Source organism: Vipera ursinii (assembly GCF_947247035.1).
Source record: "Vipera ursinii genome assembly, chromosome: 2".
Lineage (NCBI taxonomy): Eukaryota > Metazoa > Chordata > Lepidosauria > Squamata > Viperidae > Vipera > Vipera ursinii.
In genome coordinates this window covers 241,762,755-242,030,526 of record NC_139513.1, presented here as the reverse complement: position 1 = coordinate 242,030,526, position 267,772 = coordinate 241,762,755, and the positions used below count along the sequence as shown (strand labels likewise).

Sequence of the window (267,772 nt, the reverse complement as noted above, 5' to 3'; positions counted from 1 at the left end):
TTCTGGCACATTTGCAAAGTTACACAAGCCCATTCTGGCAGACGGATTCTCTTATTTGTTCACGTAATGCCATTGGAAACGTGCAAGCCCGATCGTTCCTCTCCCTCCCTCTCTGGTTTCCCATCTTTTTTTTTCTTTCCAGCCTCATTTCCCGTGGTCGGGAGAACCCCAAGAAGGCAAACAGCAATCGAGTATTTAGGAGTCTTATTTCTGCAATCGGCATGCTTCTCGCCGTCTAGGGTTAACAATATACAGGCATTTCACTTTCCTCAGACAATTTGGTCTGCCAGGAGGTGGGGCGCTGCCAAAATATGCAGAAAGAAAAATGCTATTAGATCACCACCACAACTTGAGAGACAAGAAAGCAAAGTCGGAGTGAAGAAACATGTTTTGTGGGAAATATTTTCACCATAGACATCTCCCGCAGTTCGACCTATGGTGAGGAAACTTGGTGATGGCAGGATGAAAAAAACGACTGCACATTCTCCTGCAATGCCCTTTCATTATGGCCCAAATCCTCCTCAAATAAACTTGTGCATACCAACTTTTGTTTTTCCCTGGGTGAGTCACAGAAGACGTTCGTGACCAACGTGAAGACATGAGCTTTGCAAAGAGGTGTACATCAAAGTGTGTTTCCCATGGAATTTATGATACATCACATCAGAAATGGGATGGGCAGGAGAAATAATCTCAAAACAATTTCCACTTCTTTAGACCTCCTCCAAACAGAATCATGAACCTGTTTTTCCCAGAATAATTTATAGATGCTCTTTCAATCAATTAACATATAACATCTATTATTAACAGTTTTTGTACCAAAAGTTATTCCATCTTGCTGGAATTCAGTCTGAGTTTGTTTAGACTGTCCAGACTCTATGCAGGTACTAGATCAAGATTTCCATCACATCACCTAGTCAGCCTGAGATGGATTTATATATTATTGGCTTTAATCAATATAGATAATAACTTGCCCTAAACTGATTGATGATCTCTTCATGTGAACTTATAGAGATACAGAAAAGGCCAATGAAGGGCTCAGCTTCCCTTTTTACACCAATGCAGAATAGAATCACTCCAGAAGCAGCAAAACTGCTGTAGAAGAGTGACTATGATGCCCAATCCTTCCAAATGGTCCAAAAGGATACCATGGTCAAGGATATTAAATACTGCTAAGAAATCTCCAGTTTTTTAGGTGTGGGTTCACCACATGAGTCCTGACATAGATCATCCATAAAAATGATCAAGAAACTTTTCAGACCATTCCCAAGCCTGAACCCTGATTAGATCCAGGGATTCAGATAATTTGCTTCACCCAGAATGCTTTTTAATTGCTGGGGTAACCTTATCTACAATCTTGTCTATAAAGAAAGGTTGGAGATAGAACAATGGTTATGCAGAACAGCCAGGTCAAGTAAATGCTTTTTGAGGATGAGACATATTAACAACTATTTCAAGACTGCAGCAGCAGCACCCTTCTCAAAGAAGCTTTCACCATTTTATTTATCCAACTTTGTGTTACCAATTGTATTAAAACATCTGAAGATCGATCTTGGTAAAAATTAGATGTATTTCACATAGAGTAATTTGCAGCTAGATAAAGTATCATTCTGGATTTTCCCCTTTTTCTTTTTTTCCCTTCTATGTCTTGCTGTATAGTTCAGGGGTAGGCAACCTCGGCTCTTTTATGACTCATGGACTTCAACTCCCAGAATTCCTGAATCAGCTGAGTCAGGAATTCTGGGAGTTGAAGTCCATGAGTCATAAAAGAGCCGAGGTTGCCTACCCCTGGTATAGTTTATATAGGGTGAAAAAGTGAGATTGGCCAAAAGCAAAATTTTATGAAGAATAGATTTAGACCTACATCTTCAGTCCCAGTGTAATAAAAAAAACTTTATCTCATATTGATATGTGCCCCTTTTAAAAATTATACTCATAGAAATCTATTCCTTGGATAAAAATGACATTACTCTGAATTACTCTGAAAGTTCATTTCAATTCAATTATATGTTTATGGGCTCCCTATAATGCAAACAAAGATCTGTTCATGCTCGACAAATGAGAAAGTTTTTAAGCATCCTTGTTAAAAGAAGTAATATTGAAGTACTGGGGGGGAAAGTATCTACATTAATACAAATAGCACACCTTTGTCTTTTTCACTAACACTAATCATCATACATACAAAGCATTCCCAGCTTTTCCATGCTACAGTTTCTGAGAAATACTGTAGTAACAGTAGGAATACTCATGCCATATCTATTCCATATGCTTTTGTCATTGCGTAGCATACACTCAGTCCATTTAACTTTGCTGTCTTTTATTACATGAAGGAGAACCAAGTATGCTGACAAGAATTTCCTCCATCAACATAGCCGGTCTTTACTTTGCCTCATTAATAAGACTGGTATGTAGCATGGTCCTAGCAAGTTAGGGTAGATTTACTTTGGAACAAGTAATTGGATTTTCCTGCCAGAGAGAAAAGCATCCACCAATCCCCCTCCTTAACATAGGGTGGCTGGAAGAGGATATGAGTTTTACCAAAGATGAGAGCAGGGATGCTGGAGGGTCAAATCCTTTCTGCTTCTACTTTGCTACGAAGGCCTTATCCACCCCAGAGAACAACTACAGCACTGATCCATGGCAGTAACATAATGGAGGGTGCAGCTCTTGTCAAACAGTTCCTGTGAGAGACTGTGGAAAAGTGAAGAACCAGGTGTTTTAATATTTATCTCAGAAGAGGCAACTTCTGAAAAAAAAGTTTCAAAGAGACTGCCTTAGTTAACTCACTGTAATTATGACAATAAATTCTCCTTACAGTTTTCAAGGTACAAGCACTATTAAAGTTGCTTTCTTAAAATGCATGTCATTCTTACTTTCTTAGTCTTACAGCTATGTGGGGCTTCACTCTTTCATGGATCAAGCACTTGGAGGAGGCCCAGTAAAGCAGGAAATACTCTCTCTTCCTCTATATTGGAAAACCCCTATCCACCTACAATACTGTCATTTTCCTCCCTCAAGATTCCCAGTGCAGTATACTGCTAGATCGTACACAAAGTAGTAGCACTGGACGAAGTAGAAAGATTCAATCTATGCCAACACTGTTGACCTGCTGATACAGACATCATACATAGGATCTCCCCTGGATGACATGTCAGTAGCTGTGTGGGAAAACCATAGGGAAGCAGCAGTAGTTGAGTACTTTCCTGATTTTATCAGCCTGGCATTCAATAGGACCTGCCAATATGCTGCATTTCAATCAACCTCTTTTCTCCCTGATCCCCTGTGTAACCTGCCAACCTGCTCCAGGAGTGGTACACTGATGGGAGCAGAATTACTTTGCTTCTGCCTAAGCCACCCCCTTTGTGGTATGTTGAGACCCATATCAGCAGTTTACACATGGGTTGGAAGCACTTCTGCCAGTGCCACTATCATGTCCACAATATCTGCTATACCTGTTGGCACACCCTGAGGAAGATTTGGAAAAGAATATGACTTTGAAAAGTCATAGTCTCCTGACATCATCTAATCCATATATTACATCCCATTTTCAGTAGGTGATCAAGTGGGAAAATACCTACAGCAGCGCAAAGCAGCCAATAGTAGCTGGGTATATCCCATCCCTACCAATGTCAGAAGCTGTGATGGAATGTTTAAGAGTCTGAGAAAGTGGAAGAGTAAAAAGGGTGCAGCAGTTTCCTCATTAAGTATCCACTAAAATTGCATCCCTATATAGACAGTGAACCACTATTACTCATGCCTATTGTTTCTGATGGTCTCATCTAACAATTTCTACATGAAGTGGCCAAAGTTCATGAGAACTTAGTACTGTGAATACACAGATTGAAGAGTTTACATCACAGGCTGTGAAAAGGCAAATCACTGAACTCTTTTTAACCCACACTAACTCATTTCATACTATGTATGCTGCCTTGAGCTCCTTAGAGAAAGATAGGATATAAATCTTTGGGGGGAGAGAGAGATAATTGGATGAAGAATCTTGTCAGTTCTAATATGAATTTTATTCATCAGATTTTATTTTTTAAAAAATGCTTCTCCCTGGAATACCTGTTAATTATATCTGCCTACTATATACGCGGTGGCTCAGTGGGTTAGGACGCTGAACTTGTCGATCGGAAGGTCGGCAGTTTGGCGGGTCGAATCCCGAGTGCCGTGTAGCAGAGTGAGCGCCTGTTACTCGTCCCAGCTTCTGCCCACCTAGCAGTTCGAAAGCACGTAAAAATGCAAGTAGAAAAATAGGGACCACTACGGTGGGAAGGTAACAGCGTTCCGTGCGCCTTTGGCGTCTAGTCATGCTGGCCACATGACCACGGAGACGTCCTCGGACAAGCGCTGGCTCTTCGGCTTTGAAATGGAGATGAGCACTGGCCCCTAGAGTCGGAAACGACTAGCACGCATGTGCGGGGGAACCTTTACCTTTACCTTTTACTATATTGAACTAACAAATTAAGAGACAATTTCAAATAAATTGTTTAATATAACTGAATAGACTGTGTTTTAATATTTCCATAAAACACCATGAGATTGGATGTAGTATAGAATTATTATATTCAACTTAATATATGTGTGTATTGAATTTACAATTACTTTAGTTTAGCAAATATAAATAGTATGATCCCAATGTCAAGTAATGCTTGCTACTGGCATAGTTTGATTTCAGTATTTGTACTGTATTTTTGTAAGTTGGTATCTTTGAGTGAAAAGTTCAGCTTGGCAACATCCCAGTTTTTCTTCATATTCATTCATTCCATGCTCATCTACTCAAGCCTTTAAAGTAACTACTTACCCATTCAAAGGCTTAGGCATCCATGGGAGGAGGGGTCAAGCAATGACATGTGTATCACAATGCAAACTATTGTTTATGTATTTGTATGTGACATCATAATGCAAGAATAAAAGAGTAGAGCTCTTCTTTTCATGCCGATGTCATTGTTTCTGTGTCACCATATTTGGGAATGGATACCTTTGCTTCCAGATGTCTCCAGAATGCCCCAAACAACTTTCCTATATGTCTTTCCTCCCTAAAACATATTGGGATAAACCACAATTAGTTCTTCATCTATTCAGTAAAAAGGTCAGGCATGTAATAGCTTCAGAAGAGGAACATAAATAGGTTCTGGTGTGGTGGGTAGGTGGAATTTGGAAGAAATTTTCACAATGGAAATAAGACAGATAAAATAACTAAAGTAAACAACTAAGTATGAAGGACAAGTGAATATCTTTATCATTTTCTTAAATCCCAATCAGTGCTTTGCCAAAGGACAATGGAGTAAATCCAAAAAAATTAACTTTAGTTCTGGAAATTCAGGGATAAAGAGTTTTGGCAGTCAAGCAAGAGAAATCTTCATAGGCTAAATTGCAGGGCTCAAACCCCCCCTTCCCCATTCCCACTGCTTATCTTTTTTTTCCTGCTCCAAACAAATCAAAGACATACAACCAGAATTTTAAAATGGTAAAAACTAAAAACACAATGAGTAGAACTTTGGAAAAAGATTTATAAGCCTGTAAGGACCCAAGTTCTAAGTTTCAAATTCATCTAATTTAATCAGAGGTTTGGCACATCTGTAAAGCTCTCCAACTCTACCATATCATTCTTCTATAAGCATTTTATATGACTGCCCAACTTGAACAACACAACTCTGCATTGCTTGCAACAACAACAAAAAATCCCTCAAAATCAACAATCTGGCCTATATTTATACTCCCACCAAATGCCTAGAATAAATAGCTAGGTTTTTTTTATTGAAAAGTTTTACAATACATTTTATCTTTAGCAAAACAAAACCCCTCCCAACCCCCTCCCTTCCCACCCTCTTCCCACTCCCCAGCCCTCCCCAACCCGTCCCTCCCTTTCCCCTCCCCCCCCCGACTTCCCAGAGCTGAGTACAGGGTATAAAAATACAAACAATCATAATCTAACTTATGCAAACAATCCTAAACTATTTAAACTATCGCACTTTAACTCATATAAATAAACTCCAAACGTATATATATCATATCAGTAATTATTCAAATGCAAAATAATACTTTTTAGTCCCATATTTGCTCCGTGGTATCTCTCTGTTACAAATAGTCTTTCAGGTGCACTAAGATCTTTACCATATCCTCGAAATTAAAAACTTTACAGTCCATTCTTCTGTAATCAGTAATTCTACCTTTTTACTAGAAATCTTACTGCCATAGTTAAATTCAACATCCATTTAATATCCACCACAATAATATCAATAATACCCAATAAGAACAATCACAAACAAAACAATTTTATATCAATTATTAAAAACTATTCTTCTTTCCAACTGGGCTATAAATTTCCATACTAAAACCAAGTTTATACAACCTTTCCTTCTCCTAATATATTATACAGCTTAAAGTACCATACATTACTTTCCAAACTTAATTTTTTTTATATAGTCACATCATTCTTATATTTTCTATTACATGTTTCATTATTACCCATAAAGATATTACAAGTTAACTTTCATCTATAATTTTTCCCAAAGTTGCACCAGAGCATATCACAAAGTGTATACCTGGAACAGAATATCCACCTTCTTATCACACCATAAATATACATACCAACCAAATAGCAAATCATAACCTACAAAATTTCAATAAGCACTACCACAAATCTTCCTAATTAAATTTTTCATATTTATCTTAAAATTAAAGCAACATAAAATATTACAACACATAGTTATTTTATAAGGGTGAAAAGTATATCCCCAAATATTTAGCCCTTCTAACAATTTCAATTCCCATAATCCTTATTACATTATTATCTCCTTCAGTTATGCAACTAAATCTTCAGGCTTGGTTCATTCGTCTAGAAGCAGCACGCCTCTTCCAGTTTCTGGCCTCCTCCAGTGATACTGAAATTTGATCCATTCCTGTAACTTTCTCATCTGTCTGTATTATTCCTTCAGTATCTTGTAGATTCTCTCTGCATCGTTGAGACTCTCTCTCACCTTTCTTCTTTGTAGATTCCAAAAATGGTATGGGGGCTGCTTTTAAAACATTACTGTAGAAATCACGTGCCTGAATCAACGTAGTAAGACGATGCCTCGTACCTTCATAGGTCACCACCATACCCACTGGTATCGGCCATCTAAACTTGATATCACGTCGTCTCAATTCTTGTGTCAAATTCCTTCCTTTTTCTTAAAATTCTTGGAGGGATCTCTTTTAAAATCAAAACTTTTTGCTCAGCAATTACAAAATCAATGTTGTAGGAGGCCTGAATAACTTCATTTCTAATCATTCTCTTTGTAAAATAAACCACCACATCTCTGGGTAATTTCCTTTGTCTTGCAATCCAAGAATTAGCATGAAAAATTTTATCTATATCTTCCATTATTTCATCTGCTGGTCGTCCCATCACCCCTTCCAGAACCTCAGAAACCATTTTCTTCAAATTTTCTTTAGGATTTTCTTTTAAGCCTCTAATCCTTAAAGCAAACTCCATCTGATAATACTGTGTCGAGGTCAAATCACAATCAATTTTCTCTACCACATTTTCAGTTTCTGTCATTTTTGCTTCCAATCTAATATCATTTTGACCGAGATCTTCCACTCTTTCATCCAAATTCTCAATACATATAGCCATGCCTTGCAATGCAGATAAAATGTCTGCTCTCATTTCTGTTTATTTCTCTGTAATCTTTTCATCCATAACCTTAGCTAATTTTTCTGTTAACTTCTCCTCCAACTTTTTGTCCATTATCTCAGAAAATTGTTGCATTTGCTTTTCCATAGTCTCTTGCAGCACATTCTGCAAATCTTTTACTGTAAGGGCTGATGCAGATACGGGTGCAGGGGACAATAAAGTTTTCAACGAAGACTGCTGCACCAGAGCAGGAACTTTAGAAGATATAGCCGCCATTTTCACCCACTATTGTTAGCTACGCACGTCCACTTACGAGCTCAGCAAAGTCCATTGAGTTAAAGATCAAAAGACCATCTTCACCAAAATCTCCTGCATCGCTCTGCCTGCGTCCTCATTCTCCAAAGTTCTTTCTTGCTAGCAGGGATGGTTGCGAATGCCCTGTTCTGCTCCAAAAAACCCAGAGCAGAGGCGCCTCTCAGTCCGGAGCATGCCCAGGCTTCAGGGGGGCTCAATCCTTCAGCCGCCAAAACTTTACATTCTGGCGGCCCCGGAGAGCTCTACCCCTACCTGGGCGCTCACCCCCTCCTCTTCTCCCGAGGAGGGGGCTTCCGAGCTGCTGAAACAGCTGATTAGCGCTGTTTTCGGCGGCTCTACAGAGCCGCGGGGCTGACAGCCAAAAAATGGCTGCCTCCGGCGATGCCTTGCCACCGGAAGTCCTAAGTTTTTAACACCTTTTTGAAGGCCAGATATGAAAAGGTTGGAGGGAGATTATTTCAAAGGCCAGTGGCCACTAAAGAAAAGGCAGGCTTCCCAGGTCCCATCAACTGGCACTCTTTCTAGGAAACAATTTTCTTATGTCAAATCGTGCCCATGTACCTGTAGTTTTCCATATCATAACATTTGAAAAAATTAAGTCAGGGAACCAAAATAATTGTCCCTTATATCATGGTATTAAATATAAAAAGATTTGAGAAGGAAAGCTTTTTCTAGCCGCTCTGAACCCTACCATCTGGAAATATCCTTGCTAAGCTTCTGCTATTGCTTTTCTGGAATTCAAGTAAAATATGTTTTTCATTTTCTAAGCAGCACTTTTTTTATTTGAAACATAGTAGGTGATTAAATCAGTCATTTTATTTAAAAAGTATTAAGGAAGAAAAAGGAATTTTGATCGAAGTGATAGATTTGTTAAAATTTGCATTTCATATTGCATATGAATAGTCATTTCGATAGCTGATTCAGACTACAATTAAGTATTTATGCAGATTCAACCCACTGAACACTATCCAGTATTTTAACTTCTCCATTTCTATGCTGGAAAGACTGAGCTTCTAGCCATTTGTATGTAGGTTAGCAGTGACAATTATCATTCTCAGGAAGAAAATAGATGTGGTTGAATATTTTCTTTGAATATTTTTAATTACATGAACATAATTTATTTTGATGATTGAACATGATCAAGAGGCTAATAGTGTTATTTTTTTTTACTCTTTAATTAAAATGGTACTATAAAAAGGCAGGTAAAAGAAACCATCGCTTAGCAGTAGCACAAATGCTTTCCAAGGTTTAGTACATGAGCCAGGCTTTTCTAATGAAGATTTATAATTATTTTACTTTAAATATTTTTACCCTACTTCTTTTTAATTGAAGATCAGTGTCATCTTCTAGAATCACCTTGAACTGTGGGATGGGTGCAGTGATGGGATTCAAATATGTGAACAACGGGGTCTCTGTGTGGATGCCGCTTCCAGTTGTCCATTCTGGGCCTGGGCAACAAAAAATTAGTTACCGGTTCTGCTGAACTGGTGTGAACTGTATGAATCCCAACACTGGATGGGTGGCATATTCAATCAATCCATAGGATTTCTGGTGAGGAAAATGGTGGTTTAGATGTCACTGCCATTCTTGGAGATAATGACTAATCTTTTTTTGTTACATAGACAATAGTTCCATTCTTTCTTCCTCTGGATTGACAGAGGAAAACAGAAATCAAGTGTCCTGGATTGTCACTCCTTGCCAGTAAATAACTGAAATGGAGGTTTTCTTGACTGGCTTGTGGATTGTCACCCCACAACTTGATTGAACTTCAGATAAAGAAATTAAATGTAACCAAGGCAAATTACCAAAGTCTTTTTTTAAAAAAATATGATGGGCAATCTGTTCTTGGTGAAGTATGGTCCGTCTAGGGAATATACTTACTTTTCAGAAAGACCAAAGACTTATTCTGGCCACAACCCCTGTCAGCTTGGTATTTAAGAGAAAATCCACAACTTTTAGATTGAGACTAAATGAAGTGTTATTACAGAAATATTTGGTGGTGGGTGGCTGCAGGAATTCTGTAAGTTGAAGTCCACAAGTCTTAAAGTTGCCAAGTTTGAAGACCCCTGTCAAAGAGCCTAGATTCTACCCAGAATGAAAGAAAACACATTTTCCCCCAAGAAACACTATGCATTATTGTAATTTGTATTTGATATTATATTTATTGGTTACAGTAAACTTATAAAATTTGCAATAATACTTTTGACAATAATTTTTATTTCACTAATATTAAAATACAAAGGGATAATTTTATGAAAAATGCCACAATTACTCTTATTTCTCAGTGAGAAGCCTATTGTTTCATTTCCTGATTAGAATCTCAGGAACAAATGAACTAAATTCTCCATTTTGTCATAACCAGAATGACTATGCCTACCTGCCTCAGCGTATACATCTGCAGATATCTTTATTCTTCTTCTTTGTTGTTCCCTTAGCCTGAACAGACTTGAGGAGCTAGGTCTCACAAAGACTCCTTCGTCATTTCACCCATGGTACACTTGTCACTAGATGCAAATAGTTGACATAGACCAACCCCTTGTAAAAAAAGAAAAAAGGATTTACAGTACAGAATGCAATAGCAGCAATCTTGTAAATTCCCATGCAGCAGCACATCCTGAACACCTTTTGAAATTTCTCTCAATATTTAAGCTCCATCTAATTCTCTGGACTCTTCATTCTCTTCTATAGAAAATAAACTGTTCAATGGCATTCGTGGAAGGAAGCAGGAGGGATGAAAGCAGTATTATATTGCATTATACTGCCCCTTTCCTACCGATACCCCGGAAGAAGCAGATGCTGCAGGTGTCACAGAACCAGCTTCATCCCTGCATCCATCATGTCTTTTCTTAATCTTTTCCCTTCACTCCTTAGAGATTCCTAAAACCTGCACAATTTCTGGTTGTCCTCTTTTGTTCCAGTGTCTCTATGTACTTTTCTGGTTAAATAGGGGTCTTAAAACCGGATAAGAGGTCCAGTTATAGCTTAACCAGTGCAGAATAAATTATACTGGACACTCATAGACATATCTATGAGATATGCATAGACATATCTCTGTTTCTATTAGATTTCTTCCATGCATTTGCACAAAAAATGTTGTTGAAAGAAGCTAACTATAAAACACAGATAAAAAGATTTTTTAAAATATATATATATAACATTAAATAACAAAGTTGAAATAAAGTAGGGTGTATGATTATTTTTATTTTATTTTATTTAAAAAGCAACATCCAGATGATTAAAACCTGTTACAGCCAAAACTTGTCTGAATAAAAATGTCATTGTCTGCCAATAAAAGATCAAGAGGGATAAATATTCTGGCTTTCTTTGGCAAAGAGTTTCATAGCCGAGTCACAGAAGATCTTTTTCTCATATTTCCACCGAATATGCCTCTAAGAAAGATGGGACTATGAAAAGCTTCTTCTAAGGAACATCCATATGGGAAAGCTCAAATTGGAAAATGTGTTGTTTCAAATAATCTGCTTTTAAATTTTACACCATTTATAAATTAAAACCAGCGCTATAAACTTAGCTCTGAAACAAGTATCTAGAGAAGCTGTTGCAATAATGGAATGGAATATGGAGTGGAATGGAATGTTCTACTACTATCTGATGTCGATTGGCCACTTTAAGTATACCTTGTCATTCTTTTTTTTTAATATACATAATTAGACTAATCCAAACTCGAAAGAGCTACAAAACTACTGGCCTCTGGACAGGAACTTTTTAGTATCTCCCTATAATGGCTGGGGAGACGTTTTATTTTTTATTTTATTTTATTTTATTTTAAAAAGCTGTAAGTGTGAAACCTACAACTCTATATGTGAGTGTTTTCTATTGTCTCTATCCTGTATTTTTCCTGTTGCTATTATTGCTACATTATTATTATTACTATAACCATTACTCTATTATACTACATTCTATAGTATTACTAGCACTGTTTTCTTCTTACAAATCCTGTTCCGTCTGAGTTCTTCTCTCTGGGATTTTTTGTTTTTTCTTCTCTGTTAATGGTGTGGAATCAAACACAGAATCCAAAAGCCAATAATCAAGGGTCAATTCAGTATTTATTTAACAATATGGATTGGAAGAACTTCTTCCAAAAAACAATGGGAGGGGACCTCTACAGACAAAAGGATGCCTTCATTTTTTTTACATTTCAGGAAAAGAGGAGAAAAAGATTCAGTCATAAATATGCATAGGTAATAAATGATGTAAGTCATAATTAGTAAACCTGAAGTTATTTTTCCACTCTTTTACTGTTACCTTCTTCAAGAAAGAGTAATTGTCTTAACAGAAACATAGTAGATATGTTGCCATAAAAAACTGATAAAGCTTATTGACATTTAAGCATTTCAATATTGCCTCAAGTGGTGCACATTCCTTCTATGTTTGTATTTTGCTAACATGCTTCTACTCCTCTAAGAATTTGTTTGCCTCACAATGGCCACCATGCATCTTTCCATGTTGTATTGTGCTTTGCTTTGCCTCTTATTGAAAGAAAAGTCTTCATTAGGATTCAGTCCAAGCCAGGAACAAACAAAATGAAGACTGCTTTAGGAAAGAAGGTTCTTGTTTATTGAGTTGCCAGAAACTTCAGTGATAGCAGCAGGTTTCTGCGGTGGCTGACCACATGGTGCTGGGAGTGGTGGGGTTTTATACCTTCCTGGGCTTTTGTATTTGGAGTTGTTCCTGTTCCTGTGGCATGAACTTTGACCTGAGCTTTTGAGTGTTTCTTTTTGGTATTCTGATGCTGGTGGGTTAATCCTATTATGTCCTAAAGGTCATATCCTGCTTCCCTGGGGCTGGGGCTGATGGCTATGTCCTATGTTGGATTTTTGGGGGTGAGGGGTTGCTGGTTCTAATTCTATCACTCTATTATTGTTAGCTATCAAATTTTGCTCCAAGGGATTTCAAAAGATCCTGTCTTGAATGGGTTTCTGCAGGTAGCATTTGCTCATGAATGGGGCCTCAGTCTTTCTGAATGGGATTATCAAATCTGCATTTCTACAGAGCTGGCTTCTGCCTGGGGCTATTAAGAAAAACTGGGCCTGCTTTTCTTTCTGCCTTTAAGATCCTTTGGGGAAATATAACATTCTGCCTTTTTAATATCCCTGAAAATATTTCCTTCTCTGGGGGGGGGTGCTGTCTTCCCACACTCTATACTTCTTTTCCTCTGGACCATTCACTCCCTTTGAATGAAAAATAATTTTATTCTCATTCTTTACTATGTTTGTTGGTGGCTGCAGAGCTTACACATCATGTGCCTTTTTCTATACCTGTTTCAAAGTTACAGTTTTATTGATATCTTCCACACTGAGGCTGAGGAGAAGGCTCAAATAGGAGGGGAAGAAGGCAGCCCAGATACCCACAATTTTTCTAAGCAGCTTACTCTTCCACATGTCCCACCTGCAAATATCATACAGATTCATATGAAATATAATCAGATTGTGTGTCATGATGACCAGCTGTGACATCTCCTGGAATGGGCAGTTGGTGAATTAGCCTTATCTCTGCAAACACATCCCCAACAATCTACAATTTGGACATCCATATTCATGCTGGATCTATGAGTTAACTCAAGTGACAAATCTAAATCTCCAAGGAAAATTGAATCTCATCTACAACAAACTGAATCCTCGTTCCCTGATTGCTTTTCAATTAAAACAGGAGTATGTCTGGCTTAACCTTAGTTTGTATGCTAGTTTGTGTGAAATAACAATATTATACATAATTCTTGAATGTAAAGAGTTTTCTTGGATTTATGAGAAAAAAGAGAACACAATGAATCTCCAGATTTGGATAACCTCTTTTGAGGAGTACCCTAAACCAACCTCTGTAACATTAAGCAGACGTCTATGGAGATTCTCGGTCATCCAGTCATTCAGTTCAAGAAGCTTCTTGGATGAGAAGTGAAACATCTTCAAAGAAAAACAAGGAAGTCCAGTTGCCTCATGAAAAAGCAGCTTTGGGGTTAAGCTGAAGTCTTTCACAATCTCCTATGGAGATTGCCATTCTCAGGAATAATGAAACAACCATATTTTCAAGTCCCATTGGAGCTGTGGTCATGGAGATTACCATAGCTGATGATTTCAAAATCCATGGAAAGGTGCAGATGAGCAATATTATTTATTTATTTATTTATTTTATTTAGATTTATATACCGCCCTTTCCCGAAGGACTCAGGGTGGTTTACAGGGTATTTAAAAAAAAAGATCAATACAAAAGTTAAAACAAAATTAAAAAAGATTAAATGAAACCCTGAGAAAAAATAAAAACCCAGTTAAAATTAAAAATTAAAAAATTCTCAGCCTGGGCCAGAGAGCTCAAAGAGCCAGGTCTTCAGGTCCCGGCGGAATGAACGGATTTCGGGGGCAGTCCTAATTTCCGTGGGCAGCTGGTTCCAAAGGGCAGGCGCGCCCACTGAGAAGGCCCTACCCCTGGGTGTTACCCGCCGGCAATCTTTAACCGCCGGCACCCTGAGAAGACCCTCCCTGTGGGAGCGCACTGGACGAAGGGAGCTTGATGCTGGCAGCAGGTGTTCCCTCAAATATCCCGGACCCAAGCCATTAAGGGCTTTATAGGTCATCACCAGCACCTTGAATCTCAATATGGAGCCAGACTTCCTTTTTATGTTCCAGCATGAACATCCACAAAGTAGGTACTGTTTTATAACCTGGCCTGAAAATGTAGCAGTCAATACTGATAGTTGTCTAATTCAGAAAACTGGAACTGAAGGTTAAAAAAAAAAGGTAAAGTAGTCCCTGCAGATTTTACTCTGCTACTTGTTTCCAACTACAGGGGGCAGTGCTCATCTCCATTTCAAGGCCATTGAGCCAGCACTATCTGAAGGCATTGCGTGGTCATGTGGCCAGCATAACATCATGGACTGCTGTTACCTTCCCCCAAAAGTGGCACCTATTTATCTACTTGCATTTGTATGCTTTCAAGCTGCTAGTTTGGCAGGAGCTGGGGTGAGGACAGGAGCTCACCCCGTCACGTGGAGCTCGGTCTCAAACCTGGGCTGCCAGCTTTCTAGCTTTCCAGCTGACAAGCCCAGAGTCTTAAACACTGAGCCACCATGCCAACCCTGCTGGAACTGAAATCCCACCATAAAAGTCCAGCATTTTCCAAATAACTGAATATTGGAGATTGGCTGGAAATAATCATCTACAGCAGACATGTCAAACTTGTGACGTCGCGAGACGTATCGGGACTATTTTGCCATTACCGGTAATGGGGTGGGCATGGCTTGTGGATGACGTGTCTGTCCCATGGGCCAGCAGTTTGACATCCCTGATCTACAGAGAGATTTAGGAAGAATAATTACATTCTTTTCCAGTATTATGATTGTAAAGGAGCATTCACTATTGCCTTTACAACTTTACCAAAGTTCTCCCTTTTTCTTTTGGCTATTTCTATAATTGAGGAACTACAAGAATCAAGCATATGTTTAACAAGTTTCATCTCTCATTGGATGCTGTTTATAGGCAATTCAGGTGACAAGGTATTCATCGTAACTGGAAAATAGTCTAAAATTAAAACAACTGGACCTATGTCAATTATCATTAGCACTGAAAAAAGCCAATTAAATGTAGCCTAAACTGATCGTAATACACAAAGGTCAATGTTTTCCCATGGATAAGCATATAATGCAGGATTTAATCAGAGAACTCCCATTGTGAACACTGAGGGTTCTGTAATGCACAAATACTGTTAAGGTGATAAGAGAATAAGAGTAAGTTTGCAGTCCGAAAGCAAGAAAGGAAAAGTGATCATGATCATGGTAGTGATGATATTAATCTGTGCCTTTTGTTTCTGACATTTTTTAAAAATCTGTAAATTTTTGCCTATCATACTGTTTCTCAGTATGATACTGAGTATCGTACTCTTTCTCAGCCCAACCCACCTCATAGGGTTGTTGTGGGAAAAATAGGAGGAGGATGGAAGGTTAAATATGTTCACTGCCTTATTTATAAAAAAAAGATGGAATATAAATTAAATAAATATTCCACAACAATTTTTGACAATTATAATATTCCATCTGATTTTCACTTAACTCCACATCACAGCATTTCAATTCAGTGACTGAAATAAAGCTACAGAAATGTGTCAAAATTATTTCCAAACTCCAATTTTAACATATTTTCCATTGGCCTGTATTCACATAAAGAACGTAAAATTCAGTCCAAGAATATATCACAAGAGCCGAGGAAGAGGGCAAAGAATTTCAGGAAGTCTTCTTGAGAGGTAATTAATTACTGGCCCTAGAATTTTAGTAATATACTTGATGAAACAGCAAGAGAATCTCAAGAGCAATTATCAGCACTTATCAGCACATGGGCTTGACAATAGGTAGGCACAGAACCAGTTTATAGTATTTATGGGGGGGAAACGCTTTATAAATGTTGACAGGACATGATTAGCAATTTTTAAAGAAAAAAATTACAGAATTAGTTAAGGTCAAAGAATTCTTTTGTTCCCTTTACAACCACCTTGCCTACTGTAGCAGCATTATTAGAAACAGAAATATAGCTGGAATATCTTTCAAGCCCAACTGGAGCCTTGATAAATAATAACATATGATGACCTCAATAAAGACGTCCATAAAAATAAAGATTTGATACATTGTTTGTAACATAAGGAAAGTCATCCGGCAGCCAAAGCTTTATTCCTATAAGCCCTGCATACTCAAGCAGGATGTCAAGTAACTTAACAGCTGTGAAAGGCAGTGATACGAAAATCAAACCAAAAGCCACTTCACAATGCACATACATAACACACACACAGAGAGACAGACAGGCTCTAACAAATTGCAATAGTTCTAACTGCGTTCGCTCATTTGGGTTATTTAATCCCACAAAACAGAATTAAAGACTCAGGTGGCTGATTACTATATAAGCTATATAGTAACACCTAATAGATTTTGACTTGTCTTGAAAAACTAACTAAGGTCAACACTGGTTAGTACAGGTAGTCCTTGACTTAGAAAAATTAATTTAGTGACCATTCAAAGTTACATCATTGAAAAAAGTGACTTATGACCATTTTTCACACTTATGACTGTTGCAGTGTCCTCATGGTCATGTGATCCAAATTCGGATGCTTGGCATCTGATTCATATTTATGACGGTTACAGTGTCCGAGGATCATGTGATCACTCTTTGTGACCTTCTGACAAGCAAAATCAATGAGGAAGCCAGATTCACTTTACAACCCTGATACTAACTTAACAATTGCAGTGATTCACTTAACAACTGTGGCAAGAAAGGTTGTAAAATGGGGCAAAATTCATTTAACAACGGTCTCACTTAGCAACAAAAATTTTGGGCTCAATTGTGGTTACCTGTACTCAGGTGGGAATCCCCCATAAAGTTGCAGAGTTGTAGGCTAGAAGTCAAAAGCCTCCCCAGAATTAGGCAAACTTACTTTACATGGGCAAATTACAGAATCCAACTTGATTTGAAACAAAACAAAACTATTTTACCAGCTGTGGACTGGGCTTTCCTGCCTGACCCATCATTTTATCTGTGAGTGCATATGTGGCAGTAAGGTTTACATCCTGGAGAAATCTCCACATCAGCCTGTAGGCATTGTCATTAACACTGTGTCTGTTCATTTGTCATGATTTTTCAGGGAATATTATGACTATATGTATCATTCATAAAATCTTTCCATCAACTCCATTTTGGTTTTTCCCCTCTCCCATCTTGAGCTGAGTCTGTATGGGATACATTTCACCAATATCAAATAACATTTATCTCCTTCTCCACAATAAGCAGAGGGTTATTCTGCTTAAATGTAACACACCTGTTTTCACTTCCCAAAACTTCTGGAGTATGACTGTAAAACTGCAAAATGAAGACAAACATTCAGCAGGGATTAGAACAGGTTTATTTTCACACTGACCAAAGCCATTTTCTCCCATAAAAGAAAAAGAAGGAAAATAACTGACTCGGCCTGTGAAATTATAAGTTACATTATCTGTTGAAAGGGTGTGTCCCTCAGAAGAAAAACAAAGAAAATTATAAGCCTTGACCAGCACTCCAATTTATAGAAGTTTAAGTCTAGACTGTTTCTAGATGTGAGTGTCCAGCTTCTTTATTACAGTATTGGAGAAACATTAATAAATGTGATTTTTTTTCCTTTTTGGATTTCATCAAATGGCCAGTCATTTTAAATAATGACTTCGAAATTCATATATCAAAGAGCGAGAGTTAGAAGAAGAAAGAAGTGGTTATATTTTGGAACAGAGGGTTCCTAAAAATGCATGGAATATTTTTACTAAGTACAAGTTCTTCCATGGAATTTAATCTGGGACACTGTCCAGTTAAACACTTTATTCCCCATCTGCTCCACATAAAGCTCCCCAAACCAGCCACCGGATTGCTTAAACGTGATTTTCCTTTCATCTCAAAGACTGTCTTCACGTACATGCCTTCCCAATAAAGTTATGATGACAAGTGTTATTAAGTTCACAGCCAGAAGCAAAACTTTGTATGAATGATCTACTGGGACAAGGGCAAATATATATTGCCATGGTAATGATACCCCCACCCCCTCCTCAAAAAAAAAAAGAAGCAAAAAGGACCTAATTCTTAGTTTATTCAGCAGTTTCTACTTTGCAAAAATCGTTTTATTTATTAGGCTTCACCGCCCTCTCCTGGTCTTAGATTGTATTTTTATATTTTAACAACAATAAAATTTGTATACCAAAAGAGAATGGATTCAGATTCAAAATTATTTCACAAAATGTTCCGTGAAATATGAATTAGTTTTTCCTAAGAGTTCTGCTATGAAACTGAACTACATTCACAAAAAAGCAAAAGTTTCTGCGTTGGCCATATGAAAAATATTTATCGCAACAATACAGTGCCTTTATAAAGTACTGTAGGATTCCAGATTGGAAGGAGATCTGACTCACATTCAGATTAATATTCCTAGAACTCCCCTTTAGACTTTGCAGTTCAACTAAGATAAACTGTGGCTTTGTGAGAGTGAAAAATAGGAAAGGCATGATGGTTATAAGCACCCTGTTTCTGATCCTAGCCTCACTTTGAACATTCATGAATTCAGGTAATTAATTACCTGTACAGGACTTACAACAGAATAGAGAAAGGCTATCCTTGAAAGTATTCAAATTCTGATGTGTGTACCGGATGCCTAGGTATCTTATTATCTGGGACAGTGAATGTTTTGGCAAGGAGGTGGAGATATGGGGTAATTCTGTTCTTCCATAAATTTCTCCTATTGAAATTCATCTTTGGACAGCTTTGTCCAGGCTTGTGCAAGACCTGTGACTTCATAATACTGCTATGTACCAATTGTCCTTCTTTTGAATTTGGCCTTCTGTTCCTAACCTCCTGGAGATGCCTTTCTCCAGAGTCAGTTCATATCATACAAAACGAATAGAACAGGCATGTCAAACTGCCGGCCTGCGGGCCGGATGCATCTCAATGAAACCGCACCCTCCCGATTGCCGGCAATGGGGGGAAAGTCTCGATACGTCGCGATACGTCACGTGACGTCGCGAGTTTGACATGCGTGGAATAGAACTTTGATAACAGAATGTTTAAAAAGTTTTCCTTGGAAACTCTGATGAACCTACTGGAAAAATCATCCATATTCTGTTACCCACAAATATTGGTGATTAGTTCACTCATTGGGGACTTTCTTTCTTTCTTTCTTTTCTTTCTTTCTTTCTTTCTTTCTTTCTTTCTTTCTTTCTTTCTTTCTTTCTTTCTTTCTTTCTTTCTTTCTTTCTTCCTTCCTTCCTTCCTTCCTTCCTTCCTTCCTTCCTTCCTTCCTTCCTTCCTTCCTTCCTTTCTTTCTTTCTTTCTTTCTTTCTTTCTTTCTTTCTTTCTTTCTTTCTTTCTTTCCTGCCACACAACTGCAACTGACTTTATAAATGCCCAGTTTTGTTCTGCTTCCAAAATGGTACCACTTGATATAACTTAAAATGTTCATCTACTTGTTTTAAGCATATTTTTTTTTGAAAGCACAAATGTGCTGCAAATAAAGCAGTTCAATGGGAACTGGATTTCCAGTTGGTTACACTTTAGGAAATGTTGCTGATCATCTGAATCAGACTAGATTCCTGTTTCCATTTACATGTTCAGATCCTTCCAGTTTCTTAACAGCAGAACTGACTGCTTCTTCCTCAACATCACAGTAATGTGTATTATTCATCTTCTGGTGTTTTTTTTTTAAAAGGCAGCCTATTAAACACCAAGTGGCAATTAATGAGTTACAACTCCCAAGAGTTCCGTTTTTGCTTAAAGCACATATTTTTCTCCAGAATTCCATGTAAATATTTATTTTAAATGTAATCTCAACCAGATGGGAATTTTACTGCAATGTATTTGAAATCACAGTCTGAACGATTTGCCTTTTGCAACAACACCCTTGCATAAGCTTGTTTTCAACTAGGAGTTGCATATTACATGCTTCATTTTTCACTGTATCACATTAAGCATTTGTGCTGTTAAATGTAAACTTTGACATGGTGCAGTGAAAGACATCTGGACTGGTGCCTAGTTTTATTCCCAACCTGAATCCCAGGGGGAACCTTCAGGAAACAATCAATTCATCAACCTAATCTCTAAAATAGGAGTAGTTTTTGTGCAGAGGAAGGAAAATATTAGACCCCTTCAGACATGTTGCCTCTCATCATATATTAGTTTTTGTAGATTATCTACTGAGTTGGAAAGAAACACAGATTCCGGTCACCAATTGGCTTTAACCCAGTTTTGACCTAAACTTATCCTACCTCGACTCAAGATTCATACATTCAAACATTTTAAGCTTTGCCCATTTTTTAATGTGTGTTGCCCATGTGATACACAAAATTTTAGCATTCAGTCATTTGTAGCTGCCATCCGTACTTGACAGTCATACCCTGCAAACATGCAAGCCACAGGCATATTATTGATGAAACTGGGAGAAACCTCCTTTGTAAGTTACCACCCATTCTCTGGGAAAAGTTAGACTGTGCATGCAACAATGAAATAAATAAGTAAACAAATAAAAGAATGCCAGGGTCAACTGTAATGCTATCATAAATACACACACACACACACACACACACACACACACACACACCAAAAAACCCACAAATTTTCAAAATTCATGTACAGGAAGTTTGTTTTTATGAATCTTGCCCAATGCCTTTGCTCACTCTATTTTTATTTGTTGACACAGCATCTTTAAGAGCAAATTCTAGCAGTCCAGAAGCCCCACTCATTCTTCCATAAGAGCTTAAAGAAACTATATTCCTGTTCAGACATTTTAAACTTATAGCCATTCAGCAAAAATGGGGATCTTCTGTCCAGCACCATCTGCTGCACTTCCAAATAAAACCATGCTGGGGTGGTAATGCAGTTATAATGCTTTACAGAACTGTCAGGTCTCTCTTGTTCAATAGGATGGGCTGGGGCTGGGGAGAACTGCTTCAAGCCTCAATTCAAGGATGAAGCTCACTGGGTTTATCGGGGGAAATTACAGGTAGTCTTCAACTTACAGCCACAGTTGAGTCCAAAATTTATGTTGGTTAAGTGAGAAATTTATTTAATGAGTTTCTTGCCACCGTTGTTAAATGAATCATTGCAGTTGTCAAGTTAGTAACAAGGTTGTTAAGTGAATCTAGCTTCCTCATTGACTTTGCTGGTCAGAAGTTCGCAAAAGCCTGACCCTCAGACACTGTTCACAAAAGCCTGACCCTCAGACACTGCAGCCACCATAAATATGAACCAGCGGCCAAATATCCAAATTTTGATCATGGGGGTATTGCAATAGTCGTAAGTGTGAAAAATGGTCATAGCTCACTTTTTTAGTGCTGTTGTAACTTTGAACCGTCACTAAATGAACTGTTGTAAGTTGAGGACTACCTGTATTTTCAGGTTATCTAATATAGGTTGTAGAAGGGACGCGGTGGCTCAGTGGGTTAGGACGCTGAACTTGTTGATCGGAAGGTCGGCAGTTTGGCGGGTCGAATCCCGAGTGCCGCGTAGCAGAGTGAGCGCCTGTTACTCGTCCCAGCTTCTGCCAACCTAGCAGTTCGAAAGCACGTAAAAATGCAAGTAGAAAAATAGGGACCACTACGGTGGGAAGGTAACAGCGTTCCATGCGCCTTTGGCGTCTAGTCATGCCGGCCACATGACCACAGAGACGTCCTCGGACAAGCGCTGGCTCTTCGGCTTTGAAACGGAGATGAGCACCGGCCCCTAGAGTCGGAAATGACTAGCACGCATGTGCAGGGGAATCTTTACCTTTATAATATAGGTTGTTAGGATAAAATTATAGGGAACTCCTTAGACATAAATGACATAAAGCATAACGTAGCGTAACATAGCATAGCGTAGCGTAGCATAGCATAATATAACTTGCTTACTCCCAAAGGAGCTACTTCTGTCTCTCTTTTCAGATGACCAGCCCTCCTGGCCCAAATGCACTAATACACCTTGTGGGGATTTGTGAGGCTTTAATTATGATAATAGTCCTCTCTAGTCAGAGAGAATAAATCTGGAAACTGCAGCTGAAAGTGGAACACAGCCACTTCCAAGCTCCACCCCGGCTACGATTGTCACGGCTTGCCTTCAGAAGCTGTGAGTGCTCCATTACTGGAGGTTTTCAAGTCGAGATTGGACAACCACTTGTTGTATAGGGTCTCCTGCTTGATCAGGGGATTGGACTAGAGCAGGGGTCAGCAACCTGAAACAGTGAAAGAGCCACTCGGAACCGGTTCCCTCACAAAAGGAAAAACTAGGAGCCGCAAAAAATGTGTTCACATGCACGTACATGCGCACATGCGCAGAACAGGGTTTGAAGAGTGAAGCCAAGGCGAGATATGCAGCTACCATGCATATTTGAATTGATTGGTTGAACTTTTTTAGTCCTACTTTTTTTTTTGGACTGCACATGGCAGAGGACTGGGAGCCGCAGGAGATGGCTGAAAGAGCCGCATGCAGCTCTGGAGCCGCGGGTTGTAGACCTGTGGACTAGAGGACTCCAAGGTCTCCTCCAACTGTTATTCTGTTATATCTCTTATGGCAGCAGGAATTCAGCCCACAGCCCAGAATGCCTGCAATTCTTCCCTGAGTACACCGCTGTGTCTACCCCACCCAGTCCTTTCCCCCCCACACACACACACACCTTTTTCCAGTCCTTCCTTCAGGGATTGACTGTTCCTTTTCCCCCTTTGAGTGGCTGGGATCTGTAGTTCTGCTTCCTTGCAGTAATTCAAATTTCCCCCCCACTTGAGACCACAGTACCTCTCTCTCCAAGTCCCCTCAGTCTTCCCCTGTCCAGAGTTCATGGGATGATATTTCAGCCATTAGCCAATCAGGGAACACCAGATAACTGGCCTATCAAAGATTGGCTGTTTGCAGTCGATCACAGAAATTCGTATCATGATGGGCCTGAACAGCTCAGAGAGAACAGACCAACAGCAGCTGTAAATAATTTGCAAGATGAAAACACTACTGATAAAGCAGGGCTAACACAAAACACAACATAACATAACATGACATTACATAGAAGATCATTATGTGAAGACCAGAAATAATAGACTAAGTTCTGCATAATTGTATGGAAAAATATGGTAAGATGACAATGCCACTAAGTGCTCTGTAATGTGTCTATCTTTGTGAAAAGTTGTTTTTCTCTACTTCAGACAAACTAGACAGAGCAATACATTTATATGGCACCATCGTAAATCAATATTATATCTTCATAATAAAGCATTTTAGTGAAAAATAATATGATTTGCAATAAAAAAACAGATCAAATAAATCTAACAAAATACATCCAACCCATAAAAGGTCTTGTTTACTCAGCTGCATTAAGGTCTTCAGATTATTGATTTGAAGTAAATACTAAGGCTGATACAATTTTAGAGATGTATTAAATTACTTCTATTTTAAGTCAATAGTAGGAAAAAAGAAATAATGAGTTTCACCAATTACTTGTCAGATTTGTGTAATTTATCTGAGAGGTAATCTTCACAAAGAAGAAAAGTTGATTGATATTTTGAACAATGTGCCAAAATATTGTAATAAAAACAACTATCTGTGAAATGGCAATTATTAAATAATAGAAAATAGTTGTTTAACTAGAAGCAATGAAATGAAATGAAATATCCTGTGATCAAACTCATTGCCTCATGATTTCATGAGTATGTCCATCACGTTATCTTGGTAACAGATTGGAAGTGGTTTGCTACTACCTCATTCTGGTTTCTTTTTTTTCCTTTTTGTCTATTTATTTGTTTATTTAGCATATGGTATACAATGTCAGGGAAATCTACAAATGCTAGACACAATGCAGTCCTGACAGCCTAAATTGCTAGTTCATTCTGTTCAGCACTTGTGTGCTCCTCCTTGGGCAAACTAGTTTATAAACAGATGATTAGTGGCACTCTGGTTGCTGGCTATTCTGGGCTCCTCTGCCAGTCTTGCCTTGCCTTGCCTCATCTTGTGTTGCATTGCTTCGTGTCCAGCAAGGTCCAGTGCCATCTTCTACTCTCTGCACACACAAAAAGCTACGTTTCCCCCCCACCAAAGTGGTACCAATTTATCTACTTGCAATATTGTATGCTTTCAAACTACTGGGTGGGCAGGAGCTGGAGAGCAAGTGGCGGGAGCTCAACCCATCTTGTGGAGCTGACTTCAAACCATTTCTGGCTGGCAGTTCCAGTGTCATTAAGTTTCTGTGCCATCTCGTTAAGTATTAACCAGACTTAACCTTGTTTAGCTGTTTGAGAAAAGCCAAACAGGTTTATCCGTAGCTAAATAGAGCATTGCTTTGTGCAGTTTTGAATATGTTTAGTCCATTGAAAATTTAACACATCGACTGAACAATCAGAGAAAATATAGAAGAAAAAAGACTCAATAATGGAGGAATTTATTGATTATGAGCATGAGGACATAGATTTCTCCAAGATGATCTGTCTTTAATCTAGTTCTTCAGATAGTCCAATGGTATATCTATTGCTATTATGCGAAGGTAATTCAGAAATAAACCTCCATTTGATTATCAATGACAGACACTCGCAGATACAGAACTTTTATTATACACATTAGAAAACTACAACATTACATTACTTTTTGACATAATCACTATTCAAATTGAGGCACTTGTCATAACATCTTACAAGGTCTGAAATTCTTTTTTTCAAAAAAAATGTTTTATTGATTTTTAACATATATCTTAATATTTGGTCTGGATTAGTGTTTAAAAAACAATCAATAACAATTATTTTCTATAAATTGTTTGGCGGGTTGAATCCCGAGTGCCACGTAACAGAGTGAGCACCTGTTACTTGTCCCAGCTTCTGCCAACCTAGCAGTTTGAAAGCACGTAAAAATGCAAGTGGAAAAATAGGGACCACTATGGTGGGAAGGTAAGAGCATTCCATGCGCCTTTGGCGTCTAGTCATGCCGGCCACATGACCACGGAGACGTCCTCGGACAAGCGCTGGCTCTTCGGCTTTGATACAGAGATGAGCACCGGCCCCTAGAGTTGGAAACAACTAGCACGCATGTGCAGGGGAAGCTTTACCTTTACCTTATAGTCCATATAATAGCTTTACTTGATTTCCTCTTCTTCCAATAATATTCTCTTTTGCCCTTAAATTAATACAGTTCTTAAATAAATAACAATTAAATATAAACAGTTTTCTCATGTTTCTGCAAGTATTAACATCAATATAAAGCTTCTTTTCATTGATCATCTTGATTGCCTCGTCATAAATCCTGTTTACATTCTTATTTAAATTTGTTTTCCCCACAATATTCAAAACATTCTTACTGGTTAAGATTTTCTCAAAATTAGTTACACTTAAGTATTTAAGTCTTTTTTCTCATACAAGCCATCACATTTTTACATTTCTCATATCTTAAAGAAAAATAAGAGAGAGAGAGAAAAAGACAAAACAAAGAAAACATTTCTTTTATATAAACCATCCCAACATTTTTATATTTCTCATGTCAAAAAACCAAACATGAAAGAAAAAAGAAAGAAGGCTTAATATATTACTTGAGGGGTTCATCCCTCTTAAACTAATCTTCATTTATATTCAAACAAGTGTTTAATTCCTTCTGCAAAAAAATCTCCTGCCTGGGAATGAAGCCACCCTTTAACAATATTGTGAAGCGCATTGTCATTGTCAAAGCAGTGTGACACAAGCCATTGTTTCATGTGCCTGAAGAAGTGGTAGTCGTTCAGCACCAAATCTGGGCTATGGTGGGGTGATCAAAAATATCATAACGGAAGTGCTTCAAAAGTTCTTGGGTGCGTCTAAAGGTGTGTGGGTAAGCATTATTGTGAACACCAGAAGTCAGCATGCCCTGACACTTGTTATGGATGGCTCATATGAGTTTTCATAACATTTCACAGCAGACTTCTGAATTGATGGTCGAACCTCACTCCATGAACTTCACTAGCAATACTCCTTTTGGCAACCCAGAATACTGTTGCCATAACCTTTCTGGCAGACATTGTTTGCCAAGCTTTTTTGGGTTTCTTTGGTGAGTGCGTATGGCACCACACCATTGATTGCCATTTTATACCTTATTGAAGAAAATATTTCCTGCTTTCCAACTGAACTTCTCTTTGGCCCAGGACTCAGGACATAACTTTTTCCATTGGTTTCTTCAGTTATAAATTCTAAATAAAATAAAGTATTGCTTCTGTTTCTAGTAGAGTTTGGACTTTTTAAAAATATGTTAGTGTCTCACTTTACCTCAAGATTTAACTGTTTGAACTTTGTCCTATATTATCCTCCAAAGACAGAAAAGACTGGAAAAAGAAGTTTGAAAAATAAATTACCGGTATTTAGAACATGCATAGCCAGCACATGGCAAAAGGTCAAAGGCAGTAAAACAAACAAACAAACAGTGTGTCTTGGACAGAGGACGACAACTGCAGTGTGTACATTCAGAGAGAGCATACACACAAACAAATGCACGCAAGCAACTGAATGTGCTGAGTACATAGGAATGTATTTTCCACCTTTCTTATTTTTAATCATATGGGTAATCAGAGAAAAATAAGGCAAGAATATACTTGAAGCCATGTAAGCCATTTCTGAGTGTGTTGCTGAAGATATATGGCCACTGTCGCTTGGCAGCAGCCAGTCCCCCAGGGTGCAGAATCATCAAGGCAGGGAAAGAGAAGCCCAGCTCTTTCCCCTCAGCCTCTACTGAGAAAGCAGCTGCCCTGGAAAGAAGCAGAGCTGTTCCATCATCACTGCTTGTGCAGCAGCCATTTTTGACCTCCCTCAGCTGACCTCAAATGGCAGCAATTCCAACACCCTGCAGAGCTAAGTGAGAGAAAAAAAAACAGTCCTGCTGACCCCTGATGAGAACTCTCCTGACCTAGACTTTCCCCCAGCTGTCATTTTATTCCCTTTTCTGATTATTCTAAGTGTTTGCCTCCCCCATTTCTTCTTTTTTATATAGCAGGCTCATGTGTTTTATATTGAAAGTATGAGGACTGGGACTAACATGACTGATCAGGGTTTACAAAGTGCAGGGATAGAATTAGGTAGACATAAAACAAGGGCTTCATTTGAATTCTACATTTCTCCATGCTGACTGAAAAACATACTCCTTTGAACTAGGTAACCTTTTTCTGAATAGATTTCCATAAGATGGGAAGCTTCTTTGTTTGAGGATTATTATCACTGTAATACTCCATTCCCCTTCATGGATTACTGCCTTGTCGTGGTGAAGGGGCTTGCGTAATTCAATGAAGCTATGAGCTATGCCGTGCAGGGCCACCCAAGATGGACTGGTCATAGCAGAGAGTTCTGACAAAATGTGATCCACTGGAGAAGGAAATGGCAACCCACTCCAGTATCTTTACCATGAAAACCCTATGGACAGTACCAAAAGGCAAAACGATATGACGCTGGAAGATGAGCCCCTCAGGTTGGAAGGCATCCAATATGCTACTGGGGAAGAGCAGAGGGCTAGTACTACTAGCACCAGAAAGAATGAAGCGACTGGGCCAAAGGCAAAAGGACGCTCAGCTATGGATGTATCTGGTGGTGAAATGAAAGTCCGATGCTGTAAAGATTTTTTCTCCATAGGAACCTGGAATGTAAGATCCATGAATCAAGGAAAGCTGGACGTGGTCAAACAAGAGATGACAAGACTGAACATCGACATCTTAGGAATCAGCAAACTAAAATGGACAGGAATGGGTGAATTTAATTCAGATGACCATCAGGTATACTACTGTGGGCAAGAATCCCTTAGAAGAAATGGAGTAGCCTTCATAGTCAATAAAAGAGAAGGAAAAGCAATACTGGGATACAATCCCCAAAATGACAGAATGATCTCAGTTCGAATCCAAGGCAAACCATTCAATATCACACAAGTCCAAGTCTATGCCCCAACCACTGGTGCTGAAGAGGATGAAATTGACCGGTTCTATGAAGCCCTACAGCACCCTATAGAACTAACACCAAAAAATGATGTCCTTATCATCATGGGGGATTGGAATGCTAAAGTAGGAAGCCAAAAGATAACCAGAATAACAGGCAAGTTTGGCCTTGGAGTACAAAATGAAGCAGGGCACAGGCTGACAGAATTTTGTCAAGAGAATACAATGGTCATAGCAAACACTCTTTTTCAACAACCAAAGAGACGGCTCTACACATGGACATCACCAGACGGTCAACACAGAAATCAGATTGACTATGCTCTGCAGCCAAAGATGGAGAAGCTCTATACAGTCAGTAAAAACAAGACCAGGAGCTGACTGTGGCTCAGACCATGAGCTTCTCGTTGCAAAATTTAGGCTTAAACTGAAGAAAGTAGGGGAAAGCACTAGACCACTCAGGTATGAACTAAATCGTATCCCTGATGAATACACAGTAGAGGTGACAAATAGATTTAAGGTATTAGATCTGATAGACAGAGTGCTGAAGAACTATGGATGGAGGTTTGTAACATTGTACAAGAAGTATCAACTAAAACCATCCCAAAGAAAAAGAAATGCAAGAAAGCAAAATGACTGTCTGAGGAAGCTTTGCAAATAGCTGAGGAAAGGAGGGAAGTGAAAGGCAAGGGAGAAAAAGAAAGAAACACCCAATTGAACGCAGAATTCCAGAGAATAGCTAGAAGAGATAAGAATGCCTTCTTAAATGAACAGTGCAAAGTAATAGAAGAAAACAATAGAATAGGGAGGACCAGAGATCTTTTCAAGAAAATTGGAGAAATGAAGGGAACGTTTAATGCAAAAATGGGCATGATAAAGGACCAAAATGGCAGGGACCTAACAGAGGCAGAAGAGATTAAGAAGAGGTGGCAAAATTACACAGAAGTACTATACAAGAATAAGATTAACGTCCCAGATAATCACAATGAGGTGGTCACTGACCTCGAGCCAGACATCCTAGAATGTAAGTGAAGTGGGCCTTAGAAAAGCTGAGCAACAACAAAGCTAGTGGAGGTGACAGTATTCCAGCTGAGCTATGCAAAATCTTAAAAGACAATGCAGTAAAAGTGCTACACTCAATTTGCCAGCAAATTTGGAAAACTCAACAGTGGCCACAGGATTGGAAAAGATCAATTTCCATTCCAATTCCAAAGAAAGGCAGTGCCAAAGAATGTTCAAACTATCGCAGCATTGCACTCATTTCACATGCTAGTAAAGTTATGCTTAAAATCCTACACGCTAGACTCCAGCAGCATGTGGATCAAGAATTATCAGAAGTACAGGCAGGATTTCGAAGAGGCAGAGGAACTAGAGATCAAATTGCCAACATACTCTGGATCATGGGGAAAGCTAGGGAGTTCCAGAAAAACATCTACCTCTGCTTCATTGACTATGCCAAAGGCTTTGATTGTGTAGATCACAACAAATTGTGGCAAGTTCTTAAAGAGATGGGAGTACCAGACCATCTTATTTGTCTCTTGAGAAACCTATATGCGGGTCAAGGAGCAACAGTGAAAACTGGACACGGAACCACTGATTGGTTCAAAATTGGGAAAAGAGTCTGGCAAGGCTGTATATTATCACCCTGCTTATTTAACTTATATGCAGAGCACATCATGATAAAGGCAGGGCTAGATGAATCAAAAGTTGGAATTAAGATTGCCAGGTGAAATATCAACAACCTAAGATATGCAGATGAAACCACTCTAATGACAGAAAGTGAAGAAGAACTAAAGAGCCTCTTTTTGCCGGTAGAGAAGGAGAGTGCAAAAGTTGGCTTAAAACTTAACATTAAGAAAACCAAGATCATGGCATCCGGCCCTCTCAATTCCTGGCAAATAGATGGGGAAGAAATGGAGGTAGTGACAGATTTTATTTTCCTGGGCTCCAAGATCACCGCAGATGGGGACTGCAGCCAAGAAATTAAAAGACGCTTTGCTCCTCGGGAGGAAAACCATGGCAAATCTAGACAGCACACTAAAAAGCAGAGTCACTGAAGCAGTAGGTGTGAGCTTAAATTGACTCCAGAAGATGGTAGAGGCCATGGGAAGGCCTGGAGGAATGTTGCCCATAGGGTTGCAATGGGTTGGACACAACTTTGCAACTAACAACAACAATAATACTCCAGGTGGCTGAGTATTGATAGTTGCTCTCAGACCCAAGTTGATCTAGAATCCTAACTGTGTACATACAGGAACCAGTCCCTTTAAAAAGGGGTGTGGTTCCTTCAGCCAGTGGTTCAAAATTCTTCCAGGATGGTGGCACTAGAAGGAAGAGGTAAAGAAAAAGAGTTTAATGAATGAATGAACCTTTATTGTCAGAGGAAGTCAGAAGAAAGAACCAAAAGAAGAAAGCCTGAAGAAAAAGGAAAATGCTAAAGATTAAGAAAAACAGACAAGAGCAGCAAAATAGTTGAAGGATTAAAGATAGAAGGTGTGTGTGTGTGTGTGTGTGAAGAAATCCTGCACCTAGTAGTGCACTAAGAAATAAATGAGAAGTAAAGAGCTTGGTTGGCCAAGCTATCTGAGGAGCTTTGAGTGCTGGTGAACCAGACCAATCAAGAAGCTCATGAAAGAACAGTGGCCCAGGACATTGCAAGTGGCCCAACTTAGTACAGAAGGTCATGAATTACCATCAATAGCATAATTAGGAGAGGTCCTAACTCCTCGGACACTGGTATGTGGGGAGGCCCAGGGTAGTCACAGATTTAAGAAGCTGGGGAGCTACAAACAGCCAAATTCCAACTCCAAAGATGGCCTCAGAAAACAAGAATTACTTGGCTATCCAGAAAGATCATTACTAACAGTAACAATTTTGAAAGCCTGTCAAAGTCACTTCCCATTGAGCTTATGGCTGAAGTAATTAATTCAGTGTAAGTAATTCAACTGAGTCCCTTTCTCACACAACAGCAGTCCCAGCACAATGATGATCAAGCCAGTTGACAAAAGGTAGTAGCAAAGAACCAGAGGAAAGAGGTTGGCAAAGTCATGGATTAGAACAAAGACAGGTAATGATAAGAAAGACTTGACAAATTTGAGTAGAATTTTGTACAGATAATTTAGGTTGAACGAAAGTAAAGTCTAAGGGAAGAATGCTAGAGTACTACAGAAAAAAAAATCATACACCCCCCCAACATATAAAAATGAGTAGGTAAAATTTAGAGATAAAGATACAGGGTAGGAAAAATATGCATTAGGTAGAAAAATAATAAAGCAACCCAAAAAAAAATAGAAGCTGGGATAAAGCTAAGTAAAGATTCTGAAATAGAACCTAAAAATTATGAGAGTCCATGGAAATAAAATCACTGTATACTCATTGCAAATAAGGTGGTAGGTAGCCTTTGTTTTATAACAAAAGTGATTCATTATAATTATTTTGTAATCAAAATATTTTTTCCAAACAGAACTAAAGTGTGGATGTCTGTCCTGCCTGGGTTTGTACCTTCATCGAACAAATGAAAGCTGGAACCTATTATATAAGGCCTAAGAAGATGCAAAAGGAAAGCAGTAAGGACTAGAATCAAAAGATAAATTTAGGGCCAGCCATTATATTCTATTCTAAACCATCTTAAGTATTCTACTTCATATGCTATTGACTGTCAAACTCCCTAAAGGGATTTTTGGCCAAAATAAAATCAAATTTTAAGTATTTCAACCTTAAATGTTTTTAAGATAAAATGCTGTTTATGTTTTAGTCATTACTGCTGCATGTTTATCTAACAAGAATGTTCAATAGAAATATCACATTGCATTAGAGAAATAAGATGCCTAACATATGGAGATTAGTGATATGTAATGAGAAACATCTTACAACTTAGGTTTCCAAAGATATAATAATAATTCATTGCAGAGTATGGCATCTTTGTCCAGAGCTGTTTGGTGGTTGTTGTTTTTTAGAAAGAATTATTTGATTATTCATTCCATTTTTTTAAAAGTAGCAACCTGGATGCAAATGCAGTATATTGATTTTTATTCCATTTAAATTAGAAAGGCAGTCTGCATTCATAAAATTTTCTTTGAAGCATGAGTTTAGACAATTAAAATTATTGAAGTTTTCTGAGTTCTAGTATTTGTCCTATCCTCTAATGATGTAAAATCTTTTTTGATTGAAATTAATTTTGTTTTAGAAATCACAGGTCAAGCACCTAATTTTTTATGAATGAATTTCAAAACAGGGAGATTTTCTTTCCCTTCCTCCAAGCTTTTAAGGAAGCTAACCCCTTTGGGGAAAGCATGGCTTTGATTAAATCATGGAGCACTGCCTGTTGTCTGTTTATTGTTTTCCTCTGAGTGATGCATTGATTCCTTGAAAACCTGCTGAAATACTGTAAGTTTGAATAAAATATTCTTATCTGCATTTATTTCGACACATATTACTTATTCATTTTACCTTAACCTTTTCATTAGTGGTAATTACTAGTTCCTTCCCTCTACTGGTAAAAGACACACATCCATAACAGATACATTTCCTGAACCACCCAATCATTATCCTCCTTATCTTTGACATTATCATGGTTGAAGTGATTGGTATTGGTGAGCCTTGGTGGAGCAGTGGGCTGATGCCTCCTTAAGTAACACCAGCTGCCTGCAATTAGTGCAGGTTCGCATCCCACCAGGCTCAAGGTTGACTCAGCCTTCCATCCTTCCGAGGTAGGTAAAATGAGGACCCAGATTGTTGGGGGCAATAAGCTGACTTTGTAATAATGCCGCTTGGGGTGTGTGTGAAAGCCCTAACAAGCAGGCATATACACAGAATGAAGGCTACTGCTAAGCTTGTAAGCTGCCCTGAGTCTTCGGAGAAGGGCGGGATATAAATGTAATACAAATAAAAAATAAAAAAATTAAATAAAAAATCATATAGCTAGATAAAACACCTATTAACCAGACCAGAGACCAGTTAAAGCATTGGTGCTTATTAATTATAATCATTCCTGTTGCTGCTTCTCTCATGTCTTTTACAAGTTTTGTCATTGTTAGTTTTCATCAGCTATTTCATTTTTGCTTTTAACAGCAATTTGAATTATATACTTTAACGGCTGATTATACCTATTTCTACATCACTAGGATCTTGCTCTGCCAAATTTCTGTATGCTAAATTAATAATTCTGTTCAGGCAAAGCTCAATAAAATCAACAGTCAGGTGTCCCTCTCCATTGAAAGATAGAAATTTAAGAAGAGGAAAAATATCAAAAGTATTAGAATACTTTAGCATCTGAAATTCAGGGCCAGTCTAACATCACCAGGCAAAACAAATCAGACAGAAAATGATGGAAAGTGACAACATAATGGAATATAGAGAGATATGTGCTGAGTGTTGAATCTTCTTGACCAAAGTATGCATTGTGGTCTATGTGATACCTTCTTTATACTGCTGATGTTGTAGGCAAGCAAGTAAGGGGATGGAGCTTGCACTATGATGTCACAATCAACCTTTTGTCATTTGGCTTAAAACTCTGGTTGCTATGGATGTTCATGATTTATCCTCAACTTATATTTATTTATTATTTATTTATTTATTTATTTATTTATTTATTTATTTATTTATTTATTCGGTTTATATACCGCCCTACTCCCAAAGGACTCAGGGCGGTTTACAAGGCAAAATTTGAAAACAATACAATATAAAATTAAAATAAAATTAAATTAAGTCTAGCCACAAAAAAATTAAATCACAATTTAAAAACATTAAACCCCTCAGTCCAGACCAGATAGCTCAAAGAGCCAGGTTTTTAGGTCCTGGTGAAATGAACGAAGGTGGGGGGCAGTCCGGAGTTCCGTTGGCAGTTGATTCCATAGGGCAGGCGCGCCCACAGAGAACGCCCTCCACCTGGGGATCACCCGTAGGCAATCCTTGACCGGCGGTACCCTGAGGAGGCCCTCCCTGTGGGAGCGCACAGGACGATGGGAAATTGATGCTGGCAGCAGGTGCTCTCTCAGATAATTATATGCATTGAAATTTTGATTTAGCAGACTTCAGTGAAACAGACATTTCATGGAATATACTTAATTTTCACTGAAATTTATATAATTTGTATAACAACAACAACAACTTTATTGTCACTTTGAATGTACACCAATCGGCATACATCAAAATGAAATTTCATTTCATACAGCTCTCAAAGGGCCACCACCCCCGATATACACTCCTTGTTCGTGGCCAGCTGAAGTTTCAGATCATCCATTTTAGTCTCTAGGGAGCAAACGATGGCAAACAGGACTGATGGAAATGGGGCTCCATGTGGATTAGCCCTCAAATTAGCTTGTATTCCTGCACGACAACCTCGCCTCCTTTCCTTTTTCTGATCCTGACTCTTCCATCTTTTCCTTAAAGAGGCCTTGCTTCTTTTTGCCCCTGGAGCACGCTGCCGCCACCACCAACTCCTCCAAAAGCCTCTCTCTCTTCCTCTGAGCCCACCGACAGCCTTACAGAAAGCTATCCTTACAGAAATAACACAATTTTCATTCTTTGTGTGTGTTACCTATTTTGCATACTGGCATCTTTGCATGATGGATGTCATTTATATGATGATGGCACCATGCAACTAATGTAAAATATCACAAATGTTGTCATTTTTGCCATTTGTAATATATCATTATGTAAACAGTGACAATCACTGAAATTATGGATTCTCCCATTTGTTGTAAGTTGAAAAATTACAGAATCCTTCCTCCCAGTTCCTTTATTAAAACAAGCTTTTATTCTGGATTGCATTATAATAACTCTGTTATGGCCTACAGAAGTGTTTACTGTATATACAATATACGGGTGCAATATAAATCTTATCCTCCACTTTATGCCTAACTGCTCTTAAAGATCAATTAAACATTCCTTCAACCTTGCCTCCACTGTGGAACACTCTCATACCAGTGCAAAGAAAGCTCTTACAAAGTAAGAGGAATAGCAGGAATAACAAGGCTTAAGTAGATATGTTTGCCTTGTCCATTTGAGAAGTAATTATATTGCAGGAAATATTGAAGAACAGAACACTGCACATTGGATGCACACTTACAAAAACATAGAGGAAGTTTTATGATCAAAATCACCTGATGTCAGTGGTCATATATGAGTACTTGAAAAAGTCTATAAAAAGAATTACTTCAAATATAATAGTCTATTTAATATATTTCTTTATCTCCTGCATTTCCTGTAAGTAGGTATGGATGTTATACTGCATATGGTTCCCCTTCCCACACAGTCATTCAGTTTATTTTCTGAAATTCTCTATGAAATTCACTTTGAATTTTCCTGTTTTATGAAATTCTATATATTCATAATTTGGAGTCAGTTTGGTCCAGTGGTTAAGAAACCAGACTAGAAAGCAAAATTACTATGACTTCAAATCCCTTCTTGGTCATGAAAGCCAGCTGAGTGACCTTGGGCCAGACACTCTCTCCCAGCCCAACTCACCTCACAGGGTTGTTATTGTGGGGAAAATGTGTGGTGTAAGGAGGATTAGATGTGTTCATTGCCTTATTTGTAAACATGATAAAGATGATAGATAGAGATAGAGATAGAGATAGAGATAGAGATAGAGAATCTGGGACTTAATAGGCTGAACTTAGAAATTTGTACATGTTCTAATGATGCAGAATTGGAAAAAGGGCCCAGATGGGCACCTTTAAAAGGTTTTGCTATTGGCGTTCCTTCAAATAGTTTGAGTGCTGCAGGTTTATAATAGCCATTTCTTACTTAAAGAGTTTTAAGTGACAAATGAATTTCTCTGCATTTTCAGCAATGTACTCCCCTTGGCTTTCCTACTGCTGGCAGAATGGGCTACCCCCACGTATTTGAAACAGGAAACTTACTCAGTCTTGTGATTATCTATGTTCTTAGGCCTTTACCATAATTTTAGTAGACCTGCATTGCAATATAAGTGATGATTCTTGAACCAAGCAGAGAAGTGAAATGGATTGGCAGAAGATGCAAATAGGAAAGGTGCATGAACCAACAGGGAGTTTCTGAAATGGAAGGAAAAGGTTTAGTAATGGAAAATGCAGGGGTGACAAGGAGGCTCAGCACAAGGGGTGAGAGTTCGAGGTCTCAAGTTCCATTCCTTTCTTCTGGGTCCCGACATGCTAATTTCATCTCCTGCCTTATTGCTGTGACTTGATAGTTCCAACTATTATCACCTATCTCTTAGGGGAAATGCCTTTACCCAGCACACTCCTCTAACTCTAAGCAGGCATGTCAAATTCACAATGTCACGTGACATCTCACGACCTATCGCAACTTTTTCCCCATTGCCAGCAATTGAGTAGTCCAGGCCCCTGCTCAGGAAGGAGACCCTATATCATTTCAGACAAGTTTATCTAGACCCGTACCAATCGGGCTTCAGGCCGGGCTACAGCACGGAGACGGCATTGGTCGCTCTGATAAATGATCTCTGGAGAGCCCGGGACAGGGGCCATTCCTCTGTCCTAGTCTTATTAGACCTCTCGGCGGCTTTCGATACCATCGACCATGGTATCTTGCTGCGACGCCTCAGGGGACTGGGAGTGGGAGGCACGGTTCTGCGTTGGTTCTCCTCCTTTCTCCAGGGTCGCTCGCAGTCGGTGCTGGCAGGGGGACAGAGGTCCACCCCGAGGCCTCTCGCTTGCGGAGTCCCTCAGGGGTCGGTCCTCTTGCCTCTCCTGTTCAACATCTACATGAAACCGCTGGGCGAGATCATTCGCAGCTTTGGAGTAGGGTACCATCAGTATGCTGATGACACCCAGCTTTTCATCTCAACTCCAAACAACATCAGTGATGCCCTCGACGTGATGTCCCGCTGCCTGAAAGCGGTCCGGGAATGGATGGGGAGGAACAGGCTTCAACTGAACCCGGACAAGACTGAATGGCTGTACGTACCGGCAAGCCAGGATACTCAGAACATCCCATCCCTTAACATTGGGGACAAGTTACTACCCCCTGTTGATAGGGCCCGCAACCTGGGTGTCCTCCTAGACTCGCAGCTCTCCCTGGAAGATCACATAGGAGCTGTGACCAAGGGGGCCTTCTCCCAGGTTCGACTAGTTCACCAATTACGGCCTTATCTGGACCTGGATGCCTTACGTACAGTCACCCATGCCCTTGTGACCTCTCGCCTAGACTACTGTAACGCTCTCTACATGGGGCTGCCCTTGAGATCCACTCGGAAGCTTCAACTGGTGCAAAGTGCAGCGGCACGGACACTCTTGGGAGCCTCCCGATACTCCCATATCACACCTCTCCTCCGTGCGCTGCACTGGCTTCCAGTTGCCTTCCGTGTGAAGTTCAAGGTGCTAACAATGACATACAAAGCCCTACATGGCATGGGTCCGGACTACCTACGGGAGCACCTTCTGCCAATGTCAGCACCCCACCGTCCTGTGCGCTCCCACAGAGAGGGCCTCCTCAGGGAGCCACCGCTCAAGGAATGTCGGCTGGTGGCCCCCAGGGGGAGGGCATTCTCAGTGGGTGCGCCAGCCCTCTGGAACAGCTTGCCAACCGAAATCCGGATGGCCCCCGACCTCCGCACCTTCCGGCGCGACTTAAAAACTCACCTGTTCCAGCAGTCCGGCCTGGCCTGATAGCTCTAATTGGGGTCCCAGTTTGTTTTTACTATTGTTTTTTCACTATTGTTCAATCTGTATACCTACCTTATTCTGTACACCGCCCCGAGTCCCTCGGGAGAAGGGCGGTTTATAAAAACAAACAAACAAACAAATAAATAAATAAATAAATAAATACATAAATAAATAAATAAATAAATAAATAAGTGACTGCCCAGTCTCCTCTTAAAAACCTTGAGTGATGAAGCACCCACAACGTCTGAAGGCAAGCTGTCCCGCTGGTCAATTGTCCTCGCTGTTAGGAAGTTTCTCCTTAATTCCAGGTTGCTTCTCTCCTTGATTAGTTTCCATCCATTGTTTCTTGTCTTGCCTTCTGGTGCTTTGGGAAATAAATTGACCCCCTCCACCTTGTGGCAGCCTCTCAAACACTGGAATACTGCTATTATGTCCCCCCTAGTCCTTCTTTTCTCTAGACTGGCCATTCCCAAAACCTGCAACCATTCTTCATATGTTTTAGCCTCCAGGCCTCTAATTATCGAAGTTGCTCTTCTTTGCACTTTTTCCAAAGTCTCAACATCTGTGGTGATCAAAACTGGATGCAGTATTCCAGATGGTATATTGGTACATCCCCTGTCATTTGTCAGCTTGTCAAGGGAGTGCTTTGTAGAGCATTTTAGTGGGGTACACTATACATATCACATACTTTGTTTGCTTGGTAGAGAAGTGGTATGTTTCCCTGAACCACTCTACAACAACTCCTGGATCTTGTCCATCATTACAGTGATTTTTTTAAAAAAAATTTCTGGGTTGCTGTTATTATTTTGTTCCTCTTTCTAAAATACAATTTCCCCCTCCTCATTAGAAACATGGCCTCTCTTGGGTACATTTTCCTGTCTGACATTGTATACAAATCTTGCACTATTCTTTTTAGTCTAATCAGAGCATTGGAATCAAAATATTTTCTGTAAAATAACGATGAAAGCAGTCCAAATTGCCACAGACATACTTGCAAGCAGAAACAAATTGTAATCTGCGATTTGATAGCTACTTTGATTGATTTTGGCAAACAGTACAGATTTTGACATGTGCAAAAGTTCTTGTTGCTTCAGCTGGAACAACGGTCAGATTCACAGAATAACTTCAAACTTCAAAGGCAAACATAGTTTATGAACATTTGAATGTGTTTTGGTAGCAATGTGAATGTTTGTGTCAACTGAGAACTTTCATATCTTCAGGACAGAATCCCTGGTGTCTAGAAATGATATTTTTGCATTTGATGGCAACACCTACACATTTGTGGTAAGCAACATGAAATGTAGGCATATTAGAACTATAAGGGCCACAGAAACTGTAGTGGCAGATAATACAAATAAAAAGAAATAATTTCAACTAAGGAGAATAACATCTTTGTACAACATCTCCAATATGGGAACTCTCAATGTCTGATAATTCTGGGATTTTATCTAATATGCCTGGAAGACATCAAGTGAGGAAAGCTGATGTCCATGTCTTAGTAGTCAAGCAGTGATTCACATTTTGTCTTAAAAGATGACAGTGGGCAACTATAGCTACTGTATTCATCAGAAGTTTTTTTTAAAAGTAATTTTGAAAAAAGAGGAAAGTGGCACAAACCAGATGTCTCTGACATGCTAAAAACTTCTAGATCATGGGCATCAAACTCGCTACATCATGTGATGTGTCGCGACATATTTTCACTCTTTTTGCATTGCTGGCAATGGGGTGGGCATGGCTTCAGTATGATGAAACCAGCCCTGTATAGATCATCTTAAAAACAAGGTGATGGCTGTTCCCATCTTCTTGAATATTCTTTGTAATACTAAATGGATGTGACAGAAGCTGCAGTTTAGCTAAGCATTTAATTCAAGAATGGGCAACCATGTTAACATGAGGTTTCACTTCTTCCTTTCACCTTACAAGATTGCCTAAGATGGCAGAATTGGTATTGTTATTAAGTCAACAAAGCTGATATTTCTCAATTTTTCCTACCTGCATTTTCAGTCTTAAATATGACAATTTGGAACCTTTTAAGAACAGTCAGTTCTTTGGAGAGATAGCAAAATTTCAGTGACCAGCCAAAAGCATCAAAACAGGGGATACCTCTGTGTAGTCGCTGGCAAAAATGAAGGGGAAAAAACTATTAACAATCAAAAAGATAAATCAAGTAAGTAAGAGACCAAAGTACCTTCTGGTAGAAAAGGAGGGTGCCATTATCCTAAATAAATAACCAAATAAATGAAATGTCTTTTTCCTCTTAGATTGTTCTTCAGCAGAAAGAAGTATTTGACCCCAAACTATTGAATTCACAGTATAAAGAGGTAGTGTAATCATAGTATTATTCTAAAACATTACTTCAACTCCACTAGAACATTGCTTTATGATTTCAGTGTTTGCATTAAAGGAGAGGCAGCCATTGTTAAAAGCTTGATTTTCCTTTCTTTTTTCTTGCTTTATTGCAACAGCTCTGCTATAGGTTGATATTTACAAAAGACTCTTGTTGCTGAGTAGCACAAAACAAAACACTGTTTCTGCCAATGCACTTAGCAGGAATTAGAGACAGTTCAATGGAAAGAAAGAGAGAAAGAATAAAATCTAAACAATATTTTTGCTTTTGGAAAAAAAAAACAAATACATTGTCACTGCTTAAGTTCTATAACCAAATGGAAACATTTTCTGCATTTATTTAACTGCAGAAAGGGAAAAAAAAGGCTGTGATGTGTTAGCAGATTTGCTGCCCTTTAAATTGTATCATCCCAAATTTGGTTCAAAGTTTGCATGATTTTAATATTGTGTCAAGCTAATAGGTCAAAAACATTGCTTACACTACTTTCCCAAGCATTCTCCTTCTTCGGCAGAAGTAATCCTAGAAGGATGCAGCTTGGAAAATAGTCCCAGTTTAAAGAAAAGTGGGAGGTATTTTGTAAACTCTTAGGAGCAACAGAGATGGCTTTTCAAACTACCGGTAGCACCATGAAGACTACCCCCCTCCCAGGCTCTTTCTATTGCATTGCTGATTGCAACATCTTGATAGTACAATGCCAGATGGATGTCTGTATAATAAGGTAATGTTGACAGACACTTCTTCATTCGTTTTATTCAAAGCAATAGGCGTGTATTTCTCAATCACTCGTGGGCTCTTCCTTGGAACCTCTGGACTTGCCCAAATTTTTCCAGCACTATCAACCCTGGCAATTCTTTGTTCAAACTAGGAGAAAAACCATAAATCCAACCTTCCCCAATCTATCTTCTCTCACTTTTTACTAATCTCTTCCCAACTCTCTTTCATCAGACTTGATCAACATTTTAGACAGACATTTTGCAACCAGATGTTTTTCCCACGGTGCAGAAATGTGCTATAACTACAGAAAGATAACTTTACCCAGCTCTCTTCTCCTCTTTTCCTTTACTTTCATAACTGAAATCTTTCAGGAGAACCGCTGAAAGTTTGGAGCTTTTTCCCTTACAGGTAGTTTTTTGTTAAAGATAGTAATTGGGACCAGGAACTCCACTGCTAAGTGATGCAGCTGTAAAGCACTATGTCACATGACTGTGCCAACTTACTGTATGACAGCAGTTCCAGTTGCAATCAATAGGTGAATCTCGTATAGCTGTGAGATGCAACTTCATGTGGTTGCAATTTACACCCTCCAGCTGGTTTCCCCATTAGCTTTGCTTGTCAGAAGTCAGTAGTGAAGGTTGCAAATGGTCTTCATGTGACCATGGGATGCTGAGATCACTGTAATTGCAAGCCAGTTGCCAAGAGCCCAAATCATGTTCCCTTGACCATGTGGACTCTGTGACAGCTTTGAGGATCATCCATAAATTTCCTCCTTCAGCAGCATTGTACCTTCAAGTAATGGCTGAATGAATGACTTCCTGTATTTGTTTCACTTTGCCTATCCCAAAGAGAAATCTCTTGAGTCATTTAAAACCAAACTCACCTCACAGACTGGACAGAGAGTGCAATCATCATGTGAGTAAGAGGCCTGTCCCTGTCCTCCCCCATGTTGTGGTTAAGCCCCATGGAAGTTGCTAGATTTCAGAAGAGCTGAACCAAACTTCTCTAATTCATTGCCTTCTCAGATTTTGGGAGCAAAGCCATCCTTGAACATTGTAGCAGCCTGATCCGGTTATATTTCATACTGGAAGTTCCGGCCAGGTACACATGATCAGTTCATCCAAAATCAGGCACAGGAGCAGTATACAAAGATCCACCTTTCAAGCCTCTGAGCATCTTGACTCTAGGAGAATTATGGCTTTAAGAAGCTAAGAAGCATGCTGAACTGTCCTAGCCAAACAGTACTAGCAAAGCAGTTATGGATATGAGTTCATCTTGGGTCCCCTCCAAATATTGGAGAATCGATCAACATTGATTTTCAAAGACCAGAAATCTACACAGAGGCTGCAAAAGTAATATACTCTTCCACCTGTCCTCAATCCAGAAATGCCGTCTATATTTCTTTATCTGCCCAAATGAAGTTATCCCTATGCAAAATTTGCTATTTATTTTTTTACCAACGTGGATATGAATGCTCTATATTGTAATTTTTTCTCACTTTTTGCTATGTCACGAAGCCTCTAAAAATCCTAACCTTCTGTATAGTAGCATGAGTCTCTGGTTTCTTTTTGTGGCTTCTCCTTCTATAGCTTAAGGTGAATTCCTTCTTCAATCCTCCTCTTTTCCAACTGCCACTTTTTGAACCTTCTCCCATTGAATTGAATGTGCTCCTCCAGATATCCCTGGCTTTTCTTTCACTGAACAGAATGTGCCAAATTCTCAAGTTAACACTGCCTCTTATTTGACTATTTTGCTTAGTAGCTTCATTTTTCTTGGTGTAAAGGCCTTCCTCAGGCCTTAGATCCTAACCTTAAGCCATTCAGCTATTGCTGAAAATTGGTCCTGCTCACACTTTTTCCCCCTTTCCCAAATAATTCTGTAGAGCCATCAGCTTCAAAGAAATTCACTTTTGTGCATTCACTTTTGTTGATAGGTGCAGCTAGGCAACATGTTAGAGACAAAGAAAGGGATGTCCATTACCGTAGCAACATCAGATGCTAACATACTAAATAAGTAAGAAAAGCCCTATTAAGACCTAGTGCTTTGCTTCTGTTAATTCTTCAGCGTACTCAGAGGAATCATTAAGTAGAGGTTTAAAGACTGAGCGATTTCGAGGTAAGCCCAAGCAACAGCAAACATGGAGTGGAGAAATGCAAATGTTAGTAGAAGGTGAGTTCAGCTACTGAATTCCTATTTTTTTATTATAAGATTGGACTATTCGAATTACTATTAGTTATTAAACAAAAACATTTTTATGAAGGATAAAAATAATGCAGATATATAGTTAGCTGTCATGTTATGTTGGTTTAATGCCAGATTTCAGGGTCATGAAATTCAGGTTCCTGCTTGTTTTTTGGTATTTTTAATTTCATTTATATATATCAGCGTTTCCCAACCTTAGGAACTTGAAGATGCGTGGACTTCAACTCCCAGAATTCCCCAGCCAGCTTCAATTCTGGGAGTTGAAGTCCACGCATCTTCAAGTTCCTAAGGTTGGGAAACGCTGATATATATATTCAAATTGGAACATAATTAAATATAATTCTATTTGGTGAAGCTGTTGCAAATTACAGGAGATATTTTTGAAAAATCACAAGCTGTCAAAAACACAGATGCTTTGCTAATTAACAAGAAAATTATCATAAATGTGTCTAATTTTATGAATGTATAAACTTAGAAATGGATACTTTCTTATGCTCCCAGTATTTCTAATTGGCCAAAAGTTTGGTATAACACCTCTCAGAGAATGAGCTGCAATGACTCTGACTACTGATAGTAACTATGAATGCTAATTAGCTTATATAAAAGCTGTTTTGCTTTACTGATTCTTAGTTATTATACATAATCATATTGGATGGAATGGTTCCTATTACTGCTCTATTTATTTGACCCTTAAAACTTTAGCAAAGGCTAGTGGAAAACTCATGGAACAGAAATTTCACAGTTACAAAAATGAAGATTAAGAAATAGCATGATGAAGGCACCGTACTATGAAATCATCACTGCTCAATTGGGGCAAATATAAGCATGATTCAGTAGCTACGTTCTCTGGCACAATCCTCTGCTATCATATAAGAATTAAAGAATAAGAACTCTTATATTCTATCATTCTATCAAAACAGGGAAACAAATGTTTAAAGCAGGGGATCTTAACAAGTTAATATAAATTGTTAAATTGTTAAAGGGCAAATGGAAAAATATGAAATCGCTCCAACTACATATACTTTGTCAGAAAAGCCTTGTGGTGCAGCTTTTAAAATAGTAATGGGGATGGTTGGCCTCAGGGGATTCTGAAGGCAAATGTTATGACTATCAAAATAAATGGCTGGAAGTATTTAGAGGGAGCAGAAGACAGGAGAAAGCTGATAATGAGGGATCTGAATAAGTGAAAACTGCTGGAATGAACATTAAGACATAAATGAATGGACATATATATCACCCTAATGCTGAATCTTTGAAGGAATAGTGGAACTATAATTTGGCTTGGCACATGGACAGATGATCCCTAGAATCGTTCTCATCTAATTTGGGAGGGGCTGAAGACATATGTAGGGTATAAAATGAGTTCACCGTATTGTGAAATGCTGATAATTTTGTTTTCATATTACTTTGGGTCTTTAGCATACCTGCAAATTGGACAACAATAAGTTATCTTCTTCATTGTTCTGCTGGTATTGCTATGTCCTGCTTACAGTAGTTAAAAATATGTTGCAACTGAATGAGTAATAAGTCAGCCCTTAAACACAGCTAGCACTGTGGGGGTAGGAAAGTTCTGAACTATTTCTAAATTCATATAGAAATCCCATAAGAAGCAAGAGGCTAATGCTGGCAGTTGGGTGTGCAGAGTGTCCTAGCTGGAGGAAACAGCAAGTAGATATGATTGAAGAAGAAAAGGCAGTCAATTCCACACAAATATTGTCAGTTCCAAGTAATTTTGTATCTCTGTGATGTGAACACATTTCTTCTGTTTGAGAACTGTATCAGTTTAGTTCCAACTCTGTTGCAGTGTGCTTAAAGACATAGTAAAACTTACTCCTATAATACTGCAGGCTTGTGGATCTTCTGAGAAACTAATTTCCTCATTTGCAGGAATTCCTGGTTTGACTCACTTCCCAGTTCCTTATCTTGCTCTCTGTCCTTTTCAAGGGCTGCAACAGCTTGATATAGTTTCAATTATCCCTCTTAGGAACCAGTAGGTCATTTTTTAGAGAAGAAAATAAAATACGGATGTGGATGGAAGATGTTGTTTGAAGATGGGTAGATTATCTTCAAACAAGTTATGAAGGAATAAAGAAGTTCCCTAACCTATTCATCAGTACTTTAATGTTGATGTAGTTATTTACTTCTAAATGACCCAATAACCATAATATCCAGGGCACTGAGTTTGCTTATGCAATATAAAATAAATAAGTAAATATTGGAAAGATATTCCAATTTCATTAATTGGCTGAGTTCTCATTATATTTTCAGCCTAACCAAGAGATCCCATGGACTACAGAAAAGATATAGCTAATTAATCCCCAAGATGGAGTCTTTAACCAGCTATTACCTTTATACTCACTAGTGATAATCATATGACATTTTCCACAAATCACTGAAAAAATGTTGCATCAGAATTCCCAGATCATTGTTGACAACATAGAATCATGATTTCTAACTATCAATTACTGTTAATAGTCAAGCCTGAGAATAACAGAAGTCCTGCTTAGGAAAGAAAAAGCTTTTCCCAGGGTCAAACTCTGCCAAACTGGAACACCTAGATCATACCTGCACACAGACACAAGAATGAGTCACTGGATTTTTCAATGTTGACTAGTTGTTTTTATTTAGAAAAGCAGGCAGAGGGTACTCAAAATTCTATTAGGGCAGTTGCTGTGAGGAAGAGATATTTATTTCTTCTTATGGCTTCTCCAGTCTAAACTGCTCACTATAAATCTGTCCAATTAGTGCTTAAACCATTTATTTACTTAACATACTGCTTAAATGAGCAAAGCTAAAAAAACAGGAATACACAGGATACTTCCATCTTCCTGCAATAATCCTTGGGGTATGAATAAAACAAGTAGAACTCTTTCTGTTGATGCCTAAGGGACTCATTATTTAGTCCGGAAAAGCTAAGTTTTAATGATGATTATTAAGCACAAGAATATTTTCCAGAGGAGTAAGGCATATATTCACCGTTTGTTTGATGATTCACTATAGTGAAAAATCTTGGAACTCTGAAACTTCCAGAAAAAAATAAAATCAGAAAGAAAGAAAGAAAAATGTTACAATGAAATGTTAGAAATTCTGCATGTTTTGTTCTGGCTACAATGTTACTAGGTACTTGATATAATAAAACATTGTAATTATTTTCCATCTTGCTTTTAAGTAAAATGCATGACAGTTTTGGCTGTCAAAACCCTTTTTTAACCACTTCCTATAAAAACCAAACCAGTGGGGTTTTTTTTCCTTTTTTTTTGGGGGGGGGGGGGCTGGACCAGACAGGATTTTCTTAAAGTGGCTTAGAGTCAAACCAACAGGAGCAGAGGACAGAAGCAATTTAAATATTCAATGAAGGTATGCCCTGATGGAGGAAACAAATATTCTCATATAAATATGCACGAGGTTACCTCCAAAACCAAATCATGAAACCAATAAAATAGACTTTTTGGAAAGCTGTTGACTTACTGGATGTATAGAAAATACACGGACGTGGTGGCTCAGTGGGTTAGGATGCTGAGCCTGCCGATTAGTAGGTCGGCAGTTTGGCGGATCGAATCCCGAGTGCCACGTAACAGAGTGAGTGCCTGTTACTCGTCCCAGCTTCTGCCAACCTAGCAGTCCAAAAGCACATAAAAATGCAAGTAGAAAAATAGGGACCACTATGGTGGGAAGGTAACAGCGTTCCATGCCCCTTTGGCATCTAGTCATGCCAGCTACATGACCACGGAGACATCCTCTTCAGCTTTGAAAGGGAGATGAGCACCGGCCCTAGAGTTGGAAATGACTAGCACACATGTGCGGGGGAACCTTTACCTTTTTATTGAAAATACACAGGAACAAAACAATAAAGATAATGTTTAAAAGGCCATGGCTTGTTTTTCTAGGTTCAAGTGGAGAAAATTAGGTCTCTTTTTATCAAAAGAAGTAAAAAAAAATAGTTTTAAGCCTAAGATATCATTTTATTATGAGATGCAATAAATATAAAGCATCCCCTTCTGACAGCATTTGGATCACCTCCTCTATTCCTATAAACTCTTATTTGGAGCCAGTAAGTCTATTATTTTAAATTTATTTCCATTGCAAATGTATATTTTTTGAATCAAAGCCACCAGTTAGGATTTCTAAATGTATTAAGTATTGTATGAAGGAAAAATGATGACCTTATATAGCTATTTAGTTTTCTCCTAACATTAAAAGAAACAATACTTCACCTTGCCTTTATAAAGAAAAGTCTGAATTACTTTTAAAGACATATATGTTACGCAACTGATTGAGAACATAATAGTCAGTTTTCAAATTTATGAATATGAACTTACAAGTCACTTCCAACTTGGCAGAAAGAAAAAAAAGACCACATGGTGTAATCTCACAATAAAACATAAATCTATTCTGTATCCCATTGAGAACTTTGAAGTCCAATAATAGACATTACCATCAAGTTGTTTACTTTTTCTCTTCTAAAATGATCTTCAGCAAAATGATATAATTAATTCAGCATTCTTTTTTTCCAGAACCTACAGTATTGTTTAAAACTACCTTAAATGGTAAACAGCTTGGTCGATCTTGATATGCATCGATTCATGCAAATTGGAGTGATGGACCAAATCTTAGCAGGCTGAAAACAAGGTATATTTTCCATTGTTTCTTCCTAGTGTTCTCTAATAAATCTCACATTTTCCTTCTCCATGACCTAAACATCTTAGCATTTTGTAACCCTGTGAAGCCCTTAGATTCACGGCATGTTTCACTATATCCATTTCATTGTTACCATCCCTAGTAAAGTTTCATGGTGAGAGAAAAAAAGGGTACTGTGATATATAAATATTTCAAATGAGTTATTTCTTCTAGTGAATATTCAAGGAACAACCTACTAGAATGGTGTTACCTGCCTTATTAAAATCCATCTACTACAGATGACAGATTGTTTCATATTTTATGTTGTGCGGCAGATGAAATCTGCAGGTCAAGGTGTTGGAGATCTTCAAATTCATTATGAATGTGCTAAAATCTACTTAACACAAATGCTGTAATGTTGACAATCATTTTTTGTTATGAATGCAAAATTATACTGCCTAGTATGAAGGCAATGACATGACTTAAAAATTATTCATTAGTGGCCTTTGTAATACAGCATTCAAATACATTCAGGAATATACTGTATATATAGTCAAAATAAATTCCACTGTGGTCAGCTGGCCTGCTTCCAGGCATGACAGGAGTGCAATAATGATATGTTTTAAAACCATTTTTTTTACTTAATTTGGTTTATTTTACCTTTTTCAAAAATGTATTTTCAAAAAACATTAAAGCATGTTTATATATTTCTTTTCAGAATTAAAAAGGATACTTCCCCAAAAAACAGAAAATCAACCCCACACACACACACATAGAAACTAACATTAAAACACCACAGCACTGCAAATGTAGTCAGATTTCTCTCAGTTACCCTTTAAGATTAGATTTTCTGATATTTTTTTATCCCAAAGAACTCCATAGTATTTAAAAATCAACTGAAAGACAACCACAGAGAAGATTAAGTCCAAACAAGCACTACTACTTATGTCCAGAGAGACTGTAATGGAATATTATAACTTTCATGGAAACAGCTTTAATGAAAAAGACTTTGAGCAAACATCATAAAACTCTGCCAAATTCTGGAAAACCCATTACTAATGTCCCTAGCAGATTGTCTTCAAAACAGACCTCAACCTCCATCGGGTCAGAGCTTCCTGCACTTTCACCAGATATAGTGAGTTTAAATTCTGTTGTTAAAACAAATCCTGGAAAGAAGAGGCCCAAAACTGTGACAGTATCAAAAAAATCAAATGTTGGAAGCATGTCTCAGGATCAATGGGATCGACCAGTTATTCCACCAAGAAGACCAGGCTTAAGGGTGTGCTATATCTGTGGCAAAGAGTTTGGTTCAAAATCTCTTCCTATTCATGAGCCAAAATGCCTGGAGAAGTGGCATATTGAAAATGACAAACTACCAAAACATCTCAGGAGAGCACCACCAGTAAAACCTCAGGCTCTTCCTGGAAAATCTTCTGGTATAGTGGCTGAAAATGAAGCAGCAGCTCAAAGTTTTCAAGCTCAGCTCCAGCCCTGTCAAAACTGTGGTCGCACTTTCCTCCCAGATCGCCTCCTTGTACATCAAAAGAGTTGCAAACTGAAGTCTAATCCAGGTTCTTCAAACTCCAAATTGCTTACGTCTACAGGTTATGGGGCATCATCATCAGACAAGGTAAATGAGAAGGCATCATACCTATGAAAGAGGCCCCATTGTTCTCATGTGCAGACTTCAAGATGATATTCTACTGGAATTGAAGTTAATGGTAAAAGCTTCACTCTTGATTTCAGTCATGCTAGGGTCTTATTTCAGAAAATATAAATACATATTTTACATTATAAGCAAATGGCAGCAACAACACAATCTTAGAAGTACAGATCAAGACCTGTTTCTATAGGACAAGGGTGGGCAATTAATTTTCCCAAAGGACCAAATACAAAACTGGGACTCTGGTGGAGGGCTAAATCAATAGGGCCACCCTTCAGCCACTGCCACCACAGCCCCCAACACTGTGGGACAGACTGGGACAAGCAAAGGGCCAGATGTGGCCCGCAGGGCATAGAATGTCCAGGTCTGGTCTAGGACAAAATAAGAAGAGAGGTACAATCATACTATTTCATTTTGACAGAATACTCAGCATAACAGCTTGTTCTTTTGTAGCAATGTATGTGAATATAAAAGTTAACAGGAACCACATAGAACATTTTGCAATTTGAAATTGCTGTAGCAATGCTAGGATAAAGACCAAAATTTTTCAAAAGGTAGATTGTTCTGAAACAAATTAATGTAATGTAATGTAACTTCTTCTTATGATGGAAATAATTTAGATCTTTTCATGTGTCCTAGGTGCTAGATTAGTATATGTGTGGCAGGGCAGTGCAGAGGTATGTAAGTTGCTTCTTGCAGAGTATGCAAGTAATCCTTCATGAGCTTGTCCTTTAACTGTGATTTACAAAAATTTAGATAAGAAAATATATTCCTTAAACGTCCTCTAGGGATACAGCAACAGCTATGAGCATCAGCTAAATATTGAATTTATTAAGGTTTCATCTCTATGTTTCCTCAGGCTGAATGTGCACAGGGAAAAAAATAAATTTAAAGATTTAGCTACTATTTTAGGACTTTTTTTTCCTTTCAGAAAAAAAATCAAAAATATTTATTTTGCTTCTCCAAAGAAATAATAACTTTTCTTTGTAATGGAGTAAGGTAGAATGGACAGACATGTCAAACTAGTGACATCACATGATGTCGCACAACGTATTGGAGCTTTTTCTCCGTTGCCGGCAATGGGGTGGGCGCAGTTTTGGGATGACGCGTCCGGCCCACTTGCCGGCAGTTTGACACCCCTGGGCTATAATATGATTATGTCATCTACTTAAAATATTACTACTAATAACATTATGATCATCAGATATATAGAGTTCTTTTTTAAGAAAAGTGTTTACATGCTGAAACAGACCTAGGGAATGGATAGTAAAAAAAGTATACAGAAGAAAATAAAACATGGGAAGGTTAAAGATTAACAGTTCACAAAAACATTTTTGGTTCATGTATATGACACAGACATTTATTCTCTATACAACTGAGTTAATTATTTCTCTGTTTAATCTTTAGCTAATAGCTAAAGTTTAATAGCTAATAGGTATCATCACTGGATGAAATTCTGCAAATCAATTTTTTTCCCTTCATTGTTTGCAAAGTTATAATTGGCCAGTTTGTATAATGTTTTAAGACACCAAGCTAGCAGGTCAGGAGACTGTGAGTTCTAGTCCCACTGAGGCTTAAAGCCAGCTGGGTAATCTTGAGCCAGTCCCTTTCTCTCAGCCCTAGGAAAAAAGCAATGGCCAACCAATTTTAAAATTGTAAATGAACATGTTGACGCAGCACCCAAAATATTACCTGAGGCCATTCAATTAGGCTAAATAGTGAGAGATTCAGCAGAACATTGTTAAAGTATGGAATTCACTCCCACAAAAATATCCATGGACAGGAAAATGAAGAGGGAGAAGGGATGCAATGATCTGTGATCATAAGTTCCCTATAGTTGGCCCACAGGGAGTAGATTCCTGGTCCTGGAAAGACGACCTATCAGAATCAAGCAGGTCTCCACTGATATTTCTAAAGCACAGCATCCAGTTTTTGCCAATTATTCACCTAGTTTAAGCTTGTAAACTTCTTTAAGGCTAGAGTGATTCTCGGGACTCTATGGAATATAATGCTACGGAATGTGGCAAAAAGATCCCTTGCTAGAGGATTAGTTTTCCCACTAGGGCAAATCCACAGTTGCATATATTGAATGCTAAATAAAAAGATTTGAAATATTCCATTATCTTTTTTGTCAGGCTTTAATACCTTATAAACTTTTAAGAGTTTGGGGTGCTTTTCACAATCAAATCCTTATATGGAGTAGGCTCAATTCAAAGTCAAAACCGCAAATGCAAGTAGAAAAATAGGGACCACTACGGTGGGAAGGTAACAGCGTTCCATGCGCCTTTGGCGTCTAGTCATGCCGGCCACATGACCACGGAGACGTCCTCGGACAAGCGCTGGCTCTTCGGCTTTGAAACGGAGATGAGCACCGGCCCCTAGAGTTGGAAATGACTAGCACGCATGTGCGGGGGAACCTTTACCTTTACCTTCACAGTCAAATCCTTACATGGAGTAGGCTCAATTTAAAGTCAAAACCGCAAAGGTTTCAGACAGAAATTTCAAAGAAATCAAAGAAATAGTAGCATCATATTTAGAAACAAACAGAGTGTAAACAACAGAATCTAGAATTCAGTAACTCAGGTTAGTACTAAGCCAAAATCAAGCACTTGTAGATGCACTTGTAGATCTAGCAATGACTGGTCCTTAACTGAGAGCTTTGCTCCCAGAACTAATGAATCTGCACAAAATTCAGTCAGAAGCAATTAGTGTTTTCTTTTACTACCATACCTTGGGGATCCTTACTCTCCAGACTGAGCTAGATTCTTAGATGTACATTCCTTTACTAAATTGTTTGAAACTGCACCCATGGCATCTATACTAACTTAAAATAAGAGGTAATTTGGCTTGATTCACTGATTTGCATGGGAAATTTTCAGGAATAAATGAATTGGAGACCCACCCATAGGGTCCTTCTATAGCAGTCTTTTTCAAACATGGCAATTTTAAGATGTGTGGACTTCAGCTCCCAGAATTCCTCAGCAAGCTAGCTGAGGCATTCTGGAAGTTAAAGTCCACGCATCTTAAAATTGCTAAGTTTGAAAAACACAGTTCTAAGGACTGCCCTGATAATGTCTCTCACTGAACAATAGAGGAACAACATTAATTACAGGATAGAACAGAAAATATGCAGTCCTAGCTGTGGGAATGAGTCAGCATTTTAATCAGAAAGGGAAAACAATATGGAAGGTATTTAAACTCAGTTTTTGAGAGTTTCACGAGGAGCATCTTAACAAAAAATGTAGGGGAAATAATTTCATATTCTTGGATTAAGGAAATAAAAATCTTTCTGCTTCAGCAATTTCCTGTAAGGCATACTTTTCTTCACTGCTTTTGTTCTGTCTTTCTTTAACCTTCTCAACCCTTTAAAATCATAGGATATATTAAACTGCTATCAATCATAACTCTATTCTTAAAGTTAATGCTGGTCCCCATATAAGACCAATAAAATTTAAAAAAAATGCTCCACTGAATTTTTATTCAAGGCCTGATGTATTCCCAAGTAAGTCTTTTCTGATATGTAGAGAAAGCCAGTTTCTCTGTTATGAGCTTGTTAATTCGATATAATTGTTTTGTTATGCATTGCTAAGAATATAAGGGCTCATTTGAATTAACCAAGCTTGATTGCACCTCAAAAAACAGTCTAAAGCAGTGTTTCTCATCCTAAACAACGTTAAGATTAAAACTGCTGAAATTAAAAAAACAAAGCTTGCTTGCCTAAGCTGTGCAGGTCTGTTTGGATATCCTGCTTCTTGAATTCTGCTTTGGACAGCTTTTTGGTATGGGAAACATAAGCATTCCAGAGATTAATATTCTTTCAGTGAGGAAAAACGCTGTGATCTTCCATGGAAACTTTTTCCTACTTCCTGCCTTGATTGCTACTAAATACTTCTAATGTCTTGTTTTGATGCTCTTCTTGTCAATATATGGCAACCACTTAATTCCCTTGGCTCTGTTTCCTGACTATCAGATACTGCCATCTGCTGCTTTTCTCTGTTGTATGTCTTCTTACAAAATAAAAATACACTTTGTTTCTGGTATTTCCTGTCACTATTCATCGAAAATTGAAGTATTTCTATGTCCTCACTGCAATTGAGGGGCTAATATATCCTGTGTTTGCCCTCCGTGTTAGTGCACATAAGAAACACAACCAGGAGTACTAGCTTTGTCTTAACTGTAACAGAATAATAACAGAACATAAAATACAGTGGTACCTTAGTACTCAATCACTTTGAAATTCATCAGATTTGGTAAATGCATTTCGATGCAAATGTTTTACTCATTATTTGTTTGGTACTCAACACAAAAGCTAGAACTTGTTGGTATAAGCTGCCTTGTGACTTATTACATTATTCCTTATGGGAAAAATTGTTTGGTACTCATCATTTCTGGTATTCATCGCACCTCTTAGAACCAATTAATGATAAGTACCAAGGTACCACTGTAAAAGAAGAGGTACATTAACAGAATCTTGCAAGACCAAAAGTATTTCTCCCCTCCTTTCCTTTTAGTCTCTGAAAATCTAGGAAGAGTCCCTTCTGATACATTTCTCACGCCCTCCCTCATTCTGTGGGCTGACATATCTTTTACACGCAGGTTGGGTAGTATGCAGCTCTCCCTCCTATCACCCAAGGTCAATCTCACATACCATTACACCCTGAAAGACATATTTGAATTCCAGTACAACTACATCATTTTAAAAAATGAAGCCACAAAGGCTTCATTTTCCCCCCAGTTTCCAGTGGGATAGTTCTGTTACTCTGATGCATTAAAACTGCCAAAGAATTTGGCAACATCTAAAAATATTTATTAAGGCATAGGGTATTCTGGACATTATGATCATCAGATGTATGGCGTTCTCTTCTAAGAAAAGAGTGTACACACTCAAACACACCTAGGGAATGGATTAAAAAAAGAAGTGGAGAGAGAGAAATAAAATACAGGAAGGTCAAAGACTGACAATTCATAAAACCATTTTCGGTTCACGTATACTGTATGACACAAACATTCATTCTCTATAGGGCTGAGTGAATTATTTCTCTGTTTAGCTAATAGCTAGATTTATCATCACTGGATACCATTCTTCAAATCAAATTCTTTTCACTGTATTGTTTGCAAAGTTACTATTCTGAACAAATGTTGGGGTAACATTAGGGTGGGGAACATAAATACCTGGTCAATTTAGTGAGTGCTAACAAAGGGAAGAACCCTTTTCTCTAACTGTGCTGGGCAATCAGTTTTTGAAACTGAATAAAATTGAATAAAGATGGAATCTTAACCCTTGGCTACGTACCAATTTCAGCAATGTTTTCCACCTAAATCATTATTTTTTATTAAATCCTTAAGAAAAAAAATGATACAGGACCAGAAAACTGTGAGCTTTGAAAGAAAGCAGATTTCCAAGGATTTGAATACCTTAAGTATATCATTGTATATTAAGTCTGAGAATAATTCCCCACAGCATTTTAAACAATTGACCAGATAACTGCAAGGTTCTGCAATTTGTGGCAGTCCCATTTTGACATCATGACACAACTGACATTCCGTACACAATTCCCATCATCTGTGGGTTGATATTGTAATGCATATGATTTTTTTAAATTCATCCCCACCTCCCAAATTTGCCATGCAAGGGCTAAAACTCCAGAAAATCAATATATACATTTAACAATAAAAATAATTTTGACTCTGAAGCAGGACCTTAAGGCTTTGAGTAGCCTGGAGGCAGAAAGTTCATCTATGAATTCTTCCCACAATTTTCTCATTTTTTCCCCCCTGCTGAAGTCAATAATCCAATAATCAGGAAAGGGGGGAGCTGGAATCCCAAAACAAATTAACTCTTAGCATTATATTTTAACCAATTGATTTGCTGCCTTGAATGAATAATATTGAACCATTGGATTCTTTCAAATATTGAACTATTGAACTTCATGATGTGGAAGGCAGGATGCTTATTTCTACTTTGAAAAGTTCCCATTATCAACCTATTAGCAAGTACATTGGTTAAAATGTGTTTTCGTTTTTGCCACTCAAAGGTAGTTTTGAATCTTTTCTATTTTTAATATCTGGGGACTATTTCACATCTTGGGGGGGGGAGGCCATATAATCTAACAAAAGAACTCCTTGCATTTATAAAATCTTCTCTTATCTCTCCAGGTTAAAGACTCCAGTTAGGATAGGGAGATCTGCTCCAGCAGATGTTAAGAAGGTTTGCTATAGTTCATTTGAATCAGTTAATACAATGCAAGGGGCTAGCAACTTTTTCAAATATCATGTTGAGGGAGGGCTGTTCAATTTTGACATAGTTGGTCTCTTTGACCCCTCTTTCAAACCAGCAGTCCTCTCTGTCTAAAATGTGAACTTTGCTGTCTTCAAAAGAATGGCCTTGATCTTTTAAATGCAGATGGACTGCTGAATCTTGTCCTGATGGGTTTGTTCTCCTATGTTGTGCCATGTGCTATTGAATATACATCCTTCCATTTCCCAATATCCAGTCAGAGTTGAAGAAGCTTCTTGGATGAGAAGCGGAAAGTTTTCAAAGAAAAACAAGTCCAGTTGCCTCTTGAAAAAGCACCTTTGGGGCAACTATGGCCTGGAAGATTGAGAATCTCCATAGCATTGGCATATGTGCCCCAGCACATTTTAAATGACTAAAATCTGACCATATCAACTTTCATAATTTTGGGTGATTGTACCCAGGCCCCAAACCAAAACAATGCATGGCAATTCTTCCAATCTGAGTTCTTTATTGTCTCACACCTTTAGACAAAATCTTGCCAGACCAAGGACCCTACTATTTGCATTTACAATATATTTTGTGAGCTATTATGGAGGAGATGTCTTCACCCTCTTTCTCTCATACATTATATCTGGGCTAAGTTGCCTCTTACTCCTCTGCTATGCAACTCTTCCCTTCTGGGGATCCTACTTCCTTACTACATTACATATTCTGAAATCTCACCTCAGCCCAAATCTTATGAGATTTGAGAATGCCAATGTCTCAAAAGACTGGATTACTTAGTGACATTTCAGTTATTTTTATTTCATTTTAATGAAAATAAATTTGAACTGAATGTTTTTATTAAGCTAAAATTATTGTTTCAATTATTTGAAGTTAATGGGGAGGATGCAATTGCCATCTTGGAAATGTTGCAGGAATTTTAGACAAATATAAATCAATCCAGATTTAGTACTAATCAGAGAACAAACTTTTACAAGTTGTTATGCAGACTAGGACAGGATCCCCAACCCCTGAGCTGCAGCCCACTATTGGGCTATAAGCCATTTGGAACCGGGCCACGGAAGTGGCAGGTAAGCATGCACACGCATCCCCACTTGCACTCCATTTGCATAAGGACGGATGCCATCACTGGACCATTGCCTCTCCCCCTCTCCTGACAGTCCACAAAGCTGGAAAGGTTGGGGAACTCTGAACTAGGAGTATCTTGAGAGTGCTGTAAAGCACAATGTATAAGTGCTATCTTGAGGGAAGAGTCAAAAAAGTCAAGCAGACAGCTCAGTTCATGACCAAAGCCTGTCCCTTTTTTATGTGTGTCACATGCTTGACATCCATCAAAATGGGCCAGGGCTTCATTCACCTGGTTGCAGTTGTTATATTACATCTCCTACAGACACATAACCCACTTGAAAGCTTGGCAAATCAGCCAGCTGCCCAGAGATTCATGGTAACTGGTACAAATATTTATCTATGAATTAGAAATTGTCAACCTTTGAATCCATGTTTTGTAGATATTAAAATACCTTATCATGCACTTTGGAGCTTGCTTTTCTAACTCATTTTCAGTAGAAGTCTCTTTAATGCAACATTACTCCCTTCCTGCAATTTAATTTGTTTTAAGAGTTCAATTGTCTTTTCACTGCATTTGTTGTTTGCAGTCTCCCATGATAAGGCGGCCTCCTACAGTTATTTGTTACATTTGTGGCCGTGAGTATGGAACCCATTCCATAAGCATTCATGAGCCACAGTGCCTGAAAAAATGGCATATTGAAAACAATCAACTGCCAAAGCATTTGAGAAGACCTGAACCTGTAAAGCCAGTTGTCAGTTCCATAGGAGGTAAGTTGCAAACAAGCAAACCAAGCAGATGCTGGTTAGGGATGAAGGACCACATTTTAGGATGAAACCAGTTTGAGAAAGGCTGCACCAAATTCTCTGGCAAGCATGAGATCCATGGCCTCACAGTGCCACTATTGCCATGACAGTATGACTTCTAGAGTAGGTTTCAAAGGCATCAGCAAATTTCAACAGGTACTCTTCAGACTGCACAGTAAATATCTTGGAAATTTAAATTAAATGCTTCCATTATTTGTGTTTGCAACCACATTGAAGAAGCAATAATAAAAAGTTAAAACTTTTTATATGGAATGGACATTCATATGGATCAAGAAGCAGTCATAACATAATTGAGAACTTGTGTGATACAGATCCCAGAAAAATTCCAAAATACTTTATTCAGTGTGTTTTTTCTTCCGTAACTATAATATATATTTAAAACTAAAAAACAGATTATTTTTAAAAAGTTAGACAGTTTGATACGAGCATAGCAACCTCCTCTTCAAAATACTTAATAAAAACTATGGAAAGATGATAATTTTGGGGGAACTAGGGAATGGAATCCTGGCCAAATCTTACACCTTGAACATTTGCCCAGATCTATGAAGTTGTCTGGATACTGGGAGACTTCCAGAAGTAGAATAGTGGAATTTATTGTAGATCCCATGGCTGTCTTTGAAAAATCAGCGGTGGGTTTCACCTAAGCATCTATCTTTAACAGACCTTCCTGCAAATCTAAGCAGACTGATTGTTGCTTTAAAAAATTTGAAAGTCATATGAAGAGCTGGTTCTTTCTGTGCACCACTATTCATACCTGAATTGTTTTAGCTATTAAACATAGGAATGGAAGTTTGGGGGGGCTACAGGAAAGACATTCACAGATTTCTAGCAAGCCTATGCAACTTCAGAACAACCTTAATTTATGAAAGGATCAGTTTGGATTTTTGCATCAGTTCAGAAAAAGTACATTTTCACTTATCCCTTCAAACCTATCAAACATCTCCATGTTGTTACTATTTTTCCCCCAAACTGTTTCAGACGTGCCTAACTCTATTCAATACTTTAAATTACCATGGAAATTGAATTTAGGAATTTAAATGTACTCATCAAATTGCTTTTGAAATGAACCTCTGAACTGGATACTTAGACTAGGGGTCCCCAACCCCTAGTCAATGGACTTTTAAGATGGGTAGGAACAATCATGCAATAGGTTACCCCAGTTTCACTTTTTCTTTCCCAAAAGGCTCAAACTATATGTGTGATGCAAGAGCTGCATGTAGCAATCCAAATCTCCTTTTCTTTTGCCAGGGCTGGGGTTGGGGGTAATGAAGAGGTGTGGGTCTGGGTCTGGGGGGAAATAGCATACTTAATGTTCTCCTTAATATTCAGCCTTTTTCCCACAACTCTAGTACTTCTGGATTCATACTGGTAAGATAAGTACAAATCCAAAACTTTACACAAGACAGAAAGCTTTAGAGACAACTTCAACAGGGAATGCAACTAAGAGGAAAAAGATTAAGTATTCACTTTCTCCATTCACTTTTTAACTGCAAAATATCCTTTCCCAGAGAGATATTTTGAAAGTAGAAGAAGCCAATGTAGTGCTGCTTCACATTGCTTAATGTTAAATACATGGCACGCACATTCATTTCCTGAAAAGGAGTATAATTGCTGCTGCCAAAAGACTACAGTTGATGTCTCATCTAGGAAAGAGGTATATTAGGAACATACACATTAAAAGATGTAAAGCTTACCCTTATATGAATCATAGTTCAAGAGTATGGCTTCTTATGGAAAAAAGATATAGTTTTGTCTCTGACAGAAATAACCTTTGTTTTCAGGAATTTTGCACTTAGTATCCTCAAATCTAGCTAATGCATTAAAAATTGTGCTTTCACATGCCAGTCCTTTTGAGAAAAGCAAATTATTTGAGATTTCTTTCATCCTTCCCTGCCACAAAGAATGTGAGGTTCTGATGCTACTGGCCTAAACTTCAGCTAAAGGTAGCTTTTTGAAAAAGAAATTGCATTAAATCCCCCTTTCAAATCAAAAGTGGGAACAAAGATGTTGATGCAGATTATAGCATTTAAAATGTATGCCAGCTGCCTTAATCTCTAAATAATTGCAGATAAAACTGTAGCTGAAATTGCTGTGTATGGGAAAGGATACAAAAATGGACTTAACCTGATGTCTGCTGATTTTGCTCTTTGGGTCATTGAGTTAATAGTACTCTGAGTCAGACTGAAGACATTAAAAAAAATGAAATTGGAACTAAGCACAATTCTTTATCCCAAATAGCAAGGGTGAAAAAGTGAGATACTGTAGAGAATACTGCACATTTTTTTCTACATCCTTTGGTTGGATAATATTGGTTCATTAAGTAGGATTTGTTTTTGTTTTTTTTAAAATTTTAAAGACATGTGGTAACACAGTCTATCTGAAAGGTAGTCAAATACGTTAAGAATGTGTAACGCAGCACATGCTGAAATGGTTTCTCCAGAAGTACAAGATTATTCAGTTGTAGTTAGCTTTATGTGACCCCTGAGACAACAAGCAAAATTTTGCTGGGTTTTTCTTCCCTCATAAGGACTATGATTTAGTTAAAACTGAAAGACTCAGTCAACAGGTATTTCCTGAAACTATTTTCCATAAAAACTGAGTATGATTCCCTAGAATGAAAACTGATATTTTCTCTCTTTCAAATTTTTCCAGCAAAAGGTTACTATGATCTTGATGCTTTAAATGAGTCTGCATGGCAAAGTGCCCAGAGCCAGCTAGTTCCATGTGATATTTGTGGCCGTACCTTCCTGCCAGACAGACTGATTGTCCACCAGCGGTCCTGTAAACCAAAGATACTAAAATAAAGCTCTCCTCATGTTAAGGATTTAAAGAACAAAATTGTTCTCTAACCTCTAGAACGAAAGTTTCAACACTGAAGAATCATTGAACTATATAGAATCATTCCAAGTCTGCTCTGCATAAAATTAACATACTATTGATTATGTGAATGACATATGGGACATGAGGCACCTGACAGTATTTTGCAGCAATTATTGATCAGTGGCTTATAAGGACAAAAAGAACCTTCATGGAAACCTCTGCAAGATGGAGCCCTCACAGAAAGGACAGTGGCCTTCACGCTATTCATTGATTACCATTCTTCTAAGTATTTCAATGTCTGTTAAGAAATGGATTTGTTTGATAGACTCCTCATTTAGTAAATCATGTATAAGAATGTTTATTTTTAGTAATGAATTTTCTGTTTAAGTGGTCAATCGACAGCAACATAAGGACCATAAAAGTTTTGATAGCCTTCATCAAAAATGGGTATAATCAAATTTTCCTTTTCAAAATACATTTTATATTGGTTCTGAATGTCTGTGGGAAAGGTCAACTGTTCCACATAATTCCACTCTTCTTACCCCCTTGTTTAACATGACATTTCTGGGTCAGTTTGAGGTCTATTCTGGTTCTTCACTTCATACAACTACAGCTACCTGAGGGAAGAGACTTAGTTTATGTTTGCTGGCCTTCCTGTGCCATGATCCTATAGCCATTGCCTTTTACAAGATAGAAAAAAAGCTTTGAGGGCTGTTTACGTACCTGCATAGATGTGTGAGTATGGATGGATGATTGAAAAGATTTGCATGATACAATGCAGAATAGTATCAATCCCAAAACCAGTTTTGTATGCTACTTCCCCATCACCCATCCTAGCTTATTTTTTACTGTGGAATACCAGCACAATGAATGAGAACCTTGTTTTATGCTCACAGGTTATAATGTTATGCAGAAGGTTTGCTGCTCTTTGAGATTCCCAGTTTGAAGGGCAGAAGACAGAATTCAAAGTGCCAGAAAAAAGGATGGGTGATGCTGGAATTCTCTTCAGAATTCAGGTCGGAGGGGAATACCATTAATCCTCTGCATATTTTTTGTGCATCAGTGGTACAAGTTTTGCTATCACTCCCATAGACAACTGATTTCTTTTTTTTATTTACAATGATTACCTGACAAAACAATGACCAGATGACCATATTGTTGTATGTAGTCCAGTAACCACTATAGAGAGAATGATGGTAAGAAACAAGAGTTTTAACACTATTAATGAGCACACACACTGATTTTTAACCTGAAAGTTTTCATCCATAATTAGTAATATTGTCCTTCATAATCTTCTCTCTTCTACTTTCCTTAAGTAATCACCTCATTATATAATAGTCTGCTGAACATGAAACATTATGTGGTCAGATAATTATTGTAAAGGAAAAAGAATAAGCTGCCATCAAGATATAAATTAAATAACCCATCCCTACATTCAAATTGGAGTTATTTTAGTCTCTTTCAAAAAAAACCTGGAAGAAATATTTTTCAGTGAAGGGAAAAATAATAAAGACTGACCACTCACTCTGACTTGCCCAGCATTTGTAGAACTCGTATGACACAAGGTTATACATAGCATGAAAAAAATTGGAGAAAGCAGCCATTCTGAAAAGGTCAAAAAGAAAGCCAGATAAAAAAATGGACTGCAAATTTGCCTTTTTAAAAAATTCTACAAGACCCTCCACATGGCCAATTAATTGTGATAGCAACTACATTTGAAATTCTGAATGCCTTTATCAGTCTAAAAGGATTTGTCTATCTCAGGTTTATTGTACATATGAATATGAAAACATGAACCTGACATTTTCCAATCACTGATTAAAATAAGAGAAAACACTTCTTTCCTTAAGGGATGAGGATAACCGTCCAGATATATTGGGAATGCAACTCCTACAATTGCAACACAATATGGATTTTAGTTTCCAATACAGCAGGACGGTGCAAGGTTGAAGAAGACTCAGACATGTTTCATATTATTTAGCTTTCAACCACTATATAACTTCATATTTCAAGAAGACTATGAAAATGAACTTTGGATATAAAAAACGAATCTCATGTGGGAGTCATTTGACCAATTAATTGGTTAGATGTCTCACTTAATAGCTAAACTTAATAGGCAAATTAGCATCCTTGCATCTGAGTGTTCAAATCTAATTCTTTCCTTTCTGACTTGCCAGGTCAGAATGAGAATGCATGTTCTCATATCTCCATATTCTGGAAAAACTTTTGACCACAAATTCACACTGTGCTGTGCACCAGTCACATCACAATGCAAGAAATTATTGTTTCTAGCAGTGCATTCCATATGTCTAGAATCATGTTTCCTGGAGTGGGTTGAGATATCTTAGATTTCATGTCCAAAAATGCATTTCTAACCATAATTATGAAGAAAAGACTAACTGTATTAACACAGATGGTATACCATATGATGTCTAGTGATCTAAGAATTGTGGGTGTTAGTCTTGTTCTCTTTTGGAAACGCAGCTTCAATCTCCAACCTCCTCCCCTTTTTTTCATCCTTAATCACTAATAAGTGAGAGCTTAGAAAATGTGCAGGAAGCAATGCCATGTACTTTTAAAGAAAATGATTAATACAAACTTACTCAATTAATATTACATTGCAAAACACATAGAAGCTATATGAAGTTGGAAGAATTGTGGGTAAATAGTAAAGGGTGTTTTGTCAGCAAGCCTGGATTTAGGAACGCTGCTCATTTGGAGTTCCAAATGGGAAAATTTTGATTCTGATAACATACCATGACTTTGGTGTATCTCAGGATGACTTTGACAGGCCAGTATAGAACATAGAATAACAGAGTTGGAAGAGACCTTGGAGGTCATCTAATCCAAGCAGGAGAGTCTATACCATTTCAGACAAGTGGCTTTCTGGTCTCTTTTTGAAAGCCTCCAGTGATGGGGCGCCCACAACCTCTGAAGACAAGGTATTCCACTAGTTGATTGTTCTCACCATTAGGAAATTTCTTCTGAATTCTGTATTGCTTCTGTCCTTGATTAGCTTTCATCCATTGGTTCTTGTCTTGCCTTCTGATGCTTAGGCAAATAGCTTGCTCCCTCATCTTTGTGACAGCCCCTCAAATACTAGAACACTGCTATCATACTGTACATACCTTAGTTCTTCTTTTTACTAGTCTAGACATACCCAATTTCTCCAATCGTTCTTCATATGTCTGAGTCTCCATCATCCTAATCATCTTTGTTGCTCTTTTCTGCACTCTTTCCAGAGTCTCAACATCTTTTTTATATTGTGGTGACCAAAACTGGATGCAGTATTCTAAGTGTGGTCATACTAAGGCTTTATAAAGTGGTACTAATACTTCATGTGGTCTTGATTCTATCTCTCTATTAATGCAGCCTAGGACTACATTGGCTTTTTTGGCTGCTGCTGCACACTGTTGGCTCATATTTAAGTGATTGTCCACTTGGACTCCAAGATTCCTCTCACAATTTGACTTAGGATTTCATTATCAAAGAAGAGAACCAGTTAGACTCTAGAAAGAGAACAGAGAACAGCAACAAAGATGATTAGGGGACTGGAGGCTAAAACATATAAAGAACGGTTGCTGGAATTGGCTATGTCTGGTTGAATGAAGAGAAGGACTAGGGGTGACATGATAGCTGTGTTCCAATATCTCAGGGGCTGCCACAAAGAAGAGGGAGTCAAGCTATTCTCCAAACCACCTGAAGGCAGGAAAAGAAGCAATGGATGGAAACTAACCAAAGAGAGAAGCAACCTAGAACTAAGGAGAAATTTCCTGACAGTTAGAACAATTAACCAGTGGAACAACCTGCCTCCAGAAGTGGTGAATGCTCCCACACTAGAAGTTTTTAAGAAGAAATTGGACAGCCATTTGTCTGAAATGGTATAAGGTTTCCTGCCTGAGGAGGGGATTGGACTAGATGACTTCCAAGGACCCTTCCAACAAGTGAATGCTAGTGTAAATTAAAATTGTGATTCAGCCAAACACTGTTTAATCTTTTTTTTAACAGACTATATCTGCTTAGATAAAATGTTTTAAGAAGCTGATGGTTATTGGAAAATATGTGCTGAAATCCAATTCTGGATGTTAAATAATACTATAAAGACATCTGCAATAAAGGAAGGAATAATATATTTTGAGTTTTCATCTTCATGTCCTAAAGCTGTTTGTAGGTATTTATAACAAATTGGACAATTTTGAGAAAATTGACACCAGCATCTGTTTTCAAATGAAGTGTGCTGGAGGTCTCCATGCAATAAAGGAAGCTAGCTGAGAGCCAATTGTTTCTCACTGCTGAACTATCATGTTTGCCTTCTAATGAAAACAAGAATAATATTTAAAGTTATATATGTATTTAAAAAATCAAAATCACCTATCCTGAAAAGAAGTTTATTTAAAATGGTCCACAATTTCCATATTATTTGAGAAAAATACTTTTTAGGTCTATTAGTGATATTTCACTAAACCTTTTAATCTGTATGAAGGGGGAAACAGGTTCAATGTATTAAGTCTATAGGCCAGTTCCTCTTCTAAAATTCTGCACTGCATAAATCCAAATGAAAACCCATGACTCTAAGGCATTCATTTCAAGCCATGGAAGAATTTTCTTAGGGCTATGAGTACATATGAATATCACTGAAAAGAGAAAGCAGAGAGCTTATGTTTTTTATGCATTCATGCAGTTACAGTTTAGAACTAATAGGCTGAAGTCCTGGATATTACAGGTCAGGCACCCTGGCACTCACATAGTGCTTTCCATGGACCTACAAGTCTTTTTTGCATACAATAATTCCCATTTGTCTTCTCAGCAGCATCTAGGTAGGGTGGGTGATGCTATTAAAAAAAGTCAAGATGGTGTCAGCCCTGCCCTTTTGCTATATGCATCCTAAATGTAGCACATTTTTTTTACCTCCTTTGTCTTTTCCCTTATTCCCTTACCTCTTCTGTCTCTTTCCTTATTGGATCCTTCCTTCCTTCCTTCCTTCCTTCCTTCCTTCTTTCCTTCCTTCCTTCCTTCCTTCCTTCCTTCCTTCCTTCCTTCCTTCCTTCCTTCCTTCCTTCCTTCCTTCTCATCTCCCCCCCTCCACTACTCTATACAGTCTGCAGGCAAGAGCACCACATAACACATATTGGCAGCAGTAACCACAGCTGGCTATTGTCCACATCTTGTATTCAACAAAAGACAAACTAGAAAAAAAGCCAGTCTGCAAAATAGGTTGATTTCAAGAGAATCACAGCAGAAGAAGGGTTTCAACAAGGACCACAACAACATAACTGCTATGCCACTAGCAGTGGAGATAAACAAATACCACAAAATGTTCAATTGTAAAGAGAAACACCCCTTTGTATAACTTGCCCCACTGGACTGCCACCATAAAATTTGAACAGGGATTCAAACGAATTAATGTTATTAAGATTAATGAATCAGAACAAGATAATATTTAAATGCAAATTTTGTTTAGTTAATTTCTCAATATTTGTGTAAATTTAGTTATATCTTTTCTTCTGCTGTAATTAAATTCTGGCATTTTCATTATTGTATTTAACTTCTAATCAACAAATGTTCCTGGGATTCAGGAGACTCTCAGGAACAATTCAAGTAACTGAATTTGGAAAGAAAATCATGCAAACCTTATTGGGCATTCAGTAAAAACCCTGAACTGGTATTAAAAGGTATAAATGCTAGAACACAAATGAGGTTTCCTGTTAGACATATTCTTAAGACAGAATTTCATTTCATTTAGTAATGTTTGATTCTCAATAGTTGTTTAAGACTTAAGAAATTTAATAAATAAAATAAATAAATAAAATAAGACTTCATTGTTCCTGTTAACATGTTCAATGTATTCAGTATAATATAGGAAAAAGGAAACATGAATTAGTTTTTAAACCAGTGAAATAAATATGTTTAAATCAGCTGAATTTAGAAATAATAAATATGCTCCTCATCAAAAATTGTACAAGGAATTAATGTTCTGCACAAAATTTTTAAATATATTTTTAAGAATGATTTTAAATGCAATAACTAAGTACTTAATGTGGGCAGTGCAGTGGCCTAGAGGTGGAGCTCTAGCTTTAAAATCAGGAGGCTCTGAGCTCAGTCCTAGATACCAGCAGATATTTCTCAGTGAGTAATTGTCTGCTATGAACTCCACGTAGGTATCGGGAAGGGCATCCAGCCAGTAAATGCTCAACTCCATTAAGTCGCCCTGACTCCACCCTGATGCAAGGGATTACAGGGTTGTTAAAAGAAAAAAAAACCTAAAGACTGAATGTATGCACAGGGTAGGGCAATGGCCTAGCGGTTAAGATGCTTAGCTTGTCAGTTGGAAAGCTGGCAGCCCAGGTTTGAGACCCAAGTGCCACATCACAGGGTGAGCTCCTAATATTTGCCCTATCTGCTGCCCTTCTAGCAATTCAAAAGCATACAAATATAAGTAGATAAACAGATTCTGCTTCAGCAGGAAGGTTACTGCATCCCTTATTTTCATGCTGGCCACAAGATGATAGACATGTCTCTCAGATAATGCAGGCTCCCTCAGCTGAGAACTGGAGATGAGCATCACACCCTTGAGTTGGTTAGGACTGGACAGAGGAAACCTTTCAATCTATACACAATTGGATAAGTTACCCTGGGACATTTTTTTTTAAAAAGAGCAGTAGTTTAGAATTGACTAAACTAGAATTGACTACCTATTATTTCTCTCATTTCTGCATGCACGCACACACACACAAAGTAGACAGCATGTGACAAAAGCTTAGCCAGTAGAAAGGGTGAAGATTAATTGCATTTACACATTGCAATAGAAATTGACACTAATGTACATGTGTAAATAGTGCATGTCATAGAATGTCCTTTGAATTCCTTTTTTGCAAACATTTAATCATCTGGAAGATTTCATGCCCATTTGCTAATTGCTATATTTATAGTTTCTGAAATTTCTATCTTTGCATTCAGAACACCTGAGACCAAAATCTGCAGACATTTACTAACACATTTTCTAAACATCTTGCTATAGGGCTTAAATTATCATTATATTTCAGAAAGTATCCAAAATTCATTAGAGAGTCTAGAGTTCACAATATTTGGGGAAATAATTCTGGGAAACAATTGTAGAAAGAAAAGTCTTTTGTTAACACCAATTACCCTTATGTTATTGCTTTGCTGGCAATGGCAAGAACTCAATATCTCCAAGGTTAAATTGCACACTGGATACTAATATAGCATTCTGAACAGCAGCCTAAGCTAATGGCATGCGTTCCTTTCCTGAGAAGTTTATAGTCTAAGTGCAGTGCAGTTGCGGGGAAGAGAGATGGGAGGCAAAAGCAAATGCAGTTGCCAACATTCACATTTCATTTTTAGTAGCAAAAAGTTTTAAGAGCCACCTTTAAGGAAGAGAGAAAACAGATCTGATATTATTATAACAAGATGGCCATGTTTCAATGGCTATGCTGCTCTCAGATCACTGATCAATTGTTGGTTGATCAACTGATTATTGGTTTGTTAATTTGGGCTGGGAAAATAGAGTTTGAAGAAATTTTATAAATGAAATATTTTTTTATCAGTGCAATCAGAGCAAACCATATCCATTTCCACTATCCTCTTTTATATTTTCAAATCACTACCATATAAAAAAGGTAAGAATTCACAGTCTTCCTTATTTATATATAACTTAGTGTTGCTGGCCTATGTGATATCAAAAAGTTATTGCCACTTAGGATTTTGAGCAAATGATACTTAAACTGAAAATTCTAAGGTGAAAGAAATATATTTTTCCTATTAATTGATATAAGTTATACAAACTACCTTTCAGATCTGCCAGTAAATGTATCCCCCTCTTATTTTCAAGTTTGAAGTCCTATGTTGATTCATTTATAGTGCTGCTAATGAAAATATGTTGTTGAAAAGCATCGTGAACTCTCTCCCACTTAGCTAAACTTCTCTTTGTAACTACCCATTCGAATATCTTTTTTCTGTATCTTGGATTTATAAATGCATATTCTTTGGCACGAAGGCTTCAAACACAGGAAAATCAACAAATCAGTATGTAAGGGGTCTAAAATTGCCCTCTCCCTATCATGAGGTTTCCACTTATTATTACTTAAAGTGAATGGGTAAACTCATCCAACACATTTTCCTAAAGCTCTGAATCTATATCTTCTCATACCTCCATCAGTCCTATTTAATATAGAGTTATGTGTGAGATGGCAATCCTAAACATGCTGCTAAGACAGTAGAAAACATTACAAGACAGAAGGATGAAAAATAGCACCCTTTTCATTCAACACTCTCCAGCATTCTTTCTGACCTTTTGGGGGGTGGGGGGGTGGGAGGGCACTATGCTAGCAATACTGGACATATGTGTGACCCAAATAAATTCACTTAAACCTAAAGGGAAAGCATGATTGATTAGTTAAGAGAAAAAACATTCCACTTGAAAAGTTCGTTGAGACAAGAAATTCTCAGCTGTGTGAGCCAACATATGCTTTAAATATTTACAAGAGATTACCACTATAAATTAACACTGAAAGCTGATGTTCCTAATTCTGATATAGTCCCGACCCAATCTGAGAAACAGATCATTTGCCTGCTTGTTTATACAAGTGACATTCCAGACAGCAATAGCAGTTCCAACTTTGTATCTGGAAAGGAATCAAATTGTCCTGCTCATGAATCAACATACCCCAGCAGGTGGCAATAGAGACACTTCTGCTTTCCCAAATTTTGAACTTCTGTTGTATTGACTTAGGTGTGTGCTATTCTTTCTAGTGCTTTATAGCTTATTGTAAAAAAAAAATGTCCAGGCTTTTGTTCAATAAAATAAGGAGACTGGGTGTGATTCTTAAAATTCTTTCTATTATTTGATATATATTGTCAAATAAATTGGAAAATTAAATCATGAAGATGAAACTGAAAAAAAGCAAGGATGTATTGATTAATGAACAATTTCTGTGTTAATAAATTTATCCAGCTTATTATAAAAATAAATTTGTGAAATACTAGCAGCATATACCCAGAAGATGAAATTCAAAAATCTTAGTAATCTAAAAAAATGATTTTTATTATTATTATTGCTGGCAGTCTACAGGAGTAGAATTCCTCTCTCCCAACACTTTTGGAATATATTCTTTTTTATTTTATTTTTTTATTTATTCAAGTAATTTAATAGCATAGAAATAATGAGATTAATATATGAAGTTATCTTGTCTTAGCTCTTTTTCGTTATGCTACTAGAACTGTTATTATCCAAGACAACCACAATAAAAAGAGACAATATGCCGCCAGAAGTTGTGAATGCTCCAACACTGGAAGGTTTTAAAAAGAGACTGGACAACCATCTGTCTGAAATGGCATAGGGTTTCCTGCCTGAGCAGGGGGTTGGACTGGAAGACCTCAAAAATCCCTTCCAACTCTATTATTGTTATTGTTAAAAAGCAGTAATTGTAAATAAGTAGTTATTTCCTTTGTGTTCTTTTTTCTGTCTTTTCCTTGACCATCATATCTCCTCAATTTTCTACTATCAGTGGTCCTAGAAGGAAGATATAGTAACATAACATTTTGAAATGAAAATGACCATATATATTTCCAAGAAACTGGACCTTTACCCATGTACTTCTGGGTTTCCTTTTCTATAAGATTCCATTGTCTGGGCCTATTACTTATTTTATATCTAATGTACTTGATAGAAAAGAGAATTACTCTTACATCAAGCCATTAAGCAGTTTCTGGGATCACTAGGAAATAGGCAAAATTTCCTAGTGATCCAAATCTGTTAAATCTGTTCCTTTTTGGCCTGGAAGTAATTGTTAGCAGATAATAGAAGAATGGTCAGTCAAAACAAGCATGTAGAGTTCATATGGGTATTAATCGAGTTGTGAGAAGAAAAATGGGAGGACAAAAGAAGTCACAGACCATAGCGATGGGATTAAAGAGTGGAACCATATTCTAACAAAGAGTTTCATATAAACATATTCTTATTTAGCTACAATTTCTATTTCTATTAGAAAGTAAGTCCTATTCAGATAGTGGGATGAGCCAGGGGCAACTCTGTTATAAATGTATAATTATAAACCAGCACAGTTGCATAAAGACTCTCTGATAAATTGAAAGACAAATGAAAAGAGGGACACATAACTAAGGCAAAATGCCAGCACATAGCTTGAATGTGCAAAGATGACATTTGGAAAGCTAAGACTCAGAATGAACTGATATCAAAAATAATAAAAAGAATCTTCTTTCAACATGTTAAGAAAAGAAAAAAGTCAAGGAAATAATCAGTCCACTGATGGGAAAAGATGGCAGGGATGTGACAGACAGCAGGGAGAAAGCAGAACTGCTTAATTCATTCTTTGTACCTGTCTTTACACAAAAGGGGAAAACAGTCCAACCTATCACAATCAGTACTGTAAAAGACAGATTACAAATACAAGTCAAAATAGGCAAGAAAATGGTAAGACAACATCTAACCACTCTAGACAAGTTCAAATTCCAGGACTAGCTGAAAACATCCCAGAGTTCTGAAGGAGCTGGCAGACATGACCTCAGAACCATTGAACTGTATCTTTCAAAGATCCTGGATACTGGGGAAATACCAGAGAATTGGAAGAGAGCTGATGTGGCCCCCGTCTTCCAAAAAATGTATCCAGGAAACTACAGACCAATCAACCTGACATCAATACCCGGGAAGATCCTGGAAAAGATAATCAAGTAATGGATCTGCAAACACCTAGAAACAAGCAAAGCTAACAATAGAAGCCAACATGAGTTTGTCAAAAACAGATCATACCAGAGAAAGCTTATCACATTCTTTGACAAAGTGACTAAATTACAGACCAGCAAAACACTGTTGACATAGTATGTTTTGACTTCAGTAAGGCATTTGAAAAAGTAGACCACAACATATTTCTTGGTAAAATATACAAATTTGGGATCAACAGCATCATCACTAGATGGACTAATAACAGGTTGACCAGACACATATTCTCAATGAAATTACCTCTATACTGAGGGAAGAATGCAGTGGGGTACTCCAAGGTTCTGTCTTAGGACCAATACTCTTCAACATCTTCATAAACAGTTTAAATGAGGGGATGGAAGGGGAACTCATCAACTTTGCAGATAACATGAAGCTGGGGTAATAGTCAGCAATTTAGCAGATAGGCTCAAGATCCAGAGGGAAATTGATAAACATGAACATTGGCCACTATCCAACAAAATGCAATTCAGTGGTGAGAAAAGTAATGATTTACACTTAGGCAAAAAAAACCAAATGTACAGGTATGGAATAGGCACCTGGTTCAACAGCAGAAACTATGAAAGGGATCAAGGAGTCTAGTGAACAACCACTTAAGTATAAGCCAGACTGTCTGCAGCTGACATAAAGCCAATGCAGTCCTAGGCTGCATCAACAGAGGGAAAGTATCAAGGGCACATCACTACTGCTTTATACTGTATCCAGTTTTTGTCACCACAATATAAAAAAAGATGTTTAGACTCTAGGAAAAAGTGTAAAGAAGAACAACATAGATGATCATGGGGCTAGAGGCTAAAATATATGATGAATGGTTGCAGGAACTGGGAATGTCTGCTCTAAGAGAAAGACTAGGTGTAACATGATAGCAGTCACAGAGAAAAAGGGATTAATTTATTCTCCAAAGCACTGGAGGACAGGAGAAGAAGCAGTGGATGAAAACTTACCAAGGAGAAAACCAACCCATAACTAAGAAGAAATTTCCTGATAGTGAGAACAATTAACCAGTGGAATGGCTTGCTTCCAGAAGCTGTGGTGCTCCATCACTGAAGGTTTTTAAGAAGGGATTGGATAGCCATTTGTATGGAATAGTATATGATCTGTTTAAGTAAGGGTTTGAACTAGAAGACTTCCAAGTTCCCTTCCAATTCTGTTATAAGAAATTATGTATCTTAAAGCCCTTTGCTCCTGAAGAGATTTTTTAAGTGTCATTCTACTAAACAAGATCATATTATACATGGCAGTAATTGGAGAAAATAGTAGGAATCTTATATACAGAAAATATGTTTGGATACTACATATACAGTATAATGTAGTACAAATAAAATATACAAATGAGGCAGACAGATTGCATAATAAACATCTTGTCTAGAAACTATTGTTTACTCAAATTGTTCAATCAAGTAGAACAATCTTCTGACACTAGAACTATAACTCTTGCTTGATCAATGGCTAATTTTGGTTGGGGTTTTTTGTTTTTAAAGAAATTCCAATAGAAGTGAATGAAACATAGATACTGTCTATATTTATTAAGAAATATCTCCTATACATCAGAAAGGTACAAGGTAGGGAATTTTAGCAGCTACCTAATGTGCTATAGAATTGCTAACAGCTCAAAAACCAAAAGAAGAAAAATTATCATGGTAGATGTAAATGTGTTTTTGAAGCTACTGGACATTAAGTAACCAGAGAATCCCTTTGGATGAAACTAAGAAACAGAAGAGGTATACTATTTTAAAATCTGACAGAAAGTAATAAAAATACTTGCACTTCTAAAACACCTTTAGTTGCCTGAAGATCTTTGCAACCACTTATTTATTAAGACTTTTAGTCCCAATAAGCCACATCCTATTAATTCAAGTAGATAAAGATAAGACTCATGTGGCAGGAGTGTTTCTTGAAAAATTCATGTTGGCTTCAAGAGCTGAGCTGAAATCAATTACCTGTACAAGAGGAAACTGTACTAAAAAAAAAAATCCCACAAGTCTTCCTTCCTTCCTTCCCTCCTTCCATAGTAGGCTTAGAAGGGATCTTGAATATTTTCTAGCCTACCCACTGTCCAACCCAGAAGTCCTCATATCACCTTGGACAAATGGATTGCCAATCTTTTCTTCAAAACTTCAAACAATGGAGCATCCACAGGCAAGCTGTTCCGCTGCTTAAACATTTTCAATGTCAAGAAATTCCTTATTAGTCCTAGGTTGGATGTCCCTCTGACGAGCTTCCACCCATTGCTTTTTGCCTTACCCTCAGGTGCTATGGGGAATTAAATCAATGTCTTCTTCCCTATAGTAATCCTTCCAGTATTAGAATAGTCCTAATGAGGAGTGGGCAAAAATAAATGAGAATATCATGATTTTGTAGTGTAGCTGAACATGCAAAACTCACTGAACCTTTCAGTTCCTGCTATCAAATTGTTTTTATTGCTATTTATTTTATATATCTTTTTGATTATCATATTCAATGTTCCAAATCTTGTGGATTTTTGTTGCATTAGTCTGCATACTGTTGGACAGATGGGAGAGATATTTATTTGCCTAAAAATGAATAAAACAGAATGATTGACATAAGGAGTTTATGGAGACAATTTTTCTGCCGTTTATAATGTTTAGTTTCTCGGGATTTGTACCATGGTATCTATAAGTGGAACATGGGTAGAGAAAGAACATTGATCAATTAAAAAATAATCAACTTTCCTTTTTTATCCCCACACAAGAGCTGCTGCATTATATCTTATTTTTATTCTGATGTTGCATATGTGAATTTTCTCTCCTCCATGTAGCATCTTTCCAGAACAGGAAAAACAATTAATAGTTACACTTGTATATGGATCCAAGCCACAAAACCTGGAAGAAGCATATACTTCCACATTGTCCAAGTCAGCCTTTGGGCTTTGAGAGTTTGTATCTCATTAAAATAACAGTGAGAAAATTGTCCAAGCAAGGAATAGTTAGTTTTTGGCTCCTTTGTATCCTCTGACATTTGGGGCCTTCATCCTAAAAGCTGATTGTGACAGCTGGGATGGCTCAGCACTTCTCACAATCAAGTCCATCATATGAATCCACAAACATAAAATAACCCCCCCCCCCCCAATGCATGCATATCAGCAAGAAACCCCCATACACAGCAGGAATAACATTTACAGTATCCTTCTGACCTCTATTTCACCTCATCGTTGTTTTTTTTCCGCTACATAAACTACTGTGCGTAGCAGATGTGACATATCATAGTTTGATGCAAACCAGTACAACATCAGGCACAGTTCATTTAGACAAATACCTTTGTAAAAGGAGGGGAGAAGCCCACAAATGTGCAGAATTGCTTGCCATAAAGGAAGTCCAAATTTCTTGTGTTTCCTGTGGACACCTGATGAGACAACTATATGATAGCAATATGCTTTCAATTAGATTTGGGCACTATTACTTTTCCTTCCTTCCCTTTGTTAAGCATGTTTTTTCTTGTAGACAATACACAATGACGTTACTATTCCATAGGATTTTCTAACTCCAAAGTAAGATTTTAAAGTTACACAATTGCTTTTTTAACACCTCTATTAAGGTACTAGAATTGTTATAGGTAGAGGTGTCTAGAGATTGTAGTTCCAGTGTTTGCTGTACTGCTCTGTCTACATCTTTCAGCAATGACCTGTGGAAGAACATTAAGAAAAGTAGTTTAGTTGGAACTAGTGGGTCATATGTTTCCCCTCTGCTTTACAAGGTATAAACTTTGGCATTGGTAGACATTCCATTGCTTTTTTGATAGAACTGTAACAGAGCTATTGAGCAGTGCAATCAGCTTGATAGTACTTAAACTTCTTCCCATGTCCTTTGAATGATTGAAATTGCCCAGATCTACTGCAGGAGTTAGAATGGATAAATAAAAATATAAATTCACCTTTGAGAGCTAATGCAGCCACAGCCAGTCCAGGTGCCGCCATCTTGTTTTGAGAGCTGTATGCAATGAAATTTCATTTTAATGTATGCCAATTAGTGACAATTGGCACTAAAGTGACAATAAAGTTATTCTATTCTAAAAATATAAATATTTCAAGAATAAGGAGCAGGCATGGATGTCAAGTATGATGGCTTTAAAGGGCTGTTGCACAGAGGATGAGAGAACTTTTTCTTTACTTCCACCATATGTGCAAAGTGCTTTCACAGCAGAAATGTTTTCAGTCACAGATAGCTTAATGAAAGTACTCATCACCTATCAGTTAATACGATAAGAAAATTTCCCTCTGCGTAGCTGGAAAGAACCCAAATCTTTAGCTGCAGATAAATGAGTAAACATTCATTTAAACTAACATAAATTCTACTGAAATGCTTTTGATTTCAACTATTCAAACATTTTGTTCAGTTCTCTTCAATCTCTAAACACTGTATTGAACACAGGAAGAATCAAGTTCTAGTCCCCTTGAACAGGGCTGTAACTGAGTTTTTTCGTTCTTATTTATCTGACAAACTTATTATTACAAAGATTGTTAGTATCTTTGAAATTTTTGTGTCATCAAGACCTGCCCCAGACCTCTGGCCTCATGATAAAACATATTTGGGATTATGTTTTGTGTGTTCTTTCCACCTTGGCACTATTTTAGTTGTTAAGATTGATGAAATCTACTAAAAACCAAAAAAATAAAAATAAACCATAGAAAATCTATTTGCTTTGACTTCTGCTTTCTAAATAACTTTTTAAAATTTCTGGTATACAGAGAAATTGTTATGACTGACCCAGAAGAACAATAGATATGACTCACTTGGGTTTCTAGCTTATATTGCTCTATAGAATAATGTAGTTGTACTTATGTTATTAGAAGAAAAGGAAATCTCTCTCCAAATGACAAAAGCTTAACGGCAGACCTTTCATTGGCTAAGAGAAATGCTGAGATTATGCCAAGTTGCTTTTCAAACTATTTTAACTTGATAAAGTTGAGTACAAATTGCATCTTTTCATTTCCTTCCCCTCCCATTGTATATTGTTTCACATGAATATAAATTGAGTGAAGTTAAGTGAATTATTCTCAAAAAAATGTCCCCACGACTTAGGTTTGTTTGCTTTACATGCAGGTTTTTCTTTTCTGCTAATCAATTTAGTAAATATGGAGGAGCTTGAATGGATCTGCAAAAACATTGTGTGTACTACATATTTCCATCTCTTCTATTAAAATCAATATTAATATACAATAGAGATTTTCTAGGAAAAAACCCACCTGATTCAGAAAGAATAGAAACTGTTTTTTGTTATTGTTATTACTTTTACTAACTAGAGCAGGGGTATCAAACTCAATTTCATTGAGGGGTGCATCAGCATCGCGGTTGCCCTTAGGGGGCCGGGTGGGTATGGCCTGGGTGGGGGTGGCCTACTGGGTGGGTGTGGCTAGAGTGCATATGGCCTACTGGGTGGGCGTGGCCAGCTCTACATCGTTCGCATCAAGGGTGCGTATGGGGGCCTGGGCAGGAGTGGGACAGATCTGAGGGTCTCTGGCAGAAGGAGGGTCTCTGGGCCAGGGCCAAGGCAGTGGGGGCCATTCCCTCACTGTTTCCAGGATGGCTTCGCGGGCCACATGAAACCACTTAGCTGGCCGGATCTGGCCCCCGGGCCTTGTGTTTGACATGTCTGAACTAGAGCCAGTCTGGACTAGTGGTTAAGGCACCAGGCTAGAAATCAAGAGTCTCTGAGTTCGAGTATGCCTTGGCCATGAAAGCCTGCTGTATGACTTTAGGCAGTTACCCTCTCTCAGCCCAACTAACCTCACAGGGTTGTTGTTGTTGAGGGGAAAACAAGAGGAGGAAGTTGGGATGGACATGTTTGTTATCTTGAATGATTTGTAAAAATAATAAAGGGGGGAGATAAATGCATAAATATTTGCCCTCTTTCTCCTCTGTCTTTCTTTTCCAGATGGATAACTACATTAGACTAGCACAACAACAATAATAACAAAACAAAGGCACTTTAAGCACTAATAGATTTTCTATAGCCTAAGATTCATGAAAGTTCATACAGTCTTTGATAGATTTAAACACTACTATGTCTTTGTGTTCCCTGTTGCTATGTAAGTGCTGTTCTGCATATTTTCCAGACTATCTGTCACCTTCACCTACTTACAAAGTTCAGATTTTTATGTTCATCAACTGATGGTAACAACATTAATGTAATTACTTCTGCACATGAACAGTTATTGACCTCACCTCTGTATGCTTTTCATGAGAAGCAGCTCTAATAATTAATTAATGGAGCTTCCTACGTATCTAACTAAATCAACTGCGCAAGTTTCTTAATCACTACTTTAAACAATGAAGATGTAGAAGTTGGAAGTTGGAGAACCCTGTCACAGGAGAAATTCATTTGCACTTTTTTACTTTACCCCATTGTCTAACCCCCTATCTTACAATGTGCATGTGCTGGTCTTCTCTCCTTATCATTAGATTACTAATGCTGATAAAGAAATTATAATCTTCACATCAAAATATGAGATAAATTATAGGTTGTGCATTGCTCCACATTCAGTTCCAAAAAGTTGTTTTGGAATCCACATGGACCTAAGAAAAATACCTGTCCCTTTCCCCAGAATTACATGGCTGTCTCTGCACATGTAATGTGATTTTGGGAAAAGACATGGGAAGAGTTGTGGTGGCGCAGTGGTTAGAATGCAGTACTGCAGGCTACTTTTGCTGACTGCCAGCTGCCAGCAGTTTGGCAGTTCGATTCTCACCGGCTCAAATTTGACTCAGCCTTCCATCCTTCCGAGGTCAGTAAAATGAGGAACCATATTGTTAGGGGCAATAGACTGACTCTGTAAACTGCTTAGACAGGGCTGTAAAGAGGGCATTGTGAAGCAGTATATAAGTCTAAGTGCTATTTTTAATTTTTAAAAATGTTTTGTTAAAAGACTTTATACAGATAATAAGAAATACACTCAAAGAAAGAAAAAAGTGAAGTAAATGTGAAAAATTTAAAAAAGAGAAGAGAGAAAAAAGATAGAAAACAGAAAATAACAGAAGATACAAACAGAGACATACACAGTACACTGACACCCAAACATATATGTATGTATGTTGATCTCATCTCTACAGTATATGCTTTTCATGAGAAGTAACTGTAATAATTAATTAATGGAACTTGGTACATATCTAACTAAATAAATGCTGCAACTTTCTTAATTACTACTATTAATTTATTACTACTGCTATGATTACTTTTGCCTTTCAGCCCCAATATATATATATATATATATATATATATATATATATATATATATATATATATATATATATATATATATATATATATATTATATATATATATTCGTAGATTATAGATTATATATATATATATATTCGTAGATTATAGATTATATATATATATTCGTAGATTTTCACGGGTACAGGTACAGGTACAGGTATGTAGGTCTTGGCGTATTCGGGTCTTTTCCCATGTAAGATTGATAGTGTCTTGGCGATGTTTCGACAAGGTCCCGCTCGTCATCTTCAGGCTGGTGTCTTCGGCTTCGTGTCTTTGAGCTATACTAGTCTCCCTTTAACTCTTTGTCAGCAAAATCTAAATTTATAGCAATAGTTTATCGCAGCAGCGACTTGAACCTGTAAAACGCTCCTAGATTGGGGCTGAAAGGCAAAAGTAATCATAGCAGTAGACCAAGATGTTCTATTAGACTGGTTTTACCAGAAAACACTTAATATGTAGCTCGGTTCTGCATCACGTCTGCAGCCGAGGACTGAGCTATGGATTGAATCCATAGCTCGGTCGTCTGCTGCATAGGCCTTCTGGAAAGGCCTGACTGCAAAATGTAGGCCAGAATGCAGCTGCAGAATCAAGCTGATCCTTCGGCCTCAGAAAAACTGGACCTGCTGGGCGGGGCTGTTGGTGCCGGTGGTGAGTAAGACATCCCCGCAAATAAGACCTGGTGCCTCTTTATATCTTTAAGGCAATACGTGTTAGTTTTTCATCTGGTTGTGGCTACTCAAGTCACACAGAAGATATCGCCAATGTGTTTGATAATATTATTGCATCTTTATTATTCAAAGGCAGCAAGTGAAAAAAACATGCATTTCAATACTGCAATGCAGATTCCGCTTTATGTACTTTCTTGTGAAGTCACAAGTATAAAAAGAGAGGGCTCATATCATGACACCACAATGTATGTTTCACTTACAGGGGGAGGCTCAGCTAATCTCAATGTACACATGTTGTACTTGACAATAAAGGCTTATTATTATCAGTAGGCTAGCTGCAGATGCTTCTGATCATATTTGATTCATTCAACTGGGTTTTTCTCCAGATATACTAATTAGCTTTGTGTGTGTGTGTATATATATATATATATATATATATATATATATATATATATATATATATATATATATATATATATATATATATATATATTGAGTAATGTGACTTCTACTCTTGTGATATTCTGGAAATGTTTAAAGGATATAGCATCTGGATTACCATATTTTCCTCATCTACTCTTTAGACAATTAAAAAGAGATTTGTAAACAGGAAATCCTTGATTAATGATATAAGGGTGCTGTTTTCCGCAGTGTACCTACATAGCTGGAGAACTATAAATAGTCACGTACTATTCTTTTAAACTTGCATCCCAATAGAAGGATGTAGGTACACATACCTGCTGATTTATTACATTTATTAGATTAACAATGTCATCTCTAAAACTGGATAGTGGATGTGGTAGTACCTGGAGAGAGAGCAGAAGAGAAGAGAAAAAAGCTAGAGAAAGTCACAAAATACAAAAATCTTCAAATAGAATGATTGTGGCAAAAGAAAGTAAAGGTAGTACCAATAGTAATAGGTACTACCCAAATAGTAATCCCAAAACAAGTGGAGCACCACTTGAACATCACTGACATTGACAAAATCATCATCAGTCAATTCCAGAAGGCAGCTTTACTTGTGACAGCTTACATCCTGCACTGATACCTTTCTTACCATCAAATAACATCTGCCTATCCCAGGTCATTGGGAAGGAGTTGATCAAAATGCCAAATCCTGTCTAAACATTTGGCTGACAGTGCAATGAACCATAATAGTAATAATAATTTAATTCTGCTTTTACCCAGTTGCACTTCAACTATTTTTTTTCTTACATTTGACTCTGTTTCTTTACTGTCTCAAATCTCTTCTCTCTATACCCTACATCATTTTGATATTTTTTTTGCAGTGTTTCTTCTTGCACTCTCCTCTAACCCTCCTAAGACGGACTCCAACCATACTTTTGGAACTTCAGCATTTGGAACAACCACACAGTAAACTAGAAAATAATAGAGAATAAAATATATTAATGAGCAGTGGGGGAGGCGCTTTCAGAGAATTCAGAATCAGAATGTTAACCATTTCAATTAGTCACTTATAGGCTGTGTCCTTATGTTACAGCTGTTACTTTGGCATGTCCCATAGGGTTTATTGATGCCAGTTTTGTAGCTGTTATTTTTATGGGTAGGCTGTCTGCTGTGATGCTTTTTGTTTAGTAATCCTAAGCACAAAATACCTGGCAATTATGAATTGCATCTAAGCTTCTGTGATCCTCGGCTGCTCTCAGTAGGTAGAACCCTATTAAAAGAAACCTATTAACTAAACTAGGCCACATCCAGCTGGCAATTTCCAGGCTACTAATTCACCCCTGCATCATCATGGGACGTTTAAACTTTCCAAATGTACATTTTTTCAGCAGCAGCTTTTGAATATTCCTACTGAGCCCGTCCAAAAGTAGACAAGCATGTCACATCTTCCAAAGCAGTAGTGCTTGCTCAGCAACGTGAGAGCCAAGGAAATGTGGTCCAGAAATCTCCCTTAAACTCTCCCTGGAAACTGGGAGAAATTCTCAGGGAATTTAGATTTGAGATATAAGGCTGTGAGAGATAATGCACATAAGTGCAAAGTCTGTTTTCCAAATTAATCTCTCTACTTCTGCTTCAGATTCCAATCATAACACCTCTTGTCTCCTGTTTCAAGGCTTGACTATAGGATCTGGTTGCTCAGTTATCAGGCAACCATTTAAGAAAGATAGAAAGGGGTGATGTCTCTTTGTTACTCCCCTATACTTCATCAGAATGATCCTGATATATGTTTTTCTGCTCCAGTCTCAGATTAAATGTGGAGTCCTTGGTGCTCTCAGAGCTTGCTTGCTTGCTTGCTTTTAGATGTTTCATTATCCTATTAGCTAACATCATCAGTGATAGTGAGTGTGGGGTTTGCTCCCTGCTTATATATAGTAGCTTCCCTGGTACTGTTGGTGGAGGTGAAATGTTCTTTTCTTTCAAGGAATATCTTGAAGGTACCTGTCTCAAGATAGCTACTTCAAGGTACGCCTTCAAGAAGGTACCCAGGAGAAAATCACAGTCCCACCAGCATTGGTAGGGCAAGCTACTAGATAAGACAAGATGAGATGAGATGAGATGAGATGAGCTTTATTGTCATTTTTTACTGTGGGCACAACAAAAATGAAATTTCGTTGCCCGATCTCAAAGTGAACACATATCTCTGTGAAGATGTTACCTGGAAAGTCAATACAACCCAGGTGGCCAGAAAGGCCCAACAGAGACTCCACATCCTCAGGGTCTTGCGGAAGAACAGGGTAGAACAACGGCTAATGATCTTCTTTTACCGGTCTACTATAGACAGCGTCCTCTCGCACTGTATTGTGGTTTGGTATGCTGGTCTGACAGTCGCGGATAGGAAGATATTACAGAGGGTGGTGAACACAGCACAAAACATCGTGGGCTGTCCCCTGACACCACTGGATGACATCGCCAGGGCTCGTTGCCTTGGAAAAGTGAGGAAAATTCTCAGGGACGACTCACACCCTGGTCAGTACCTCTTTACTCTCCTACCATTGGGTAGGAGACACAGAAGTATAGCCAGCCATACCAACAGGCTGAAGAACAGCTTCTATTCATGGGCTGTCAGGCTCTTGAACGGGAAATAACTTTATGTATGATTGACTTGCGAGGCCGGTGTGTTGTGCAATTAGCTCACACGGTGTAACAAGATGTCATTGTGAGTTGTGGGAGGGGCATGAAGGGAGGCTCAGCCAATCTCAATGTATACATGTTGTACTTTGATAATAAAGGTTCATTCATTCATTCATTCATTCATACATTACACACACCTAAACATACTATATGTTATGTATGCAGGCATCTGCATAGCAACAGCCATCAGGGGGCGTTGGCCTGGACAGTTTCGGCGGGAAACCTAGGGCCAACCCCATTGGTTGTTAGCTTACCTGGCCAGGTATATAAGGAGGCCAGGTAGCCCTCATTCCCCAGTTCACTTCCCCTTCCAATAAAGAGCTGAACTCACACACCGGCTGGCGTCTCTCTTGCGTCGGACCCACTACACAATACTATATACAACATATGTATAGACCTACACCTCTACATATACATAACATATGAATATTAAACACTGTCCATCTTGAATATATAACGGAAGAAGAAAGCTTATGCTATATATAAACAGAGAGCAAACCCCACCACTCACGGTTCACCAGCACTAATAATGTTACCTAGTCGGGTAATGAAACGTTTGCAAGCAAAGATCCAAATTCAGAGAGCACCACAGACTCGATAATTCAAGTACCATCCTGAGCTACATATATTCTTTTCTATTGGAACCAAATTACCTATTTAGATGGTACTTGTGCCTTAAGTGTCCCTGCCCATTTTAGATAGCGCCCTTTGTTGCAGGATTCTTCTAGTGGATTAGCTGCTTTGCAAAGAAAAAAATGCCTTTTTAAATAAGCCACTGCTTACCTTGTTCTCTAATAACTTTTAAAACTTTATTTTACCATTAACCATATAAAAGCACTGGTTTAAACCCTTACCTTGCAAATGCTAGGTTGGTACAGTAGTTTAAAACTGGACTGACTTTTAAATTACTATCTATATTTTATTGACTTTTTATTTTACTTTTCCCTGTGCTTTTTTCTTTCTTAAACAAACTACAGTGCTGCCCTATTTCAGCATTTGTCCTGTCATCTGACATTCCACCCCCCAGCTCTCAAATTGGGAAAATTGTGTCACTTCAGGGGAAAGTAGAAAATGCAGAGAAAATACAATAGCCATTGGAAAGAAACAGTACAGCAAAAAATATGTTTTTTTTAAAAAAGTGTAGGTGCGTTTTCATGTTTTAATTTCTCTGTGTACAACAAATTTCACTTTCTGTTCTCTCTCTCTGTCTCTCTCTCTGTGTGTGTGTCTCTCTCTCTCTCACACACACACACACACTACACAAACTGTCAGGGGAGTACAGACAGAAATGAACAAAGCTGGCAAAACTAAAAAAAAACGCAGTGACACAAACACAAGTAATGTCCCCAAGAATACTCACCCACCAAACAATATGAGGGCATAGTGGTAAGATAATTGCCCATAGGAGGACATATAGCTTTCTGTCCCAACCAAATATCTTGTAAGTTGTTGCTAAAGTGTCTCAGTCTAGATATAATCATCTTAAGCTGGTTTATAATCAAATCAATATACATACACGACAGAGGCAGCAAAATTTTAAGTGCAGATGTGCCCATCAACTTATCAATTAGTTCTGTTCTGGGATTACAAGTATACTAAAAAATACATTTGATTCTATGGACAATGTGTTACCAATTTAATGTATCGTTATAGTAAGTATCCATGCATCTAATAAAAATTAAGAGGGATTTCTGAACTGGTATAAGTACTTTCCTATCAATTGGAGCAGTGAAGTCCCTTATTTGAGAATTTGCTGATGATTGAACAGCAATTATGGAAATAAGGCTAAAGGACAAATGAAATGGTAGCAGAAAATAATGAGCTGGAGGGGAAGTAAGAAGTGGAAGTGCAAATTTCTCGAAAAAGATAAACAGGAGATTAGAATTTTTTTTAAAAAACCCTAAAACTTGTTTTGTGCTATGAAAAAGTGCCGAGAAGATTTTTCATATTCCTTTTCAGTTAAGACAGAGGCAGTGTGAACTGAGAGAAGGAATAGTATCTGACTGCTTTTTCCAAATAAATTCTGCTTTCCTGATCTCAATAGGCAGGGATGCCTACTAAGGATCCCCCTATAACTAGAGGGATGGCATAAACTTGTTCCCTCGTCCCAAGTAAGGATTGTCCCTATGCTGAAGGGCTTCTGAAAACCAAACAAAGAACTTTGCCATTCTGAAAGACTTATGAGGATTGACTTGAATCATCAATGCTAAGTTTAGTTTTAATGATTAATGTAATTTACATATATATTATTCTTGTTTTATATATACTATTATCCATAACTGTCCTTACTCTATAAAAGTTGGATTCAGGATAAATCTCATAAAAATAAAATAAAAATCAATCATACCCATTTCTTGTGTTACTACTTTTTGGTCCTTTTTATTTCTGAAAATGCAATAAATGTTTTAGCAAACAAAACTGAAAAAAAGAGAAAATTAGGCCATTCTAAGACCATTAAATTGTAATTATGATTTTCTACCACATAATAGGATGCTATTATCATCACAGAACAGTCATTCTTATGGCTGAAATGGTGGATTAGGAGAACAGGGAAGCGAGGCTTAAATCCACTGTGAGCCTTGGAAACTTACTGCATGACTTTTGGCCAATCACTGGAAAAAAACATTGGGACACAACATGTTACATTGCTTTGAGTTCTTGACGAAATATCAAGATATGAAGGTTCAAAGGTTTAAACCTTTCATTGCCAGCAGGAAAATAGGGAATGCAGTAACGTTCCTGCTAAAATGGTATCTATTTATCTACTCACATTTGCATGTTTTCATACTGCTAGGTTGGCAGGAGCCGGGGCTAGTAATGGGAGCTCAACCCACTGTGCAGTGCTTGGGTCTGGAACCCAGGCTGTCAGCTTTCCAGCTGACAAACTTAGCATCTTAACTGCTGAGCATTATACCACTCTCTATCAGGATATGAAATGTAGTTATTTAATAAATGGGAATAATTTTAGTATGTGGATTATATAAATATAATTATTGTCAATCAATAGGTTGAATCAATGAATTAGCCATCTTTCCCCAGAAGCAACTATAAATCTTGACCGTGTAGAAAAATTTTCTTCAAAGTGGTATTTACTTCCAAATCAACTCTTTCTGCATAAACTAAGAGTTGGCCATGCAAAAATGCATAGAAATCAGACCTGGAAATCAATAGGAAATAAAGTTCCACTAAAATTAATGAGTCTTAGTTCTGGATAAAAACATATACAACTTTACTGTATAATCATGATTTTATTGAACACATGTACAAACAACAAATATTGATGCAAACAGAATGCAACATCTTAAAGGATGGAGAATAAAATTTGTTACAAACAGAATGCAGGCTGAATGAATGTCCCTCCTCTTTCCTAATCTATGAACAAAAGATGGGAAGGAAAACATCCTGAGGAATAGTTGGAAAATATCCTTCAAAGGAGGAATAGTTTGGCATCAATCTCTGCCAAATATTTGGATGCCCCCTGGCTATTCCGACAAACTAAGTTGTGCTGAATTATAGGCACAACAGAGTGAATAACAACTAAAATTTGTTTCTAATTTCATCCAGACCCTCAACATTATTTTAATGTGTTTTTCCTTCCTTACCATGCACACACACACACACACACACAATGTTATTGACATTGTACCATTTCCAAAAATCAAGTAGATGAGATGGGTTCTTTGAAAATGCAATTGTGTTTTAGAGATTGCTTGTTGTTAGGAGTACCAGATCTGACAGGCTAATACTGTAGACCAATCTAACATACTCACAAAAATTTCTCTGATATTCAGACTCTTTCAATCAAGTATTAGTGAATACGATACTCTCTGTAACATTTTACTGATATTATTTTTCAATTTTAAGTGCATTTCAACATGTCACCAGAATTACTGTACAGTGATGGTACAAACATTATGTTTTTCATTTAAAAGAAAGAAGAGCCAACCCACATGAAGAAGATGGAAACATACTTCACATTTCTCTTGTTGTTGCCAATAGTAATTTCATGTATGCACTAGGCTACAGTACGCTATTTAAGTGCTGCTGGAATGTGTGGTTTATTAGGAATAAGCCCCTAATTATAACAGCGCTACTGGGCATAGCACTAGGAATTTATTTTGTAAGCTCTAGAAGTGCTGACTGCTTCATTCCTTTGGAAGAACCGAAGCTTTTCAAGCAGAAAAAAAACTTCTTCTCCTTTACAAAGTGGTGTTCTTGTTTTTATGTCATTTTGCATTACTGTATTCTGCTCCCCCCTCCTCCAACTTTCCTCATTTATATTTTCCTAAATCAGAAACCCAATGTTTAGGTCAAAGAATAGTCTTTTCCAAAATGAATTTTGGAAAATTATTTTCCAGATGACCAGTGCTGTAGAAATCCAGCCCTACTCTTATTTTTTTCCAAAGGAGCTCCCCAATGGATTTCTTGTGTGATGGACTGCTTCATCTCCAGCTGTACCTCTTGCTCTACCCCTGGGATGTCTTGCTTCATGTTTGAGAAAGACATTCAACAAGCACTAGCAATAGCACTTAGACTTATATATACAACTTCATAGTGCTTTGCAGCTCTCTCTAAATGGTTTACACAGTCAGCCTGTTGCCCCCAACAATCTGGGTCTTCATTTTGCTGACCTCGGAAGGATGGAAGGCTGAGTCAACTGTGAGCCAGTGAGAATTGAACTGCTGGCAATCAGCAGAATTAGCTTGCAATATTGCATCCTAACCACTGCACCACCACAGCCTTTTTAGGCTAATATTAGGCTGAGAGTTCTCTGCAGTTGGTTTCTCAAGTTATTAAGTTACATCTGTTACTGAAGAGTTTCATGTACATTGCTCATTAGCATGCTTGATTATAGATATATTCACAAGAAAACAAGTAAAACACAACATAAATTTTATTTGAAAGATTATCACAAACAATAGAGAAGCCAATGAACACTAGAGCAGTTCCTGCAAACAAATAAAACAAATGTCTGAAACACAGCAAACATTTCTCTCTAAGCACATGAGGGTAACGAATAATATGTATTTTACCAAAATGATGAAAGAAATTCAAGAGGATAAATGCATTCTAAATTTCCTTGGCAAATTTTCTGGGCAGTCTTAAGGAATTTAGTTAAGAAGATTATGGATATGTTAAATGTATAAAATAGATATATAAGAAAAAGTTCCTTCATGAATATTCCTTACCTATTTTTAAAGTTGTCTTAAATTACCATATTAGTTTTGTGCTGTTTTGCTTTTTATATAAATATGTAATATGATAGGTTTTGTCATGGAGAAAATCTATATGGTTGCTAGGAGTAAAAAATGACGATGGCACATAATCAATATGGCAGGTTATTGGACAGTGTGACAGTATAGCAAACAAATAGTATAATTATGTATATTCAAACATCATATTTCAACAATTTAGTTTGATATACTTTTTAAAAATAAAAAGTAAGCTGAATAAAAAAATCACCTAGGTTTTCAAGTCAAGTCATTTTTTATTTAATATAAAACAGTTGAGATTTTCAGTGTCAAATTGTACCTTGTTTCATTGTTATAAGTAAATTAGTGACCAAGTCCAAATTCTCTTCTACCACATGATTTTTCTGTTATCTCCAAAACTGTTTTCAAGCACTTAAGTAGTGTCATATTCCATAACTTTTCCGTAAACCATTCAGAGTCTATTGGAGTCTTCAGCCATAATTAATGAAATAAATAAAATTGCTTCCATCACATTGTATGATTATTTTTAATAGAATGTGATGGAAGTAATTTTAAACCTAGTTCAGTAGTCTGACACAATCACAAATTTCTTTCCTGATCCTTTGTAGTGATTGGATGTAGGCAAAGGAATGGCAGAATCTGGGGGTAGAGTGAAAACAGGTATCAGACTAGAATCCCTACATAGCCACAAGTAAACTAAGTTCAACCATCCTTCAGTCATGTTGATCCTCATTTGATTCTATCCAGGTGCTGACTGTTAGATGAGAAGATTTCTATGCATAGACCTTTAGTAATAAAATAGCTCAACTGAACCCTCACATGTGGATCTGGTCTTTTGTGCCTGACATTGTAAAAAGATATGTCTGTTTCAGATGACTTACTCCCAATCTTGTTGACTTGGAATTGGAGATGTATGAGATGCTTAGCATCTTCACTTGGGCAAGAAATGTTATATATGCAGACATTAAACTCCAATTATGCAAAATAATGCTTCTCCTATCCCACTGTTGATTTTGGAGAGCAATCGATTTCATCAATGACATCATGGAAGTAAAGAAATTATTTTACAGTTTGTGACTGCACTCTAAATGATGTCATAGCGCTATCAATCTAAGCACACGATAAATGACACTTTGGAAAACCTATTTGTTACTTACATGTACAGTACATTGTAGAAAAAGTTAGTTGTCTCAGTGAAAAACATTTAGAAAGATTTTCGGCCAGGCATTTGCAAATAAACTAGGAAATGTGTCTGAACGCTAGCCTGTATTTTACATTTAATTTATTATATTAAGGTTATTTTAGGCAAAAGTCAGGATAGTATGCCCCATCAAAAAATACAAGATGACAATAGGAACCTAATCCTTCCTGTGCAATCACTGTCCTCCAGAAAATAAACAACTGAGATAAAACTAGTTTAAAACTCCCTTCCTCGTTCATAGCAGTCCAGAATTGGATTGGAAAGCCCTGTGCTTATTTCTGAGTAAATACAAGCATTCAAACCTTATATGGATGTCATATGTCAAAAAGTAGTTTTCCTTTCAAGACACAACAAATTGAGCTCTAGGCAAGTCAAACTAAAGAAGAAACTGCACATCAGGAAGAAAACCTACAATGGATTCTCCCAAGTTTTCTCATACAACAATGTTTCTCAACCTCAACAACTTTAAGGCATGTGGACTTCAACTCCCAGAATTCCACAGCCAGCATTGCTGGCTGTGGAATTCTGGGAGTTGAAGTCCACATGCCTTAAAGTTGTCAAGGTTGAGAAACACTGTCATAGAACACAAGAATTTGAAGTGGAGGAGCTGAAAATGCACATTTCCTCCATGAACAAATGCATCTCCTTTAGTTGCGCCTGCTTTGAAATGTGATGCCTATCTCCTCCCCACCATTCCACTCTGTCCTGTGTATGACCCTTACCTAGCAATTATTATTATTATTATTATTATTATTATTATTATTATTATTATTATTATTATTATTATTATTATTATTATTACTATTGAAACACCCACAATAATTTCATATTCATTAAAGGAGTCCAGGGTCTTTTTTGGCAAGAAGTCAAAAAGCTGAGTCCAAAGTCAGGGATTGGAGGCCAAGAAAGTAGTTAGATTCAGTCTTCAGACCAAGGGATTATAGGCAGAACAAAACAAACCAATCTAGTCAGAAAATTCTAAAAAAAAAAAAAAGGAAATAGGAGAGAGAAGCCGAATAAAAGAACTGGTCATTTCGAATACTTGAAAACTACAGATTGATTGCTTAAATGCCAAGATTCACATGGCTCTCTGATAGGTCCAGAAATCTTTAATCCTGACTAGCCTGTCCCAAATGGCTATTTTCTTTTACAGCCTGCCTACTAGTCAAGAGCTAGGGAAGCTCAACCAGTTTTTCTGACTTTTTGATTGAATTTTCTATGGCACAATTTGGCCTGGTTTCCTTGCTGTTTGAAAATTGAGACCCTTGATTTCCTCCCCACAGAATCATCCATTGGCACGCATGTCACTTCCTGTTGGGCAAGCCATTCCCTCTCCCTTTTCACAAAGGAAAATTTCCTCTAACCTTGGGGAAATGGTAGAGAGTAATAGGCAGAAAAATATTGGCCAAAGCCTGCATTTTCTGCCATGGTTAATGAGTTTTTTTACTAGCAATCCCATATCCCAATAGGACATTATGCCTGGAGCATGAGATTTACAGCCAAGGAAATGCCCTGCAGGCACTTTCTCAAGCTGAATTTGGCAGCCTGTTTGATGTGATTTTTCAGTAGTTGGCTCCTTAATCCAGGAAACTGCATATATTCTTCCTATGTGCCAGCAAAAAAGAAAGAGATTATAGAAGTGTATTTCATATGTTGGAGAATCAATTTGTATATCTAGAGGAAAGAGTGTGGCATATCACTCTGCCCCTTATCTATATGTGCTTGTATTTCAGGATCAGAAATGCCTTTAGTTTACACACACAATCCAGCTGAATGAGATGGGTAATATTTAACCTCTCTCTGCTGAATGACAGTACAACAACATAGGGCCAGTGTAGATCACTATAAAATTGCAGACTCCACTCTTGGAAATCTGTTTACCTGGATTTCAAGTGTGGCACCAGCAATGATTCCAGAGCAAAGGTGATGGAGTAACTATAGTTATTTATTTGAGAGATTTTGATGGCCTTCAGAGCCACTGCTTTGCAGATAACTTTGCGTGTTAACCTTATGAAACTCTCCTGGAGATAACTAGGTTATTGTCTAGCTCCGTGATGGCAAACCTATGGCACGCTGGGTTTTGCGATTATTTTTTGTTGGAGGTGATCGTCGCTCAACCTGAACACGATTCTGTCCCGAATTCGATCTTCCAGGTTGGGGAATGTGCACATTCGGGCAGCTTGACGCATAGCGGCTACAAAGTCTATTGCCGATTCTCCAGGGAGCTGGTTCCTCTGAATAAATTTCAGTCGCCAATAAATTCCAGATTTTTTCGGCATGAAGTGCTGACTCAATTTGCTGACAAGGTCAGCGTAGGGTAGGGCTGTGACAGGATCCGGGATGCAAAGCCCGACAGCCACATCGTATACGGCTGGCCCGCTGATGCAAAGCAACGCCGCTGCCTTCATCTTATCTTCCGTGATTTGATTCACGAGGAGATACCCCTCGACTTGTCCCAGGTGGGACTCCCAGTGTCCCGGGTAATGGACATCGAACTCGCGAATGTGTCTGATTTGAGTCATTCTTGTCAGGTCCGGTTACTGCTTTTAACGGGAAGGAATCGGCTGGGAGAATTTTCTCTTCCCCTCCTTTCCCGAGGTTCGCTCGCGCTTCAGCTCAAGTGACTCAGCTAGTGCTTCAGCTCTAAAAGCAGTATGCCACCTTCGTCGCCACTGTTATGTTGCGGGGTTGGGCCGATCAGGAACTGATGACAGGACAGCGGGTTAGCAACTCAAGCTTTATTCGTGGTTGGAACAGAACAATCTCCACAGCTCAGCTCCTTTAAATACTGTAGCTGGCAAGCCGGCGGCCAATCCGCTCCCTCTGAAGGTCCCGCCAGAACGGCCTGACCAATAGGATAGGAGTTAGACGCCACCTGTTGTTGCCGGGTGTTACACAGCTGATTCCCGGCTGAGCTGTCAGGTTAACAGATAACACTAAATATATAACACATGGTATCTTTGTAGACAAGCTTTGAAGTTAGAAGAGTAGGAAATATAGTATAACAATAGTTCTCCTCCTTCCTTCCAGGGCCAGTTCCAGTTCCATTTGGCATTGGTGAGTGTTCCTCAGTATTCTACTCACTCTTTCTTATCAGTTTAACACTTACATGAAACTACTGGGTCATCCATTTATAGGCTGTCAGGTATTATTGATATGCTGATGACTCCTAGATATATATTTCCATATTAGGTTGACCAAATATTAGGTTCTTTCCCAGTGTCTGAAGGCTGTGGATTTCTGTATAGGAAAGAATAGGTTTCAGCCCAACCAATATGGATAGTTTTGTCATGATTTTCTTTAATACCCTGATTCTGGGAACTTTCTAACTTTTGTTCTATACGGGGCTATTGTCCTCCAGACAGAACTACTTGGACACTTGAACTATTAGCTGCTGTTGGAAGAGCAAGTGGTAGTCATGGCTAGGAGATCGTTTGAAAAAAAATTACCATATACCAGTTACACCCAGTCTTGGATTGAGAAACCCTTTTCAGAGTTATTCATGGCTTACTCATTTTCTCTTTGGAATATTGCAATGCACTTTACTATGAGATGCCCTTGAAAACCAACTGGACTTGGTTCAGCTGGTGTAAAAAGATGCTGTAATAGGTCCAGGTAATGATACCATTTCTTGAGCTGATTTGCTCCACATAAATTTCTGAGTGCAATTCAAGGTCCTAATTATCATTTGTAAAGCCTTCCATAGCACAGACTATTTATGGGACTACCTATCTTCAACTATTTCTGTTTGTTTCTTGACACCTGGCTACCTAGACATGGTTTGAGTTCCTTCTACAAAACAATGTCATTGTAACATTGGACTCAGGAGGTATTCCTTCTTTGTAAGAGATAAAGTGGGGGGGGAGGAGAGAAAGGGGTTGAGATAACCAAGTAATGTTGGCTTTTATACAACGTCCTTTATATATTTACCAAGACTTCCTTATCTGACATGCTACAGAATTAGGGAAGTGTGGATCAGTATAATGTGTTTCATTAACTACTTTATGGGCCAGAGATTCAGTTCAGCAGTTTTGCCTCTGAACTTTTAATTAAAAATCCAGACATAGATTTACCAGTCCAAAGGGGGATAATGTTCAGAGCTGAAAATTTACAATAGGGTTGTTGGATTTTTCTTTCCATTTAATAAAAAAATGTTCTATATGCTGGCAGCAGCACAGGGGTCTCTGCAAAAATGTCTTTTTTCAGTGCTTTCTATAATGACCAGACAAATATGAGATATCACTTACATATTCTACCTTGTAAATATTTTAGGAATTAAAAACCAAAAAGCTCCTTGAAAACCCAATGGCAAATTAATTATACATCCCTAATTTATACTTCAAGATCAACAGAAGCCCTATCACAAATTGTATCTGACCTAGATTTGGTAGAACATATTTTTTATCTATTTACCCTCTTTTTCAAATAAAAGTTCTTTTACAGATGAGATAATTTGATGTGATAATAATGGATTATTATGATGGTTTCAATATTCTGCACAAAGAATGATCAAAATTCAAGTGTATCCACAGTTTTTGACCCTTACATCTATAATTAGCTTGAACTGGATTTAGCATATAACATATTTTTGCAATTCAAACCATAATTGAACATGTTCATTTAGAGAGCTAGTACATATCTGTAGTTCTCTAAATATAAGTGCAAAGAAATTGTTTCTCTTCCTTATCCAAAGCATTTACAAATTAGCAGGTGTATTTTGGAAGTCCAGTCTAAAATCCATTTATAGCCTTAAACATCTTAGCTCTCAAAATAGATTTAAGCACAGTGAAAAGGTTACTGCAGGCTTCCTTTTCTCTCAATTAATTCTACTTACCAAGTAAAAACCAAGGGCTACTCTGTTACAGAACAAAAATTGTTAGGACTTAGAATTCAATTAACATTTCAGCATTGAATTATATTCAACAGATCATAATCAATCTGTTATCAACAGAAAATGCCTAATTTAAATAACAAGTAATTTAATTTACCGTAATTTAAAATTAAACTAATGTATCAGTTCAATAAAAGTTATATTGTATGTTTCCTGACATGTCCCTTATTATATCATGCAATTGATGTACGTTCCCTATCTTCTCAATACTAGCAGTGTTTGGACTCATTTTGATTCACAAAATATAAAATTAAACACATTATACATAATTTGTGTCAAGTCAAAAAACAACTATTCATCAAAATTCTGGTATAGATCCCTGATAAAGAATAGGCAAATCTGTTGCATTGATTTCTTCATGTTTCCACTTTTAGGTTTGTTGCATTTTCTGTAAATTGGCATTTAAAAAAAAACAACATTACACTGTTTTCATATTTTGGGGAGGTGCATTTCCCTGTAATGGTGCAATTTCAGGGCCTTGTATATTTTTGTAACTAATTTACCCAATATTCGTGGGCACATATTTCTCTAAAATGCCAGTACTGTATATTATTTTAATAATAAACTATATTGTAAAATTCAGAAATTAAATGTTCAAACTGTGAATGAGTTAAGAATGAGTAAAATATGAATGAATACCATAGGCTTCTTATGTAAACACAATGATATTACATGTATCATGATAGTCTGAAAGTTACATAATTTACATCATTGGCAGGATAATGTCAAGATGCACATTATTGTGTAGTGGGTTCTGGGATGCATGGATGATGCCAGGCGCAGGAGTACAGCATAACCATCTTTATTAGGAGGTAGATTGTACTGGGGAAATGGGGGTTACCAGTGCCCTATTTGTACCTGTCCAGGTACACTTCCAGCCAATAGATTTAAACCTGGCTTTCCCTCCAAGAGTCCAGGTACAGTTCCAGCCAATAGATTTAAACCTGGCTTTCCTGCCGAAACGCTGCTCCCCGGCTGCAGCAGTTTTGGCCCAGCGCCACCTGGTGGTATCAGTAGAGCCATTACTTGCAGTGTTATTAAACCCCATACATAACACACATGATGTCATCTGCCTACACATACACACACACACCAGACACCCATTTGAAGATATAACAGACTCAGCAGGGAAGGGGGTCAAAACAGACAACATGACTGTCACAGTAATACAATTGAATCCCTGTCCCTAGTGTTGCTGCTTTGATATCCCATTTTGTACAAAGGACAGGTGTTTCATTGCCCAGCTGTGACTATAAATATTTTTTACCACTACTATTCACAGCTCCTAGTGACCCAATTGGGGAATTTTACAATTGCAAATTCATCTGTTATGAAAGTTAATTGGTGTAGATAATATAGATCTTCCAGGTGAAGCTAGAAGTGTTTGTACATTTGACCAGAAAATGGGAAATCCCAAACTTTAGATCAGATGGAATAGTTCCCTTTGGGAAATGGATATTAGTATGAGTTTCTACTACCTTTGCCTACATCTGCTACATCCATTTTGTCATTAGCAGAAGCTGGATCTGTAAAAATAAAAAAGATAGAATTTTCCATGATACGGTAATAAGCTTTTTTACCTACTAATGCCTCCAGTTATGATACTGTCAAAATATTAGGAGTAGTCAACAATAGATGATGTAGATATTCAATCTGAGGAGGAATACAGCTGCTTTGGCAACAGCATAGCCCGCATCTATGTCTGTTTGCTTCCTACCACCTATCCTGGTTGTTGTTGTTTGAGCAAACAGATGGATACTCTCTTTCTCAAATATTATTTGGCTTCTTTGTAAAGCCAGCTGGAATTTCTAACTGCTTGGGAAATCAAACTATACAATCACATATGAAATTACTTCAGGGAAATATCTTCTTTTGGCTACAAAACTTAATAGTTAAGAGGATCAAAGATTAAACACATACTGTAAATCAGACAGAAGTTATAGGCTGCTTTAAAAAGTTTTCATGCAAGGACTAAGAAGCAAAACTCAAATCATCAGAAAGTTGTCTCTGCTGTACAATGCCAGGATTAAGAGATCTTACTATAGGTACACATTATGCTTGGCTGTTGAATATAGTTGATGCCCCTGCTTTAACAGACTGGGATGAATATTTGTTATTGTGAGTTTGGGCACAAATACACTGACTACTGTTAATATGATGGGATACAGAGTATCACTCTGAAATATTAGATAATACTTAGATAATTATTCCTGAGGGAATGTTTATACAGCACACCTATCCATGGTTTAAGCTAACAATTATTTCCTTTTGGGTTCTCAGCAGATAACCAGGTAAATTGTTGACAGGATCTCAACCATCTACAGTATGTGATAGATTCCAACACAACTTCTCATTTTTAAAAAACAACAACAACAACAAGACATAGATGTGAGCCTGATTGGGACCAGAGCTAGGGCAAATGGGATGGAGGAAGGTTAATACCATTTGTAGCCCCGTTTATATGTTAACTTCTCACATGTCTGCAGAGATATAACCAAGCTGGAAGCCACAGACACACTGTGCTAGGTTTAGTTCTGATTGTGGCATTTCCTGCCATTTTGTTCTGAAAGACGTGACTTTTTGATCATGTATTTTGCATGTACAGAAATCACTCTGCTGGCTGCAATACCACAGTCATTCTTGTCTGTGGATTAGAAATGCAATGCTTTCTAAAGGTGCTTGAACGGATATTGTTGTGAACCTTCAATTCTTTAAAATTTGAACAAATGTAGTTCTGCCCTTGCTGATATCCATGCAGGACTGCTCTGAACAGTCCTGATGTGAATAGATGGTGGCCATATCAAGGACAAAGTGTGGGGAGGAGGCGGCAGAGACTGCACAAAAGTGCTATTTTTTAAAAAAAAAATGCCATTAACAGGAAAACAGACAATATTATTTAGGAGATCAGAGACATGAAAGATCTGCCTAAAGCAATCCTTATTTAAAACAGAACAGCAAGCAAATTTATAAACAACTTGCATAACAAACAAAGTTAGCCAGTTGTTTTGGTATTACAGACAAAATAAGTATTCTTTCAACCTTGGCTACAAAATTGCAATGAGAATAAATTAAACTGTATTTTCACTAAAACCAGCTACCTGAAGTGACTATGCCATTCTGTATACTGTAACGTCCCCTTCATGGATTACTGCCTTGTCGTGGCGAAGGGGCTTGCATAATTCAATGAAGCTATGAGCTATGCCGTGCAGGGCCACCCAAGACGGAAAGGTCATAGCAGAGAGTTCTGACAAAACGTGATCCACTGGAGAAGGAAATGGCAACCCACTCCAGTATCTTTGCCATGAAAACCCTATGGACAGTACCAAAAGGCAAAATGATATGATGCTGGAAGATGAGCCCCTCAGGTCGGAAGGCATCCAATATGCTACTGGGGAAGAGCAGAGGGCTAGTATTAGTAGTGACAGAAAGAATGAAGCAACTGGGCCAAAGCCAAAAGGACACTCAGCTGTGGATGGATCTGGTGGTGAAAGGAAAGTCCGATGCTGTAAAGATTTTTTCTCCATAGGAACCTGGAATGTAAGATCCATGAATCAAGGAAAGCTGGACGTGGTCAAACAAGAGATGACAAGACTAAACATCGACATCATAGGAATCAGTGAACTAAAATGGACAGGAATGGGTGAATTTAATTCAGATGACCATCAGGTATACTACTGCAGGCAAGAATCCCTCAGAAGAAATGGAGTAGCCTTCATAGTCAATAAAAGAGTAGGAAAAGCAATACTGGGATACAATCCCCAAAATGACAGAATGATCTCAGTTTGAATCCAAGGCAAACCATTCAATATCACAGTATTCCAAGTCTATGCCCCAACCACCAGTGCTGAAGAGGATGAAATTGATCGGTTCTATGAAGCCCTACAGCACCTTATAGAACTAACACCAAAAAATGATGTTCTTGTCATCATGGGGGATTGGAATGCTAAAGTAGGAAGCCAAAAGATAAGTGGAATAACAGGCAAGTTTGGCCTTGGACTACAAACTGAAGCAATGCACAAGCTGATAGAATTTTGTCAAGAGAATACAATCGTCATAGCAAACACTCTTTTCCAACAACCCAAGTGATGACTCTACACATGGACATCACCAGACAGTCAACACAGAAATCATTAACTATGCTAAAGCCATTGATTGTGTGGATCATAACAAACTGTGGCAAGTTCTTAAAGAGATGGGCGTACCAGACCATCTTATTTGTCTCTTGAGAAACCTATATGCGGGCCAAGAAGCAACAGTGAGAACTGGACACGGAACCACTGATTGGTTCAAAATTGGGAAAGGAGTCCAACAAGGCTGTATACTGTCGCCCTGCCTGTTTAACGTATATGCAGAGCACATCATGAGAAAGGCAGGGCTAGATGAATCAAAAGTTGGAATTAAGATTGCCGGAAGAAATATCAACAACCTAAGATATGCAGATGATACCACTCTAATGGCAAAAAGTGAAGAAGAACTAAAGAGCCTCTTGTTGCTGGTAGAGAAGGAGAGTGCAAAACTTGGGTTGAAACTTAACATTAAGAAAACCAAGATCATGGCATCTGACCCTCTCAATTCCTGGCAAATAGATGGGGAAGAAATGGAGGTAGTGACAGATTTTATTTTCCTGGGCTCCAAGATCACTGCAGATGGGGACTGTAGCCAAGAAATTAAAAGATGCTTGCTCCTTGGGAGGAAAGCCATGGCAAATCTAGACAGCACACTAGAAAGCAGAGACATCACCCTGTCAATAAAAGTGCATATAGTCAAGGCTATGGTCTTCCCAGTTGCAATGTATGGCAGTCAAAGTTGGACCATAAAAAAGGCTGAGCTCCAAAGAATTTAAGCCTTTGAACTATGGTGCTGGAGAAGACTCATGCAAGTCCCTTGGACTGCAAGGCGATCAAACCAGTCAGTCGTAGAGGAGATCAACCCTGACTGCTTTTTAGAAGGCCAGATCCTGAAGCTAAAACTCAAATACTTTGGCCACCTAATGAGAAGGAAGGACTCACTGGAGAAGAGCCTAATGCTGGGAAAGATTAAGGGCAATAGAAGAAGGGGACGACAGAGAATGAGATGGCTGGATGGAGTGACTGAAGCAATAGGCGTGAGCTTAAATGGACTCCAGAAGATGGTAGAGGACAGGAAGGCCTGGAGGAACGTTGTCCATAGGGTCGCGATGGGTCGGACACGACTTTGCAGCTAACAACAACAACAAATACTGTAACTGTAACAGGATTGATTCACTGTCCAGATGCTTGATTCCTTTTTACTTTAATCATGTGTGATGTTTTAATCTTTTAACACATCCACCAAAACACTTTCCTAAAACCCTTTTCAGCACTAAGACCAGTTTGTTTCCAAATATTGAAAATGTGTGTTTTAGGAACTAATATGCATCACCATGTATTGAAAATATTATATCACAGAAGTTAAGTTGTAATTTGTGATGAGAGAAAAATTATATTTACATTAGTCACAAATACTGGATGGATTAGTTTCTTTTCTAAATTTCATGATCACAGTGAATATGAGCACAACCCAAGAACATATTGAATGAACTCCTTTGGTTCACCTTTTGGTTATGGAAAACGGAAATAGTTTGAATGAAGAATTATTTAAGTACATATTGCAGTAACTAGTATGATTGCTATTAAAATGCATCTGTAATTTAATTAATGGTGATGAATTTTTAAATGCACAGTTTGCAATTCAAACAACTACAAATAAACATTTTTCTTTGAACATTTTATTAATGTCTGGAGAAATGAAGATGAGAAATGATGTACTCCAGATTTCCAGATTTTTTTAAAAATTTGATATTTGATTCACATTGGAAAGCAGGATTTGTAGAATGTGATTGTTTGCAGTTATTTAGGAATCTAGGGATTAAATAAATTGTCTTTGGCATCATATAGCCAGAGTTTATTCCTACTGCATAAAGCAGATTTACAGAGCAATCCTATTATTCATGCAGTCAGAGTGTTTTGACATTACTAACCCTGCCCAGAAAAGAATAAAAAAGGAGAGACAGAAACATTTACACTTCTTCCCTTCTCTTCCCTTCCCCTGCTTTCAGATAATTAGAAATCCCACCATCAAGAAAAAAACAAAGGAAAAAAAATAGGGAGAAAAATAGGAACTCAACACTGGTTTTCTCTTGTCTAAACTGGTTCCTGATTTCAAACATCAGTAAGGAAAACAGAAAAGCCAAAGTCCTTGAAATATCTTTAACTGAGTACTTAAAAGATTTCTCTGATTTATTAATTCCTGATTTCCTTTTTTTTTCTTTTCTTGAAAAGTCAATCAAATAATATAATCAAATAATAGCTTTATATGTTCTGCCTATGTGCTTTGAAAGGTTGATTGATGTACATACTTGATCTTACTCAGTTCCAGTTTTGATTTCATTCCTTTGTTCTTTTAGCTTCAAGTGTTTTCCATATTGTGGAGACAGAATTTACGTCAGCCCTAGAGCATCAATAGTTTGTCCTAGGTATATCTTTCTGAGGATGTGGTAAGCTGGGAGAAACAGAGGAGGTATAACAAAACTAGCAGAAGCAGATGTCAGGTCATAGATTATCTTGCTTATCCTTTCCCTTAGTGGCTTTTTTCTCTTGATAGCCACTATATGTTTTCACTCCAAACCCAATTGAGTTGCCATTAATGTATTATCCTAAAGCCTGGAAGCTGTTAAGGTCTAGACAGGACAAAACAAGCTACAGTTAAACCAAGAAAGATAATTTGTTCATGACAGCTTTCTGCAGGCTATAAGGAGTTTAGGGAACTTCCTGAACTCATATTTACATGGACAAGTGGACGTTGTGGCCAGAGTGGCCTTTATCCCACCTTGGCCAATGCATCAGCTGTAGATCTTCCTGGCACCAGAGAACCTGGCTTTAATGACTTGTATACTTACCAATCCTTGTTGATTTTCTACAATGAGCTCTACCTACATCTGCTTTCTAAGACTGCTTGGAACCTGATGTTGATTCAAAATGCAGCCATCTACTTGCAGTTTGTGCTCATTACTATTATCATATTCAGGAGGATTATAGGTATGGTTCAAAATGCTTGTTTTGACTTCTTTTACAGTATGTCTTGGCAACAACGTACCTGCATTACCACTGCTGTAACCTTAATTAACGCATACAATGGGATCTTCCTGGGAGAAACTGCTATTAGTGTCTCAACTTTGCAAGATAGAAGAATGAAGGTCAGAAAGTGCTGATTTTCCATCGCAGTACCAATTCTCTGGGATCGCTTGGAAGCAAGATTGGCCCTCTTGATGACAGCCTTTCAAAAAAGAACAATCCTTGGAGAAGCTTTCACTGATTGATTGCTCACCACTTATATTTTTGGACCTTATGTAATTTGAGATTGGGGTCTGTTTTTTTGTTTTTGTTTGCTTTTATTTTGTTTCTGTTAATATTGCAAGTTTGGAGAGGTATTATTCTTATTATCACAGAGTGTATATTTTTGCACTGTTCCCATTGGGAGTATAAAAGATTCGGCAACAGGCAAATGCATGTTTATTGCATAGGCCTACCATATCTGGACTGCAAGATTCTAAATAGTCAATAGAGGCAAAGCAGGATCACCTGCTGCCGGCGTCAACTTCCCTCCGCCCTGTGCGTGCCCACAGAGAGGGCCTCCTCAGGGTGCCTCCGGTCAGAGAATGTCGGCTGGTGGCCCCCAGCGGGAGGGCCTTCTCTGTGGGCACGCCTGCCCTCTGGAATCAGCTTCTGGTTGAGCTCCGGATGGCACCTGACCTTCGCTCCTTCCGACGCGGTCTGAAGACCCATCTATTTGAACAAGCCGGCCTGGCCTGATGGGGGATGTGTTGGGGTTTTAATGGGGATTTTTATATTATTATTGATTGTTTTAGCTGGGCTACTATTTAATTCTTTTTAATTTTTGTATTTTGTATTTTTATATATGCCCTGTTCACCACCCTGAGTCCTTCGGGAGAAGGGCGGTATACAAAAATAATAATAATAATAATAATAATAATAATAATAATAATAATAATAATAATAATGAGAGTTTTGTCTGTCTCACTATCTGTCTGTGCATCATTCCATCCATCTATCAACCCATCCCTCTCTCACTTTATCTATCTATCTATCTATCTATCTATCTATCTATCTATCTATCTATCTATCTATCCATCATCCAGCCATGATCTATCATCATACTGATTAGTACAACTGCCTAGTTTTTAATTGGATTTTTGCAGCTTACATATGTTAGGCTTAATATTGCAGAAAAATATAATAGGACATAAGCGTGCATCCTTTTTATGTCGTACCATTGGAAATGAACACTCGCCCTGTTTTTCTTAATTGCAAATTTCAAACCATACCATCATAAAATTTTCATGGATTGTGCTTCAAGGATTAAAAGGAAAAGGAAACAGAAAATAACAAGAAACCAAATATATTGTGAAGGTATATTTCATGCATTAGGAGAAAAGTTTATCCAGCCTGATCCTAGTAAAGACTTTATTATCCCAATGTCTAGTATTGCTCAGGCTGTTCAGCCTAATACTCTTGCAGTTAAAAATGTCATCACTGTTTTTTTTTAAAGTTTAAAAAGAATACATTAATTTAAAAGTAGCATGAAAGTATACCCTAATGGAGTGAACCCTAAAGTTCAAACTAATACTGTTACAGTTAAAAATATGTCATCACTGGCCTTTTATTAAGGTATAAAAACAATATATTAATTTAAATGCAAGAAAGGATATGCATATTTTCTCTGAACAATACCTTAAGGCTAAAGAAAGCACAAATTATAAATGCTACTATATACAGTATGTTTGGAAGCTGCAATTTTTGCCCTGAAAAAAGCAGCACAATCAAAAATATACACTGTAGGGAGGAGGTAAAATATCCATAAATCTATGTCTATGTTTGTGCCAAGGGCACAATGAGAGCATTTCTTTGGCCCATATTTATTTCTGTCTTGCCACCTTATATTTTAGAAGGGGGCTTCTCAAACGTGGCAATTTTAAGGCATGTGGACTTTTAACTCTCAGAATTTCGCAGTCAGTATCTGTATATGCTGGTTGGGGAGTTGTGGGAATTGAGGTCCACAAGTCTTAAAGTTGAGAAACCCTGTTCTATAAGCATTACAGAATGTAAATGGATGTGAATAGGAGCCTCTAAAGGAAAACTGTTCTTGAAATGCAATTTATTCAGGATGAAGAATTGCACACTAAATAAGGGGGAAAATGAATAGTTGTCAGCCCTTCAAGGTAGCCGAGACCAGAAAACCAAGTCATGAGTACTTATATTACCTATTTTGTAAGGTTACAGTAACATAATCTGAAGTTTGAAAGTGCCTTGCCTTTACACACACACACACACACACACACACACACACACACACTATAGCTTTGGATTCAGATTTCGGCCATCAAACCATTGTCCAGGCTGCAGTTCTTCTTCCTGAAGGATATTCTGACAGCCCATTACAGTAATACACCAAAGTCTATAGACATCTTCACTATGCCTACCTTCATTTGCAGGGAAGGGGAGCATCAAAGAAGTCAAGCAAGAGGTCATAACTGTGCAGTCAAAGCCCCAGTACTTTATGAGTGTGTCACTCACTAAAAAGCATGGAGCATCAATTACATATCTTGATGGCAGTCATGTAGTCTTTTTAAAAATCTCCTCCCCCAAAACACATCCCCATCTTGACATGTTTTAATATCTTCCCCCCACATGCCTTTATCATCATTGTTGCCCTTCTTTTTCTTAAACTGCATAAAGATACACAACTATTAAAGACATCAAATCCAACTTATGATTTGTATATAATTATCTGAATGCACATTTTTGACAGCTGCAATATAACTGAGATTCGTTATAATACCACCAAGACAAAATAATATACACACTAAAATTCCTGTCTATTTAGACATAGATTTCAACCAAACAAATTTGTCAAGTATTTGTTTTATTTTGCTATTCACATTAGAAGAGTAGTATTTTAAAATTGCATGTATATTTTTTTCAAGACTGACAAAGTATTGCCGAAGCTTCACAGGTGAGAAGTAGGGTTTGTTTGTTTTTTTGTTAAAAAAAATCTAGGACTGCTGTGAATGCACAAGGCTTTTTAAAGGTTAAAGAAAGTTTGAAAAGACCCCTGGGCTATGTTGTAGATTTTAAACAGTAAGCATAATCTCCCAGTGGATTGTTTTAAAAGAGAAAGATGAATGCTATCTAAACTTTACTCCTGCTAGTTTGTTCCTGCCACAATGCATTAGCAAGGGAGTGAAAGGCCAACATTTGCTCCCAGAAGAGAGAGAGAAAAAAGACTTTTTCATCCCAGATTCAGCTATGTTAAATTGAGCTGGGTCATAGAGCAATGTTTAATGATGCAAATAAAATCAACACTATTCAGCTTTAAATTTACAAGGCATACCTGTAACTGAGATTCAGGTCACTGTTTCACCTATTCATAGAATAGATTTACAAAAAACTTATTCTCATGAGTTTTAAAACCCAAAACAAATGACTAGAAGAAAGCATATTCTTACACCCTGAAACTTAATGACTTTACTGCTGCTAGTGAGAATGTACACATTTTGTAAATTAATATTTGCAATGCAAAGTTTCATTTTATTTGTAAAGCAGGATGTTTGAAAGTGCCATGTCTGATCTTGGGTGACTTGAATATACACTCACCTAGTACAGAAGGACAGCTACTGTTAAAATCACAAAATTGGTACCAATCAAAAACAACATTTTAATTGAAGGCCATATTTAGATGTTAGCAATAGAAGTTCCTGTGGAAATAAGATGACAATATGTAAAAAAAGAGAGAGAGAGAGAAATGAAATGTCTTGTTTCCAGTTCTAAAAGAAAAGAATCCACAAGCTCAAGCCCATCACACAATTTAAATCTTTACCTGCAAGCATTTATCAAGAGATATGAAACAAAGATCCAAAACAGCTTTTACTGATGACAGTAGTGCTATTACTAAATGCAGGCTAGCTAGCATGTGAGATCTGAACATATACTGTACTGTAGATTGTTAAAATAGTCCCAATCTATTTTCCCAAATGTGAAAAGATATGAAACTTCAGATGTAATACAAAAAGCCTTCTTGCATCTGAGAAAAGGCAATGGAAATTTACTTTACTTTCTGAATTAGATAGCAAAATCCTGGAGAATTGTACATTGCATGTGCTTTTATGTGGAAATTACAAAATAAACTCAGAAAAAGGGATACTTTTTTTCAACAGAGAAGGAATGAATGTTCAGAGAGGGCTGAAGAAAGTAGAATTCTAACCACAGACTCCATAAGAGAATGCATCAATAGATGAATCATAACTCAGAACGTGGGACGTTAAATAGCAGGGCATATGACTCCACTTTTGTGGTTTATATGTTGTATATCCTTATCCACTATCTTACTTTCTTTTTTAAATTGTGACTTTAATGTGCTTTAAGCTGTTATGGGAAAGCAGTTTTTAAGGGTGGCCTATTATTTTGTCAAATAAATGGATATTTGTATAAGTAATTGAATGAAATGGACTAAATACAGGCAAATTCAACCTTCCCCAACCAACTTGCTCTCCTGATGGGTTAAGCAGAATCACCCAGCCATTTGCAAAATAATATGTTTTACCAACTAATATGTTCTAAAGAACTAATTGAAGAAGCTAGACTTAAATAAAGCTTTCATTTGATAGAAGCATCATTAGCAATGCAACATGGATTTGTTAAAAAAAACAAGGTCATTTTTTAAAAATAGGGCTAGCCTAGCTAGGAATGTGTGATTCATAAACATGATAAACAAATAGCTCTCTTAATGAATGTTGGGAATGCTGAGGACATAATATACTGTATTTTGCTTTCAATAAAGGCTTTGACAAGAGCCCTCATGATATTCTGATTAGGAAATGTGTTAGATAGTTTATCTATTCATGTTTATTTACATCTGGCCTTTGAACCATAGTCAGTGGTTCTTCATTAAACTGTATTGAGTAATTGGCCATGTACTTTTCAACACTGTCACTAATGTTTTAGATAAAGAGGTAAAAGGAATGGTCTTCAAATTTGCAGATGACTGGCCAGGATAATTAATGTTCTAGAAGACAGAATTAATATTCACAATGGTCTGGATAGATTTTAAATAATAATGCAATTTAATAGAGATAAATGCAAAATTATTGAATTATTGAATTAGTAATAAAGAAATCAGATGCATAGTATTGTCTAGGACAGGGGTCGGCAACCTCGGCTCTTTTATGACTTGTGGACTTCAACTCCCAGCATAGCTGGCTCAGGAATTCTGGGAGTTGAAGTCCACGAGTCATAAAAGAGCCGAGGTTGCCGACCCCTGGTCTAGGATATGGAAAACCTAGTTTGGTGATGAGAGCCAGTTTGGTGTAGTGGTTAAGGCCTCAGACTAGAAACTGGTGAACTGTGAATTCTAGTCCTTTTTAGGCGTTGAACCAGCTAGGTGATCTTGGACCAGTCACTCTCTCTCAACCCTAGGAAGGAACTAAGGGCAAACCACTTCTGAAATATTTCCAAGAAAACTGTGGGAAATTGTCCAACACTGACTTGAAAGCTTTAAAAAATGTTGCACTATAAGAGCTGAAGGAGTGAAACACATCAAGGTCAGCTTTTTATTTCATATCTTTTTTCATCAAACATCCTAATCCAGGACAGTTCTTTTTCTGAGATCTGCCTCTTAATTCAGTCATAGCAGGAGTAGATCCAAAAATTATTTTGTTAAGTAGAGTCAGATACTGTCCTTCCCTTCTGTTTTACAGACAACAAATGAACACAACTCTCTGTAGTTCTCTCTGTATTCCGCATCTGGTAAGGGTCTCTCTTTGTTTCTACATCTTCTACATGCCACTCAGTTGTGTTAGCACTGAAAATGTTCTGTAATTAAGTAGCCATTTTCCACAAAATAATTGATTACTTTTCCTAGTAGAACCAAACAAAGGAAGTCAGAAATATGTGGAAATCTCCATTCAAGAGTTCTGCCAGATGTATCTAGCAAACCTGAGTATCACATTCTATTTTCCTCATTCACATGCTTACCCATTCCAGAGAAACTTGTTTATTTTCTCCCACTGTATTCTTCGGAAGAATTCTTCAGAAATCCAAGAAAATCTTTCTAAACCGATATAATATTGGGTCCCAGAAAAGAAATTGGCAGAGTTAATTATTGCTGCTCAACACCACCATTGAGTTGGCCACCAGTGACATAGTTACTTTCCTGGATTTTCGATTTTTAGTGCAAAGCACTTTTTAAGCTATTGTTCGATGATAAAAGGAAAGACCATATTTTAATCTTTGAGAGTTTGAAATGTGGCATTAATTCTCTTATGTTAATGATGCGAGCAGATACATGCTTTCCCCAAAGGAGAGATATGTGAAAATTATTCCATTGTTGTTTCCCTAATTGAGTTGGAACCTCCAAATAGCATAAAGCAGGCAAGCACACACTGTAGACTGAATGGCAATGTACAATAGATCCTTCCGACTGACCAGCTGCTGCCTCGGCAGCTGCTGTATTGAACCCTAGTAGCAGAAAACTAACAAGAGGTTGCTTACATCTCCCTCAAGGCACTGCCCACTCATAAACCATGACATGAGCAATCATGGCTGTGTTAAGATTATTTTTTGATGCTCCATTTGCTATAGTTTCTAGTATCTGAAGGATATGCTTCCTGGAAGATATTATCTAGTTGGTACTTGCCGGATATTGCCTGAGTATTCTGACACTGTAGCTTACCTCATCTAAATGCGGAGACAATTTGCTAAACTTATAGACTTTTGAACTAGGAAACCAGTGTCATGAATGCTAATACTACTTTTATTATAAGGTTACAGTAACAGAATCTTGCAAGTCTGAATGTACTCCCCCTCCCCCTTTATTTTTGTGAGAACTAGAGGGTTAGGTTTAGGGTTAGGATTAGAGACAGCTGGAGATAGTTTGGTGCCTTATTTGGGTACCCTCTGTGGTTTGGCTCATTCTCCATTTTGTTAAGAATTTCCAAAAGACACCTTCCTTCTTTCTTTCTTTCTTTCTTTCTTTCTTTCTTTCTTTCTTTCTTTCTTTCTTTCTTTCTTTCTTCGAGTTTTTGAGCTTTACATGTATGATTTTCAGCCCCCCTTTTCTCAGACATTTTCACTCTATTTACACAGTAAGTAACTTTAATGACATCAACACCCTTTGTTGTCATATGGCAATAATTCTTCAAAATTATATTTAACCCCCAAACGGGCATGCTGGCTCACAGAATGCTGTGTTACTGCTTTTTGCTTTTTATTGTTTGTTTCAGAAGTATTTTCAATTTGCTGTCCCTAAAATTGGGCACTCTTAAGCTGGTGCCTACTTGTCCTCAACCTAAAGCCAGCCCTTGAAATAGTCTGGTACACTTTCTCAGATTACTGTACATTTCTGCCCAGAGTCAGATTTCTTTTATTTGACCATTGTCTTGATTGTGGTGCTTCTTCCTGGCTCTCAAGTTTATTCCTACTGCCCATTACACCAGTTTACGTAAAGTATGCCAAGAAATCAACAACTGCCACAAAGCATCACATTAGAGGCATGACATGTGAATATTATTGAAAAGATAGACATTATGGCACCACTGGAAACATCCTTTGCAGCGATGGGGAAGCCAATTTTTGTGGAAGGTTATTTCATTGCTGTGCACTATAGCAAATTCTCCTGGGAGTATTTCCTGTGAAAACATATTCTAAAGTCAGATGCTAAAACACATTTCATGTAACATGCAATTTGGCCTTTGGTCTCTGCAAAATAATAAATGAGGAGGTATGCTAGGAGAGAAGTAAATATTCCATCGAGTGACACAAATTCATTGACTGAGTTCTTGGAAAGTAAGTCAATACCTGAGAAAAGGAAGGAAAGAGATCCAAAGTGCCTCAAACTAAAAATAAAGTTTGGTCTTTATAGATTGCTGGGTAATAACTCTTATGTTTTTACGACTATTTTAGTGTAAAGCAGCACTGAGGAAAGGCTTCGAGAAAAAATATCTAATTGTAAATTATTGGTAGTGAGACAAAAGCATGTAGCAATGCATGCAAATGACCAAGCTATGACCATGGATGATTGTCTGCAAAAGCTAACATATCTATTAACTATATTGTGTAAAATACATCCTGACTGAAAATTACTATAAAATTGGGAGGTTTACTTTATAAATGTAACAATGTAACATTCTTTTCTGCAATTCCATTGAAAGCAAAGACCATACAATAAAATTTGATGGTATTTCTGTCTTTTTCCTCCCTCAGGTCTAATAGACTTTGGCAATTGGAGAAGGCAAAATCCCTTAACAAAGGATCATAAAAATGAAGCTTCTGCATGTTTGATTTCTGTAAACAATTTTTTTTAACAAAATCATGTGTCCAGCAAATGTATTGATAACATGCTGTTGACATTCATGGGTGAAGACCAAGCTTTATTTTTAGGTTGATGCAAGTGCCTACCCAGCTGCTAGAAGCAATCTCAATATGGTGAAAGTTAATAACCCGGAAATGCCATGTCTTCTGATATGAGAGGTATATGTAGTTTATTTAAGAAAGATTGAGAAGTAGCATGATATCTTATATTACTTTGGAATAGATGTAAGGAATGGTTGGCTGCTTTGGATATAATCTTCAGCCAGTGTAAAGTTAAATGAAATAAAGCTTCATACTTATACTTTTGTGCTCCTCAATGCAAACATTTCTGAGTCTCTCTTTAAAATGTACCAGAAGTAAACTTGGATTTATGCACATAATCCTAATCCCAATAAATGTGTTTTCCTGAGGCATAATGAATAAACTGCACATAATCTTTTCAGCTTCTAGAATTTCCATTACCTATTTCCTCTTGCTTAGGTGTAACTATGCTGTAGGCCCACACTAAGAAATCTTCCTCAGAGCTGAATATTAATAATTTATGTTGCTAGCACTCACCCATCCCAATGAATAATAAAGGTGTAGCAGAAAAATAAATCAAAGATACTTTATTGCAATCATTGAGAAATGTTGAAGTAGTAAGATAAAATATAACACATTGATATGTACACGGAGACAGCTTACAGTAAGATGAATTGCCAAAGACATTATACTGAAGTTACTACTGTCTTATATTAGATCAGCAACATAAGGTCTTCTACCATCTCACACATTGTTATTAATAAGGGGTGGATCCTGAATCATATTCGGAAGCCAGAAGTTTCCGAGCAGCGAGAAAAAGCCGGGCCGGCAGACATTTGACAGTTGACAGCTGTCAAATGGCCGCCCGAAGCTACGACGCATGCGCACCGCCCGGCCGGCCGCCATTCCCGTTGACAGCTGTCAAAAGAGCGGCCGGGGGCCATCGCGCACGCGCCAGATTTGACAGTTCCCGGAACTGTCAAATCCGCAGTCTACAACTCGGTCCTCCGAACTGAGCTAAGCGCTCAGCTGAGAGGAATTCCCCGACAGCCGCCGAGCTGTCAAAGTACCGAGCATTGATTGGCCGTCCTCCGGACGGCGGGGAAATACAGTTACCTGATTGGTTGAATCGTTTGACAGTTCTCTATATAAACCCGGAGTGTTTGACAGTCAGCTGCCGGGAGCTGAACCGAATAAACTTTTTGAACCTTGCCTACGGTCTCGCGCCTGTCTTTGTAAAGACAATTCACCTGGCGACGAAGGTGGGATCCCGGTACTAGAGAGCTGCCAACTGAGCCGAGTCACCCCGCGAAGGAGTTCCGATCCCTCCCGCTGACAAGTCACTGCTGAAGCCACTCGGAGGGCAAAGGAACCCTTTTCAGCAGCTTGAACAGTACTGTGGACCCAGACCATGGCAAACTTAGGTCACGTCAGAGAATTCGACGTCCGCCATCCTGAAGGATGGGAGTCGCACTGGGGGCAAATTGAAGGCTACCTCGTTGTCAATAAGATAACTGAGGACCGCCACAAAGCTGCCGCCCTCCTCTGCCTCAGCGGGCCCGCCGTCTATGACATCGCCGTAGGGCTTTGCAGCCCTGACCCCATCGCGACCGTCCCGTACGCCGTGCTGACTGACCGCCTCAGCAAGCATTTCATGCCCCGTCGGTCCGAGCTATACTGGCGCCTCCATTTCGCCCCCCGCCGCCAGCAACCGGGCGAAACCACCACGGCCTTCGTCGCGGGGGTACGTCACGCCGCCCGTAGGTGCCAGTTTCCCGACCTGGAAGACCGTATCAGAGACCAGGTTATCGCTGGTCTCTCTAATGAGCGGCTCCAGCGGAAGCTGGTGGCCAGGCCCACGATGGATCTCGCTCAACTCACGTTAGAGATCATGGCCTACGAAGACAGCCACCGTGAGGGCTCTCCAGTGTACAGAAGCAGCCCGGCCGGTTCAGTCCACCACGCCAGGGAGCCGGACGACGAGCAACCAGAGACCTTCACCGGCGTCGATGACATCATGTCCCGCTTCAGCAAAATGAGCGCCGATCACGGGAAGAACCGCAGGCCATCCAGACCAGCCGGTCCGTTTTCAAGACCCACTGCCTCAGGGCTGAAACCAAAGTGTGCCAGCTGCGGCGGGGCTCACGCCAGAGCCACATGCCGTTTCAGAAACGCCAAATGCCACGGATGCGGGAAGACCGGGCACATTCGCTCAGCATGCCGCAGTCTGAACCGGGAAACCCTCCACGAGCTTGAGGAAATTCCGGCAGGTAGGACTCAGGTCCCTTCCCCAGCCAAAGGAATTCCCCGGCCCTCAGTCTTGTCCATACGAGCCAAAACAAAATTGTCGCCCATCCATCAGTTACAACCCAAAATTAAAATTTGGGTTAAAATTCAAGGGGTGCCCTGCGAAATGGAGGTCGACTCCGGCTCCTCAGTTTCAATAATGTCTTGGGACACTCTCAGAAAAATTGGGTTTAAAAATAAACGCCGTATTCCCCTGCAGCCCTCTAAAATACTCCTCGCAGATTTCCAGGGAGCCGCTATTCAGTTAAAGGGGCAGGCACAAGTAAAAGTAGAATACAAAAAATTCCTGGGACATTTAACGATCCAGATCACTGAGGCACCCAGGTCCACCCTCCTTGGGTTAGACTGGTTTGAGGCTCTGGGCATCCACCTAGAGGGCACCAACCGCATACAATCCCAAACACTAGAACAGGTTTGCCAGGCGTTCGCGGACGTTTTCGACGGAACGCTTGGCAAATACACAGGCGCCCCTATAGACCTCAAATTGAAACCTGAGGTAGGTCCCATCCGCATCAAAGCAAGAAGGGTCCCCTTTGCGCTAAAACATAAAATCGAGGCCGAACTAGACCGTTTAGTCAGCCTTGGGGTCCTGGAACCAACAGACGGGGGAACCTGGGAAACTCCCATAGTCACACCAGTTAAACCAAATGGTGACGTGAGAATATGCGCGGACTATAAGGGGACTCTAAACCGCGCATTAAATCCCCATGCATACCCAGTGCCAGCTGTCAGGGACGTGCTGTCAGAAATTGGGTCCGGCTCAATATTCGCCAAACTCGACCTAGCGCACGCCTTCCTCCAACTACCTGTCACCCGGGAGACAGCGGAGGCACAAACCATTGTCACACACCGAGGCGCTTTCAGGGTGAACCGCCTCCAATTCGGCATCTCAGTGGCTCCTGGCATCTTCCAGGAAGTCATGGAGAAAACATTAAAAGGAATCCCAGGTGTATGCCCCTATTTTGATGACATACTCATCGCAGGGGAATCAGAAAACAACTTAGCAGACAGGCTACAAGAAGTATTATTAAGATTTAGAAAGGCGGGGCTAAAACTTAAACGGGAAAAATGTTCTATAGGCGTCCCATCTGCAGATTTCTTAGGTTACAAAATTGACTCACAAGGAATCCACCCCACGAATTCAAAAGTCCTTGCTATCAAAGCCGCCCCTACCCCAAAGAATAAAACTGAGCTCCAAGCCTTCCTTGGACTTTTAAATTTTTACCATGCCTTCCTGCCAGGGAAAGCAACGATCGCAGAACCCCTCCACAGGCTGCTCGACAAAGGGGCAGCCTGGCAGTGGACAACAGCCCATGAAAACAGTTTTAGAACACTCAAACAAATGCTTTCCAGCAATGCCACTATTTCCCACTACCAAGAAAACAAACCCCTCTGCCTAGCCTGCGACGCATCCCCATACGGGATTGGAGCAGTTTTAAGCCATTTAGACAGCAACGGCACCCAAGCCCCAGTGGCATATTATTCCAGAACTCTTTCCAAAACGGAAAGAAACTATGCCCAGATAGATAAGGAAGCCCTGGCAATTGTGGCAGGAATAAAAAAATTTCACGATTACCTTTATGGCCGCCCCTTTGTGATCTACACCGATCACAAGCCTCTGTTAGGACTATTCACCTGGGACCGTCAAACCCCCCAAATCTTGTTGCCCAGGATGTTGCGCTGGACAACATTCCTCGCAGCATATTCCTACCAGCTAATATACAAGCCAGGACACCAAATGTGTCACGCTGACGGCCTCAGCAGGTTGCCACTACCCCACACAGAACCAGACCCAGCCCCAGCAAGTAACATCCTAGCTATTCAAGAACTCCAAGAATGCCCACTGACAGCGAATGATATCGCTGCTGCAACTTCCCAAGACAAAACACTCAGCAGAGTGTTAGCATGGGTACACACCGGCTGGCAAACCTCCTGTCCGGGCACAGAATTCCAACCGTATTTCTCTAGGCAAAATGAGTTAACGTCACACTTGGGATGTTTGCTATGGGGGTGCAGGGTAATCGTACCACTTAAACACAGATCAAAAGTATTGCACACTTTACATGAGGGCCACCCTGGCATCGTAAAAACAAAAGCCCTGGCCCGCAGCTACGTCTGGTGGCCAGGAATAGACCTAGACATAGAAAAATACATCGCAGGCTGCTATTTGTGTCAAGAATCTCGCCCACTCCAACCCAGAGCCCCAATTCACAAATGGGAACTCACAAAAAACCCCTGGTCCCGCATCCACATTGATTATGCCGGACCTTTCCAAGGACAGGTTTTCCTCATAGTTGTAGACAGTTATTCCAAGTGGCTGGAGGTTCTCCCGGTTCACAGCACAACCTCTGCCGCAACCATCCAAGCCCTCAGGGGAATCTTCGCCACACACGGTCTCCCCGACGTAATTATATCAGACAACGGCCCTCAATTCGCTTCTCATGATTTTCAGATCTTCACGAGGAGCAATTGTATTAGGCACTCGACATCGGCTCCCTTCCACCCATCGTCCAACGGCCTTGCGGAGGTTATGGTGAGGACCACCAAGGACGCCCTCAAAAGAATCATCACGGGAAACTGGCACCGTCGCTTGGCACAATTTCTCTTAGCCCACCATTCTACCCCCTGCACCTCCACCGGCAAGAGCCCAGCCGAACTACGATGGGGCCGCCGCCTGGTAACAAGGCTCGACAGACTCCACCCCGACAGACCGGCAGCCGAAATGACACCAAACACCCAGCCAAAAGCATTCGCCAAAGGACAAAGTGTTTGGTCCCGAGATTATGGGGGAAGGGATAAGTGGGTTCAGGGGATTATCCTGGACCAAACTGGACCATTATCATACACAGTGGACACTGGGGCAGGACTCACACAACGCAGACACACAGATCAGCTCCGACCGAGGTCACTCCCCAATCCCCCTCTACAACCAACTCTGGGCGAGCCTTCACCAAACGACACCCCCGGACCTGATGAACTCTTCCCTCCCCAGGACCCACCGCCACCGACCGAGCCCCACCCAGAAGCAACTCCTCCGGCCACGCAACCCGAAGGAAGCACCCTCTGTCCCCGACGGTCCAGCCGAGCCAGAAGACCTCCCGCATACCTCGCAGACTTTGAATGGAAGGGAAACCCTCCATCTGTCAAAAAATCTGTTAACCATACTGTGTTAAAACGTTCAAATGTTAATAGGCATAACATACCTGTCCTAGGGGGGGGGAAAGGGGGTGAATCATATTCGGAAGCCAGAAGTTTCCGAGCAGCGAGAAAAAGCCGGGCCGGCAGACATTTGACAGTTGACAGCTGTCAAATGGCCGCCCGAAGCTACGACGCATGCGCACCGCCCGGCCGGCCGCCATTCCCGTTGACAGCTGTCAAAAGAGCGGCCGGGGGCCATCGCGCACGCGCCAGATTTGACAGTTCCCGGAACTGTCAAATCCGCAGTCTACAACTCGGTCCTCCGAACTGAGCTAAGCGCTCAGCTGAGAGGAATTCCCCGACAGCCGCCGAGCTGTCAAAGTACCGAGCATTGATTGGCCGTCCTCCGGACGGCGGGGAAATACAGTTACCTGATTGGTTGAATCGTTTGACAGTTCTCTATATAAACCCGGAGTGTTTGACAGTCAGCTGCCGGGAGCTGAACCGAATAAACTTTTTGAACCTTGCCTACGGTCTCGCGCCTGTCTTTGTAAAGACAATTCAGATCCTGTAGGCTTCTGATGTGGATTTTGCCTCAACAACCATCGTTCTAGAAACTTTGTCTCCTACTTCTGTCTGACAACAGGGAATTCAGTCTGACCAGGGAATTCTTTAAAAACAGGTGCAAGGAGACTTTTGTGCTAGTCTACACAGAAGGACGCAGTGGCTCAGTGGGTTAGGATGCTGAGCTTGTCGATCAGAAGGTCGGCAGTTTGGTGGGTCGAATCCCGAGTGCTGCATAACAGAGTGAGCGCCTGTTACTCGTCCCAGCTTCTGCCAACCTAGCAGCTCGAAAGCACGTAAAAATGCAAGTAGAAAAATAGGGACCACTACGGTGGGAAGGTAACAGCGTTCCATGCACCTTTGGCGTCTAGTCATGCCAGCCACATGACCACGGAGACGTCCTCGGACAAGCGCTGGCTCTTTGGCTTTGAAATGGAGATAAGCACTGGCCCCTACAGTCAAAAACGACTAGCACGCATGTGCAGGGGAACCTTTACCTTTACACAGAAGTCATCATAGGAAAAAACTTTATCCAATGACTCAGTACATCCAGACAGCAAAAGTTGGTTCATTCTTAATCTTCCCTTGTGGTTTGTTAATGGTTAGATGTAAAACCATCCCAATGTGAAAAACCTACAATATTTGTAAACCATAAATTGGTCAGAGTATCTTCCTGGTTTCCAAAGTCAACCCTAATAGAAATTCTATTAGGTTCAGTTTGGGATTCATTGTCCAGAATCCTTGTTTGAGCTTTACCATGATCTGCTAATAACCAAGACTGCTAACATTTTAACAAAATATCCACACCATTGCAGTTACCTATAATGCTACATTTCCAAGAGGGTCAGTAGCTATTAACCAAACTTTGTGGCAGACAATTTAAGTCTAGTCAGTAATTGAAAATATACATCTTTGTTCAGACTGCACCATAATCCATCCTGCTTCTATGTGTAGGGTAAATATGTGCCGAGTTTGAAACAACACATTTCTAAAAACATGAATGTGAACAGCCTTAACTTTGACTAAAGCGATACACAGGCTTAGTGGTGCCCTGTAGATTTATGGTAATAGTGCCTTATTTTCAAATAATTTTAATACTGCTTGAAGGTATCCTGCTGAGTTCTCTTACATGTTTTAGAAAGTATGAGCAATATGGGGATTTACTTTTCATGGGATCAAAATCCAAATCCCTCAATTCTCCAGGCCAGTGTTGCGGCTGTTGTTATTTATTTTTTCTGTTCCAGCTTTTTACATAATTGTGATTTTCTCAATGTTGCTTAGTATAGAACAGGGGTAGGCAACCTTGGCTCTTTTATGACTCATGGACTTCAACTCCCAGAATTCCTGAGTCAGCTATGCTGGGAGTTCCTGAGTCAGCTAATTCTGGGAGTTGAAGTCCATGAGTCATAAAAGAGCCGAGGTTGTCTACCTGTGGTATAGAATAATCACTATGTAAACTGAAGCTTTCATTGGTCTCCTTAAACCAAGGAGGGACCAGATGAGAGCATCATCAAGTACAGATTTGGTGCTATACTTTAGATTTGTTGATTGACTCCAAGAGAAGGAGTTCCTGTTCAGTTAGATTCTCTCTAACTGCGTTGATTACAGCGTGCATCCTTGTTTGATTCTTGTTTAACTCTTGATGCAACTGCTTCTGAAACATGTCCTACTACATTACACCTTCCCCGAGACTAGTGTTACATGTAATGTGCATTTGAAGGAAAGAGGCAATGGACCATCTGAGGCAGAGTTTCTGCCAGAGTATTTCTCTAGATTTTAAATTAAAAGCCTGCTTAAAGTCTACAAAGACAGCACAGAAAGCTGCTTTAGGTAATTGAGTTTATTTTTCAATCAGATGGTAAAGCACTAAGCCTCCATCCAGAGTGGATTGGCCTGCTCTAAAGCTTTCTGTCTCGACTGCCAAGATATTCTTCCCCCTCCAGGCAGTCTAGCAGCTTCCAGCACAAGCGTCTGGCATACAGCTTGCTAATAATACTTAGCGGGATGACAAGATGGTACTCGACTGGCTCATCTTTCTTGCACTTCATGAAAATTGTGGTGATTATGATTAAATCTTTCTTTTTTGGGTATACAAGCTGGTTTATAAATACAAGTGAAGAGTGAGACTAGGATTGGTGCCCACTGGTCAGAATGAGTATTTGTCAATTTGGGTGGGACTAAACTTCCTACATTTTCTGGTTTTCACTTGCTTACTTAGCCTGTATATTTCTGAAACTATGAGCGGGGACTAATCAAACAGCTGTTTATCAGTTAATACCAGCCCCAAGGAAAAGGCAATCTAAATTAAAACTGAAATTTAACACTGCTTTTCTTAGTAAGTGTTTCTCATTCAGAAGTCTCATTTTAAAAAAGCAAAAACAGCAGCAGTCACACAGCAGTAGCAACATAAAAATGGGAGATATCTGGATCTCTTTAGGGTTTTTCTCTGATGTCAAAGTGGTCATGTAATGATTTCACCATATACACTACTTGTAATTTTATCAACATCTACTATAGCACTGTATGCATTTTATTGGCATGCTGGTTAAGGGCTGCAGAATAGAATGAGCCACCAAGAATGGAAATCAGGTTACTTATTTCTTAAAGGTTTCCTTCAAGCCAAAGTTCATCTGGATCAGAGACTGCTGATGATCTTGTTTTCTGTAACTGTTCTTCGGTTAATAAACTGGGCTTGGTTGACAAAAGGAGATTTCATCTACTTTACATTAAGAAGACTTACTTATTTGTCAGAATTTATAACTTGCTCCAATCTCAAAGAACTTTAGGCAACAAACAACAAAGAAGGCCATCACAAATAACGCCTGTCATCTGGCAATTCTATATGCACATCTTTGTGTGTGGGGAAAGGGATTCTCAATAGATCTTCCCTGAAAGACTAGCTTGCACATTCTGGCAAGATGGTGCCTGACGTATCCCAGTGCCTTCTGCACTGGCTCGGTCCAGAAAGAGGGGTGGATGGGTAGCCATTTTAGAGATATGCCCAGTTGAGTTTCAGATGTGCCATCAGCCAAGGCTCCACCAAGGGGTAGAGGGGTGATTATTGTCATCTGGGAATCTCTTATTGCTTTCAGGGACACTGCACCATAGGTCATTGGACCCTATTCATTAAGTTGGGCTCTAGGGACCAGTTGGGATTGTTGCTGTTGTACCATCCTCCCCTGCTGCAAAGCATCCTCCCTACCTGAGCTCCTTGACTTCAGTTCTGGGTTGCAGTAGAGTTTTCCTGACTTGTGGTCTTGGGGGCTTCAATATGCCTTCTCTAAAAATGGGGCCTGAGACAGCTCAGGAATTTATGGCTACCGTGACAGTCATAGATAGACCTGTCCCAATTTATCCAGAGCCTAATATAGGACAATGGTTATATCTGGTCTGGTGTTCCTGTTAGAGCAGTGGCTGTAACCTGAGATTGGATGAACTGTTCATATCTCCCATGTCATGGTCAGATCCCATTCTGATTATTATGGGATTCTCTAGCATCATTAGATTGGTCCAGCCTTGGCAACTGATGGACCTGGATGGTTTCAGAGGGAGCTGGGGGTTTCTTCCTCCTGGTCTGTTGCAAAGTCCATCCAAAGCCTGTTTTGGGTGATGTGGGCCCTCCTGGATGGGGGGGGGGCACTCAGGGAGCCTTTTGCAGGGGCAATTTGTGGAGGAATTTGTTTAGTGTCTTGGATGCCATCCTTGTTGCAGGTCCAAGGGAGATGCATGGGGAAGATTCTTGCCTAATTAAGAGGGAAGAGATTGGACCTGTTGGATCTGAGGGAGTGGACAGGGTGCTTAGGACTATGAGCTCAGCCACCTGCTCTTTAGATCCATGCCAATCCTGACTTGTTAAAGCAGATGAGGGGGTGTCACATAGGTAGGTACTAGCAGTGATCAATTCTTATCTGAGTTAGAGGGCTGTTCCTTTACCTATTAAAGAGACTTTGATTTGCCTCCTCCTCGAGAAGCCATTGCCAAACCTCACTATACTGGACAATTTTCATCAGTATCCAAACCTCTCTTCTGGGAAAACATGTTTAAGATAGTGGTTGTGTGGCAGCTTCGCAGGACCTTGTTTGAAGCCGATTGTCTGGTTCATTTTCAGTTGGGATTCTGGACTGGGTATGGGACAGAAACAGCATTTGTCACACTTTTGGATGACCTTTGGCAAGGATGGGATGGGAACTGTACATTCATCCTTGTCCTACTTGATCACTCTTCAGTTTTCAATACCATCAAACAAAATATCATTCTGAAATAGCACAGAGAATTAGAGGTGGGTGGCACAGTTTTATGGCTGCAATTCAGCTTGGAAATCTCTCTTGAAGCTTCAGAAAAAAAGCTTCCTGCCTTCCTTTAAATGTTTTCTATGTTTATTCTTAATTGAGTTTTTACTCTACTACAATTCCTGGTGACTTCATGTGGTTGACATTATGACAAAAGGCAGGGGTATAAAAGAAATTAAAAACAAATACAACAACAACCTCAATAACAACACCAAACATAACAGTGACCACAACATTCCCCAAATGACCTCTTGAATAACCCAGCCTTAAATCATTTACAGAAGGCTCTCAGTGATATTGCTCACCAAACCTCAAAAGAAGGCTATTCCAGAGAGCAAGGGCCACAGCTAAAAAACAACCCATAGCCATCCTGGTTCAGAGTGAGTGGTCTGGTTTCACAAAAACAGACAGATTAATTTCTGTGGGTCAAAGGTGCCTAATAAATATTGGTATCAGCCCAAATCACTATTTCTCAATCTATGTAACTTTAAGATGTGTAGGCTTCTGGGGAATTCTGGGAATTGAAGTCCACACATCTCAAAGTGACCAAAGTCTAGATTCTTTCACCCATGTTCCATATCAATGAAAGCCTATGAGATTTAGTGATCTGCTTGCATCCAGTAGTATCATTAAAAGAAGCTAATGATAGATAGCTTATAATAACTTGTCTCGTTTTACCTTGTCCACATAACATCTTTCTTTTCCTGACCACTCTCTTAAACCATGTCATTTCATTCTTCCTTTTTGGATCTATATCTGTCTGCCTCAAAGGTGAACACAAGTTCACTTCGACCACAGCATCTATCCCTGGCCCTTTTGTCTTTGGTCTCCTTATGGTCGAACTGGATTTGTAATTGGAGCTCTCAACCGCTTCATATCATAGTTCGTGATACTAGGCTATCTATTTATTTGTTTACAAGGCTTATAGGTCATTGCAATATGCAGATTCTGCTCATATGTAATTCCCCAATACATATTTACAATTAAAATAATATAGTCAGTTGATTGAGGACTGGGACCATTTGTTCTGTAAATTTACACCCATTCTTGGCAGCAAGGGTGCTTTTGGTGATACTGCTTTTCGTAGCAGCTTTCATGCTGAAAATTTTTGGCTAAAAAGATTTCTGTTCAGCATTGACCTATACAATGAATTCATCACCTGTGACTAACACATGAAGAAGTGGAATTCTGGCCAGGCACTCATTTCTATTTTCATGAAGCGTGTAAAAAGTGCCCTCTAGATCAATTAAATTCCCATCTTGCTTGGTACTAAATTTTCTTTTCAACAGGAGCCTGACAATCATAAAAGCAATATTTATCCCCTATTTTGTTCCCAGTAGGGAGGTTCGGGTATTCGGAAGCAGGGAAGGTGCTTCAAATTTGACCAGAGAAGTTGCAGACAGTGAATATGCCCACCTCAAATCCAAAGCACCTTTCTCACTACAGATTCAAACAATACATGCCACTTGTTTCTGGCACACAGCTTACAGAGTTATGCCACCTTTAAACAAGCAAGTTTCATTTAACATTCATATTGATTAGATTTCTTAATATCTGTACTTATGGCATATCAATTAAATCTCTTAATACCTATATTGATGACAGGGAATTATGAAAGCTGAAGTCTAATACCAATGGATTAATGTTGGTCTAAGCCATGTTAAACTACTTAAGCTTTTACTGAAGCTGTCTGAAGATGGCCTTAATGAAAAGCAAGCACTTTAAGATCTGTTTAAAGTTTGTTAAGCTACTCTGACTTCATGACATACAAGCATACATGAAAACAGTCAGTAGGTCTATGCTGCCCACAAGCTCATGTCAATAAACACTTTTCTCTTGCTCCAGACATTAGGCACCGGTTTTTGATCAGGTGGGTAATAACAGAACTCACATTAATTATCCTTGTTTTACTAATCTCATCTTCCACACTCCTGAGCCTCACCTTGGCAGTTTGACTGAGACAACTCCCCCATCCCTGGAGTTGTCAATGATTAGTGATTGCTTAAATGATGAATGCATTCAAATTCCTTGTTTATCATACCAATTGAAAATTCTGCAACACTGAAATCTGTGTGGCCAAGGCAAACCATGGTATGGCATATAATTCATTTTTATTGCAGTCCCAGGAGTTTAATCTCCTAGCTCTCTTCAGATGCAGCAGTTTCATTACTCTAGAATGGTAGATTTATTTTTCAGCGCTTTCTACTGTTTGCTGTAATGTAAAGGAAAAAGAATGACTCCTTGCTGAAACATCCAGTGGTTTTACAGTAACAGTCTTTTTCAAACAAAAGTGTCATCTTGGTTCTCTTAATCTAATGGCAAAGACAACAGGGAATCTGTAAATATACTCTCCCTCTAGATCTGCATGCAATTTTCAAAATGATGTTACAATTTTGAAATGGGCAAAACCTGCATTTGTTCCAATAAGCTTTGATGCTCTTCTCTAAACCAGGCAACATATTTCACAGGGCAAAAAATGCTGAGCAAAGTAAAAGATGGAGGAGACTGGAAAATCTTGATTAATGTGAAGTACAATATTTTACTTTTCAGCATAAAACACAAGTGCACAAAGGTGTGTGTTTTTAGCGTCAGAATAGAAAATCTGCATAGAATTTATAAGAATATAGATGCCACATCTGCTGCCACTTAAGTTCATTGACCAGTCATGCAAATGTCAGGGAGATATTGACATCCAAGCAATTACCAGTTTTTCTCTGGCAGATAGAAACAGGCAATGTAAAATCAGTAAAATCAATCCTGCCTTCCAAGGGTTGTCTTTTTCCTTCCCAAATAGAGACGCAGAATCTGAAACTCTGGAATTTATTGTAGATTTCACCTCCCAACTTTATAATTGTTAATGAATTGCAAAAATTGTTACTGAATTATAATGTTTAAAACAATAAGGGGAAAGTGATTAAATATGTGAGCAGCTATTATGTAAAATCGCATTTAATCCAATTTGATTTTAGTCAAATGGAATTTGGCCTTGGTGCTGTCCATTCTTTTGTCTTGGACCCAACTCCTCATTTAAATAAAGTATGTTGTGGACTTTAGGCCAGTGACTCTCTCCCAGCCAAACCTGCAACATAGGATTGTTGTTGTGGAAAATAGGAAGAAGAAGGAGTAATAGGTATATTTACGGTCATGAGTTATTTATAAAAATCCTAAAGGTAGGATATAAATAAAAATAAATGGCCGAGCGTGCTCCTGAACTATAACAAAATTGAACATTCCTTCCCTTGAATATTGTGTGACATGCCACAACTTGGAAAGAATATGTCTAGGGGGTTAATAATGTATATTCTTCTCTTCAAGGGCATTCTTCCTTAAAAGAAAAAAATCAGAATGCTCTTTTTTCCATAATTCAGTATGTCAAATCTGTTTCAAGTTACAAATGGAAGAAAAGAGAAAAAGAATATTGCAGCATCCTCAAAAATGCCACTGTAAAACAATAAATAATGCTACAGAAATTAAATAAAGCTTTGGATTCATTGCATATAAATTTTATTGGAGCCAAAAAATAATGTGCAATATAAACATTAAGGGAAAATACAACAATGAAGATTCCTGAAATTATAAAACTTCACAAGATTTATTATAGCATAACTTTTTATAGACTATTGCAATGAGATGCAATATTAATTGATTTGTCATACAAATCACTTTTAAGTGCCAAATCTATATAGGATTGTATCCAACATTTCTCAGATTACATCTTTTCTTATTTTATAGATTAAAAATGTAATTCATATGCTTAATTTCATTTATTGTTTTCTCTCTGTCATTGTCTAAACTGTTGACTTAACAATTTATAAAGTGTGCACACTGGAAGACTAATTTCTAGGGTGGATCTATATTTGCTTTCTCAGTTTAATGGTTTGTTCTGACTTTAGTGTTGGGTCAGTAAAATAAAGTTACACCGTCCTCAAAGTTCAGTAAAGGTCAGTAAAATAAAGTTACACCGTCCTTAGAGCCTTGGTGGAGCAGCGGGCTAATGCCTCCTTAAGTAACACCAGCTGCCTGCAATTAGTGCAGGTTCGCATCCCACCAGGCTCAAGGTTGACTCAGCCTTCCATCCTTCCGAGGTAGGTAAAATGAGGACCCAGATTGTTGGGGGCAATTAAGCTGACTTTGTAATAATGCCGCTTGGGGGGGGGGGGTGAAAGCCCTAATAAGCAGTCATATACATAGAATGAAGGCTACTGCTAAGCTTGTAAGCCGCCCTGAGTCTTCGGAGAAGGGCGGGATATAAATGGAATTAAAATAAAAAATAAAATAAAATAAATAAATAAAATGTCTGTAGTACACAATCTTGCAAGGATTCTCTTTTCAGGCTAATATAATGAAGACTGGACATGCAGTCATAAACTGTTACTCTTAACATTAGCCAACCTTCTAATTTTCCTCTCTTCATTGAATCTGCAGCATCACCATTGAAACGGAAATACCATTTGTCTGTGTCTGTATTTGGCTATTTGATCTTGCCAAACAGCTCTTTTTTTTTTATTGAAAAGTTTTAAAATACAGTTTTCCTTTAAAAAACCCCCCTTCCCCTGTCCTCCTCCCCCCCTACCTCCCCCCCTCCCCCTCTCCCTCCCCCCCTAGCTCCCCCCCTCCCTCCCTCCCTCCCCCCTACTTCCCCCCCTCCCCCCTTCCCCCCCCTGACTTCCCAGAGCTAAATACAAGGTATATATCTAAAAAAAAAAACAATCATAAACAATCATATACTAACAACTATAAACTCTAAAATCCATCACTCTCTAGCTTATATAAGATAAACCAATCCTTAATAATATCAAATATATATATAAAACTAAGATAAAAAGAAAACTAGCGTCATTCATGTTAAAAAAAAAAAACCCTCCTCCACTGTCTATATTTTTCCACAATTCTCTATTTTCTAAACAAATTCACATTTACACACCAGAAACACCTATCCCTATTATCCTAATCAATCTCTAACCAACATAGTCTATAATAGATAATTCTTACACAAATTAACCCACATTAGCCCATAAAGCTTTCTTCCATTTCTTCTGTAGTAAATTTAGTCCATTAGTTCCACTGTTTAACTATAAGTATGTAATAAGTTTAGTCCATTAGTTCCACTGCTTAACTGTAAATACGTTATAGAAGTTCCATAGATTTCTGCTAGCCTTATTTTTTAATCTTTTTTGAACGTTTTAAAGCAGCACGCGTCACCCTCTGTTCTCTAGGGTCATCCAAAAGAGTTGTGGCTTGATCTGCTCCTACACCCTTCTCATCTGTTTGTCCATCTTCATCCTCTTGATATTCTCCTTCTCCAGATCCCTCTGCAACTTCCGAAAGTATTGATGGGGTTGCTTTTAAAACATTGTTGTAAAAATCACGCGCTTGCTTCACAGTAACCAAACAATACCTTTTGCCTTCATACGTCAGGCTCAAGCCAAGTGGGATCTCCCATCTGAACCTTATATCTCGTTGTTTGAGCTCTCGCACAAGAAATATAAAGTCCTTCCTTCTCTTTAAAATCTTTGGAGGAATTTCTTTTAAAACCAGAACTTCTTGATCAGCAATCACAACTTTAGTATCATAGGCAGCTTGTATAACTTCATCTCTAATTTCCCTTTTTAGAAAATAAACCACCACATCTCTAGGCAGCTTTCTCTGTTTAGCAATCCACGAGTTCACACGAAACACTTTATCCATGCCTTGTTTTATTTCAGATGCTGGCAGGTTCAATACCACCTCAAAAGCCTCTGAGACCAGCTGCTTTAGATCTTCCTTAATATTCTCTTTTAAACCTCTAATTCTAACAGCAAACTGCATCTGATAAAATTGAGCCAGACTCAGTTCGCTATCCATTTTGTCTTTTAACTCTTCAATTTCCAATACTTTTTCTTCTAATATAGCATTCTTTTGAGTCAAATCTTCCACTTTTTCATCCAGATCTTCCACACATTCAGCTACTTTATGCACTGAAGTCAAAATGTCTACCTTCATCTCTCTAAGTTTTTGTTCCATCCTCTCTTCCATTCTCTCCTCCAATTTCTGCAGTTTCTCCTCCATCTGTAAAAATTTAACACCCATTGAGTCCAAAATTAACTGGGTATGCTTTTCAAGATCCTTCAATGTCAATACATCAGAAGAATGCAGCGCCTGCAATAATGAATGTTGTTGCACCGGAGAATTTCCAGCACTCCGAAAAGTTCTAGGAGGAGGTTTAGCCGCCATCTTTTACTTACAGTTGTGACGCACTTTCACTTTAAGTTTTAGAAAAAGTCCATCAATCTCGAGAGTAAAATAAAATAATCCTCTTCATCTTTCCCTCTTGTACCGCTCTGCCTGCTCTTTTCCTTTCATAGTCTTTCCTTCAGGCAGGGATGGTCACAGACGCCTGGCTCTGCTCCATGAAATCGGAGCAGAGACGCTGGCCAGCTGGGAGCAGCCCAGGCTACGGGGGAGTTCAATCCTTCAGCCGCCCAAGCTCAAAGCTCAGGCGGCCCTGGAGAACTCAACCCCTACCTGGGGGCTCACCCCCTCCTCTTCTCCCGAGGAGGGGGCTTCAGATTCGCCCGAACAGCTGATCGGCGCTGTTTCGGGCGAAAATCACTCAGCTGAGCCGCGGGCAGCCCGGGAAGGCTGTCTCCGGTGCCGCGGAGCCACCGGAAGTCCCTTGCCAAACAGCTCTTGTATCCAAATGACTTGAGTGATATCCAAAATATTTAAGTAATCAGATGTTTGGATAAGGAGGAATTATTGTTAATGAGGTTAGTATAACATGGAAAGCAGATAATATATTCAAATAGATAAAAATTCCGAATAATGGATATATAATGGATGGCAAAGTTCAGTAAATTAGGGGAAAAGAAATTTTGTCTTAAATTGTGCATGTCAAAAAAAAAGACATATCTGACTATATGTGATATGAGATGTTACTCATATTCCAATAAGCAAGTTTAAGCAGGTCAGAAATTTGCAGCATGTCTTGCACAATACAGTTGCTTCTACAATTCAGATGAAAATTTGACAGCAATAAATTGCTATTGACCATATGAGTAGTAGTATCATCTTCTGAAGCAAGCCTGGCTGAAGCCATCTTTGTCATCCTAAGTTGCTGCATAGATGGTGGGGGGAAGGGGAAGGGGGAAGGAAAATGAAAGTACTGTATTGCTAGATAAAACACAGAGCGGCCCCATGGGAACCAAGTTCATTCCTGCAGGTGCTGGAAGGAGGAGTGAATTGAGGAGCCCGCCAATTAATTTTATTGGGTTGTATGATCTATAACATAATAGAGGGGAGAGAAATGTTACTTTTAGTTACATTGAATCTCTAGGGAAATTTCAGAGTTGGTTTCACTTTTGACTATGCCAATATTATGTATCCAATAAACACATGCTTTAAGGAAACTTCAAGCCACCGGTCAGAGAATGTCGACTGGTGGCCCCCAGGGGGAGATCCTTCTCTGTGGGTGCCCCGGAGCTATGGAATCAGCTACCGGTTGAGCTCTGGACGGCGCCCAACCTTCGCTCCTTTCGCTGCGAGCTAAAAACATACTTTTTTGAACAAGCTGGCCTGGCCTGATGAAGGGATTGGGGGGGGGTTGTTATGGTTATTTTATTGGGTTTTAAAGATGTATTTTAGTATGTGGGCATTTATTTAATCTTGTTTTAACTTTTGTAATCTGTATTTTTATTCTTGCCCTGTTCACCGCCCTGAGTCCTTTGGGAGAAGGGCGGTGTCAAAACTCGTCCTGCAGCAAGCAGGGCAGAGTGCCGAACACAGGAACAAGAGACTTCCGCTGCGATCTGCAAGCACTTTATTCTTCAAGGCAACAGCCGCAACAAGAAACAAAGCCAGCGTTGGCCGCTATCTGCAGCCAACGCTATTATATACACACCCAAAACCCCCACCCATACTCCACCCAAACACGCCCACGCCCTCCCATTCTCTATAACTTCCCCACCCCTCCCCCACAAGTCCCTTTGCCCATCGCCCAACCAGGTAAGCCTCCTCCCGTGCGTGGCCGCCACCGTGCTCCACCCCCTCACCACTTCCCTGCCGTGCCCAACTCCGAAATTCCCCGTGGTCATTCATAGCTCCCGAAACGGCGGTCCTGCTATCAGCCATAAGCCCTGAACCCTCCCAGGCCGCCGTGAGTGGGCCCGAGCCTCCGCCGGTCAGCTGTGCGGAAGAAGACGTCCGGGGCGGCGGCGCGGCCTCCCGAGCCTTCCGGGCCGCCGACACGCCGCCAGGCAAAGTCAGCTGTTGTGCGGCAGGGGAGGAGGACGACCGAAGCAACGGCGCGGCCTCCCAAGCCTTCCGAGCCGCCGACGCGCCGCCAGGCAAAGTCAGCTGTTGTGCGGTGGGGGAGGAGGATGACCGAAGCGACGGCGCGGCCTCCCGAGCCTTCCGGACCGCCGACGCGCCGCCAGACGAAACCAGCTGTTGTGTGGCGGTGGAGGAGGACGATCGAAGCGGCGGCGCGGCCCCCGGAGCCTCCCAGGCCGCTACAGAGCCGGTCCCGTCCGGCACGGTCTCAGGAGCCTCGCAGTCCGCCGGGGAGGCAGGCAGGTCCAGCGGGCGGCAGGCGGGGAGTGCTGGGGAGGTGGAGGGACCCCCCCTCGAGTGTCGGGCTCCCGAGGCCCGACATGCTGCCCCCTCTACCAGGGGCCCACCTGGAATGCAAGAAGAGAGAGGTGAGTGCTCCGTTATGTGACCTGCAGTCTCCCCCTGGGTCCCTCTCGGCTTCCCTGGATGTTTTCGGTGGAATGCGCGGAGAAGGCGTGGTGCGCACACATCCCCATCCCGCACCCAGGTGGCCTCCTCCATGGGGTATCCCTTCCATAGCACCAAGTATTGCACTCGTCCCCTCCGTTTTCGGGAGTCCAGGATCTCCTGTACCTCATAGTGGTCGCCGTGTACAGGCTCTGGGCCGCCCTCCCCCACTGCCACAGAGGCAGTTGTAGCAGGCTTCAGCAGGCTACTGTGGAAGACGGGGTGTATCTTCCCAAGGAGGGGAGGTAGCCGCAGTCTGACGGTGACAGGGTTTACCACCTGTATGACCCGGAACGGCCCGAGATACTTGGGCCCTAACTTCTTACAGGGCACCTGCAGCCACAGGTACTTCGTGGAGAGGTATACAAGATCACCTACTTTAGGGGGTGCAAATGGTCGTCTCTTTCTGTCTGCCTGCTCTTTGTATGTCTCTGTAGCCCGCTCTAACGCCTTCTTTGCCATCCCCCACACTTCCTCCAACTGGTGCATCCACTCCCCAGGTGTGCAGGATGCTGGGGCACCCTGTTCACAACCTGTGATGGGGACGAATTCGTAACCTGAGACTACTTTAAAGGGGGAGAACCCAGTGCTGCTATGCACCGTGTTGTTGTAGGCTACTTCCGCAAAGGTTAGCAGATCCACCCATTCAGACTGCTGATATGAAACGTAGCAACGCAGGTACCGCTCCACTGCCGCATTTGCACGTTCCGCAGCCCCATTTGTGCTTGGGTGGTACGCCGAGCTCAGGCCCTGTGTCGCTCCGATGTAACGTACAAAGTCCTTCCAGAACCGGGCCGTGAACTGCACCCCTCGGTCCGAGATAATACGTCGTGGCACCCCGTGGAGACGGTAAATGTGTTGGACAAACAGCCAGGCCAACCGGCGGGCCAAAGGCAACCCCTTGCAGGGGATAAAATGGGCCTGCTTCGAAAATAAGTCTACCACCGTCCACAAAACGTTGTACCCCTTGCTTTCCGGTAGTTCGACCACAAAGTCCATGGCAATGTCCTGCCAAGGCCGTATGGGGTCCGCCACCTGTTGCAGAAGGCCTGCCGGTTTGTTGGTGGAGGGCTTGGTGGTTGCACAAACACGGCATCTCCGCACATAGCTCTCGATGTCTCGCCTCATGGTTGGCCACCAGAACTGGCGGCGAGCCAAATGTAGGGTCTTTACGAATCCGTAATGGCCTGCCTGCCTGGCATCATGGCACTGATAGAGCGCTCGATCCCGTACCGCCGCAGGCACATACAGTCTGGCCCCGTGCCAAGCTACGCCATCCCGCACTGTGAGAATATCAGGGTGCGCCTGCATCCACTCATCAGTTGCCAGTGCCCACTCGCAGGCCTGCAGGAAGTTGTCTGTTATAGCGTTGGCCTTGTGCTCCGCCCCGTCCACCGGGCGGGGTGGCGGTACCAGTGCTTGCACCACCTCCTCTTTCTGGCAATCATATTGAGGTAGCCAGGACAAGGCGTCTGCCAGGAAGTTCCTACCTCCCGGCACATACTTGAGCCGGAACCGGAAGCGCCGGAAGTACTGGGCCCACCGCACGTGCTTGGGGGACAGTCGGCGAGGCGTTTGTAAGGCTTCCAGATTTTTATGATCCGTCCATACTTCGAACTCTTGGCTAGCCCCTTCGAGCAGATGTCTCCACGTCCCCAAGGCCCAGCGGACCGCAAAAGCCTCTTTCTCCCATATAGCCCAAGCCCTCTCCGTGGTGGTCAGTTTCTTGGAAGCAAAAGCGCAGGGCCGTAGCTCCCCCGTTGCATGCCGCTGCAGAAGGACTGCTCCAACAGCCACGTCACTCGCATCGGCCTGCACTACGTAGGGTAGGTCAGGGTTCGGGTGTTGTAGGACGGGCTCCTTGGCAAATTGTGCCTTGAGCATCTCAAAAGCCTGCTGGCACGCAGTAGTCCATGCCAGCTTTTGCCCTGGCCGCGGCGGTGTTGCTGAGTGCTTTGTCCGCAGCAGATCTGTGAGTGGCAAGGCGATGGAAGCAAAGCTTGGGACAAACTGGCGGTAAAAATTAGCGAAACCCAGGAAACTCTGCAACTGTTTCCGGGTTCGTGGGGCCTGCCATTGTTGGATGGCTTCCACCTTCCCTGGGTCCATCTCCACCCCGTTTGAAGACACCCGATATCCCAAATAGTCCAGCCGGGACTTGTGAAACTCACATTTAGAGAGTTTCACATATAATTGGGCGTCCCTCAGTTTGGTTAGTACACACCGAACCAGGGCGACGTGCTCTTCCAGCGTTGACGTGTATATGAGGATGTCATCAAGGTAGACCAGGACCCCCCTTTACAAATGTTCATGCAGGACTTGGTTAATCAATTGCATGAAAACCGCGGGGGCTCCCTGCAGACCAAACGGCATCACCCTGAACTGAAAGCTCCCCAACGGGCAATTGAAAGCCGTCTTCCATTCGTCGCCGGCCTTGATCCGGACACGGTAGTACGCCTCCCTGAGGTCTAATTTGGTAAACACCCGGCCCGTAGCCAAATGGGCCAGGAGGTCCTTCACCAGGGGGAGGGGGTACAGGTGCTCCACACATACCGCCGTAACCCCCCGGTAATCCACGCACAGTCTAAGGGTCCCGTCCTTCTTCTCCCTGAATAGGACAGGGGCCGCCATCTTGGACCGGGCAGGCTGGATGAACCCCCTCCGCAGGTTCTTATCTATGTATTGTCGAAGCTCCTGCATCTCCCGGGGTGCCATTGCGTACATTCGGGGTTTCGGCAGTTTCGCCCCTGGCTCCAGTTCTATGGCACAGTCCGTGGGGCGGTGGGGCGGCAGAGCATCACACTCTTTTTCGTCGAAGACGTCTGCTAGATCGCCGTACCGACAGGCGGTATAGAAATAGTATTAAATAAAATAAAATAAATAAAGCCTCGGAGTTCTGATTTATTTGGTTTCATTAGTCGGAACCTTGACAAGTAGTTCTGCAACTGTCACTGAAAGATGAAACCATGACTACTAGATCCTACTGAAATTTAGCAAAGTAGCATAGGCTTTAAAATAGTTAGCATGTGCTCTGGGACTTGAAGTCTACACACTTTAAAACTGCCAAGTTTGAAAAACATGGTTTTATTGTTTTATTTTTTAAAAAAACCTCAGTGCAAATTTGCATAAATGGCACCATTTAAACTCTAATTGCATTTATAGTTCTACACTTCTTTTCAACCTCCCTGGATTCTTAGAGCAGGCCTCCCTATTTGTAACATGGTGTTTTGTAGTTGACCTGCATTCCTTTCAAAACCAGTTAATCACATACAGCTGACCAGCATTCCTCCCCCTCCCCCCAAAAAATCCTTTCCAACCCACCTAATCAAATGCATTTAAAATACCCCAAACAGTTATTTAGACTTTATATATGTACAAGTGTGAAAGTGTGTTGTCCAGTTATTCCTGTCAAGGAGTGCAGCATTAGTTGGACGTTTCCAAAAGAAACCTTGCAGAATGTTTCTGTACTCTCCACATATAATATTTTCATGAATTTTAGCTAACCATTTTTTTTCTTTCTCCCTGAAAATGCAGCTTTAGCTAATTCCCAGCACTTGGGTTTTTGAAAATGTAGGCAAATGTATAATAGTATGATTGTACATTAAATGCAATGGGTAGTTAAAAGACAGTTGCTTTTACTTCTCATGTTACTAATACAGAACATATTTCTATGATCAAACGTGGTTGAAGGTTCAGTTTAGTGATGTTCAAAAAACAGTGTGAAATGAATTAGCTGCCAGGCTCACTTATGTAGCATGATTTACCATTGCCTTTATGGTCTTAATTGTATTCTTCAATAGGAAGGCCAAGAAATGAATTGCTAAGGCATTAAATATGGAGAACAAATGAAGCAAAAAGATTATTCCTAGTTATGCTATATGCAATCTATGTATGGGGGTCACCTCATCTACACGTATTGCCAGATCAAAATTATACATGATATTAACTTTTGCTCATCTCTCTTTGTGTAGAATTTCAGCAGCATTTGCTGGTCAGAATAGCTGATTTTTGTTTTAAAATTAAAACAAACAATAACAAAGAACAAGAAAATTTAAGAAAGGATTGAAAAATGCACAAGGCTTACAGAAAAAAAAATCTGGCCTCTACATAGGAAAACATGTTAAATCAGAGTGTAATTAAAGTATAAATCATGAAAGCATAGTTTAATACATTTTAAAAATCCATTCAAGCCAGCCAAAATGCTTATTAACACAGTATTTTCCCTTTTCCATATGATTTTAGTTTGAAATGATATCAGTTACTAAGTTAACTCCACTATGAATTCTTTTGTTACTACAAACCAAAGAGTGCAAGATGTAAGCACAAAAGCTACTTGGCTTACATTTGACAGTGCACAATGTGTGTGTGTGTGTGTGTGTGTGTGTGTGTGTGTGTGTGTGTGTGTGTGTAAAAATTTGGGATATAAAGTAATGGTTTCTAATTGTTGGTAATCCTGGAAATACTGTTCTCTAACGAAAGAGAGTTACAGATAGGTGAATGGAAGTGTGCTTTCTATATTTGAATGGTGCCCCCAATTCCATTTGTATCTTCTGGAAGGAAGCAAGATGTACACTTTCCAAGGTTTTAACAAAGCCAAGAAACATGATTTTATTTTAAACAGATGTGCATGAATTCTGTTGGGCATTTTAGGTATTTTTAGTCTAATGCTTATTGCAGAGTAGTTCATGTTTTATAATTTTCATTACAATACAAGAATATTCTTATAATATAAAATTTGCCTTTCTGAATTAGACCACATGCCTTCTTTTTAGCCTTTGTTTCTGAGACTCTGCCAGCCTGATGCCTGTGAGAAAGTCATCTGAGGCATCACAAAACTTCACTGTTGGTTCCCATTTTATTTATTTTTTATAAAAATCACTCACGCTTAATAGCTTCTATTGCACTTGCATGTTACCTCTTCTCCAACCAATTATTGGAGATTATAGATTACCATAGTCAAGTCTTTGTGCTGTAAAACACTGGATTTTGTTTCAAACCTCCTGTAGAAGTAATGGTGACCTATTAATTGCTGAGAACCACACTTAACATTTTTCGTTGTGGAGGCTGTAGTGGTGGTGGTGGTTATATAAAGTAACTGAGGATATTTTGGAAGGGAGTTCTTGGATCAGAGGAAAGCTGGGGTTTCTTTCTATTTTAATTGTAGCAGCCTATTTTACCAGTGACAAAAACAAGTACTTACCATCTCAGGAAGTACCAGGAAAGAATCACTGATTTTCACTAACTAGGATCAGAAGCAGCTTCACAGGTTGCAAAAAAAAGAGAAATTCATGGGCCAAATGAATCCTTCAAGGCCCATTGCCCATACTTGTCTTACGGCTCAATCAAAATTTGTTATTGTTTTTCCGGAGCTGAGTAATCTCATTTAAAAGATCGTTGGTTCCATTTAACTTGATTTTAAAGCATGTTTTTTTCAGTTTCTGAATATCTCATAAGATTTGAATGGTATGGCAGTTTTTTAAAGAAAATAAATAAAAATCAATGTCACTCTTGATCAGTGCAATGTGATCTAATAGTGGAGGACATTAACATCAGTCCATTGTCATGGACAGACTACTCTCTGATTGCCTTCTGGCTCAGAAGTGTCACTGTCTTCCATGCAGAGATAGGACCCCTTCAATCAGCTCATCCTAAATAACTGATGGATCCAGTAGACTTTCAGAGGCAGCCTGGAGTTTCTCCCAAAAATCTGGTGGGTCTTTTGGCTAAGGCCCTAATATCTTCCTGTATATGGGTAGATAGCCAGTCTGCATTATCCCATGTGGCCTTTCTGTGTCGTGGGACATACTATGGTTTACTGAGAAGTTCTGAGAGATGAAGTATGAGAAGAGATGCCTGGAGTGATTTTGGATCGAGTCTGACTGAACACAAGTAAAGGCCTCTACTAGGAATTTCTTCACTGCAATAAGGACAGTAAAATGTCAATATTTCATCACCCTTATTGCATGTATTGATAGCCATTCATTCTTCCTGTTTCAGGTGACCCAATGCCTACTAGGCAGGAATGGGCCACAGAATCATTGCAGAGCCATCATGAGGAATATTCTGGCCTCTTCACAGAAAAAAAAATCACTCAGATTCACTCCAAGATGGACTTCAATTGGGTAGGTCCAGCCAATGCATTCATTTGGGGTGAATTCCAACAGTAACTCCTCTGAGGAAATAGACAGTATTCTCTGCACTGTGAGTTTGATCATCTATTTACCAGACACAGACCCTTACTGGGACATGAAGGCAATCCATGCTGTGGTGGCAGCCTTTTTGAGGGAGGCATGGTAATTCTGTCCTTGAAAGAAGTGGTGATATGTCCCCTTCTCAAGAGACCAGTTTTGGACTGTCCTGTCCTGATTAATTCTCATCCCATCTCCATCCTTCCTTTGCTAGTTGATGACTTCTGGGAAATCAGGGTTGGAGTTGTGCATTCTTCTTGATTTCTTAATGGTTTCAGTATTGTTAACCATAATATCCTTCTGGATAGGCTGTAGGGGATTTCTGCTGTCATTCTTCCTTCCCTCCTTTGGGGCCAGTTTCATCAGTGTTGGTAGGCGGAGGAGAGGCCCCTCCCTAGGCCCCTCTTTGTACTTAGTGATCTCTCCCCTCCTATTCAACATCAAACTACTGGGTGCAGTCATCTGCTGGTTTAAGATTTGGTATTATTGATATGCAGATGGTATCCAATTATATATTTTGATTCTAGACTGAATTTATGTATTTAAAATATTTATATAGCCACCCACCTTATACAAAACTCTGGATGGCTCACAATTGAATGAATGAATTGAATGAATTAAGCTGCCAGTGCCTTGTCCCATTGCCTACAGGCTGTTTAGGCCTGGATTGGAGAACTGTATTCAGCATAATCCCACCAAAACTAAGTAATTGTGATTTTTAGGACTCCTTAGATCCTGGGAGATTCTAACTTTGATTTTAGGTGGAGTTACACTTCCCCTCCTTAAGGGTGGTATGCTGTCTGAGGTATTCCTCCTGAGCAGGAGACACCTGTGGCCAAGAAGGCTTTGGCACAGTTTCATTTGGTCCACCAGTTGTGCCCTTTTCTGGATTAGGTTGCTCTTCAGACACTCATTCATGCTTTAGTCACCCAAGGGCTTGACTATGTGACTATTGTAATGTGCTCTGTGTGGGGCTGTCCTTTAAAAGGTTCAGAAACTTCAATTGGTCCACAATATAGTGGTGCAAGCTGTAACGGAATGCCTTGGTTTGCACATGTGATATCTATGCTTTGCAAGGACAGATTAGCTGCCAGTTTCTTTCCAGGTGTGATTCTGGATGCTGGTCATGACTTATAATAAAGCTCTCCACTGCAGAGGGCTTGTTATTTGAGTGACCATCTATCTCCTTTGGTGTCCTCCAGATTGGTATGGACTAACAAAATGGGTGTATTTCAGGCTCCTTCAATTAAATAGTGTCATCTTTTGTGATGCAGGGAATGTACCTTCTCTGTCAAGATGCCTGCCTTCTAGTAGGAAGTTCTCCTTGTAACTCAAATGGCTCCCAACCTAATAGCATTTCAGAAGAATTGGAGATCTGGCTTTTTTCCCAGGCCTTTAGCTGGATACTCTTGTGAGTTCCATTTTTGGCCAGATTTGCCAACTTGTTTTTTAACTACTTTTACTTATTTGTGTATGGAGATGTATGGGGGTATGTTTTTAAAACTGTATTAAATTTTATTTTCTTTGTAATACTTACAGTAGATGTCCTCAGGGTTGTTTGGACTCAAGCACCACTTTAATGAATTGAACTGAATTGAATTGATTGTTATTGTCAATATTTGCATGCAGTAGATATCCTTTATATTTTAGTGCTTCTTTTGTAAGGGTTTCAGATATCATGTTCTGCACCAAAGCTGAGTAAAAAGGCAGAGAATGATCGTATGTTTTTCATATCTACTTTCGCCTTTTTCATTTATTTACAATATTTATTTATTTATTTATTTATTTATTTATTTATTTATTTATTTTATTAGATTTATATATCGCCCCTCTCCAAGGACTCGGGGAGGTGTACACGGCAATTAAAACGCTAACAACACACAAGGTATAACAATTAAAATAAGATTAAATCAATAGCCCTAAGTAATAAATACATTCTAAAATTTAATTTTTTAAAAAATTTAAACTCTAAAATCCAATCCCTCAGTCCAGGCCGGCCTGTTCAAATAACCAAGTCTTCAGGTCGCGGTGAAACGAGCGAAGGTCGGGAGCCATCCGGAGCTCAACTGGAAGCTGATTCCAGAGGGCAGGCGTGCCCACAGAGAATGCTCTCCCCCTGGGAGCTGCCAGTCGACATTCCCTGACCGATGGCACCCTGAGGAGGCCCTCTCTGTGGGAGCGCACAGGGCGATGGGAAGTTAACGCCGGCAAGAGGTGCTCCCGTAAATAGCCCGGACCCATGCCATTTAGGGCTTTATAGGTCATCACCAGCACCTTGAATCTCAATCGGAAGACAACTGGAAGCCAATGCAGCTCGCGGAGCAGAGGTATTACATGGGAGTATCGGGAGACCCCCATCACAACTCGCGCGGCTGCATTCTGCACCAGCTGGAGCCTCCAAGTGGTATTCAAGGGCAGCCCTATGTAGAGAGCGTTGCAATAGTCTATCCGAGAGGTCACGAGCGCATGAGTGACTGTGCGTAGGGCATCCCGGTGCAAATAGGGCCGCAACTGGTGCACCAGGTGAACCGCAGCAAAAGCCCCCCTAGTCACAGCTCCTATATGATCTTCAAAATTGAGCTGTGAATCAAGGAGGACACACAAGTTGCGAGCCCTATCTACAGGGGGTAACACCTCACCCCCTATAAAGATGGAATAGAATGGACAACCCAAGATGCTGATACGCACAGCCACTCGGACTTGTCGGGATTTAGACGAAGCCTTATATTATTATACAGGTTCTATAAAGATTTTCTACAGATACTTGTTTACCATTTTATTGGATACAGTGGACAAAAACAATAGATGCAGTGAAAAGATGGGTTTTTTTTAATATTCAGTAGGGGCAGGGGTGACAAACAATGATCATTATGGCCAGTGGTGGGATTTAAATATGTGAACAACCAGTTCTCTTTGTGGATGCTGCTTCTGGAAGTCCATTCTGGGCCTGGACAACAAAAAATTACCTACCGGTTCTGCCGAAGTGGTGCGAACCTGCTGAATCCCACCCTGATTATGGCTATTAGAAATACTCTGGCCATACATGATCAGCTGATGCAAAATCATTAGAGATAGAAAGTAATAATTATTTTTACTAATTACATCATATTTACCTAATAATAGTCAATATGTTTGTAGTTGCATATTTAGTGCAAAGGAAAGGTACAAATCTACATGGTATGACTTACAGTTATCTATCTTAAAATAGTGTAATATAACATCAAAATAGGCATTGCTGATTTCCCATAATCATTTATTGCATGCACATCTGAAAATAGTTTAAAAAGTCAAATTTTTAATTTCTATACTAAGAAACGTTTAGGCTTAGGCATGCCCCCAAAATAAGCTCTGTATATGAGCTTACTTGTGGTTTTTGAAATAAAAAACACTTGGCATGCAACAAAAATAATCATGTTATTATCAATTCACATGTTATAGGACTAGGTTATGCCCTTGCATTTTTGGAATTGGTTCCTCAAATTGAGCTTTGCAAGATCCTTATCTGCACAGTTTTTGTCAACAAGTATTGTCCATATACAGTATGTTAGATTTTATCTGTGATAATGCCCAGAAGAAAGTTGTTTAAACATATCCATATGTTCTAATACTAATACTATTGGACAAATATATCTACCAGCTTTTTTTTAATGAATTTCAAAATATTTTGTAAGATTATACTACATTAGTCTATTCTTTGCACCTTTTCCTATCTTATTCCCAAACTGCAGAAAAAGTCATTTCAGAATCTTATTCTCTGTGTGTTTTTAAAAGAATTATTTCGGTATGTAATTCCAGTTGAGCATTTTGAATAGTTCCATTTTTAAAATTCTTGTTCTTTAATTAGATGTAAAAGAAGGTTTAATTTGGTTTTGTATTTTACTTTTTTCTTATTACTTTTTTTTATTGGAGAGGTATAGGTTATAAATCCAACAAATAAATAAACTGGCTAGAATAGCTCAGGAAAATATTATAAAATAATGATGGTGAAATTTAGATAAAATTAAACTTAGGGTCTATTGAAATCCCGTGGTTTTCAACGTCTACTCTAAATGGGGTTGCATTAAGGCCACCTTCTCCAAAATGATTATGCCCATAGCACTTAGCAATAGCACTTACTACTATACACTGCTCCATAGTGCTTTACAGCACTCTCTGAGCAGTTTACAACGTCAGCATATTGCCCCCCCCAACAATCTGGGTGGAAGGCTGAGTCAACCTTGAGTCAGTCAGAATCGAACTCTAGGCTGTGAGCACTGTTAGCCTGTAATACTGCATTCTAACCGCCGCACCACCACAGTTCCTTATATCAGCGGTCGTAACTTTTGTGGTTTGATGGCCCAGCTGGGGGAGGGGGAAGAGGGAAACCAAGCTGCACAAGCAGTGGGCTGATGTGCATGCAGCCCAACTCATGAGAGCAGCGGGTCGGCATGCACGCACATGCACATGCAACTTGACTGCAAGTTGTATGTGCATGCGTGTACATGCCAGCCTGGAACTCATGTGAGTCGAGCTGCGCTTGCATATGTGCACTGCCCTGTGGCCCGGTTGCGAATAGGCCATGGCCCGGTCTTGGGCCACAGCTTGGGGGTCAGGGACCAACCCCTGGCTTATATTGATCCATCTTATCAGATCTTCTCAAGAGAGGGTGGTCACATTCCATCCTTCAAAAGAGAGACCTCTATGATGGCCCCAATATATTTGAACACCTGTGCCTTTTGTTACTGGCAGTTGGCAAGCCTGGAAAATCTTTATTTGGGTAGGTTTTTGAAGGGTAATGGTCCCTGAGCTGTTGCTGTTTCTTCTTTTTTATTTATTTATTAAACCAATTTATATAGCCACCCATCTCATAAACAAGCAACTCTGGGCAGCATACAAGAGAGCTAAAAGAGTTAATAAATAGTAAATAAAGCATGAAAACCAAACTAAAACATTGAATAATAGATGAAGGGATGTTAAATAAAGTGGAGCCACCTCACTAGTTCACACATCCCCTGGGGTTCCTGCAGGCTTAACCAAGTGTTGAGGGACCTCCAAAAGCTCAACAGCAAAAAAGCCAACTACACCTTGGGGAGTAGAAGATTCCACAGGATAGGCATCACAGCAAAGGCCCACCCATGAGGGCCTGCCAAATGGAGCTTTATATTTTTTTAAATTGGAGAGGGATTGTTTTACACTGTGGTGAGAGAGATGATGTTTTACTATATGGATTGTTTTCGTGCTTCATCCTTTTCCAAAATTCATTATTTTTCCAAAGTGCCATGTAATTTATTAATCCAAAGTAAACTTGTAAGAATTCTCTTTTTCCTATCACTGTTTTTCTTGTTTTGTGAAGTGGATGGATTATTTTCTTTGAGAACCAAATGGAGCCAAGAAGAAGAAAATTACTTACATTTCCTATTGTCTCACTAATAGATGGAACAATACAATGTACATGTACAGTATATACTTTATACCAGAGGGAACTGACAAATTACAATCTTTAGACCAGTTTAGATTCCCTAATACCTAGCATGCGTAGCATACGTAGCATGCATAGCGCTCAGAGACTTTACTCATTTTTTATTCTGCATCTAATGTCAACAGAACTGGAGTTCTAACCCTCTCTGGGAATTTAAGCGCCCCTTATAATTGAACTGCCTGTTTCTCTTGCCTGCTGATTTCTTCTATCCCTGCATAGGAAAAGACTGTTAAAGCTAAGGAACACAGGAACTAATGCATAGAATAACATACTCTTCTTGCTTTTTTTGTTGCTATTTTCATCTGTGAGTCCCATTGGTATCTTTCTTTTTCTTTCTTTCTTTCTTTTTCTTTCTTTTCTTTCTCTTTCTCTCTTTCCTTTCTCTTTTTCTTTCTTTCGCTCTCTCTCTCCTCTTTTTTCTTGAAGACTATCAAATGATCTGTTTGCACTGACTCCCTACATTTTGCAAAAACACAACACTATTTAGAAACACCAGACAAAAGCAAAATAAGTCAACAGATGACCTCAATCTGAGATGAAAAACTAGCCCCATCAGATACACTGAATCACAGCCTCCTTCGCTATTGATCATTCTGGCTGAGGCTGCTGGATACAGTTGCTCAGCAATATTAAGGTGACACAACTGCCATTCCCATGATCTACGTTTTATTTTCACCCCATTAACTGGGCTCTGCTTAGAACTGAACTCATGCAGATTAGAGTTAAAGAAAAAAAGGTTGTTCTTGCAGTTAGCCTGAAACAGATATGGCACCAGCTAATTTCTGGTGACTAAATGCCTTTGGCAAAAATGTGTAGCTTTTCCAAGGACAATCCTACAATCTCTTCAATCCATTTTATCATCTATTCCATTGTCTTTCCTTCTTTTACTATTCCTTCTTTCTTCTGGGACTTTATTTTTTCTGGTCCATCATCTGTTCAGATCACATGGGCCTTAACAGCAAGCATTTTCACAATAAAGTACAGCACACTTGCCAGGATCATTTTCCTGCTATCCCTCTGAAGAGGGACCCCAAAGTTAGTTTATTATTAACTATAATGAGGAGGAGGAGAGATGATTTATCTGCATATATTTATGCTGTCCACCCTCACCTTAAATGACTGCATTAAAGCAACAAGAGATGTTCCAGAGAAATCGTATTAATAAACAAAAAAGTCAATATATTTATTTAGAAACAAACAACACAGTATCATTTTCATCTACTCTTGAGCCTGAAAATAAACTCCTTTTATCATCTGAACTGGCACAGAAAACACATTTTGTTCTGCATAAAAGTTTATTAACCCTCTAGGTTCTCAGAGATGGCAAAGACGCCGAGGCTACCATTGTTCAGGATAGGTGGAGGCAGGAGCAGCTCTGGAAAAAAAAACAGGAGAATATTTTGAAAAACGTCTACGGAAAGTAATACACGCACACCCACGTACACAAACACGCAGGACTAAAGCCGGAGAGGATGAGGAAGAGAAGCCACCGAGAAAGGAGGAGGAGGAGGAGGTGAGATGCCAGATGGGAGGACGGGCAAAATGTGGCAGGAAGAACTGGGACTGGGCGAGAAACGAAGCCGGGAGGCGGCAGCGAGGAAGGCGGGAGAGCCAAGGAACGCTCGCCAAAGGAAAGGCGAGGAAAGATAGAAGGGAGGAAGAGGCAAGGGGAGAGCAGAGGCACCACAGGACCTGTGGCGAGGAAGGGGAAAAAAAAAAAAAGAGCGGCAGGGTGGCGAAGGGGGAGAAGAGCGAAAAGAAGTGAGAGTGAGGCGAACGAGTAGAGTAGGGGAGACGGGAACGCGGGGTCGGTGAGGAGCGGCCGGAGGAGGGGTGGGTGGGTGGGCTTGAAGGGGGCTATTTCAGCATCAGGAGCTAGGTGGGTGGGGAAGCTCCAGCCGTTCAGCCACAGCTCGGGAGAGGAGCAGGAGCGAGCCGCCTCTGCTTGACCACCGCCGTCCCCTCGCCGCCTGCTCTTCTTGCTTTTCCCTCAGGGCCTCCCTTTGAAGTCACGTGGCAGGGCCCCCCCCGTCCCTCCCTCCCTTCTCGGCAGCCCCCCGAATTCCCGGCGTGGGGAATGGCCTCGGCTTTATTGTGACGCAAGCAGCCGAGAAGCCGGCGCTCGCGTCCCCAAGCCCTCCCGTGCCGCGTTCTGCTGGAGCCAGACGGCAGCGGCAGCCGCGGCGGCAGCAGCAGCGGCAGCAGCAGCAGGAAGCCCGGAGCTTGTCGAGCCGCGGCGAGGAATTCCCCCCCCCCCTCCCGAAGGTGGCGGAGGAGCAGAGAGCCTTGGCGGGGTGAGTGCGACCAAGTTCCACCTGAGGGAAGACGAGGAGGCGCGGGGAAAGGCTGCCACAAGTTTGCTGCGGGGACTCTCCTCTCGTTTCGGCTGCCTGGATTTTTTTTTTTTTTTGCGGGGGGGGGGGGACGGGCGAGGAGGAGGCGGAGAAGGCGCCGAGCTCGTCTGGGACTCCCCACTGGCCGGTCTCGAGGGCTGCCCTAAGCGGGAAAAAAGGCTTGGCGGTGGTGTCTCTATAGTAACGCCGCAGCTGCGGGGCTCTTTGAACGGGAAAGCTCACGCCGGCAGCAACAGCTCTCAGCAGCCCGCTGGTCCCTCTTGTTGCTCGCGACTCGGCGCGCTTTGGCTTCCTCTTTTGTAGCCCACCTTTTTTTTTTTTCCTTTCCCCTTTTCCCTCAAGCTTTCTGTTCAAGGGGCAGTTTCTTGCCAAGCGGGCGGCTCTGGATAACAAAAATGGGACAAACGCTGCCTGTAGTAGCGGGGAAACCTCTTAAACGTATCTCTCTCTGTGTGTGTGTGTGTGTTTGTGTTTGTGTGCGCGCGAGAGAGAGACGGAGTGAGAGAGAGTGAGAGGTGTTCCTATAGCCAACTACGGAAAGACCACAGCTTATCCACGGGAAAAGAAAAAGAAAAAGAAAAAGGTTCTTAGACAAGCACTACGGCAGCGTTTCCCAACCTTAGGAACTTGAAGATGCGTGGACTTCAACTCCCAGAATTCCCCAGCCAGCATAGCTGGCTGGGGAATTCTGGGAGTTGAAGTCCACGCATCTTCAAGTTCCTAAGGTTGGGAAACGCTGCACTACGGTACTTTGCATGGGTGGCTATCAAACAACGTCCAGAAACCAGCAACGTATATAGTAGTAGTGCTGTACTGAGGGTGAGAAATGGAGAGTGAGGAAAGCATGCGAGCCAGCGAAGGAGATCAGTGAGGATTTTTTTAAAAAAAAGGCAACGGACTTGAAAGTCCCATTTGTCATTTGATTCGGAGATTTGCAAGCCACTTTTATGGACGGCGAAGAGGCTAACTCGCTTCTGACTTGCCTCTGCTGATCTTGTAAACCCTCCCCCCCCCTTTTTTTTTTGTTTCCTTGACTCCTGATGCTTTTTCTGAAACAAATCAGCAAGGTGGTGAATTCTGCAAACATTTCGTTGCGGTTACTGTCAGAATGCCACGGTGTATCTATTTTGTGTTGTTAAAGACGTAAAAAAAAAAAAAGCAAAATTGGTGGGATGTTACTGGCCCCAAAAAAGTTTCCACAGGAAATGCTAGCATTCTTTGCTGAAGTCCGTGTAAAGAAGAAATAGTCCTCAGAAATGATCATTGTTGACAATTCTCAGTGTTACTTTGAGCAAACCCCTCAGATGTAATTAGTTTTTCCTGTTGCATGTTATGCTTGCGTAGAATGACTGGTGAGCAGGATGCCATTGTCCTGCTGTTAGTTTATGCTTCCTGATCTTCCTTCTAAAGTGAACAAGAAGGATCTAATCAACTTGCAGTTGACAGGTATCCATCAAAGAACAAGAGGGTTCAGGCCTCTAAATAATAATAATAAGAAGAAGAACACCAGAACTAGTCTGCTAGAAATCAATGGATTTATTACTATTTTAACCATATACATATCAGATCTCTGAAAGGTTACCATTATCTTAATTTCAGCGATTCTTCTAAATAAATTATGATGTCAGTGCAAATTGTTCACTTCTGAGCCAGGTACCTGTTATGCTGAAAATATTTTTAAAGGACACAAATATTCAAATTACACATAACAACATTTTAAAGCAGGGGTGTCAAATTCTCAACATCATGTGACGTGTTGTGACATATCGTGACTTTTTCCCCATTGCCACCAATGGGGTGGGCACGGTTTTGGCATGACACATCTGGTCCTTGGGCTAGCAGTTTGACACCCTTGTTTTAAAGGAATTGGAAATAAATTGGGTTGTGTCTTCTGTTTTTTTAAAAGATTTTGGAGGAAAACTTTTAACTGAATTTTGTTGTCCAGCAAAATGCTCTACAAACTCTTTGTCTTTTGCATATCTGGTGTAAGTGCTTTTTTTGAGATTTCTGTTAAATACATGATAAGGAATCTAAGGAATAAGACTTAGAGATTAATACTGCAGTTTGCTCATAAAACTATTCTGGTAAAAAAAAATCTGATACTTTAAACATTCAGTTGCATTTGGTTGATTCAAGAACCAGGATGATACCTTTATGCCATATTTCATGTGGAGGAGAAATTGGGTGTGAAAAGCACTTTACTTTGGAGATGGGCTCAAGGCCAATTACAGTAGATTAGTTGCCATTCAGTACATTTTTCATCATTATGTTCAACTTGGAACATAAGGCCAGTGGCCTGCAATTCAGCATTTAACTTCCATAGTTAGCAAGCAGAAGTCTGCAAACAGGTCATGAAGGCCACAGTATCCTTCCAGTAGTATTCAAGAACAAATGATTTTCAGAGGATAGGCATACTGTCTCGGATATTGGAAGTAATGTACTGTATACTGTAATAAAGTTGAGCTGCTTGTTTTGCTTTGCTTTTCTGAGAATATTTGCAAAAAAAAGATATCTACCCTTTCTCTTGCACAAGCATTAAATGCATATTAAATAAAAAAAAATGAGAATGACAAGGCAGTTTATTTTTGGAGGTTAAATGTAATCCAGTTGGAGAAGAATACAGAGACTCTGTCCTGTTGATGTTTCCTTTAAGAGGATAATCATCTCACCACGCAATGGTGTATGGTGATTGAATGGCTTGCCTTCAGAAGTTGGGGGTGCTCCATATCTGGAGATTTTTAATAAGAGATTGGACAACCTTTGTCTGAAATGATATAAGGCGTTCCTGCTTGAGTAGGGGGTTTGACTAGAAGACCTCCAAGATCCCTTCCAACTTTGTTATTCTGTACAGTCAGAGATTAATTCCTTCAAAAGAAATAAAGGAGAGCTCTCATAGGAATGTTTTAAAAGAGAAAGAAGAAATAAACTTTCAAACATTTAAATTTTGAAGGATTTTTCATCCACGGAGACTTGGTTGGGCCCAGAGGGTGGGGTCCCTTTGGTTGACCTCTGCCCACCAGGTTTCCAGGTGCTACACCGGCCTCGAGCTCAAGTTAGGGGTGGGGGTGTGGCGGTAGCTATTAGGGAGACCTTATGTCCGCGGGAGACCACCGTTCCTCAGATAGTCGGGTGTGAGTCTCTCTTTTTGAGATTTGGTCTGGGGGCGCAGTTGGGCTTGCTGCTGGTGTACTTTTCGCCTAGTTGCGCAGCGGCAGCCCTGCCCGAGCTGCTCGATGTCCTCTCTGGGTTGGTGATTGAGTTCCCCAAACTTATAGTTTTGGGTGACTTCAATCTACCATCCCTGGGAGGTTCATCTGAGCTAGCTCGGGAGTTCATGGCTTCCATGATGGCCATGGACCTGACGCAAGTAATTTCTGAACCAACTCATGAGGGAGGCCACACCCTTGACCTGGTTTTCTTATCTGGACGGTGGTTTGATGATCTTGGTGGGGGCTCTCCATTCATTATGCCCCTGTCATGGACCGATCATTACCTCCTGCGGCTGGTCTTCCGTTTTGCCACCCCCCGCCGTGGGGGTACGGAGCCAATTAGATGGTACCGCCCCAGACACTTAATGGATCCTGATAGGTTCCAGGCAGCGCTGGGGTCCCCACCTGCCTCCGTCGCTCACAACTCGGCGGATGCCCTAGTGGAAGCCTGGGAAAGGGCGGCCACTGGGGCACTTGACCGAGTTGTACCCTTGCGGCCCCTGACCCGGTGCAGATCCCAACGAGCTCCATGGTTCTCCACGGAGCTCCGGGAGATGAAGCATCGGAAACAGGGCCTAGAGAGCTGTTGGAGGTCCAGCCGATCCGAATCTGACCGGTTGCGACTAAGAACCTTTATTAGGTCTTATCTCGCAGCGATGAGGACGGCGAGGTGTAATTACTTCTCTACCCTCATCGCGTCCGCAGATAATCACCCGGCCGCCCTGTTTAGGGTGACCCGCTCCCTCCTTAATCAGGAGGTGAGGGAGGAACCCTTGCAGGGTCGTGCCGAGGAGTTTGGTTAACATCTGCTGGATAAAATCGCTCGGATTCGGACCGGTCTGGACTCCAACTGGGCAGAGTCTGACGATCAGGACACGGGCGGTCTTGTCGATGTTATCTGGGAGGAGTTTGATTCTGTAACCCCTGAGGAAGTGGACAGGATTATGGGGAGGCTGAGCTCCACCACATGTTTATTGGACCCGTGCCCTTCTTGGCTGGTTTATGCAGCTCGGGAGAGGACATGAGGCTGGTTCCAGGCAGTTATATCTGCTTCCTTGAGTGAGGGTAATTTCCCCGCCGTCTTGAAGGAGGCAGTGGTGAGACTTCTCCTCAAGAAGCCTGCTCTGGACCCAGCTGTTTTGAATAACTTCCGTCCGGTCTCCAACCTTCGCTTTCTTGCGAAGGTTGTTGAGAGTGTGGTGGCGCATCAGCTTCCCCTGGTCCTGGATGAAGCGGATTATCTAGACCCATTCCAATCGGGTTTCAGGCCCGGGTACAGCATGGAGACGGCATTGGTCGCTCTGGTGAATGATCTCTGGAGGGCTCGGGACAGAGGACATTCCTCTGTCCTTGTCCTATTAGACCTCTCGGTGGCTTTCGATGCCATCGACCATGGTATCCTGCTGCGGCATCTCAGGGGATTGGGAGTGGGAGGCACAGTTCTTCAGTGGTTCTCCTCCTATCTCCTGGGACGCTCGCAGTCGGTGTTGGCAGGGGGGCAGAGGTCGACCCCTAGGACTCTCGCTTGTGGAGTTCCTCAGGGGTCAGTCCTCTCGCCTCTCCTGTTCAACATCTACATGAAACCGCTGGGTGAGATCATTCGTGGTTTTGGAGTTGGGTATCATCAGTATGCTGATGATACCCAACTTTTCATTTCGACCCCAAACCACCCCAGTGATGCCCTCGATGTGATGTCCTGTTGCCTGGAGGCGGTTCGGGCCTGGATGGGGAGGAACAGACTTCAGCTCAACCCTGACAAGACTGAGTGGCTGTGCATTCCGGCATCCCGGGACATTCAAAATATTCCACCTTCTTATGGGGGGTGAGTCCTTACCCCCTGTGGATAGGGCTCGCAACTTGGGTGTCCTCCTAGATTCACGGCTTACTCTGGAAGACCATATAGTGGCCGTGACTAGGGGGGCTTTCGCCCAGGTTCGCCTGGTGCGCCAGTTGCGACCCTATCTGGACCGGGATGCCCTGTGTACGGTCACTCATGCGCTCGTGACCTCTCGCCTGGACTACTGCAATGCTCTTTATATGGGGCTTCCCTTGAAGACCACTCGGAGGCTCCAACTGGTACAGAATGCGGCCGCGAGAGTTGTCTTGGGAGTTTCCCGTTACTCTCATGTTACACCTTTGCTCCGCGAGCTACATTGGTTACCAGTTGTCTTCCGGGTGAGGTTCAAGGTTTTGGTTATGATCTTCAAGTCCTTACATGGCATGGGTCTGGGGTACCTCGAGGACCACCTGCTGCCGGCGTCAACTCCCCTCCGCCCTGTGTGTGCCCACAGAGAGGGCCTCCTCAGGGTGCCTCCGGTCAGGGAATGTCGACTGGTGGCCCCCAGGGGGAGGGCCTTCTCTGTGGGCGCTCTGGCGCTATGGAATCAACTGCCGGTCGAGCTCCGGATGGCATCGGACCTTCGCTCCTTCCGGCGCGGTCTGAAGACCCACTTATTTGAACTAGCTGGTCTGGCCTGATGGGGAATGTTAGGGTTTTTAATGGGTCTTTTACTGCTATTGTAATTTTTAATTGGGCATTTGTTTAATTCCTTTTTAATTTTTGTATTGTTATTTATATGCCCTGTTAACCGCCCTGAGTCCTTCGGGAGAAGGGCGGTATACAAATTTAATAAAAGACAAAGACAAAGACAAAGATAGATTCCAGAAGGAATTCACATCCCCTTTATTCTCTTTTCTCCCAACCTCCAAGGATAGGATTAATTAAAGGGATTGAACAATCTGAAAGTGCCCTAATTTATAATCACTAATTAGTAGTAGCTTTATATTTCATGAATTTGCCTATCCTTTTAAAGTTTGCAAAGTGGCTGCCATCACTGCATCTTTGGTATCATTCAGATTGGAGCTTCAGCTGACTGAAATGCTGTCTTTTTTTTCCAAAGGAACAACTGAAAACCTAACTATTCACTCATATACTAGTCCAAGACTTGTCACTGTTTGATTTCCTGTGATAAATATAATTTTTTAAAATTTAAGGATGACTGATTCATATATATTTGTTTTTATTTTGCTCTAGGCTCTTTTGAGCAGAAGATATCTTCAGAAATAAATTAGGATTCTCCTAATCTTGCAATAGCAAATTTCAGTTTACCTGAACACTGTGTGAGAAAGGATTTCCATTTGTTTGTCTTGTATTTCTCATTATTTAGCATAATTTAATAACCTCTCATTCTAGTATTATAAGAGGGAAATAATCCTATCATTATTTTTCAGTTCCATTCAGTTTTGTGCAATGGTCATAACTGCACACAGCATTCCAAGTAGGATCATAGCACAGATTTTATAAAAGCAACTTTATTTTTTTTTGCCCCAATCAACCTCAGCATAGTTCTTACCTTTTTATTGTAGCTCTGCACTAAATCAAGGATTTTAAAAAATAACCACAACTGATATTAGAATTTTTATTTTGCTCCAATATAAATAATTTTATTTGTTCCCTTGTTGAACTGCATTTGCCATTTTCATTTCAGTCCCCCTGTTTTGACAGATCCTCTTAGCATTCTTTGGTGTTCTATTTTGTGTTAGGTTTTCTAAATATTTAAGTGTCATCAGCAAGCATGACCTGTTCAGTAGTCACCCTTGATTCCAAATAATTTATAAACAAGTTTAAAGTACTGGTCCCAATTTAGGATGAGCAGAAAGCATTTGTTCTGACAGATTTCCAGTCTAATGGGAAAAAGTTGTCACATTGATTAGAGGGTAAAGGATGTTCTTTGCAAATAAACTTCTCCTGCAGTATTTTTGGGGATAAACACTGGTGTCACTGGGCAGTCTAAGAATCATGGGAGAACCAGCCTTTCTGCAAAGAGCCTTGTGATGCAGGGAGAAAAAAAAAGAAAAATCTCCCTGGACCTTAATTGGAAAAAAGTGTACTCTCTTGTCCTGATTCTCCTTCATGCATTTTTATATGTGAAATCCAATGACAACCAAAGTTCACTTGTAGCGAATGTTCGTGCTATAATGGATTTAAAGTGCACTGGCAGAAATCATTTGCATTCCCAACCTCAGTACAAATTACTGGAAAAATACCACATTTTTACTAACCCCCTTCCCATTTTATAAACTGTTGTCTGTCTACCTACCTACCTATCTAATTTCTAGGCCATCCAACTCCAAAATGCTTCTGAGTGTCTTCACAGGGTTTATTAGATTCATAGGCCTGTTGATGTGTACTTAACTCTGCAAAATTAGAAACCATTCTGATTTTCCGGCAAGATTTCTCATTCTACAGTACAGTATTACCGGTAGTCATTTTATCTTTAATGCTTTGTCCTGGCAAGGGTATGGATGAGTAGTAACGTGGTCTGAGTTATCATAGTCAGCAACAAAGTTGGCAACCAGTCCAAGGTTCAAGCAAGAAGCAAATAGCAAGCAGTTCCAAAAACAAAATCCAATGTCAATCCGAGAGTTAAGTGACAGTAAATCAACATCAAGGATAAATGTAGGCATACTAACAGAACCTAATAGAACATTATTTCCAGCATAATGGAAACAATGAGGCTTAGAATCAAGGTCTTATCAAACTACAATCATTGTATATATCCAGTATTCAATTATGACATTGTATCCTTCTGAAAAATTCTCACTTATGAGGTAGAATTCTGTTCCCAAGTAAACATGCTTTATCCTTGGCTCTGAACCAACAAAATCTAAGCTTTCTATATGCTTGGTGGGTTTCATCGTATCCAACTTTGAATCCTCACTATGAGGCTGAACCACTTGTGACCTTGACGTTCTTTCCTGCCTCTGGATTTAAGGAAAGCAAAAAATGGAATTGTTCAATGGCTCCTCTGTGGTATTTTACAAATAACACACGACTATTTCCCATGAATCTATCCAGAACTGATGTTCACCTAATCAAGAATAATATCTGTCAATATCCTGAATCTTTCTTGATGTTTTAGTATAAAAGGATAAAGTGGGGGGGGGGGCAATATTGCCTAAGAACACTGGCTTTAGAAAATGTTACATATTTCCGAGCATTTTCACAGTTGAGTTCCTTAAGAACTTTGAATGGTTTCCATTTGATCTCAATAATTTGTTTCATAATATAGCAAAAAAGGGGAGTACTCTAAGCTGTTTAAGATAGTCAGTTTGAGCCAGAGAAATAAAATTATTCTCAAGTAATCAAGATGATATACAGTATTCCTGCAGATTATTCTTTTTTTTATTGAAAAGTTTTACTATACATTTTATCTTTAACAATCCCTCCCCCCTCCCTCCACCCAACCCTTCCTAACCCTCCCTAACCCTCCCCCCTTCCCCCCTCCCCCCTCCCCGACTTCCCAGAGCTAAATACAAGGTATAAAAGTAAAAAACAATCATAAACAACCATATGTTAACAACAATAAACTATTAAGTCTATCGCACTCTAGCTCATATGAAATGACTACAAGCAATACTAATATCACATAAAAAAACCTTATACAAATGCTAAATGAAACTTTTTGGTCCCATATTTGTTCTGGATATAATCAATCCACTTTTTCCACTCCATAATATAACGTTGTTGCGAATGGTCTTTCAGATTATTCTTTTGAATTATAACTTAAATCATGCAATCCTAACCTATATCACTTCTCTTGTAACAATCCCCTGATTTGATTTGTGGTGTAATAATTTGGTTTGAATAGTGGAGTTCATGATACAAAGGTCTGCTCAGTTTTGCAGCTTGGTTAGTAATTTAAGTCTGTCCAGGGTGCAAAAATTCAGATGGCCACAGCAGCAAAGTAACTGAGAAAAGCTCTCTTTGCTGCTATCTAGTCGCTATGGTATTTTTCTAGCCCTACCTAACTGACATGATTACAGTGGATATAGAAAAGCTATACATCCCTGTTAAAATGCCAGGTTTTTCAGATGTAAAAAAATCTGACCAAGAGAAATCACTTCAGAATTTCATCTAGATGCTGCCCAAATTGTGGCTAGACCAGGGTTGGGGCAAATACAGTCATTCAGTGTGCCTTACCACCCAGTGAGGCTTCAGTTTGCTGAATAAGAGCATTAGGTTTATATCTTAATTTTATCTCTTACAGATGGCTATAAAAGTAACACGGTTTTTTGGAAGAAAGATGAGAACCAAAATAATTGTACAAATAAATATTGAACAAATTTTCCTTACACATTTCTTCTGTTTTCCACCAGCCAAATGGCGATGGGGAAAACAGACATAGGACAACTTTTACAGCCCATATTTTTGCAACCAAGGGCTACAGGTCTGCTATTCTTGCCTAACAGCTCTTCTATATAGTTACTTATAACTTTCATATGACATTTTTGCCCACCATACCAATGGCATACACCATTGTTTACCAAGTGCAGTGGCTGGTTTCACATAGTGTACTAAACCACGTGTAAACTAATATCCATAATCTCAGTCTCTCACAGAACATTTGTTATAATAGGTCATATTGTACAGGGTACTTTTTCTTTTGTCCCATTATTTAGGTAGTAGTATCTCTATGGAGCCTTGGTGGTGCGGTGGTTAGAATGCAGTATTGTAGGCTAATTCTGCTGATTGCTGATTGCCAGCAGTTTGGCAGTTCGAGTCTCACCAGCTGAAGGTTGACTCAGCCTTTTATTCTTCTGAGGTCATTAAAATGAGGACCCAGATTGTTGGGGCCATAGGCTGACTGTGAACCACTTAGAAAGGGCTGTAAAGCACTGTGGAGTGGTATATAAGTCTAAGGGCTATTGCTACGATGCATTACATCTCTAGAAATATCAAAGAAGCCAATCAATGCTTCTCTGTAGCTCTTTATATTCTTCACATATTAGTGCTGGTTTGATCCTGCCTAACCCTGCTTGTTTTCATGACATTGTGATTCTTTTACATCATTTGGGCTGTTGCTGGATCCATCATTATACAAAAATGTTTTACAAACTTCTACAGGTTCAAAATTGAAATGGCAAAAATTCTGAATGAATAAATTGCCAACCGGAGGCAGACAGAATCTGTCAGTTACAAAACCTTATACAGTAGGTACCTCTGATTTCTTAACATCCATATTTATATTGCTTCCTTGATTAATGTATATTTCTTCAAGTATTAGACATAGTGTATTGTTTATCCAGAATATACAATAATACATAGCAAGATCAACCAAAACATTATTATAAGATTATCACAACTGTTTGCCAGTTCATGTGAGTATGTCTTTTATTTACTCAAATATCCCTATTTTTCCCCACACTTTTAGTAATATTCAAGTTGCATTGTTAGTTTTTAAAGCTTGCTTTTCAGCACAATGGAATCGGCTCACATGCAAGAGTATGATTTGCAGTTGTTTTGCCTTCCATCTTTTTCTTTTTCAGGAGGAAAAAATTTGGTAGGAACTTTTATATAGCTACAAGGGCCCACTAACATTATTGTGCCCTTCAATAGCGTGTAAATGTGCCAACTACGTACAATATTTTATTTTAAGTTTTGATATCATCCAACATTTTCCAACATTGGAAAATCCCTTGAAATCACAGTAGGGTAAATTTTCCTGGAGAAATACTGAGGTTTTCTATCTTATTGAGTAGCTACTTGTTGATTAGTTAGTTAAGCACTCACATTTAGCTGAAATCAGATTTTCCCTTTTATATTCTTACTGAAGTTAGGCAATGTAGCCAGTTGTCCATTAATCTGAATTCAGTTGTTAATGACTGAGCCTCATCAACGTTTTGGGAAGATTGAATAACAAACAGCTTATCTTTTAGTAGTTTGCTTTTATGCTTATTAAACAATGGTCTCATATTTCTTATACCTTTCATGTCACCTAACTTGTGCATATATTGTAACATTAAATATGAAAATACAAAACTCAGAAGCAGTAATTTGAGGATAGAAAGGCATATTAGGATTTCTCTCATCAAGAAAATGACTGCAGCTAAATTGTTAACAAATGTGACCTTAATTATTAGCTTGATAGTATCAGAAAAAATGTTTGACCAAGAAGAGAAAAAAGATGTAGGTGACTGTAATGGATGATTCCATCCATAATTGGAAACAACATTAACCTAAATAAGAGTAGAGGGTCTGGAATATACACCTAAGAAATATTTGAATTTCCTTGTACTGGCTTATTCAGCTCAGTATCATCATATTTAATTTAAATTGATTGTTGACTTACATTTTATATATAACTTTTTTCTCTCCAGAGTTGTAACCTTTGGCCTTCTTCCAGCAAATCCTATAATTGTACGTACAGTCTCCAAATGCAAAAAAATAAAATTAGATACATTTTGTTAAAAAGAAAGGCAAAAAGGAGGATGGGAAGACCTTGAGAATCCAAGTAGTTAAGCATTGGTATAATATAATAATTTTATGAGACATGTCTGTGTGTATAAATGAAGAACAGCCAGAAGCAGAAAAGTGTTAATGCTTTGAAAACTGCTGTGTTTAATGACATACAGATTTTTTACATTAAAAAACATCAGGAAATGGATTCAAAGAGCTGCATATATTATTTGTACAACTTCTTTACAAATACTTGTAGCAGGTTGCATGAAAGGAGGCTTGTCTAGGTATACCCTTAAGCTTGAATACATTTATATCCTTTCATAAGATATGGCATTTGTTCTCTCCTATTGCACAAAACTCTTCCTCTGTTTCATTAAGAAGGATAGTTATCCAGTCATCCATGACTGTGCTTGCAGTTTATCTTCCATGACCAGTTGTTCCCAGAAGGAAATTAATGCCCATCAAATAACAGACAAAAAAAAGCTGCTTGGAAAGTTATTGGGGATATTATTTTATAAGGGTTATTCGTATATGTTTTGGTAGGGTTTTTAAAATTTTTTGTCTTGTTTTAATCACGCTTAGACAGTAGCTTTTTGAAGTCATATTAGTTTTAAAAGTTTATGAGTCATTTTAATAATGTTTTAAAAGAGATACTCCTGCAACTTTTGCAATTATATTGTATATGAAATAATAATATGAGGTACATGTGTTTCAATTATTTTTTCATAAAAATGCAAGACAATAGTATTGTTAAGCTTATTTCAATCCCATTGACCCTAGTGAGAAAAAGGTAAGTAACTGTATTGTAGTCTATTCTGCTATAGAAATTACTGTTCAATTCAGATGCTTTAAGTTCTTCCACATAAAACAGCCTGTGAAAGGATATACACAACTAATGATGCATGTTTATAATAACTGGCATTGTTTATTGGCGGAAATAATGTAAATATGATTGCTATAAAATATTTTGCTTTACTGGCACAAATAATAAATTGAAGGAATGTCAATGTTACAAAGTGAAAATAGGCAAATTTGTAAAGTTCCCTATTTCTTCCAAACATGATATTGTTGTTCTTTGGAAATCAATTAGCAATTTTTAAATTATATTTTTTTGTAACAAAACTTTATTTAATCTTAAAAAAGGAAATTGTATAGTACAAACTTACAGAAGATAGAAAACAAATCTATTTTTAATATTTATCAATATTCACTGGTTTATCAATGAATTCATTACTGTTATATTTATTTATTTATATCCTGCCTTTATTATTTTTACAAATAACTCAAGGTGGTGAACGTATCCAGCACACCTTCCTCCTCCTATTTCCCCACAACAACAACCCTGTGAAGTGAGTTGGGCTGAGAGAAAGTGACTGGCCCAAGGACACCCAGCTGGCCTTCATGGCCAAGGCAGGACTAGAATTCATGGTCTACTTTCTAGCCTGGCGACTTAACCACTAGACCAAACTGGCTCTATATATGAACAATATAAAGAATTATTATATGATATCACAGACTCTCTGCCATAGTAACACATATTGCTGTGTTCTTTGATTAGTAGAAAATATTTACTTTTCTAAACAGTTAGATCACATATTTTCAAAAATCATTCCTTGACATCTTGAATAATATCACTTTTTAAATTTCTTAATATAATTCTTTTTGCCACTCCCTACCATCTGCTATATACAACCACAATTACTGATAAATTGTCACATTACAAAACTTTGTTATATACAGTAACTCCACATTATAGTAACTTCTTTAACATTTAAAATTTCCCCATAAATCTATTAGTATATGTTAATATAATATCCCCAAAATACTAAATGATCATATTATACCATGCCACATGGGTATGAATCCTCACATTTCTTACATCTCCAGCATTAAAAATCTGATGTCCATCTTTCTAATATGGACTTTGGGGAGTCCAAAATATCCTAAATACAATTTTTGATGAATCAAAATGTTAAAATGGTATCTCAAATCTGTAGATACCATTTTAACATTTTTAAGGACCTAAAGACATTACTATGGCTTTGTCAGAAATTCTGCTCTTAAAAATATTCTTGAGCTTTTGATAGAAATAGGTGATAGGTTTGATTTATGTAATGGTTCCATCAGGCAACAAAGTAACAGTTTCCTATGAGAAAGTCAAAGCACATGATGTGTATTGCATCACGTTTAGCTGAAGACAACACCACTGTTGTGAATTGAGAAGACCAAATTCCATTTGAAATTGGGAAAAATCCTTGAAAGTCATTACATAGTAGTTGGATTAAAGTGATAACCCCAGCTTCTGCTCAAGCATTCCAATGAAATGATTTACCACTAATTTTCAATTTAATTTTTTTCCAAAATATTAGATATTCAAGAGTCTTATTATCAAAATTCCATTTATTTCCCATTATGGTCCAAAGATTTCTCATTGCTCAAATTCCTCGAAATGAGATACCTTTTCTGCTATGTTGTCCCATGCCATGGTCACGAAGGAAATAGATAATAACTTTCCAACTTAGGCCATAAAGGACAATATTCCATTATATTTTTATTCCACCAACAGGTGGCTGGTAAAATATTAGCCCAACAATATCTTTGCAGATAAAGACCACCTCCCTCAAATGGGTCTTGGTCCAGTTTCCCAATTAAATCTAAATATAATCAGTCCAAATGAAATATTTATTAGATATTGACATAGGAATGCCTCTAAGAACATAAATCAAATAAGGGACAATGTTCATTTTAATAACATTAAGTTTGCCCCACAGACATAAAGAAATTTTAAACCCTCTGTTAACATCTATTTTAACCTTTCTAGAAGTTTCAACATCTGCAATGCATGTACTTAGAAATGACAGTTAGAACAATTAACCAGTGGAACAACCTGCCTCCAGAGGTGGTGACTGCTCCAACACTGGAGGTTTTTAAGAAGATACTGGACAGCCATTTGCCTGAAATGGTATAGGGTTTCCTGCCTGAGCAGGGGGTTGGACTAGATGACCTCCAAGGTCCCTTCCAACTTTTTATTATTATTATTATTATTATTATTATTATTATTATTATTATTATTATTATTATTATTATCATTATCATTATCATTATCATTATTATCTTTGGGTAGCACCAGATATTTAATATAATCAGTAGAAATCACAAATCCCATCTCTTTGCAAAACTTTACTTTCCTTACTAGCTTTTCCAGCAAGTGAAGGGTCTGCTTCTCTCCCCTCCCCAACAGGAATTGACTGACCTGCTTGTCACCCAAAGCTTATATGAGCTGAAAGAAGGTGACGAGCCCAAAGTCACCAAGCTGACTTTCATGCCTAAGGCAAGACTAGAGCCCTTAGTCCTCTGGTTTCTAGCTCAGTGCCTTAACTAATAGACCAGGGGTAGGCAACCTCAGCTCTTTTATGAGTCATGGACTTCAACTCCCAGAATTCCTGAGTCAGCTATGCTGGGAGTTGAAGTCCATGAGTCATAAAAGAGCCGAGGTTGCCTACCCTGTACTAGACCAAACTGGCTCACTATCTCTTCACATAATTGTATTCAGGGCTTTTTTTGTCATAGAACGCTCAGAATGGAGTTCTCGCACCTTTTTTGGATGGAACCTTGTAGGGTAGGCAAGGCGGGTTATATGACATGTGTGAGTTCCAGCACCTTTTTCTTTTACAAAAAAAAAACACTGATTGTATTGATATATTAGAAACCAGGAGAAGCAAACTAGATTTGTCCCAACTTTCTTGTAGTGCAAATACATTCCAAAATACTGCACAATCTTTATAAAATTAGGAAAGGAGAACATTGATCCAAAATTCCCAAAGTATCATCAGCATACAGAAATAACAGACTCTGCTAATATATCTAAAGGGTGCCTTATCGTGATGGCCAGAACCTTAAGAAACAAATTAAATAGCAAGGATGAAAGTGAACAGCCCTGCCATGTACTACATTGTAATGGAAAGGACTCTAAAATAATTCAATTTATTATAACTCTGGCACAAGGCTGCGCACATTGTTTTTCTCTCAGTGTAAAAAATTGTGGAAGAGATGACTGGGAATTTTCAAAAGATCAAAACAGTGATATTTAAAAGAAGGGGAGAGGGTAAGAGCGGTAGACAAGCCGTACAGAGGTACCTCTTTACTCAGCTGCTTCAAAACGCATCGAATTTGGTACTCAAAGCATTTTGATGCAAAAATGTTGACCCAGTACTCATGGTTTGTTTGGTACTTGATGTGCTGAGATGGGAAAAGGGGAATGGCCAGGGGGAATGGATAAGAAGTCAGCCTTGCCGGGAAGGTTGCTGCAAAAGGAAAAGGGAAACGGCCACAGAAGGCAGAGAGGAAGTCCACCATGCTAGGAAGGTCATTGAAATAGGAAAAGGGACAGACAGAAAGTCCTTTCCAGCCAAAATAAAGGGTCACCTGGTAAGTCATGTAGTTTGTTTGGCATTTGTGGTTTTTAGTACTTGTGCCTCCCGGAATCAATTAACGACAAGTACTGAGGTAACACTGTACTACAAAAGCTACAGTAGTTCATCCTGGAGCCATCGAGGGAGTAAATATTTCTGGAATGAGATCCAGTGTTTCTTTCTTTTTACTACACTTGATTTTAGCCAAATAGTGATAAGTGAGTCATTTTTTGGCACAAATCTGATTATTTCGTGATATTGATCCAGAGTCACTTTGAGAAAATAAAACAGCTTTGGACAAGATCACTTCAAATGTGTCCCTATCGAAAGCCAGTCAGGCAACAACAAAGCCAGCAATAGAAATTTTCCATTGTAATGAGCATCACACTTGCCTAATGGAAGATGTCTTGAAGGGTGTGATATAGGAGAATATTTCCAGATCATTCTTATCTTGCTTACTTTTCCATTCAAATAAGAAAGAGATGTGGCTTCTAAATGCTCAAACACAAGCTATTTTACTGATTTCTGATTTTTAAAAAGTCTTATTTAATAGAGAATACAAATAGTAAAACATTTGCTAGTAAATCATTCATCTCAACTGCAGTATTACAATTTGATTTGCATACAGTGCTACATTTCTGAAAGCACACGGCTAAAATTACTAAAATCCAATCAATTTGCCCTTATGATAGCTATCTTGGATTTACTTCAGATATTCTTGTGGTCCACAGAAATACAGTTTTGGCGATAATATTAGCACATTGTTTGGAATACTCCTTTGTGTATAGTGTGAAGTCTATGATGACAAGTTTTTATATTGCTCTTGACAGTTTTTAATTTCAAACTATGAAAAAATAAATGTAAGCTTACTAATTGTATCCTCTATTACATGCATCCAAGTGTGATATTTTTGATTGCATTCAGGGCTGCTGGAATTTCTTAAACAATACAGGCTATACTATTTTATAAATGAAACATGAGTGAATTACTATGGCATCTCAATGTCATTAAACACAGATCTACTATTTCAAAAAATCATGAAAGATTTTTGAAGTCTATTGTAATATATTTGTATTGTTGCTTTTTGGGAATCATATTGCTTTTGACATTAAAATGGAATCTGACTTTTAGGGTGATGCCTATTTTAGCTACTGACTTAGGTTCTTGTTCACTCTGAGGAGAATCTGAATCCTTTTGAAACCTGAAATATTTGATAAAGTAGGATTTGTAAACTTTAGGAACAAACCATCATTACCAAAGGTTATTAACCTCAATTCTACTGCTCATTCAGAATGGTACAATTTTGCATATGGGATAAATTTGTTAAAATAGTTATTATTCTGCATGTTTTTTTTCTTTATATTATTCTCCCACTGTGTACATACCATTGCATCTATTTCTCCCAACAATTCTGTGGGGTAGGTTGGACTCTGAGATAATAACTGGGCCGGTCACCAAGTGAACTTTTATTTCTAAAAATGAATCTGTACATGGGTGTCTTTAGTCCTGGTCCAATATCTTAAATGCTATGCCAGCCTTGGTCTCTGTCCAGCAATCCAATTTAGTGGTAAATTGATGGCTTTTTGATTGTTTTGTAGTTAATTTTTCTTTGTCACTATTATTTCAGCTGTATGTCCTATAAACAGCTTTCACCCTTAGTGGTATGAAATTCATTCAAAGATTCATTCAGAGAGATACTTAATAGTATTCTTCTGTAACATGTATTAAATGAAAATTATTTGGAAGAACCCCTTCAGACTGCGTGAGTAGTTTAGCTCTATAGTGATCATCAAAGCAGACATACCCTTTTTGTGGCTTCCGTGTAATCTTGAAAATTGATAATGGTGCTTTAAGGAGTTGAATTTACAGAGCACTTTTTTTCAAATTATTTTCAAAGTGTCTGTAACTCTTTTCCAGTTCAACCTCTGTATTTTTATTTCAGAGATTTTAAAGTACTCCAGAATGGATTACATAACCCATCCTGATGTTAAGTTCAAATACTGTGTGTATTCCAAAATGATGCAGAAAGATTTTGTTTTATCTCCCCTGCGTGTCATCACATACTTATACTTGATTCTGCAACATTGTGTTATTTTGCAAAACAGTACATGCTTTGATGTTGGCAGGGTTTTTTGGACAGTGCAGCCCAGCACTAATTTACTTAATTGTTTTTATTCCTGGTTTTAAAGCTTTGCTGGTAGAAAGATAATGGAATTGGCATGAATGTCATATTGTATTCAAATGGTGTTATGTTCATCATTAGCTGAGGGATTCAATTGTTCCTGAATATGTTCTTTTTGTTCCTACAGAATGTTCCATGTATTATATAAATTTTATTCTCCTATTTTCAGAAAAGATATGGATGGGTAGTAGTTATCCAATTGTAAATATGGTTTGTATGTTGATTATCCCACTACACTTTGGCTTCTGGCTGCAATATGATACTAAATGGATAATCTATCCCAGGAAAAAAGGATAGGCAGAATATGATCCTATTTTTTCTGATTATTCATATAATTTTGATAAAATTAATCATGACATCGTTCTGTCATTTGAACTGCAAATTGATCAATTGTTTTGATCATTTAAATGTCAATGGGTTGAATTGTCCACTCCATGGAGTGAGTTTATTCTTGTTGCCAGAGTGAAGATGAGAGGAAGGATTTGTTGGGCTCATATCCTACTTAAATGTGCTTCCCATGTGGATCTACTATAGTTGACCATTGTTTGGAAGGAATGCTGGGATAGGTAGGCCTTTGATCTCAGCCAGCAGATCTTTTCTCTCTATATAATACTGGTACTTTTCTATATGAAGGAAGAGAATAATTACAAGTATTAAACAAATGGGAAATATATGTAGGACTGGGAGATGGCTGTTTTGCATTTTCTGTTGATTAAGAAAAGGACACTGGACTCAGCATTTACATTGCTTGCTTTATTGAAACTCCCAGAAAAACTAACTCCAGTCAATCTGAAAGAACTATAGTACAGTATATACCAGCAACCCAAGGTAACAAGTAACTGCATAAGGTCACTGGCATGTTTAAACAGCCAATGAAGCTGATATACTACAGTGATAACATGTGACTCAGTAAAGGCAAAGGTGCTTCTGGACAGGGAAATTTGTTCTAAAGGTAGTTGAATTTGCAGTTCACCTTTAATCTGGATAGTGTTGTGGAAAACATAGAAAACCATATACATAGCTCTACCTCAGGACTGCTATTCCTGATACTACAAGAAGTACAAAACATTTGTAGTTGGTTGTTCCTCATTTGTATGAGATTCCATGGAGTTTTGGGTTCTGCGTAACTGTGTAGCTATTACAATAGGAGATACGTAAAGTAAGGAATATTTTTAATATTATCTTGGTAAAGTAAAATCCTAATAAAATACTTCTGAAGTGGGTCAAGATGATATCAGAGTAATGTAAATGTTAATGGGATGTTTAAAAAAAACTTTTGGCTGAGTCATTTGTAAAACCTTTAAATCTTTCAGAAAATAAACCTAATAGTGCGGTCAAAATTAGGGGAGAAAGTTAAAGGTAGATAAAAAAAGTTTGTATGAATTCATAAGCATATTTAGGTCACACAGTTAAAACTGAAGAATAACTTCAATTTCAGTAGAAAAAGTAGGACATACATGTCTTAAAATCACCACTGAATTAGTTTCTGAGAATGTAAAACAAACAAAAGTGTCTGAGGTGATAGCACCTCAGGATTTATTTATTTATTTATTTTATTGATGGGATTTATATCCCGCCCTATCTCCTGAAGGACTCAGGGCGGCTCACAGTAAAACATATAATAAGTGCATAAATCAAGATAAAATGAAATTGAGAACATCAGTGCAATAAAAAATTAGAGAATTTAAAAATGAATTAAAAATACTAAATATAAATTAATTAAAATGCCTGTCAGTCTAGGTCAGCTTGGTGGAACAGGTGTGTTTTGAGGCCGCGGCGAAAGGATTGGAGGTTTTGGGCTATCCGAAGCTCAGGGGGAAGCTGATTCCATAGGGTTGGTGCTCCCACAGAGAAGGCCCTCCCCCTTGGGGTCGCCAGCCGACATTGCCTAGCTGACGGTATCCTGAGGAGGCCTTCTCTGTGTGAGCGTACTGGACGATGGGAATTTGTTCCCCGCAGCAGATGGTCCTGCAAGTATCCCGGACCTAAGCCATGTAGGGCTTTAAAGGTAAGTACCAGCACCTTAAATCTCACCCGGAGGGCAACTGGTAGCCAATGCAGCTCACGCAGGAGGGGTGTAATATGGGAGTATCGGGAAGCTCCCATCACAACCCGTGCAGCTGCATTCTGCACCAGCTGAAGCCTCCGGGTGGTCTTTAAGGGCAGCCCCATGTAGAGAGCATTACAGTAATCAATACGGGAGGTAACGAGTGCGTGGGTGACTGTACGTAGGGCATCTCGGTCCAAAAAGGGGCGCAATTGGTATATAAGACGAATCTGGGCAAATGCCCCCCTAGCCACAGTTCCAATGTGATCTTCAAAACTGAGTCGTGAATCTAGGAGGACGCCCAGATTGCGTGCTTTATCAATGGGAGGTAACATCTCTCCTCCTATAGTCAGAGATGGAACCTCTTGGACTAAACGAGATGACGGTGTGTACAGCCACTCAGTCTTGGCCGGGTTGAGTCGAAGCCTGTTTTCTCCCATCCAAATCTGTACCGCTTCCAGACAACGGGACATCACATCGAGGGCATCACTGGGTTGGTTCGGGGTGGAGATGAATAGCTGGGTATCATCAGCATATTGATGATATTTCACCCCGAAGCTACGGATGATCTCTCCCAGCGGCTTCATATAGATGTTGAACAGGAGGGGCGAGAGCACCGAACCCTGAGGCACTCCACAATTAAGAGGCCTAGGGCTTGACCTCTGCCCTCCTGCCAACACCGTCTGCGAATGGTCCGAGAGGTAGGAGGAGAACCAACGCAGAACGGTGCCTCCCACTCCCAGCCCCTCAAGACGACGCAGTAAGATACCATGGTCGATGGTATCAAAAGCCGCTGATAGATCTAATAGGACCAGGACAGAAGAATAACCTCTATCTCGGGCCCGCCAGAGATCATTCACCAGCGCGACCAATGCCGTCTCCGTGCTGTGCCCTGGTCTGAAACCCGATTGGTACGGATCTAGATATTCAGCTTCCTCCAGGTTCAAAGGGAGCTGTCGTGCCACCACGCTCTCAACGACCTTCGCAAGGAAGCGAAGGTTGGAGACAGGACGGAAGTTGTTTAAAACAGCTGGGTCCAGTGCCGGTTTCTTGAGGAGGGGCCTTACCACCGCCTCTTTCAAGGCAGCAGGGAAGTACCCTTCACTCAGTGAGGCATTGATAACTGCTAGGAGCCAGCCTCGTGTAACCTCCCGAGAAGCATAGACTAGCCAGGAGGGACACGGGTCCAACACGGGTTGATTTTATGAGAGAGGCTGACAAACAGATTCTGTTAAAAGGCATGCTTTTTAATGCCATTCTACTTAACTCTCCTTAAGTAATGTCTGTTTTTAAGATAAAATGGTGTCTGGGAGTTTCAAATCTAGTGCCTTAATTACATTTTTAATTAATGTAGAAAGCTGCATATGGGACTTATCTTTAAAGAATGCTTATCATAGTATGTTTTATATGTATATTATTTCATGGAAGCTTATCAATTTAAAAGGTAAGAGAGGAGGAGGATCTTCAGGTTCTGTAGTTCCATGTTCCATTCCATTTTCTTTCTATTGAACTACTTCTGGTTCTGGAAGACTAGTATAATAGTCTTATCTAAACTGGTGCCTTGTCTAAGGATGTAATTCCCCAATGCATGTTCAGTTCCTCTTTGTGCCTGGAGTATGGCTAATCTCCATAGATGTATTTATAAGATTTTTCTAACTAAGTTTTGACTAAAATTGATTTTATATGAGAAATAGGAGTTCAGTCTTGGATGGTAGAGCAGAAAGGGGAATGACTGTCCCCTCCAGTCCCTTAAGGAGCTTCCTACCATCTTCAGGTTAGATTATCTTGCTATTGGTCATCTGGGCATCCTTATGAACAAAATGAGCTGCAACCACCTTTTTTTTTTAACTTTAAGAAGACTTATGAGGCTTATATGGGGACAAGAAAGATGATACCAATTGCTTTGCACAGTGCCCAGCTCCCTCTGTTGTTCTCAGAAAAGTATAATGAAAACACTTTTGAGGCAGTCTGCATGCCAGAATGCACAGCTAATCCCTAGCCTGATTGTAGAAGGCACGGTGGGAAAATTATATTCTTAACTCAAAGCCATAGTGCAGAATATGAAGCTGCATACTAGTAAAGTGGACAGTCAGCTCTCAATATAATTGTTGTCAGTGACTTGGCAGTTGCCTTTGGTATTGTATGGTAGGCATGTGCTTTTCTCCTTTCTTGTTGTGTTATTTGGGAATTCTTTGTTGAAGACAGCATGAAAATTAGCATGCTTTTATCACTGCAGGCTTTTCATTCTTTTTTAGTGTTCACTCCAGAGAAATAGCTTTAGATTACATATTTTATCTACAGTTTTTAAAAGGCATCTTGGTCCAATATTCATATCCTTTTTTATTTCCAAGATATATATTTTTCCCTGGATATTCAAGAAGCCTTCTTGACAATGTAAAAATCTCTGCCTTATCTGTGGGTAGTCCTTTTTATTGCTGTGTTGGCTGATTTCAGACTAACATTTCCCATTAGAGTAGACATGTCAAACATAAGGCCCGGGGGCCGGATCCGGCCCGCAAAGTGGTTTTATGTGGTCCATGAACCCATCCTGGAAACAGTGAGGGAATGGCCCCCGCTGCCTTGGCCCCAGCCCAGGCCAGCCGGGGGCCAATGTACAATTTTGTGGTGGTCATCTATGCTGAAATACATTCAGTCTTAGATCCACAAGGCCGTCTGGAAACAGTGAGAGAGCAGCCCCTGCCGCATTGGCACTGCCCCTGGGTGATGCTGGGAAGGTATCACCCTTTGTGAGGAATGAAGAAATGCACCATCGCCTGGAAGTGGCCAGCATATGGCCCTTCCTACTTTGGGCAGGCTAGGGCCTGGACAGCGTTACATTTCTCTTCAGATCCATGCCACCTGGCTCAGCCTCTTGGCACTGTGTGGAGAGCGCCCCGCTGCCTGCCAAAATCGGGCAGGCTGGGGGCTGGGCAGCATTGAGCAGGTAACATTGACTCTCATGCTGTTCATGGCATCCCCTCCCAAAGAGCCCACCAAGCCGGATATGTGAAGTAGGCGAGGGCCATGTGCTGGCCGCTTCCAGGAGATGGTGCATTTCTTCATTCCTCACTAAGGATGACACTTCCCCAGCTGTGTTTCTTGCCTGTTGTTCTCCCTCCCTCATCTCAAATATTTTCCCACCACTCTAGGAAGGAAGGAAGGAAGGAAGGAAGGAAGGAAGGAAGGAAGGAAGGAAGGAAGGAAGGAAGGAAGGAAGGAATGAGAGGGAGGGTCTGAGAGAAGTCCTGCCTTAGACCTTCCCTGCTGCCCTTTCACCATCCCCTTGCCCCCTCCTCCTGGCCTATCTTGGGGGGTCTCCCATCCTATTGCTAAGGAAGCTTTGGATACAAAGCCAGGTCTCCTCACATGGAGAGGGAGTGGGCTTCCCTCTTGACTTTGCCCTCGTACCCATCATGAGCAACCTGGCTAAGGAGAGCAAGCACAGCAACAGCAGCCTTGAGGAGGTAAATGCAGGTGAGCACCCCCTTGGGAAAGTGGTGCTGGGCTTAGTGGCGCGGGTGCTTGAGGGCTGGGCTGGGCATTTGACCTCCGTGCCACCATCCAGCCCCCCTCACCATGGCCTGAGAGGAACAGTGAGGCTCCTCCAGTGGACGAGCCTCGGCACTTGTCCCAGTCCCATCTCCTTCTGCCAGAGACCCTCAGATCTGTCCCACTCCTGCCCAGGCCCCCACAGGCACCCTTGACATGAACGATGTAGAGCTGGCCATGTCCACCCAGTAGGCCACACCCACTCAAGTCACACCCACCCAGTAGGCCATGCCCACCCTGGCCACACCCACCTGGCCCCCCAAGGGCAACCGCAATGCTGATGTGGCCCTCAATGAAATTGAGTTTGACACCCCTGCATTAGAGAGAACATGATTGCATAATAATCCAACCTATGCACTAACAGAGACACACACAGAAGAGTATGTGTCAGAGATTTAGAGGATTTTCTAACTAGTGTAATTTTTATTCAGAATCAATATATATAGATGTAATATTTCCATAAATAAATTTTGAACAGAATTCAAGATAGAGATTTGAAAATAAGTAACAATTTTTAGTCAGTAACTGCACCGCATACTATAGCTGTGGATTATTGTTTTTAAAGATAGCAAATAAAATGTGTGTGTGTGTGTGTGTGTCTGTGTGTGTGTGTGTGTGTGGAGAGAGAGAGGAAGAGGATGCACTTGTACAACAGTATCCAATAAGCAATACAATTTATAAACATCTATAATTCTGATAATACTCTTTGTGCATCATGGCATTTGTTCTAGAAGTGTTTTGGTTTGTGCATTTAATTTTTAAATTGTTTTATTTTGTGTATTTAATTTTTACAAGGTAGTTTTTGCCTCAAGAGGAGGCACAACCAGTTTCTTGTTTATAATGATAGATTCAGAATATTGATAGTAATTTGTAGCAACAAAGACATCAGGAATTCTTTAAAGGCAAAGGCATAAGAATCTGACAAATAGTAACTTGTTCTATTACAGGATGAAGTAACAGGATGTAGGAAGTAACAAATTAGCTAAGAACAAAAGGAGTTAAACAGGTGTTATCTCACAATGAAATTATCTTTTTGGCTTTCAGCCATATTCCATATTTGATTTCTGTTGTTAGCCTATTATGTCAACATTATGGAATTATTAACACCAAATTAATAGGTTACATAGTTTTCCTATGATTTGAATTTCAGCTTTATAATAAAATCGTTAATATCTAAGGAGATTTTCAGTCATCTAGGTCATAGTTGTCCCAAAGATGCTTTTTTATGAGGCAACTGGACTTTCTTGTTTTTCTTTGAAGACGTTTGGGCTTCTCATCCAAGAAGCTTCTTCAGCTGAAGCAAAACGTCATCAAAGAAAAAGAAGAAAGCCCAGTTGCCTTGTGAAAAAGCATCTTTGGGACAACAACATTAATATGTTTTTGGTACAGAGTTGGGTCTAAATTTTTACTAAAGATAATTGAACAATATAAGTACTTGTGTATGAGTGATGCTATGTTCACTACATTGGGTATTTCTTCACCATAAAATGATTTGGTATTATTAAAAACAGATGAATATGCATAGTAAAAGCATTACTGTATGTGAGTATAAGAGAGGGATATATATAGAGTATCATGTGATCATTGTCAAGCCTGTCAAAGGGGGATAATTATCAAGCCTACCTATTTTTCAAGTTTGTTATTTAATATTTTTACTTTAGCATTTATAATACCCTCCTTCTTCTTGCTATTTTTCAACCTAACAGATTTGCAAAGATTTTCAGTTCATCACAGGAAATTTCTAAAGAGGAACAGCTGGTAAAATCTGGAAGTTTATTGCTTGCACGCATAGACATCACATCATTGGACTGTGGCCATATCATTCATATATGTGTGTGTGTGTGTGTGTGTGTGTGTGTGTGTGTGTGTAATCAGACTGTTAAGTCTCACTCTGAGTTTCTTTTAACACTTAGAATTTTTCTTCCAAGGCAACAATTACAAATACAGTGGAAAATGGTGTGCAGCCAGCCAAAAATATATATTCATAATGTATATTCTTTTTTCACATGTGCAACATTAATTTTCATACACTGTTGCTTTTAGACTTCAACATTTTTTTTTATAATTTCTTTTTTGCTATTGTCTGTATGGAAAATGAATTAACTAGAAGCTTTGTAAGACATTAGAAAATTAAATTATGTGGCAAGATCTACTACTTTCCTTGACTTTGCCCTTGTCTACATATCCTGCAATAGCTAGCCAGTAATCTAGTACCTCTTACACACACACCTGATGTATCTCTTCAGGCCCCTGCTTGCAAATTTCCTGTACTGACTAGTAGATTAGTTGGGAATGCAGGAGAGAGAAAAAAAGCGATCCGGTTAGTCTTATCTCAGCCAATCTTGAAACTATATTCAACTACTGTGAGTAGTTTAGCAATAGCGATAGCATTTAGGCTTATATACAGCTCCTTAGCACTTTACAGCACTCTCTGGGCAGTTTACAATTTAAAAGCATTATTTGCATATTGCCCCACAATCTGGGTCCTCATTTTACTCACCTGAAAGGATGGAAGCCTGAATCAACCTGGACCCCTATCAGGATCGAACTCCAGGCTGTGGGCAGAGTTTGCCTATAATACTGCACTTTAACCATTGTGCCACCAGGGCTCTTGATGTTCAGAACTGTTTCAGAATAAAAAATGATAAACTCAATATTTTCAATGAGCTCCTCTTTACAATTTTCATAATAAGTGTAGCAACAAAGTTTGGCTACTTTGTATTATATTATCCATTGATCCTACACTAGCAGTTACATCATAGTAAGCTAGTTAACCACCATCCTGCTACATATTTGGCATCCATGTACTAATTAACTGATGACAGATCTGTGGTAACTCATCTTACTATATATTCTTTGCCAGGCAGGAAATTGGACATACAGATAGTTGCCATGCATAGAATAGACTGTTCAAACAATTTATTAGAGGGGATGTAGCTGCTCACACCAATTTAATACTTGATAATAGCTCTAATTAGGCATTTTGGAACAGGATTTATTCCATATTGGAAATGCTCTTCTTTTCCCACCAAATGATAATTGGGAATATTGTATTAATTTATTTAAATTATTTATATGGTTGTCTATATCAGAATTTTTGCCTTTTGGTACTGTCCATAGGATTTCTTGAGAAACCTATATGTTGGCCAAGAAGCAACAGTGAGAACTGGACACGGAACCACTGATTGGTTCAAAATTGGGAAAGGAGTCCAACAAGGCTGTATACTGTCGCCCTGCCTATTTAACTTATATGCAGAGCACTTCATGAGAAAGGCAGGGTTAGAGGAATCAAAAGTTGGAATTAAGATTGCCGGAAGAAACCTAAGATATGCAGATGATACCACTCTAATGGCAGAAAATGGAGAAGAACTAAAGAGCCTCTTGTTGCGAGTGAAGAAGGAGAGTGCAAAACTTGGGTTGAAACTTAACATTAAGAAAACCAAGATCATGGCATCTGGCCCTCTCAATTCCTGGCAAATAGATGGGGAAGAAATGGAGGTAGTGACAGATTTTATTTTCCTGGGATCCAAAATCACTGCAGATGGGGACTGTAGCCAAGAAATTAAAAGATGCTTGCTCCTGGGGAGGAAAGCCATGGCAAATCTAGACAGCACACTAAAAAGCAGAGACATCACCCTGTCAACAAAAGTGCGTATAGTCAAGGCGATGGTCTTCGCAGTTGCAATGTAGGGCAGTGAAAGTTGGACCATAAAAAGGCTGAGCACCAAAGAATTTAGGCCTTTGAACTATGGTGCTGGAGAAGACTCCTGTGAGTCCCTTGGACTGCAAGGCGATCAAACCTGTCAGTCCTAGAGGAGATCAACCCTGACTGCTCTTTAGAAGGCCAGATCCTGAAGCTAAAATTCAAATACTTTGGCCACCTAATGAGAAGGAAGGATTCACTGGAGAAGAGCCTAATGCTGGGAAAGGTTGAGGGCAATAGAAGAAGGGGACGACAGAGAATGAGGTGGCTGGATGGAGTCACTGAAGCAGTAGGTGTGAGCTTAAGTGGACTCCAGAAGATAGTAGAGGACAGGAAGGCCCGGAGGAACGTTGTCCATGGGGTCGTGATGGGTCGGACATGGCTTCGCAGCTAACAACAACAACTATATCAGAATAGTGATATTTTTTGTTTCTCTTTCTGGACAAGAGTCCATGTGGGTACAATTTAATTCATATGCATTGTATTAAACTTATTTTTATACATCCTACAGCACAATGCTTAATTATACCATCTGAGTGTTCAGGCCTGTTTCCTAGCCAATATATTTAGGATTATTGCTGTAAATAGACCAATTTAAAATGACTTATTTAAAGTACATTTTTTTCCCAAATTCATGGGTTTTTTTTGCATTTTTCAATATGACTTCGGTAAGGATTTGTGGTGTGGAATTGTTATTAAATTATCAGTGTGTTATATTCAGAACTGTTTTTCAATATGTTTAAGAAAGTGTTTTCCTAATCAGAAAAATATTATGAATTATGATTTAATTGTTCTGCAATAGCTTTAATAAAGTTTTATCAATATTCACATGAAAGTATTAACTATATCTTAGATTATAATGATTAATGTTTTTGAATCTGATACCAATAAATGAATTTTGAGGTTCCTTTCATGTAAGATAAAACTAAATCTTCTAACCAAAGTGATTCCTATTATCAGTTACATTGTGGTCAGGAGACTCAAATTTGGTAAGGAAACATAAAAATATAACAAAGAGCTTCCAGCAAGGATCGCTTATTATAGATTCAGGTAGTGTGAAAGTGTACAAGAGGTGTCCTTGTGTATATCTCTACTTGAAATAGAGTCTTGCCTACATCCTTGAGCCCATGAATTGTTTCACTAATCAAACTGAGACTTATTGTAACACTAGAAAGTTATGAGTATAGCAAGATCATACATAACATCATCTTCCTGACAGTACAGGAACTGTATTTTAATCAAAATAGCCATTATGAGTACAACATATTTCAAGATCTCTTTCAAATTCAGCTGACTGCAATTGACTTTGAAAATGTACCTCTCCATATGTACAGATCTAAGCATAAACTGAAGCCTTCTACTATTCTGAGATTCCAAGAGAAAAGAAAATGAGCTATAAAATCAGTACACACGTCCATATTTGAAAGAATAATCTCACTCATTTTAATTATTTTACATATGTAAGGTTATTAAGAAAATAATTTTGAAGTCATCTGTATGAAATGGTTTTATAAATTTATTAAAAAGTGTATCAGCTTTAGTCTCAATAGTTTTCATAGGAGAGATTATATGCTGCTCAATAAGATGTCAGCTAAGTCAAATTTTGAGCAAATATCATTTTAAGTAAAGAAGGGCACAAAGCTTGTCAACACAGTCTTCAATATGAAGCTCAGCAAATATCCAAATAAACTAACAAATCAAGTCACTTAATTCAGGGCTTTTCAACCAGTGGTATGGGTACCTCCTGTGGTACATTGGCACCTGGCAAGTGGTATGAGACCATCGTAGAAAAGTGGTAGCAGGGGAAGGGAATGAGCTGAACCGGCGAGAGACAGCTGGAGCTGCAGGGCTGTCAGGGCTCAGTGGAAGCACCAAGGTCAGCACTTTGGGGCTCTCAGGGCTCAGCGGAAGTGCCAGGATCAGTGCTTTGGGGCTCTCAGGGCTCAGTGGAAGCACCAAGATCAGCGCTTTGGGGCTCTCAGGGCTCAGCGGAAGTGCCAGGATCAGTGCTTCGGGGCTGTCAGGGCTCAGTGGAAGCACCAAGATCAGCGCTTTGGGGCTCTCAGGGCTCAGCGGAAGTGCCAGGATCAGTGCTTTGGGGCTGTCAGGGCTCAGTGGAAGCGCCAGGATCAGCACTTTGGGGCTCTCAGGGCTCAGCGGAAGTGCCAGGATCAGCGCTTTGGGGCTCTCAGGGCTCAGCGGAAGTGCCAGGATCAGTGCTTCGGGGCTGTCAGGGCTCAGTGGAAGCACCAAGATCAGCGCTTTGGGGCTCTCAGGGCTCAGCGGAAGTGCCAGGATCAGTGCTTTGGGGCTGTCAGGGCTCAGTGGAAGCGCCAGGATCAGCACTTTGGGGCTCTCAGGGCTCAGCGGAAGTGCCAGGATCAGCGCTTTGGGGCTCTCAGGGCTCAGCGGAAGTGCCAGGATCAGTGCTTCGGGGCTGTCAGGGCTCAGTGGAAGCACCAAGATCAGCGCTTTGGGGCTCTCAGGGCTCAGCGGAAGTGCCAGGATCAGCGCTTTGGGGCTCTCAGGGCTCAGCGGAAGTGCCAGGATCAGCGCTTTGGGGCTCTCAGGGCTCAGCGGAAGTGCCAGGATCAGTGCTTCGGGGCTGTCAGGGCTCAGTGGAAGCACCAAGATCAGCGCTTTGGGGCTCTCAGGGCTCAGCGGAAGTGCCAGGATCAGTGCTTTGGGGCTGTCAGGGCTCAGTGGAAGCGCCAGGATCAGCACTTTGGGGCTCTCAGGGCTCAGCGGAAGTGCCAGGATCAGCGCTTTGGGGCTCTCAGGGCTCAGCGGAAGTGCCAGGATCAGTGCTTCGGGGCTGTCAGGGCTCAGTGGAAGCACCAAGATCAGCGCTTTGGGGCTCTCAGGGCTCAGCGGAAGTGCCAGGATCAGTGCTTTGGGGCTGTCAGGGCTCAGTGGAAGCGCCAGGATCAGCACTTTGGGGCTCTCAGGGCTCAGCGGAAGTGCCAGGATCAGCGCTTTGGGGCTCTCAGGGCTCAGCGGAAGTGCCAGGATCAGTGCTTCGGGGCTGTCAGGGCTCAGTGGAAGCACCAAGATCAGCGCTTTGGGGCTGTCAGGGCTCAGTGGAAGCGCCAGGATCAGCACTTTGGGGCTCTCAGGGCTCAGCGGAAGTGCCAGGATCAGCGCTTTGGGGCTCTCAGGGCTCAGCGGAAGTGCCAGGATCAGTGCTTCGGGGCTGTCAGGGCTCAGTGGAAGCGCCAGGATCAGCGCTTTGGGGCTCTCAGGGCTCAGCGGAAGTGCCAGGATCAGCGCTTTGGGGCTCTCAGGGCTCAGTGGAAGCGCCAGGATCAGCACTTTGGGGCTCTCAGGGCTCAGCGGAAGTGCCAGGATCAGTGCTTCGGGGCTGTCAGGGCTCAGTGGAAGCGCCAGGATCAGCGCTTTGGGGCTCTCAGGGCTCAGCGGAAGTGCCAGGATCAGTGCTTCGGGGCTGTCAGGGCTCAGTGGAAGCACCAAGAACAGCGCTTTGGGGCTCTCAGGGCTCAGCGGAAGTGCCAGGATCAGCGCTTTGGGGCTCTCAGGGCTCAGCGGAAGTGCCAGGATCAGTGCTTCGGGGCTGTCAGGGCTCAGCGGAAGCGCCAGGATCAGCGCCAAGCTCCAGCTCCAGCTTTGTGATTTACATTCAGATGCTTGGCAACTGATTCATATTTATGACGGTCACAGTGTCCCAGAGTCATGTGAAGTGACCAAAACCTGCTGCAACCACCCAGCAGAGGGGGGAAAATAAAACCCAGACACACACCCCCTCCGCCCCACCCCTGCTGCCAATCCTCAACAAAAATGCTCACAACAATGAAAACCTCAGACAGGAGGAAGAGCACCGCCGGGCAAGCAGGCAGGTGTCTTGCTCGGCTGTGGTTTGGGGGGCACTTTTTTCAGTGCCATTGTAACTTCAAACAGTCACTAAGCGGACTGCTGTAAGTCAAGGACTACCTGTACTTCATCACTTTTTTCCTTTTTTTTTTTTGATCATCACGTTTTTGACACCTTGCTAGGGAACTGGTGGTACTCAGATGTTGCCATATCGTAAAAGTGGTACAATGGGTGAAAAAGTTGAAAAGCCCTGACTTAATTCATATAATGAGAAGGCAGGAAAACAAATGTTGTGTTGGCTTTTCACTTAACCCTTAGTTAAAAAGGAAGAAACCAATTCATTTGTTTTTTTTTCTATTGTAATGTGACTAATAGCTGTAATATTTCCTTTTAATTGCATTTTTCATTCATATTCCATAGTGTTCAGATTTGAGTGAACAGAGAGTAATTTGAAGCCAGGGGAGTGAATGCCAGAACTACTAGTTCATTCTCTGGCTAAAGTGCAGAGACACTCAGCACCTTGTCTCTTTTAAAGTCAGAGCTAGCTTTGAATTTAGATGCACATAGATCTAATGACTTGTGTTGTCTGAGTTCTCTGATGTTTCTGTTTGAATTGGCAGCAGCGTACTACAAGTCTGTTAAGTAAATTTCAACAGCATTAGCAGCCAGCCTTTTGTAACTGCAGTCACTGTACATCTCAAGTTCAGACTTCATATATATACTCTGTGTGAGTGTACATATATATACACATTCGCCTGCACACACACACATACACATACTGATTTGGTGCAGTAAGTTTTCCTTTAAAAATGCAGACAATCTGTTTTCCAGACAACTTGACCAATTAGTTGTTGCTCAGAGAACAAAAGAACATCATATGAACATGTAAACTCAGTCTGGTGAAAATAAGCATTCTACTACCAATGAATGGCTGAAACAAATAAAAACGTTTGAGAAGAGGGGAGTATTTTCTTTATGTTCTCCTGCTCTTTTTACTTCACTATGTGGGGAAAAGTTACAAGACGTTGGATACAAAAGCAAAAAAATATATGTTTTAATATAATTGCTTTTTATGCAGATATAAAAGCGGCAGAATGGTTCATCCAACCCATCTGCGTCAGATATGCAATGGGCTTACGCAGACTACAGTACAGCTTCCAGCTAAATCTAACTTGACACTCTGAGCTTTTTGTCTATGTGCTCCCCTTTGTTTCTGCCCATTTAAAATTACATCTTTTGCTTCTGGGAAGTGTTCCTTTCAGCTTCCACACCTGTACGTAGTTGTCCACTTTAGCTTTTGTTATTGCTTTATTCCATATGTTTTGCACTACAACTCCTATAATTCTACTGACTGTGATGGTGTATGATAGATCATGTAATATCACACATCCAGAAGGTATCAGGCCACAGAATCCTATATAGTACACGGGTGTCAAACTCCCCACGTCATGTGACATGATGTATCACAACTTTTTTCACATTGCTGGAGCTGGGGTGGGCGCGGCCTCAACATGATGCAACCGGCCCACGGGCTGGCAGCTTGACACCCCTGCTATAGTACATCCATGAGAAACACACAAAGATACCTGCACAAACTTGAGCTTTGAGATTTTGAATTAGCACATGGGCTTGCTGCTAAAAGAACAGGAACAAGTCCAGTAAATAGTATGTAAGCATGTCAGATTGACGCACGGTATAATTGAAAAATCTAAAGTAAGTAGTGTATTGGACAGTTCCTATATATTCTGTGATTGCTGGTTCAAATCTGTGTGCCATCTTTGCATGACCAGAGGCAATGATGATCTTTAGTTTTTATGACTTCCTGATGTATTTGTGTGAAACGTTCCTATAAAAGCCACCCCAGTTGTAACTTCTACCAAACAGCAAAGGAAGAGGAATTGGAATTCTATTCAACAGATAATGAATTCTAAATGAAAACCACTATAACTTGAATAGGGAAATACTGTATTGTTTATCCATGAGGTGTCAATTAGCCAGTGAACCAACTTCTTATTACAGGGATCTTCAGACTTGGCCCTTTTATGACTTGTGGACTTCAACTACAAGAATTTCTTAGCCAGCGTGCCTGGCTGAGGAATTCTGGAAGTTGAAGTCCACAAGTTTGAAGACCCCTGTCTTATTAAGACCACTTGGACTTAACTGTGCCCTGTGAAGGGAGGGGGGTGAGAGATCTTAACTTATTATAAGGAACATACCATTACTTTCTGTAACGTGTAGATTAAACTTTTGGTAAATGCTAACTTCCTCACAATTATATCCTGGGAAAAGAATCTGTGCCACCTGGAGGTACAATTACATTAAATGAACAGTTGTAAAAAAAACAACCCCTAAAACCTTCTTTTTTTCATAAAAGATAGATGCACATGCATTTTATGGTCTTTAATCTATATAACTTTATTGTCAAGTAGTATAATCTCAAATTTTCAATACTGCATATTGAGAGCTATTCTGCTTTAATGGTTAGCACATTGGACAGGATCAGATTTTACTCTTCTATGTTAAACAGAAGGGACGCGGTGGCTCAGTGGGTTAGGACGCTGAGCATGTCGATCAGAAGGTCGGCAGTTTGGCGGGTCGAATCCCGAGTGCCGCATAACAGAGTGAGCGCCTGTTACTCGTCCCAGCTTCTGCCAACCTAGCAGTTCGAAAGCACGTCAAAATGCAAGTAGAACAATAGGGACCACTACGGTGGGAAGGTAACAGCGTTCCGTGCGCCTTTGGCGTCTAGTCATGCCGGCCACATGACCACGGAGACGTCCTCGGACAAACGCTGGCTCTTCGGCTTTGAAACGGAGATGAGCACCAGCCCCTAGAGTCGGAAACGACTAGCACGCACGTGTGGGGGAACCTTTACCTTTACCTTTACCTTTACTATGTTAAACAGAGAGCTGGTGTGGAGCTCCCTGGCAGTCTTGCTCCCATCCTTGCTTATCTCAAGCTTGTTGTGAAAGTAAAATAGAGAGATAGAGAGCTGCATATGCTCCTTGACTACCTAGAAGAAAATAGAATGTAAAAGGAAGGAGAAGGAGAAAGAGGAGGAGAATCCCAGTTGCCTTACTTATTTTAGTATTTATGTGGCTGCTTGCTTTTTAACGCCTTCATTATAACTGAAATGCAGGTGTCATACTCCATGGAAAGGAGAAATTTTGTTCATAAATTTACTTTATCCTAAGATACATTAGCACAAAACTAGTTTGTAGATGTAGTGCAGATTATATTGACAAAATGCTGCCTTTAAATGAAGCCTCTATATTGCATTCATTGTTTATTACCAGACACGGTTTACAGGTAATTACTATCACCATCCATTGGGAGCTTCTTGGAAACTTCTTGTTGTCCACTGCTGCAGAAAAAATTCTTAAGCTGTTGTGCCAGCCCCCTCTTTGTTATAGTAGGATTGCATCACTGAAGGGATTCAGAGATTTGAAATTGCATATATTAGTCTTATCAGTCTTAATTTTCTTCAGCGGTGATAAATTTATAATGTTAAATATCTAAGGGTATTTTTGCCTAATGTACTCCTATATTTGAACATATACACAAAGATACACAATGGCTTGGGCTTCAAGATTCCCTTAGTTTATATATATCATGGACAAGTTCATCTTATTTTCAGTTACATGAAATTAAGAAATGTTTTGTATTCACTCCAAGATTTTGCTTTCACTTGTGGGAAGATAAGTGGTTCACTTGTTTGAATCATTGCGAGCTCTCACACTCTGTTTCTTTGGGTTGTGTTTTCATGAAACTACCAAAGTTTGGGATTTTTTTTCTTTGGATTTAACTAAATTGGATTAGGTTTATCTCCTGTTTCTTCTATCGTATCGTTCTACATTTTGTTTACTTTTCTTTGTTCTTATAATTTTCAGGAAATCAACTAAAATAAAATGATTCTCAACAAGCTTATTTTGTCACAAAAAACAAGAATTGTATAACATGCTCTTATAAGTTTATAATGTATTCTTTCTGTAATGATGAAGTATTCTTAAATATATTGCAGGAGTACATAGACTCTATTATAACTTTTCTCTACCCTTGAATTTATCCTATTCTCATTTTTTTGACCTCTATGGGGAGATTCCATCCATATCAAACTTATAACACCTATCATCATCTGGACTGTCTCATGATATTTTATAGCAATATCCTGATTCAATACAGAATATTATGATTTGATATTTTCAGATAGATTATTTCTTTGAAGGAAGAGAATGAGCATGTGTGTCAGGGGGTCCATTTAAGAAAACCCTATAAAGATGTACTGTAGAAGAGTCATATAAAGAAAGAGATGGATCTGTGCCAACAAATTAGATTTTAGAATGCAGATAAAATTGCTTGATATGTCTCATTGTACACATCCTTCATGTGGTTATTTCTGTGCATCCAGCCAAAAATAAAGTATGTATTCTGCCATCTGCTGAACGGATGCATCTTTGTTCTTTTTAAGCGTAGCTGTTGGCATAAGATATTGAAAATGACATGAACAAAGCCTGGTATGTCAGGGAACCTGAATCACAGACGATGCCATTAGCAACCAAGAGTGTGTAGTTATTTCCAGCTGAGATGGATTTACACTTGAACTCAGGCGCTTATGCCGAGTTTCAAAGATACAGAAAATTACAGTGATAAAAGTTCAAACTATTGAACTACTTATATACAAAATCAAGCTTTTCTGTGATGTTCTTGTTTATTTGGAAGCTAAACAGGATTGTGTAGAAACTATGCAGTGTATTGAGCCTTTGAATTAAGAGCCAAAGTAGAAGTCATATAAAATGTTTCTTTGCATTTAACATACAGCATTTGTAGCAATGTAAATACAATCATGTTGGGGAGTTGGGGACAGGCAACAATAATTATCAGGAGGTCAGAAGGAATAAGGGAAAAACTTCACTTTTCTTTTTCTTCAGAGGCTTGAATCCTCTTCTGAAGCATTTATTTGTGCTGGAAAAAAATCCTGTATCTGATTTAGATTTAGATTTAGATTTTATTAGATTTATATACCACCCTTTCCCAAAGGACTCAGGGCGGTTTACAGGGCATTTTAAAATCACATCAATATAAAATACAAAGTTAAAAGAGAATTAAAAGATTAAATTATCCCTGAAAATAAAACCCCAGTTAAAATTCTCAGCCTGGGTCAGAGAGCTCAAAGAGCCAAGTCTTCAGGTCCCGGCGGAATACGCGTAGGTCAGGGGCAGTCCTGAGCTCCACGGGCAGCTGGTTCCAGAGGGCAGGTGCACCCACAGAAAAGGCCCTCTCCCTGGGTGTTATCCGCTGGCAGTCTTTTACCGGCGGGACCCTGAGGAGACCCTCCCTCTGCGAGCGCACTGGACGAAGGGAACTTGATGCTGGCAGCAGGTGTTCCCTCAAATATCCCGGACCCAAGCCATTTAGGGCTTTATAGGTCATCACCAGCACTTTGAATCTCACCCGGAGGGCAACCGGAAGCCAATGCAGTTCACGGAGTAGAGGTGTTACATGGGGATACAGGTAGTCCTTGACTTATAACCATTCATTTAGTCACCAGTCAAAGTTACAACCAGCACTGAAAAATATTACTTCTGACTATTTTTCACATCTAGGATGTTGCAACATCCCAAATGGTCATGTGATCAAAATTTGGATGCTTGGCAACTGGCCTGTATTTATGATGATTGCAGCGTCCTGGGGGGGTTATGTGATCACCTTTTGCAACTTTCTGACAAGCAAAGTCACTTAACTGTGTTAATAATTTAACAACTGCAATGATTCACTTAACAACTGTGGCAATAAAGTCATAAAATGGGGCAAAACTCACTTAACAACTGTCTCACTTAGCAACAGATATTTTGGGGTCAGTTGTAGTGATAAATCAAGGGCTACTTGTATTTCATTTCAAGGCAAGCAATGGCTTTAAATTTATCACTGAGTGAAATGAGTTATAGGCATTCAGTCAGAGCAGACTAATTTTTTGCTCAGAGGTGGGCAATATTTTAGGGGTCATGGTAGCCACAGTTGTGCCTTTTTGTGCCTTTTGGGGTAAGGAGATGTATGGCTAATAATATTATCAGGAGGACAGAGGACTGAAATATTCCTAAGTGATTTACCCCATGGGGAGGAGGGACAAGTGAGTAGATTTAAAGTACAACATTGAAAGGCTGTCATTCAAAACATTGCAAAAAAAAATGCTCCCAGGGCATACTAATTCTTTATCGCCTTGCTTTCTTTGCCTCTTTCCTGTAAACTACTGTAAACTACAAGTCTGAAGTATATTTTCTTGTTTATTCTTAAGATCTCTCTTTGCTTGAATACATTTCCATTTATTGGCCTCCATTTTTCTAGCACTTTTAAATATATTTGTGTTTAGCTCTTACTAACTCTACTCTTTCCTTGGCAGTCCTAGGCTTTCTCATAGAAGGCCTACATGGTTCATTCCTCCTAGAGATAAACCAGAGCATTTATTTATCTGTCGTTGATTTTAACAAAACAGTTGAGTTTCACAACATTTTATTATTTGTTTGTACAAATGCCTAGCCTGCTTTCCAATAAAAGTACCTTCAAACTGGGAATGATGGGGTGTGCAGTAGATGACACAAGTAGGGAGAAGAAATCTAAATGGATTGTGCGCATTTGGAAGAGAAAGAAATTACATACCATCCTCAGTTCCAATGTTAGCAAGAATGCTCCCTATCTGGTTTAGCCATCCTGCTAAAACAGCAAGAGTGTTTATCCTGGATCTGAAGAACTTTTGCCTGCTTTGGAACTGAACAGGAAGAATTTTTAACACATAGGATTAATCTGATCAGAATAACTTTCCTTTGCTTGTTGCTCATAGTGGAAGAAAGTAGCAGGCTTGGAGAGACAAACTTTCAGCTTGGATTGTAGAAGTTAGAAAAACTGAAAAATGTGCATCTCAGGTACATGGTAATAAAGTTGCACATGGAAAAATTAGAGATGCTGGGCTACAGACTAATAGATAATCTATTCAGATGCTATTATCGACAAAACCTTGATTTTCTTGATCTTTCCAAGGCTTTCTTTTAATCTATGAAGGGTAAAGAGATATATTTCAGATTTATAATCTCAGACTATTAAAAAGTGCCAGATATATGGATTTTATGTTAATCTTGTGCAATTCTAATTCAAGCATAGGCATATAATAAAGAGTTAGAAATAGTGCTTCTTGATATTCAATCTCTTCTAAAATTTTAGGAAATAACAGTGTAACCATAAATATGGAAGAGAAAATAAATGCCATTATAGCTATTTGTTTTAATAATTTATGGTGTGGAGTTTTTACTCCCTGCAGTATGATGAATTTAACAGCTGGACATCTGTGATCTGCCTTCATTTGTACTAGGAAAACATGGTTCTTGGCAAAAATACAAAGCCTGACATAATGCTACAACGTTTATTCATTATTGTATGGAAGGAATAAGAAATGGAAATCAGTCTGCACATAGAGAAGGTAAAAGCATATTTCTATAATTTTATGTACATACTAGGCCTATTTTATACTATTCTATCCTGAATGTGATTTTCACTCTTTTGTATAATGACCAAAGCAAAAATGTTTGAATGCTGAGATTCAGAGGATGATATCTATTGTCAAGAAAATGTTACAAGCTCTAGCCCAAGAGGTGTCAAACTCACAATGTCACGTGATGTGTCACGATATATCTTGACTTTTTTTCCATTGCCGGCAATGGGGTGGGCACGGTTTTGCTATGATGCATCTGGCTCACAGATGCATCATAAGAGGTTGTCCAGAGCATCAAGTTAAGTAAGATGCCAAATGTCAAAGATATAAAAATAAAAGTAAATTTTATGAGGGTGAATGTGCTGATTGCATGGTTCTCTAAGGGTTTCTGGCAGCTAGAATTAGATCCTCAACTGGCAGTGCAGCAAGAGCACTATTAAACAAGTTATTCTAGTAATACTGAATTAGCTTATGACATTGTTACATGATATGATATGATGAATCCATTTCAGAAACACACCTATAAAATAGAAAATACCCTTTTCAAATACATCAGAAATGGCTGATAGATATTCAGTATATCACTGGGTCCTGGTCATGAGAAAACACATGCTGAGGTTATGCATTATAAGATTGCTAAATCAGCTAGACTAGTTCTTTGGTAACAATGCAATGAACCTGTAATTTATAATGTATGGGTTAATTGCAGTGCTTCATAGATGATCTCTTATCAATACTAGGGAAATGTAATTTTTTTCAACCTCAGTGTTACCATTTCATATATTCAAAGCATAAAACAAAAGGCATGTTTTAAAAGCTTTGTTTTGAAATTGAAAAAAAACCTATTTTGAATAGTTTTGCTTTGAAAATTCCAGCTGTTCTAAGCACTGTGCTTGGGCTATTGCAGGGGTCACCAACCTGAAACAGTGAAAGAGCCACTCGGAACTGGTTCCCTCACAAAAGGAAAAACTGGGAGCCGCAAAAAATGTGTGTGCATGCGCGTGCATGCGCGCATGTGCAGAACAGGGTTTGACTGAAGAGTGGAGACAAGGCAAGATATGCACCTACCCTGCATATTTGAATTGATTGGTTGAACTTTTTTAGTCCCACTTGTTTTTGGGGGGGACTGCACATGGCAGAGGACTGGGAGCCGCAGGAGATGGCTGAAAGAGCCGCATGCGGCTCCGGAGCCGCGGGTTGCAGACCTGTGGGCTATTGCTTTGCGATTTGTGATTGGGCTAGGGTTTTTGGTTTTTTTTTTCTTTTTTAATACTTTTTTTAGCCTAACCAATATACTGGCAAGAACCAATCATGGGGTGTTAAGCGCATAGTCAGACAAAATAAGATGGTAGTTTATAATTGCATATTTGTCAGGTAAGTAATATGCTTCATGTCAACAACCTGCTAGGTAAGTTATTTCTATTTTTAGCAAGCTTTCCTATTAGAAAATTACAGGTGAGCTGCAAAATCATTGGGCTGTGTTGCATTTGCAGTCAGAGACCGAAGAATTCAGTCTCCCATCTGAAGTATGACGACTCTTCTCTAGACTCTGCCACTGTGAGAGCAGTTGAATGATTTCTGGAAATAAATTCTCTAAACTGAATATGCTTTGAAGAACCCCAGATAGAGTATTCTGGCCAGATGACTCTTGAAACCACTTCTACATTGGATCATTTAGTTCTTGAAACCCACTGAATCATTTCAATAGAAGAGAATTTGTGCAGTTCAATCAGCACCAACGACCCATTGAATTATTTCAGACACCATGGTTTAGAAGGAGGATACATGGCCTGGAGGGGGAACATAATGTTTTAGACTTGTGCCAGCTGATGCAAAACAGAAAACAAACCAATATTAGTGTAAAAAGCTTTATTACCATGTAGTAAACTTACTGAGAGCAACTGGGGTTAATTAGCTGGAAAACAGGAGACTTGCCTTGAAACTTAAAACATCAGTGATCACTTAGCAGGAGAAAGGCAGACATGGACACACAAACTTTGTTCTTAACCATCCTGGGTTTTAGCACCAAAGAATTTCCTGAGTTGATCTCAGTATCAAGCCCAGGGCCTGAGTGCGGGGCAAAGAGCAAGAATAACAGGATATGCAGGTGCAGAGTTGTTTTCACTAGAAAGAAAAGAGCCTGGAGGCTGCAACTCTCTCCTATCATGGAGCTGTGCTGATTGCCTTTTATATAGCTACAGTATGTTCTCAGGCCAGGTGCTATGCTAGAATATGGCCTCTCATTATCTTAATGATGCCCCAACTGATACCTAGTGAGGCTGCTAAGTCTTTCTGGTCTGCCTGTTCAGTCAGAAAATTCAGAACAAACCATAACAGGAGTTCTTGAATCAGTGATAAGCCAGAGCAATCACAACATACAAGCAAAAAAAAATAATACCACTTTTTCACTTCAAGAAATACTTGCAGATAAATAAACATGCAATTCTTACTTTCTTTCTCTCTCTCTCTCTCTTTCTCTCTCTCTCTCACACACACACACAGAGAGAGAGAGAGAGAGAGAGAGAGAGAGAGAGAGAATTTTTAATTCATATATTTCTTGTTGAATATATTCCCTGAATTAAAGCAGCATATCTTCCTTGGCTGATTTTATAGAGTCTAAAGCAGGGTTCTTCAAACGTGGCCCTTTTATCACTTGTGGACTTCATGCTGGCTGAGGAATTCTGGGAGTTGAAGTCCACAAGTCATAAAAGGGCCGCATTTGAAGACACCTGGTCTAAAGGTACACTTGCTTTACTTAGCGCTTTGTGGGATAGCTTTTATTCTGCCAAGTTGTTTTTCTACTGCAGCTTTTAATATTGATTTGTTTGCTTTCATATACTCTGTATGTGTGTATTTCCTTATGAGGATTTGGTCATGTGAAACCCAAAAAGAAAGTCTAGTATAAGTGGAGGTAAGCTTATTTCTCTCCAACTTTAGTTTTCATGGAACGTGATCTAGCAGTGCTTTTCCAAACCTGTTTGTGGGCTATTACAGTGAATATTTTGAAATTTACAAACTCTGAAATCTATGATGATACATTTGAAATGCACTTGATGTGCATTGTTTACATCCATTTATTAAAAAAAATACATTTAATGTTCTGATTTTTCCCATAATGTCTTTTTGATGAAATTGGCTGGATTCAATTTGGTTATTGCAGTATGATGATGCAACTATTTAAAAAAATAGAACCTTGTGGGCTTTAGCTTGCACAGTCATGTAAATCTGTAGAGAGAAGCTGATCTGCTTAGTCCATAAAGGGAAAGTCCCTTGTTGTGTATAAAAAAAACTACACAGGAAGAAGTTATCCTTATATTCTGGACAGCCAGCAAACTGCAGGGCCCCCATATAACTTCTCTCTGGATGAATGTTAAAATGTGGTGCTCAAAGAGCAGACATTACTGGAAGTCTCTGATTATCTGTGTCACTCTCAGTGACCTCCAGACTATAAAGGAGAGTGATCAGTTATGATTTGTGCAATACATTTTGATAGCTGTTGTATGCCAGTCTTAAACAATACCTTTATTCTGGCTTGCTTCAAACGTACCAGGTCTCTCTATAGGCAGCTGTGAACTTTTGAACTTAGGGAGACTTCTGAATAAACATGATAAGTGATAAGGTAATCTCAGTCCCAGAATTCACCCCTCCACCGAAATCAATCACATTGTTTTACTCAGTGGCCCAGCTGCTAGTCTTTTGTTTTTCTTAGAAAAAAGTGTTGCTTCTAATTCATGTATGGGCGTTGAAAATGCATTTAACTCTCCCATTTAAATTTTATGTAAGATGACTGAGCACATAATTTATCCTGTAACATTTGTTTTTCTTGGCACACTGTGTTAACAAGAAGAGGAAAAATGAAAGGGAAAAAGAAAAGCTGGTGCTACAAAGATGCTCAGTCAAGGAGAGAAAAGCCAGACTATGTAGATGACATCTAATAGAAACAATGTTATTTTACTTCATTTAGACAGAGGAAAAATGTGCAACAGAAGTTCTAGCAGGTAGAAATAATCAATGCTCCCGAGACTATATTACAATCCCTTATCTAGCTTATTACTGTCAAAGCAGTGTCTTGATATGTCAGATTGTCACTTTGTTTGGATATGTGAATTTATACCATAATACTGTTAATAGACCATCTTTCTAGTAAAGGGCTATACAACCCCCCCTACCTTTCTCAGTTTTGTTTTTGAAATGTTTTCTATAAAGCATGAATAAAAGGAATGCAAATTTAAAATTGAAACAAGTAGACTTTTAAGACAATGTAGTTTTCTAATTTGTTCAAGGATTTTGACACAAAAAGAGCATAGCAGATTCTAAAAAAATGCAGCTTAACCTTATTGTCCAGATCAAAATTTTCTTCAATGATGGTTGGAAAGATTTGGCTTTTTAAATGTACCGTTTTCATTTAATTTGTTGCCAAATAGTAACTTTATACTGAAAAGCACTTGAAGTTAGAGAAAAGTAGGGAAAAAATAGATACTTCACTAATTGCCCAAATTTGGTGAAAACAAATACATTTCTTGAAAAGTGGGCACATGGATAAATTTGAACGGTCTAAGCCTGAGAAGTATAAATATGTTTAAATAAAGCAACACTTTTGAAATAAATTCTACTAGCAGATTTATATGTTATAAGCTTCAGTAGAAAAATAGCATAGAAAACAGAATATAAAAACATAGCCACAAGCCATCAGAATAAGGCCAGCATTTTGGTTTTCACAGTGGCCCACCATATATCTCTGGGGTGCTTTCAAAAGCACCCCATTGCAGCTCATATTTGGAGGCTTGGTATCTCCAATTCAGAGGTAACATGTACACAACCTTTTTTTTTAAACTCAGGAGGATAGCAGTTATTATCACACTTTGCAGTAAGTTATTCCACAGCTAATTATGCACTCCATAAGGAAATGCTAGGGAAAAAACCTGCATATTTTAAATAAATGCAAGGATAATCAATTTATTTCAATAAAATCAACTTTCTCCAAAGGCAAAATAACATTTAAATAACAAAAATCTAAATGTTACACCAATATATATATAAACGTAAAGGTTCCCTGCACATGCCTGCTAGTCGTTTCCAACTCTAGGGGCTGGTGCTCATCTCCGTTTCAAAGCTGAAGAGCCAGCGCTTGTCCAAGGACGTTTCCGTGGTCATGTGGCCGGAATGACTAGATGCCAAAGGCGCACGAAATGCTGTTACCTTCCCACCATAGTGGTCCCTATTTTTCTACTTGCATTTTTACGTGCTTTCAAACTGCTAGGTTGGCAGAAGCTGGGACGAGTAACAGGCGCTCACTCTGTTATGCGGCACTTGGGATTCGACCCACCAAACTGCCGATCTTCTGATCGACAAGCTCAGCGTCCTAACCCACTGAGCCACCACGTATACATATATATACTGTACATACACATACGCATATGCATACACGTACACATATACATATACATATACATATACATGTGTCTGGTCTGTGTGTGTCTCTGTGTGTGTCTATGTGTGTCTGTGTGTCTGTGTGTGTGTGTGTGTGTAAGGACGCGGTGGCTCAGTGGGTTAGGACACTGAGCTTGTCGATCAGATGGTCAGCAGTTTGGCGGGTCAAATCCCGAGTGCCATGTAACAGAGTGAGCGCCTGTTACTCATCCCAGCTTCTGCCAACCTAGCAGTTCGAAAGCACGTAAAAATGCAAGTAGAAAAATAGGGACCACTATGGTGGGAAGGTAACAGCGTTCCGTGCACCTCTGGCGTCTAGTCATGCCGGCCACATGACCACAGAGATGTCCTCAGACAAGCGCTGGCTCTTCGGCTTTGAAACGGAGATGAGCACTGGCCCCTAGAGTCGGAAACGACTAGCACGCATTTGCGGGGGAAACTTTACCTTTATATATGTGTGTAACATTTAGATTTTTGTTATTTAAATGTTACTTTGCCTTTGGAGAAAGTTGATTACATGTTACCTCTGAATTGGAGATAGCAAGCGTCCAAATGTATATGTGTATACACACACACAGACACACACACACACACACACACACACACACATACATATATATATATATATATTCAAGATCATTTCCTTGAAAATATTGACAAATGCCATGCAACGTTATATGGACCAAAAAATTATTTTTCTTCCTGATAAAAGGAAAATAGCATTAAATTAAATAGACCAACCTGGTATGAAATAATAAAGGAAAAATTAGGTTTCTTCAGCTTTCATTATAAAAGGAAAAATATGATAATATATGAAGGGTGGATTCAACTGCAGTAAAGCTGCAGGGGCAGATTTAGCAGGTTATACTGTAGGAACTTTATTAATCCCCTCAACAGGGTAGGATGTCAAACTTGGCCCCAGAGAATAATCTTTGTTGGAAGTAAGTGACATAACCCAACTAACCGGTTGCCATATTGGGCTTCCTGTTCAATCTCTAGTGTGCTTTGAGATCAAACTGTCATGCTTAAAAGCCTTTCTCTGATGATTTTACTGGCCTAGATAAATTCTAAAAATTGCAGAACATCTAAAGGAAGGCACATAATGAGACTTTTATAAACATTTCTTGAAAATGCTGTATGAGAACTGAAATTGGTCCAACAGGATACAGTAAAAGGAAGTAACCCTATCGGGGAATAATGGCATTTTAACTAGTAATTAAATATTAACAATCATGCTCTTGAAAGGACCAGTTTCTAGTCTCAGGGCTGATACTCATTTAGGTGCTTGAAATGCTGCTCTTATAAATTTTATTTGTCCTGTTTGTCCATGATTTATAACTTATAACCCTACTGAGAAACATAAAGAAACTGAGCTAAAAGGCCTAGCAACAAATAGTTTTAGAGCTTAAAAATGTATTTTTATGTCGTTGAATGGAAGGATTTTGGAAACAATCAAGAGCTTTTTAAGCATCTTGACCTGGGATCAGCAACCTTCTTCTGCATGGGGACCAGAGACCATGTTACCACAATTTCCTTCTCTACCTCACCACATACACCAGCGTTGGGTAGGGATTTGTTGCTCCACCTCCACCAAGACAGCTGCTAAAGCCATCATTATAATGGCTGCCCAAGGAGGCACTGCTCATAACAGCCTAATGAATGGTTGTTCTCTCCTCTTGCAGGTTAGATGTATTTTGGGGATTGTGGGCTGGATGACTTCAGACGATGGGCCACATCCAACTCATAGGTCATAGAATGCCAACCTCTGCCACAGACATGCATCTAGGTGTGACATCAGTGATCTTGATCTCTAAAACAGTACAGCAAGATATTTAAAACTCACTTGCTCATTCTCCCTTCTCCATCCATTCTTGTAATATCTATTTTAGTTGTTCAAGCATAAAGCTTCCTAATTCTATTCAGTGAACTAATTGATTGATACTTAGCAGAATCATACTTCCCTGCTTTAAAAAATTGAGGTATGTATAGCCACACCCAACATTAAGGTCTCACCAGTTAACATTAGATTTCAGCATTTCAGATTACCACTGTCAACCATCTTGCCTGACTTCACATGAGACCGAAACTGGTAGCCAGTTAGGACAGCCTGCCTACCTGGCTGTACATCCACAGGTTCTTCCATCTGGGACACCTAAAGAGATCCAAAATGAACTTCTCATGGCATTATATGGATCTGGTTTAATAGGAGTAACAAACAAGCTGTCTTGATATGATATGCCAAAACAAAGGGCTATTTTTTTGAATGCTGAAGACAAAAATTGTCACTGCTTCACAGAGGCCTTTTTTAAATCTTCAAAAGGAATATTTATTCCCGTCCCCCACCCCAAGTAACCTGAAAGTAGATATTTGTGCAAGGTCTTTATATCTCAGTTTAGCAACTGAATGCCATAATAGTCGAACCATCTAGATCTTATTGTTGAATTCAGTACAACAAACCATTCCTCAAGGCTTTGAATATATTTAATATTCAAGTATCTGGGAACCTGTGTCAATTGTTACTGAATTTGCATAATTGTCCATAATTTCAGGTGAGTTTTAAATTTTGAAATGAAAATCTTTCCATTTTTCATGCTACTTAACACATATAATTTATTCCTCATCCTCTTCTGGTGGGAGTATCTACCTGCAGATTACACTGAATTATATATTATGTCCTTTTTAAAATGTGCACAATATTCCAGAGGGCTTTACAGTACAGAAGCAAGCTCTTTATTTTCAGTCCCTTTCCAAGTCAATAAATAAATATATAAGAGGGGGACAAATTATATTTCCTTCTATATAGCTTTTATAATTTTTCCTGCTTCAAATTAAGATTTGTTCAAAAAGCTGATGACATTAAAGGTCAAAATAAAATATTAAGCTATACCAAACTTCCCCAAGTAGTACCTTTAAATACACTGAGATTATTATTCTGAGAATTCCCAACATAGCTATTTTTCCAGTGCAACTAGAGAGTATCAAGGTGGGAAAAGTTGAATTATATGTTTAGGTACTCTAACTGGAATAAGTTTATTTATTGCCTTTTCATATTGGTGTTGATTGGATAAGAGCAATTTATTTACAGTATATGAGGGCTGTGCAGCAATCAGAATTCCAGAAGGTGATTTGGAATATGTAAAGGCACCTCACGTTGCATCATCAGCAATTATTAAAGAAGTGGCTTTTTCCTATGCTTTGATTTAAGGAGATACCAACAGAGGGAACACGTATGCACGGTGTCTGCTCCAAATCACCTTTTCCTTTTCAAATCTGGATTGCTGCTCAGCTTTACTTTACCTAATTGAAGGTCTTTTCCCAGTTTTGAGCCTTTTTTAGAACAATTTTATTTATATATAAAAGAGGAGAAAGAATGCTTCACCTGTAATATATAATTATATGAAGGCCTCTCTAATTAAAAAGCAGACAATATGTTCTTACTGGAAACAGCAAGACTTCATCCAAAACTGCAATATATATTTCCTATTGGCTTTAATGGATCCAATATTTTAAGACATATTCAGGGAATATACGCATTTGTCTCTGTCACTGACAAATGCAGGCACCATGTGAATCAAAGGACAATACTGTAGGCATGGGACAATAATTCTGTATTGTCAATCTGGCAAAGACAATAATTCATTATAGATTAATTGATTGAGTTCACAAACATATATAGGCACAAAATTACTTCATTTGAAAATTTAATCCTAAAATCATATTATATCTGCCTTTTTCCATCTTAAGAAAATTTGTATCCTCAGAGTACTTCATAGGGTACAGAGGGAAAAATCACCACCCTCTGTTCACAAGGTCCACAGTCATGGAGCCTTAAATATTTTGTCCCTCGAAGAATCATCTGCAATATGTTTTTGCACATAAAAAAGCAATCTGCGGGGAATAATAAAAAGGCTTGGGGTGATTGCTTCAAGCTTTTATTTTTATAGAGAAAGGGAGTTGTTTCTAGTCTTCTCTCCTAAAAATCCATCCCAGACACAACTTGGAATATTGGGAAAGTTGAGAAGAATGCAGTCTATTTTTTAATGCCCCTTGCCTTTACCTGCTACAAAGAACACAATTTTTAGAGCTATATATTAACTCTGAGTACATCTAATTCACTTCAGCTAGTCGAATGCATAGATAAATATACCTAGTTCTCTATATAAAACAAACAATATTATTAAAGTTATCAATTAACTGTCATCACATTGTTATCTTTTGATAAAGATTTATTACTGCTTTTAAACTGAATCAAAGATTTTAAAATAGTGCACAGATAATCATTGTCAAAACTCACAGTTGACCTTTTAAGATTCTTACTATATTGAACAAAACTTTCCTCAATGTTGAAAATTCCTCTGAGAAAATATTGTGCAAATATTTAGCTTTATTATTTAATATTAGAGTGTCAAATAATTTGCCAAGAGGAGTCTGTAATTATTAGACTGGTTTAAATATTGTAATCATGGGTTATCAAATAACAGTCCCAATATATTTGGAAGGCAACAATTTGGAAAAGGGTAACGTTGGCATTCCATTGGAATCGATACTATGATCATTACACTGTGATTTTCAGAAAAATATAAGATAATGTATATTTTGACTTTGATTAAATCTGAAGTCCATAATTAAGTGCTATGTATTTTATTTTATGCATTTAAGCTGTAGGTACCATCTCAGAAAAAGTATTTAAATGCATAAAATAAAATACATATAGCTTATATTTCAGAGGAAAGCAATTATGCTCAAATACAATTACAAAAATATAGATATATGAGTTTCTTTAGTAATCCATTAAAACAAGGCAACACCCCCTTTTTAAGGATACAATAATTAAAGATAGTGAAATTTATTGAAGTGAAACATTTTTAGTTTAGAGGCCATAAATTATTTTGCTACTTCTATTATCCAGTGGGGGGGAATAGAGGTTTATGGACCTCGAATTAAAACCCTTTGATCAACATTATGCCTGTCCCTACTCTAGAGCAATGTGAATCGCTGTTCCTACTCTAGAAATGTGAATCGCAGTCTGCAAGAAAGAAAACTTCATTGATAACATCCACGGGAAAAGAATAAATATTACGTCTACCTCTTTGCTCCCTAGTCTGTACATCTTCTAGAAGTCCCAGGCCTTCGTATTTTATCACTACAAGTGGAAGAAGGATGAAAGTGAAAGAAAATATAGAATAGCGTACTACTGTTTAATATTCCAGGCAGCCAGCAAACCACATCCTTTTGTGTTCCCTTGACCCCAATCTTTCCATTTATTTTCTTCCTTTCTTCTCAGTTATAGGGTGTGTTGTTCAGTAAAGACTTGTGTGGCTGAAGTATTTTTAGACAAGCAGGCTTCCAAGTTGTTTCTTATATTCCTGTAACCTTTCATTAAAGGATACCCTTGTGAGCGTACATAATGATAGTACCACACATGTGACGATGATGAAAGGTCACTTAAGTACATTCACTTAAAAAACATTGGCTTGGTTTTGTTTTTCATTTTTGCATTCTGCGAAGAGACTGACTATTGTAGATGAAGTTCCTTGGCACTGTATGCATTTTGAAAATTCACCAAAGAGGGGGAAAAATGAATTTGATAAGAAATTTTACCAGGCTTTTTAAAGCTCAAAAGTGATAAAGATCAGGAAAATTCTGGACAGACTTACTAAATGGAAAACATGGACTCCTGCATTAGCACACTGGAGATTGTTGTCTGCGCTATTTTAATTGCATGTAGCGTGATTGGAAATCCATTGCTGGTTTATTTCACAAAGAGATGCATCAATGATAAATCACGAATCCCATTAATACTTATAGTCAACCTTGCACTTATCCATCTTCTCTATAATTTGGTGGTGAATGTCTTGAAGATTGTTTATGCATCTGGCATCGCACTGGATTCAGATAGGTGCAAACTTCTTGCTTTCTTCACGAATTTTACTACTTCTCTTGCCATATGGTTCACATTATACCTTATTGTGTTCTACACTTTTAAATTGTGTCGAGTGGTGCATCCTCCAACTGAAGCTACAACGACAGAGTGTTGGAAGTGTCACTTGTTCATAGTTGGTATACTTTGGGTTGCCGGTTTTGCTTTTTGTTGCCCATTTTCACTTTACACAGGAAAAAAAGATGAAGGGTATACAAAAAATGAATCAACGGGCAGTTTCATCTATACTAAATGTAAGACTGAATACAAAAATTATCAAGTGGAGTTTTTCTATGGAAGATTATTTCTAGTGGCTATCGATCTTCTTCCTCTTCTAACCATGCTGCTTGTGGGATTCCGAATAATGCACCTTCTTTGCGGATATAAGAAAGCAACAGATGGATGCATATGGGTTGGGCGTGATGCTAGTGAAACTGAGGTTCTCAGAGCATGTAAATTTCTTCTGTTGTTAATACCAGTTATTATTTCACTTTGGATTTCTAATTTTATCCTAATTAGGTGCCTGAAGAATTTTAAATTTAAATACTTTGCGCCACCTGTCCTGACGGTTCTATCTTCAGGATATTCAGCTGTCAGCCCTTATTTCCTCATGTTGATTAACTACAAAGTAATAGTAAAAGTGAAGTGTTTCTGTTATAAGGCTGAGAAGAAAACAGTTTCTTTATCAACAATGTCTTCTTCGATAGATGTTTCTCCATATGCCTAACAACCACAGTTTGTTTGTTTGTTTTTTTAAAAAAAAGTATCTTTAAGTGTACAGGAAAGATTATGTGAGAAGGGGGAACAAGGATTTGTTTGTACGTACTGATTATCACCTTCCCCTGTTCTCCTATGGCTTCTGAAAACTATACTGAGAAGAATCTTTATATGGGCAAGTTATTGGCTCTAGCAGCAATGTTTATTTTTATATATTTAAAATATTTATTGTTTTTCTCTTTTTAAAAAAGTACAAAACTGCTCATGACATTTATTACAAAGCAGTAATTATATTTTAAAAAAACAGTGGAGAAGAGCAAAAGACAAAGCACCCATAACCCTACTGCTCTAAAATCATTCAAGAATATGGGTATTTTAATATGTCAGAAGATTGAAAGTCTGGGAAGAGACCACACATTTCCAGAATCTGAGCTCTGTTTTTTGAAACTGTTCAATTTAATACCAGAACTTTGAACTGAACCCAGAAACAGACTGGGAGATGAAGCTGATTTATGGCATTTGGATGGCAGCTGCAATTAACCAAAGACTGTGCTTTGTGTAAGCTATTGTTTTAGAATGATTTTTTTTTTGCAACCCCTCAAAACATTGAATTACCGTAGTGTTAAGTTATGAGGAGGAAATGGCTAGATGTAGGTGCAGGCTCATTTGAAAAACTGACGCTGTGTCAGAAACAATTCGTACATCGAGCCACACATGCATAGCTGTTTGCACAGCAGAAAGGAAGAGTTGGGCAATCATTGGCCCTCTCATTCAAGAATACCTATATTCTTGAATAGTTATGACTTTACAGGGGGGCTTCTTTCAGAAAAAGAAGGAAAAAGAAATATGTGGACCCCTTCAACTAATGGTTAAATGACGAAGGGGAAATAAAGAAATGTAAAATAGGTACTGTCTGCTCAGTGGTGGTTAATAATTAGCGTAGCTCAACATCATCATTGATGTTATGTGCGAATTGATGGAAATTGCAAATTCCATTTTGTAACACTTTTGTAACTAAAATAACACCTGATATCTGGCATTTAATTCAGACTCAGAGATGAACTTTCTTGTTTTCCATGGTATTTACATTTGTCAGAAAGCTTGATGCTACTGAGTAATCTGCATATTTTGATTGTTCCAAAAATGAACAGGATCATGTCCGTTACTTTTTCTTATCTGAAACAAGGCACACTCCTTGTATAAAATCATGATTTCTGGATAAAGTAATTTCATTTATCTTTAAAAACTAGTATGACTTTTTTTGAAATTCTAAATGAATTCCTGTCTGTCTGTCAGCCTGCCTGCCTGTCTACTTACATACCTACCAACCATTAGACAATGCCTTTATTAGAACCAAACAAAAGGTCACAAGTTATCAGTTATCAAAAAATTATCAACTCTTATAGTATTTTGATTAAGTCTCATAACTTGCATAACATAATAAGATTATTTGTTATGAGCTGGTACTAATTTCTTCTAGGCTTTTTTTCTAGGGTAAGAGAGAATCTATTATTTTAGTAATCTTTTATATTATAAAGCACATTAGGGTTGATCACATTAGGATTGATCAAGGTAAATATTGTAGACAGTAGTGTTGTTTGTACGAGGGCAATTTGGAAATAAACCTTCGTTTGGTTATTTATGACAGACCCTCGCAGATACTGAACTTTTATTATACACGTTAGAGCAGGGGTGTCAAACTCAATTTCATTGAAGGCCGCATCAGCATTGCGGTTGCCCTCAGGGGGCCAGGTGGGTATGGCCAAGGTGGGTGTGGCCTACTGGGTGGGCGTGGCTAGAGTGCGTATGGCCTACTGGGTGGGCGTGGCCAGCTCTACATCGTTCACATCAAGGGTACCTATGGGGGTCTGGGCCGGAGTGGGACAGATCTGAGGGTCTCTGGCAGAAGGAGGGTCTCTGGGCCAGGGCTAAGGCAGTGGGGGCCGTTCCCTCACTGTTTCCAGGATGGCTTCGTGGGCCACATGAAACCACTTCGCGGGCCGGATCTGGCCCCCGGGCCTTGTGTTTGACATGTCTGCGTTAGAGAACTACAATATTACATTACTTTTTGACATAATTGCCATTCAAATGGAGGCACTTGTCATAATGTCTTACAAGGTTTGAACTTCCTTAGTAGTAGTCACTTAACACCAAATCTGGGCTATGGGGAGGGGTGTAATCAAAAACACCCAAATGGAACTGCTTCAAAAGTTCTTGGGTGCGTCTAGCAGTGTGTAGGCAAGCATTATTGTGAACCAACACCACACCAGAAGTGGTGCCATAGAAAATCCCGCCAAATGTGAAGATGCCAAAGGAGTACTGCTAGTGAAGTTCATGGAGCGTGGTTCCACCATCAATTCAGAAATCTACTGTGAAACATTATGAAAACTCAGATGAGCCATTCATAACAAGCGTCCGGGCATGCTGACCTCCGGTGTGGTGTTGGTTCACGATAATGCTCACCTGCACACTGCTAAATGGACCTAAGAAATTTTGAAGCAGTTGGGATGTTTTTGATCACCCGCCCTATAGCCCAGATTTGGCACCAAGCAACTACTGCTAAGGAATTTCAAACCTTGTAAGACAATATGACAAGTGCCTCAATTTGAATGGTGATTATGTCAAAAAGTAATGTAATGTTGTAGTTTTTTAATGTTTATAATAAAAGGTTGGTATCTGTGAGTGTCTGTCATTGACAACCAAATGGAGGTTTATTTCCAAATTGCCCTCGTATAAAACAATTAAATATTTAATATTTCATTTTTTAATTTTCAAATTCAAAGTATATTTTTAAATTACAAATATAGATAAAAATTTAAAAATAATTAAAATAATAATGGACTGCAGTTTGCTTTATATACTTTATACATTATAGCACCATCTTTCTTATTTTTGTGTCTCTTCATCATACATATTTGAGGCCAACCCTAGGTATTCAATGCCTCTTTATAACAATCTTGCACGGGAATAACTATTGCGTTTGTCATAAGGAACACAGGTTTTCACAAAAAAATGCAACTAGTTTGGAGACTGTTTTGAACAAATGGATGGACTGTGTTCAGAATGTATATGAGTACTATATATTGCAGGGCTTTTCAACCTTTTCACCCATTGTACCACTTTTAGGATATGGCGACATCCGAGTATCACCAGTCGCCTAGCAAGGTGTCAAAAACTTGATGACCAAAAAAATAACAAGGAAAAAAGTGATGAAGTACAGGTAGTCCTTGACATACAACAGTTCGCTTAGTGACTTTTTGAAGTTACAATGGAACTGAAAAAAGTGCCCCCCAAGCCACAGCCGAGCAAGACACCTGCCTGCCCGCCCGGCAGCGCTCTTCCTCCTGTCTGAGGTTTTCATTGTTGTGAGCATTTTTGTTGAGGATTGGAAGCAGGGGTGGGGTGTTTGGTTTTTATCCCCCCCCCACCATCTGCTGGGTGGTTGCAGCAGGTTTTGGTCACCTCACATGATCCTGGGACACTGTGACCGTCATAAATATGATTCAGTTGCCAAGCATCTGAATGTAAATCACAAGACCCTGGGGATGCTGCAACAGTCCAGCTGATTGGCACTTCTTCTGGGCTCAGCAGAAGTGCCAGGATCAGCACCAAGCTCTAGTTGGAGCCTGGAGCTGATCCTGGTGCTTCCACTAAGCCCTGACAGCCCCGAAGAAGCGCTGATCAGCTGGAAAGTGGCACTGATCCTGGCGCTTCTGCTGAGCCCTGACAGCCCTGCAGCTCCAGCCATCTCTCGCTCAGGCTTGTGCGGTGCTGCCACCAGTTCAGCTCATTCCCCTCCGCCACTACCGCTTTTCTAGGATGGTCGCATACCACCTGCCAGGTGCTAATGTACCACAGCTGGTACCTGTACCACTGGTTGAAAAGCCCTGATATATTGTATTAAAGTACACACCACAATAATGAACTATGCATTACTTTGTAAATTAATTGTGCATGTATAAAAAGAAATTGCAGAGGTTCATACTCTCTGCCACATCTTCTGTGAGTTTGGCTCCCAGAGAGCTGCTTTTCTCATCTCATCCTCTTTCTGCAGCCTGGAGAATGGTTTCCCAAAGGCTGCCCATTCCCTGGGGATATGACCAGTTTAAACTACATTAATCAGTCTTAGATGTTGCTGGTTTTAATTCTTGTTTTTCATTGACTGTTTTTAGTCCATTTTATATTTGATAAGGTTGGTTTGGGGTTATTACTTTCATCATGCTTTGCATTTGCATCCAAATGAAAGTTTTCCTTACTGTCAAAATTTCAATACTGTACTTTTTTGTTCATTATAAAATTCCCTGAAAAGTTGTTTTTATATGTGTCGTATAAATAAAAAATGAACAGATAAGAAATAAACATTTTTTTAAAAAAAACTTCATTTGCTTAAGTTTATGAGTTTGTGGGAGAAGGTTTCTGAGGATTCAAGTACACTTTGGATTTTACCTGAAAGTGCCCTCAATTTGGGATTAGTTTTCTGAACACAAAACATGTACTGTTATTACTGAAATACAGCTTTGCTTATTCAGTTGATTCTTCTTCCACATCTTCACCTGATAGGGTTCATGATACTAATGCTATGAGATTAAAATTGCCTACATCTTTACTTATTTTCCTTGCATTATAATTGAGCAAAAATAAATGGAAATTAAAAACTTGATTGAGATTTACATTGGTTCTTCTCTATGTGTACCCATGATTGTTTAACTCTTTGAACATACTGCCTGTTGCCTAGCAGTTGGAACATGATGTCTAAACCAAAACCAGCATTAACTTTGATTGTGAGTGTCCAAAAACACTTTCTACATTACAGTGATTTAAAATTAATAGTATAATGTCCCAAATTTCTTTATGGAAATCTAAGCTGTTGAAAAATTATTTATGTAATTGATTCCTATCTCATCTCTGGATGGAAATCTTGTACGTATAGACATATAACAGAAATGTTGTAACGTAATGTGAAGAGAATGCTCATTTGTCTAATCCCTGCAACTGTTTCTTCTTTTGAAAAAAGGAACATTACAGAGATTATATACACATTTTTTTTTATTTTGATTCAGTTCATCTGCAATCCTAAACTAGGGTTTAGTGTCAAATGTACCACCCTCACCCTTCTCTTTCCAACAAGCCCACAAGGAAAAGATTAGAAGCTTAATGATGCTTTAATGTTATGTCTGAATTCAGTCATCTGGGTTGCATTCATATGTCTATATCAGTCTCTTTTTTGTCAATTTACTTCTGCCTTTACAGGCTCAGAAAAGTTGGTTTTATAGCTAGCTTAACTGATCCAATTAAATCTTAATTGTACTGCCTGAAACAAAGGGCTTGCCAGCAAATTGAGTTCAAACCTATAGAGCCTAAGCAGACTTGCCAATACTGAAAAGCTGCAAATGCTGAAATTCCATTTTCACTCATTTGATTTAAAACCAGAGAAATACAGCAGCATCTGGGAAGACTATATAATAATCATGGTTTCTGCTCCTTCTGTTTCCAGACTGGAAAGGAGCTTAGATGAAAATGGGATAGCAATATGCATATTAAGAGAAAAATGTCTTAGTTTCTAAGGTTGGTAAGGACAAAAAAAAATCCATCATGCTGGGATTTTAAGAGAAAATAGAACAATTAGGTAAAATCTTCTAAAGAAGATTGTTCTGTCTTTTTTTTTAAAAAAAATGGAAGACTGTTCAAACTAAGAAAGGAGAATATTTGTAGCTCAGAGTTGAACAATCCTTGGTGCTCTCTGAGCTTGATTGTCTTCTTGCAGATGTTTTATTACCCAAACTAGGTAACACTAGTGCTAGATTACCTATTTTGGTTAATGAAACATCTGCAAGAAAACAATCAAGGTCAGAGAACACCAAGGACCCCTCACTGTTCTAACTACATATTCACCAAGTCACATGTCAGGCTTTTGCATATATGAATCTTGTAGATGTATGTTCTTTAAAACAAAGTCTTACATAATGCAGATAGTATATGTAAGGTTAGATGTGAATGCGTCGTTCAGTAACAAAGAGAGGTGACAAATCTTCACTTAGAACATAGAAAAAGCCATGCTGGATCAGGCTAAATACCCTTCTAATCCACCCTTCTCTTTCATATGGAAACCATATAGAAGCTTTCAGGAAGTTCACAAACAATACCTCCTCCATTATTTCTCCCTAAGAAGTGGCATTCAAAATTAGCAAACAGTCACTGAGACCAGTTGCAATTGGTAGCCCAATCTTTGCTGAATTTGGTCATTTCTAAATTCTAAAGTAGGAGTCGTTATTGTTGTGTAGCCAGTTCTTTGCAAGCAATAAGCGAGATGGAAGGTTGCAAACAGGAACATGCATTATTAAGGCAAACAGGAATAGAAGTGAAACAGTGGCTGCTGCGCAGCTACTTATATGGTTGGCCACTAGGTGGCGGCCAATAGGTTTAAAGGAACCCATTCCCACCCCAAATCAACCAATGATTTTCTTGGAGACAACAAGTCTGGTTTAGTCATTGACCGTTACACAGACACACCATTGAGCAACCTTTAAGCAGCATTCAAACAGACACGTGAATCAGTACAAGTGAAAATCCCAATACATTACAATTATCATAATTCCACAATGTAAATGTTTATTCATAAGGAAATACTTCTTTGTACTAGTCCTAAATCTCCCCACTATAATTGAATAGTAGGACCCAAGTTCTCACATGTGAGAGACAGATAAAAACATATACCTGTCCACACTTTCTGTATCCTACATGATTTTATACTTCTATGGTGTTTTCCCCAAAATAAGACCTGGTCTTATATTTGCCTCCAAAAGAGGCATCTGGCCTTATTTTCAGGTTATGTCCTACCTTAGGACCACCACAGCCAGGCCTCCCACACCCCAACACCTGTCGCACTGCTGCCCAATTTCTTCTGTATCCACTTGCAGCAGGAGGTTGTGAGGGTCATCATGCTGCTCGCACTGCTGCTGCTCACACCTGGAGGTCATGCGATGCATCGTGCTGATCATGCTGGTGTCGCTGCTTACAGCAGTTGCACGATTGGCGCAATGAGCCTCACAGCCTCCTGCCATGAGCAGTGTCAGCAGCGCAATCAGCACAAGTCACGCGGCCTCCTGCTGCAAGTGGCAGCAGCAGTGTGATAGGCGTAATGAGCCATGCAGTCTCAGAAGAACTCAGTGGTGTGACAGGTGTCAGGGCGTGGGAGGACTGCCTGCAGCAGACCTTAGGTAAGCTAGTGGGGCAGCTCCACCCCCACCCTAGCTTGATTTTTACACGTAAGCCTCACCCCTGGGGCTTATTTTGGGGATAGCACTTATATTGGGCGCATGTGTTAAAATCAAGCTAGGGCTTATTTTCAGGATAGGTATTATTTTTGGGAAAACACGGTTCCAAGATAAGCCCCAAATGCTCTGTATTTTTTCCACTGGGGAATAGCTTTAGCGTCTGAATCACTTTCCTTAACCTGTTCTGCAAATTTTTCAGCTCTTCCATCTCCTTTTCCAGATGATGTGATTAGTACCTGCACAGTATATATTTTTGCAACAATTTTAGGAGATTGCTATTTTGCGCATTTCACTTCTTAAATAAAGAATTCACCTAGTTAATGATTTTTTAATTTAAAATGTTTACATACGGTACTTTCCCTTAAAACACTTTGAATTGCTTTACAATTTATCTTTTTTAAAATATAGCAATATTTAAATTGCTATATAACAATTGACAATATAGAACTAAATAGAAATACAAATTAAATTAACAAACAAATTCTCTACCATTGACCCAAGAACCACACTTTCATTGAACTAACTGCCATGTTTCCATTTTTCCTGACCAGTTACTGCCATTTGAAATTCAATTACTAAATATGTAAAGTTTCATTGTGCCTACAAACTTTTTAACCAGGAAATTGTTAAAGCAAAGTTTTCAAGGTGACAGAATTCTTTCTCTTAAGCTTAAAGTAGACCTCTTGGTGTTGTAGATGATAAGGTTCCCACCTCCTTCCCTAATAATGTTTTATGTCCTCATTAGGTAAAGGCAGTGCTTGTTTTGTAAAAGAAAAAGGTGCCGGAACTCACACATGTTATACAACCCGCCTTGCCTACCCTACAAGGTTCCATCCAAAAAAGATGCCGGAACTCTGTTCTGGGCATTCTATGAGAAAAAAAGCCCTGGGTAAAGGTAAAGGTTCCCCCGCACATGCGTGCTAGTCGTTTCCAAATCTAGGGGCCGGTGCTCATCTCCGTTTCAAAGCCAAAGAGCCAGCGCTTGTCCAAGGACATCTCCGTGGTCATGTGGCCGGCATGAGTAGACGCCAAAGGCGCACGGAACGCTAATGTCCTCATTAGCCACATAGTATTGCTTAGAAGCCTTAACATCAGAATTCTTTCTAACTAAGCAGCAACTATATAGAACACATGAGGGGCTTGTTTGTTTCATATTTATTTTATGTTCTATTTTATTATATAGTATTATTTTGTGAGCCGCTAGGAGTCTTAATAGAATAACAGAACAGAAAACGGAGTTGGAAGGGACTTGGAAGTCTTCTTGTCCAACTCCCTTTCAGGCCATAGACCTTATACCATTCTGGACAAATGGCTATCTAATCTCTTCTTAAAAACCTCCAGTGATTGGGCACCCATAACTTCTGAAGGCAAGTCTTTCCACTGGTTTATTGTTCTCATTGTCAGGAAATTTCTCCTTAGTTCTAGGTTGCTTCTCTCTTTGGTTAATTTCCATCCACTGCTTCTTGTCTTGCCTTCAGGTGCTTTGGAAAATAGGTGACCCTCTTCTTCCTTGTAGTAGCCTCTTAGATTTTGGAATGCTGCTATCATGTCACTCCAGTCTTTCTTTTCATTAAATTGGACATGTCCCATTCCTGCAACTGTTTTCCATATGTTTTAGCCTCTAGTCCCCTAATCATCTTTGTTGCTCTTCTCTGTACTCTTTATAGAGTCTCAACATCTTTTTTTTACTTCATGGCAACCAAAACTGGATTGAGTATTCAAAGTGTGGTCTTACCAAGGCATTATAAAGTGGTACTAACATTTCACATGATCTTGAGTCTACCCCTCTGTAAATTCAGCCTAAGACTGTGTTGGCTTTTTTGGCAGCTGCAGCATACTGATGGCTCATATTTAAGGGATTGCCCAATAGGAATCCAAGATATTTGTATTAGGACTCTTATATTTGTATTGTGATATGTTTTTTATAAATAAATACATAAAAGTGAGAATCTTGCATGGTATATTTTAAATAGAACTATTATGAATACATAAGGGACGCGGTGGCTCAGTGGGTTAGGACGCTGAGCTTGTCGATCAGAAGGTCGGCAGTTTGGCGGGTCGAATCCCGAGTGCCGTGTAACAGAGTGAGTGCCTGTTACTCATCCCAGCTTCTGCCAACCTAGCAGTTCAAAAGCACGTAAAAATGCAAGTAGAAAAATAGGGACCACTACGGTGGGAAGGTAACAGCGTTCCGTGCGCCTTTGGTGTCTAGTCATGCCGGCCACATGACCACGGAGATGTCCTCGGACAAGCGCTGGCTCTTCGGCTTTGAAATGGAGATGAGCACCGGTCCCTAGAGTTGGAAACAACTAGCACGCATGTGCGGGGGAACCTTTACCTTTACCTTTATTATGAATACATAGAGCCATGGAGATTAGAAAAAAATACCCAAAAAAATACCCTGTTCAGCAAAATTAACCATTTTTCAACTCCACTAACTTCATTGGAAAAGATCTATGCTTAGTGGGAATTAAAATAAATAGAAATTAAAAGTGCTTAACTTTTGTTGAACTGTGGCCGTTGTAATCAAGAAAAGCATGTTAGAAAAGATTACAAGCTATTATTATTTAAGACTTTAAGCTTGAAGAACATCCACATTATATTCTACTTGGTATGCAAATACTGATCCTTCAATATATTGTTAACATATAAAAATGACATCTAAGTTGCACTGGCTGCATTTCCCCTATGAAATTAATATTTATTTTCTCTCTGGGATCTGATTATGTTCTTTGTGTTTCTTGGTTTACTTTAAACTATGCATTTGTTTGGTCTGTAAAGTTCTTCAGTATTTATAAATCAAATATCATTTTCCCCAGACATTTTTCTCTGGGTTGGAATATAAAATGATATTGTGCATTCTGAATAGCCAGATTAATTTGTTGTCACAGCCTGTGAGTTACTTTAACATTAATTCCTTACATCTGATAATAAACAACATGGCTTTCAAAGACTACCAGCCTAGCAGCCTAATTTTATCTATTCATGAAATCTTGGGCAGAACTCACAGTTGAGAAAGAACTATAAAAGCCTTCAAGAATAATTCATGGTCTGCAAGCTAGTCAGCAAGAGGCAGCTCACAATATTAAATTGGGAGCTGAGAATAAAATTTCTGAATGCGTCCCACATTTAACACAGAGCAACTTTCAGATAGCACCATTTATTGAATGAACAAATGAATACATACACTCATGCACGTTCTTGGTGGTTTCGTTTATAAAATCTTAGCACCCCCTGCAGCTAGTAAAAGTCCTACTTTAGCCATGACTCCCCAGCCAGTATAGTGTTTCTGCTGGAAATAAGGCATATAAAATAAATAGCATAACCTGCTTAATCCTAGCTGATTCATTTCTCTAAGCTTTCCTAGAATGCTCAAAGGTGGGTTTTTTTCTTTCCCAAAAGGCAAACCTGGATTGTTTGTTTCTTGAGGAAGAAGAAAAAAATGTTTTGCTTCTCATCCAAGAAGCCTCATCAGTTCTAAACTGATGAAGCTTCTTGGATGATCAGTTGAACATGAACATGAACAGTTCATGAACCAATGAAGCTTCTTGGTTGAGAAGCAAAATGTTTTCTTCTTCTTCTTCTTCCTCCTCAAGGAAAAAAACAATCCAGTTGCCTTTTGAAGAAAAAAATAACTTGGAGACAACTATGACCTGGATGATTGAGAATCTCCACAGACTTTCGCTCAATACTCCTGTTCCTAAAATTTTAAAGGATCTTCCTAAATCTACACTGAAAGTCAGCTGTTTCAAATAATAAAATACCTTACTGATATTAAATAATAAAATTTAGAGATCTCACTAAAAGTGGAAGTTACAAAACTAAAACCACTATTTCCACTTAGTCTTGAGATGGTTTCATTTTTCTAATAATTAATAAATATAATTAAGTTCATATCTCCAATTCTAATTTATCTGAGATATGTTTTCTTTTAAAAAGGGAGATGGCTGAAACTCTAAGGAGCTCTTCTACAGCTGGTGCTGGTAACTACAGTTCCCCAGGGATACTCGTGCACGTAGACCATCTTTATGAGCCTAGCAGAATTTTCAAAATATAGATAAGCCTCTACTGAAAATGTATTGAGAATATTTACCAAGCGTCATGATAAGTGTACAGTTTTTTGCAAACTGAGCAGTGACGATATCAACTATCATGTCTACTTTTAAGTGCATTGTTTTAATTTTATCTTTTTCTCTTTTGAAACAGAACTTCAGTATTCAGCTAATCCAATGAAAATGTGCATAGCAGAATAATGGAAGCTCCTGAGTACCTAGATTTGGATGAAATAGACTTTAGTGATGATATTTCCGTAAGTATGAGATTTTTCTGTTTATTTCTGTGCAATTGTTTTTCCTTTAAATGCAGGCTTAAATGATGCAACTATTTCATCAAATAATAACAAATATAGTGTTGGAAAAAGTGCAGTATTTTTAACAGCTTGATCTTTCAGTTAAAAAAATAAGCTGTTACGCTACCTAGCGTTCACTTAAACCTTTATGTCCAATGCATCTTTCAGTGCAGGAATCCAAACTGAAGTGTCAGTAAACAACTGTCAGGTTGCTGTTTGAAGTCTTCATTGAAAGAAGTCCACACCCCTTATGGAAATATGGCGGCATGGATATATATTTATATTTCATGTTTTTTTTAAAATTAAAAACATTTTAATTCTTTAACTCCACATTTTCAGGAGATGAGACTTGCATCAAGCCAGCTGTCCATGTAATGAGTAATTTCCCTCATTGTTCCAATGTAAGAAGAGTAACTCACAACCCTCCCTATGTTAGTAGACAATAATTCTTAGTGATCATGTGCTACTGATGGAATTGAGGTTGAGCAATTTCTATAAACTCACAGGTTAATGTCATTAAATTTAGATGGTTTAATATGTGCTATGATACTTATTCTTTGGCTCTTCAAAATCAGCCAGAACTTTGCTGGAAGAGCTAACACTACAACTACTAAGAACTGTGCTGCAGTTCAACAAGTATTACTCATGAACCATATAATCAAGAAGACATTTAGCAGAAGAAAGAAACAATTTGAACTACCTACTGCTTCTTAATTGTTAATTCATAGATCAGATGGAGTTATTATGTGTAGAAGCCCGTTTAGCCTGCCAACTGGCTCTGAGGATTCTGAGGCAACTGACTAATGTATGATCAGCTCTTTGCTTCTCTTAATCAGTCAAAATTACTCTTCATCATTCTGTGCTGATTCATTATATCAGTACAGAGTATAAATGACAAGTCACAACTGAAGCCATGATCTATGACATGCCAAGATTCTGTAACTCTCTTGCCTATGCTATAGTTTAGTTAAGGCAAAAGGAGATTCAGCTGTAGTATCAATGTGCTGGACCATACATGTTCCAAAACACATAATCCAATACTTAATTCTTTACTTCAAATATGATTAAAACTTTCAATGGGCCTAGATAGTGCTTTATTGATTCACTTGAGTAAAGTTTAGAGTTATTATCTTAGTTTAGAGTACAGTCAAATTCTGAGAAGGCACCAGGCAATAAACAGATTAAAATATGAAGGAATCCAAGCACTCTTCAAAAACTGCCAATTCCAAGAAAACTTTTATTAGCCATAATTATAGGTGGCATATTATGCCCTGGTGGTGAAACTGCTTAAGTTACTATATCTGGCAAATCACTGTCGGGAAAGAGAATAAACTGGATAGGGCAGTTACGTGACAATCCTGTTGGAGGGTTTTTTATAACTGTAATTTCAAGATGTGGAAATATAGAGCTGTATCTTGAATAAACAACATATATATTCTGTGGTTTCATTTCCTTATTCCAAACACCACCACCCCCGGAACATCGAAAGTTTGTAATTTTGAGAGCTCAGTGTTTCACTTTAATAGGAATTAAGAATCCATTTAGCCTGTAGTACATTTAGCAAATCTAAATTCAGTAATCAATTTCTTATTCCATTATTAAAATGCTATCATTCTAAGGCACACACTTTGCAAAATCTTACAGAACTAATGATGCATCTTATTTCAATGTCCATAAAGAGATTGTGACTACAGATTATTTTATGTTATGAATATCAGTAACAATTTTAAATCAAATAAATGCTAAATGCTCAGCAAGTAAGGGTATTAGACAGCTTTGTGCAGAATTTCTATTTTTATTCTGGCTTTTATGTGCCATTGTTCTTTTGTTTAATTTTCATTTGCTTGAACAAATGAACAAATTCTGAGCAATTTTTCTTTCTTTATGTCGATGTTTAATTAAGGCAGGGACTGCAATTTGTTACACAGTGCTCCTAGTATAATGTATTCAGAATAATTGTCAGTTTATCACTGTAGAATAAAGGAACATATCCCAGAACCTATGGAAGCATAAAACAAAGGAACCTTTTCTTCCTATAGTATCTCACTAATGAATGTTACTGTCAGTTCTAGAAATACAAATTCTCCAGTCTCATAATGAGTACTGCAAAACACCATTGACTACATGCAATTAAATAAGGCAGTCTTATGCCTTCCCAAGAATGCCAGTGGGGGTGGGGTTATGGCTTTCTCCTTGATAGTTCATTGATTAGAGCAGGGGTGTCACACTCAATTTCATTGAGGGCCGCATCAGCATTGCAGTTGCCCTCAGGGGGCCGGGTGGGTATGGCCAGGGTGGGTGTGGCCTACTGGGTGGGCGTGGCTAGAGTGTGTATGGCCTACTGGGTGGGCGTGGCCAGCTCTACATCATTTGCATCAAGGGTGCCTATGGGGGGCCTGGGCAGGAGTGGGACAGATCTGAGGGTCTCTGGCAAGAGGAGGGTCTCTGGGCCAGGGCCAAGGCAGTGGGGGCCGTTCCCTCACTGTTTCCAGGATGGCTTCGCGGGCCACATGAAACCACTTCACGGGCCGGATCCGGCCCCCGGGCCTTGTGTTTGACATGTCTGGATTAGAGTATTTCAGGGTAATACCCTGATCAAGGAACTACCAAGGAGAAAACCACATCCCCACCAACACTGTCAGGGCAAACTACTTTATTTAAACAGGATGCAAACACCAAACTCACCAGAACTAATTACGTACCTACCATAGCAGTAGAGGTTCTTGGGCAAACACCCCCCTAATGTTTCACCTGTTTACTTCAAATATGAGAGTGACATGAAGCAGAAGAATCATACTGGCTCGGACATGGCCCAGAGTAATAAGGTCTATGTCAGATATTAGGGAACTAGCAGTTTATTCCACTGGAATATAACATACATGGATGAGCCAGGGAACCTGGAATTGATTGAACTCTACTACAACAGTAGTCCTAATAATGTATATATGATACGTATGAAAGAACTATGGATGGATAGAAGATTTGCATCCACACGAATTGAGAAACAGCTAGTTACCCAATGTTTCAAAATTGTGAAGAAGATGCTTGAGAAACACCATCTACACATTAAATCCCAGACTCAAGAATACCTTGAAAGACACCTGAATATGCAGCCAACACCTGAAGCTGGAACATCACTGCCACACCCCTCCATTACAGAGCACAACAGCTCATGTGAGGCTTAAGATGATGGACAAACTACCTACAGTCAACCCTCAAGACCAGTTGCCAAGACTTGTGGAGAAGTACCATCAGATAATATACCAAAAGATGCCAAGAGAACCCTCACAGCTATCCCTACTACCGCCATAACTGAAACCATTGCACTGCTGTAATCCTGGAGATGTTTGGCTGCACAATCAAGAGTATCAAAGACTCATAGCACTGGCTACCAGGCTAAGATACACTAAAGAAACAGATGCCAAGAAATAAATGTCCTGTTCTCCAAAGAATCATCCAACAGCAGAGCAACAACATAATAACAGCAGAGCCACCATAATTGGAACTGAATAGTACTGAAAGAATATATAGGAGAAAGAGAAGACACATAACACCAGTGCAAAGTGGCTGCAGGATGTGAGAGCACGCCACAACAATCTCCCAGAACAGGAACCAGTTACCATCACAGTAACAAACATCCCATAGTGACTAAGTACAGGTAGTCTTCAACTTATGACCACAATGGAACCCCAAGTTTCTGTTGCCATTTGTTAAGTGAGCTTTGCCCCATTTTATGATCTTTCTTGCCACCATTTTTAAGTGAATCATTCCAGTCATTAAATTAATAATATGGTAGTTAAGTGAATCTGGCTTCCCCATTGACTTTGCTTGTTAGAAAGTTGCAAAAGGGGATCACGTGCAACTGCCAAAAATATGAGTCAGTAGTCAAGCATCTGAATTTTTAATCACATGACCATGAGAATGCTGCAATGGTCAGAAGTGTAAAAAACGGTTGTAAGTCACTTTTTTCAGGGCTATTGTAACTTTGAATGGTCACTAAATGAACTATTGTAAGTCAAGGACTACCTGTAAATGAAGAGCTGGCCCAGGTATGATGCATACCTACTAGCTAAAGAAACTAACAACATTGCATTAATGTTTAGCAGTACAGATGAATCAGTTGCTAGCAACTAGCTACTAGCCAGACTGGCTACCACAAGGAAGAACAGTTTTAATCATGAAAGACTCCCACAAGGGAACAGCTCCAGCCAACTACCAGCCAATAACCTGCCTTCCCATAACATGGAAAGTTTTCTGTCAGCTAGATAATCAGAAGGACGATGTGGATATAGGTTCAAGAGTAGAATTACCTTCTCTACATGCCTCTTGTTGCGGGTGAAGAAGGAAAGTGCAAAACTTGGGTTGAAACTAAACATTAAGAAAACCAAGATCATGGCATCTGGCCCTCTCAATTCCTGGCAAATAGATGGGGAAGAAATGGAGGTAGTGACAGATTTTATTTTCCTGGGCTCCAAGATCACTGCAGATGGGGACTGTAGCCAAGAAATTAAAAGACGCTTGCTCCTGGGGAGGAAAGCCATGGCAAATCTAGACAGCACACTAAAAAGCAGAGACATCACCCTGTCAACAAAAGTGCATATAGTCAAGGCTATGGTCTTCCCAGTTGCAATGTATGGCAGTGAAAGTTGGACCATATAAAAGGCTGAGCGCCAAAGAATTGAGGCCTTTGAACTCTGGTGCTGGAGAAGACTCCTGCGAGTCCCTTGGACTGCAAGGCGATCAAACCGGTCAGTCCTAGAGGAGATCAACCCTGACTGTTCTTTAGAAGGCCAGATCCTGAAGCTAAAACTCAAATACTTTGGCCACCTAATGAGAAGGAAGGACTCACTGGAGAAGAACTTAATGCTGGGAAAGATTGAGGGCAATAGAAGAAAGGGACGACAGAGAATGAGGTGGCTGGATGGAGTCAATGAAGCAGTAGGCATGAGCCTAGATGGACTCCAGAAGATGGTAGAGGACAGGAAGGCCTGGAGGAACATTGTCCATAGGGTCGCGATGGGTCAGACATGACTTCGCAACTAACAACAACAACAACATGAATGATATCAATCCAAATGAGCTTGCTAAATGAGCTGGGCAGCAGCCCGGGATCAGCATTTTGAGCGCAATTTCTGAGTGCAACTCAGCTGATCCTGGGCTCCTGCCCACTAGTGGTATGCGAGCACCTGGCTGGTGGTACATGGTGTCGCCTTCCTCCCCCCACCTTTTCCTCCCCCCCATGCTCCGCTTCTTCCCAGCTGATCCCGGGCTGCTGCCCAGCTCATTTAGCAAACAGCCTCTTTTCTGCAAGCGAGCCAGGCAGGAGCCTGGGATCAGCTGAGTTGCGCTTAGAAATCACGCTCAGAAATGCTGATGCTGGGCTGCTGCCCAGCTCATTTAGCAAGCAGCCTCTTTTCCGCAAGCGAGCTGCCCAGCTGATACCTAAGATGTCGATGTTCAGTCTTGTCATCTCTTGTTTGACCACGTCCAGCTTTCCTTGATTCATGGATCTTACATTCCAGGTTCCTATGGAGAAAAAATCTTTACAGCATCGGACTTTCCTTTCACCACCAGATACATCCACAGCTGAGCATCCTTTCGGCTTTGGCCCAGTCGCTTCATTCTTTCTGGCACTACTAATACTAGCCCTCTGGTCTTACCCAGTAGCATATTGGATGCCTTCCGACCTGAGGGGCTCATCTTCCAGCGTCATATCTTTTTTCCTTTTGGTACTGTCCATGGGGTTTTCATGGCAAAGATACTGGAGTGGGTTGCCATTTCCTTCTCCAGTGGATCACGTTTTGTCAGAACTCTCTGCTATGACCCGTCTGTCTTGGGTGGCCCTGCATGGCATAGCTCATAGCTTCATTGAATTCTGCAAGCCCCTTTGCCACGACAAGGGAGTAATCCATGAAGGGGAAAAACCTCTTTAATCCATTTCAAAAGGTTGTGATATTTTGAGGATACACTTTAATGCAGCAGTCTCAAATTCTGGTTTCTAATCACTTCATGAATGAAAGAGGGGAGATGCATTTTGCACCATTTAACGGTGCCAGAGGGCTTTCTCCTCTGAACAGGAAAAATAACTTTCTATAGAAAGCTTCATTTAATATAATGTTTTAATTCTATGTGAACTCTGTTATGATTGTATAAATGTTTTACATAAATTAACATAAATTAACAAAAGAAACATTTAACAATATCTCTGAAGTCTTTTGTTATTGCTTTATTTCAGTCAAGACATTTAAAGTACAATTAATGTTGGGACTTAGAATTTTTTAATGTTGAAAAGGGTCCTTCATACTTGAAAAGTTTGGGAAGCAGTGATCTGATTAAAAAAACCCCTTATTGTTTAGCAACATGCAGTTAGAAGTTTGCTTCATAATATTGATAGAATATCTGTGCTTATATCTGAGGTTTGTTTGTGCATGTGCAGTGACCCTCCAAACTTTGTGGGCTGATGGAAACACTTGGATGTTGAGAAAGCATTGTGGGCACTTTTTGCAAAATGCTTCCTCAGTCAAACCATTCATAAAAGGATTGTCATGATGAGAAACAGTTGCAAAGCACTGTTCTCCAAACAGATGCCAACTTTTTAGGTTATAAGGACAGAGTGGGATAGAACTAATATTTACAAAAGGACATTGCTATGTGTTTATCTATTGGCATGTAGATGTCTGAGAAAGAGAGGAACCTAGAATTAACAGAGGAGTTAGACTAAGTGAACATAATGATGCAAAAGACACTTAATAGAATTAAATGGACTTCTTTCTTTATTGCCAACATCTGCTTTGAACAACATAAATATAGACACTTCATGTGGAAAGCACCAGATGAACATCTTGTGAATCAAATAGACATTGCAAATCAAATACATACTGCAAAACAGCAGATTGAGAAGTGCAATCCGGGACATTTCCAGAACCAATTATAAAACCAACTATGGGTTATGAAGGTTCAAATATAGGGATTTCAACCCTTCAAACTAGGCCAGATCAGAAAAAGGACTCTACCTGAAATATTGAAATTGAGATCTATTGATATAGGCTATAATAACAGAATCTTGAGAATTGAACAATGTTTCTTCTTCCCTCCGTCTTATACGAAGAGAGTTAATATAGGGTAACTTTACATTTCTTTCTTGACTATTTTGTTTAATCAGCTTCAGTTCACGTATTGCTAGGGATTTTTCTTTCATACTTTCTCCAAGGTTATCCCAGCAGCTCTCTAATAAGGAGTTAAACATGAAAAATTAAAATGTTGAGGTCAGCAAGTTTATGAACCATGGAATACAGAATTTAAGGTAGAAGTTAAAAATAAATTTAATTCACCTAAATTGTCCAGATTAGTATAGAGTCCCCTGCTTAAGCAAGGGGTTACACTAGAAGACCTCCAAGGTCTATTCCAACTCTGTTATTCTTTATTCTGTGAGTGCTATTGGACAGGATAAAAGACACAGTAAAAAAGAAAAAAGAAAAAAAATCCAACATTTCAAAAAGGAAACTATCCAGCTTTCGTACACAACTAGCATGTTCACCAGGAAACCTGGAGGGTGGAAGTTTGGGACAGCAAGAAGTGCGTAGAAAAGTGAAAACAGAGTCCCAGTATTAACTGACCAAGGAAAATGAAAGGTATTTCAAGCAAAACATTTAAAAAAGGAGAATACAAGAAGAAAAATAAAAGGAGAAATATTTTCAAAAAGCTCAGAAAAATCACAGGAAAATGTAGGGTTTAGATGGTAATATCCAAGAATAATTATGGAAGAAAGGAGGGAAAATAATTAAAGGAATATAGAAAAATGTGCTTAAACTTTTAACTTTGGATGATAAAATGACAGTTCTTGTAAACAGAGAATATATTCAGACATCACCTCTATTACAAAATGAGGTACAATTAATCCAATTGTGACATAATAAACGAAAGATAATAGATAAAATACTAGTATACTGTTAATATAGCAGTATAATAACCTGTTAAAGTACTTGTGGTTCTGAGTTAACCAATAGAAAACATCCCTGCATGACCTAGAGATCAGTCAAATTCAGTGTATATCCATCCCACAGTGAAGAAAAAAGTGCAGGAGAATGTGCAAATTGCCCAAATTACTCCAAAATTTGCTTAAAGTCTTGCAAAGATGTCAGCCCTATATAAAGAGAGAAATATGAAATAAATGGGCAAATTCAGTAAAGTAGGGATAGCTCACGTGAGATATCTAATGAGAACAAAAGAATGAAAAAGAGTTAGAATAAATGAAATATGGAGTTTTTTCTTTGATTCATTGACCACAGCAAAACCTTAGATCGAGGTTTTCAAACTATTTTGTGGAATTCTAAGGTTCCTCAAGAACTTGATGAGGTTCCATGAGCATCTAAGAGCAAACAAATAAATTACATGAACATAACCAATTTTTTTCCCACAAGAAAAGCCTTATCTTTTCATCAGAGTTTCTGGGATTATTATACCAACAATTTCCATGGGCTAAAAATATTTAAAGACCCCTGATCTAGATCATGAGAGAATATGGAATATGTTAAGGTGAATTATCAAAACACCTGATAATTCTTTTGGAACTCTTTATAGTAAATAAAGCTTAGCACAATATGTGAACAGCCTATGTTTGATCTATGGCTTACTTTTGATCATTTACCTATATAGGCTTTTTTTTTAACCAAAGTCAGCATTAACTGTTGTCCCCAGATTAATGTTTGTGGCATTTACACCACAACTATGTGAGTGCTATATTGTATATTTTTTATTTCTTTGTATGTTATTCTTTAAAAAGTTAGGATTATATACTGTAAGAATTCAAACTTTTTTTCAGGAATATGTGGGGTCTGGCAATAATTGGATTGTCACTGCTATGCCATTAGAGTTAATAAATAGAAACATTATTTTTCATGTTATAATTCAAGTATCTGTGTTGTGGTCATATTCCCCTGACACACACACATACAAATTATTTGATCAGAACAATAAAAATGTTGGACAACAAAATTACATTTCAGTAATATAGGATATAACCACCAATTTAATGTTACATCAACTTCTAATAACATAACATGTAATGTTATTTATCCTGGACATAATATTTATTCCTTGTTACAGCAGATCTAATTCTGCAGTAATTTGTTAGGACACTAACAAATTACTATAGAACAGCTGCCACAAAAATTTTAGCTACATTGTATGTGATGTTAGGTTTGTTGTCTGATAAAAGAATAAAATGTATTGTATTGTATTGTATTGTATTGTATTGTGTTGTGTTGTGTTGTATTGTATTATACTATATTATACTATATTATATTATCTATCATTTATATCATATCATATTATACTATACTATACTATACTATACTATACTATACTATACTATACTATACTATACTATACTATACTATAGATGGGCTTATACATGATTATCTATGGGAAATACAGGTACTTTTAAAAATTACTATAGTATATACTTGTGGATCAGCCCTTCTGCAGATAAGCAGAATCCAGTTTTGGGGATGTATTTCAGCTTATCCAAGAGTTTGTTATGTAATATTGACTCTTTTTCTACTCCTGCAATTCCAATCTAGATGTTGTGTATGCAGTTTATGTGCATAATGATGCTTAAAAAGGAAGGGTATCACACATTGCTCTAGAACTTAATACCTCTGTTTCTCCTCATATGCATTATATAAAAGGCATTCAGATGTACTGTGTTTCCCAACTATTCATAAGAATATGGTTATTTAAAAAGGATTGGACCTGAATCTTATGTTCTGAAGGTAATAGCCCCCCCTCCAAAAAAAAAGACTTATTAGTATTAACTGACTGGACCAGCCAACACCAAGTCCTAGATCTCACGAGAGCTTAAACTGCTTGATTGGTTGATTTACACTACATTAAGATATTGTATTAAGATATTAAGATATTGCTGATATAGATGGAATTGTTCCTTCCTTCCTTCCTTCCTTCCTTCCTTCCTTCCTTCCTCCCTCCCTTCCTTCCTTCCTTCCTTCCTTCCTTCCTTCTGTACTAGACTAGAATAGCAGCAATTTTGCCCATTCTGTATAAGTACAGATACTATAATATTTGTAGAAAGATTAGCCTAACAATGCTAGATTACATGGGTGACATCCCGAAAGGAATTATTGAATTTATCAGACATTTGACACTGTTTAAAAGTGAATCCAATGATAACTTCATGAACAGCAGATTGTATCAGAAAAGAAAGAAACCTTATTTTGATGCTTAATCCATGAGAATTTGGTTTATTTTCCTTTATAAGATAATAGCATGCCAGAGAGCATTTCTGTATTTTGGCTATTTTTAAGACATACCACTTTAAAAATATAAACTATGTAAACAGTAAAAATCAAAATCCATAATCAATGCAACAGTGATCTAAGAGTTCTGCAATTTATCCATTACTCATATTCAGTCAGCCACAATGCTTGCTTGGATGTTTAATATAATATTCCTAGAAGCACCAGAAAATTACACTGCAATTTAGATGGATTCACTTTTTATGTTTTTATAAAGCAAACAAGCCAGAAAGCATTTTGCCATTTGGATGTTCTTCTCATTTATCTCTTTGATCACATTGGGCTTATCTAGGAAATGTGAGCACCTCCTTTGGCTTTGTTTGATTTCGAAATCTGCTGTGGGAAATTTACATTGCAATGGATTAGTCTTTGTAGATTATAGTCAGTTGACTTAGTGTGGTTGAATTTCATGCAGACTTGCTTTCTTTCTGAAAGATGAATCCTTATGTCTAAAAGCAAAACTTTGAGCTGTATCCAACTGTGTTTGCCCATCAGCAAAATGGACACATACACTGTATAATAAAGCAATGGATCATATATTATTCCATTAAAATGAGGCAGTTTCTTTACTTGTAGCATGACTTGATTTTAGTTAGATGTAATTCTTAATTCTTATTTTTCAGTACTCAGTAACCTCCTTCAAGACTATCCCAGAATTACGTAGGAAGTGTGATTCGCAGAATGAAGACAGAACAGGTATGCTACTTTTTGGAAACTTCAGTTTTACAGTTGTTAGAGAGCAGGGTGGTTTCCTCCCCTTCCCCTCACCCTAACAGTCTCCTTACAGCTCATTTTGTGTGACAACTTTCCATAACAATGGGTTCCTTCCTTGCTACCATCCAACCCCAATCCTAACCTCAGTTTTTCCCTCGATATTTTTTTAAGATGTTAGATCATTAGCAACGGCACCAACAAAAAGTTCCATAAAAGGATTTGGTGCTAGACAGCAAAACACAGAATTTAATCTCAGCAACTCCAAACCACAGTATATGCAACAATTTACAGAAAAACCCGAGAAACCATTAGTGACAAGACATAATGATGCAGGCGCCAATGAAAAAATGTTGGATACATTTACTGCACAGATGGTCATGACCAGTTTGAAGCATAATGTTTTGCCAAATTCTGAAACTCTATCAAGAATGCTACAAGATAGAATCTACTCTGAAGCATGCTGTAACAGTTAAGATGAAAGCAAAGTTTTTGAGTTTAATAGTGTAAACTAAATGAAGAGTCATGGACTAAGATGAGAAACAGCTGGAGACCTCCCCCCCCCAACAAAAAGTACATTCAGTGTTGTTTTTCAGTTTGTAAATCGGATTAAGCTCTTTTGTTTCTTTCTTCAACGAGAAGCAAATTCTGTGGATGAGAGCAGCATATCTGCACGGCGCTTTGAAAACCTAATTATGCGTAAATCAAATGGTGGTTTCATTAATATTTTAGAATGTGAAGTGCCCATAGTAGTGATTTGAAACTTCAGTTTGTGTTAGGCTTTTGAGAGTATTTTATTTCTGTACCAACTTTCATATAACAGAAAATTGCCAACAATTGTAACTACAGCATTCTTCTATTGAATTCTTTTGTTACAGCCATTAATGACTAAATTGCCCATCCCTTTATAGTCTCACACAAGGGAATAACAAAAACCAATACCTTCCTCTTTCCTTATGTTGTTGTTAAATCTCCCTACCCTTATATAACTATAGTGATGAAATCAGTTTAAACTGCTTTTCTTTAAAAAAAAGTGTAAATGCTTGTTGTATGGATGTGTCTGTATGAGTTTGGTGTGTGTGTGTGTGTGTGTGTGTGTGTGTGTATGAAGTCCAGTGTGGTATAGCGGTTAAATTTTTGGACTAGGAGCAGGGGCGGGGGGGGGAATCCCTTAGGGAAGGAAACTGGGTGACTTTGGGCTAGTCAATTTATTTTAGTCCCAGTCTGGAAAGTCCAAAAAGATTGATTTAGCAACCTGATCAGAGTGGTAGTTTACTGTCCATAACTTGCAATAGCAACAGCACTTAGGCTTATATGCCGCTTCATAGTACTTTACAGCCCTCTCTAAGCAGTTTACAGAGTCAGCCTATTGCCCCCAACAATATGGGTCCTCATTTCACCAACCTCAGAAGGATGGAAGTCTGGGTCAGCCTTGAGGCAGTGAGACTTGAACTGCCAAACTGCTGACAGCCAGGAGTCAGCAGAAGTAGCCTGCAGTACTGGATTCTAACCACTGCTCCACCCTGGCTCATGAATGAATAGGTCTTAATCCACTTCAGCCAGTGGATTTACTTGGGGTGTTGATGATCATAATTAGGGTATAAACATGTGAGTATGAATGTTCGCAGCTTTTCCATACCTAAAATTAACCCTTTTAATCAAAAGCATATATTATGCAGCATGGAATTGCTAAAAACTTACAATTTCCATTCAGAAGGTAATTTCTTTTACACTGTTTGCTTCTTTATAAGGAATCATGAAACATTTCCATCTCAAATTGCTTCTCAGCCCAAGGGCCAATAAAAGAGAGGGGGATTGATTCTTACTAAACAAAATTCTGATTTTCAGGTCAGTATTGATATAAATATATTGATTTGGCGGGTCGAATCCCGAGTGCCACGTAACAGAGTGAGCGCCTGTTACTCGTCCCAGCTTCTGCCAACCTAGCAGTTCGAAAGCACGTAAAAATGCAAGTAGAAAAATAGGGACCACTACGGTGGGAAGGTAACAGCGTTCCGTGCGCCTTTGGCGTCTAGTCATGCCGGCCACATGACCACGGAGACGTCCTCGGACAAGCACTGGCTCTTTGGCTTTGAAACGGAGATGAGCACCGGCCCCTAGAGTCGGAAACGACTAGCACGCATGTGCGGGGGAACCTTTACCTTTACCTTTACCTTTATTGATATAAATATATAAATAATACACATAAACCACCTTTACTTTTTTATTTATATCTTGTCTTTCATTCAGTATCTTAACCCATCATTTCCTCTTCACATTTTCCCCCCAAAAGCCACCCTTTGAGGTAGGTTGGACTGAGATAAAAACCAGACCCACATCATTTAGTGAGCTTCCTTGGACTTGAACCCAGGTCTTCCCAGCACTGTTCCAGAATTTGAAACACCATACGACCCTGACTTCAATACCTAGCAGTCGACAAACGTTGTTTCTATTGGTCTTGTCTTTATTCTTGCATCCTCCAGATGTATCAAACTTGCCTCTATATATTCCTGAGAAGTCCTCCCAACTACAACCTCTTCTTTTTATGGAATCTATGTTTAGCAGCCTTTCACAGTCCAGGCACTGCTTTATTGTGGGTTATTAAGAATGTTGGGACGCGGTGGCTCAGTGGGTTAGGATGCCGAACTTGTCAATCAGAAGGTCGGCAGTTTGGCGGGTTGAATCCTGAGTGCCGCGTAACAGAGTGAGCGCCTGTTACTTGTCCCATCTTCTGCCAACCTAGCAGTTCGAAAGCACATAAAAATGCAAGTAGAAAAATAGGGACCACTACGGTGGGAAGGTAACAGCGTTCCGTGTGCCTTTGGTGTCTAGTCATGCCAGCCACATGACCACGGAGACGTCCTTGGACAAGCGCTGACTCTTTGGCTTTGAAACGGAGATGAGCACCAGCCCCTAGAGTTGGAAACGACTAGCAGGCATGTGTGGGGGAACTTTTACCTTTACCTTACCTTTAAGAATGTTGGTCTGTCAGAAGTAGAATCACAATTTGCCTTCTCTTATCCAGTTGAGAAAGAATAATTGAAGAAAGTATACAGTAAAGAGAAAGAGAAAATAACACATTATAAGTATACAGATATTTTGAGTTCTGTAAAGACAGAATCAGCCAATGGCTTCTTCTGCATGTCAAATCCAGAACAACCCAGTGTCAACGCTGCTAACATCGCTAACATCGCATGTTCTTGCTTGACAAGAGATGCAGAAGCAGCTATTTCATATGTTAAACTTGTGTATTGCTTTAAGAGATAGGGTTAAGGCTAGGAGGAGGGAGGAGGAAGATTGTACCTCAAGGCCATATGAAATTAAAGAAGATAAGAACTTGGTGGGTTGTCTAACAGAAGGGAAACTGATTCTTTAAATTAATTGGAGAATATGATTAATGACAAAATTAGAAAGGTGGAGAATTGTGTTTAATATACTGTGCAAGGGGGCGGAGATTTCAGATTCCAGCTTCCTTTGAGCAAGCATTTGCTGGTGTATTAGGCTAAATAAAGGACTTTTAAGGTAAACAATGCCTCAGAGTCACTTGAAAAGGCCATACCTCGGAAACCTGGCATCCAGCTTCTCTCCAGCCTCAGCAGCAACTCCTTGCTTTCTTTGGTATGGAAAGACAGTTGAAAGGGTTTTCTTTTCTATTTTTTAATCAGTCATGTCATGGTTTGTCACGACTTAAAAGAACTGTTATTCATACAAACTATATGTTAAATAAGCCAATTTCAAAACATGATTTATAAGATGATTAGCTATGCTAAATTGCAATTAAGCTAGTGTATAAGCAAAAATTTCCAGTCTTTTCATATCAGTCCAAGAGGGGATATTTCAAAAGTATGGGAGGCAGTTGCTCCTTACCAGCATCTGAGACATTTTTGCCAATTAAGACAGAAACTGAAACAGTTTCAGTGATACTTCCAATAATTGAAGTATATATATGATCAGTCTCTGTTTATTAGGAGCAAGGCTAACCATTAACCATTCTGATAACTTGATAAACCATTTAACCATTCTGATAACTTGATAAAACATTTTGCATTTTTTGTTCCAATTATGCACAAAGACATTTGGTAGGTTATGTTACTTTGGATATATCTCCGTGTGCAAAGGTATTAGTTTCCATTCTGTCTAGCCTGCAATTGTGCATATCTCACTGTGAGTAGTAAGTTTAACCATCTTTATTATCACTGCAAGTGCGGGCTGATTGCCCTCCAGGAAAAAAAGATGAAGAAGCTAGAGGCAGTATTGTATACACCTAGTCTGGTTCCCATGCAGCCACAGTACCTTTCAATTAGATTATATCTGAACATGTTAAGGCATCACCAGAGGGGATACTGAGGCTCTCAGCCCATGGAAAGTCAGATACTGAGCCTTCTCAGGGACACTCACAGAATAATCCCCCCTTCCAGAGTTATTCTTATTATAGATCAGGGTCATGTTTTATATTTCTAGTTCATAATTTATATATTCAAAGTTCAAAAGATGCTTATTTTCAATTTCTTCAAGATTTTATACATACACACACACATACTTACACATACATACATAAATGCTAGTTTTTTTCAAAATAATAATTTGCTTTGCAGGAGTTCAGCAGGAAATTGCAGATTAAGAATTCCAAAAGACTAGTTGTTTCCTTCTAGATTTTGCTTCTTGAAAGGCTAACAACTGTACTTGCAAAATTTTCATAGACAATATGGCCAAATTTATGGCTGAGGAAGGATCAGCTTTATGTTAGCAGTCCAAGCAAATAGAGATACAAAATCGTTTTTTTAAAATTTTGAAAAGCCATGTGTGTCTTTTAAGAAGTGTACAATAAATAGACATTCATAAAGTGAAGCTTTCTTTGTTATAGAGTCAGCAGGCAGAAAGAAAAAGGAGAGAATACACATTTATTTACTGTGAGTTACTGACTTCTGATGGCTGCCTGCACTACCCCCTGAACTTTTCTTGATGAGGTTTTTCAGAAGTGATTTACCATTGCCTCCTTCCTGGAGCTGAGAGTGACTGGCCCAAGGACACTCAGCTGGTGGAATGGAACAACTGGCAACTACCACCTCACCACAGTCACCTTGCCACAGTCACCTTGGTCACGGCCACTTTGCTGCAGGACACCCTGCCCCAGCTAACTTGCCATAGGGAAAACTCACCCTGACCTTGGGCTTTCTGCTCTGGTTTCCAAAGCCAGCCTGGCTTAAGGGAGGCGAAAGTTCCTGCCAGCCTGCATCCCTTCTCTAAAGCAGGGCTTTTCAACCGGTGGTACGCGTACCACTGGTGGTACGCAAGCATGTGGCTGGTGGTACATGGCGCCACCTTCCCCCCGCCTCCCCCCCTCCGCCTGCCCCTCCTTCGCTCCTTCCCAGCACTTGCTGCTGGAAAATAAGCTGCTTGGTGGCGGCCTACCCTGCAGGAACCCTACTGAGGGTGTGTGAAGAGCGCAGGCGCAGAGCGAGGCCTCGCCCTCCCCAGGGACTCATTGTGCAGCAACCGGATTGAACTCTTCTCATGCGGGATCCATGTCATCCTTCCCCGCCTGTTCTTACTTCAGAAGCAAGTGGACAGAGCCATCCACTCCCTCAGCAGGTAAGCCCCCTCCTTCTTTCCCCCCTTCTCTCTCTGTCTCTGTTGCAGCCTCTTCCATCTTTTTTTCCTCTCCCCCCCGCGAGCATACCCCTCACGGCCCCATAATAATTTATGTCTGTGTGTGTGTGTGTGTGTGTGTGTGTGTGAGAGAGAGAGAGAGAGAGAGAGAGAGAGAGAGAGAGAGAGAGAGAGAGAGAGAGAGATCCCCGGCTACAATTCCTGTGCAAGATTCCTGTGCTTTTTGGGGTGGGGAGAGACGATTCCCAAGGCACCCGAAGTTAGAACAGAGCTCAATTGAAGCCCGTTTTGCAAAGGGGAAAAGCGAGAACTCTGTGTGTGTGTTTGTGTGTGAGAGAGAGAGAGAAAGGAGAGAAAGAGAGAGAGAGAATGTGTGTGTGTGTGTGTAAGAGAGAGAGAGAGAGTGTGTTAAGTATTGTGGGTAGACTGGTGAGACAGATGATGAGACGTCGAGGTTTCAACTGAGCTTTATTGTGGTTGAACTGAGGAGCCTTCACAACCTGGCTCCTTTAAATACTGTTGCCAACAAACCAATAACCAATCCACATCCCTAAATGGTCCCGCCAGAACGGGCGGTCCAATGAGACGGGAGTTAGGATGCCACCTGTTGTTGCTGGGCACCTCACAGCTGATCTTCAGCTGGCTGTCATCATAACTAAGCTTTAATTCATCTTAATATATAAGAGAGAGAGAGAGAGAGAGACAGAGAGAGACAGAGAGAGAGAGAGAGACAGAGAGAGAGAGAGAGAGAGACAGAGAGAGAGAGAGAGAGAGAGAGAGAGAGAGAGAGAGAGAGAGAGAGAGAGAGAGAGAGAGAGAGAGAGAGAGATCCCCGCCTGCAATTCCTGTGCAAGATTTCCTGCTTGCAAAAGGAAGGGACAAAGAGGGAAGGAAGGAAAGAAAGGGAGGAAGAAATGAGGAAAGCCCAGATGCTGGGCAAGCCAAGGAAAGTGTGTGTGTGTGTGTGTGTGTGTGTGTGTGTGTGTGTAAGAGAGAGAGAGAGAGAGAGATCCCTGGCTGCAATTCCTGTGCAAGATTTCCTGCTTGCAAAAGGAAGGGACAAAGAGGGAGGGAAGAAAGGAAGGAAGAAAGGGACAATGGGAGACAAGGAGGGAAGGACTGCACCCACCCCAGTCCCATCACCCTCCACCAGAGAACCATGGATTCCCCCCCCCCACAAGCACCCTGCAACCTGAGGGAGGGAGAGAGGGACAATGGAAGGGAGGGAGGGAAGGAGGAAGGGACAAAGAAGGAGGGAAGAAAGGAAGAAAGGAAGGGACAATGGGAGAGAGGGAGGGCACCCACCCCCCTCCACCAGAGTTCCATGGATTCCCCCCCCACAAGCACCCTGCAACCTGAGTGATGAGCTCCCCTCCAGCCATTGACTTCCTTTATCAAAAAGTTGCAAAAGGTGATCACATGACTCTGGGACACTGTGACTGTCATAAGTATGAATCAGTTGCCAAACATCCGAATGTAAATCACATGACCCCGGGGATGCTGCAACAGTCATCAGTGTGAAAAATGGTCATAAATCACTTTTTTCAGTGCCGTCGTAACTTCGAACAGTCACTAAGCGAATTGTTGTAAGTCGAGGACTACCTGTACTTTATCATATTTTTTTTAGTCAAGTTCTTGACACCTTTCTGGGCGACTGGTGTTACTCGGATGTTTCCATATCCTAAAAGTGGTACAATGGGTGAAAAGGTTGAAAAGCCCTGCTCTAAAGGCTTCCTCACCTCACTTTCTAGCATTCCCCCACCCATGAAAGGTGGACTAAGTGGTAGTCATTGTTCTGCACGTATGCACATATACACACACATACATCATTCCGAGCTTGAGGACTTTCATCTGCATCCAAACTTGGGGAGAAAGACCTCTCCTTCAGCATGCTGGTGGCTCCTGGGCGGGGAAAGAAGCAAGCAGGGTCAGTGACACGGTGACATGGTCATTCCCAACAGCAAAAGGTGGGCTAAGCAGGAGTCATTGTTCCGGGCTGGATTCTTAAGTGGGAAGAGCCTTTGCGGCATTGTTGGGAGAGAGTCCTGTCACCATTCCTGCTTGCCCCTCTCCCCACCTTTTGTGTGGGGTGCTGGAAAGTGAGCTGAGGAAGCCTTTGGAAGAGTATGGGCTGGTGGGAACTTTTACCTCCCTTAAGCTAGGCCAGCTTTGGAAACCAGAGTGGAAAGACCAGGGTTGCAAGTTTGTCAGGACGAGACATCTCACAGTAAGGTGGGCATGGTGAAGTGGCCGCAACTAGGTGACGGCAGCAAGGTGGCTGCAGCAAGTTGTCCTAGACCCCCTCAGCTGGCTTTGGGCCTTAAAGCAAGACTACAGCTCATAGTCTCCCAGTTTCTTGCCTGATGCCTTAACCACTATACCAAACTGGCTCTCAGGTGATACATACGACCTATGAAAGTAGACAGTACTTTAGGCAAAAAAAAAGTTAAAGTAATGTCTGTGAGTAGTTATTTAGAACCTTAAATCAATGCTAACCAATGTCTTATTTATAGACAAATTTTTGAAAGGAAGTAAAGAGTTTTTGAATGAATGAATAAAATACTACGCTCTTCATTCTAAGCTATAATACATTTGGGTTTGAATCTAGTCACAGTGGTTTATAAACCATAGTTTATGGCTAGGTATATTGGGGGGAAAAACAGGCAGTGTAACGAACCCTAGCTTGGGTCTGTGAAGCTCTTAGTATGAAAGAGAGCAGTAATAACTCAAAAAGTAAAGTCTCCTTCTCTGAAATGCTTCTCTTCCCAAAGGCATTTTAACTGGCTTTTTTGTCAATTCAGCATTCTTTCTTATATTACATAATCATAAAATTTGCTGGATTAATTATCAATTGTCATTGATTGTTGCTGACAGGACTTGTCATTGTGTTATTTCACATAGATTTTAGCTTTAGCATAAATTATTACTCTATATTTTAATTATATTTCTACTCAAACTCAGTTATTGTTTTTTTTCTCTATAAACCTGCACAAAATTTACCTGCTGACTGAGAATAATATTTCATCTATCTGATAAATAAGACCCTAGTCTACATAACCATAACTTATGATTTATCAAATGTGGCAGTATGTAAGAAGTATAAATTTGCTTTTTAAGGCAAGTTACCGTCATTCTCAATAGCCAGGTTCAGAAAATAAGACAAGATAATTATGTATAATGAATTCAACACCCTTTCTATAGTGAAAGAAAAGAAACCTAAATACAGAAAATAATATAATTGAATATATTGTATAGACTTTAGAATTAGCCTAAAATCAATGAAACTAGATAATCATGATAAAAGTCCCATTCCATATTTGCAAATTTAAGTCCCTTTTCAATGGTCTAAATCAAAGTTCACGATCTGGAATTAATAGACAAATACATTCTGCAGAATTCATCTACAAGTTACTATAAATTTTGTCCAGGAAAAATAAAAAAAGGATGAATTTTCTTTTTTAATTTCATGGTTGTGGGAGGTTCTTTTTTTACAATTTCCTAAGAGTATGGTCATTCTCGGTATAAATTCCACAGGCTATCTAACCCTAGAACTTTTTTTGATTAGATATTTTAAAAAATGAAATATTAATTTTATCTTTAAAGGTGATGAAGAATTAATTTCAAACTAACAAATATTGATGCCTTGTCATGTCTATTTGCATAGATCCGTATGTCAAAGAAAGTGTTTTCAACAGTGTTGAATAGAATTCATTTTTGCAAAGCTTAAGAGGTTTTTGTCAGAAAAGAACAGCTGGGAAACATGTGGTATCCATTGCCTCTATCACTTGGAAAAAATTTCACATGTAAATAAAGCCTTCATAAAAGTGTTGCCTTTTGAACCCAAGATTGTACACAATATACAAATAATATCTAAAATGAATGGGATTTAGTAAAACTCTTAAGTCGCATCTTGTTGATAGAGTAATAAATACTATCAAGTGATATCATTGTAAAGGCTTTTGGAGCCATAATAATAAGTCTAATCAGATTCTGGTTTTAAGTATGTAGTTTTTTTTACTGTTTGCTCTGCAATTCCAATTGCTTCTTCAAAAATTATGTTTCTCAGAGATTCTGCACATGAGTGTAAAAGAATTGCAAATGGAGCATTACTGTGCTAGTCCTGCATGTTAAATATGACTTATAAAATGAAGTACACAATTTTCTCAATTTTCATTTCTAACTACACCACTTTCAGCGTTAATATAAATGTTGCTATGATAGAATCTACTGATTTAAACATTTTATCCTAAGGCTGTTAAAAAAAACTGTAATGTCTTCTACTATCACATGCCCCCATATAAATTGGTATCTGAATCCCTTCCTTTCTTTTCAAACTATCACAATTATGTTCCAGGAAAAAAGGAAGAAAATTAGGAGTAGTTCAACTTCCAATGTATATTTTTTGTTTTCTATTTTATTCAAGTCTAAATGCTCTTCTTTTGTCAGAGAAATTAAAGTATTAACGTTAATACTTCCTTTGCAATTTAGCCCTAATTCTTGCTTACAAACATATATGTATAAAGATAAGTAGATAAAGATAGTTAAGAAAACCTTTCCACAGTATTTTGCTTAAGGATAACTCTTATTTTCTGGAGTTTTTGTTCAAGGTTTGCAGGATAATAAAGCATGAGCAACAACATGATGGAAGAGGATTCATTCTAAATTGTCTTTGTATCTTCTAGTGTCTACCACAAACTGGAGCTCAGGAGTTTCAACGCTCCTTGGAAATACCCAAAAGCCAACGGGCATTGCAGACATGTATAGCAAATTCAGACCAGTAAAGAGGGTTTCACCACTTAAGCACCAACCAGAAAGCTCTGAAAACAATGAAAGTGATGACCAAAAGAATCAGAAGGTGGACTGCAAGAAAAGCAATGATCCTCCATCCATGACTCAGAATGGTGATCAAACTCCAGGTAATGGCGAAAGCCTAAAATCTAAATGTGTTGAACCTGGAGTTTTGCTTGGTGAGCTGGAGCACTATGACTTGGACATGGATGAAATCTTGGATGTGCCTTATATTAAGTCGAACCAGCAGCTTGCTGCTTTTACAAAGGCAGCTCCTGAGAAACGGATTTTGAATGTGTATTCCACACTGAATGGTCTTAGCAGCAAGTCCAGTCCTGTAGGGAACCCTGAAAAGGCCCCCACAGGAACAACACAGTTCTGTGTTCTCTCCCCTGTGAAAGGCTCTCAGTTGAAAAAAGCACAGTCCATTGTCGCTGATCAGCATAAGCAATTAGTGGAAGAACGTGAATTTCCACAGCCACTCGTTAAAAGTGGCTCAGTCCATGAACCTGAAGCCCAGAGCAAGGGCTTCCTCAGTAGGACTTCTGCTGATAAAATGGAGAAGTCTGTGTCCCACTGCCAGTTAAGGACTTTTCATCTGCAAAGTACCGAAAGCAAGCATGACAAACTGAGCAGTAATGTGAACTGGAACAGTTCCGGAAATTCGGAAGAAAATAATGAGGATGTGAAAAAAACTAAGAGCATCTTAAATATTGTGAAAGAGGGACAAATTTCACTTCTGGTAAGTTTTTAAAATAATTCATAAGGCACTCAAGACACAATTCAAAAATATACATTTTCCCTCCTTGCATACAAATGATTTGTAATCCACGAAATATACATGGGTTGTAGCCTGCAGTGAAAATATCTTTTGAAAGGTTTATTGACCAAATATATATATACTACCTTTTGTAATTTACATAACTCTGTTTTTCAGATTGGTACAGTTTCAGTTGTTTAGTTACTAACAGAATGAGTTCAATTTCTATTTAGAAGCCAGTGATAGCAACAGAGAGTCTCCTGTTTTGTTCTAATTATTATTCAGGAGTGCTTATCCCAGCTTACTGTAACAGCTTTCATGAACAGGAGTTCACACAGAAACCCCCATTGTCCTCTAACCCATGCAGAGAGTTCCTGCTTTATGATCAGACATGAAAAAAGGCATTTCCAAAATAACAGTACTCAAGTGAATAAGGCTGATATAAGGAAAACAAGTTTTATGTGCACTGTTCACTTTATACACGGTTTTAATTTGACTTCCCTAGACAATGTTTTCAAAAACAGTACAGTGGTTAATTAGATTCAGCATAAAAAAATACATACTATCTTATTTATGAGACTGCAATTGTAAAAGCTGTGTGTTATTTTCTTCTCTGTATTGTTTGATTCAGCTTGTCTGAATACCTAAAAATATTGAGTGTCACTATGGGCTGATCCTAACCATATCTTTTCAATTGAACCCCTGGAATTCAGTGGAGCTGAGTCCAAAATCAGTATATTTTACATCCGAAAGTTGTCAGTTATTTAAATGTTCTTAATTACTGTCACTTTTGGCTTTTCTCTTTCCATTTATTTATTCAGCCATTTAGTGTTTTTTGCAGGGGGGCGATTCTCTTTATAATAATATCAGTTGTGATACCTTAATTCACTGCTGTGCTTACCCTGTTGGGGTAAGCTGATGTTTTTGTGTCGTATTATTACTGAAAAACTGAAGATGATGTTAATCCTAAAACAGTAATAGTGTCACTAAATTCTAATGCAACTGGCAAAAATGCAGGATAGATGTTACAATCACAGAATGGAATAAGCTTGTGCATTTATTTTTGCTTGATCTCATGAAATATAGACGCAAAATAAATTCACAGAATGTAGTGTTATGTTGTTCTAAATGAATCCCTTCGGAACAAGGGACTATTGTATTACAGTAGATCAATATTTATCCTTGCCTAGACCAGCTCTGCCTTCAAAAAATGACTGGCATTACACAATTAATTTTCAGTCTTATGCCTCACCAGCCAGGAAGGAAACACTGTTTTTTTAATCCTCTAGGGCATTCCAATTATTTTCTGTCATTTATTTGAAGAGTTATAGATGGTTATATGTGGACACATGATATTGGACATTGAGTCCCAAGCTCTAATTCACTATTTCCAATCTTTTGATGATGCATTTTTTAACAATGTTCATATAAAGCTAGTTCCATTGATTCTTTAGATACTTAGACATTACTGTTACCTAAACAGTTAATTATTCCGATATACATGAGACTGCCTTATAAAAGCTGTAACACTGTAGCAATTTATGCTGAACTAAATATTTCTAATATTGTCTGCTACAAAGGGAGAAATCAATACAGAGAGCCTTTAATTATTTTTGAAGCCAGGGTTAAAAGAACCTATGTATAAGAAAAAATTAAATAAACAGTTTTAGCCATATTGATCTATCTGGAAAAAAATATACCCGTTGGATTAACTTTCTTTATTAGAATCACTCAAAACAATACATAAATGTGTGAAAGCTTTCTGGTTTCTCAGAATGCTTTATTAGGTCAGGTGTTTTAAAAAGCTAAAGGTGGGAAAGAAGCCAGTTAGGAAGTTTGAACTTCAGATTCAGTTTCAATATGATGGTTGTTGATTAAATGCATTTGTTAACAGTAGTTGCAATAAATGTTAGGCTTCATATAATATTAGAAATAATATCTTACATCATGAAGAGTTATGGAGAATTCAAAAATGTTCTGCCTGCTTTGTTGTCATTTTGTTGCTCCTAAAAAGGATATTGTGCAGATGGGGTTTGGATTTTGTTCCTGAAGGACAAGTAATGCTTAAATGTATATAAGATAAACAGTAAGATTAGGGTGGAGAAGAGAAAATGCTATAAATGGAGAATATACCATTTGGTCTTTTCCAAGCTTGGCAGCTCACATTAAGTCTTTTGGAAGATTTAAATCTGGAAAATTAGGGCATCTTTTGTTTCATTTACTAAACTTATAACCCACTGTAGTCAAATGACTATCAGCAGCTCCCAAATTATATAATAAGTAGAAATAACTTGAATTTTAGTGATGAGAAAAAGTACAAAAAGTATTAAAAATGGTTTAATACAATAGATCAAGAATATACCCTCAGAAATAATTTGGTTTTCAATAATGTCATAAAATTCAGCAAGAAGGGGATAAGTCTAAGGCAGGGATCTTCAAACTTGGCCCTTTTATGATTTGTGGTCTTCAACTCCCAGAATTCCTCAGCCAGGCTGAGCAATTCTGCCTGGCTGAGCAATTCTGGGAGTTGAAGTCCACAAGTCATAAAAGGACCAAGTTTGAAGACCTCTGGTCTAAGGGAAGACCATTCAAGAACATGGAAAAAGCAGCTCAAGCCTCCCCCACATCCTGGGACATATGGTGTATATAAATAAAATGACAATTATACAGATAATTATAATTATAATTATACAGATAATTAATTATAATTATACTGTATAATTATAATTATACAGATAATACAAATCAGTTTTCCAATCCATGCACAGGTAGTCCTCGACTTACAACCAAAATTGACCCCAGGATTTATGTGGCTAAGTGGGACATTTGTTAAGTCAGTTTTGCCTCATTTTATGGCTTTTCTTGCAGATGTTAAGTGAATCAGTGCAGTTGTTAAATTAGTAACACAGTTGTGAAGTGAATCTGGCTTCCCCATTGACTTTGCTTGTCAGAAGGTCACAAAAGATGATCACATGACCCTGGGACATTGCAACCATCATAAATATGAGTCAGTTGTCAAGCATCCAAATGTAAATCACGTGACCATGGGGATTCTGCAAGGGTCATAAGTGTGAAAATGGTCATAAGTCAGTTTTTTCAATGCTGTTGTAATTTTGAATGGTCACTAAATGAACTGCTGTATGTCAAGGACTAGCCGTATAGTGTATTGTCCTTAAAATCCTTACTGGACCATGCAGCCAAAACTCAGCAAAGCCATGATGAATTTCCTACTGATTTTTTGTGGAAAGAAAACATGATATATTAAACCTTAGATGGGTTTAGACCTAGATAATTTTTTCTTTAAAAAAAGCTTTCAAAGTGAAAAGAGCCTAAGGGTCCTACTCCTTCTTCATGTATAATATGATATAATATTATATCACAACCCTGCAACTTTTGAACACCAATGGGAAAAAAGGTAGAAATTTTCCAAAGTATGGTTTTTGGTCATTTAAAATTGTCCATTCCTGGTCTGGCTCTCAAGAATAACTTCTAGAAATTAAAAAATGATGTATTTAAATTTCACAAATGACTTATTGTTCAATTACATAGAGATAGTTCTTGACTTACACTGCTCACTTAGCAACTGTTTGCACATCTAGCAGACCTAGCTGGGGGCACTTATAGCTCAGATTTAAAGTTACAGGGGTTGAGACCCCCCCTCACATTCGCGTGACTGTAATCCAAGGGTTTAGCAACTGGGCCACATTTACAGCTAATTGCAAGGTCCCAAAATTACATGACTGCAGTTTGTAATGGTTTTGCCCAAAAGACAGCATTTACGTCCGGGTTTTGGCAAAACCATACCCATAGCAAACAGTCAGCTCACATAACAGCCATAGTGTTCCCCTAATGACCCTGGTGATTTGCTTAACAACAGCTGCACAAAAGGTCATAAAAATGGGTCATTTGTATGACCAACCCATTTTATGACTGTCATAAGTTCTGACCATGGTGGACAAGCTTATGTATCTACCTGTATAAAAACATCCAAAAAACATAATCTGTATTTTCTAATATAACAAATTTAGGAGCAACTAAGAAAGCTAACCTTGAATTAACACTTCCAGTTTTTATCTTTTTGCACAGCCCCACCTTGCAGCAGACAATCTGGACAAAATCCACGATGAAAGTGGCAACAATCTTTTACATGTTGCAGCATCAAGAGGGCATGCTGAGTGCTTACAGCATCTTACTTCTCTAATGGGTGAAGACTGCCTGAATGAGCGGAACAATGAGCAGCTAACTCCAGCAGGCTTAGCAATAAAGGTAATATAAAGTTCTATGATATTTAAGGGACAGGCTGCCCATTTGTCAATAGACATTTGCTCAAACATAATCATGTGGGCCACATTATTGAATGAATCATAAGAATGAAATGAAAAACTAGTGTGAACATAAAGATCTTCACTTATAATATACCAGATATAATTGTGCTTTAAAAAAGGGAAGTGTGGAAAATTGGAAAATATCACACAATATCAAGATCTGAAAACAGAAATTGAAAGATTATGGCATAAACTGGCCATAGTGCTCCCAGTAATGATTGACACTTAGTAAAATCTTGGATGGCACTTAGAAAATCTGTACATTGACAAAATTCCCATCTCTCAATTTCAAAAGATCACATTGCTTAGATTCCCATATATACTACATTAATACATTATGTCATCCTAGGTTGTTGGGAAGAATGAGTATAAAGGCCAATGTTTGCTAAAGAACTGGCAGCTGTGATTTCACACTGTTGTGAAGAGATAGTAATAATAAGTTAAGTTGAAGATCTGTCTTATATTCATACCTTTCTTGATTAGGAATTCATTTATCCCAGGCCAGTTCCTGGGTGAAAATTTAAATTTTTAAAGTCTTTCTAAATGCCAATTGAAAATTTATTGAAAAATCATTCCAAAGGACAGGCATATCTAGAAAAAAGGCATACCTTTTGAATAGCCCTATTTTAAAGAAGGGATTCGAAATCTGCCTGCCTTTTAGAATGGGTGGGGCCAATAGATATCCTTGGATAGAAGTGGTCCCACAAAAAAATCTAGTTGTATACCGTATCGGACTATTTTAGATGATTACCAGTACCTTGAGCGGCACACAGAAATTAATGGAGAATCTGAAGTGGCTGGACAGACCACTCAAGACAGCTGGTAACTTCAACAGGTTTATTTAGAACAGAGCAACAGATAACAGAGACGTTCGGCTTTTTATAGTCTGTAACCGGTCGTCTGGTCCAATCAGCGGCCGGTCTTTTCCCGCTTTGCTTTCCGCTCCAATCAGCTTCGCGAAACGTCTGACAGCTCGGTTCCTCGTGGCTGGGCGGCTTGTGTTGCTTTGACAGCTGAGAGCTGTCAACCGGTTGCGCCTGCGTATAGTCGGGAGTTTTGACAGCTGTCAAAACTCCCGCGTGTTCGGCTGTCAAACACTTTACCTCACGTTATAGTTTTAGAGAATTAGAGTTAATACATTAAATGGAACTATTTACATATAATACACCCCTTACCCTTCCCCCGGATCGTTTTCACCCCCGTGTGTTTGTTGCTGCCTCCCCATTCATAGTCCTGTAGGTAGGCAGGTGCTTTCTTCGTTCGGCTGGATCGCCGAGGGGGTATCTCATTTTCAGGCTCCCCTTCCTCCTGCGGTAGTTGTGGTCTAGCCTCGTCGGAAGTTGGGGGCGGGTCGTCTGGCATGAAGGGGGGTATAAAGGGTTGGTGGGTTGGTGGGGGTGTGTTTTGTGGTTTGCGGTTCCGTAGCTGATCAACGTGTCGCCGCAGTTGTCCTTGTGTGTCTGAATGAATTAAGTATGAGATGGGTCCTGTTTGTTTTATTATGACCCCTTGTATCCATTTTTGGTTGCCGGTGTAACTCCTGGCCCAGATGGTTTGGCCCGGTGAAAAGGTTCGTGGTGATGGTGTTGGTGGTTCTTGGTCATTTGATGTTCTATCTGGGTGCAATCGATCTAACCTTGTTATTAGCCTCCTGCCCCACCGTAGCTCCGCTGGTGTTTTCCCTGTGGTGGTGCCAGGTGTTGTGTGTTGGGCCAGGAGGAATTGGCTGAGTCGCTGGTGCCAGTTTCCTTTTATAAATTTTTAAGTGCCTCTTTGCTGGACCTTACCATTATTTCTGCCATGCCATTAGTCGATGGGTGGAATGGCGCTGACGTCACCAGTCTAATACAGTTCCTTGAAGCGAACATCTGAAATTCACGAGAAGTGAATTGTGGGCCATTATCAGAAACTATGATGTCAGGAAGGCCATGTGTTGCGAAAACTTTTCTAAGTGCTTGTATAGTGGAGTTCGTTGTAATTTTATTGAGGGGTATCACCTCGAGCCATTTAGAATAACTATCAACAATTATTAAGAAATTCTGCCCTCGTATTGGTCCAGCGAAATCTAGATGGATGCGGGACCATGGGTTTTTTGTAGTTTCCCATTTGTGGACTGGGGCGTGGGGCGGCTCGCTTCTGGTCAATTGGCAAGTGTAGCATCCCCCTACATGTTCTTCTATGTCCTTATCGATCCCTGGCCACCACACATAGCTTCTAGCAAGTAGCTTCATTTTTACCATTCCCGGGTGTCCTTCGTGAAGGGTTTTTAATGTTTGTTGTATGTTTTTGTGTGGTATCACCACCCTGTTTCCCCATAATAGGCAGCCTAAGTGTGATGTTAGCTCTAATTGTTTGGTAAAAAAGGGCCGGAACATTTCCTCTGGGCACTTATGTGGCCATCCTGTTGTGACCCATCGCAGGACCCTGCTAAGAGTTTTATCCTTAGCGGAGTTGTCAGCAATGATTTTTGCTGTGAGGGGGCATTCTGGTAATTCAGCGATAGCAAGTATGTTGCCAGCGGGGGCTGGGTCTGGGTCCTGGTATTGTATAGGAAGCCTGCTTAAACAGTCTGCATGTCCTAGTTCCCTGCCTGGCTTGTATACTAATTTGTAGGAGTATGCTGATAAAAAGGTGGACCAGCGCAGGATTCTAGGGGATAATATTTGAGGGGTTGTTTTGTCCCAGGTAAATATGCCTAATAGGGGCTTGTGGTCTGTGAAGATAGTGAAAGGTCTACCATACAGGTAGTCATGAAATTTTTTAACCCCGGCGACGATGGCCAGTGCCTCCCTATCAATTTGAGCGTAATTTCTTTCAGTTTTTGTCAGGGTCCGGGAATAAAATGCGATAGGTCTTTGAGTGCCGTCCTGGTCCAGGTGGCTCAAGACGGCTCCTATTCCGTACGGGGACGCATCGCAAGCGATGCAGACAGGGGCGTCCTCCTTGAATAGGGTGACAGTGGAGCTTTTGCAAATGATATTCTTAAGTGACTGGAAACTATTTTCATGTGCGCTTGTACAGGTCCAGGGGTTGCCCTTATCTAATAATCTATGTAGTGGTTCCGCGATTGTAGCCTTGTGGGGAAGGAAGGCGTGATAGAAATTTAATAGCCCCAAAAACGCCTGAAGTTCTTGTTTGTTCTTGGGGCTGGGGGCTGCTTGAATAGCTTTAAGTTTGTCGTTGGTAGGATGGATGCCCTGGGCGTCAATTTTGTACCCGAGGAATTCCGTAGAGGGAACTCCTATGGAACACTTTTCTCTCTTTAGTTTAAACCCGGCAGTTCTGAACCGCTCTAGCACAGCTGACAATCTGTCAGCTAGAATGGCTTCTGTTTCTCCGGTGATGAGTACATCGTCAAAGTAAGGGGAAACCCCGGGGATTCCTTTTAAGGTTTTTTCCATGATGCTTTGAAATATGCCCGGGGCTGCCGAAATGCCGAATTGCAGTCTTGTCACTTTAAATGCTCCGCGGTGTGTGACAATTGTCTGGGCGACCGCGGTGTCATCGGTCACAGGCAATTGCAAGTACGCCTGCGTGAGGTCTAATTTTGAAAAAATGGCGCCGGAGCGGATGGAGGCGAGGACGTCTCTCACCGCTGGAATGGGGTAAGAGTGAGCGTTGAGCGCTAAGTTTAGGGTCGCTTTATAATCAGCGCACAATCTAATTTGCCCATTAGGTTTTACAGGGGTTACGATGGGGGTTTCCCAGCTGCCCCCGTCACTTCGTCTATTTTGCCTTCTCTCCATCCGGCGTTGTATTGCATCGGTGTCTGTCAGGTCTATGGATTCTTTGTCACTGAAGGACGCTTCGTCCTGATGGACGCTTCCTTGGGGTTCCGCCGTAGTTCGGGCGAGGGTCTTCCTGTGGTTGTCTTCATATGCCAAGATCTCCTGGGAGACCTCGGCGAGAGTCATATCAGGTTTAGACGTGATTTTTTTCTTGAGGCGTTCGTCCCTCAACCCGATGACCACTTGGTCCCGGATCCGATCTTCTAGGTCAGGAAAGTTGCAGCTCCGCGCGGCGTGCCGGACTCCTGCGATGAAGTCGTTCGCAGCTTCATCCGGCCGCTGTCTTCGCTGGGCGAACTGTACCCGCCAGTACAGTTCCGAGCGGGCCGGCATGTAGTGTTTGTTGAGCCGGTCGATGAGCTCGGTGTATGGAACCTCGGTGATCGGCACGGGGCTGAAGAGCCCTACAGCGGCATCGTAGACAGGTGGACCGCTGATGTAGAGGAGCGCTGCGGCTTTGGCTCTGTCGTCCGTAATTTTGCTGACGAGGAGGAATCCCTCGACCTGCCCCAGATGCGACTCCCATCGCTCGGGGTGGCGGGTGTCGAATTCCCTCACTCGTCCGAAATTGGCCATGCTGTCTGGGTCCGGTGGTCCGCTTCGCGATGGAAGTTAAAACTTCCAGCGACTAGCTCCGCCGGCCTGGAACTCTCTTCCTGGCCGTGACTTCAGCTCTGGGAAGCGGATCCCACCTTCGTCGCCAGTGAAGTGGCTGGACAGACCACTCAAGACAGCTGGTAACTTCAACAGGTTTATTTAGAACAGAGCAACAGATAACAGAGACGTTCGGCTTTTTATAGTCTGTAAACGGTTGTCTGGTCCAATCAGCGGCCGGTCTTTTCCCGCTTTGCTTTCCGCTCCAATCAGCTTCGCGAAACGTCTGACAGCTCGGTTCCTCGTGGCTGGGCGGCTTGTGTTGCTTTGACAGCTGAGAGCTGTCAACCGGTTGCGCCTGCGTATAGTCGGGAGTTTTGACAGCTGTCAAAACTCCCGCGTGTTCGGCTGTCAAACATTTTACCTCGCGTTATAGTTTTAGAGAATTAGAGTTAATACATTAAATGGAACTATTTACATATAATACAGAATCAGTCAAGTCTCTTCCACTCTTCAGTAACATGCAAGATGCATGTAACATGAACTAGACATCATTTTGCCAATTTCCTCAAAGTGGCAATCAGTGGGAAGGAAGCACTGCAGCATTGCAGGAAGGTGTTACAAATGGCATATAGTCATGCTGGTTGCATGATTACAGAAGCAGCTTTGGACAATGCTGACTTCCTCAGCCAGGAGACAGAGATGAGCACCATCCCTTAGAGTCAGACACAAGATGACAGGGAAAACCTTTTCCTTTACCTTTTTACTGAAAACAAGAACAAGATGTGCAGTACTATAAAGGCACATATACTGTCAAATGGCCAGCAGTTAAGCCAATGACTTGTGCACACTGAGAAAGACCCATCCTTCTGCTAACATTGCTGCTCTGTGGCCTTTATTACCTTTAAGTATTTCTCTTCTCTGGCTGTTCTTTAGCAACCATGCACATCGGACCGAGCACAAAAAAATAATACAAAATTAATTTGAAAACCACAATATTTGGTTCCTCAAAGAAATAATTCATCTTATGTTCAAAGAATTTTACACCTACATAAGCTTGCATAAGAATGCAATCTAAACCAATGCACATTTACTAATTTTTTGAACATGGATAAACCTATGCAGAAATATTAGTGTGTATAATACACACTTAATTTGGATAGAGGTCTGTGTACCTAGTAGAGTATTATTTTCAAGTACTGTAACTGCATTATAGGAGCATCAAAATAAAAAGCTGTGATTACTTTATTAGCAAGTAAGGCTAATAAACCAGCTTCTGCTTCAAAATGACAAAGTAAAATATCTAGAAAGACATGGGTATCCTGTCTTTGAATCGCTTCTAAAACAGTTGCAATTTATGACTATGAAAATGAAGACTAGCTATGTTATAGGTGCTGTTACATACAGAGTACAATTGGGAGATCCATCAAAAAGATTTCAGTTTAATGTTTCCATTAAATTGCCAGTAAATGGGCTTTATAGTTTCTTGACCTTATATTTGCATAAGAGTTGCCAGTGGTGGGGAGATATTAACATATACTATGGAGTTTGTGCAGCTCGGCTGCATTATGATTCAGCCCTTATCTAGTAATCAATCTCTAAAATTACTTTTTGCAATACATATAGTTCTTGGGAGGGGGAGGGCATCTTTAATGTTTTTATTGGACCTTAATGTTCTTTAAATATATTATATCTTGTTTAATTGCTGTATTGTCTGTCTTCATTACAGTACTTTACAAAACAGATATACTGTACTAGTCTTCTTCAGCTACATAGTTCTTCTGTGTATGCTGTTATATTTTACAAGTAGTCAGCAATACTATAAAATGTTATTTTTTTCTTGTATTTCATAGCTGTCAGCTGACATTTTTCCAGAAGAAATTTGTTATTTTTCAATGCATTAATATGCATGTCTACTAAGAAATAAATCCTATGGACTTCAGTGAGACTTGCTGCCAGATAAGCATGCAAAGGAATATAGCTTTTTTTGTTGTTGTTCTTATATGCCTGCTAGGTTTTGAACGAGCATGTTTATTTTCATAAGATAATGTGAAAAGGCTTTAATATCCAAGCTGTCTTAGTTTTCAATGTTGCACATTGAAATAAAGATGCATGAGAAGCACTTATTTCATCCCGTTTATCCTTATTTATACACTCACACTGAATAAAGCTTTAAATTTTATCCAAAAAGTAACCTATTTTCATAAACCTGCTGGAGGACATCCTTGCACCATAGAGTCATAGTAGTGTCACCTAACATGGGACGGTTATTAAAAATATGTGGGAAAATACTACAAATATATAATGAGCATGCTCTAACCCTGGTTGTGGGTATTATTTTTGCTAGAATATCAAGATTAAAAACACAGTTGCCTAACCCTTTGATTTCTCTAACAACAGATCCCACAATCAAAATCAGAAAAACTGGAAAAATGTCAACTGTAGAGAAATGCAGCAGATATTTTGGGTCTGAAATATACCCTTACCAGATATAACTATTGTTTTATATTAACAATTAACATCCTATGATCAATATATTATCTTCTTTCCCCCTCAAAATCTGCACTTTATTAAACAATGTTAATTCCATGTTTAAATTATTTTTAATATTAACATTATGAATTGGGATACTATGGTGCTTCCAGAGTGTTAGAGCTGTAGCAGCCATCCTGTCTGGGAAATGTGGGAACTGTAGTCCTAAACATCTGGGAAGCAGCAGTGATCACTAAGAGTTTGCGTGAAATAAATATATATTTACAAAAGAATTCTTACAAACATGCCATCAAGGAAACACTGATGCATTCAAGACTATTTTAATTCTGAGGCCACTTAGAAGCAAATGATGTTTGCACGGCAGAAATGACTCATAAATTGTAAATAAGTCTGCAATCAGTGCCATTATGATAATAAGCACATAAGAAAATAGCCGGGTGTGTGAACTCTCAGGACAGATATTTATTTGTATGTGCTTGCGGTTGTGACGATGGCATGCTCACAAATAAGCAGACCTGGAAAAAACAAAGTCTTCCTTTTCTTTCTTTTATTTAGAATGGTCAGCTGGAATGTGTGCGATGGATGGTGAGTGAAACAGAAGCTATTGCAGAATTGAGTTGTTCTAAGGATCACCCGAGCCTTATCCACTACGCCGGATGCTATGGGCAGGTACAGAAAGACAGATATCACCCACATATGTATATAAAATAATTGATTCAGGCTACCCTCATTACATTATGTATTCTCCTTATCCATAAAAATGGGAACTTTAGAGTAATATCTGTACCAAAGATGGATATTTTTTTTCCTGAGTACAGCTAGTCCTTGATTTACAGCAGTTCATGTAGTGATCATTCAAAGTTAAAACAGCACGGAGAAAAGTGATTTATGACCATTTTTCACACTTACGACCGTTGCAGCATCCCCATGGTCACGTGGTTTACATTTGGATGCTTGACAACTGGTTCATATTTATGACAGTTGCAATGTCCCGGAGTCATGTGATCATCTTTTGCGACTTCCTGACAAGTAAAGTCAACGGGAAATCCAGATTCACTTAACAACTATGTTACCAATTTAACAACTGCACCTATTCACTTAACAAATGTAGCAAGAAAAGTCGTAAACTGGGGCAAAACTCACTTAACAAATTTCTCACTTAGCAATATAAATTCTTCTCTCAGTTGTGGTCATAAGTCAAGGACTAACTGTACATTGTTTAATTGCATTTCATCCAAAGTGTGAAGGTTGAGACTGGCACGAGAGGAAACAGGGGTTTCCAGGTTTAAGGGAACCATTATATTAACATTTATCAGTTGTGTCCCACAGTCATCAAAAGGAGAGTCAAGTATAGACTTCATAGACTCTAACATCTTTGCACTGCTGTGGGCAAATCAGCTGCTCTCTTAAAGCTTTGTTCATGTTTGCAATGAAGTTTCTAATCTGGCCGAGTTCTGAGAATCCTTAGCCAAATCAAGCCAAGAGCTGAATAAGGCAAATATCTGGAATACTGAAATGTACTTTCAACTCTGATGTGAAGCCTAAACACAAAGTCCCTTCAAGTGTTAAGAATCTCAGAAATAAATGTAAAACAATTCTAACATATAAGAATTGCAAGATACTTTTTAACATACTCAAAAGTTATTCACGCAAAAGATAACCCATATAAACTTCAGAATTGGCTACAGGTCAAGGAAAATATTTTTATAAGAAACTAGTGTTTTTGAATGGATTCAATACACAATTTCCTCTAGCACTTGGCACACATGATATCTTTTTTTTTGAGTAAATGCTTCCTATGATAGGAAAGGTTTTTTAAAAGGGTGGGAGTAGTGCTAAAAAATAGACCCCTTTAAGTCAATGTTGCCCTGCAAAGCTTGTACAGGATGTTTTGTTTTGGGGGAAAAAAACATCTTGCCTTGCCTTAGTTCAAGGTCTGAATGCAGGAATATCCTTGAACCCAAATATTTTCAGAAAAAGTAAAGGGGCCAGCTGGATCCTTGCCAGATGGTGACATCAGAAAGAGATGTAGATTGAGCGCTTCTCCAATAATGTGGATCTTTAGACTGTGAATTATGTTAATAGCAAAAATGAGCCTTATTTATTTTCCAACTGTATATGCCAAACAAATTGGCTCAACAAACATATCTCTGGTCTAAATAGTTGGGAAGAAATTCTGTGTTTTATTTTAATATACAAATGAGACCTGTTTGGTGGGTGGAGAGTTCATCTTTAGCATTTTAAAATATTTTTATATTTCTGCAAATTTTGGAATTCCTCTGAAGTTGCTCAAATCTATTTTTTTCCCCCAGTGATCTCATTTTGGCACCTTTTTCATTGGCACTGTCTTCTTCAATTTGTTAGGAGTGATTAATTCAAAAAGCTCAGTGCATGTAGGTTATATATGATTGTAGAAAACTTACAAATGGTCATTAACTAAAAACTAGGTTTTACAACCATAAAAGAATAGTTCTGAAGAAAAACTAATTTTTTTTGGCGTTAGTTTACATAAGCCTTTTCTTCAACATATAAATCTGTAAGAAGCATTCCATCTTAGTCATATGGAGAAAATGAACGATGTTAAGTACTTGTTCCAATGAATATTTTTTTAAAATCTGTTGTCTGACTGATTACAGATTTTTGGTGTAACAGTTTTTAAATATATTGATTAACTCATACTGCTGTTCTCATAATCCAAAGCAAATCAGCTTTCAACTTGCAGATTTTTTCAGGGCTTTGTGTGCTGCACTACATTTTGTTTCTTTGTATGTAATTCTATCTCTTTATTATATGTCAGCAATATGTTTTGTTTTAATAGCATTTATAAAGAATTTTATTACAATTTTACTAATCTCATTCTTCCATTGCTTTACATTGCTTTATCTTGGAGAAAATTATAGATTTATTACAGTTCATTGCCTTTATTTTGTCTGCTTCAGTGGTGGTGTCTAGCAATCTTGGTTACTAGTTTATAATTAATTGTAGCATTTAGAAGAAAAATTGTCAGTTTGATCAATGCATGAATAGATTTCTATGATTTTATTTATTTACTATAATTCTGTACTGCTGAATCTGTTGAGGACTCAGGGAAAATTCTAAATCTAAACATAGTTGCAGTATATGAAGTAGAAAATATTAAGGTTACTAAGAGAACTGAATATATCTTAATGAAAGATGAATGAAGAAACAAGTATTTCACAAATACTTGAAGGAATGTCTACCCTTCAGAAGCTCACTGGTTGACTTTCGGTCAAACAATCTCTGTCAACCCAACCCATCTCATAGGATACTGTGGGGAAAATGGGAGAATAGATCATTATGCCTTTCTCCTTGAGTATCTGAACACAGGGCAGGAGATAGATAGATAGATAGATAGATAGATAGATAGATAGATAGATAGATAGATAGATAGATAGATAGGGTAGATACGGTAGATATTTTTTTTTGTTTTAATTCCATTTATATCCCGCCCTTCTCCGAAGACTCAGAGCAGCTTACAAGCTTAGCAGTAGCCTTCATTCTATGTATATGCCTGCTTATTAGGGCTTTCACACACACCCCAAGCGGCATTATTACAAAGTCAGCTTAATTGCCCCCAACAATCTGGGTCCTCATTTTATCTACCTCGGAAGGATGGAAGGCTGAGTCAACCTTGAGCCTTGAGATAGATAGATAGATAGATAGATAGATAGATAGATAGATAGATAGATAGATAGATAGATAGATATAGATATAGATATAGATATAGATATAGATATAGATATAGATATAGATATAGATATAGATATAGATTAGATATAGATATCCAAAAAATAAATAAGTTCCCAACAAGAAGAGGAGATTGACAGTAGATTAATTACCAAGCAAACAATAGACTTTTTTTGCTGGATGTGTTCAAGCAGAGGCACTTGACAGAGGATTTTTAATTGGATTCCTTCAATGAGAAAGTGGTTGGCCTAAAAGGTCCCTTGCAATTCCATAATTTGAAGATATAGAATAATCATAATAACTGTCTTTATTTAATTTAATTTTAATTACATCAATTTTATTTTTGCTGTGTCCCTGGCCATGTCTTTTTAGGAATGTGGAGCTTCAGCATACTATTTAGATATGAGGTAGGGTTTAAATATTTAAAACAAAAATGTTATGAGAATTTGTGCATTTATCAATTTATTTATTAAATATGTATCCCACCCATCTCACTTAGAAGCAACTCTAGGTGGCTTCTTACAACAGAGTAAAAATAGCAAGGTAAAACATTAAATATTAAAATAAAAAATACTAACATTAAAGTTACCTAAGGAAGGGAGCAAAATATTCTCAGAGTGCAGTAGAAACTTTTCCTCAGTCCAATAACCACCTTCAGTATGATACACCCCCATTGGGGGCCCAGGCCAATTGCCAGAACCAGATTTTAAGGGTGCTACTGAAGGCCAAGAGGGTAGGTGTGGATCTCACCTCAAAGGGCAGGAGGTTCTGGAGGGCAGGAGCCACAGCAGAAAAGGCTTTTCTCCTGGACCCCTTCCAGCAGAATTCCTTGACTGATGGAGCCTGCAGCATGCCCCTTCTGCCAGCTCTGCTAGGTTAGGCCAATCCTACTGGGGTGAGACAGTTTCTCAGGTAGCCTGGGCCCATCCCTTAAAGGGCTTTAAAGGTAATAATCAACACCTTGAATTGGATCCGGCAGGAAACTGCCTACCAGTACAGCTCACACAACAGCGGTGTTACATGGATCACCCTAGGGGCCCCAAGAACTACTGTGCAGATGCATTCTGTAGCATCTGTAGCTTCTGAATCCTCTTCAAGGGTAGCCTGTAGAGCACATTGCAGTATCAAGCTGTGAGATGACAGGGCCTAAGCAAGGGGACTGATGAGCCAGGAATATTTAGTCAATTAAGAAAATGTCTGCTTGTAATGGTAGTTTTCCAAATTGAACAAGATATAGGAAGTGTCTATGTAAACATCAACCTTATTCATTGTCAGTTAAAGGATCCAAATGCTCACTACATCATAGGAAGGCTATTAGAAAAAAGCTAAAGATGCCTCTGATGTTGGCAAATAAATAGGTTGTAAGTGGGGAAATAGTTCAGATTCTAAAATTCTTGTAACACCATCTTTTTCTGTCATGACAATGATTAATTTCAGCATGGGGCACCAAAGAGCTTGATACTGCTGCCCCATGATATATTAATGTTGATTCTATTACTCCCAACATTTAATTACTCTTTTCATTTTAAAAGGAAAAAAATCACACAAAATCAAAATGCTGAAAAGATATCACAATAATCCAAATAGCTAAATATAAATAGACTAATTAAGTTAACATATCGTTATAGAACATGGTTGCAGAACAAATAGACAAATCATTATTTATTATAACTGGGGGGAAAATCTGTGCCATCAATGTACAGGTACTAATAGCAATTTTGCCTGAACTTGAATGCTATAGTTAGGAGACCATAACTAATAGATAACACATGTTCACAATGCTATCTTGCATTTTTGTACATTAAAACTTTATTGATAAATAGCCAACAGTTTAACTATTTAGTTCAAATATTTAATGCCAAGAAAAGCAAGAATGGATATTTTAACTATTGAACTTTTGATTGCACATATATTTTAAAATCAATCACCATAGACCAGGCATATCAAACTTGCGACATCACGTGACATCGCGTGACGTATCACAGCTTTTTATCCATTGCTGGCAATGGGGTGGGTCTGGTTTTAGTATGATGCATCTGGCCTGCAGGCTGGCAGTTTGACATGCCTGCCATAGATGTATCACAAAACCATATGCATATTTAGTCAAACATAGTTCAACAATGCTTACTACTCTTATGGAAAAGTTATCAACTGTAGGATGAGAGTATTTAAAATTTGTTGATACTCGATGGAATTTTAATAGCATCTAACATGGGTTTTCTATGAATTAAAGAAGCAATTGGTGTTAAATTCTGTTGTGCAGGTACTAGCTAAACATATTGTGGTGTTTTATACATTTATATATCACATCATTTTAATTATCAATATTCACTGTGCCTATTTTGTTCTTTACATAGTTTATAAAATGTCTCTTTTTCCATGTAGGAAAAAATCCTTCTGTGGCTTCTTCAGTTTATGCAAGAGCAAGGGATTTCTTTGGATGAAGTTGATCAGGATGGTAATAGTGCAGTTCACGTGGCTGCTCAGCATGGATACTTAGGATGTATTCAGGTAAATCATCAAAACAGGAATGGGCCTGCCAGACGTGTGGCCCTCCAGATGTTGCTGAGCTACAAATCCCCAAAGCCCCAATCAATATGGTCCATGGGGAGGGATGCTGGCAATTGTCAGCAACATCTGGAAAGGCACAAATAACAGCTTTGCGAAATACTGTTAACTTGAAACATAAGCTCTATTACATTGAATGACAGTTGATATATGCTATGTTCTAGAACAGTGTTCCTCAACCTCAGCAAGGTATATTGACTTTAAGGTATGTAGACTTCAACTCCTAGGATTTGCAGTCTACATATCTTAAAGTTGTCGTGATTGAGGAACACTGATCTAATATACTCAGAACAGAATGAGGCAATATGTTTGGCCTGCAAGAGAAATGGGATTTTGCATAAAATATGGGAAAAGGGGAGGTATTATTTTTACTTCAGACCATTTGGATTGTTATGTTGGAAGTTTTGAGTTTCTGTTGTTATCATGAAACAAAATTTCAACTGCCCCATGCTGAGGTACACTACAAACAAAAACAAACAATTGTTGGTCATTAATTCAGGAAAGAAAATATTATACAGTGTTCATATCAGTGACCTGTACATAATTTTAAATGATTTTTCTGGAATGGATATTTTTCATAAAAAGTATTATATGGAACTAGGCCCCTATCATACTGCATGTCTCTCTCACCTCTAGTATCTTTTAAATGGAATGCTTCTGTCTGATGATCTAATTTCCTATGGATGCTGTGTTTATGTAAATTCTAAACCATACTATGACTCTGGAGCTTCTGAAATCCTCAATAAGATAGAGGGCAGTCAACTTTTTCTTTTATAACAGCTGTTATTTATGAATAACAGTTCAAAGAATTCAGCTTTAATTCTATGGATCAGCTATTGCACTCGCAACAAATAGTATCAGGTTTGGCAAGTGCTCTGCTTAGTATATTGTTCAGCTAACAATATAATTACAATATAATAACTCAGTAGAATGTGTTTATTAAATAAAATATAACAGCTGAAAAATGAAATTGGAACTTTTGTATCTATGGTGAGCTATTTAACATTCAAAGCTTAAGACTATCATTGACATGACATTCTTTGAAGTATTACAAAGTATTACATGACATTCCTTGAAATCTTTTAAAGTTAAGAGTATAGGAAAGACCTTGAAGGAACAGATCATTAATTCTCCTAGGACCTAGCTTATTCAGCTTCAAAAAATCATCTAAAAATTACTGTTACCTTCTCAGCACAAATACTATATATCATCCTTTTTTTCACCGAATAACTAAAGTATGCTGCTTATACCGATTCCTTTTTATGCTCCTCCCCCCCCCAAAAAAAGCTTATCCTATCCTCCACTAATTTAATTTATTCTGGCCTCTTGCAGCATTCATCATGTCTGGCTTCACCCAATCAAGCAGGACTGAAACCACTTAGAACCTCACAAGAAAATCTTAAGAATTTAGAAAAAAAAATAATATTTATTGAATAAAGTTAGGAGACCATAACCAAAAGAGTTTCAGCAACTTCACTTAACTATATTCAAAAACTAACTTTACTTGCAAAAAAAACACCCAGTTCAAATGCTCTTGTGCTTTGTTTTTGTTCCTTTCCTATGTAATAGTCTTTTTGGCCCCCTCTTTGAAGGGAGCTGGCCATGTTTCCTTCAGTGCTTTGTTTTTGAAATGGTGAAATGTGTTCTTATTTTGTTTTCTTTTTTAGTAGCAGTGTGAAAACTCACTCTCCCATATCTCTTCTTACAGTAATAGTTTGCATAAGCTAGACATTCCCAAACTGGTTTCATTAACTTTTATAGGGAATTACAATTCCCATGATTCCCAGACAGAATGTCTATTGGTTTTATTAGCTAATTCTTGAAGTTGTATATGTATTATATCTGGTGGGAATAAAACTGGGAAGGCTGCCATATACTGAACCCGGTGCACTCAACATAATAGCTGCTCTTAATATTTATATATTTTTAGACTCTGGTGGAATATGGAGCAAATGTGACTATGCAAAACCATGCTGGTGAAAAACCTTCCCAGAGTGCTGAACGTCAAGGATACACAATGTGTTCACGTTACTTAGTAGTGGTGGAGACCTGTATGTCATTGGCGTCCCAGGTTGTGAAGTTAACAAAACAGCTAAAAGAGTAAGTTTTAATTGCTTGGGGTATCCCAATTGTTCTCAAAAACAGGGCTTTATTAATGTTGTATATAATTTAGGCTGCTTTATGGTTCATGCATATCTGCATGATAGATCATATAATACTTTGAGTTGAAGGTCTACCACCAGTCAACAGATAGTGAGATCCTTGGCTAGCTGCATATCTTATTATTTGTGTTTATGTCATCTTGGGACATATGATGGATATATTGAAAACACATTCCATGGATAAGCATAAACTGAAAAGGTTCTCCAGGATTGCCTTCTAAGCAAGGCATGTTGAAATAAACCTGAATTCTCTAGACTGAGACTGTGGTCTAATGACACATTCAATAAAATGTCACTCGTATCATAGAATTCTTACTTCTAATTCTATTTTTTTTCATAAACAATTTTTATCCACTGTCAGTCTCTTTGATTACGCCATTGCACTCTCACTATATAGAAATGTGGATATAAATCATTTACATGCTTATTAAATTATTCATAATTTCTCCTTAGGAATCTGCAATTTACTCAAAACTTTCCTATTCAACACTAGCTCAGGAATAACAATTGGAAAGCAGAGTCACCCCAGTGCTTGATTAAACAAGGACAATGCCTTTCCAAATCTAGCTCTGCTGCTTTATTGACTAGTAGTTCTCTAAGACTGTTGAACATGCTGAAGAAACTGCTACAACTCACAACCAAGGGTGGGACAGATAGAGCACAAAGGTTTTGCTGGAAAAGAAGAAAGCACTGTTGGTTCCAGACAAGAGGCCAATCTAGTTCCTTAGATTGCTTTTTTGTTTAATTTAAATGCTGCCCATCTCACTATTGAAAGTGACTCAGTTGGATCTGATTTTGTATAATCTAGTTGAAGCCAGCTGCTTGCTAACAAATTACAGTGATGCCAGAATGATGACACAATGCAATGATGTCATGGTTATGTATTTCACATGACATTGATGCAAACATATAAATATGCCATTAGGCCTTATCATTTGCCCCTTTTTGTCCACCTCCTGCAGACATCCATGGTTGAAGCCTATTGTTTGACAAATTCTTACAAAGGATGATACCTACAATTCAGGTGTTGTGAGTGTTAAACACTTATCTTTTCAGAGTGACTTATCATCTCCACTTAATAGATACATATATTTCAAGGTAATATCTCTACGATAGTTAATAGTAGTAGTTTACATTTATAGAATAATCCCAAATACTTAAACTCTACATTGTTTTGCAAATGGTAATCTCCTTATATAAATATACCTAATGTAGTAATTACAATTACAGTTTTGCAAATTGTAATTGCCTTATATAAATAAACCTAATGCAGTAATCATTTGCATTGGAGACAAATTTAAGAAATATTTTAATTCAAGAAATATTAACATTGAAAAATGTACTTGGAAGACAAAAACAGGTAGAGCAGGGGTGTCAAACTCGCAACATCACATGACGTGTCGCAACATGTTGTGACTTTTTTTCCCTTGCTGGCAATGGGGTGGGCGCGGTTTTATCATGACACATCCGGCCTGTGGGCCGGCAGTTTGATACCCCTGAAGTAGAGCAAAAATAGTCAGAAATAACAAATGGAAATAATTCAGAAACTTGCTAAAGAGATGATCTTACTACTTTGTGTTACAACCAGTGCTGACAGATGGTAGAGGCAAATAGCACAAAAAAAGGAAATTTATAGGCAAGAGAAAAAAAGGAAAAAATCTTCTGTGTGTCTAGTTCTACAAACTGGGCTAGTAGTGAGCCATTTAAAATACGTTTTGCCACTTCCAGATCCTTTGCTATGCTATATGAGCATTTCCATTTGTAAGTACCGCAGATTCAGCCTCCATATGGTTGAAATCATGTGGATGCTTTCTAGCTTTAAATTTGTCCTTTCAAAAGCTCTACAACTGAGAAGCCAGTTAATAATCTTATGTCCTTTGAGCCAGGAAATTATCCACTTAAATATACCACAGCTGGACTTGTGCTGTCAGTTTTGTTCCACATTTTAAGCAAATCATTCTGAAAGTGAAAGCAGTAATGAGGAGGTGGCTGCATTTTTATGCACACTCTGGCAGTATCATATGGCTTTAAACTGAGAGAAGGAAAAATATAGCTGTTCTGGAAATTTTCTATTTCAAAGGTAAACATTAGCCAAGATTTTATAGGAGAGGGAAAAAGAAGATACCATATTATAGAATGGACCAGCCCAGTGGCCAAATTTTGTGGTGAGCAAAAGCTGTCAATTTCCAAACTGTTTACAGGCAGCATAATAAATGTAAGATACTTGGTATATGTCTCTGTGTATTCTACTAGAGATATTTCCTACAGAAAAAAACAAGTCCTGTTACATCAAGCAAAGGGTCAAACTTGTTGCAAGCTCTTTGCTAAATCTCACCCCTGTAGTAGAAGTGAGATTCTGACACAAGTAGGTATACCTCCTCATAAATTACACATCATTCTTTCCTTACAAATGAATAACATATTTGCATCTTTTTCATCACCAATTAACACTTATAACTGAATAAATTATGTCAAATTATGTCAGATATCATTCAACATTAAGCAATTTATCTTGCAAAAACTGGCAAAAAACTGCTGGGGGGGGAGAGTAAATGAATTAAATTAAAAGATTAACAATTAAATAAAACTTAATTTCTTGACAGTAATTTTAATACTTTTTGGTCTAACTAGGAACCGGAGGTCTCTAAGTAGATTGCAAATTTGTTTAAATTTTAAAAATGAGGTCTCATGGCACCTACCTTTAGGCTCCCCCAAATGGTTTTACAAGTCTGGAAAAAAGCTTTTCTCTTCTTACTATAACAATTATTTATCCTGCTTGTTACTCAACCTATATGAAGAAATAAGAGAATGGAGAATCCAAAATCTGATACCACACTTCCTCAAAATGCAAAGCAATTTTTGGAAGTGGATGAAAAGACTAAACAAAAAGACTTGAGCTAAATGAATGGAATTAAAAACAAAATGGTGAAATTATTTGGGATGAAACCAAGCTGAGGGATCATTGGAAAGAGTGTTTTAGAGATTTGTATGGGAATGAGAGTTATGTGGTGAAGAGTATAATTAAAAGAAATGTTATAAATGTCAACAAAAGGTTAGTGAGAAGTCATAATGTGAGAAGGTGGACAGATGTAAAGCTGCAGGTGGAGATAGTGTAACTGTAGAAATGTTGAAATATGGATGTGGTTTGCAACTTACTTAACGTGTGCAAAGGCTACATCTGTGTCTGATGACTGGAAGAATGCTTTTATTGTTCCCCTGTAGCAAAAGTGACTGTAATAACTACAAAGGGATGAGTTTGTTAAGTATGCCTGGGAGGATGTTAGACAGGATTTTGACTGAAAGAGTAAAAGAGGTGATAATGAGAAAATCTGAAAAATACACTGTAGTTTTATGTCAGGCAGATTGTCGCTCTTATAGAAAGTTGTTGAAAATGTAGAGTGAATGGGTCAAAAGAAAAGGAAAGATTGAGCAAGATATGTTGCGGGTTTATGAGGTTCTGAAAAAGAAAAAGAATTTGAAAGAACATAAAAAGAGAGAGAGAGAGGTGAGAGCTTTGCTTTTTAAAGGAGTTGCTGAAGGGTGTGCTTATCATAACTAGTCATTTGAATCCTATTTTATTTGTTTATGTAGCAATGGAATCTGTGAGTTATTTTAAAGTTCCATTTTGTAGAGTTTATTATTGCTACTATCCCTTTCTATACTCCTGGAAACATGGCATCAAAAGACAATAACTATAGCTAAATAAATAATGTCAATAAAATAAATAAAATGCTAGTGTTTTTATTTTACTTAAAGGTAAAGGTAAAGGTTCCCCCGCACATGCGTGCTAGTCGTTTCCGACTCTAGGGGCCGGTGCTCATCTCCGTTTCAAAGCTGAAGAGCCAGCGCTTGTCCGAGGACGTCTCCGTGGTCATGTGGCCGGCATGACTAGATGCCAAAGGCACACGGAACACTGTTACCTTATCTTTTTTACCTTATCTTTACATAAATAACTAAATTCTATCTAAAAGTATTTACTTAAAAATATCCCATTAGAATGGGTTTTCCAGAAATGTCTAAAACTTAAAATCATGTTTATGAGAAAAATCCACATATACTGTAGCTTACTAAAGAAAAAGGAAATAAAAGACTAATTCACACATACACACACACACACACATAATGTCTTGCAATTAAATTATTAAATTTTTGAAAAGTCTTTTTTAACAATAGGAAAAGGGGGAAATTAAATTAAATTCCTGGCAGTAAAATATTTGTTTAAATATAGAAAAAGAGATCACTTCTCCAGAGAATTGTATAGCTTACAGTGAAAGAAAGCCTTTCTAGGATTATAGTACCAGTTTTAATGCTTGGAACAGTTGCCATTTACTGGAAAAGGGATTTTTAAACAAGTATTTATGTAAAAAGTTTGCAGTTTTATTAAACATAAAACTTATCGGAAAGAACCAATAGCCTGATTCTTTTTTTTATTAAAAAGTTTTATAAAGATTACAATATTATCCCCTCCCCAACCCACCCTTAAACCCCCCTCCCCCTCCCCCACTTCCCAGAGCTGAATACAGGGTTACAAATATAATAATCATAATCTAACTAACATTAACCAACTATATACCGTAAATAACCAAATTCATAATGTGCTTCAACTCCCCTATAACATAAATACAAGTAAGATAAAAGTATCCAAATTATTAAACAATACTAATACTAAAAATAATAATAATACCATATAATTAGAGCTAATAATAAAAAAAGAAAAATTTCCACTATCATAAACTATAACAATCTAAAATTTACTCATAAGCTAAATGGAACTTTTTAGTCCCATATTTATTCTGAATATAATCTATCCATCTTCTCCAAACCGAAATGTATCTTTCTTGTGAATGATCCTTCAAATAAGCAGAAATCTTAGCCATTTCTGCTAAATTTGACACTTTAAGTGTCCATTCCTCTATAGTAGGCAAGCAATCATTCTTCCAATATTGCCCTACCAATAACCTTGCAGCTGTTATCAAGTTCAATATCAAATTGATTTCTTTAGTATCACAATCTGTGATAACACCCAATAAGAATAATTGTGGAGTGAACTTTATCTTTCTCTTGAAAATCTTTTGAATGTTCCACCAAATTTTAATCCAAAAAGCTTTTAAATTTTTACAAGTCCACCAAATATGAAAATAAGTAGCGTCCAAACTACCACATCTCCAACATTTGGGCTGTAAATTAGGATACATACAAGACAACTTTTTAGGATCCAGATGCCATCTATAAAACATCTTATAAAAATTTTCTCTTAAATTTTGGGCCTGAGTAAATTTTACGTTTCTAACCCAAATTACCTCCCATATATCCAATGGAATCGGTTCTTGAATATTTTGAGCCCACTTTACCATGCAATCCTTAACTAATTCCATTTCCAAATCCAATTCTATTAAATAGCCTGTTTCTTTTAGTAAATTCCAAGACATATCAAGATACTGATCTGATAGTTAAGCAGGGTGCTTTTTGATAGTATGAAAAGTGGAAGTAACAAGGTTTTTTTTTCCAAATTTGTAAAAATATGGGAGGAGAATGCAGATAGTGTCTTGATGTCATATGGCATGGACTAGCCAGTCAGTGCTGTACAGAACTGGTTTTTGATACAAACTTCTCAGTACTTTATTTTATGAAAAATGTTATGCCTGATTAGAAAGATTTGGGCACACTGCCATAACATTTCATCAAGCAAATGAGCAGTGAACAGGTTTTATTTAAATGTCATGCTAACTGCAAAATAGTTATACAGTTAATTAGAACTGGGTACCTTGTTTGGCCTCCTCATATGAGATCCTATCTTCACTAAAGGTGAACCTTTATTATCCTTACAGTAAAATTAAATTATGTGTTCATAATTATCCTTGAAGTTCTGAATAACTCTTTTAAATATTGTTAATGAAAGCTAAGATAAGGGTCATGTTTTAAAATAAAATATATAATCTAGTACATGGTACTTGATCACTTAATTTTAAATATGGAAGTGGCCATAATCTATGAAGCAGAAATTTCTAGATATCGCTTCTGTGTTGCCAGCAACTCTATAAACTTATTTGGTATAAAGTATACTGCTTTGTCTCTTTAGTTTTGACTTATAAGCACTGGACTCAGTTCACCCTCATTTTGTGTTTGGGGAGTCACATCATTCCAGATGAATGCTGAATAAGTGTACTTGCTCTCTACTAAATGACTATCTACCATGAGGGAAATGGAAGAATATATTTCACAATTTTTTTAAAAAATGCAAGTTTTTTCATTTATATGTTGCTGCCATGATGAGCTAATTTCACACTTCTTTAATATTATATTAAAACTTTCTGAACTTTTACATTCCAACTTGGAATGGGCCAACTCACCACAGCCAACTTGCTCCAGCCAACTCATTCCAGTCCACTTGCCCTGGCCAACTCACCATGGGACCACTCGCCATTCAATGCAGGTAACTCAAGAGAGGCACAAGTAGAATTGCAGTTCACCCCAGCCTCTAGGACAGGGGTGGGGAACCTTGGCTCTTTTATGACTTGTGGACTTCAACTCCCAGAATTCCTGAGCCAGCCATGCTGACTCAGGAATTCTGGGAGTTGAAGTCCACAAGTCATAAAAGAGCCAAGGTTCCCCACCTCTGCTCTAGGTGATTCATTTGTTCCTCTCTTGAGTTATCCTGCAGGGACAAAACTCACTTAGCAAGTATCTCATTTAGCAATAGAAATGTTGGGCTCAGTTGTGGTTGTAAGTTGAGGACTGCCTGTCCATCCATTTGAAGGCTACATTAATTAGACAAGTAAAAGATTTACTGCCTAAGTAATATTTTAAAAAAAAAATTAAACTAACTTTTCTCTCCAGTCATTGGTAAAAGAGTTAAAGGAAAGTACTGCCAAATTTCAGGGACTCTGATTTAATCAGACCTCTGTAGATTCCTAGTTGGGAAATTCCAAAGCGATCTGTTCCTTCTAATTCTAATCTGTTCTTTCTAATTCTAATCTCACAGCTGACACCAACATCATTGCTAGTAATAAATAATATATATAATGCAGGCAACTTTCAGAAGGTTCAATAAAATGATCAAAGTGTTGTCACAAGGATTAGAAGCAATTTGCAGAACAGAGTTCTCCTTTGTGTATGTTGGCATTTGTACACGTTGTCTGAGTGCACCCCTTAAATTATAAATGAGAAAGGCCTTTTTTAAAGGGATGTTTACTGAAAACAATTGTGCCTCTTTTAGTACTTTGATGGGTAGCTTTTTTTAGGAACAAAAATAGGATAACAATTTAACATTATTTTCCAGACAGACAGTAGAGCGTGTGGGTTTACAGAACCAACTCCAGCGGCTTCTAGACACTCAGAGGACAGATGACAAATCACAGTCAACATCCTCAAGGTAACTAGGTTTATAAAAGTGGGATTCAGTTTCTGAACAGATATTTCTCATAATTACTGCACAGAGAAGTCATGCTTCAACTAAAATTTTAGTAATCTGAGTTATAAAGTATGTATCAGAAATGTCATAGGATAGAAATTCATATTGAAATAGAGAAGAGGTTCTGATGTGTCAAATGCAAAACGGTGATTACTTTGCCTCTACAGAAATGCATAATATAAACAGGAAAACTTGAGAAGAAGGCAGTAATTTCTCCAATATTGTGTATTTGTAGCATACATAAATTTTTGAAAAGATCCAAGCGTCTAAACTATATCTAAATCCAGATTATTTGGTTCTGTAGTGAGTGTAGTTAGTCTGCTGAGATCAGGTGCCAGGAATAAGAACAACACTAAGAATTGAGCATAGCAGTATGTCTATTGCTATTCACTTATTTACAAAAATCTCACCAGACTAACCGCAATCACTATAGAACAACCAGATAAGCATTACAGGATTAGGAGAGTCTGCTCACCATCACTTCTTCCCCCTCAGGGATTCCAGATTAGTCAGTCTCTTAACTCTTCCCACCCTACCTCACTTCAGCTGCAGATTCCACCACACCAATGGAGTTGCTGTCCAAGTGTAAATGTTAATATTCTAGCCAAAGTCTGGTCATTGCTAAGAATTCTGACCTGATACTTGATCTGCCCATCTGGAGACACCCCATGCCGAGAAAGAGAAGGTTGTTTCAGATCACATGTTTAACCTCTTCTTCTAAACTTCCTCAGAGTGCTCAGAAGCATTCTGATATGTAAAAATGGAGTGGAAATCAGCTATACGCTCTACTCATATTAAATCTGAATATAAGGGAGAGAAGAATATTTATAGATAGTCTGCTCATCTTCCCCTTTCCAGTGTTAACATAAGGACTATCAATTGAATTATAAATTCTGAGGCATAATGTTTTTGCCAGTAATGATATTAATATTGTCATTGACTATTGATAATATTATTACTATTGCAATGTAGTCAAAACTCTGATGATTAAAATAAAATCTATTAGATTTTAACTCACAAGCTTACTCTATCAACATCTAATATAAATGTTTACTATAAAATTCTTCTGTGGGAGGTTAGCAAAAACTATAATAGATCCTAGCTTACAAATAGACTTACATTCCTAAATGTAGCATAAATGTGCAAGTCCATAATGTATTCTAAGTGGATGGGCTCAAAAATAGAAGGCAATAGAACGCATAGGAAAGGGGGAGAAAATGTAATGGAAACATCCATGTTGTGTCTGTATAATTTTGATTGTGGTCTGCTGTACTAATTTTTTCTTTTCTTTCACCATTGAAGTTCACCATCATCACCCACTTCTGGCAAACCTCAGTGGAAGCAATCTGATACAGATGATGTGACTCCACCAAAAAGTAAACTGAACACTCATGATGGGATTCAGATTCTTGGCAATGCAGGAACTCACCACCCTAAGCAACCCAAAATGAAAGAGGAAGATTCTGACAAAATCCTGCGCCAGCTGCTGGGGAAAGAAATATCTGAAAATGTCTGCATGCAGGAAAAGCTGTCCTTAGAGTTTCAGGATGTTCAGACTTCCAAGAATACAAAGAAGGTGCCACTGGAGAAAAAGGAACTGAAATTAGCAAGACTGAAGCAGCTAATGCAGAGGTCCCTCAGTGAATCTGACACAGATTCAAATAATTCGGAAGACCAAAAGAACACACCTGTGAAAAGAATTGATAAGCCCAGGCCACGGCCTATAGTGGAAAATACTGAAAGCAGTGAGAATTTGCATCTCATGATCAAGAAACATGCTTTGGCATCTGGACGCCGGTTTCCTTTTGGAATTAAAACCTCAAAATCAGCGGATGGTCACAGTCCTTCTCCCACTTCCGAAAGCAGTGACCCTGATAATGAATCCCACTATCAGGTTGGAACTGTGTCTCAAAGCCAGGTTGGGGGAGACCCATGTCAAGCCAATCATGACACCATGATGGCTCCCAAAGTAGCCACGAGTCCCAAGAGCGCCCTCAAGTCTCCCTCTTCCAAACGCAGGACTGCTCAGAATTCAAAACTCAGAGTGACATTCGAGGAGCCTGTGGTACAGTTAGAGCAAACCGAGATTGGTTTAAATGGGGAGAAGGACAAAGAGCAAAATAAATCTCTTTCGCGGCCAACACCCAATGCTGACACTGGGGACCAGCAGAAACGTCCATTTGGAACATTTCGATCCATAATGGAGACCCTGAGTGGCAATCAGAACAATAATAATAATTATCAGTCTTCAAGTTTAATCAAGACCTCATCACCCTTTACCTCATTAGGAAGAAAAGCCACAGATAGCAAGGGAAATTCAGCAACTTCTACAAAAGGAAAAAATAAACCAGTGAGTTATTATAAAGGGTTGAGGGAATCACTGTGCTTTCATCAATAATTTCTGCCAAAAATGAATGCCCAAAATAATGATATATGCATTGCAGCATTAAATTAATATCAGCTCATCATCACTGGGGGAACTTAGGAGAGGTAAATGATGATGTGGGAACATCTGGAAGGAAGCAAGAAAAAATTAGAAAGGGTTTAACGCAAAGATTTCTGATTCAGCTTTTTCAAAAATGTGGATCATAATGCAAACTTTTGCATTTGCTTGGATGAAGTGATGACAGTAAAAGCCAGCTTGCATTCTCCAGTGCACAGAAGAAACACCAAGAGTGTTTTGTCTTATATATAGGTCAAAGATGAAAGGAATATCTCATCATTTTGCTTTGGTATGAATTCAGACTAGGAATAGTTTTTATGTAGATGGTTCTTAAAATCCAAACCTCTCAGCAAAAGATAAAATAGTCTATATTCTATGCATGCACAGGGAGAGAGAATGATTGGATAAGAGTAATAAATATTTTATTTGGAATACATTATAGAAATATTATTAGGGAGGCATAGCCAGGCAATGCTGTTAAACCAGAAATAGGAATACAGCCATATGAAGAAATTCTAAACTATAAATACATGAAGCACCAGGGGACCCAAGCATGGTGTTACATTCTGTTTCCCTTACCTAAATGCTGTGCTTGGCAGTTATTATAATGTGTTAAAACATTCATATGGACTGACATGTTCCAGCTTTGAATGATTTTCTTTTCTATACAAGTGCAAACCTTTCTGTTTCAGCATTTATGCTAGGAAGAGGAACACCCCCCCCCCAAAAAAAAAACCATCCATGAAACACAGTGGCTTACTTGGAGAAGTTACCACTTATTACATAGAATTATTTAAAATAGTTTACTTATATTGACTATAATGTATGAGCAATAAAGCAGTTGAAACTGCATGTTGGAGATTGTTAAATTGTAAACAAATGTGATTGACTTACAAAGAAGTAGATGATGTGCAAGAATAGAGTAGTTATAAAGCACTGGGTAAGGCTGCAACCAGAAGTGAGGCAAAAGGATCAGAATTAGGAAGGTAAGTTTCAACCTTTATTTATAGGAATGATGACTACTGGGGGGAAAACTCAAATTATGGAACTTGTGGATGTATAATTTGCTTCTAGCGATCCAAAGAAAGGAGAAAGACTTCCAAATAGAACTCTGCCACAAAGATGAAGAAAGAAAACAGGGATAAAGCAAGTTTTGTCTAGAATAGAGGTGCCAGTAGTATAGGATAGATTCAATTTTCCAGCACTCTGTCCTCGTTCCCAAATCCCCTATCCCAGGGGTAGGCAACCTCGGCTCTTTTATGACTCATGGACTTCAACTCCCAGAATTCCTGAGTCAGCTATGCTGAGGGGAAAGGGAGAGGTTTCCATGTTGAGCCATCCTGGCTCAGGAATTCTGGGAGTTGAAGTCCACGAGTCATAAAGTGGCCTAGGCCTAGGACAGGGGTAGGCAACCTCGGCTCTTTTATGACTGGTGGACTTCAACTCCTGAGTCAGCTTGGTTCAGCATGGAAATCTCTCCCTTTCCCCTCAGCATACCTGGCTCAGGAATTCTGGGAGTTGAACTCCATGAGTCATAAAAGAGCCGAGGTTGCCTACCCATTGCCCTATCCAATAGAAATGGTAGAGAGAAAAAAAAAACAGTTCAATCTGTTTTTATCAGGGAGGAGGTGGGTGGGTGGATAGCAGGAGAGAAGGTTGATTTTAAGCAGCAAAATGGGCTGCCTCAGATGCCCTTTTCTCCATTTAAAAAGGCAGTGTCCCCAAATCTCATGTCCATTTGAGGTCTTAGCCCCATCCATTGGTATGCAGCTCAAATCCCAACAATCTTGGAGTTAACAGAAGTTGCATATTCCTGATCAGGAGATTTGGAACCAGCTTTGATAAAATAACTGAGTGGATCATATTTTACAGTCCCATTCTAAGAAAATGCAAGGATTATATTTATATTAAGAAAGTTTTTAAATAAAGAGTAAGCTTTCGGAGAAAGTCAGTTTTTTTGTTTTAAAAAAATTATGCCTTAAGATGAGTTTCTAAAATATTGAACTAAACTAACATTTATATGAATAAAGTATATATTTCATTTCATTTCATTTATTTCATTTCATTTATTATATTTGTATACCGCCCTTCTCCCGAAGGACTCAGGGCGGTGAACAGGGCACATATAAAAATACAGAATACAAAAATTTAAAAAAGAATTAAATAAGAGCCCGAGCTAAAAACAGTAGAATAATATAAAAATCCCCAATAAAAACCCCAGCACATCTTACCTCCATGTTGGTTCTGATAATGAAGATGTGTGTTAAAGGAGACTAAGAAGCCAAAGTGTACTGAAAGGCAGGGCAAATGATACATTTGATTACAGATCAGGATTTGTTGACATCATATATAAGTGATCGACAGAAGTCTTTGAACCTAAGACTGAATCAGGCATCCAAACACCTTTTGGTTTATGTGGTACCCCAATACTTCTTCCAACTCTGATTACTGAAAACTGATGATATGGTTTTCTGCAATTTCAAGATAAGAAACAATCTCAAACTATAGCATAAGTCCTAAACCAGCATTATTTAATTTTTACAAACCCAATCTTCTCCCAAAAATCAAGAGAAGAGGAAAATCTCAGTTTGTCTGGATGTGGTGTGCCCACACCTATTTTGCATCACTGACTCCATGCCCTCAGTCATTAAAAAGTTGCCCATCCTGTTATTATAAAAAGATTTAGTGACAGTTAAATGAAAGAAATGACAGTTTGTGGTCAGGAGAATGTGTATATTTTCAAAAATGCCAAGAGAAGACCTATAATTTTTTGTTCTTTATTTTTTGCAGAGGGGGGAGGGTCTGTTTTGATGGCATTCTGTTTATTTTGACTAATTATCACTATGGAATGTATGGGTGAAACACTCTTTTTTAAAAAAATATTTGCAACTTTCATTCCTTCTAAAAGCATTATTTCAAAGCTATCTGGTTTCAACTTTATTGATGGATGTGAGCAGTTTTTTGTAAAAGAAAAAGGTGCCGGAACTCACACGTCATACAACCTGACTTGCCTAACCTGCAAGGTTCCATCCAAAAAGGTGCCGGAACTCCGTTCTGAGCGTTCTATGAGAAAAAAAGCCCTGGATGTGAGCCAGTGCCAGATATCAGCAATATTTCTTTAAAAAACTTTACCCGATAAAGTTACAGACACTGTCCAGTGGAATTCAACCTTGTATCCTTTTGTCACTAAGGTAGAAAATTATTATTGTGTGCCAAAAGGACATCCTGTTCTCTAGGGTGCAATAGAAATAGCTCTCCCTTCCATCCAGGATTCTACTTAGACACTGAAGATACTGCATGCCTTTTTTCTTTCTTCCATTCAGTCATGTCCAATTCTTGGGGAATAGCCTGGACAAGTACCTGCTGGTTTTTTTAGCAAGGTTTTTCAGAAGCGGTTCACCATTCCCTCCTTCCTAGAGCTGAGAGAAGTTGACTGGTCCAAAGTCACCCAGCTAGATTTGTAGCCAAGATGGGATTAGAACTCACCATCTCCTGGTTCCTAGGCTGATGCCTTAACCATAACACCAGACTAGCTCTCTATCTGCATGCCTATTTGAATGCTAAACTGTAATGTAGATGTTCAGGCCATTTGTTGATTGGCTTATCTTTTTAATACCTGGTCTGTACATTGTGCATGTGAAAAGCTTGCTGCATGGCCCTTCAACTGACTTAGGCATTGTCCTTCCTTAGGCTCTTTGTTGCAGCTACACCAGTTTTTCCACTCGCATTCTGATTGAAGACCACCTTGATAACAATGCATGGTATGTCCTGGTGTAGAATGAAAACATTTTTATTACTTTCTCATTGCATCTACAATTTATAATTGTTCATAGCCTGAGCTAATGAAACGATGATAATTGTAAAAGAAAACAAAATTTTGATCAACTAAAAAGATATCATAAATTCTTAAAAATCATTGCTAGTATTCATAATTGAACTAGCTTAATGGTTCCATGGCACAGTGTGAATAAAAAACACTAGTACTCATAAGTTCAAAAATGCCCTTTAGTTCAGTTTGGCGTTGTGTAGCCTCTTGAATGGAAGTCAAACAGCAGATGAGGATGGAAATTAAATTTCCTCTTATGCATAAGCCAAGTCATTCCACTTATATTCAGAGAAAGTCTGCCTCATGCTCTGTTGGCTCATGTCTTTCTAACTTGTCTTTGAACTCTGATTTTCTAATGCAAAAATAATGTTAAATAGGCCAGAATTAAAGTGTTTTTCTCTTTTCATAAATGTAAATATCTTGTTTGGAACCAGACTTGCATTTCTGTGAATGAAATACTACTTCTATTTGGAGAGACAACCAATGTCCAAGAAATGTTTTCTGCTGGTAAACAATTTTTGCCAAATGTCTTTTCTCCTTGAAGCCATCAGCCTTACCTCTCGCATGGTTTTGGAAAGTTTCTCAATTCTCCAGAGTAGTAATTATATAAATTGGTTTATTGTTGTAATTGCAAGTCATAACAATGTAGCATAGCATACAAGAAGACAAAATAAGAAAAATGATAAAAAGAATGCTAGATATAAGAAAATCAGATCAAAATAGAACCAGGACTACAATTAAGAACTTTAAAAATGCCTTCATATGTTTAAATGCCAACAAAGCAAAACTAGCAACTTAACTATCAGTTAAAAATATCTGCAAGAATTTGGATGTTCAAAGCTCTTGAGTTCCTCTACCACCATTAATTTGACCCTGATTTTATCATCAGTGGGACAGGGGAGGACATGATGACTAATTATTTCTGCTTGACTGGTACCCCAAGGGTAGGGAAAGGCATATATGTTTTTTGTAGGAATTGTCCTGGAATGGAAATTTAGATGACTGTACTGTAGTAGTATATTTATTGGCATCCTTTTCAACATGTCTACCTCTCTTTCAAGAGTTAAGTTCCCCCAGAGATCCTTCAGAATAGTTTTTAAGGCTGTCATAAAATCATCAAAAAGGCCCCCACAACCCCCTTCCTCTTATATTCTAAAATTCTACTGACTACAAGTCTGGGTCTAACTCAAAATTTCAGGTTTTACTGAACACTTGTTTGGAAAAGAGGTGAACTATAAAGTTGCCCATAAGGTTCAATGCAATCACCAGTTTTATAGTTGTTCAGATTCTTGGAACATAGTCATTTTAGCAGTTTATCACCCAATATAACAAAGAAGTTGGCAATGATAAAACAAGAATGGTAATAACATTAAAAGTTAAATAATTTCAGCAACAGATTTTGGGGGAAATGTCTTCATTTAAGTTATGAAATTTATTGTAGATTTTAAAATTCCATAGAGTTATATTTGTTTTTATTTAGAGGAAAATTCCATATGCAACTTCAGGGTAGGATAGATAGATAGATAGATAGATAGATAGATAGATAGATAGATAGATAGATAGATAGATAGATAGATAGATAGATACTGATGGACTGACTGACAGACTGACTGACTGATAGATGATAGAAAGCTAGATAAATCCTGTTTCTCAGGGTTTAATACAGCATGCACACTACATGATTAAACCCTGAGAAACAAATCCATCTATATCTTTCTGTCTGTCTTTCTGTCTGTCAGTCAGTCATCTATTTTTCATCTAACTATCTGTCTTTCTAATGTATCTATCTATTGAGGATGTTTTATATGCGATAAGTATTTAAATCGCATCTCTCATATGTTTCTCATGAAATATATTATATTACTTTTATTACCTTTGTACGTACTGCATAATGAACCCTTGGGGATCAGTATTTGTTATCCTCAAAGTTAGTCTGTCCATTTTTAGAAATGAATAGACTCCTTTTTTTCATTAGACATATGTCTTCAGATTACCAATATCCATTTATTATCAGTAGGCAAACTTGGTATGAATTACTTGTAGGAAAGAAGGAACACTACACATGACTTCAATTTGTAGTGGGCACAATATGAACTTTGTGCTTCAATAAATGCCACTATAGCATCTTTACTGAAGCTGCTATTTTTACATTACTTCTCCCCCACTACTATTGAAGACAGGAGCAATTTTTTTAATATAGACCTTTAAAGGTGTAATTAAACAGATTATACAAGTATAGAGAGTAGAGGTTAAGGCTGCCCCTGCTTTTCCCAATATGTGAAACAACTTTTTCATTTTTTTCAGCTTCATCTGAGAGCATCTTGTTCCCATCTCTTTAGAATTTAACATGAGCCATAAGAACGGAGTCTACTGAGTTAGGTTAGAATTTTCACAAACGATTACTTATAGTTTGATGGGAAACACTGACTATATATTGGCTTAAATCCGGAACATGCTATTCTATAAATGAAAGGTAGCTTCTGTTTGCGGAAAGGACTTGGACCCAGTGAAAGTTCTTCCAGGAGAAAGAAAGGAAAATAGTTTCTCTAAAGTACAGTATGGGAAATTTCAAAAGCTGCTCTAAAGAACGTGATACTTTCCAGAACCTCATGGAAGTTGGCAGCTGTGGAGGGTTGGTAAAAATAGTATCACCACTGCTTTTGCGGTAGAACGTTCTGTGAACAAAATATAATTCATAGGTAGCGTTAATTCAACTTTCAATTTCATAACTAATTGTTTTTTTCTAAAAATAGGGTAAATCTTAAATGGGAAAAAGTATAAAAAAATTATTTTTGGCCTTTTGTCTGCAATCAATAGAAACCATGACTGCAAAAGGGTTTTTTTTGTTGTTGTTGTTATTATCCCAAAAATGCTTGCAAGTATTATCCCAAAATGTAATATGTGTGTCTGTGGTGTGGCTTGGAATTAGAGCAAACAAAATATTTGCCAGATAGAAAACATTCGAGCAGGGATGCCTTCTCAACTGGACAAGTTTAGATCATTGTGAAAATCAGCTTAGAAAGGCCACAATTTGTTTTAAATATAGAATAGGCAATCATAGTGAGTATGAAGTATTTTTCTTGCTCAGTTACTTGAAATAGAGCAAAGTACTGTTTGAAAATATATTATGAAACCTGGCAAAACATAGCAGATTTACTATATCCAACTCAAACATTTCTGGATTTATTTAGCTACAATTTTGAATTTTGATTTCTTAAATTCCCAACTTGGTGCCTACGTACAAAACATTTTATATATAATCAGCACATAAAAAACCATAGTTTATCTAAGAAGCTTTTAAGCAATATGGTTCATTGTTAAAACACATACTTTGCTTGATGAAGTTCCAAAAAGGACTGTAAAAATCTTTGAATTAGTCCTGACATTATGAAATAGAACAAGATGACCTACTCTAAAATGGAGTGGACTGGGCTGAAGGTGTGAGTCTTCAAAGTGGTCAGTTAAAAATGATTGTATTGGGTTTCATATTACAATTATATTACATATCATATTTGCAAGGAGGGGTTATTCATGTCTATGTAAACATCCAAAATTTACAATAGCTGTAAGGTTTTAAGCAGATAACTCCCAACTCCTTCTTTTAAAAAGACATCAAAATCACAGAAAATGGAATAAAAAGATTATAGCATGGTTTTTGTGTGATGATTCTGACAAAAAAACCCCACAGCTTTTATTTATCCCAAGAACTGATGTGTTACCATGCTGGATTTCTTGCATAAAATAGCAGCAGAGCCATCAGGGATTGTCCATATTACATGTCATCCTAAGAATTTTGATATAGAAATGTAGGGATATTTCATTTATTAAAACTTTTTTTTCATTTGGAAATTGTATTCAAACTAGAAAACGTGAAGCTACATGGGGCCTTTAGTACCTGGTTATCTATGAATTTGATGCAGTTGTATGGAGGCTAAAAATGCAATAGATGAACAGAAAGACTTTGTGAACTTCAGTTGAACAGTAGTGAATACAATATTTACAAAATTGCAGTGAATCAAATTGTCCATGCAGGAATCTTTGCTCAGAGATGCAAGATTTCTGCCGTTATCTGAGGCTCCAGGCCCTGATGGTGATACAATTCCTGTTAATATTGCTTCTATGCAAGTCCCTCTACCTGACAGAGCACAGCCATATTTAGCCCACATGCAATTGCCACTGGGTTCTCATATGCGAAGGCCAGTGTCATCTGCAGGTTATGCTACTGCACCAGCCCCAGCCCCAGCACCTCCTGCTGGCCAGGGTGGAATAGCAGCTCAAAGACACTCACAGCCAGCACCAATACTACCGGCAGCTTCAATGCAACTGCCACATGTCCAGGCACAGGCACAGACGCCACTTAAATAGCATTATAGTTTTTTCTTTTGTTTTACATGGTTGCTATACATATATGTGTATACGTGCTAAACTCATGATTTTGATTTATTTGTGGAGTTTTAAATTTTATTTATTTTATTTAATCTTGCCTTCTTTTCGTACAACTCAAGTATGGTATACATAATGTTTCTTCCTATTTTCTGCACAACAGAAACCTTGAAAAGTGAGTTGGACTAAGAGGAAATGATTGCTCAATGGTTTCTGTGCATAAGAGAGGAGCAGAATACACATGCTCCCAATTTCTAATCTAGCACCTTAATCACTGCATCAAACTATAGACCAGGAGTGTCCAGCCTCGGCAACTTTAGCAGCTTTAGCAACTCTAGCAGGGGTGTGGACCCCTGCTATAGAGAATGGTAACAGCACAATTCTAGAAGCTAAAGTTCACAAGGCTTAAAGTTGCCAAGGTTGGACACTCCTGCTATAGACAATAGTAACTGACCACATATTCAAGCAATCAGTTAAAAGGAAAAGTGTTACATAGTTGAAATAAATGACAAGCATTGTTTAGATTGGTTTTGAGAACAAAAGAAATGATATGTGCAAGTTTCAGAGGCGAAATTCAGCTGTCTGTCCTATTCATGCAGTTAGCAGTGCTATTATTTTAAAAAAAAACCAGCAAGCTGCTTGTGGCAACTTTTTGTCACACCAATGTATTCATATTTAATTAGAGAATATGGAGAGTGAAATGGAAAGTGACAGGTTCGTTAGAGTTTTTACGGTATTGCTACTCTTTCTACTATCAATGAGGAAATGAGCATGTGTTGAAAGTTGCCAACTGTGAAAGAAGTGACCTAGCTAGTTTTCTGTCCAAATTGCAAACCATAGGATTACAGAGCGCTGTGTAAAGTTACTGAATATTTTCAAAATATATCATGGAACAGGTTTTAATTTTATTTATTTACATATTCCCCCTAGTTTCTCTATAAATGCAAATTTAATTTATAATTAACAGCTATTTATACAGTGCAACGCCAGTTTTGCAAATATATGTATAGTATACAGTTTTTAATACTATGATTGTATTTGAATAATATAATCTTAATGATCTACGCACTGGGGAGATAAACAGCATATTTTTACAATTAGTGTCTACTTAGGCAGAATAAAATTATTATGAAAATGTCTACTTATTATTTGCATACTTTTTAATATCCACATGCATAATAGAAGAACCTCTCGTATTCAAATTTAGTTCAGCATTGAAAGATCTGTTAATGCCACATAGTTTATCATTCTGCATTACTATGATGTAGGAAAAGGAATTTAACTGGAATTTAAAGTCATCTCTCATTTCCCAATTGTAGATATTTATTCCAGGCTGCTTTGGTGGAAATAAATCAATTTTTATAAAAGTTGGATTTTCCCACAAGGTAATTGCCATAGTCCAAATGAGTACACATACAGTATGCTGTAATTGTCTCTGACAGCAGGATGGATGGAAATTGGAATACAAATAATCTCTGTGGTATTTACTAGCTATAAGATTAAAAATTATCTACATACTTGATGGTCTACCAAATGTCTGTGTCAATTTAAGACTAATACTACTATTGGATTATGATTAACTACAGGTTATTTGATCATAAATGTTTCTCTTTTTTTCTTGCTAGGCATAACAACTACAGTGAAAAACCTCAGAGTGTTTACAGCAAAAACTGTTTTGAAGAACCAGAGCTGCAAGAATTGTTCCTTTGACTTAACATTTCATTGGATATCATAGTCTTCCTCCCAACATGGCCTGAAATCTTCCCTCTTGGAACTCACCCATACGAGATACACATTTCACCAGCAAAATAACAAACTCTTAGGATGCCTTAAATTTGTAGCCATTAGACAATATACAAAAATTAAACATGTATGTGTCTACGTCACTTTTTATAAAGTGCTCTGTTTAAGGCAGGGATGAAAAAAGCCATGGATTGGAAACCCAGTGATGCAAGGATCCTTCCAAATAATCACCTGACCTCCATTTTTTACATTCTCTGTTGCATGGGTGTAATGTAACGTGTCCTGTATCTCTCTTTTTCAAAACCTATATGTGTCTGTTAAGAAATAAGGCAAAAGAAAGGCCCTGTAAGTACAGATCGTCACTGAGTCCAGGGCAATGGCTCCCTCCCTCCCTTTGCCCCTATATTTTGTCACTCTTTCTGAATGTTTGTATAAAAGAAAATAAACCAGTATTAACCAAAACAGAGTGCATACATGATCAAATGTATATTCTGCTTCATTTATTTTAATTATCTTTGTGGTCCAATTCATTTGAAACATTTTGTGTCATTTTTCTTAAATAATCATAAGTAGAATATGGTTAGGATGTTTTGATATTAAATCATTTTGTAGGGATGCTGAAGTTTTGACCACTGATAATCATCATCTTCACCATCGTCAAAAAATTATATAAACTAGAATAAGGATTTGCTTGTGTTCAGACAGCTCATTTAGAAATAGGTATAGAGTCCATAAAGTATGATAACAGCTCAAAGTACAACAACATAGGATCTACATACACCCTCTGTCCCAAAGTCAAGTGAACCTGTGCTCCATTGTTCAGGCAGCACCTACTTAAGAACATTAAGACGGCAAGGCAGGCAGAGTTGAGCTTGAAGTTGCATTATAATCTCTAAATACAATTTTGGGTTGATTTCATAAGCAAGTAATTCAGGCTAAAAGAAATAATCTATACAGAAAGTCTTTTGTGTATTCTGTTAATCCAGTCTTATCTCCTACCAAATGCCATGCAGACAAGACACTGCATTTTTCTTGGCAAGGTTTTTCAGAAGTGATTTGCCATTGCTTCCTTCCTAGAGCTGAGATAGAATGACTGGCTCAAGGCTGCCCAGTTGGGTTTATACATAAGGCAGGACTAGAATTCATAGTCTCCCAATTTTTAGCCTGGTGCCATAACTACATCCTGAACTGGTCTTCTTAACACTGACTTAAAAGCATTTGCATTATTTTACTACCCAAAGATGAAGTGATATCATAGTCAGTTCTAGTTCTTCCAGTTACTCTGCCATATTCAACGTCTGAGAATTCTGCATAAAGACTAGGAAAAATGACAGTGTCATTCAACATAAACAGTGAGTTTGATTAAAGAATTAGCTCAGGTCACATTCTAAGCCATGGTTATATCAAACTGTGGTTTAGTCTCTAAATGACAACTGGCTAAATTACTACTTAGACTAAGCCATAAATTGTTATATTCAGTGTTGTTTCTATAACTACAATGAGTCATTCACATACTGTAATATATTCAACCAAAACAAAAACTATACAATGCATAACTCAATGATTGGTTGCATTCAGGCAGTGCATTAAATTGTGATTTTTCTAACTGGTTATACTGTTGGGCTCCCTCACTGATAAATTATACCATCTAATCACAAAAAGTAGTGATTCTAATTACACTACACTAAGCGGAAATGATCATGGATTCAATCATTAGGAAGATCACAGGCTTACTTTAAGTGGTGTGAAAGTAGTTGATCTGGCACTCATCCTCATGTACTATGAGTTTGTTTTGACTTTTCCAAAAATGTTTTGAAAAATCTTTTTAATCATTTATGTATGTAAAAGTATTG

At 38.9% G+C, this 267,772-nt stretch overlaps 3 protein-coding genes across 3 annotated transcripts; all 3 read left to right on the top strand.

Annotated features, from left to right (window-relative positions):
• Positions 1–48,779: 48,779 nt before the first annotated feature.
• On the top strand, positions 48,780–60,662 carry ZNF475 (zinc finger protein 475; the record flags this gene model as incomplete). The annotated part of the gene is made up of 3 exons (XM_083355117.1): positions 48,780–49,427; positions 57,357–57,537; positions 60,247–60,662. 3 exons carry the CDS (start codon positions 48,780–48,782, stop codon positions 60,396–60,398), a joined length of 981 nt encoding a protein of 326 aa, XP_083211243.1. The 3' UTR covers positions 60,399–60,662.
• An 81,024-nt stretch (positions 60,663–141,686) lies between these two features.
• On the top strand, positions 141,687–266,319 carry SNCAIP (synuclein alpha interacting protein). The gene is made up of 12 exons (XM_083356252.1): positions 141,687–141,892; positions 204,152–204,254; positions 215,230–215,302; positions 225,610–226,457; positions 230,562–230,741; positions 238,231–238,344; positions 243,769–243,894; positions 245,882–246,051; positions 253,393–253,485; positions 254,827–255,874; positions 259,658–259,728; positions 265,802–266,319. The coding sequence occupies exons 2-12, from the start codon at positions 204,198–204,200 to the stop codon at positions 265,884–265,886; spliced, it is 2,865 nt and encodes a 954-aa protein (XP_083212378.1). The 5' UTR covers positions 141,687–141,892; positions 204,152–204,197; the 3' UTR covers positions 265,887–266,319.
• Positions 191,704–192,681, top strand: LOC310634968 (uncharacterized protein; the record flags this gene model as incomplete). Its single annotated transcript, XM_083353504.1, has 1 exon — positions 191,704–192,681. One exon carries the CDS (start codon positions 191,704–191,706, stop codon positions 192,679–192,681), a length of 978 nt encoding a protein of 325 aa, XP_083209630.1.
• Positions 266,320–267,772: the final 1,453 nt, after the last annotated feature.

Coding starts and splice junctions, on each gene's coding strand:
- SNCAIP (XM_083356252.1), top strand. CDS start 204,198: ATGGAAGCTCCTGAGTACCTAGATTTGGATGAAATAGACTTTAGTGAT. Junction 226,458..230,561: donor AGGGACAAATTTCACTTCTG/GTAAGTTTTTAA, acceptor CTTTTTGCACAG/CCCCACCTTGCAGCAGACAA. Junction 253,486..254,826: donor TCACAGTCAACATCCTCAAG/GTAACTAGGTTT, acceptor TCACCATTGAAG/TTCACCATCATCACCCACTT.